The 288,358-nt window shown below is 37.2% G+C and overlaps 1 protein-coding gene across 1 annotated transcript; it reads left to right on the top strand.

The window, feature by feature from the left end:
• Positions 1-72,364: 72,364 nt before the first annotated feature.
• LOC139700254 (uncharacterized) lies at positions 72,365-265,955 on the top strand. Its single transcript, XM_071598877.1, has 4 exons — positions 72,365-72,754; positions 193,879-193,983; positions 210,273-210,393; positions 265,629-265,955. Exons 1-4 carry the CDS (start codon positions 72,468-72,470, stop codon positions 265,953-265,955), a joined length of 840 nt encoding a protein of 279 aa, XP_071454978.1. The 5' UTR covers positions 72,365-72,467.
• Positions 265,956-288,358: the final 22,403 nt, after the last annotated feature.

The raw sequence follows: 288,358 nt of genomic DNA, 5'->3' as shown, positions 1-288,358 counted from the left end.
CATTGCACACAGCTGAACTGAATGCATGATGCTCTAAAAAAGAAACAGAGCGGTATGATCACCCAAGGTCTTATTACCAACAATGCATATGCTCACTTATCTCTAGTTGCGGTTGAGGAATCAAATTGATGCGGCTTTGAAATTTTGCCACATCCACACTATTTTCCCAAGCTCACCTCAAGGAACTTTTTCTCATTCTCAGTACTCAAAAAACCATAACGGGGTTGGGGATTTGAAAACATAATTGACATCATTCAAGAGGTGGATCAATGTTTTTGGAAGCAATCTGCTGAGTTCTACACGCACAATGACGGCCTTCGAAAGGTCTAGACACACCGGGAGAAAGGTATATTTTAGGATGGTGACATGTAAAGAAGTCGTAAGACCAAAAATTTAAAATTAGCTTTCTATCTTGATTAATTTTTAGTAACAATTTAAACTTTTTGATATCCCCTTCCAGATAGTTTAAATATAAATAAGACCGAGAAATGAATTAAGTTTTATTTCTAAACAGCGAGCATATTCAAAACCATTGGTTCAAGAAACATTAAATATGTATTTAAAATGAGATCTGCATCTTCAAATTTCGTTAAAAATAATTACCTCATGCATTTTGATTGCTAATTGAATATCATAACATGTTTATTGCTGTTAAATGTTTTTGCAACTTAATTTAGTTTCCTTGGTATATTTTTCCCGTCATCATGTATTTAGGTATTGTGTTCTGTGAAGACTAGACTGTGTCTTAATTTCGCTTAGTAGAATAGCTATATTTAATGTGAAATTCGTTTCATGAATTTCGCCCTATCAGCAGGGCAAATCAGTTTTCCCAAATTTTTAGGTAAATTGAGGATTTCTATTGAATTGAAAAGAAAAATTTGAGGATTTTGTGGAATATGTATCCACATTTGACTGGAAATTCGGCACACCGGTCTTAGATTATCCTTCGGTTGCCGTTCCTGCTTAGGCTCTTACACGCTTCGTTCCTCTCTTTCATAGCTCCCTTTAAGTTGACTTTACCGTGACAGCTTATGAAACGGATAGGATTCTTGCTAAACGCAGCGTATATTTTCCGCAAAGTGATCCCCCAAAGCTCCCGCAGAAGTTCTTCTTCGACGCGATGAGCAATGGGATAGTCAGGGGTAGTGAGATTACTTCCTTTCCGTCACTTCATCTTCCCCCGTCCCTCCTCCCATGGATTTCCCAGCCATCCTTCAGCCCATCTGTTCTCCCCCCCTCCCCCAAAGGTTTCTTCCTCATGTCTGGAGGCGACCGTGCGACGTGCACTCCATCTGCCGCTAACCTCAGGAACCGCATTCCTCCTTCAAACCTGTTCCTCATTCAAATGCTGCAGCCGTGGGGGATCGCTGCCCCCGGACAACTGCCTTCAACCACCCACCACCAACGTCACTAGTCTTCCCTTGGAGCCCTCTTCCATCTCTTGAATTAAACCCTCCCGTGAGATGATAGGAGAGGGGACTTTCACAGACTCTTAAATGCATTCGCACGCCCTCGACGGCGCAGCAGTTGGCGAAATTGATAATTACTTCCTTCTCTCTCCGTACCTCTATCTGTCTTTCGCACTCTTCCTCTCTCACACACCTCTCTTGCCACTCCCTCTCCTTGGTAGTCAGAGAACACGTTCTTGGTTTCCCGATTAACCCCGTATTCAAGTTAAGAAAGCTAATTTTGCACAAGATAGGGTCTCAATTGCCGTCGCTAATTTTTCTCTTTTCGTTGGCTAAAAGGCTGGAATATTAAGTGCAAGGCTTCGAGTTGGTTCCGGGAATGAACTTTCTTTAATCCCTTATTTCTCATCATATTATTTGTAAGATAACTTCTTATTTTTACGGAAGTGCTTAAATTAGTAGAGCTCCCTGGAGTTGCGACTCAATTCTCCTGCAAATACTAATTGAAATGGATGGAAAATAACGTTAAAATTCCGTTCACTTGCTGGAAATGAACGGAACGGAATGAACGAACATGAACGGAATTCCGTTCACGTTTCGTAGTTTATAATATCTCTGTTAATAGCGAAGTAGTATAATAGTAAAAGCTGTAGCATAGAAATATCGTTAATTTTATGAATTGTATTTTTTTCACTTGTCAGTCGCTTAAATAATTAGGTCAGCATACAATAGATATAGATTTTTATCTTCTAATTGACTTTTTGGAATAATTTAGTATGGAAGCAAAATTGCTTTTATCAGAGACAAAAGGGTTGGTCTATAACCTATTTATTTGAAAGAATATTTCTACATTATACGTGTAGTGATTCAAGCACTAGAAGAGCAAGTTTTCCCCCTGGATACCGATCCCTGAGGAGATCATGTTGTAAAATGTGGTTTTATTAAAATAAAGTTAAGACATTTTAAACAGTAGGAAAATATTTTGGAAAAAAAAATCTTTTACATTTAAAGACACGTATATACAATAAACATATCAGATATTTTATTGTCGTAATTCTTGCATTAGCCATAATTTCTAAAATTTTAATGTTTTTAAACATTATGAGCATTAAGACGGAACAATCATTTTCGAGCAGTGTTTGTAGAAATGTGAAAGGATCAAAAATTTTTCAACAGTGAACAGGTCCTGTTCTTATTGACCCTGTGTTTTTAAAGATTTGTTTAAATGAATACATATCTTTCTTAATTAGAGGTTTCACTTCCTAAGGCTAACATCGTTTAACGCTTGTATTTTCACTGATATAAAACGGAATTTTCTTATTCCCTAGCAAATGCATTACGTTGCAAAGAAATATGGGTGCCTCTAAAGCTGACTGTGCATATAAATGGATGCTGGATCGATGCGTTGATTTAAGCTGACGATTAGTGAAATGTAGTTCATTTTTTTGGATAAATCATTCAAAATGATTGATTGCAATCGTAAAGAAGCTACCAAAGATTATGAATTATCAAATCAAATTGACTTTCTTAGATACTATTTAAAATATAGACTGCAATTTTTGAACTCTGAAAGCTGTATTAAATTTGTTTTATGATGTCAATAAGATCATGAGAATGTCCCAAGTAGAAAATAATGTCGATGATCAAAAGGATATAATGTTGGAAAAACAAAAAAAAAATATAAATATATTTTTTCCTAGTTTTCCATGGGAATTTTTGAATGGCACATGTATCACCATTTCCGTCCGTATGAACAATAAACTATGCTCCAAAAAATACTCCGCATTTTTCAGTTCCCCCTTTCTTTAACACCCCGCTTTACATAATTAATCCCTCGATAACTGATTTACCACAACAGTGGGGATCGAGATGGTGCGGGGGCTAAAGTACTGGCTTCCCATCCAGAGGGCCCGGGTTCAAAACCCGGCGGTGGTGAATATTTTTCAGTGGTATCTCGATCCCTACTTGAGGTGCTTTGTGGAGGGGCACTTTGAGTGAGTACGCCGTCCGTCGGATGGGACGTTAAGCTGCGGACCCCTTGGCGCCTTTCGTAAAGGCTAATGCCGACGCCGGGTTTCTCTCCACCCTTCATCATTTCCTGTCCATCCCTAATGGCGCAAATGACCTCAGTTGTCGGTCGCCTACCCTAAATAATACTACTACCACAACAGTTATTTAGTCCTACTAGAACCAGCAGGCAGCACTAGGGTATTAACTCCAGAATAATCGCAAACGTATTTTCCTGCAAAAGAAATTTTGAATCACCAGGAATAAACTTAGAAAATTATTAATCAATATCCATTATTCTCTCCCCACCACAACCGAAACAACCCCTCGTCTCTCTCCTTGTAACCCTTCATTCTAAACCGCCTCTCTTTTACCTCCAAGAACTTCTTTTTTTTATGGACGAAGGCGTCATGACAACCGAAACGTTAAAATAAAAATGTGTTCTTTTTATTTGTCTATGCTTCATTAAGTGTTCTTTAATATGTATTGGATGTTTGATACTGCCACTAAGCACTTACTTGAACAGTCACCTAACGAAGAGATTATTCATTAAATGTTCATTTTTATTGATAGAATTTTTTTTGTAAATTTGAATAAGATATAAAAAGTTTTTTATGTCCTGGGGTTTACGCTTGTACTGACCTGTTTTGGATTAGTTATGCCAAATTCTTGGACTGATATTGTTCTCGTGATATCTTGCATGTTTTCTTCTTAGTAGTGAGGGAGTTAAGTCGTAGATGCCTATATCACGTCATATAAAGTCTTTATTTTTATCTCTGCAATTAAACCCATGTAACGCAATTGAAATTAACTGGTATACTTTTATCTACGGCTATACAAGTATAGTCCATATTTTCTCAGAAAAGTAGATATTTTGCTCTTACTGCCGTGCATTCCAGGAAGTCAAGAGTAAATTAGATCATTTTTTGCTTCAAATAAATTGGTTAAATACTAAAATAGTTATGTATATTAACAAGCTTATCTATTGAGTTACATTTTTATTTGAGCGAGCAATAACAGATTGAAACTGCAAAAGACGTAACTTTAGAAAAAGTATCATTCTTCTATCGATCCTTTTCTCAGCAACATTATGTGGTATATTAGGCAATGGAAACGTGAGGGCTGTGTTTGTAATTTGGAAAGGTTTGAGTTAAGTTCTCAGCTCTAACAGATCAGAGCTTACACCCATGAACAACAATAAAGAGAGAAAGGTATTGAAAGAAAAACTAATGAGCTGACTGCATTAACAGAAATGGAAATAGAGAAATAAAATTAATGCAATTATTTTAACGAAAACGATCAAAAATAAGTTTTCAAAGTTGTAATCACTGTATCTCTACAGAGATGGCGGATCACAGAGATTACTCTCTCCCTGATGTCTCGAAAAATCACCGTGAATAAACGCCTAAATCGATTTTTAAATATTAACAACTGCCTTTAACGTTTTAAGATTAATCGTTAATAATAAAAATCCGTAATAAAAGTTCAAGTCTAATTATTTCTAGTAAACGCAAAATCAAGAACTTGTTGATTTGATGAAATTGTGCCGGTAAAATTAATCACTTTATCAGCTTTCGAAAAGATATTTCCCTGCCTACATAAACGGTCTATTTTACTCGACAATTCAGAGTAACTAAATCAAAGGATTTGTAAGGACGTCAAGACACCGTATTCTACCCTCACCTCTGGATAATTGTATGCAATATATACAAGCAGGCAAGCTATAAAAAAAATTATTCCGCCTTGCCGAGGAATCTATCTCGATAACAAAGGAAAATAAACGTGGGCTCGTTGAAAAAGAAAAACGAGTGTCTCGTAATGAAATGGTCCTTTGGATTTCAGTCACTAAAACTGGGTTACATATTAGTTCATGGTTTTTCGCCGTACATCATTGCCCCGATCAATCGTGGAATCCCGAATCATCATTTTGGAGGCTCCACCTGCGATGCATGAAACACACATGCTATTTATATATATATCATGCCATTATATATATAGTTATATATATACATATATATATATATATATATATATATATCATATATATATATATATATGTATATATATATATACATATATATATATATATATATATATATATATATATATATATATATATATATATATATATCTCATGCCATTTCTCAAGGATAACGATACTCAATGACACTCAAGGCTACAGCTAGAAAAATTATTGGGACCCGTTATGTTTCAATTTATAGCTTGTTCTGTCCCAATGTTAGGAACTTTGATTGAATTGCCCATCATTGCCATAATAGATTTAAATTTAAAAATATGTTAGCTAGAAAACACATTAAGGAAACACAGCTTAATTGTAGGGCATATTGTTTGCGTTTTGGAAGTTTTTGCTTAATATGAAACATGATTACATAGGATAATGATTCAGCTCGTATTAAAAAAACTGCCCATACGGTCAAAAGTCATATGGTCGCCGGAGCGGCGCTTTGAACCTCACGCATTGTTTGCAACTGTTACGAGGAGATGACGTAATGTAAATGATGTGTCCATCGGTGTTCATGGCTGGCGAAGAAACCTTCTCGTGTGGTTAATTCATGCGCATGTTCGGCTACGACTTACAACCCATCCGGCTACCGCGGAAAAGAGACACCAGCTTCAATGCACGAGGCCACCCTTTTCTCGGAGTGACACTCTTTTAAAAGCCGCTCATTGCATTTTCCAAAAATAATATTCGTCGTTTCAAGTTCCTGCTACTTTGAGTGCGTTGAAGTATAAATGGAATAACTTGAAATTGAACCTTCCATGGCCATTTGGGGGCACACATTCATGGATAAAAGTCATGAGTTTTGTAAAAGGGGGTTATCGAAAGGAGAAAGGGTTGATGATGGAAGATAAAAGATGTGAAAGGTTTATGATCATGGGGAGTGGAGATGAGTAAAATGATTAGAGAGGTTACCTGCTCCTTGTTTTGAAGGGTTTGAGCAATTCATATTCCACTGGATAATCTGGTCGTTAATAAATTTCAAATACGAGCTAAAGAGTTTACCTAAGATAAGCCCCGAGGAGGCAAGGAAAACCATTGCTGACATGCTTTCGAGTTACCTCGAATTTATATCACGAGCGGGATTTTTTAAAATGTCTTATGAATCACACTAGTTTCTTTCTAATAAGGAAAAGAATTTGTACCCTACATTTCAGAATTTTCATATCGATAGAAAAATATTTAAAGGAATATTTACAAGTTCTACGATCACTGCAAAAGTTTTCCTTTAGTACCATTCTTGTACTTTCACCATGGTAAATTATAAGTATTGACACCAAGGATGGATTTTGCCAGTAGTATGTATATTGACCATATGTGTGCAACCAAATTCCTATTTTCTCATTACATAAACGCTTGTTTATAGCTTTTGCTGAAATTCTAACTTTTACCGTATAGGCAGGGCATTTAAATATTGGATTCATTGTATCAATGTAAAGATTTTTCTATGACTCAATATGTGAACCTCACGGAAAATAGCTCCATTTTTATGTAATTATATCAATTCTTTAGCCAAACCGTAGGTAACGGCCCATTAAGCTAACCGTGAAAGGGCGAAATTGGAGTCTAAAATCGGAAAATTGGCTATGTTAATTCCTAATAAGAGGACCGTCGCAGATTATCGACCTACAGATAAGCAGGCCAACGGAGGCCCGTGATGGAAAAAATAGAAATTAATAAAAAATTAAGCATAATTTGCAAAATTGAACATAAAGAGGCACAGGGGTCATGGTGTATTCCACAAAATTATTTCACACTGTAATTAATCTTCTCATTGCCTTTTTCACAAATCTATACAAATTAATTATGGTCATGATTGATGAAAGAAACGGTCAATGTGAACTCATTTGATAAGTCATTAAAATACTTCAACTCCCTCTAGATAATCGTTCTAATTAGCCAAATCATTCGTTCATATTTGCGAACTCCAATACCGAAAAATAGGAGGTAAAATAAAACGAAATTAACGCAATCACAAAGTAATAAATTAGGGGAACACAAAACTATAGATTCACAGGTAAATAGGTGTATATATGATGTACAAATATATGAGATAATTTTTCTATATTAAAATACTAAGGTAGTTTTTAAATTTCTCCTATTCTTAATTATATATTATTTAAACTTAAATAAATCAACTGCATTTATTTCTTCAGAGGTTAGTCGCATGCTAAGCTTCTAATGCAAATTTAAGATTCTACATTAAGAACTGATTATTTAGGCCAGTTTTTTACTTCGTGAGACTCGGGTTATGAGGACTATTGTCTATTCCAAAATCATCTCTAAATAATGAGAGGATATGTAAACCTGTTTCCCAAACCTGAAAAATGAAACAACTAGCACCAAATGAGACGAATCGGTAAGCCGAAATTCGTACAATCATGTTTCGGGATCATCTCATCTCCCGAGATGAATTTCAGGAAATAACTGAAAAGTTAACCATTAGATATGGGCGAGAAAGTGCAATATTTTTGGATATTAACTTAATTATTTGTAAACTCACCCCTGATAATGAATTCTGAAATGGTTGCTTTGAATCTTCTATGATGTTAACGGGTGACAAATTAAGTTGTTCGTGTCCAGGATAGAAAGATTTCTGAAAAATTGAAGACTTCATGGATCTTTCACACGGGTGGATTAAAATTTTTGTCCGCAGGGATTCATTTCCTTTGTCACCGAAGTTAAATATCTGGAGTCTTCGAACTTTTCTTAGAACCTGAAGTTAGTTTCCCATCCATCATTATCCTGGCAATATTTAACCAATGTTTTGTATTCTTAGTATTCAAACAGTTGCAACTGAAGTTCAGGGACTTCTTTAATACATTTTCTCCAGTAGCTGTTATTATTATTATTATTTAATACGAACGTTGGCAAGAAAGTCAAAATGAGCACTCCCGTGTCACAGCTGGGACTTGTTTCCGAAACATTTCTGTTAATCTGCGAGTGTGCTGGAAGGTAATTATCCTAGCCAATATGTTATTACTTGTTCTTTCGTTTCACGCCGAGCAATATTTGAAAAAATATCCGTTTTTCTGTGGCCCAGAACCTAATAAAATTTAGTTTCATGGGAGCAATGTATTTGAACCTTCAGCCAAAATATTTCATGACCTTAGACCAAATTCATAATATGCAGGCTATTTTTCTCAGAGGTGTCACCTCCTCGGTAAATATGATTTCAAGAAAAGATACGAGGTAAGATCTCTCCTGAAAAACAGGGCTAAAATAAATATTGACTAAAGTGGTAATGCTGGAAAAAGAGAAAAATAATTAACTATGTAGACGTAAGCTCCTTTAGTTATTGAGGCTTTCAAATTTCTCTAAAAAATGTCATACAGGTGTATTCGTTGCAATAGCGTGAAATGGAAAATTTTCTCTCTGATTACCTTGCCTATCATTACGAAATGCTGTATTATATACATATATCCTCACCTTGACCTACGATATTTGAGCACAGAACGAGCGTCACACGGAAAACATTTGGTGCATAAAGCGTTGTTATCTTCCATGGTACTACTGGTTGGTCATGTCTTACCAAATGGTAGTTCCGTTACTAAGTACTTTAGGCACAGATATCAATCTGATGATTGGAGCAAAAATATGCTGACACTTATTAAATATGACTTTGCAAATCACATTATGGCTTGAGATAAATATGTTCTGGTGAGTAAAATATTAATTTCTGAGGTGATTTGCAGATAATCATACAGCGACCATGAAAATACTTGATTTTAGTGGGACATTGGGACGTATATCATTGAGACGATCTTATTCTATAAAATTTCCAAAATGTTGATGCTTGCCAATTCCTTACATTGTTTTAAAACATATATCATATTAAAAGTTGGCGCAAAATTCGCCGAATAGGTTAATGCCCAAATTCATTTCTTAACTTGTTTTTTTAAATAATTAGATAAAGATGCAATATTATTAGGAAGTTAGTGTTCTAAATGTTCTTATTTTTATCAATTGTTAATATGTGGTCTATTTTTAGATAGCTTGTAAAATCAAAATTGCGACTTTTTGTGAATTTTGGAGGTATTTAATCACCATATTACAGAGATGACATTACCGAATTAAAGATACAAGGGAATAAAAAAATATTAAAATAACTTGCTTTCTTACACCCTGAAGTTAACTCATCTTTATGGCTCACCTTTTATATGACAGCAACCCTGTATTGAAGTCTATGAGGAGGGTCAATCTTTACGCGCGCACTACGTAAAAACGAGAGCTTCAACGAGTGTTCATAAAATTTTTATTTGCAATATTAATGGCAAACACTTCGCGTAGTTACATATTTGATAGCTCAGTGTTAGAAGGAATATCGTAAAATTTAATCATTACTAAAAATAATCAGGATGTATTATTATTTTTTTGGTATTCAAAGGACTTCTCTACATAGTCAACTTCCAGAATTCTAAATTTCTCCTATTTTTCTGGCTGTCATTGTAGAACTCAGAAGATTGCGTCGGAGAACATTGTTTCACCCCTTGAATGGCATCCTTTGTAATGTTAAATATCCTAATCCTGCAATTGTTTCTTAAGTTCTGGGCACATGAAAAGTTGCTTGAAGCAAGAAAGGGGTATGCGGCAAAATTTCCAAGCCACGTCGCTTTCATTGCTGGTCTCACCGTGGTCGCGATCGCCGGTCGCGCCGTGTTTGCTTCTGAAAGGAGTCAGTAGCTGTGGAATCCAGCGTGCTTACACCTTTAAAGGGTGCAGTTCTTCGTTAATTTTCCACAACCTACCGTAATTAAGATCAGTGTTATTTATGCAAATTAACTTTCATTCTTAGTTGAATTCGATGAGTTCATGGAGTAATTTCTTATCAGAATTTCAAAAAAACTTTCATTTACCAATTTAGTCTCAATAAAAGCATAAGATATTATTTTACTCGACAATTAAATATTTATACCATTTTCGCAGTTTTTTGAAACTACATTCAACTACATTCTACATATTCGACATTACTTCTGCTGTACTTATTATTAAGATAGCTTTGACTGGTTGCAACCACAAGAAAACCATTTTAGTTAGGTCAACAAAAAACTCTATAAAAATCAAACACCGATAAAAATTACTCATTGTAAATGGATTTCTATTCAATTTTTCGCTAAACTGATAGATAATATTACCTGGTCGATTCAGACAATCAGAATGTAACCGTGCATTATATTTAGCATTAAATGAATTAAAAAGTGGAGGGAGAGACCAAAGTTTTAAATATTATGGGAAAAGAGGGAATACTGTTAGACAAAATAGGATCCCCGAAAGAATGACTTTTGAAGGCTGCAACATAAGGGAAAATTTTACACATCCGGAAGAGAAAGGGAGGGAGCTGGTTTTTTAACCAGAGAGGAGGCAGATGGAATAAACTGAAGAAGGAAATGGATGAACAATGACAAAAACAGAATTTCTCCGAGTTACCCAGTGCACAGACATTAGTTGTTAGGAAAGATTCAAAACCTACGGTTAATTAGATATGACCTCTTATGATGAGCTGCGATGCATTTAAATACCGGGCTCTTCAGATGTAGATATTTCCAGGAATCTAATGCAAATATTGGAATGGTAATCTTTCGATTTTACCTCATGGATAGAAAGTACAACCCGTGGTTTAAGTAATCGTGTGTCCATAATTTAATTAACAGACAATTTTAATTTATGCTTAATGAGTAGCAGCGAATTTCTATCCGAGCAAAATAAAAAAAAAAATTGTCCACTTTAAGTTTATGCAACAGATTTAAATTTATTTCACTGAGAAGTAATAATGTAATAAGCAAAATTTAATTGGAAGGGATACGGAAAGAGAATAGCAGATGTTACACCGGCTAGATGAACTATCACTTCAAAAACTTTCTCTCTTTATCCCATTTACAGGGACATGTATGCATTTACTTTTATGCTATCCATTTTCACTTCCGCGCTTTTTTATCCCTAACAGTCTCCAATTTCATAATCTCATGCTCTGTAGAAATTTTTCTTTTTTTTTTCTTTTCAGATCTTTGTGATCATTTTTGCCACAGGCTCCGCGTCGTCGGTCAGTAATGCGATGCGGGAAGACCGGTCATCGGTCGTCGCTCTAACCAATCAATCCACAATCTTTCGGGCTGAATATGATGCGGACACACGTCACTAAAAAGAGGCGTGGTTCCTGGTGCAAGTCAAGTTTTGTGGACCGGAGACTGGCGTGGGTAATCATACGGTACAATAAATTATGGACATGCGGGCATCTGGACGAAGGGACTCGACCGTCGTCCCAGCGCTCGTCATGGATGGAAATTTCACCCGTGCGTCATGCCATGGTTCTCATGGGCATCATTACACGTATTTTCTTCGATTTCGAACGCTGTCGAAATAAAGTCTGACGTAGATTCTGCCATTAAAATGTGCGCGGTCATTGGAGAGTAAACCTTTTTGAGAGCTAATTGTATAAGCCCAGGAAAGAAGCAATGAATACGAATGACACCAGCGGCCATAAACGGTTTGGCTTTCAGTACTTGATTGAATATTTTCAATTTTCATTTCTCTTTATCAATAGTATTAACAAATACATCTGTTTTATTAACCGGAGAAGCACTCACCTTTCTAAATATTCATGGCCAGATAATGGAAATGATTGTGGGACTTACTTCATTCTTACATTTAACAGAACGTAATTTTCAATATATTAGATCACCTTATTATCATTTGATGGCGTTTAATTTAGAGTTTATAGTTTTATTTATGCACTCGAAGCTTTGAAAAATAAGTAAATGCCGGCCCAGCAAAAGTATTAACTATAGTACCTAGCATCTTCAATATCCTTCAGGGCCGTTATTATAACATTGGATAAATTAAAAAAATGACGACACATGAAATGACGACGACATATTTAATAAGTGAAGTGAGGGCAATACGTATCCCATCGGTAAATGAGCGCACGGCTGAGTCAGATCAGGCATTAAAATCTGTTATTATTTATAGTGAAATTGTTATTAGTTATACTTTTTGTCTTTGATGATATATATAATTATATAAAACAGTGAATATGGTGGTTTGAGACTCTATTTTGTGAAAATTTATGGTCACTGAATAAAAAACTTGATATTTTTGGTCGAAAAAATACCAAATTTATTTATTCGGTGATATATAGTACTATTTAATCAGTCCCGGGGAAGTTCCAAAAAGGGGGGGAATACGAAAAGTTAGCAGAGTAGATCAATTCCTTGAAATGATTCCAATACAGCAGTTTCAGATTGCAAAAACCATTGACCTCAACCGGGATCATGGAATGTGTCAAATGATTGTAGTCAAGGAATAGTCAGAATTCCTCTGGAAATGTCAACCCCTTGGCGAGTTGTCCATATTCCTATTTATTTCTTCAAAGAACATGAAAAACTATGATAAGCAAAAATCACAAAGTGTAATTTACTTTTTTCATCTCATTTTGTGATCATGAGTCGCAATCGCAAGAAGTATTGAACATTTAGGCAAGTCTGTGAGATGTCTTTTTCGGAACTTGGTAATACCACACTGTTCGGATTTGTCGATTTCATGGACTGTTCCCGTTCAGAAAAGTATCATCTTTTGCAATATGACTACTTTTCAATCTATTTCGCCACTGAACTCCATTGCGTCCCTCCCTCTGCCTTTTCTGCGACTCCGTCCCTTTGCGCCTCTTCACTTTTCCGCGCTGACCTCTCCTGGTCACAGCCGTTCCCCCGAGAGGAGATCTTTGACTCCCTCCCCTCTTTCATTTGCCTGCGTCCCTTTTGCCCCCACTTTTATTTTCCTTTGCCCTCCCGAGGCCGGTGAAACTCGTGCTCTGCATCTCAGATTAGGTCGCTAGGATACGAAACCCTCTCTCCCTGCTATCCCCTCCTCTTATTCTCACCCACCCTTCCTACCCCCGCCTCCCATTCTACCCAATGCTCGCGATGTTTTTTTTTCCATCTCTCAGTCCCTTGCCTTTTTTTTATGGACCAAGGGAACGCGGCAGCTGGCTAAACCTCTCTGGGATTGTTTTCCGCCCGCATGACATAAATTCTTGAGTAACAACGCTGTTTCTTAATAAACTTCTCGGCTCGTGTTTGCGAAACGCATTTACCATTTGCTTACTTTGTGCATTGTAACAATACAATGAAGTCTATTTTTAGAAAGTTGATGCTCTGGTACTTCTTTAATTCTATTTGCTAACATTCATACTGATTTTCCCAGGGCATTATTATAGAACAGGGGCTGTGTGAAAATGGGCATTGAAAAGTTTTTCTGTATATACTGGAGAGGAAAGCTCTACGTAGCTCCCAAAGCATAAAATTGAAGATGATCTCGTAAATTAAAATATGCTGAAATTAAATCATGATTTGAAGTATTTACTCTTTGGAAATTGAGAAGGGTGATGTAAATGTATTTTTGAAGTTACTCCGGTTAAGTAAGCGTGCATCTTAGGAAGCTTATCGCACGAATGTTTTTCTCCGGGAGGAATATTCATTGATGAGTGGAGCATAATTAAAAGGATAGTTTCGTGTATTCAAATAGTTACTTTTCAACAAACATATGGTTTTAATAGGTATTTTGTCGACTTTAGAAACCGCATTTTATAATTTGGTACTGTAAATAATGTTGTCTCCTATAAATTTAATATAATTACGTCTCACGAAACAAAAACTCACATAACTTCCTACATTTGTAGTTCCAATGCTAGGATACAATAAGGTTGACAATTTTCTCTTTTATTATTGCCTTAAGAAATTGGTGTGTTGTTTTTAAGAAATATCGGCTTAAAAGAGGTTTATTTTGAACATACTATATATCTATTTCCACGGCTGGTGAAATAAAAGCAAGAACAACATTTTTTTCAATTTCCATTACTTTTTTAAGCCCACAAGGTTAGTAACGGGACTTTTAATTATGAACATACAAATCTGTTAGTTATGAAACACACGGCACATAATGAAAAAAATAATTAAATATAAATATTTCTAAGGGATATGTTTATGCATGCAGTTGTGTTTCATTGACGTGGTACTTATTTCCAGAAACTTGGGCAGAGCCAGATATTACAAACTTCTCTCTGTCGCGGAATGAAAACAGATGATCTCGGAATAGAAACGAGAAGCTCTGTCATCTGTACCTGATGCTGCTTCGGGAAAAATATGTTCAACTATCTTTTTAAACCCACAATCGAGGTAAAACTAAACGTCGTTAATATACTTTCCGTGAAATGTTTTATACTCCATTGCAGCACCCCAGGATCAATAAGAATTGTTTGAAGGAAAAATTGGAGTGTTCATGGGTCATTGAACTATTTGGTGTGAGCGCACTCTTGATTTCGTAGCGAAATATAACATTGGGCTGATGGTTGGAGGCAAGGCATTAATGTGTTTTAATAAATCCAAAGTATATCCAAATATATATATATATATATATATATATATATATATATATATATATATATATATATGTGTGTGTGTGTGTGTGTGTGTTATTTATGACACTTGATTTCACTTTCCCTTTCTTCAGGTGGTTAAAATTAGTAGAAAGTGAAATTTGGAAAACTCAGCATTTAGGTGCTACGCAATACTGTGAAAAATACTCAGTCCGAGAGGGCTTTCGATGAAAATATAGAATGCTCATAAAAAAAACTATATAATGTTTACGTAACCTTAAATAAATCGCTTGAAAATTATTACGTCCCATATTAGACTCAATTGAGTTTTTGACGGGAGTCGAATCTTGCGTTACGTATGGACATAGATTCCAAATACGTAACGTTTTTAGATGATTTTCATATGGGCCTTCTCAATAACTTAGGGAGTACTACTTCGTGAAGTTTTCTCTCTTATTAGCTCCGTATTCTTGATTATTATTAAGCATGATTTTCCCGGGATTTCTTTGGCATAATTTTTAACCTTAAGATATTTTACCTTCCTCATATGGAGTGTCGATGCACAAGTTTCATTCATTTTTTATCCTGTCAATTCGTAAACTTGTTCTTTTTTAAAATTCATATCTCTCTCTTTATCTTTTAATGTTCTATTTATGTCACCCCTTGGCCTTCAATCAACTCCACCCACTTCCTTATTTCCAGCTTCAATACCATTGACCATCTGTAGTTATTAAATTTCCCGTCCTATTGCTTTTTATCGATACCGTTAAAAACATTTAGCTGAAATTCTCTAATAATTACCGTGTGTTATTCCATTTTCACTATATCCATCGTCAATTCGTTAAAAAATATCAACTTTCATGAGTAGCTGAAAAATATTTTTTGCATTTTGATAGTAAATATGTAGGTGAACGGTTGTCAACTGAATCGAAAACTGTCTTAATACAAATAATTATAAATAAGACAAATGGATTTGCTCTTTGGGAAAAAGTGAGTTGGCTTATGCGATGAGCAGATCTTTTTTATCCTTCAGAGCATTATAAAATTATCTTCCCGTATGAAAATTGTCGTTTATAGTTGTATTGAAAACAATGTTATTCCAAATAATCAATTAAAGACTTAATGGGGTCCTTTCTTTAACGTTAAATTACATCAAGTTTCCTTTAAAAGCTGATACCCATGCTACTGCTATCCGCACCTTTTGAGGCTTGAAGATTACGAATATTATGCACATGTATATTAAAGTGTTGTTCTAAATAGGCTGATTTATGACAGAAAAATTCTTAATCACTGTAAATGTCTCATCAATATTATGCATAGTAGACAATTCCCAGGAATACTATGCATGGTTGTCACGGCGATACGATAGTTGCATCCCTACTTTCAAATTCGCGTTTCTTTGTTTTTAAGACTTTTATAAATTAGTCGTCGTCTTTTCCAAAATTTAGTATAAACGTGATGAAAAAAGTACACTTTCATAACTCGTTTGCATAAAATGCATAAAATAAATATGAGGAAAATCTGATATGTTAGCATAAACATAAAACAGGCGGAAGACATAAAAGGTGACCATTAGTTTGAATAGCTATGAATTCAGATTTTACGTGTGTCTCCTCAAAGTAAGATCATAAAAAGTAAACTTAACCAGGCGCAGTGTCCTTTTGACGGGGACAAACGCATTTCAGAAGGAACCTTCTTGGTCTCAATCGATTTTGATTCTGTCGCTTCTGCCTGTAGCGGAGTGAATAGTATCTCCGCCTTTTTCAGGCCAATGGGATTTCTCGAGCCCTACTTTTAGATTCGTGTCGCCATTCGCTAATTTTCATTACAGGAAAGAGAAATGGCAGGCGGAGAACGAAAGGGCAAACGCCTTTCATGGAATTTTCTATTTAGAGGGGTTTATGTGCAGCCTTGCCCTCTCTCCCGGAGGGTAAACTTTTCGCCATCCAATGCACCGAGCTGGATGGTATCCTTCTATTTACCTAGTTTTAGCGCAAATTGCTTTACACTATCCTTTTCATGGTAAATAAACCTAATGACATGATACTTAACTATTGTAAGTGACAAACGTGTATTTATCTTCGTTTTATGGCTATAAGTAATTGAATTGTTTATAATTTTGTTGTAAAGCTTACTACACTAACTCAGCATGATGTCCATTTAGTTAAACTGTGGACTCTTTTGTGAGTTATTATCAGTTACTGAAACAGAAGTTTATCATTATCGGCATTTTTTAAATATAGCTAACGGCATATTAGCCATTTTACCTTGCTGATTTTCAAAGGTTTTATTTATAGAAATCCTCGTTTTTATTGACATTTGGTTGTGCACTGATGGTTTTTATGTGGATAATGGTATGCAATAGAACAAAGCACATACGCACACTCATAAAAACGTACACACGAGACTATATAAATACATACGTTAGTACTGGGGTCAAGACGCGCGGATTTATGTAGCATTTAAAGAGAGTGTTCATGTACTGTTCATGATCCCAAATACTTTAATGTGGCCAACAGAGTTCCCAGTTAAGGAATTAATTTCATCCAATATCACTAAATCTTTTCAAATATAGCGACATTCCTTTCTCTTTGACAAGGGGATTATAAAGCGATCCGATTCATTCTTGGAATACGGTTATGTAATGCAAAAGTGTGGGTAAATACATCAATCCTTGCCAAATCTTCTTGGTCAGTGGACATTTGGAGTGGCATATAACTTTGAATGATTATCCTCCAGGAGATCACCCGAGGCGAAACATCGTTTCCCACGAGGACTTTATGGACTAAATTTGCCTCGATTTCTGGAAAACAGTGGCTAACTTTCAGCTAAAAAATCAGAAAATTTCCGAGAAAATTACTCCCAATCCGGCTAATATTAATAACTTAATTTTTATAAAGGTTTGTTGGTTGCGCGAAATATAATTCATTCATATAATGCTTACTCAAAAGCAGTTGTTGCTTGCCACATTACTCTTTAAATTTCTAAATATCCGTGACCACGGTAATATTTTTCTCTATGACTAGCTTTGGCAGAAAATATTTGGAAACAATTGCCATATAAATGAGGTGCCTATTTATACAGCATCTGGATTAAAAGAAAATTGTTTTGTTAGAGATTTATTTATAAGCCTTTTTCCCAACAGCGTTTATCGATTTCAACGGAGAACTTCAGAAAGGGCCAATTTAGAGTCAACTTAAGTAAACGTTTAATCTTTTCGAAAGCAATGGTAAGTAGTCATTGCGTTCCTCTCTCCGCCTTAATTACACGTTTTGCAAAGGCCTTTTAAATATTTAGTTTAACCACTCTCTTTGGATATACTTCTATTTATCGTTTAAACAATGTCTTGTGTATTTTTATTGTTTTCAAAATGAATTTTGGAGAAATTTTATTTGTTTTCACTCGTGAAGGATTAAGAGCAAACAGAATATCATCAAAGAGTTCCATTTTTCACGAATATATATAATTATCTGCTCAAATATAGTTCTGTGTAGGCAACAGAATAATGTATTCGATTGATCTCATTCAAGTGATGTATTCTTGAATATGACTGCACCCTCAAATATTTTTTACTTCATTTACAATATTGGAAGGTCATGAGCTATCGCACCCTATTGTATTCAAGGACCGTTTATTTGCTAGTGTTTGATAAAATACAAGCAAGTAAATTATATCAGGCAAAGCGAATTAGTTATTCGTTTGAATTTGGAGAATATTTTAGCTGCCTAATAGCTGTCTTAAATATACATCATTGTCAAAAATGATTATTAATGTTTAGTTTATAGCAATCATGTACTTTAGCAGTAAACAATGTGTCACAAACGATAATTAACTAAGTAATAAAAAAATAACATTAAATATTTTACTCACAGAGTAATGATGAACTCTCAAAAAAGTCAGGAATTATGTTTGGCAAATGTGTAGGTTATTTCAATGTAAATGTATTACTGGGAGAGTAAAGTTACATTTAGTTCGGTAAAAAACATATCATAGCTTTTTGATATGGATGCTATAAAAAATATAAACCAGTTTTTAGATTTTAGCTGACATAGATTCAATTTAAGTTTTGTATTGCAATTAAACTATTCTAGAGAAATTCGAAGAAACCGTGGAAGATGCCGCGACAGTAATTTTTAACGGAGTCATCCGCTAATATGCATTTTGTAAAAATTCAAAGTTTAAGATTACGCATTGAAATTTTAGCTGGCTAAAGTAATCGACCGGACATCTAGGCATCCGGGTTCGAATCCTGGTCAAGGTGAATGATTTTTGCACCCTAAAATTGTCACATTATTCCAGAGAAGACTAGGTCATACATTTTTGAATTTTAAATAATCCAATACAGGGTTCATGTATTAAAATTTTGAAAGGTTAACCAATACCGTACTACCCACTTCTGTTGAAATAACAAGTGATATCGGATATCCTAGAGCTGCTTTTTCAGGCATGTTTCTATCATGAATAGCCCTTAGGGAGTGAAAGAGTAATGCTTTAAAACTCCAGAAATCCACGTTTTTCCGCTACTTCCCACTAAACCCTTTACTTTCTCAGGCGATCGAAGTATACCCAACCTTTCTGTCAGGATCCCCATCTTCTCGCTGCTCTTGCTAAACTCATTACCTAACAAAGTTATCGTTAAATACCACCTACACATTAAGAATAACATATTTATTTTAAAATCGATTCCTCAACTTCATAAATAAATCAGGTTTACCATAATATTGGATTAAAGCTTTACATAGTTACATCGAAAAGACGAAAAATCTTAATCTAACTCCGAACAAATTCGTTTAATTATTGGGGAAATATGGAAAGTATTTACCAGAGAACCATAATCTTTTGATGAGTTGATAATCCTTGACAGAAATTAACAAGTGAAAGGCTATCGTACAATAATTTATTTAATGGCTTCCGTATTCTTCATAATTATTGACTTTATGGAGATTTGTGCCCTAGGTCTTTGACTGGACACTATAGCTCCATTGAATGACACCAACTCGACGAAAATTCATGTCATTCCTGCTCCTTCATGGTGAAATATGAGGGTACAGCAGCGCAGCTAATGCAACTCATCCGTTGACATTTTAAGAGCTATGTGATTTGTTTTTAAGAGTTTGTGATATTGGGCACTCGCTTAGTGGCTTGAATTCTCTGTTGTGCATGAAAAACTGAAAAAAACCTTTTTAAATTCGTAATGATAGGGCTTTGCATGGAGTGGTCACATTTCGGCGTCAGGTTTCTCACAACCCTGCCACCTCTCCCCATTTTCCTTCCTAAACCTCTTATCCTTAATGGTGCCCATGTCAAGCTTCTCCTTGACAAAAATGACATCTCGTAGGCACTGGCTCTGGACATTAAAGTCATTGGGAGCATATCCTAAGAGCCCTCATGTCGCCATCGATGACTTCCAAGCTATGAGTGCATTATCTAATTTCAATCTCCTCCTCTTCATTTTTTCTACCCCGTCCCTCTGTGTTCCCAAACCTAAAACTCAACACCTCCTCCGTCCCTGAACCCTCGTCATTGTTCGAGTACATTCAACGTCGCAGTTTCACGTCTCGTTCGCTAATATGCGAATTTCACCTGCCACATATTTTCAATGTGAACCGCCAGTTAGAAAAGCCATTTGACCGACAGCCCAGTTACCCTTATATGACTCAGAAGTGTTTGCAGTTTAGGTAACATAATATTTATTTAATATTGTGACTAATCTGATTTAATGGATTGGAATAAGTAACATAAGCGAAACGTATTTGGATGTGCCTACCAGTGCAGCAAACCTGCACCAAAGCCTACAAACATTGTAAATAACATTTATATTCTAGCGACCTTAAGCCTTTGAACATGTAAAGCTTAAGGAGCATCACTGCAATATTGTCGGTTTACCTTTTCCCGAGGTACTAATTCTGCGTAATAAGTACAAGAATTTTTGAACTTACTGAAAATGTAATTATTAAAAATAACATGGAGAAAACAATTCTTGCAAAATATTTCAAAACTAAGCCCCAATCTTCAGCCTATATTTTCGCGAGCTCATATTGACAAAAATTGATGTTCCATTACTCTTTTAATGAAAATCTCTTTGATGAAATCTGAAAATCTCGCAAATCAAATTTAGACCAGCTACGTGGCTTTCAGGAATGGGATTCTCAGCTTTGGTAAGAAGTTGGTGATGTGGAAGACGGTCGGAGTTACTGGCTGAAGAATATTTAGGAAATAATATGATGTAATAGGAAATGATAAAGATACAAGTGTGATAAGGTAAAAATGGAGGGGAGTGGAGAACATTTTGACTTCGGCTTTAATATGCATAATGAATGCAATGGTGCCGTGCATTACCTTCATAGCAAAATTCACATTACCGATGGTCAGATTAAGAAAACGTTTCCCCATTAATGGCTAAGAAAGAAGAAGTAGTAAGTATCCGGACACGAATAATATTTTTCGTGTCCTTAAATAACGAGATCAGTGCACACACTTTCAAGTATATTACTCTCTCTTTGGCCGTATCGAAACGGAATCATGCGCACTAATCGATGAGCAAGGCCTTAAGTGTCCTGTAATTGCCGGGCTTGGAGCTGAACGACCCTTTCCCAACCCTGATGCTTTCTGAAGGCGTCCATAGCACGTTCTGATCCCCTATCTCTTTCCCACATCAATCCCTGTTCTCTCCCTTCCTGCCCTTTCAAATCCACCCCTCGGTAGCGCCGTAGTTTCTCGACCATTTTATCGCTCAACGCCTTTCACCCCGCTTCCGTTTTTATCGCATATGTATCTATTTCTCCTTCACGAATATGCCTTTTGAATATTTTGGAATATGTATATATTCTGTAGAATGATGTATATACCTATTACGAATAGGTAAATGTGCCCTCATGATCTCCCCATTTTGTCCTTTCCTGAACTTCATCCTTAAACCCCTTCAACTAACCTCTTTAAATCGGCCATCAAATATATATTTTTCTCTCCCTCTCTTTCCCACAACCTTTCTTTCTATTTTTACTTTCTGCAGAAAGTCCTTTCGTGTAACGTATGCAATGAAATTCGCTTTCATTTTTCTTTTAGTAAGTTTCATAAAACCTCTTCTTCTGTCCTCTCGCCATTATTTTTTATTATATCATTTTATTCATCCATTCAATCATTTGTTTTTCACCATAGGCGAATTTCAAAGTTCCCTTGATTTTTTAAATATTTTCTGATTATTTTCTGATATGAATTTTTAATGGTTCTAATAACACAATTATAGAATATTTTCCTTCATTTTTTTATTTAAGGATTATTAAATGTTTCCAACTTCTATTTTTCCCTGGCCGCATTTAGCTCTTAACTCCTATGCACAACTTCAATTTCCTGCCATCATATTTTCAAGACATTCAAATAACCAAACTTGTTCCAGTATTCTCTCTAATACTTTTTTACCTTTCCTCCGAAACACGTTTCTAGTGCATTTTTTCTTTGGTCACCTGGCTTTCGGATTCACGGTATTAATCTTAAAATTACCTTTATTTAAGATTATTTAATTTAACGTCTTCTAATCTTTTATCATTTTCTCCTAACGGCAAGACTTTTCAGCATTCGTAAAAACCGTGAAAATTAGGGAATAATCAAGCATTTCACCAAAGCTAGAGGTTTTTCAATGACCATTAAATTATTTTTCAATAATTTAATACTGTCTTATTCACTTAAAATGTCGAAGAAATTAAATCAGTGTGACGAGTGTGGTATGAAACATTATTATAATATAAACATTTTATTTTCGATGGACGTAAACAAGAACATTTAAATGGTTCATCTACTTAAAAAGTGTTTCAGATGGCGGTGGGTAGCATGTTGGAGGCGTTGAAAGATGATGAATTGGGAGATGAAGGCACCTTGAGTAAAGATGTAAGTAAAAGACTAGAGATAGCTTTAATGTGAAGCGTAGTTTTGTATGGATTACAAGTATGCATGTTGATAATGGAGAGAATTATAGACTGGGAGATATTGACCCGAATGGAAAAATAAAATGCATAGAAAGAAAGCCAAGGATGATGAATGATAGTGGAAGGGAAACCGTTAGGAAAAATTCAAACAATGCAGGATGAGAAGATGCAGGAAATACTGAAAGGAACGGGATGTTTGAGTCACCGTTACAGAGGATATTTCTGGAAAACGAGGCGTAGAGGGAGTAAAAGAATAGGCATTTTGGATGGCAGGTACGGAGGTTGAGAAATATGAAGACCATTTGAAAGTGAGTTACATAAGCGTTTGAGATTTTTTGTGTCATCTTAGTTACAGTAGTGTTTAGTACCAAATCCAATTAAAAACTATTCCATGCCGTGAGACTACTAATAATAATGAAAATATCCCTTTGATGCTCCTGAAGCCCGATTTGTAGGCATAATCTTTTTCGAACACGCAGCGGAATCCAGAAAGAGCAGAAGCAAACCCACGTACATCGATTTGCAGAAAAGGCCAGTCAATAATCTTCAATAATGAGAACCCTTTTTGATGCAGCACTGTTCAACCACCTATCACGTAAGATATGTATAATGAAACTGATTCTACATGGGAATTATCGGTACTTACCAATTAGAAATATGTATTTACTGGGGATTTTGATGTTACCCAAATACTAGAAGTTTCTCGTGACAAACAGGTTTACATGTATGTATCATGCGAAGTATCATTATCTTTTTCGTGGTTGACAATGACAATATTACTAGCGTAAATTATAACAAAGTGGAATTTAATATATTTATTTTAAAGAGTATGCTACGATGCAATTTTTTTAGAAAAATTATAGAAGTAAGAGAGAATCATAGTATGCTTTCACTTGAGTTCGGGAAATACAAGCTGTGCTGGAAAAATGAACTCATAAAATGCCTTCAATAGTGAAATATATACTTGAATTTCAAGCTTATTACCAGGAATTAATTAAAACTGCATTTTTTTGGTACCTAAAATTTGTAGCTTTTTGCTCAAACATTGTAGAAAATTCTCGTGATAGCCTGTTACTGTGTTACTTAAATACTTTTTAAACGTTGTAGTCATTATAATAGTGCACTAGTTTTGCGTTACTTTCCTGAAAGGACCCATTTGCTAGTGTTTCAGTCCTTAGCTTTGGTTGCCTCAAGTCCTCCCATTGTTCAAATTTAATGTCAACTGGAGTCACTTCGGGTCAATTGGCTTCGCAGAATTTGTTGGATTGCAGAAAGTATTAAAAATATTACCTTAAAATATTTAAACTATTTGAAGAATGCGTTTGTTGAAATGACCAAAGAGTGTTACATAGGCTGCATGTAGAATAATTTATTGTAAATAAACCACAATTGGTCAATGAAAAGGAAGAAGATAAATTGGAGTAATGCACTTTCACCAAGAATTTTCTCTTACTAATTTAGCAATTATTGAAATTAATTATGGGTAATACCGAAAATAATTGGTGTTAATAGAGAAAAATTCAATGAGTTTTGTGACGGTGGGATATTTTTATAGCTAACAATAAGATTCGGGAGAGGTTTCTTGTCGAATGGAAAATGGCGATGAAAAGTTTAACTTAAAGATATAAAAGATAAAATTCAAGATATTTCCTCTTTAATTTATAGCCGGGGGAATTGTGGGCAAAGAAGAATAAGATAATAAGTCAGGAAATGAAAATTTTGAAAAATTTGAAGAAATTTAAATATCACAGGCTTTGAAGAAATTTAAGTATCATGAGGGTGGAAAAAGCAATAATGACATTGCATTTTTCTAGAAATCGTGGAAAATACAAGCAAGATGAAACAGAAATTTAAGCACAGATAACGATATGATAATATTTCATTCAGACGTGTGTGTTATATAGTATGTTGTGTATATAATGCGTTTGTATTATATGTATTTTTATTAGACGATATAAACACATATGAGAAAGGTGCACTGTAGTAGCAGCAAATAAAATAGGATCGGGATCAATGGACATATGGTGCCACGGGAGAATGAAAAAAATACATGGTCTGTCACAAAATATAAGCACAATAAATTGGGGGAAACTTAAGTTCAGAGCAAAATTGCACCCTTGTGCCTCAACACACCAAGGTCAGCACCTCTGCCACGCTTCTGGCACGCACGCTTCCTTGAAGTCAGTCGTTGACGGAAATCTCGTTCAGGCACCTCGTCATGGCATCTTTAACATAATCCAGGGTCCAAAATGATACTCAAAGGGTTTTACTTGGGTCGTACTCAAAGGTCAGTGTCTCGTCAACACTAACTACCAATTCTAAAAAAATCGGGAAACTTTCACTGTGGTCCAAGAGGTCAAAAGCAATATTGTCACACAAGCAGTCTTCCGACAGCACCTTGGAGACCATCTTGGTATACATTTCTCATGGCTACATCTTTTGTAAGAATGCAATGCACTGTGATTTTCTGAACATTGTACTCTGCTAACATCGTGACACTTGGAGGTCAATAGGAATTGAGCAAATGCCTCACATTTTGTACATTTTCACCACTCTGTATTTTTGATGGATGTCCACGGCATTCCTCATCGTCAAACTCCTCGTTACCTTCCAAGGACATCTTGTGCAAGCAGAAAACAGTCACTAGGGACATTTCTCTATCTTCATAAGCATTTCTAACCATGGTCATGGTCTTTGAACCCGATTTCCCGAGTTTAACACAAAATTTTATCGCACATCATTGATCAATGGAAAGTGGTATCGTGAACATGTGACGCGACCCTCGACTAGGGATTCAGTGTAGGAGCGATCCGTAGACTACAAAGGCTCGCAGAAAACTGACACGAGTCGTGTTGATTTTTAAAAACCTCTCACCAGTTTTCCCACCATAAATGGTCCCACTTCAGTCGTCCACTTCTTCAGGAAAAATCGTTTTACTTGCTTTTTGCGACAGACCCTGTAGTCCTAAAGAGAGATCAAAGAGGAAGTTTCCTGAAACATGATATTCACATTTTCTCTGAAAAATCAATGGGATAAATTCACCAAGAAATGCTATAATTAGCTACAGTTTATTTGAAGACAATGTGGTGAATAAGCGGGAGTTTTCCGGTACGATCGATACACGAAAGCAGCAGAGGAAGTCGTAAAATGGCAGACATGTAGGCGTAAAAAGATGACTTAATAGAAGAATCAAGAGTAAAGTTACACCAACCTTAGGCTTAGAAGGATTAAATAATGATAATGACCCTTATCGATTATACTTAGGTGAATTCTGAATACTATTTTTGATAAAAATAAAAACGTGCGTGGGAGATACTTAGAAGATAAAATTATTTCATAACAAATTTTCTATTTCTAGCTTTACTCATCAACACTCATTTTATTAAATCAGTAAGGAGAAGAATAAATAACGTACGAATTTAATTGCTTCCTTTCTCATGATATAGGAAGAACTATGACAAAATAATTTTGAGCTAATGAGTAAGATTCACCTTTTAAAATTTAAGACAGTCATAGCAGTTCATCTTGCTTATGAAACTCGGGGGAGTGCGTGCTCATTTAATGAGTAACACATTAGCTAGCACGAAAGATGATTGGTTTGGTATGCGTATATTGTATTAAAGAGATAATTTAATTTCTTTAGTGTTCATGCTCGAGTATCCTATTTCTCCCTTGCATCATTTCCGAGGCTCCCGTTATCGAAATGACCGTGATTGCTATGCTCTCCCAGCTTCAGTCAATAAAGCGACCGCTCCAATATTGCGAATCCATCGCCATTTGGCCTCCGGGTGAAAATTCACGGGCAGTGGTTTGTCCCCACTGCCTGAGGCTTTCGTAGTAATGTCAGACCTTGCACCTCGATAGGAGGTGATTTAGTTTAAAATTTACGGGATTTTATGAAAGGGCTGGATAGTTTATTCTTCCTCCATTTACGTTGGAGGGGCTGTAGTTAAAGTTGGTAATTGTTATTCCATGCACCTTGCCAACTGATACGATTTTGTGTAGCTGGTTATTGCCGCATAAATTAACAAAATGCAACAAAGTATATATACCTGGAAAGGCTTCTGAACCCAATACTTCGGGGTTTGACAGGTGCACATAAAGTCGGAAAGTTTATAGATAATACTAGTCTAGTTCATGATTACCTAATTTGAGAATGTAATTAACCAAATCACAGTAATCAACCCAAGAGTTAATTAAAAACGTAACGTAAAAAAATTAATTAAAAGTACCAAGCCATATGATACAAATCAAGTTGGGGGAGTTCCTTTCCCTATATCACCTACATGATTTCAAGAAGATCTGATGCTGTAGAAATCATAAAGCTTGGGTGAAGCTTAAGGTATACAGTGTGGTACTCGGAATCAAACCCAGATGTGTCGTTCGTATTTAAGCGCTCTAAACACTTCATTAACACAAATGACCCTCTCCACGAATAGCAATATAATTTGTGACGCGGTATTTAATTCATAGATAAATTTTCCCCGGTACCGCGAGACAAGGGAGGCCGCGACTCTACTTGTTTTGAGGGCGCCAGGCTAGCCGCATGGCTAGCCGCAGAGTCACGCCGCTGGCTGTCACCTGGCCCATCACACTCCTCGTCCCAGGGGAGGGCTCGCTCACCTTTTATGCGCCCCGGGGTGGGCAGCGGCTCTTCAGCTGAAATCACGAGGGACGCTAGGAGGCGCATAAAAATGGACTACGACGAGTAAACTTCACAAGAACTATTTATTATCACAAGAAAAGGTGTGGGCGCTCCCAAGCAAACATGACGCGCGGTGCCGACGCCTGCTGGGCCACGATGTTGGGTGGCCGCTCGGCTGCAGCCGAAGATGGCCGCCTCGCTGTCGACTGCTGGCTCCCGATGTTCCGGTCGGGGCCTGCGGGGGGCCCACACGGCGAGGTCGGTTGCTGGCACGCGCACCCCCGGTGTTCGCAGGCTGTCGGTGACTCGACGATGATAGCACACGACCTTCTCTCTCGGGCATCTCACCACGAACTCTCCTTACCACGTGTTGGCCGGCACTCTCCGCGCGCGGCGCGCCCCGCTCTCCTTTTTTCTTACATACGTTGTCGGCGCCAACAGATAGCGCCCCGCCGTTCTACGGCTCGCGAGAGGGGCGCGCGTATTCGAACTGGGCAAGTGACGCTGCGCCAAGCACAACGTCACAAATTTTTGGGCGAATAAGCTACCAATTAATGCATTAAAATTTCTTTTTTCATAGAAATAAAAAAACTAGTGCTAACCATTCTGTATTTAATGTCATAAATCTTCAGTTCGAGTTAATCAATTCATATCTACCAAAAAATTTATTTGGCCCTACCATTTATGCATGTGTTCCAGTGAATTAATTCAGCTGCTACACTACAAAATGGATTTTTAACTTCTATAGAATGAATAAAAATTCAGCTAAATAAGCACTAAGGAATATTTAAGGAGTATTTTTTGGACACTTGTAAGTTGAAGATAAGCGAAGATCCGGAGCACTTGTAAACATAACAGTAATCGCACTATTGTGACGCATTGATATTCACTACTCCGGCAAAATACGAAACTCAATCAAAGGCTTCCATTATCACTAGCCCAAATACCTGGTATAGTCATTAAAAATATAAAATTTATAGGGAAGACTTGCTGGAGTATACTTAAAAGCACTCGGCTACGGAAGGGGGTGGGATTCAAATCCAGGAGATTGCAAGTTAAAACTCGTTGTATCAGAATTTTATGTTTTTATCTCGCTCAATATTGCGACGGGGAACAAAATTTTTTTCCATACGCCTTTGTCGAAATAAAGCAAGTTTTAATTTATCCAATGGTCTAAACTGCCATGCTATAATTACGGTGTCGGAGAAGCGTACATTTTTACTTAAAATATTCATTTTAATTTTGATTCGTTATTTATGATGCAGCTTACGAAGTATCCGCTATTTTTGTATGTGTTGTATGACGGATTCACAATAAAAAATGAAGCCTTTAGTTTACTCACAACATCTTTAATTTTGCCTGAATCATTACGACGAAACAAGGTATAGGGTTTTGGCTGTCGCCTGTATACCCTCGTTGTATTCAGTTTTCATATCTCCACGGCTTTTCAACCTGTTAGCACCACTTAGTGGCATTAGGAGGCATCAAGTTCTCACCGTATAAGGCTATGAATGAAGATGAATTTCCACTCAATTTTGTAAAGTTTTAATTGCAAAAGTTTAAGCTCACAACAACACGGATATTTTGTGGATTTGTATTTTAGAAGAACATAGGACACAGCAACGCCGGCGATAACTGGGTTGTCGTATCGAAATTTCCCTCCTTGGTGTAAAAGGAGCAGACATTAAAAATAGGGTCATCTATCAAATTTAAAGCAAATGCTACGCAAATTCAGTATTTACAAAGTATAGGTGAAAATTTATTCCATATTTCACCTCAAAAGGGCGAATGAAATACGCAAATAATGTGTCTTAAATGAATTAACATAATTAACACACTGGCCTCAATACTTCGGAGTACCAGCCAGAAAGATTTAGTTGACGATCCTGGAAATGCGATTCTCATTATACGAGGTGTGTTCAAAAAGTATTAAGACTTTTGGTTTTTTTTTAAATTATTTATTTATTCATTAATATCTATTTTGTCCCCTTCATACGGTTCCCTTATATTATGCACTTGTGCCGACGATTTTCCCAATCCTCGAAGCACTTCAAAAAAATGATATTTGTGATCTTGTTCAGCTCCTCATTCGATGCAGTCTTCATCACGTCAATCGTAGCGTGGCGTCGTCCTTTCATGGGCCTTTTCAGTTTCAAGAGCAAGAAAACGTCACTGGGGGCCAGATATGGAGAATATAAAGGCTGCGGCATCATTAGTGTGTTGTATTTGCCGCGCACAAGTAACAATGTGTGACCTTGGGCGTTTTCATGGTGCAAAAGCCAATTTTTGTTCTTCCACAAATCCTGGCGTTGGTGGCGGATTGCTTCAGGCAAATATAACATAACTTGAAGTTAATATTCCTTATTAACCGTTCTACTCTGTGGCAAGAACTCATGATGCACCAAACCCCAGCAGTCGAAGAAAACTGTCAGCAAAACTTTCACATTCGACCGAACTTGGCGCGCTTTTTTCGGTATTGGCTCGTGCTGCAGCTCCCATAGGGATGACTGGGGGTTTGGGAGTTTCAACGCCATGGTCATAGACCATAACATGATTCGTCACCAGTTATGACCCTCTGGAGCGAATTGGGTCACCGTGGACAGAGTAAAACGCCTTATTAGCAATGTTAATGCGTTACTGTTTTTGGTCGAAATTGAGCAATTTTGGTAAGAATTTCGCGGAGATCCGTGTCATTGCCAAATCATAGGTAAAAATCGAATGGCACGAGCCAATCAATATGTTTAGGTCCTCAGCAACTTCTCTAACAGGGATTTGACGATTGGCCAATACTATTTTCTTCACTTCATCAATGTTTTCGTCTGTTGTTGACGTGCTCGGGCGTCCGGCACGCTCTTTGTTATTCACATGTTCTCGGCCTTCTGAGAACATTTTGTACCACTGATAAACGTTGCTTCGGTTCATGGTAGCTTCTCCATATGCCACAGTCAACATTCGGAATGCGTCTGCGCACTTAATTTCGTTTTTCATACAAAATTTGATACAGATTCTTTGATCCATTTTTTGGAACAGGCAAAAATCGAAGACAAGCCAAAACACGCCCAAGAAAAACAGCTGTCACCATCTAACTGAACATTCAAAATGGCCGAACTTTTCTACATATGTAAGAGACATAAGTACCAACATAACGTCACAAAAAAATCGAAAATAAAATATACGTAACCAACGGAAATTCAAAATTCAGGATACTTTTTGAACCGACCTCGTATACGATGGTAGACGGAAAAGTAATGCGCACATACTTGTAGAACGCGAACAAAAAAAATAGTAAAATTGGGTGAAAAGTAATGTGAAGTAAAATTCTTAAGCTTCAAATCATATATTAATCTAAAACTCGAATCCAGGACTTGACAGCTGCCTTCACTTCATCATCCGATGTGTAATGACTACCCTAGAGGTGTCTCTTGAGTTGAGGAAAAATATCAGGGGAAAAAGGAGGGTGTGGAATCGGCTCGAATTTTAGGTAATATATAAAAATAAAATACATGAAATATAATATAATGTAATATAATGAAATAAAAAAAGTTTAGTGATTAAATATTGAGTAAGAAATTAATTGCGTAGATTACAGCGAATTAGATATGTAAAGATCTTCGTGTCGATTTATAGGAAGATATTTGCACTTTTAGTCGTTCATATTTATAAAATAATATTTGCCAAATTTGTGTTGCATCTTTGGCTGCAAGTGTGAATATGTTTACAATGGGAAGTAAAGGAAGATATGCATCAAGCTTTGGTTTTGGTGGTCATATTGATACTGAAATCAGCTTACTTCTATATCTTCTATATTTTAAAATAGCCATGCATGTTTTCCACATCCTTTTGTTTTTTTAAACTTTATCGCCTTCGGATCATTAGTCCTTCTTCTAGCCTTTGAAAAGAGGCTTTTTTGTTTTTCCTATGCTTAACTTTTGTCGAATTCTATTTCTCTCAGCTTTTTCTATATTTCACCAAGCAGAAGCTTCAATTTGAGGGTTTGTTTTAATGATTCTTGGTATGAACGGCTTATCATCTCCAGGTTCAATGCCAAGAATAACGCAGTTAGGTCTACCATGCACCGTCTAATAAATCAGTACTCTAATCCTCAAAATAATATTTTTAAAATCTTTTTGTATTGATAAATGAATTTCCTATGAGAGATATAATTACACCTATTCTATATTTATCATACCATTTGCAGATGTTATCTTTTATAAAACTTTTTCTTAAATCAGAGTAGTGGGCTTTTAGGCATTGGACATATAAAGTATGAATACCTTCACTTTATTCGTAATAATAACCCTATCGTCTACCGGAAACTTTCTGCGTGCATTAAAATATTAAAAAAACGAGAATTAATTGTAAATACCGCTTATTTTCTAAATTCTTACCAATTCTTTTTATTCGTTTGTATTGATTTTATTTTTCTCTCTTTTCTCCTCACTTTTCCGGATTCATGAACATTAAGTATCCTTTCCAAAATTAAAAAAAATCAATTCTTACGAATCAGTCACCATAAAAAAACCTAGCTGGAAAAAATACGTTAAGAATGCAATAAGTGAAACCTCACTTTGAAAGGTGAGCGTTTAGTGCTAGGGGTACTTTGCAGAAAGACAAAAATACTGAAAAAACAGGAATCAAAGTCAAACTGTTTCCTGTAGAATTGTATGAGCGAATAAAGTCATATAATTTGATCTTGATTTGGAGACAATGAAATCTTAAGATTGCGTGGTATGTGTGACTTTTCCAAAACTTAAAGCTGATACGGGAGAAAAAGTCCTAGTGCCGGCTTACATTACTGATGGGAACCATACTGACACGTAGTTAAGTGCAAAGTTAAGAGAAATACACTGTAAAACCGATAAATATGAGGAATTTTTTTTCTATTGCAGAATTTGAAATCACTTCGTCATTGATTCTCGCATAATGAAATATAGGAGATGATGATAAAATGGAACACAATATGGAGAAAAGCACGCCTCGTGAATTTCCATTGGTGGTTTTTTTGGTGAGTGGTTTTAGTGAACTGCCTTTGAATATCGGGGTAGTAGTTGTAGCAATTTTCAAAATTATCAATATAGGAAAGTTAAAAGCGTTGCGGGAGTGTTCCGGCTGGAGAAAGGTCTTTAAAACCCTCAAGGGTGCTCACATACGAAAAGGAAAAATTAAGTTTTATTTATAGTTGCTTATTTTATTCGGCCTTCTTTTACAACCACTTCATCATGTGAAGAACACGATGCAGTTTGCTTGAGTCACGTTCAATTTCATGCTCCGATGAGTGCGATTTTTCTTATAACGATGACTTCAGTCATGGATACCCTTAATTTCTTTCGTAATACGTTTAAAAGGTTTGTGATAGAATCACTACCATAAGCCAGCTAAAGTGGAATAATAAACGCTAATATGTAAAAGTAGAGTAATTTAGATGGGTACTGCATTTTACATTGGCAGAAAAGAAGATAATGAGAAATAAATTGATTGAGACTAGAATCGTTGTTTCCGAACGTAATTTGTAATTGAAAAATAATAAAATGTTAAGCAAGCTACTTTAAAATACTGAACAATAGTTTTAGGTCATTTAACTACCAATCTTATGGTCAATTTTGTAGATTCATCGTAGAGTAGAAATCTAGCTGTGATGTGCCTATTTGGTTAAATATTGATGTAGGTCTACACGGTTGAAACAGTCCCATATTTGGGGAAAAGAGGAGTTTTACCTGTATTTCACTCCTGACCTAAATATTTAGCCATCTAGGTCACCCACCATCTTACAATTTTCGATTTACATTCAATACCGAATACGTGCAGTTGATCCAAATACAGATGCCTCTCAGTTCAGCAACTTTGCTTTAAGTCAACTATTGTAGCGAAATCGTTTCCCTCGAGAACCACTTGGGGAGTTTCTCGCGGTGTAAAAAAAACGATGGCCGTTACCGTGGAAAATTCAAAACCTCCACTCAAGGAGCCTCGTCGCTATTCCGCCACTTCCTACTCCCCACACCACAGAGCACGACAACCCTTTTAAACTCTGCCACCAACCGAGCCAAGAAATCCCCAAGAGAGACTTTTTTGTGCTCGACTCCCTCCCTTTTATATTGGAACACTTTCTCATATCCCGTCGTGGTTCCTTCCCCTGATTTGCATGCAAGTGCATGCAAGGTGTACAAAAGATCATATCTCTCTATCGCTCTCTGCATTCACCCCTCGAACTTGCACTCATGCCACTCCTTTCTACTAAATGGGTAAGTTCTCATCCAACCTCTAAAGAATCACCACCGTAAGTAGCGTTGCAATATGCTTGACATGTTTATTGGGTAAATAGCTAATAGATGATGTTCTTCTGTCCGAAAGAGTATCATACAGTCTTCGATTGCATACATGAATAATGAAATATGTATCATCATGGAATTCATCCAAAGCACGACTCTCTACGTAATCTGAAATCATCTATTGTTTTGAACTGATGGGTGCATTATTTTTCATTTAGCACTAAGTCAAACCTTATATACTCAAATAGTTCATCCTAAGTTTACTCCTCATTCTATTTATCGCCGTCTTGTTCGGGTAGGGTTATTTGTGATGAACCTTTGTGAAAACAATACTGAAGTGATCCAGTAAAAGTTACCCAAGCGACCACGTGATTGCCGAGCGCAAGTGACTTTCTCTCCTTTGTTCTCATTATTCGCCTGGACATGAATTCCAGCATTTGTTTTTATTTTATATCTACTTGTTTTACGCAAGAGTACCTCGTTTTTTGGAAACCAGAGAGATTTCCATCAGTTAAAACAGTTGAGAGACACGCAGGGGGGAAGAGTTTCTTTTTAATTTCTCTTATTTTGCTCTCTTTACCCCATCCCCGCTCCAAAAATTTTTACCAGGGGATGAGGAGGGACGTGTGTCTAAATAAAAAAATATCGCCGTCGGCGTTGCGGTGAAACGTTATTGACCGCAAGGGCTTTTGATTGTAATAAAATTTGAGACTCACTTTGGAGGGTACAAGTGGTGAGAGTGGACCCTGAAGTTTTAAAATTAAAGTCTGATTTTTTAACGTGGAGATTATTTTTTTTTAATGGAGGATAATTTCCCTTTGGGGCTTCTGCTTGACATTAAAGAAAAATACTCGGCATAAATTATATTGAAAGAACGATTTCAACCTAAAAATCATCCAAATCATTTCCGTGAACTTATGAAATCGCAAACCTAATTTGCATTTTATTTTTTAATTGTCATGCAGAACGCCTTAGTATGTTTAAAATACTAAGTTTTCCTTTCGAGAGACTGTGTAACTCTGGCAACATTAATGATTCATTAAGCTTCAATCTTCTCTGGAAGACTTTATGACATTATTAACTAGCATTGTAAAATGCTGGGTAATGGACAAATCGTGAATCGTAAGTTCTCTGGTAATCGTAAGTCCCACTTTAGCAATACGTGCTTTGTCTACGCTAATAGCCTTGATGGAAAGTCAAACATATCGTAATCATAGTGATTAAAGAATGTCCAATAGCCCAAAGACAAAATATTTCTGTTAAAACACGCACATCGAATCTTGTCGTACAGAACAGCATCTGAAAAGTAAATAAGCGCAGCACAAATGATAGCCGGGATAAAAATGATGCATTTCATTGTAATGATACAATTTAGACTAAAACATGTGATTTTACGTATGGTGTTACTGGAATTCATTCCTTTGGATCATTACGTATTCCTGGCTTCCTTTTTCTGCAGAAAGCCATTTACTAGTAGAGGTAGAAAATATTACCATAGTGTAACGAGACCAACCAGGAAAATGCTGCACGTATGTCATGCTATTTCCTATTCACCGTGACAGCAAGTGCTATTATTTATGCATTTCACCAATAAGACTTTGCAAGCTCATTAGGCAAATCTGCATAAATACTTGACACGGAATTATGCTCTTATTGCCTAACTTTTCCGTTTCTTGGGTCTGAATAATTGAACACGCTGTGAGAAAACAGCAGCCAATATCAAGCGGTGACAAAAGGTCGCTGCACCGTGCGTTCTCCATCCCTCGGCGCTATGTCATGTTTTTTACGACTTGTGGAAAATGTACATTCGCTTTATCCTTCTCTTTTTCAATGGGTTAGTGTTTCCATCTAGTTTTCTCCTTAATTAACCATAACCAGCCACAGCATTTACCCATCCAGGGTTTTCAGCATCCATTCTCCGCCCCACGAGTATTTTATCCTTGGCAATGCGCCTTCGGTGATGTTGGTCCACGTTATGAGATGCAAGAGTAGATGTAGAGTTATCATCCTCAGGGTCACAAGTATCCTCCAAAGTACATCGAGTTCGTCGCCAAAATCGATGCGATCGAAAATACATGCAATATATTATAGTATTTAAGTAGTCTAATCGAGGGAATCAATAACACTCGAACTTCGGTATTGAGTTGACCATGAGAAGATCCGCGCCCTATCTAATCTCTAGGACATTTGCAAGTGACAGGAAATCGAGCACTCTTAAAATGGTGGCTTTAACTGTATTTTTCTACGGAAAGTAGGATCTGGGTTTTATTTTTGGAGCTATTTGAATGAGTTGTGATATTTTAAAAGTAAGATTAAAATTTAGCCAGGCTAAAATTTTGCCGAGTCTTCAAACTCACATAGCCACGGATCTCAGGGTAAATTACATATCCTCGATAGCTGCCTTGACAGCAGGACGTGCCTGTGTTCACCGAGTGTCTAAAATCGCCGGCGTCCGAGGCTTCGGCCGCCGGGGTTTGGAGAGCGGCACTGCCGGCCTCTCTCGGAAATCGAGATTCCGATCGTGTTTTGTTTCCAGCGGCGGTTGACCGCCTAGTTCATCAAGAAGCGCGCAGTTTGACTCTCGACTTCTTCCGCCGGGAAGGCCGTACTTTTGTTTTGTTTAGTGGATCAAGACTGACCTTGACGCCTGGTGTAGAGCTTAGGCTCCTTTTGTTTGCTACCGCCGGGTGCGTGTGGCGGGGAGGGAGCGTTCGTGAGTGTTTTATTTCCCTTTAAAGTGCTCGTTTTTTTTGTTGCGCTTTCCTTCTTCATGCTAGTGTGCTGAATTTGATTTCTTCAAATGGCTGTGCGCCGTTTAAACACGCTCGCCTTGCAAGTTGACGAGAAGGCGAAGCCCCCTACCCCGTTGGAGGTCCACCTCTTCACGTTAGAGTCGCTGGGCCTCACACCCGAAGAGATAGTGGCGATCCAATTTGGATACAATCGCCATTTGATATTCCTGAAGTTGGCAACCGAAGCTACAATGACAAGGATTTTAGACAATACTCCGCGGAAACTACCGTTTCCGTCTTTAAGTGACCAGAGGACGACAATAACAATTGACGAGACTTCCGGCAGCCCGTGTAATGTCAGGGTTCTTTGTCTCCCCGTGGAGACCCCATTGGAAGACATAACAGGCGAGCTCCAACGCTTTGGTAAAATCCATCGCTCGTGGGAGAACAGGTGGGAGGGAGACAAGATGGCGCGGGTGCTTACTGGCACCAGGGTTGTGCGGATGACGGTCGAGAGAAATATCCCCTCGTACCTCCACATCGGCGGCAACCGGGCCATCATCATCTATGAGGGTCAGCGCCGCACTTGCGCCCGCTGTAACCAAGAAGGCCACGAGCGCAAGACCTGCCCTCGGAACCAGGGAGGTAAGAGCTATGTGGAGGCAATGACGATGCCCTCCAACCCTAACGCCGCCGTGGAGATGGACGAGCCCGAAGTGACTGTGGAGGAGAGAGCGCGGTCGCTTCTACTCATCGAGGGTGCGGTCCCGGCTGCTCCCGTCGGTCCCCCGCATCTCCCTTCAATTGGAGGGAAATGTCAGCGGGAGCGAAAATCGTCAACGGAGGAAAGGGAACCGAAAAAGAAGAGGACAGACAAACCCAAGCTCCTGGTCTCGAATACCGATCTACAAATGGCTCACGTACCTACCACCTCGCCTAATATCACACGACCTCCAGCCCCCGTCTCCGTGAGCTCGTCAAATGAGGAGGGATGGTCTTTCGCCCCCCCTCCCCCCGCTCACGCCATCGACGCCCTCGCTACGCAATCCTTGCATCACGGGTTTCAAACACCCGGAGAACCTCTGGTGACAGGTGAGGAGGATGCATCTGATTGCGATGTTTTCCCGTCCCCAACAGCTCATCCCTCGACCCCTTTATCATTGACTGTAAATGAAGCGTCACCGACCCCGGAAGTCGACCCGCATTCAAGTTTCCCAAAGTCAAAAATCCCACATACCCCATCTTCTTTCCCCATTAAGGACAGCCAAGGTGTCGACGATCTTCCCAGCGCTTCTCAAGATACGGACCACAAGCAACTATCGCCCCTGATTTTTCCCGACCACAACCCTTCCGCAGATGAGCCCCAGCCTGCCACTCCGACCCTCCCCGAGGGTACCTCCTGCCCCTTGGCGGCCCCCAGCGGTGCTCCTTCGAAGAAGGCCCCTTGTGGAACGCTGCCGAGTTACCCGGTCTTCGTGGGGACCACGGCTGGCTCTTCCTCTTCGGACGAAGCCGGGGGGGAGGGATGTGGCGAAATGCCGCGTCCTCGCTCGTCGACCCGTTGGACGAGGCGTCCCGGGAAACGGCGAAGCACTCGTCGCCCGGGGTCGAGTCGCGACCGGAGCGACGCTAGCCACGATCAGAACTCTGGGAAGTGATGTCCGGTAGCCACCCGGTGCCGGACACATTTCATCCATCGTTGAAGAGTTTTTTTTTTCTGAATGACTGATTGAATCGATAATTTCAACCCTGCCATTGATAATTTCTTACAATACATAATTTTCCATTGCTAGCTAAAATCTCCCTCCTAATATCTGTGGACCTTGTCTTCCTTTCTTTTTTCTTTCTAAATGTTAATGGTCAAATGTACGAGTATGCGTCTGTATGCATATGCTTATGTATGTGCGTGTGGATATGCATGTGTGCGTATGTATGTACAAGTGGATATGTATGTGGGGTATATGTATCATGTATTTATCCAGGTATACACTTATACTAAAGAAAAACATGATGTACCCATAATCTGTGACCTGATATTATGCATAATGCTAACAAACTCTGTAATATTCTGAGCCGAATAAAATAATTTATATCATAGCTCAAGTGGTTAAGAGCATCCGCCCGGCAAGTGGAAAGATCCGGTGTTCGAGTCCCGGTTGAGGAAATATTTTTACTCTTGTGATCCGTTCGATTCCGCCTTCCCCACCTCTGTTGTGTTCGTCCTTTATACGTGTTCCTATCCCTTTTCCTTATATATGTTTCTGTATATATGAGTATTTATTCGCCGTTTGGCGGGATTTCGTGTTTGAATGTGTATATATATATATATATATATATATATATATATATATATATATATATATATATATATATATATATATATATATATATATATATATATTTTTTTTTAAGGTAATCTACCGGTTAAGGTAGGTTTTTGGATGGACACAACTACCAAACAAGCATTTTATTTTTCCTAACAAAAAAAAAAAATCCATCATCCTACTCTACATCAGGTCCCTCTTCATCTCTGAGTACTTTCTTCCTCCCTTCATCCCGTCCAACATCCCTATCCTGTTCCTTCCCTTTCCTCTTTTGCCCAGCATTCTACCCTCTATCACCGTCTTCAACATCCCACTGCCGGTCAAAACCCCCTTCATCCACTTTTCCTGCCTCCATAGGATTGCTCCCAACAAACCCCTGTCCTCGCCCACCATTTCAAGTACTTCCTCATTTGTTTTCTTCTCTGTCCATTTCACCTTCTCCAATCTTCTCCACACCCACATTTCAAAAGCCTCCAATCTACGTCTATCCTCCTGTTTCAATGACCATGTTTCCGCGCCGTACATAGCTGCGCTCCATATCAAAGTTTTTACGAGTCTTTTCTTAACATCCTTACTCAATGTCCCTGTCATCAACTCCCTCCTCCTTGTGAAAGCCTCTTTGCCTAGCGCAATTCTTCTCCTTACGTCCCTACTACTTTGACCGTGTTGGTCCAAAACACTACCGAGATACGTAAACTGTTCTACCTGCTCTATTTTTTGCCCTCCTATTTTAATGTTAAGCTTGGCCTTTTTCTTTCTAGAAAATCGCATAACCTTTGTTTTACTAATGTTGATTCTCATCCCATACCTGTCGCACTGAATTTCCAATTCACTCAGCAATGCTTGCAGCCCCTTGGCTGACTGACGAACTAAAGCTTGGTCATCAGCAAACCTAACTGATTTTACGAATTCCCCGCCCACTTTCATTCCTACCTCGAGTCCTTCCCATGCCTCTTTGATCATTTCCTCTGCATACAGGTTGAACAGCAATGGTGATAATGGGCAACCCTGCCTTACACCCCGTCCTAACACTGCCCATTCTGACTCCCCGTTTCCCACCCGCACCTGAGCAGTCTGAGACATGTACAGGTTGCGGATTAGCCTCCTTTCCCTCCAATCTATTCCTATTTTCTGCAATATACTCATTAGTTTTTCCCAATTCACTCTATCAAACGCTTTTTCGAAATCTACGAAACAGGCAAATACCTCCTGGTTGTGTTCTATATTCCTCTCGATTAATAATCTCATTACTGCAATGGCATCACGCGTACCTCTCCCCTTCCTAAACCCAAACTGATCATCTCCTAAGTAATATTTTGCCTTACTCTCAATCCTTTTGTTTATGATCCTGAGAACAACTTTAGCTGCGTGGGATATCAAACTAATTGTCCTGTAGTCCTCACATGACGTGGCCTTAACCTTTTTCGGAATAGGAACTAAAACTGATCTCACAAAGTCTTCCGGCCAGATTCCCTCCTCATAAATACTACGGATCAGCTCATATAGCCTCTTCCTCCCACATTTTCCTAAGCATTTTAAAAGTTCCACGGGAATGTTATCTACCCCACGGCCTTATTTAGTTTCATATCCCTTAATGCCCTTTCTATCTCATTGTCTAGTATGCCTGGACCTAAGCTGTCTTCCTCTACGTCATTTTCTTTTTCAATGTCTAACTTTGTTGGTCTAAGCTCCTTACTATACAGTTCTTCTATATACTCCTTCCATCTCTCTTGGATCTTTCTCGCGTCAACTATTACCTTACCCGCCTTATCTCTAACTGTTAGAAGAGCTCTTCCTTTCTTACTTCCCGATAACGATTTAACTTTGCTGTACAGCGCACCGATTTCACCCTTCCTCTGGAGACTCTCCATATCCTCGCACTGCGTCTTCCACCAGGCTTCTTTTGCTTTATTTGTTGCCCGCCTCAATTTATTGTTTAATTCTTTGTACTTCATTTTGCATAACTCTGTATTTACATTCTTCCATTTTCGTCGCTCATCCATCTTTGTAATCATCTCATCCGTGATCCATGGTTTCCTAGTCCTTTTAGCGTTAACGGTTCCAATAGTGTCTTTTGCGGCTTTAGACAACCCTTTCTTGATCATTTCCCATTTTTCTTCGATAGTACTAAGCCCTTTACCATCCTCCATGATTTTCTCTACCGCCTCTTTGTATTCCTTCCTTTTCAACCCATTTAATGCTTCTACATTCCATTTTCTAACACGCCGCCCCTGCCTTATCTTTTTGAAACGTACGCTACATTTCATAACAACTAAATTGTGGTCTGAGTCCGCATCCGCTCCCGGGAAGCTGTGGGAATTTATCACACTGTTCCTAAACCTGTGTCTAACCAGGATATAATCTAGCTGATATCTTCCTGAGTCACCTGGCATTTTCCATGTATACCTGCGTCTTTTGTGGTGTCTAAACCAAGTGTTGGTGATGACTAACCCCTGTCTCCTGCAGAACTCAACTGCTTTCTCCCCGCGGTCATTCCTCGCGCCTAAACCGTAGTCCCCCACCTCATCACCATCTCTTCCTTCGCCTACCGTCGCATTCCAATCCCCCATCACTATCAAATGTTTCCCTGCAGGAACACACGCCATTATGTCCTCAGACTGATCGTATATCCTATCGACCTCTTCTTCCTTATGGTTGCTCGGTGGCATGTATACCTGAATAATAACTAAGTTCGTCGGTTCTGCTTTTATCTCCACTAGTAGTATTCTATCCGTTACCTACTCTATGTTGACTACGCTTCTCCCTACCTCTTCATTTAGTACAACGGCAACCCCTCGTTGGCTCTCGTCCCCACCGCTGTGTATTATTCTATACTTATCACTCCAGTAATCCCCGCTATCTTTCCATCTCACCTCGCATAGACCTAAAATATCTATATCTCCCCTTTCCATCTCTCGCTTAACATTCTCCAATTTCCCTGTCCTCATCATTGTCCTAACATTCCACGTTCCTATTCTAACTAATTTGGTCTTCTTCTCCTGCGTCTTCTGTCCTGCTGCTGCTGGTTTTCCCTTGCAAGGGTTTCGTGGGATGACGACCGCGGAAGCCTTGCCTCCCCCGCTGCCGGGCACGACACACGGCCGATTGGGCCGAGCCCCGTGGTTGCCAGGACTCAAAATATCTCTATTGTCCATCATATTTTTCTAGGGAATGATAATTGAGGTGGTTTCCCGTTGCCTTCCTCAATAGTGTTTTTAACGTGACACCATCACTTACTGGCCGCCCCACTGGGGTCAGACGCCATTGCAGCCGCCTCACTGAGGAACAGACGCTGCGTGGACTACCTTTCGTCTGGCTCCTAACCTTCGACCTATCTGGCATGGGTGACCCTACCAGGAGCAACTTTTATTACTCCCGCCAGCACAGCTCTAGGGGTCATCGGAACGCACAAGCCCTTCCACCACGTCAAGGTTGTAGTCCGGGGAGGGATATATATATATATATATATATATATATATATATATATATATATATATATATATATATATAATATATATAACACTTTTTGAAAGACTGAGAACAGTTCTGTCCCTCTCCTCCTCGATAAAGGTGGCAACGACCACCGAAAATTCGAAAAATAGTGAGTCTCTTTTTTGTGTGTTTCTGTGTTTTTGTCTGTGTCCAATAGTGCTAAGTTTTATACATTATATATATATATATATATATATATATATATATATATATTTATTTATTTATTTATTTATTTATTTATTTATTTATCTGTTTTATTTTGTTTTCCATTGGGCCGTTGTTATGATCTCGGGAGCACTATATCATCGAATTGCAATGCTTGATGATAGGTACCCGAAATTTTTAAAACGAATGGACGTCGATCGATGATGAAGAACGTTCTAGATGTCCTTAAAAGAGGGTGAAGCATTGATTAATTGATTAAAGTGATGAAAACTTCATCACCGTCGACATTGAAATTGCTCTCGGTAAAGGTCATCCGTATTCGTTTACAAAAAAGTCCATATTTTTTGTAGGAGGAGTTTGCATGATACTGTTGCATTATGACAACCTCTTCCGGCCTCACAGATTTGTGTGTTCAGCAGCCAGCTATAGCTCAACAACAATATTGGTAGTGACCCCTTCACCGGTACCCCACGGTAAATACTGCCGTATTACTTATTTTGATTTCCTAGAAGGAAAAAAGTCTTCAGGGGATGTATATTTCAGGAAATCGATGAAAACCAGTTCGAATCGAGCGTTCTCCAAAAGGTTTCATAAAATATTTATGGGATTATTTAAAAACTCAATAGCATGTCCCTTATATAATGCTTGCAAGTTAGATTTAATAAAATATATATGAATATATATATATATATATATATATATATATATATATATATATATATATATAAACACAGATTTAGATTTCTAATTCATAGAAACACAAAGAAAGGACATACATACGTTGTTTTGTCGTCATCAGACGTCAAAACAACATGTGTATGTACGGCTTTTTGATGACGACGAAACGTCCAAACAACATACTATATGCGAGTGTCCTTTCGTTGTGTTTCTATGGTTTAAAAATCTACATCTGTGTTTGTATACATAAAATTTGATATATATATATATATATATATATATATATATATATATATATATATATATATATATACATATAAATGTATACACACACACTCACATGTATTTTAAAGTTAGATTTCAGTTAAATTCTCTCGGTGCCGAAGTTTCGAGATTATTTTATACCTGAAGAACGATACTATGCTTGAGAATGCAGCAATAAACAGCTAATTAATAGTAACTCACTTATTTGTTAATCCTCCTGTCCCGTAACTTTTTAATTGGAACTCATCATATACTTTTTTCATTCTTTCATCCCTTCGCATGAAACCTTTCTAAGGAAACTAACATTTATTTTTTTTAACGCTGGAAGCTTCAAGGCGTCTTTTGATTTCTAATGTAGGCGCTACATTAATGCTGCGCCTTCATTAGCTTTCAGTTATATAATGATCTCGATGCAGAAGTTTCGAGATCATTCAATAATTGAAAAAGGAGTCAATGTTTGGGAATGCAGTAATAAATATAGCTTCCTTCTCCTTCCTTACTCATTAATTATTATCCATTTAATTGGAATGTCTTATGTTTTCTACGATAAATCTGGCGACTTTTTATATAAAAAAATAACTGAATCTTCTTTGATGTTCTCACAGTATTTCACATTTTTTGGTTTTCCTGAGTGACTTAAAGTAGCTGGTTTTCCAGAGGAATCCCTGGATTTGGTGTCTAAACTAATATTTAAAAAGGATTCTTGATAAAAATACCAAAAAGTGTGTCATGCCAAGAAACGTTTCCAGCCATCTTCCTTCCGCATTGGCTCTAGAAAGGGGTTTTTTTGGAGAAATCCTATGGAGGCAGGAAAAATGGATGAAGGGCGTATTGACTGGCAGTGGGATGTTGAAGACTCTAATTGAGGGGAGAATGTTAGGCAAACGTGGAACGGGCAGGAGCAGGATAGGGATGTTGGGCGGGATGAAGGGAGGAAGGAATTACTCAGAGATGAAGAGGTACCTGATGTGGAGTAGGTTGCTGGATTTTGTGTTTTTTTTAGGAGTCACAAAATATTTATTTGGTAGTTGTGTCCATCCAAAAACCTGCCTTAACTGGTAGATTACCTTATAATATTTAATGTTGGTAGAAATTTAAGCAATATAAATATGATGATTTTATTAATTCAAGGAAAAGTGTCAGTAGGTACGTTTGGTTTAAACCGACGAACATATTTTTCGGGCATTCACCGGGTGCATTATTTTACATCCTCGTTTCATGGTTGAAAGACATGGCATCACACCTATTTTGTCAGTATTAACCCTATTAAAACCAAAGTTATGAGGTAGAGATCCTATTGGCTATTGAACTTGGGAAACTGAGAGGTTTGAGCTACATTCTCGAACGGAATAAATGATGTTAAATAGGTTTCAACCTCATTTACACAACCTTATAGAATAAATGATAACTACTGTAGAACTCGAGCAGTTCATCGATCCCACCATTTTGTTCCGGTCTAATTGTCAACTTCTCTGGAGTGGTTCCGCTGGATGATCGGCGCTAAGTGCGTCGCTGCAGCGTATACTCGCCCTCCCGTGGTGGTCCTTTCTAGACTAGAGTAGACTAGCCCTTTCCGGACCCTTTACCCCCCCATGACCTCGATACACCAACATCCATTCCTCTCGACTGAGAATACGGCCTAGGTGGTCGACGCGCCACGGAAACGATCGATCTTGTAGCTGTCCTCAATCATTCTGCTCCATGCACGGAATGTTTGTAGAGTTCGACGGCACCTGTAAACAAGACTTCTTGCCAATGTAAACGGCCTCGTAGGGGAGAGACTTCCGCTGGCAATCCCCTATCCCGCGGTATTCCTGTAGGGTGGGACGGTGGTGAGGAGGAAGTGAGTGAGAGTGTTTTTTTTTGTTGGAGGGATAGCCTCGAATTCTTGAAATTCTAACGTTTGAGATTCCACACCTACATGCATATAAAATGTTACGAGGAAAATCGGCCAGAAATTCTGATCACGAATGGGAACTATCGATGTATTCCCCTATTTATCGAATTTCGCATTCGCGCATGATCAATGTTTTAATGCAATGAATTCATACTTGCACATTCGGTGTCTGAAATCAAATCTGGCATCGTAACCACTGCATTGTGTCTTCATATACTTCGCACTCTGATTAACAGTTGAGTCGGGGTAGGGATTGATTTAGTGGGAAGGGTATGCTTGTAGACAACATTCTTTAGAGGTCTTCTTACGTAACATGCGGAGGTTTTCTGCTCATTCTGTCCTAATGGGGGCGACGTGAAGTTTAGGTTCATTTAATTGTCCGTTTGGAGTGATTTTGAACCGGGAATCCCCCGTCACATCTCGCCAAGAGTAAACCGTCATTAGTTATATTTCAATGCGCCATTAGGGATAGATGGAAAACATGGAAGAAAGGAGAGAAACCCGGCGTCGTTATTCGCCTACTCTCAACGAAAGGCGCCTGGGAATTCGAATTTTAACGTCCCATTCGACGGTTGGCGTAAATGCTCTCCACAAAGCATCTCAAGAACCTCAAAGCATCTCAGGTACCACTAAAAAAACTGGTGGGGCACAGCAGTAACAAAGGTTGTTGAGCAAACGAAGCATAAAAATATTCATGAGGTACTCTACGAATTTTTACTTACCATTGGAAGCAGAAAGGTAGGTAAAAATTAGAATGTTTAACTGAAGCAGTTTAGGTAATTCATTTAACTTCTACATATACAAGGACTCCATGGAATTTCATCTACGGGGCAGAAACGAATGTCCAATTCTGTCTATACTCAGGTATATTCGATGAAGCCATTCTTATGCGTACTATATATAAAAATAAATCTACTTTGCTATGTTTTAATTGGCAAAAAATATCGCACTTAGTAGGTTTTTGTTTCGAACATGATGGAAAAGGAATAGATGTCATCTCAATAAATGAATAAAAATGTATATACTCTCTACCATGTTAATACCCTGAAAATATTTGTTCGAGTCCTGACTTGGAAGCAGATGATATATTAAGTGGTATTTTTAATGAAAAAACTGCTTTAATCCTCAACCACGTAGCAGAAAACGTATTTTCGGCTGTTGTAACTCAATTTAAAATATCACTCATCTGTTAACTCATTCTTTATTACTTAAGTAATTATTTCTCCTTATCTGATCGACTAAATTTATTTCAACCACAATCGGTCATGTGCAGGCAATTTTTGTTTTTTATGGCACTTCTCGAGATCAAATCATTATATTTACTTGAGAAATTTCAAATTATAAGATTTTTTCATTTTTAAAATTTCTGCCTGAGTATTAACTCGGTCAAAATTTGTAAGAAATGAACAGGGTAATCTTAAACAATAATAATATCCATAGCTTTGATAAAAAGCCAGTGATAGTTTGGCTCAATGCCCAAATTCAATCAAATTTATTTACGTGCTAATTTTAATTGAACAGACTGAACTTCATCTGGGCATCAAATTGAAGAGGCAAAATTAAAAATGATACGTATCCGGTTTTGGAGCGTTTTTAGTTTAGGAGAGTAAAACATAGGAACGGCAATCAGTTGAAAATAGCAATATTAGTCCTATTTTAGGTAGCATTGGAAAATCATGCGCGCCACCCAAGAGTGTAATGCAATTAATTTGCGACATTTAGCTTGCTAAATGGAAATTGCGGACTTTCAAAATCATTAGATTGTTCCAATCTACATTTGTGCTGTTCTTACTTTCATTAATTATTTAAACGAAGTTTTTCTCAATAACGGCTCACTGAGATTCAAAATCGACCTTCGCAGAGACGTTTTGAAAATGTTCCGACTCAGATAACTCCCTCTGATATGCCTCAGCAAACGGCTTGACGATAAGGGCAGATTTACGCTCTAATGTCGCGTAATTTACAAAAAATAGGAATAAGGGTCAAGGACGGAGAGTGAATCGGGCACTTGGGGGGGGGGGGTTGAGATGCTACCCGATGAAAGCCGTAGGTAGGAGACGAAGGGAGGAGGAAGAAGCCTTTAAATGGTGGCGGTGGATAAAAGCTTGGGAGTGGAGATTCGCAAATTGCATCACCCGATCCATTTGGATCTCCCTCTCCGTTTTCGCTACTCTCCTCCACCTCATCTCTCCCTACAGACTGCTCTCGCATCGCTGCGAAAAGGAGAAGTTTGTTTCATTGAGTTTGCGGCCAAGGGACATCTGAGGATAGGATGGTGTGTGTGTATGAGTCGGCTAGTTACGGGTTACGTGTCTAGGGGTGATGGAGGATGGGGAAGGAGAGCTGAGAGAAAGACTTCTTTATAGTATTTCAGCCTTCAACTACTTGGATCCAGGTTTAATTGTTGACAGTGGTAATACGGAAAATTTCAAGCAATATCCGGATTCTCTCGATGACGGCATTTGAGTGGCAGGAAAGCTGTTGTACACTCTCCTTTAGATGGTACTCAAATCGATGTGTTCCTTAAGGGATATGACTCATGTGATAAAAAATTACCCTTGCTTACGTTGCGTTCTCTGTAACTTTTGATTTAATTATCTAACTTAATTCCATTATAAGGTATCAACGGCAATCGAAAATAACTGATGTCCAGCAAGAAGTTTCTTAGAATGTGTCGTTATTGAACTGTGATCGCAAATATAAAAATCACAATTGAAAAAAATGTCACTTCAAAATTCATATCATGGTAACCTGCACGCTACCTCTAGGGTGCAGGGCAAGGGATAGCTGCGGGGATAATTTGGGATAGCTAATTTTTAGCTTTAAAGAGAAAAGAGATGATGAGGGAGAGAATGAGGGATTTTAATTATTTTTCAGAATGCCTTTCTCATTAAAATTAAATTGTAGAGAGATCTTTTATCATTTCCTTATAGTTTTACTTTTGACAAATGCATAGAAATTTACGTTCAAAATCCCAGATTATAATTTAATAGGAAATTCAAATTTAAAAATAGTTACATTGGCTTTCTCCTTAGGGCTAAGTAAGTTCTTTTCAAAGTGGAATGGATGGACTATTATGATTAAAATATTTCACCCAAGTCCTTCACTTCTATGAAATAAAAGAAAATAATGATGTACCGTTTCTCGGATTGCAACCATAGCTTATAGGAACTCAATTTCTTCATTAATTTCACTTTTTAGTTTAGAGACAACTACCAAAGTACAAGAAAGGTATACCAAATAATGATATTTAATTAAATGTGAGATCTTCCTAGTTTGGGAATGGGACACGCGTTCAGTTTATTCCCGTATTACTGGATGGGATTCTGAATAAAATGCTGCGGCATTAATGAACTTGCAAATCACATTTACAGACTTTCTGGCAATTAATTTTCCCTTTGTAATGACGAAAAAGAAATCTGCGCCAGGTTTTTAATTCCCAAAACCGATAGGTGTGGAAAAATTGCTGCTGTCGTAACAATAACCACTTTGTTGCACCGTAGGAGCTCTTTAATCGCTGCACTAAAGCGTTCACCGTTACGTACCAAGCCCTCTGAGCGTTGTCTATTGTTCAATCCCATATTTTCTCAACCACACTGCTTAGTTTCCATTTCACAGTTCTTGAAACAGGAGCAGCGTTTTCTCTTTATCAAACAAATAGGCGTACATCTTTTTCATCGTCTCCCGTCATTTTTCTTCAACAAAATGCAATACTAAATTTCATCCTTTGTATTGGAGTTATCCTGAATCCACATTCTTGTTTCATGCCAAGTGCGTGTCAATGTCTGTGGGAACTGGAGGCTTGTTCACGCATTCGTCTGGGTTCATTCGAATCCCTTCCCTTTTATATTTATACCTCCGTGGGTTGACTTTCTTCCTTCGTCCTTGGGGCAAAATGGTAGGCAACCTTGGGGTGGAGGGAAAGAAAGCGACTTGTGGTATTGGTATTTGTTCTCCTACCACCCAGTCGACATATCCCCGTCACGTTTCGATCCCCTTCTTTCCCCACCGATCCCATTCTAGTGTCTCTCACGCCTTGCACGTCATGGAAGGGCGGTCTCTCTTTCATCCCACGTCTCACCCCTTCATCGTATTGTCTTTCTCCCTCCAACGATTTCTTTCTTCTGTCTTCCCCATTTCTTTCTCTCTTTCTTGAATTGACGGAAGTACAATCCACGTCTTTCAACACGGTTTTCGACTCTGTCGAGGGAAAATGCCGGTGTTTTAAAAGGAGGTCGCCACGCTCACGACATCCAATCGCAGAGGGCAACAGGAACGTCGCTGGTACGGTTTGGGCGTTGTTACTGTACATCTCTTTCACTCTATGCCTACGTGTCACCACCCGGGGAGGAAACTGTCAATTTCCTCAACCCGAAAAGTCGTTTGTGCTGAAGTATTTTTCTCAAAGGAATGCCGTCAAACGGAATGACGCCCTGGTTCACGTCCCACTCGTAGTTCAAATCCTGCATCTGCCTCGGCAATAGAGGCTTCATTCTGCCTTTGTGGAATTGGTATGTGTCGGGTGTTTCAGATGAAATTTACTACGTGCACGCAGATTGAGGTAGACATTAAGAGCTACAGCAACTTTATTGTGCAACTATCTTTTCTTGCAAGCCATCGTACGTTCTGAGTTATTCCGGAATCACAACTACAAGTTGATAAGTATAAATGATAATTTACGGATAAAAAAATTGACTTTCATTGAAGTGAGCACTAAGAAAGGGCTAAAGGGTTCCGCTTCCCTTAAAAACGAAGGAGGTTATGTAATTCAGAGTATGTAATATTATTTTCCGAGATAGGAATTACATTGTACGCGATATTCAGAGTTTTATCGAAATTCCACCACTAGATATAATGCTGTAGTTAGTTATCATGTCAGTATTGTAAGCTGATGATTGGAATTCAATACTGCAATAAAATGTAGTTGAGTTTAAAGGCAGCAACTCCGTGAAAAATATAGAGAAAACGAAATTTGAAGTCTTTGAGTATTTTATTATTTAGGTCATTTTTGATAATTGTAATTTTTTGGAAATGAAGCAATAAATATGTTATATAATATTTATATGTCATAGTAGGCAACATTTCGCCTTTGAATTCAAAATTTGCAGTATTTCTTTCAATTTTTTGTAAGTATTTTTATCGGGAGTAAATGAAACATATATTTAACGAATAATTATCCAATAATGCCAAAAATAAAATGGCGCTACATAAGAAGTGCTTAAAAACCAACTCCGCATACCTTTTTGGACCTCGATGTGTTCCAAGGAGAGAAAAAACACATTTTTTTCTTGAACTTCATGGCTTTCGAGACTTCCAATGTAATTATTGTTATCAAGGGACGATTTCATAAACTTCAGTTATGGCGGAGCTACAACGGCCTTCGGTATGGCCTAAGTTTTTTATTATCTGAAGTGAAAGTTATTAAACTCACGAATGTTTCAGCAAGAAGACGAAATTAATCTTTCCCAGGGCTCATAAAGGTAAACTATGAATTCCATTGAAGTGAAGTCCCTCTTTATCAAGATTTTCTAACAGATCGGAAATTTTGAAACCATCAAGGATGAAATTTGCCATAAAATGGGAAACGATCTTTTGCTTTGCGATGCAATAATAAACATTTTTTCTTGAATTTTTCCAGGGTTTATGCATTTAAGTACGATCGTTCTTTAGGACGCTTTTTTCAACTATTTTATATTTTTTATTTTGCTACTGTTTAAAATATTGTGCAGAAAATATACAAGGATGAACCACGGAGTGAATTGTAACTGTCAGTATTTACTGAGAAAAGTGCGATTGTGAGATCAAGTATTTGTGAACGTTACCCGAAAAATCTTTAAAGATTAGAAAATTAAGTAGATAAAGAATTAGAAAATTATTGCTAAAAGTTAACCTTATGGAATTTTTACTTTTTCAGTTTTTTCTTTGGTAAAATCTAAGTTTTCGTCGAAATTGACTTTCCATGGGATATTGTTGGAAGGAAATAAAAATATTATTTTCTTTCAAGAACTACCTGTCATCTCAAAACATCTTTGTATATATCAGTATGACGCTATCTGTTTCAAAATTTCTTATTTCTTAATTGTTTAAGAATTTTGTTCGTTACGTATTTTGCTATATATCTATGCTTCAGCTATTGGAAAACTTTTTGGCTTCATCGTTTATGAAGAAGTTACTAGAATGCTGTTATAACCATGTGCAAGGAGCGGAATTAGGATTTGGCTGGTGATTCGCTTTGTAATTGAGTTGAATCTTGCTCTGCATCGAAAATTCTTGCAATCATTCATCAGCTATCTTTATATCAAAGTGTAGCTAGCAGCGGCGGTTACATGCTCATCACGTTAGATTCATTTGTTGAGGGGTAAAGCCTTCCAAGCATAAAGGCACTCGGTGGCTACAAATCACTCCCTATTGGTTGTAATGGATTCTACTAAAGGGATCTTTTAATGATTTTTTTTCTTCTTTATGAACCATCGCCTCTCTCCCCAGCTTATTTTCTCATTAATTTTTCGCAAGAGATTTCCCAGGCCATTCCTCTCTCATTCGCTTGAAATTTTATCTAACGAGCTTGCAATCCACTATCACCGCGTCCATAATTTTTCCCTCTTCCCGCAATTCTAATTCGGTTCCCAAAATTTCTCCTTCCTTGTAGCTAGCTCTCCCAAACTCCTATATTCCTCGTTCCTCTTTCGACGCGTTACCGGATTCGGGTCACGTATGTAACAAAGCCGCGTGGTAAAGAAAATGTGACTGCGTGGATTCTTTCCCAACGGCTTGATTTTTAGTAGCTAATGTGTTATGTTCTTAACATTTCGCGATATTTTAAGATAGATTATTATTTACATAATAGGGTTTGGTTGACTGTTTTTTATCGGGACTACCGTTCAGTTTTCAAGTATGGTTTGTGAAGTGGATTTATTAGAGTATCAAATTTACTAATGCAGCGTTTTATTTACAAGTATTACGCTACAAAATTCGTTGGTACGCAGCATGACTGCTAGGCCGAACTGTCCCCAGAGTTAACCGACTCGTCGCCTAATACAACTATCGTCATTTTTGAATGAATCATTTGATTTGGACGAAATATTGGGCGAATATGCGATGCTTTATGGTATCCGGATTTTATTAAATTGACCTATTTCATCCCCGGTATACTAAGTTAACTTTTTATGTTCATTTACGGGGGTGTTTCATGTTGCAATTTGTCAGTTCATAAGTCAAAACTGTTTACATTTATGTTTATTCCAAAAGGTAAAAATAAAATGCATTATTAAATTTTACCTTTCCCACTAGCGTCGATATATGGGTGTTTAAACATTGAATAAATCAGTTATTTTATATAAAATGTTTAAATTTTGATATACTTCACCACTTTTCCTTTCGATATTTGAGAGATTTCGATGTATACCTGAAGAATCCTTCCGAAGGAGAGCTTGCCAGGGTGATAAGCCGAATTGCGGTGCCTCGAAAAAAATTAACTATCCTCCTTTGGATTATAATTTTTTCTTGGTAACGTATACAAGCTTCTTTTGCTCAGTGCCTATTTTTTTATTCCCCTTCTTATGTGTGCAGCATTACGCTTTGAAATCTCGATAGTTTAGATCTAATGAAAACACAGTCACACCCGCTCGTTAGTTTTCACCGCCAACACTCTTTCGTATTATGTTCTAATCTTTTTTCCAATTGCTCTAGAGATTTCAATTCAGGCGACAAATAAAGAACTTTGAAAGGAAGGAAAGCCGATTCACGGCTCGTTTTCTGTTTTTTTTAAGTTAAAGCCACATTACGTTTCACTGGATTTTCCGGGTCATTGAAAAGTACGTAACGTTAGACGATCAGAATACGTTTTCTTTTCTCTCAACTCCGTTATTTCCTCAACCTCGTAAGGTCTATATGCCTGTAGCCATTGCTATGATGAGGGAGATATTTTAATCACTTCAAGCATTTCTCATTTTCTAGAATAAGACGGAGACTGGTTACACATCGTCATTATTCACTCGTTCTATTTAAAGAGTATATCAGAGCAACCCGCAGTGTCCGGTCAAAAATATTGCTGCGAAATTTTAAAACCGATTGTTGTATCTCTAAATATATAAACAAAAACGAACCCTTAGTAATCTATCTGTATGTTAGTTTGATAGCTGGAGGCAAAAACCTCTCAATTGTACGCCAGTGGCGTGTGAAATTCACACATCAAGATACGGATGTTCCTTTCCCCTGGCCTGGTGCCCGTTAAAGCACACAGTAGGGTAAAATGTAGGGTACCCAGAGAAATTGTATCCTGGCTCTCTGGTCCAAGAAACTGAGCATCCTTCAAAGCACACATGTGGAAGACAATGGGATAATACCTAATTATTCATCCATCAACCTTAATTTATAAAAACGTTCCGTATTAGCTCTGGCAAACTGTGGGTTCACGTGTCGTTTTTAGCAGTAGAATAGGCGAGGCTGTCGCTGTTGTCAAAATCCTTGCTTAGTAGAATTGACAGCTGAAACGGAAAAGAAGGCACAGAAGAGAACAAAATCAGGAAGAATAAGAAATTAGAATATTATAATGATATTGGGTACAGGGAAGTTAAAAAATACCGAGTAATGAAATTGAAAGAAGAAATAAAAATCTATGGATTAGTGTGAGGTGAGTAGGAAATATAGTGGTGATTATTAAAGCAATAATTAAATGGCAGGGAGGAAGAGAGCCGGAGAAAGATGGCAGTAGAATGCCAACACTGGCAGTTGGAGCCAAATGGAAGGAAAAATTGAATCAATTAGAAGAGAAAAAGCAGTAGAAAAAAGTATATCTTAGTGTTCTTAGTGTCAGCTAGAGCTGAACCAAGAAAATTGGTCACGGTTAATGTCTACTTGCCAAAAGGAGTAGGAGGAAGTAGTCGACATGGTTTAAGATAAGTTAAAAGATATAAATGAGGGTGTTTAAGAGGGAAAAACATCTTTTAAAGATGAGGGATTAGGACACGGCGTTTGGTACAGAAAAATATGGTAATGAGGTATGGGACTACGGTTTTGGAACAAGGGATGACCGCGGGGAGAAACAAACAATTCTGCAGAAGACATGATTTAATCATAGCAAACAATTCCTTTATACACGAAAGCAGGCGTTGCAAACAAGTTGATGATGTCTGATTGGCAAAAACATTTCACAACAGGCATAATTATTACTAAAATATTGGGAGGCAGATTTATCACCGCCAAAGTATTTTTTTCCCGTACAAGGATATTAGTCATAGTAGCGTTTATGGATGGCGCTTAAATTTAATGTAGTTTTAAAACTACATGATAAATATTGAAAATTAGTCACTAAATGTAACTGAAAATATTTTCCTACTAAATTTATATTTCAAAGCACCTTTTCCCTTAAAAAATACGAATATGTCATATGTTATTTCCATATAATGTTAGAAATACATTCAAGATAGAACGTACTCGGAACCAAAGAACATTCATTGTATTTAAGTATATCTGGTCATCCCATCTTACTAGGTAAAGGTAAAAAATAAAGAGACAAAAGTATTAATATAGCAATATATGTATATTACTATAGCAATATTTATATATGTGAGTATACTTACACACACACACACACAGGAACACTTATAAAAGACAAATACAGTATTGTTGGGGAAGGTATAGTCGAGCAGATAAGCGTAAAAAACCTCCTTGACCGGGACTTAAACCATCGTTCTGGCTGTAAATAGAGAGAATAGTTTCAATATAATTTTCTAAATTTTGTCAATGCATATTACTATTGGGCTATTACTTTATGCCTATTAATAACTGCCAACGCCTTACTAGAAATGTTACTTAATGAAATGTTTTGGCATTCATACAGGCTACATTTCATTCATATCTTCTCTGCATCCAAATCAAACTCAGGCATCATATTGAAAAAATGAGTAATCGAAATGCAATCTTTTTTGCCTTTCCCATTTCAGGCAGCAACGGATAATGACTTTCGTTGCTTGGCAGGGGAGCTCTGAGCGCTTGACTCTTAAGTCACACATCCACCCCATTGCCAACCTCTCGCCGGGTGACCCCGGTAGCAGGTAGCTATGGATTAATTAGATTTCTTACGGCATCCAGATCGTTCCCTTGGATGCGCGGAATCTCTGGCTTGTTGAACTGGCAAATAAGTCGTTAAGGCGTCCCAGTGCTCAAGCATGCATAACCGCGTGGGGAAATACTATTCATACTCGTGACACCCACTTGCTATTTAGTTTATTCAATAATGGAGTAGTGCTCCCATTTGACTTTTGAATTTTCTTGACTATGCAATGGTTGTTCTTAAAATGTTAAGATAAAGCATGATAATTCATTATGTTCTGCTGATTCATACATTTATTTCGCATGGTCATTGAGTGTTGTATTTCAATCAAGGATAATTTCGTAATAGGAAGCTCGAAACGACTATATGCTGGAGTCATTTAACATCTCCTTCGTCAAATTTTACTTAAATGATTAAGTAATCGGTTAGCCGATGGGATAGGAGTATTTACAATTCGAAATTTTATATCTTATTGCTCAAAATATTTCACTGTGTTTCACAAACTTGACTCTTATTCTTTTGAAAGCCCAAAAAAGCTCTATAATGGAATTGATCATTTTCAAACATAAATTACGGGGATTTCTAGCAAAGTTTATATTGTGTTGAACATTGTTTTACAGGCATAATTAATTGATTTGAAATGGTAATCTGTCTTAGTTATGTCGATGATTTAATTACTTAAATTTTTTGTACACATGTAATGTAAAATTTAAGCAGTAATCTTCTTTTGAAATCAAAATAGTAAATTTAGCCCAAATATTTTTTATTCAGCCAATGGTTAAATATTTATCCGTCATTTTTACGATTTTCCTTAAATTTTTAATTAACTTCTTACCTTCCAAAAGGGTCCATTGCTCTGCTTTGGGAGGGCATGTGTACAACAAATCCACGGCATTATGTGTTCCACGGTAGAGTTTTTCATTGTATTTCTTACGGCTAGCTTGTTTCACTAGTGAAATAAATGATTCTTGGGAAGAGGAAATCGTTCCTATATTTTAGGGAATTCTTTAAATGCTATATATCTCTAAATAAATTCAATATTTTTAAGAGGAATGATTTAGAAGTTAAGGAATAAGCTGAAGTAAATACATACATAAGATGCCCGTCTTAATTGTCATCGAGTTTACCATTTGACGATGATTATTATAATATATTTCTCGGTGTTGCTATCTTCGAACAGAGAAATTTGATTGATACCATATAAATTCTTTTGCTTCCTTTCTTTCTGCACCCTTTTTTTATCTTCACGGAAATGATTGTTATCCTGATGTTTATGCAGTACGCAGTGCAAGTATGGTTTGCCTATTGCTTACTTTGGAGGATGACAGAAAATTATAATTTTTGATGTTTTGGTAACTGTTCCAAAAGAAGCAGTGCATGAGGATGAAGTTCGAAGGAAGTCGAATAGATTGGAAAAATCAGCCTGAACTTGGAGCTTGACTCACCAATAAGGAATGGCGAAACATCCCAGAGGGTAGGTGCACAAAATTCGAGTTAATAGTATCATCTTTGTTCATTGAAACGTGGAGGAAATATGCTCAGTGAATTTACGCATCCTCATATACCCCAGGTTGCTAATTTATGCTTCTTTGGCTCCATATTACAAATTAAAATACTTCCCGGTGTGTACTGTGTACTTCTGCATTGCTCTCACGATCTCTGATAATCTTGGTGAAGTGGATTGCGAAGGAAGTTACTGGGCAGTTTCTTCTAACTACTATTGTGCCCCTACAATTTAAATTGCCATAAAACTATAAACGCAGTAATCAACCCGAAGGTCGGTTTGGCAGGTGATGGTAGAGTTCACCCGATTTCTAAGCCCGACGGCGTGTGAAATTCACATATCAGGGTAGGGGGGGCAGTTCCTTTCCCTGTGCCGGTTATGTTTTCCCAGTAAGAACTGGTCCCCGAAAAACCAAATAGCTTGGGTGGAGCTGCAGGTAACTAGAGTGGCTTACCCGGGAATCAAACCCGGGCTCTCCAGTAATTAGTCCAACGCTATACCCCCTGGACTACCGCGACTCTCTTCCATTTAAATTATTTAGTATAATATTGGATTTTTTGCATTTTGCAAGCTTATTGTATTAATGGCTGACATCTTAGTTGTTAGAATCAAAAAAATCTATATTTCATTATTTTCTTCTGCTTGATGAGGATATTCGATTGAATTTCAATTTACTATACAATGATACTTGTTACTATTCCTTATAAAAAGAGACTAATTTCCATCAATACCTTTCATATAGTAATAGTTGAAAAGTGCAACAAAAATATTTTATATCAATTTTCAGGTGCAAAGAAACTGAAATAGCTGTAAAAATGCGATCTTCGTCCAATTTTTTGCTAAGTTTACATTGGAATACGAGGGTCATCCGGAAAGTAGTACCCGTTCGTGAAATAAAAAGACAAAAGTAAATATTAACAAACATAAAAAATTTTATTTGAAAGAGGATACTTTAAACTACTTCTCAACATAATCTCCAAGCAAATTAAGGCATTTGTCATAACGTGTGACAAGTTTCTGTTTTCCTGCTGCATAGTCCTTCGCCGCCAGCTCATTGAGATACGCGAGGGACCCATCTTGCACAAATTTTTGCATAATGCAGATGGTGTTAAACAATTTCATGAACAATTGTTCGAGAAACATTGGGAAAATGCTCACAGATGTCATCAATTGTGACGCGCCGATCGTTCCTCACGAATTCGTCAACTGAGCTCACCAGTTGGTCTGTAATGACAGACGGTCTCCCCGAACGCTCATCGTCGTGTGTGTTCCCCCTCCCCATGTTGAAGTTGCGACACCACCGCCGAACAGACGACTCGTCCATTACATTGTCTCCATACACCTCCTTTAATTGGCGATGAATATCACATGGGCGAACGTTTCTTGCATTGAGGAATTTAATCACTGCCCTCACTTCACAACTGGCGGCGTTCTCAATTTTTTTAAACATTGTAAACAATCACAGAAACAACACAGGCAATGCTAGCGTCACGCAACTTGGCTCAGAGAAGGCAGACAAGCCACTGAAGCTATCTGACCTCGTCCAGCGGCTACTCGCGTCGTCAGCACTTCATGCGGCACGAACGGGTACTACTTTCCGGATGACCCTCGTATAATGGGAGAACTAGTAATGAGGAATATGTTGACCTATTTTAATGGGCTTCATAAGTCTATAGTGTGTAAAAGAGGTAGAGGTAAACTGATGATAATTGGTTGAATCCAATCTATATACATATTCAGAAACATCTTAGGAATGCGTGCTTTTTAGATTTCCTTCAAAGAACCTTAATGGTATACAAATAATTGCAAACAAAATATCAATGAAAGATTATACAAATAGGCCTTTGAGCTTAATTTGTCTAACAAGTTTCATGAGACATAAATTCTCTTAAATTATGCCCGAAAAATTCAGAACTATTCAATATAATTTGGCATGTCTATACTCGAAGGAGAACATTTTGAATTACTATCATAAAATTGTGTATCTATTAACCCTGCTTCTTTATATTGATTTAACTGTTTTAAGACGACCTCTACGAACTATCATAGTGAAACAAAATGGGGTGCATTAAAAAAAATATGCATGTAATCATATGTATATGGTGATAATATGATTTGATACTGAAAATATTTAAGTAGATAAAAGGTAATATATTGAAAATGGAAACCAAGGATCAATAATTTTCTTTCTTCAACAAAGATGACCATACATTCCATTTTTTTCAGAATTGATCAAATTAAAAAAATCAAATCCCAAAAAAAAGAGCACTGCATCTGAATCAGAAAAGTTTTAAAATATTCCATTGGTTATTATATTTTCACTCGTTTGAAGAGGATTGGAATTAACTGTATTTATCAACATACTTATATCAATTTGCGTAATACATTGCCAAGTTTTATGCGTGTATATGATAGAATAGAGTTAAATATGGCGGAAATATTTTCCATAAAACTAAATCAGAATTGTCGAATTCTCTAGCTGCTTGTTGCACCAATCAGCCAACTATTCTACCCATCTAATTCTCATACCTAATTTCACGGCATCGTGCGTCAATTTTAGCCGCGTTACTTCATTTGAAGTCCAATGCCATGCCTCGAATGTAATTATTTGTTTCCAATTAAAATAAAAAAGCAAAATATTTTAAATAAAAATTCCTTTAAAATTCCTAAAACGATGAATTTCTATGAAAGATCATCATACGAGATCACCAAACAAACCTCGCATTATAGTGTTCCTTCCCCAAAATTATTTGACTTATTGAGATATAATTTCTTGTAAATCTGTTTTATAGACGATTGCTGTTTTGTAAATAAATTTTACAAGAATGAATTAGACACTTTGTACCTTCTAACTGCATTAATATTTTAAAATTAAACTAATTGAAACATCCAAAAAATTCTCGGGAGTTATTTTTTAACACACTCCGTCATGCGTAATATATTCTGTTATTTATTTAACCATACTTCCACTGCTGGTGGTTTTATAACCCGATTTTAATTTTATTCTACCGGAATAACTATCGTATGCACTACTTACTTCTATGTGACGCATGTCACATGATTTATTTTGTAAGACTCATTTTGATAGTAGATAGCAATTAATATCTTATAGATAGCTGTTTCTTCGAATTTTGAAATATGTACGTAGCGTATTGTAAAAATAAATTAAAGCCTTTCTAACAGCGGGAGTACATTTTGTATGACAAAATCTATGTTACAAGGGTGAAATTATTCATTCGGGATTTCATCCTTTAATCACCTTTAGTGCGTGCCGTTTTTACCGTCACAGGGAAAAAGTAATTACCCTTCTTTCGATGAAATTTCCTTTCCCTTCGACTTTCAAACCGTGTCACATATCGCTGTGGTTTTTGCTTGCATTAAATAGAATCCCTCGTTGCCATGGAAATACGCCTCTCGATATAATGTTAAAAAATACCTGATTTTCTACGCGAGTTTCTATTGGGTGGGAACGTAGTGCCGGAAAGTTGGTTGTAGAGGTTGTCGGCGACGGGGTTAAGGGAGCAAAAAAAAAGCGAAGAGTTAAATGAGATTGAGCAAGAGAAATGGCTTAGAAGGATGTAGAATTAAATTCCCATGGTGAAATTAGATCCCCAAGAATGAATTTTATTTTTGCGGTGGGACCCTGACCCAAGAAAACAATTTTCGCATCTCATTTATCGAGATATATATTCGTTGCAGGTTACTTCCTCTTCCACCATCCTCAACACAAGTCGCTCTTTATTAGGAGGTATTTGTTGAGGAATATTCATATGGAATATTCATTCATAATTTTTAAATGCGTTTGCTTGAAGTAGTTCAGCAACAAAAAATTTTCTACTGCATAGAATTTATAAATAAGGAAAATAAATTATTCTTAATAAGATTTCAGAGAATCATTACATTTTAAAAAGCCAAATCAATGTAAAATCTTCTAAATTTATGATCTTTTCCTATAATTTGATGAAAAACCTCTAAATAAATGCGTGCAAGTGTTATCTTTGTGCTGCTAGGTCCGATTCCTAAAATGCCATTTTCATCAAAGAAGGAAACGTAACAGCTACAGAGGGAGAAGGCATACATATTAGGGTATAACATAGGCTATAGTCGTATACTTTTAATGCCGAAGAATCTAGCGACACCGAGATCACTATAAAGGCAAGTTGACGATTGAGAGATTTTCCAATGGCTGGAGCACACTTGTGAAACTTTGAGTCGAAGGCGAAAACTTTGAGCTAGGAGCTTTTAAATAAATCACCATCCACCGCGTTATTTCGGATGATGGTTTTGAAAGGTCAGGAAAAAAGCGGAAAGGGGGAGGGTGGGTCGAGGGGATTAATCCCATGGTTGACGAAAGGCACAAGATAGGCGAGGGAGGGGAGGAGATGGGCAATCTTCCAAACGGGGATTTTCGGGCGAAGGGCGAGGGAACTAAACGACAGGGTCAGTCGGGCCAGCCGTCCGACCTCCTGCGGGTGAAGAATCTCCTCTCCCCTCGATCTTCCTCTTTCCCCTTAACACTCCCAAAGCGACCTCTCTGCGGGAGAGGTTCGAAAATGTAGAGAGAGAGGAGGAGGGATGGAGGTGAATGAGGAAAGATGGAGCAGAAAGACTATTGAGAAAAATAGTATCGGGAACACTACTCATGGGCGGAGAGCCATCATATGTTCCTGGAAACAAGGAAGAATAAAATGGGGATAACGTAAGTGTTCGGGTGAACGGGAATTGAGGGAAGGGAGAGAGGAAGGGAAAATGAGGAAATTGTGAGTGATGGAGAGGTAATAGCCACGGGGATGAGTTCCTTCGGCGGAAAAAGAGGTAAAAATGAAGAATTGGTGCCTTTTAAGATTAAGTGAGAGAGAAGAAAGGAAAAAGGTGGTCTTAGAAATGTAGATAAAATGAATAAAAGTTATATAATGCTATGAAAGAGAGAAGGACGGAAGGATGAGAGAAAGAAGGGCGAAGACTACAGATAACGTTCTGCATTAAGCAGGTAGAGATGATGAATGTGTATTGTCTTACTAATCTCGGATAAATTAAGTCCCTGTTAGCTGAGAACAGCACGTTTAAAAAAATGTAAGTGTATAACAGAGAAAAATGTTGTGGGCATATGGCTAGACACCGATTTATGTTCAAATTTAAGAAATATCTACGTAAAAAATGTAGTTGGAATGACTAATTAACAATAGTTTATAACTAAGATATTTTGCTAGACTAAGTAATGTAACTCATTAGCTTTAAATAATTGGAAGGATAAATACACAATTGAAAAAAGTACCAAGGAAGAATGTTCACTCAGACATATCTAATCTCTTTTTCCTCTTGTTACACTTTCAAGTGTATTAAATTGTACAAGTAAGCCAAATTTCCAACATTGAATAAAATAAAATTTCAAACTTTAGGCATGCCAAAAATGAATTTGTCGGTGTGGAATTATCTTTACTATGTGGAGCACGAATGGTATTAATCATATTCATGAAATTATGCATACATATATGTGTATAATAAGGAATGAAAGTGAGGTTATTTTTGTAGAGGGAGAGTAAAGTTTTATATTATCCAATAAAGAAGGAGGAGCAAAGGTTGAAAATAAATATCTAGATTATATTTTCGGAGAGGCAGTCGATTTGGGTGAGGGGTTAACAGGTTGCGCGAGTTTTTCAGCGATTGCGGAGGCAGTTAGCGTAACGGATGAGAGAGAATCTCTTGCCGCTAAGGCGATTTCAGGGCGTTGGTTGAAGGAGGGAAGTGATAAGAGTCTGGGTACGGATTGGTGGGTATTTTTGATGCTTTGATTTGAAGTATACTTTAGGGCTTTGGGAGAATGGATAGATGATGGTTTTATTTTTTTAAATGCATATGAATCTTCAAGTTAATATCATCGGTATTTCATTCCTAAGATTGGTTCACTGCAAAAATCCATTCTTGGCCATTCAATATCGATTAATTCTCCCCCCGATACTTCCTATCTGCGATATCTGTGCCTTGTAAACTAACTACTGTCTATCTCCATTGGGCCGGGGAATGTTGTTTTAGGAGTCACTTTTCAAGTTGTCTCATTCTGGAAAAATTAGAAAACAAAATTTTCATAAAAGCTGAAATATATTTTAGTGGCTCTAAGACCGTTGAACTTCAGCTTCATAGTCGTTTTCGCGGCGCCTGAGCTTCCTTTGCCCTCAAATCTTTGAGAATAAAATTCAATTAATGTATTCACAGGAAGTAGGTGGACTTAGATTAAGTCAATTGTCGCAGACTTGGGGTGTGAAGTGAAGCTGGTGGAAGGAGGAATAATTTATTTTTCAAGGGAAATTTCGGGAGTTTCATCTTTAAGTTTGGCGGAGTGTATGTTTTCATATACATGGTAAGGGCGGGGTTTTATTGCAAATTTGGCGATGACAGTGAAATGAGAATGGAGCGTTTAGTGAATAAGAGATGACCATAAATGAAAAAGAAACACTTTGTTCCAATCCACCAATTTATAATAAATGAAAAAGAAACACTTTGTTCCAATCCACCAATTTAGATTGGTGGATTGGAACAAAGTGTTTCTTTTTCATTTATTATAAATTGGTGGATTGGAACAAAGTGTTTCTTTTTCATTTATTAAAATGAACTTCCACAAAGTTGAGGCTGAAACTATTGAACTAATTAAGAGATGACCAATTTATAAGTAAACATATTTCTTTTAATTTATCGTCATTAAGTGTACTGTTCTACATTTTGTATGATTTTCAAAGTATAATAGTTGTAATCAAGGTATTTTGACTAAACACTTTGGAATTTTTCCAAGCCAAAAAGCAGAAAATTATTTGAATTGGTAACGACTTGTTTTGATAAATGACTGACGAATGATAAGGTTAATCAATAATTTGAGTTCATGAATTATGCACAATAATTGTGAATAATATGCAATTTTAGCCAAACGAAAACCTAAGGAAACCTTTAGTTAACATAGCACGCTTAGTTAGTTGAAAAACTTCAAGAATAACCTGTAAATTCGAAATACTAGTGCATTCGGAATTCCTGCTTGATAATTCATCTCTATTTAGTTGTACATACGAATTATTCATGAGTTTTCAAAAGATTGAAGAATGATCTGAGGCTTTCCTGGCGAATACTGTGGATGAAGGCTTCTCGGGTTTCGCACCAGGTCAGGTTGGGTAGCACCAACGTTTCGACAGCTAACTCCGCCATCGTCTTCAGGGTGAAGTGACATTGCCGGGATTGTGCCCAGTATTTATATGTTCAGCGTGGGGTCCGCTGTCTCGTGATTGGTCGAGACGCTTGTTCTCTCGATTCCGTGATTCGGCGATCTTTTTGAGTACGGGTTTCCATGCGTTACTAATCTGGAATCCGTTGTCTCGATTTACCAGGTTCTTGTTCAATCTTATGTGGACTCCTTCTTTGACAATCCAATCAAATTTCAATCCAATCCATTTCAAAAGATTATTTCACATTTTCCTTAATCCAGAAGGGTAAATAATTTAAGTAATTGCATGCAGTAATATTCGAAATTTACTTCTTGATTACTCTGAGTAGTTAGCAGGAAATGAAGGAACAATCGTTAGTGTTGAAAGGATAAATCTATGGACCACAACATCGTGATGTGTACCTTCCGAGCAGACGAAATGATACTTGATTTAAGAGAATCAATGATGTGAGACTGCATAAAGTTTGAGATTATCATGCCACCTGTTCGTCTGATATCACAAGATGTCGTTTAGACGGTTATTTGTTGGGTAGTTGCAAGGCTTTGCGTGATGATTGATAAAGGAAGTAGATGGTATTAAAGGAATAGCAACGTAAAAAAGAGAAGAAGAGTTCGGAGTCAGATGTGAGGAGTAGATACGGGAAGGAAGACCTTAAGAGTCTTCTTAAGAGTCCGAGCATTTGTGAAATGGGACGGAGGGTGAATGTGCAGAAATGGTAACTGATCTTTTTTTTGAATTCATAAGTACATCACAATACATGATTCGAAGCCAGTGCATAGCATGCTATCGGTAGTATAGTTCATAAGGAACCACGGCGTTGGATAACCGAGTTTTCTTAGCTCGTGCACATACGGTTCCAACTTCCATTTTAAGCGCTTTCACCGGCTCCACACTGGAATATTAAGCCAATCCGAGACCCCTCGTCCGCCTTGTTATTGAACTTTGGCGGTGTTTAGTCTCTAGACGCCACCTTAAGTTCTCTCCCTTCTTCCCTACCTCTCCTCATGCCGTGCAACACCCGCGAATGAGGAAAATCGCGAGCATTGAAATCGCGGAAGTTTGGACAGCTGACGTTATTGGCTGATGGCTTACGACACCATCAATCATGGGTGCGTGAGGCCCCTTTTATCTCTTTGGGTGAGTGTGCCCGCCTGTCTCGAGCTAACCGAGGGGGCTTGTTTGATGTGAAAACAAGGGTAAGCGTGGATCTATCGGGAATCAGAGATAATGGAAGGGTTCCTAACATAATTTTTATCGCTGCGTGGATAGTTCAGAATAATAGGTTGAAATTCCTATCGCACCAACGTCTATTGTAATCTGGGGGATTTTATTGATAGTGCGCATTTCACGCGGATATACATCTGGAATCGTATATCAGCCTGAATACAAGTCCTATTACAAATATGTTATCAGTTTACCGCACACATAAAAGGAAGAATCAAAGGCAGGGGTAAACTTACTGTTTAAGGAGAATCTTCGGAAAAAATGATATTATGAATTTGCGTCTGCGGCTGTTTTTCCTCACGTGCAATTTTTATTGGTCGTTTACGTGAAGATTTACTTTATGATTGTGTTGCAATTAAAACGGTATATTTTATTTCTTCCTTTAAACATAGATATTTTGTTACCCTAGTTTTTGAAAACATAGTTTATGTTAACAAATATTGTAATACTCTCCAAAACCTTTTTTGTAGTACAGGTATTATATTCTGAGTTGATTTATGTTATTCCTCTTTATAGTTGGAGTTAATTAAATTGGTCGGATTAGAAACTTTTCGCAGATTAAGTTCGGGAAACATTCATCCTGTGTGCAAATAAAAATGCTATTTTTTCATGGAAAAATGATTATGGTAACAAAAGGTAAAGATCTTAAATTTCTACCATCGTTAGAAATGAAACTCAGGTAATAGAAAGATGATTGTGAATTACTCGATATTTATTTGTTTTGTACTTGACAATATACCCAAGGAAAAAATATTTCACTTTAAAATTGAACCATAATTAATATTTCTCGGTGAAAATAATCAAATAAAATGATGTGAAAAAAGTTAAGAAAAAAGATAATATCTACAAATCGTATAATAACAGGGGAAACAAGTGTATAGATAAAATATTCATTATATCATCGTAGACGAGTTCGGATTCGATTTCCCGAGAAACAATTTAAAACCTCACTTTACCCAATCTGAGCGATTTTTTCCTTTTAGCGGTAAAAATGTGATATTAAGAAGCAAATCCTTCTTAATGGGAGAAAAATTAAAATTCAATTTCGTCATGATTTTTACAATATTCATTGGAGTAATAAAGCGGTTAAACATGACTTTTCACGATAATTTGACTGGTATCATTAAGTTGTATGTACGCAAGCTAATTTTTTTATACCTGTATATGTATTTTTATTTATTTATTACCTTTACAAAAAATGGATTTCATTGAGGTTTTAAGCAAAAGACAGTTTATGACTATGGTCTAAAAAATGCTCCTATCGCGAGATGTGGACAATTATTGAAGAGGCCCAAAATTACTGTGGCGCAATAAATAAGATTACATATATATTTACTTATAGATATGTATTTAGGGATATATATATGTACATAATTTTTAATTATAAAATCTCGAAATTGCATTCTTAACAGCTGAATTTTGGCCCCACTTAAATCTGTTCGATTATATTAGCAATGCATCTAATCTGCAGTACATTGTTATTGGAATTCCCATAGCTAAGTTAAGTTAAATTGATGAGTGTTATGTTTGAAAAGCGTATACAGTAATTACAGTAATTTTGTGACCAATATTAGAACATTTCTTTGATTTCCATTGGAAGTTCAAATGAAATGTCCTGACTAAAACCCATTCGTTGGTTGTCAAAAAACCTAATTTTATATCATATATATATATATATATATATATATATATATTTATATATATATATATATATACATATATATATATATATATATATATAATTATTAATTAATATTTTTATGAGTAGTTATCCTTTTCGTGTATTATTTCATTGAAATATTAATAGCTTTAGGGGATTATGATATTTCGCACTCTGTTTTGTTACTGGGTAAGTGAAGACAAGCGTTTCACATTCCGTTGCAAGCTACAAAGAGTGAAAGTTCGAGAACAGTTTTTTCCTGACATGAATTATATTATTTATACGAAAGTTATAGAAAGCACCATTTTATTCTCACCAAATTTTCCTTACGTAAAAGGCATAGTTTTAGTTGGATCGTACTAATATTTGCAAACTGGCGGCTGAAATAATTACAATTAAACGAAATATTAAAAAAATCTATTTAAACTGCATGAATTCTCGCTGAACTCTTAGAAATGTGTGCACTTATTTATAAACTTTTGACCTTCCACATATATATGCTTGGGATGCTTTTTGGTTTTTCCATCCTTTAGAATTTGAACTCATGGCTATATGAGTTAACTTAAAATTATTTGAGGAAATGTGCAGCATTACATTCATTACCCCAAACACTTGGAATACGAAATTCCGTATCTGCCTCAAGACTTAAAAATAACATTAAATCTGATAGCGCTATTAACCAATGGACAGAAAATAACCCCCCCCCTCTAGCAGAGAGACCAATATCTAGGAACCTAGTGCCATTGTCTTGTCTGCATATTTTCAAGCTTCTTCTAATAACAAAAAGATGCAATTCGGTTATTCTCTTACGCTCACTTTAGCGGTGAGTGAGTTTCCTTCAAGAAATGAATAAAATTTGCAAACAAAATATAATACCCATGCATCACAAGTGGTAGGTTGTTATAAAAACTCGTTTTGTACCGTCTCCAAATACAATTAGTCTTTAATTACAACCGCAGCAAATGGGCTACATAACCCATTAGATACCACTGATTTTCCTCTCAGAAAATATATGACACTAAATCATTGAAGAGAGTGACTCGCAAAATTATTGCTGTGCTTGTTTGAAACTACTACCGGCTAAAGTGGAATTGCGGTCTGATATATCAAGAGATCGCATTACTTCCTACCACCATCGCAGTCCCCTCGCCACCCCCTTTCTCACGCCGCATTTCCCCATTCCTCCTTCTCCTCCTCCCCTTCGAAACTTCCTCCCAAGTGGTCGGAACACGCCAGGTCGGCTAGCCACTGCACTCGGAACTGTGGATGAGGGTGGTTGGGCAAGTGGTAAGACGCGGGGAAATGAATCCGGGTGCTAATGTGCCCAGCACTAACGGTAGAGTGGCGACGAACTTTAGGGACTATGTGGAGTTCACTCAACGGTTTGGATCATAAAAACCTTCAACGGACTATGCATAAATAAAAGTTCAGTGGGACGTCAAATGATGAATTTGTTCTCTTTCATTTTTGAATATAATAAAATTAGGTGTGAAAGAAGTAGTATAATGCTTTGTGAAATTGAGGTAAAAAATTAAACCTATGACTACAGGTATGTCATGTGCTATGACTCTAGTCAAGGGAGTGAGAAAGAGAGTGTCAGGTTACCAGCTGATTGAGGTAACAAGTGACGTATGCTGTATTTTAGTTAAGTTTCCTCAAAATGATGAAAATGCTACTTTCTGCCATATGTGCCACGAATTTGCTATGGGAAAATGATTCCTTGCATCGGCCTGCCTGGATTACAATTTTACTTTGATCCATGTTGTGATTTTGCACCCTGTGTGACCCTGTGGGATAAATGTCAGAGCTTTATTAAAGTTGATATCTGAAAATGTTGTAAATACCTTTAGAACTTGAAGTACATTTAGGTTATTATAAAAATATGACTAAATATGCTGCGTATACAATATGGCGTATGCAAAATGAGCTGAATTGTTTTCAGTCGTCCCGAATTAATTTAATCATTTAATATATATTTATATAAATCAGAATTCTACATGTGTTTATATAATATAAGAATGAAATTAAAAAGTAAAATGCAAACGTAATAGATTCATTTCACGTTTATTAACTGCACTAACTTTCTGGAAAAAATCATAACATATCTTCAGATATCAAGCAAAGGCTCCAACAGAATATACGGAAGTATCTATCATGACGTTTGTTCGCGGTGTATAATTCCGGGGATATCAAAATTAGAACATTTTTCTTCTCTGGACTGTTAGGAACGTTTCAATATCACCGCCTTGTATGAGAAATTCCATAAGAAATGAGCTATGGCTCATTTAAAGTGCTTTTGCGAAGTCAAAATTAAGATATGAAGCTTTAACGAGATATTCATCGCAGCGGCCGGCTACTCCAGTCGAGCTTTTTAGAAATTGTAATTTATATTCAAGGTTTATCGAAATCTGACGACCTAAAAAGCTCACGTACCTCATGGATACAATTTGTATCCAATTTAAATAAGCAGTCAGATGTAAGATTCCTTGGAATATTTATTCGAATAAACTGATTCGCGGTATTGAATACGAAGGAATAATTGGTAAGTCGGACTGTTTGCCATTGTCGCAGGCGTTTTTTTAACGCCAAATACATAGATGCAAGCTACATTCTACAAGCGCTAACGCCCTATGTTCAAATTTGTTTTGTCTGTCCAAAGTTGCCATGTGTATATTTAAAATGCAAGTTGATTGAAACTACATGTTCACTTTTATATGCATAAATTAACTACTCATTTGAAATTCAACAAAAGCTGGACTAATAACCGCTGTAACTGCTGACGTTTTTAGGCAATTAATATCCTGAATACGACTCTATTCTGACTATTCTCTGACGACTCTATTCTCTTGTTGTATGGCTCTTTTCTGTTCTTTGTTGCTTATCTTTCCTTCCTGTCCCTGCACTGCTTTAATGAATTTTTATTCTATGCTAATTTTTTGCCAGTTTTTATGTTATTTTTGTTACAGTTATTGGACTGAACTAAATAGTATTCAAAATCGTTGCGTATTAAGAGGGAAGCATCCCGAGTACTAAGAGGTACATTCTTTTCCCCGTAGCAAATGGTTCGATAGGAAAAATAAGGTGGGATATTTTGCATATTTTAAATGCTATGAAACCCCACTATAATTTTCCTACTTCTTCATTTCTCTTCACCTTAACGATGATTTTTGATGATTCCGGGCATTGAGAAGAAACCGTTGACTCTGAAGCCAACATATTCAAAAATTCCCTGATGTCTTTCCAATTTGCTTCATATTTAACTCTTCGCCGCTCATCTTATTATTTTTATCCCATTTTGCTTCCCTAATTAAATGGACTATACAGAGTAAATTTATTTCTTCGCAATTTAAGAGGAAAAAGTTATTTCAATAGAAATTGAAGAAAAGAATGCCAACTAATTATAAAGACAACGCAATGAAAAATTATTTTTTTGGTGGAAGTCCCATATTTCCAGAATTTACAATTATCCCACCTCAAAATCACGTATATGGATGGTATATAGCTGGATTCATTTTAAAAAAATAAGAACAGTTAACTTTTTAACACACACATACATCTAATATTTTCTAATATTAATATTTTACTCTCATACTTTCTCGTTACTTTCTTCCTTAGTTCTTTTTTTTGAAATTTTGATGCTAATAGATCATTCAATATACATTCTTTTGTTATTTCACTCATTATGTTAGCGAAGCTTTATTTTGTTACGGAAGTTATTTAATTTGTAAATGTTATCTTATTTCTTCATTAATTTTGTAGAAAGTGTTGTACTGTGAGATCAATTAGTTGCATTCAAACTCAGTACAACGTAAAATTAAGTAGAAAGTATTATCAATACTTTTTTAAATTGCTGAAATTGATTTCAATGTTTTTATAGTAAGGAATTCAACACAATTATCATATAAAAGAACATTCCACTAGGATGATCGCATAGTAAAGATTGTTCTCTTTTTTGCGTTTAAGTTAAAAGCTCTTAATGCATTTTTAGTGTCCCAGTACACAAACCGAAGGGTACAAATCCCATTGGGAGGGTAGATATAGAGATTTTTAGTTAATGTTTCACATTATCGGGGTGAGATAACCTCAGCAGCTGGAACACAATAAGCCCCAGTGCCTAAAAACATATAGCTTTTAGCATAATATTCCATGGAAGGTTCGAGAAACTCTCTGAACGGAGAGCTTGAGCGAGTTGCAAAACCACTCGCAGGTGTGCAAACATCCCGGGGGATTCTATCCACCTTACCGTTCTAACCTGAATTATTAAATATAAAACTATGCAAAACCAAAGCAATAGGCAATACGACGGAGGAAGAGAGTGGAATGGAGAGGAATAAAGCAGGGAGGATGGAGCGGGATGAAGAAGAGGATGGGGAGGAAGACCGAGGAAGGACGACTGTGAAGATGGAGGAGGGGGGTGAGGGTAAGGGGGATGGAGGAGTGGCAGGGGTGGAGGGGAGTAAAGGGGGAAGTGGAGAGGGGACGACGTCCCGTGCTCTTCCGAATGCCTCCGAAGGGATCGGGTGGCCCCGCCCTCACTCCCCACTTCGAAGGCACCCTCCCCCGACTATCCCTCCCCCTTCGACATGCCTCATGCCTCGCACCGACCACGCGGGGTCTCAGTACCCTCGCACCGCGCGGCGACTGACACAAGAGGGAGAAAGAGAGAGAGGGGAGGTGAGGGAGATAGGGAGGGAAGCGAGGTAGGAGAGGGGGAGGACCATTCCCCTATTCAGGGCTCCCTCCCTTCCGACGGGCTTCACATTCGCTCTTCGGCGCTCGACCGCTCCGATCCCCCGTTATCCCGAAAATCTCTCCCTCTCCTATCTCTCTCTCTCCATTTCCACTTCACTCAAAATAGAGCGCTCTTAGACGGTCTGGGGGTTGGGTCTTACCCCCTTCCTTACCAGTTTCCATTTAAATATCCAGTTCTGCCCACATGGCGGTTGCTCGCGCACGTGCCATTCCGAGTCGGCCGCGGGCAGCGGGGGCGTAAAAGTCGTCCCTCCCCTTCTGTGTTGCTACCTTTCCTCTTGTCACCGTCGAGACCGGTAGGTGAGGCAATATATCATCGTCGCTAGGAGTTTGAAAGAGACCCGGAAAGGATAAGTGCGGATTCTGGGACGTGACTTCGATACAGAGAAGAGCGTGAGCTTCTAATATCGGAGTGAGACATTTTTCGAGCGTGAGAATGAGTTGTTTATCGGAGGCTGAGGACTCTGTACCCCAGTGTTTGTTAAGTTTTTGACTACCCAGTGTTTCCTCTCGCTATCCTCACCAAAGCGAGTCTCGACCCTTCCTCGCGAGTAGACTACTTTTATGACTGCAGAATATAGTGATGAGAGGAGAGAGCTTAGGCTTCCGCTAGTTGGAAGAGGGAAGGGGCAATTACTTGGCCCGTAAGGGAGTCATGCAAGCCGAGATACTAGAAGTGATCGACTTGATTTTGAGAGCGACACAAAAGGTTTCTCAAGCAGAGGAATTCACTCCAAGTAGCCTTCTACACGGCCATTGTTGTTGGAGAGAGTGCTAGAATTCGAGAGGATACCGACGAGAGGGACGTCATCTGCTCTAATCCCTCTCTCCTTGAGATTGTGACTCACGTCGTCACCGAATTCCGCGGAGTGAGATGGGAAACTCGGTGCATAGCCGCATTACGAGGGGAGACTCGGAGGGTTCGCCGAGGTCCCTTCGAAACAAGTCGGTGGCGGAGCCGAGTCCTATCGTAACAGACGGTTCGACCGCGGCCGAGAAAGGTCCAACGGAGGGAGAGAACGACTCCAAAGGAGTCGCCGCCGACTCGGAGTTGTCCGTGAAGCCAGAACCGCTGACGGACGAGCAAGTGGAGATGCTGCGGGAGAACTGGAAGGAGTTGGAGGCCAACATATCCCGAGTGGGCGTGATCACGTTCATCAGGTGAGGGGAAGTTTTTCTCTCTCATCAGTCGTGTCTCCCCTCCTCTCGATGCCCGCGCGCTAACGCAATAGCGAATGTATGCCCGATAGAAACTCTTCGCGGGAACAGAATCCCGTATCCAGTTCTCAGCCACTCGTCAATAAAATATCGATCCCGATGGAATTTATCGCAACCCTAGCTTAATTTAAACTCATATCTATAGGAGTTCACGGTTGTTCCATTAAGTTCTAGCATTAATGTTTTTTTATAAAATTGTTTTTCTATATCTTTTCTCTATTTCCTTATGCCCAAAAAACGCTTAATAAAAATGAAATGTTTTATATAGATGAATAAGGTTGAATTTTAATATAAGTTATTTAAAACGTCATTTCTATGATTCAAAATAGAGAAAATTCTTGGTACGAGAAGACTCTCCATTTCGAGTTCAGTATTTGGCTTTTTTTAATATGTTAACCATGCATTGTTACTGTTGATCCTATGATTACTTATGAGGTTGATATACGAAAAAAGTTTTCATTGTTTTGATTGTGTTGTTTGATCAGTACGGAAATTCTAGCTTAAAACAAACTTTATTTATTATGGTTTTGGTGAAATGAAATACAAATCAAACTTAGTTTTGGATACGTTCCTGTAATATTGTGCGCATAAATTCAATGGAAAATAAAATCAATGCAAGGCGCCGAACTTTCATTTCAAAATTTTTATTTTACAAGGAAGCAATGTTTATCCAGAAAATGTTTATTTCAACACAGTGGTTTTGATTGGTTTTGTGAGAATTGAAGAGTAAAAAAATAAAACTTGTTTGTTTGACAAATTTATGGATTCGTTACACCCAATATTGGAATCTCAGAATATCTGAAACCACCAAAATTTTCAAATTTGAATGTCCTTAGGCGATAGAAATATATAATATTAGAGTATTTTAATGGAATTGAATCGTTACAAAAAAAGAAAATTGAATCGTTACAAAAGTCGGCGTTCGGCATTTGGCTGCAAATGGCCATTGACTTAATTATCAGCTCAGCAAAAGTACATGACGTGTTCAAAGATGGACCTTAACCGGTCGAACACTTCAAGTGCTAAATTTCCTTGTTTGAACGCGACCGCCAGTTTGTGAGAGCCAATTTGCTTAGGAAGCCTTCGAGTGCCATTCTTCTCCCTTTTATATCCCTGCTTTTATCCCTTGACCAATTTTATTTGCTGTAAAAGGAGCCTTTTCACACTCTCACATTCATAGAATGTATCAAATCTATTAAATAAACGTTTTATCAACACAAACTTACCAGTCTATATTGTATAACTTAAAAAACATCCTCTTTTTTCAGCTAGCTAGTTAATTTTTCTGGGATAGTTTAATTGATTTCCACATAATTATCTGATGTGGTGCAATTCGGTGCCTTTTCACTACAGTCATACCTTTTCTTTTGGTATTCGAAATTTCTCATTTCGTATGCAGTTTTTCTTTATCGCATTCCATTTAGTCTCTAAATTACATAGCATTCCTTAGTAGGATTTCCTGGCTCACGGAGCGATCATGCGTTTCATTTTAGTGAAATATATCAATCTTCGTTAATCCAAAATATTTTTGTTCAAACTTTACACTACATTTTTCAGCGTTATTTCATATAAGAAAATATCTCCGTCACACAATAATATATTATTTACTGGATAATTTTGTCTAGAAAAACTGGGCACAATAATGGAAAACTTTCAAGAAAATACGAGTAAAAGTTGGCTGAAGAGATAGACCACATATCAGGGACTTGTACATGTCAGGCTGTACGGGTGCGTATAGTGAATGGAGAGTCAGAATGGGCAGTGCTTGGTAGGGGAGTGAGACAGAGATGTCCATTATCATTATCACCAGATCTTTCGAATCGATATACAAAGGAAATCGTAAGCTGGGCATGGGAGGAGCTGGAAGCTAGAGTAAGAGTAGGTTGAGAACAGTTGAGTGAGTTGATCAAGTGTCAGTTAACAAGACAGAGAGTATTGGATGAGAATTAATCATGAGAAAACGAAGGCAACGATTTTAAAAATGTAAGAAGCCTAAGATAAACAATAAAGTTGGGTGAAAAAATTGGAACAGATAGAACAGTTCTTCTATTTAGGAGGTTTCTCGGATGATGGTGGGTAAAGTAGTGAAGACATGAAAGAATTGCGTTAGGCAAAAAAGTATTTTAAAAACTCTGCGTTAATAATATGCATGTTAAATAAAGGCGTGAGGGAATGACTGGTGAAAGCTTTAATATGGAGCATAGTTTTGCACGGTGCGGAAACTTGGTCGTTGAGGTAAGAGAATAAGTATATTTTGGAGGCTATTAAGGTATGGGCTTGAAGAATAATAGGGAAAACAAAATGTATGTAAGAGAAAATAAAAGATGAAGTTTTAGGCAAAGTAGGCAAACGAGAAAGCTGTCGTTAGAAATTCTAAAAAGGCAGGGTAAGTAGATGGAATAAATACTTATAGCCTCTCATTGGGCCGCTGAAAATGGTTAAAGTGGAGAAAATGCAAGAGAAGCAAGTTAGAGGGAAGAGGAGTTAAGATATTTTGGAATTTAGTTTGATAAAATGTGTACGGAGCTGACGGATTTTAAGACGCTGCATGGAGTTTAATTTGGTGTTTTTGTCACATTAGTCTTAGGATTCCAAGTATTGTTTAAAGCAAAGATTCATAAAAATCCTACCCAAAGCGGGTAGGCTACTATTAATAATTACTGTAAAGGATTCATATGGTGAATGAGAGAATACAAAAATAATCAGTGTAGAATATATACAAAAGGTTTGAAAGATTGAAAGAATTCAAAGAAGAAATAAAAATCTATAAAAGGCAAATACCATGAATTTTGAATCATAATGCTATGGCTCCAGACATGCATCAGGGGTGTGATCTCGGTAAAATTTTTTCAAACTTGGCGTCACATCGCTATACATGCATTTTAAATCAAGACATCTGGGTTATAACATAGTGCCACAAAGTAAGCTCGTCTCATCGGAAGTGCTAACGCACGGGAAGGATACTTAAATGCACCCCTAGATTCAAAACTCGACGTAGGTCAAATTTGTCCCGTGTTTCCTGGCTGTTTCTTTAACTAATCGACGCTTAACCCATCTTCATTTTTGCTGCTACGACTACGAGGGAACATGGTAGGCAATGCTGGAACATCGTCCTTCGTGATGTAAAATTCGAGTGAATGTGATCACCTGGTAATAAGAGCGTGGGATGATAGCGCATTTATTTAACCTCTACCATTTAGATACTATTTTTATTTTGATTTTAATGTGAGAAAAAGAGATGAGTCATTTCGGAGTCTATTTATTCATTTTATGGGTGCTCTTTTTCCAATGATGAACTCCTAGCCCCGTATCACTTTGTCATTGTCATAAGTAAATTGTCCTTCATGAAATTCTTACACTCTATTGGTCTCCCTCCTGTTTAGACCAGTGCACGCCCTAGTTTCCCTGTTCATCCTGCCACACTTTTCGTGTTTTTCTTCAACAGTGTTTCACGTATCTAGCAGGTCATCTTTAAACCTTATCATATTCTTTAATGGAAAATTTATTGGTAAGGTGCTAAATATTTTCTGCAAATTCCATTAGGTAACCGTTCCAGTGTGTTGTGCCTTCCAAGCTGATTACGTTTGGCTATTTAGCATTACTAAGATTAATTTTTACCTCAAGAATTTTGAATATGTTCACGCACCAGGATTAATAGAAAAAAAATTATATGTGTCTACGCTTGCTAATTGGTGTAATTTTCTTTTTGATTTCCCAAAAAAGAGAAAATAAAGCATCCTATTGTGGTAAAAAAATACCTTAAACAGTTTTGGGACCGGGAGATGCACGCTTTCTTCTCTTTCGTCGGGGCAGAAAGCGGTCACTTAAAGACCCTTGCGCAGTGGCCGTGCAAAGTATTGCGCCGGGGCAATTTCACCCTTCTCCAAACCCTTTCCTCTCAGGAAGTCTTTTTGGACGGCGTACAGATTTATTTACCGTGTCAAGTGATTTGGTAATTGGGTGCTCTAAGGGGTGCGGCTGGAGAGAGTGAGGAACTAGGAGCTTTAAGGGTGAATTATTCCAGCCAGCAGTGGCCGGACTTAACAGCTCCGGAAGATTCAGCTCTAGAAGAAGCTCTTACTCACTGCCTAAAAGAAGTCATAAGAATCAGAAAATTTGCCAAGCCGGAAAAGTGGGATACTCGCGACCACATTTTTCGTTTAGTCTTAAATTAAGAAAGGTTTGGAGGTAAAAATGGTGAAATGCATGTAGGTGGGCCCCAAAAATATTAAAATATTTACAAAAATGATATTTAAGGAGCTTTAGTTGCGATTATTAGCAATTTTATGCCTCTGAACTCTATTGAACTCAATGTGGTTTTGTATTCATATTCAAAAAGTGTCTTCAATATTCGTTAAATCGATTTAAATCGATCATTAGCCTTTCCATGAAAAATGCAATGAATACGATGCACTAATGACTCAGAAAAGGTATAATTTTAAACGGCAGCGAGAACTGTATGGATATGATATTTATTGTCATGTATACAGCTTGCCTAAACTTTGGTTGCCAGGTTTACATTCAAACGTGAGTTAACATTGCCCAGTCAGGGCAGGATCCAAAATGATGAATTAACGATTACAAAACCAAAATTATTTTGTGCCAATCCGTATATTTATATCTGAAAACTCACCAGAAATGTTTTTAATACTATACCAACCGAGACGAATTAACTACACTACGTAAAAGGAAATAGTTTGGGATGAAAGTGAATAGATTGATTAAGACTATAAAAGATAAGTTACAAGTAGAGAAGCTTAGGCAACGAAGCTTCTTTAAATATTTAGAAATTCTAGTAACCTGCAAGCCACCGCTAGGGTGTGTTGTAGGGGATGAATGCACACCAGACTAATTTTACCCGAACATTACCCTACCGAGTTCGAAAAATATTATTCTTTTGCCCCTAATCGTTCGCGGAAAAGAATGGCATCTTATATCTATCTGTTCTACACTTAATCTCTCTAACTTTACTGGCAAGATCTCCTACCGTTGTGCAGTGGGGAATATAATACATTCCCAACATCACTGCTAAAGAGATATCCTTCAACTTTATGCAAGAGATTCAATATATAATTTAACCTTCGCTCCGCGAGTGATTCCTAGCCTAACTCGTAAAGATGCAATCAACTAACTATTGGAAAATTAAATGTGAACCATGGTTTATAATTTATTAAGTTAAAGCAACAGAATAAGCGTAGACTTAGCGCATTTGAAATGAGGGTTTGAAGAAAAAATAAGGAAATGGTCTAAAAATGAAACTAAAGATGAAACTGTAAGCGTACTGTGCAAAGACGGCTGTTGTGAGAATATGAAGGCTAGACAAGTTGGAAAGAAAGAACGCTAAATGCGCTAATTGAGGGGAAGAACCTAGTTAAGCGTGTAAGTAAAAGAACATTGATTGAAGGATTTTATTTATTTATTTAATTCAATCGCCTATAAAAACAGCCCTCAAATGCTTTGTCAAGTTTAGTGGAAGTGTGGTTTCTTTTTCTCCAATATTTGTATTATATTTAAGCAAGGTAGAAAAGTTGTCAGTACGTAAAAATAAAGAAAGACATTGTAGCACCTAGAATGGGGTGAAGGAATCTTTTGCTTACTTTTATGGCTTATGAGTACAGAACTTAAGAGTCGCAACTCCCAACTTAGTGTGGGTCAAAAGCCTACACTATCTACTTAAAATACGCTACTCTAAGACTACTACGCTATGACTACTTCTAATAATAAAAAGAGAAATAGCATCCCTGTTCAAACTCGCACGTTCTGATATGAAGCTACTGTCATTACCCTCCCTGTTGTTTTGGCAATTATCAACCTCGTATGCCTTACCAAGGTAAAAGTTATGAAACTGACGATTCAATTGGCCACATAGGCGAGTAGAGTAAAAATGTATTTGATCATATCTAATTTCATCATAACTCCATACTTGGTTGTTTTGCGTAAACACAGGACAAATCATTGTTATAGATAAAAAACATCCACTGCGATACACTGTTATTACTTGAATCGTATTGTTTTCATGATTAAAAATATTTCAATTATTTCTTTTTAAAAGAGCTTGAAATATATTTCATATGTACCACAAAGCAATGAGTTATGGTATTTTGCTGTAATATAATGCAATCGCTCCTGTTTATTATCTAAAACAGAAAAGATCAACAGTCTCTAAAACCTGCCATGGTTTCCTCCAACAAAAACGTAAAGGAATGGAAACTTAGCGAAGTGTAAGTTGTTTCTAAATCGCTCTTTCGTGATGGTGAACCTTCATCATCTCCTCAACGTTGCTATATAATAACCAAGAGAGATATCATGCATCAGCGATTAGGCACTACTAGGGAATACTGACAGCGATCGATAAGACCATAGTTTTGGAGAAAAGTTGGAATATTAGTTGATTTCTTAAAAGTTTTACAATGATCATTACTGCATTCACCTTTTAACATTTCCACCAAGAAGATACCGCTGATTCGGATTTCCAACAAGTTTCTAAATACAGAACTCTTTACGGATAGTGAGACTGAGTCTAATGAAAGCGTAGAGTACTGCCGGCCGAAGACGAATTTACGAGTGGTCATGAAGGACAAAGTAGGTATTTTACGATCGTAGGCACTTAACGGAAGATTACAAAAAAGCACTTCGGCACGCTCAATAATTGGACTTCAATAGTCATCTTATATTGGGAGAAGACCCGTCCATCCATGAGAAACATGCCAAGATGAAATTCAACTGAGAGATAATTTTGAAATCCTGGAGCATCAAATTAGCATCAAATAAGCGTCTTTCATATTATATTTCACACTCCTAGCGAGTTTGTTACAAAATTTTATCAATAAACCGGATGAGATAGACAGAAAATAGAATTTACCTTTTCTCTTTAGGAGGTAATCAGACCAGGTGAAATTAATTTGGACTTCTGATATGAAAATTCAATGACCATAGACCCGGGTAAACAATTCCTCAAATTGTTTGAATACGAATATTTAGATAATTCTGACGTATTAACGAGTCATGTAGTTTCTCCTTTTACTGATAGATTTTTTAGTTTCATATTGAGGGTGTATGGCATTAGATTAGCAAACAAGTGTTTTGTAGAAGAATAGATACATCCAACGTAAATATGCCGTCATTAAACGCTGATAGATTTTATGAATCAGTCTTAATATAGTCGTATTTCTCCATGTTGCCAATAAGTTCATTTCTTTATTACAATAACAAACAGTATTTTGTTACATTCTTTTAAAACTGACAGTATAATACCACATACGAAGGCAGTGATATGACTAATGATGTCATTCGTTCAAAGCCCGAATAGAACACGTTTCGCGACTTGGAAGAATAATAGGCCAGTTTATAATATTAAAATAATTAAAGTGCTTTCATGCTTATTTTATCATCGTTTTTTTTAAATATTTCTCGAACCCCTTTTAATTTCTTACGTAAAATACTTTTTATGATTTGATTCCAATTTTATTCAGAACGATTCCAGTTATAGTCATTTAGAAGTATAGAAATAAATCACGTATATGATAATTATGAACAGTTAAACTTAGATAAAATATTGCTCCTATAAATGTTAACATTTGATGTCTATTTTTGGCTTTATAGCATAAGCTTTTCGATTTACTTTAAATGTACTAATATCTCTTGGTCGTTAATTGTGGTGGAAATCATCTGATGGTTATAATATTGGATCCCGAACCAAAATCCGCGGCTCGAGAGAATTTTGATTGAGAATGTAAATGAAATTTTTGAAAATATGGATTTTATTGGAAATTAAAGCAAATGCCAAAAGGGGACAAGTGGACGCTACTTCATTCATAATGCATAAGGGATTACCGTATGCCGCGGCGAGAGAATTTCCCTTACCTATGGTTTTGGTGAGGGAAAGCGTACTTACGTCACCTTAATTGACCGACTGGTTTTGCTGCTTCCTTTGTGGGAAATCTTTTTCATAAAAAAATTATTTCACCCTGCAATTTTCATTTTATCTTTCGTAGCTTAAATTATTGCGTCCTTAAAGTAATGTCCTATGTGAGAGTAATTGTTACTACCATGATATAGAAGCGCCAGGTATGCTTCGTATGGGTACTGTTCCCGGAATGAATCTCTGATGCACCGCGCACCATAAAATTATATACCTAATAAAATGAAAGTTTTTATAATTATACCCATTATTTTACACTGTCTAACCTACGCACACCTGCGTCATCCATGAATATAAACTTTAATTTTTGCACTTTACCACAGAACGAATTACCTAAAACACATTGAACTTGGGGAAATTGGCAATATAAAAATCGTTCCCTGGAACAAATCTCGAATCTAGGTCCCTCGATTTCTGACTCAGTACTTCAAACAATCAGGGAGCCGAGGAGTCATCGGGTTAAAGAATCCGGCTGGAAGTTAAGGCAACTGGTTAGAATACCGGTCAAGACAATAATTTTCACGATCAGAATTTCTGCATTACGGTGCACACCAGCAGATTACTCTCTTAAGTAACTGCCGCCGAGTCTCCCGCTCTTCTTGGAAGCAATCTTGAATTATTATTTTGAAAATTACTCTATTATTTATGTGATAATAACGGTAATGTTTACTCTGCAATAGATCATTATAAATATTAAGATGTAGAAAAAGTTAATCAGTACGAAATAAGAAATCACATAGATTTACTTAGCATGGAATTAGTTCATTCTAAGATGTAAAAAAACATGGAAAATAGTACGAATTAATAATAGTCTCCTTAATAATTTCCATTTAAGTGAATCATTTTTATCATTTCGTTTTATGTTTTGAAAAGTATGGATTCAAATGTAAAAGATGTGGGTACCATTCATATTTAAATAATCTATCACTTTTATTTTTATACAGGCATTAAAACAATAGATGACTTGCTTGAAAAAAGTAATGCTTGTTGTAACATGAAGCTAATTCAATGCCGTTGTATTGCAATGCGTGGAAAAATACGATTTGCAATTCCTTGTATCATGAGTCGATAGCCCTCATATGACCAACTGCATTGTGTGCTGAAAATGACGCTACCGACGAGAAAATCGAAAAATTAATCTTGAACACTGATCAATCATACTACCGCGACGTTGTTCACATCGGTAAAGAATGATTAATCACGAAAAAGGAGGAATAGTGGTCGAATAAATATTTATGAACGTGCTTGTGAAGAGGCCATCTCGCGTGCGCGGGAGTACTTTTCAAGAGTTACTGAGTGAGCGACGATCCAAAAATTGTAAAAAAAGTTCAACCCTGTCATTGGCCAAAATTTCAAGCCATTCCAGTGCGCCCCGCTACTGTGCTACCAATGGGAGAAGGGGAGTCGGCTCCATTTGCTCCGACCAACCCCCTACCCCCATGTAACGACACATTTCCCATCCCTAATGACACATCACTTGGTCATTAGCAGTCATCTAGGATCAAAACCGCACACCTATTTCTCTTTTTTTCCTCTCCCTAGTATAATCAACTTTGTCATGAGCTTTTTGCATTGCAAAACAGGAATTTTTCCCGTCATGGTTTGAGTGAATTTTGTTCTCTGTTTTAGTAAAAGTGGTGGTTTGTGGAGGTGAGTGACAGGCATCATTCATCCTTGGTTTTCCAATCGGAAGATTTTTACTGCAGCAGTTCATTTCTCCCAATTCCCCTATTGGAATCACCTCCCCTTCCCGTTCTACGTTATTATATCGATCGACCGGTATCTCCCTTATCTTTTATATCAATTTTGTCATGATTTTTGCCCATCGACATTCCTCATTTTGGTTTCACTTCAATTTCTGATATCTGTTTATCGATAACAAATCATAAGCAACTCATGCTCTATCCAAAAGTGCGTTTTTTATACTCCATTCCCTCTGTTTAATGCGTGCCACGTAATTCGTTGTTTCTGACTTCAGGATTACCAATTATGTGCACCGATTGCCGGTGATTTTGCCACGTTATTAACATTGATTTCGAATCGTTGTGTAGAAATTGGTATTCCGTAAAAATGAATTTCAATTCTGCTTAATACGTAGTGCATCCGTGCTCAAACTTCATATATTTCGTCAAAAATTGTAATTTTTTAGCAATGGGAGATCCACCATTTATCTCAATGATGTAATTCTCTATTATGTTGGGCTGATGGAGAGTTTTATGGTGTGCACCAAAATATTTCCGCACGGTGGATGAAAATGAAATTTGGTAAACTGAGCAATACGAGTTTGAAATCAGCATTTCGAGAGCTCATACTCTGGCTCATCATAAGGGCGAAGTTGAATATTAGCCATTTTGCAAATAAAGACGATCTGAAGGGAATTACGGGTGTAGAGCGTGTATGAAAAATACGTTTTACGTTGTATTGTCTTTGTGTGTAATCTTTAGATGCGATTATTTCCGTCCGCTAAGAAAAATAGTAAATTTTAGGAACCACATTAAGGGTAAAATTTTGCAGGTTTTTCCCCAAGCCGAGGAATGATTCCTGCCCTTAACTGTTCGTGTAGAATCCCACGCAGGAATGTTTTGGGTAGAACTAGGAATGCTTTATAGCCGATAAAATGATTTGAGTGGATTCTTATTGGCTTATGACCACAAGGTTAACGATGAAATATTAAATTGAACAGGCATATTAAGTAAATATAGAAAAATGGTCGCTTGAAACTTATGTCACTGACCTAGCTACAGAATCTCCAACGAATGTAAGATATTCCAATTATAAATTCTCAAACAATAATAAAACTTGAAATTTGGCATACATTTTTTTCTGATATCTGTTCAACCGGTTTAATGCAACGGAAAACTCAACAAATATAATCGATAAAAGGTATCTTAAGTCAAAATATTTCAGTTTTCAGAAAAATTTTGGGTCAGGGCTCCTCCGGTACTTGAGGCTCAATAAGTAATGAACCAGACATGTAGGTCACCACTCATTTTTGGTTATATAAGGAAAAAACTGAAATTGGTTTCATATAATGGCAGTCACGTCGTGATGACCATGCGAGTTGCCAGGCAATCTTTCGATCAAACAGCACTCCTCAACTTGTACTCATTACTCTTTCTTATAATAAATAATGTTAACGTGACTTGAAGATGCCTCATCACAGTAAAAGTGCTTTATCTGGCTATTACATTTATCTGGAATATGATTGGATTCTGGATAAGTTATCTGACGCGTTGAATAAAAATACAAATTTTAAAAAATAGGTGGGCGATTCGAAAAGTAAGGTCTCCTTTTTTCATAAAAAATCAAATTTATTCTCAACTTTGCGTACATCGTTGGAAAGCTTGAGCATTTAGCTATTTTTTTACGTAGTTGCCTTGATGATCAATCACTTTTTGCATCCTTGTAAGCAGCTTTCTAATACCGGCTTCGTACCTTTCTCCCGCCGCGTCGCGAAGCCAACGGACGACTGCTTCTCCGATATAAATTCATCGCCATTTAGTGGAAGTTTACGGTGAGAAGTGTATGGACATTAAAAACGTGCGGAAGTGGTGCAGGGAGGTTTTTGATGGGCGTGAAAACGTCCACGATGAGCAGCGGTCGGGGCGGCCGAGTTTGCCGGAATCAACGGTGGCTCCAATTGACGAGATAGTGCACAGTAACCGGAGTATTACCCTTCATGAGATAAAGGACGGCCTTAATGAAGAGAGTGGCTACTTCTCCGTGAAGAATATGGTGTCGAAGGTCCTCGTTTGCAACAAGGTGTCTCACCAAAGGAGTGTGTTTGCATAATGATTGTCATGCACGTCTACATGTATCACATCAAACGACCACCCTACTCAATGAATTCGGCTGGGATATTATCGACCACCCTCCTTAGAGCCCGGAGGTTGCTCTTAGTGACTACCACTTGTTTTCCGCTCTCAAAAAACACCTTGGAGGGCAGAAATTCAAGTCAGGCGAGGAAGTACAAGAAGCAGTCGTCAGTTGGTGTCGTGACGTGGGGAGAAAGGTACGACGCCGGTATTAAAAAGCTGGTAACAAGAATGCAAAAAGTGATTGATCGTCAAGGCGACTAAGTAGAACAATAGCTAAATGCTCAGCCTTTCCTACGATTTACACAAAGCTGAGAATAAATTTAAAATTTTTATGAAAAAAATAGGAGACCTTACTTTTCGAATAGCCCTCGTAATATGACTTACATATTGATATATGATTACACGTAGAGTAAACGTACTGATGCTAATAACATCCTCAATGAATTTATATGGAAATAATGCCTAAAAGATAAATCATTCTGTATTATTCGTTGCCAGACATAAACTATAACGCCTAAGTCTCTCAGCAGCAATCTACATGACAGGTAATCATCTTCAGCATTCTCATGGGAATAGCCCATCATTATTCCGCCAATGGAGTCAGATATGTTGGAGCGATTTCTGCATAGGTCGTAAAAAATCCTCGTGACGGAGGACGCGATAAAGTTACATTTTTTCCGTCACACTGGTGACATCTCTCCTCGAATGCTCTGTTCTTCTTGGTTTTCTTCTATCTTACCCCGTTGAACGGGAGAGTCCCCAATCGAGACGCACTTGAGGTTTTCTGGTTGGCGAAGTGTAAAATGTGGAGGCGAGAAGAGGGCCACTTACGTTTTACGAGGACCCCGATGGGATCGATAACAATCGAATCGATAATGCAACGAAAGCTCCGACATCGTGCTGTTGATGAGCCAAGAGGGGCCGAGGGTCCAGTTAAGGCGCGAGTTTAGGGCAGGGAAACTGGGCAAGGTATAGATTGGACTGGGGGCGTCCATTTCTAAGAGGGTAAAAAATTCGAGGAAATGGAGTCGGAGTCAGATTTCACTCGTGTTCGCGGAGAAGCTCATCGCATTTCTCAATCACCTAATCACTGGCAACGCTAGTCTTATTCATAAAATCAGAGGTTGGCTTTTATCAAAGTTAAAATTTGCTAAGGTATTGGTTTTGAAGCAAACAATCATACTTTCCTTTATACCACTTATTTGTACAAGCAAATTATGTATCTATATTAGCAAATCAACTTTAAACCGTTGTTGAAAGCGTTCATTCGTCGCTCGTGAACAATGAAATAAAAAGCGATGAAGAAACTGTGAAATGAATAAAATCGTTTCTTATTTAATGAATTTAAATTATATATTTCAGGATATTTGGAACAGTAATAAATTTATTAGTGTTTAAAAAGTCCCATGAAATACTTATCTAAATAGGTGGGAAATGCATCTAAAATATCATTGCTAAATGTTGGTTATTTTGTTACTGCATTATTACATTTGAATTTTTAAAAATGAGTTTCTTACAGAATACTATTGCATCATTGAAATTATCATCCCAATTGCACGCGTAAACTATCAGCTTATTGCATGTTTACCGCTTAGGACAATTGGTGTATGGCAATTCTTCGAGCAAAATATTACCTTCGAAATGCCTTCTGGATATTTTGTTAGAGGGAAAGGTAGCTTTTCAATGTATTATTTCTGACAAACTTAATAGTTCATGGACAAAACGTGCCTTTGTAGGTCACTTTTGCGATGAGGTGAAGCATATTTTCATATTAGTAGACAAAGAGCGACGCGCTACGTAAGACGACTACGTTTTAACGACTTGGAGGCGGGATAGGTGTTTTTATGGGGAGGTCATGTCGTGAATGTTAACCCGCTTTACTTGACATTTGCCTTAGAGAATGTCTCTGACTACTGCCATAAGATAGGCGGCATTAGAAAATTGCAGCATATGGTAATTACTGCTACGAATATTATTTTTCAAGAGTACACACTACGCACACTATCCAAGAGGATAAAAAGGATTCTCGTATTCTGTGAAGTATGGTTTATCCGTCAGAAAAAAGAAGAAGACTTTCTTGAAGTGATAATATTTACGGAGAGTTAAAATAGGGGAAAACAATAACTTATTATGTTAACATGATGGCGCTTAATAAGCTCGGAATGTCTTTATTTGAGCTAACCACGAACGTCACATTTATCTCCGTCCCGGGAATATTCACCAGTTTCTGCACCTAGTTTTCATCGGTAGGGTAAATATAACCCGGATCTGGCGAGCTTTTGTCACCCAAATCCTGAAATTCCTCCAAAATTTAATTATTTCTGTAGCTATAAATTAAACTACAGCACTCTGTAAAATATATATACACATACAAGAATAATATGCGCAGTTGTAAATATAACTCGGTCGACAAAAGGAGGTTAAAGGATCGTTAGAATTTGTTTTTAAACTTCATGGCGCAACTGCGACTACTTAACCAAAAAATTGCTAAATAATAAGAAAGAACGTGTGTCTTATTTTATATTTTTATCCCGAAAATCAAGGAAGAAGGCATTAAACATGATTTAATAATAATAGAGGCATCTGTAATATTTTCAAAAATACTTTCCTTCAGAGTCTATAAATTTTTAAAACATCCTCGTCAGAAATATTTTTATATCTAGTACGAAAATAATATATTTTATAATTTACAGGCATATGAACTAATAATTTTGCGTTGAAAAATGTATAGATATGGATTCGAATTTCGGATTGTGCTATCGAAAGTAAAATTAATGGAAAAATTTTAAACTTTGCTCATTAAAAAAACAGTTGATATTTCATGCATTTTTTGACTGAGGGTAGATCTACACCTCATTAAACGGATCCAATTATTGTCTACTTAAGCTTGGTGCATGTCGATAATTTTTGGGATCCGAATTTTTCTAGGAGTCTTGCTAAGGAAGTATAACCCCATTCTGCTGCTGTACACAGGTGTTAAAAATAACAATGTATTCACTTTAAGGAAAACGACTGAAAAGATTGGTAAACGAGAAAAAAAGTAAAAAATCCAGACCTGAATCCCTAATTCTTGTATGTTCACTCTTTCATGTTGATTTTGAAGTGAGGTGTTCGTTTTTTCAAGTAAACATGTTTCTGACAATGTTTCTATTCTTTCTTTAGATGATTTTATTTTCTTTGTACTATTTCTTACCCGTCCAGACAAAACAACTTGAAAATAACTCTAGAATTCTTCATTAGATAAAATGTTCATTGAATTATGTGTTAAACTGTTACTTTTAACTGCTACTAAATTTTAAGATATTTCATTTGATAAAACTATAAAGAATAGCTGCTAGAGCTTGAATTAATTTTAATCACTTGATGAGGAATAATGTGGAATGCATATAAACTTTCTTGAAATATGCGCGGTGTAAAAAAATAATAATTTCTTTGTATAAGCAGGCGTAGTTAAACATTGAATTTAAATTTATTTATGCATAAGATTTTTCAATGTTTGACGTTGTAAAGATATTGTTACTGAATAGTCGTTCAAAGTGGCGTGGAGAGAGAAAGAGCAAATATGCATGTCAGTTTCTTTCAGATATTTATAGTGAATGCATACACGTTTTTAGTTTTAACTCCATATCGATGGAGTACTGACGAATAAAAGATAAGGTGCTCATGGAAGCCTAATATATTACGCCAAGTACCGACCCCTTTTTATGACCGTTCCCCATGTTATTCAAGGGGGTGCATGATATCGTGTTGAAAACTAACTGGGTCAACTTGACGTAACCTTTGGTGTATGAGTACACCTAATTTATATTTTTGTAATCTTTTGACCCGTTATTAGTTATCCAATTTTAAACAACCGACGTGGACCCACGATTGCCTCTCTCGTCTAACTAAGTTAACGTCTAACGTTAACCTCTAACGTCTAACTACCTGGCTACAGTTTCACTAGCTTTGTGGTTATTCAATACATTGTAATGGTAACCTCTCGTAGCCCACCGAATTTAATGTGATAGGACTTCACACTGATGTACTTAAGACTATAATCAGTAAGTATAAACCAGTAATTTGATGGTGGTGTAAAAGTTGGTCCAAATGGCAGATTAATAAAAAAATATATGAAGAATATAATCACACCTTATTTTGAATTGACAGCGAGGGATATTTTTACCATATTGAACCCTTAGGATATTTTTATGCATTTTAAATAATGGCATGAAATATTACTTATTTCATTTAGATGCTGTCACAAATTACTTCGAGACACTTTCCCTAGGGTCAATTTCAATATTGAACAATTGCAATTTTTACTTTTGGCCGTTGTTTAATGGATCGCAAAGTGAGCTTTGAATATCGAAAATATTTATCGTTGGCCATCATTCACCTTCAATTGATATGTCACTAAATATTCAATAGAAGATAAACGTATGAATCAGATTTTGGTTGTGGTCCATCCACCAAATCTCACGCCAAGAGACCTGGTTCGTATCCCACAGGTAGAAGTTTTCTTAGAAGTATTTCAATCCCTAATAGGCGCCATGAGAATGGGTGCTCGAGTTCAGTGCCACGTCCGACGGATAGGGGATGTTTCTTGGCGGCTTACTTTGAGAGCGGGTCATTTTTGGCACCGTGTTACCTTTCCCCCTTCTTTTCTCTCCCTGTAATCCTACCTACCCACATTCAGCCAAAATGGGAGTTTGACTGGCGTGGACTGCCTGTCTTTTTCCTCCAATGAGAACCAAAGTCAATGCTTCTCCTGCCACTACTGCTAATACAAATAAAATCACTGCTGAAACTCAACTACATTTACTACTACTAATTTTGTCGCTAATACTACAATTTTTAAGACTGCTATTTTTTTAGTGCTAGTATTTTCTATGCAACAACTACCATCATATAATGATAATAAATTTGATACGATTAGTACTGTTATTCATTCTGCAAATATGCTAAATATCTAAATACTAAGTTCTTGATGCAACAATTTCAGAGCGTAAAAATCATTCGCCTTGACTGGGACTCGAACCCAGATCCCTCAATATCCGGTCGAGTGCTTTAGCCACTTAAGCTACCGAGGCGTGGCTAAGTGGCTAAAGCACTCGACCGGATATTGAGGGATCTGGGTTCGAGTCCCAGTCAAGGCGAATGATTTTTACGCTCTGAAATTGTTGCATTAAAATGCACATTAGCGGATGACTCCGTTAAAAGTTACTGTTGCGGCATCTCCCGCAGTTTCTTTGGAATTTGACTAAGTTCTTGCTTCATGGGGTCGGAAATAAGAAGCTGAAAAAGGAAAATTTGCTTGTTTGAAGATAGGGACTAGAATGACCTAAAGTGCGTGATACAGAATCAGTTGAATAGTTCCCAGAAAGATTTTGATCTCCAAAATACTGAGGAAACGTTGAATCACTTCCTTAAGATCACTCTCTCTGCAGTCAACAAGTTCATTCCCAGTAAACTTACAAAATATAGCAAGGAACCTAGATTGTGCAACACGGATTTCAGAAAAGCATCGTGACGTCAAAAGCTATGTTAAGGAAAAATTAAAAGCAATAGAGATGATCTCCCTTGTTACAAAAAGAATGAGATCACTTTTGATTTTAAGATGCCAAGGGTGAATGACAAGAGTGAATTTTGGAAAGCGTTAAGGGAATTCAAAAGGAAAAGGTGACGCGGCAAATTTGAATGAGAATCCAAATGTATTTTGGTCATACGTCAGAGATATTCAGGGAAATAAGTCAAATATTAATTCAGTCAAATATGATAAAGGCAAAAGCGTAACCAGCAGTTTAGAAAAGGCTAACTTGTTAAATTCATTCTTTCAAAGCGACTTCACTAATACCTCGCAAAATACCCCCAATAGCTTACAAAATTGAAATCTCATACAATGGAATAGAGTGTTTGCTGAAAAGTATTAAGCCTAATTATTCCTACGGGCCCGATGAAACATCCGCTCGTATTTTTAAGGATCTAGCTTCGGAAATTACTCCATATCTATAAATAATATTTAAGAAGTCGCTGGTAGATCACAAGGTTCTTAGAGATTAGAAAATGGCTAACGTAATACCAATATTTAAAAACGGAGACAAGGAGGAACCGAGTAACTACAGGCCTATTTTCCTAAAATTCATTTTGTTCAAGGTCATGGAATATATATTTGCTATTTCGATCGTGGGACACCTCGAAAATCAGAAGCTATTTATGAAAAATCAGCACGGTTTCCGGAAACATAGATCCTATGAGACACAACCTACGCTTTTTGTTCATGATATTCCTACTTCAGGGCAGAGCAATGCTCCAGTGGACGAGATTTTACTATATTTTATAAAAGCCTTCGGTAAAGTGCCTCATAGTAAACTACTCGAAAGGCTAGAAGTATACTGTATGTGCTAGATAAAAATATCCGGGGTGTAACTTTTTCAATGGTCGGGTTTAATTAGTAAAGCTGGATGGACTCAAATGCAGTACAAGTTACTTTAGGTGTTCCCTAGGGAAGTGTGACCGAACCTCTTTTACTCATAATTTTCGTTAACGGCATTGACTCCATAGTCACTAGTAAGATACGTTTATTTACCGACGTTGCAGTGGTTTACCGTGATATCCGTGATCCTGAGGACACCGAAACGATGTCAGATGACCTTAATGCTATAAAACGCTGGTGCAAAACTTGGCAATTAGAATTAAAAAAGTGCGTAGTCATAAATATTTTGAAAAAGAGCCATTTCCACCCGGACGCCTACTGCATTGGGAACACCAAAATGGAATGTGTTGATTCAATTAAATACCTAGGCGTTACCCTCACTCACGACATCTCCTAGGTGAAATACATACGGAGGACTTTGGACAAGCTAACAAAAAATTAGGATTTGTTAGAAAATACTTGGTAAATATGATAAAAAGTTGAAAAAGAAATCTTATCTGTCGTTGTTTAGGCCTCATTTAGAATATGCTACTAGTATATGGGATCTTCAAGAAGTTGGATTACCTACCGAATCGGATCGCATGCAACGTAGAGGACCTAGATTTGTAAAACACGGTTACGATAAACTTAGTAGGTATCCAAAATATTAGAGCAGCTAGGCTAGGAATCACTTGGTGAGCGATGGTTAAATTACAAATTGAATCTCGGGCATAAATTGAAAGGAGGTCTCTTTAGTAGTGATATTGAAAATGTATTATTACCCCATCGCACTATGGGAGAAGAGATCATGCTAATAAAATTTGAGAGATTAGGATCAGAGCGGATTGATTTAAGATGTCCTTTTTCCACGAGCAATAGAGGATAATGACAACATTGTTTGACCGCGGTTGGGTCATGCTCGGGTATAATTATTCTGGTGTGTATTCAACCCCTGCCCCATACCATGGCGATAATCTGTAGGGCGTATACAAATAAAAAAATAATAAATAATAAAATAAAATAACTACGAGTATCTCTAATTTCATCGTAAATAGTACTGTCCCTACGTCTATCGTTAACTTTACGAAAATTGTTACTTTTACCATTACTACTACCAGTGCTGATAGATGGTATAAGAAAAATCTAAATTATTACCATTGCTAATTCTAGGATTAGATTAAGTCTAGGATTAGATCTAATTAAATAAATAACACTTTTATTAAATTAACAAATACACCATATGAAACTTTAACTTTTCAAAAGTGATAGAGGGACAAATTTTGATGGATAATTTTACAACTGAATTCATTATTGTTACCAAAAGAATAACCAACGCCTTTCTTCTTGGTTATTTGCTTCCTTAGCTAAAGAGTATAATCAAAAAAATTAGAACTTTCCCAAAAGGTAAATAAACACATTTATTAATGCTCAGTTATATATATATACTAGAAGCATTTCGAAAGCCATAGTGAGCTATACAGACATAAGAGAAGTTAATTCCAAATAACTATCTTTGTCGTACACGATTAAATTGGTTCTCTATTTTCAAAGTCCCTTGCAATTTCCGATTTTTGCAACTTCTGAAAGAAAATTCCCACCTGGATATATTCGTTACTCCTGCTATGCTGCCAACAGGAATCGCATTCTTTCAAAAGATATTGTTGTCCCCAGTAAGAAAAGTGTAAATATGGCATTTTTTTAGATAAAGCTTTCTTTGAATCTCAATGGATTGCTTTCGCAAGGTGGAGGCTGAGTAAATGGATCAATATTGCTTCAGTCTCTCAGCGTGGCGAATGAGACGTCCTTTAAAGGAAGGAGGACAAACCAAAGACGGACAGAGTGAAGACCGGATTTTATTTCGTACGAAATCCAAGCCCATTAGCTCCAATCTTACAGCAAAACCTCTCCCCACTCCGAGAAAACAAACCAAAGGTACACACGCACACACACATCCGCACACGTACACACACACACAGGCCATCGCGCATTGAACGCCTAAGTGGACAAGGGAAAGAGCTTTGGAGGGCGAATAAGAGGAGAGGAAACGAGAGACAATGGGAAAAAGGCCTGAAAGAGGGACAGGGAGGTTGAGTGAAAGAGATGGAGCAGAGCACCTAAAGGAAAGGGGTTCCCCCACCCATTAAGGGTTCACGTAAACGTTTCCATGGGGGTTACTGATTCCCTCTCGAGAGCCCCCTCTCCTTATAGTCGACTCCCTTCCCCATCAAGTATGTCCAGAATGCCGCCAAATGCTGTCTTTTCTAAGACAAAGTGGAAGATAAATGATGGTCTTAATTTATAAGGCTAAGCATCTACCGAAATTGCCTGTCAGTGGGCAACTTATCACTTCAGTTGGTACGCGAAAACATTTCAGCACGTAACAAAACCACGTAAAATAAAGCCAATTACTCTATTTGATTGCAATAGTTGAAGTAAAATCCTGGGAAAGAGTATCGTGCCATAAATTGTAGCACATTTTCTTTGTTATTTATAAACTTAGCAGCTGGAACAATACTCGTATGAGATATAATAAATAGTTTGCTGTTTCTCAGAAATGAAATTTTACAAATGAATATTAAAATTTCTTTCATCTAAATTCCAACATCCGTCTCTAATAATTAACAAAGTTTTAGGTGAGTTTTTTTCGCGTTTTAATGTTTCGAGTGTAGCTTGTTTTGTAAGGTACACAATTGGTTATTTTTTCTTTCCAATTTCAGCCCAAGGGAAGGTTTTTATAGCCTTGGTTAAGATGCACAAATGTACTTAGAAAAAGATGCTGTAGTGTTTTAATTAACTATCATGAAGATCATTATTCCGTTGAAATTAAATTAACATTTTGTGTGTATGCAAGAGAAATATATAATTATATATTTGCGTCTGTTTATATATATATATATATAAATAAATATATGTATATAAGTTCAATGCCAGGTACAATAAATAAATAAATAAATAAATATATATATATATATATATGTATGTATATGTTTAATGCCAGGTAAAATAAATATATATATATACACACACACACACACCGTGCACACGTATATAACCTATACTATACTGGTACGCTTATCCATCAAATATGATAGGTTCTAAGGCATTATTGTGTGATTAAAACCATAATAGCAGGAAACCATAGAGGATTTAACTTCAGAGGAAGGCAGATGAGAAGGAAGTAACGGAAAGTTTTCTGTAGGGAGCTATGAGGAAATTAATAGTTTTATACGGAATAGAATATTTGGAAAGCTGCTAAAAATCTATCCTGGATCAACAACTATGATGATGCATTTAATTCCATATGATTAGGAAAATAGGGAATTCAAGAAAGTAGAAATGAAAAAAATGCTTCCCCTGTCCTTATAATATAACTGTTCAAGCATAATTATAAAAAACAACTTGAAAACATATTATTATAACAAAATCTAAATACAAAACGGCGAACCTTAATATTTGACATGATACTTTCATACTTTTTTGCGACCGTCTCATTTCATCTAGGCAGATGCACATCAAGGAATGGTTATATTTAAGTAAAAAGCTAGTAAACGCTAGAAGTTCAATGCCAGGTACTTCTAATACAACATGTCTCCGTGTACAATTCACAGTAATATAATTCTTCACCGTCATAGAAGTACATACACCGCCACGAGAAAAACGACTAAAATGTATTTTTTTAATGCCTGCGCTTGGCGTCCGAACTGCTTCACTCGTTAGCAAATTGCATATCCTATTCAACTCCGGTTATCTTTAGCTGGAATACGGCTTCGACTTTTTATCACAATCTTATTGCAGAAATCTTTCTAAGACATGCCATTGCTATTTCGGGATATTCGAATTGATTTTTGGTGCACTTGTGTGCCTATATAAGAATGAGATTTTTTTCCATCGGCTCCATTTCCATCGAGCCGGCTCCTGGGTTCCGTCAGGATTTTTCTCTCTCCCTCAAGCCCTACAATTTCCTTCCTTGTCGTCACCCAAAAAGTCATTCCTCCTAACATTTCAATTGATCTTTCCTTCCCAAATACAAAAGCTCCCAATCACCTCTCTCTGCCGTTTCTACTGCCTTGCCATTTGAGTCACCCTACCCGTCCAATTCTCTCGCTTTTTTTAGCTGCCTTTCCGCCATTTGTGGCCCTTCGAGAGGTTTCATCTTTTTCAACTCGTAAAGTTTTCTTCTGGAGGGGGTAATAAAATTCTTAAAAGGTACGCGTTTTTAGTTATAGCCAACTGTATTTTCTCTGGAAAACCCGCAATTGGCAGTGGAAATAATCATTGCGGAGAGATACAAAAATATTGGTGGTAGCCATTAGACCCAAACAAAAAATTATAAGAATTGGAGCCAGTTGACGTGAGAATAAACCAGTAAGTCATTATACCATCACTATAATACTGTTAAAAGAAATATCACTGCAGGAGAACGCGGCACGGAGACTCTTCTATGATGATTCTATACACCAGCCATTGAAATTTCCGTACCCAGTTACCCGAGAATATTCTTATAAATTAAACTTTCGATGCGGAATCAAAACTACTGGACTCCATTCGAATATCGTACTGAGGATGATAAATACACGAGGGAAGAGACTGAAACAAACCATCTACCAAGTCAATCACCTTTTGCTCCTCTTGTAATAATTCATACGTTTCTACAAACAGATTTCATTAAGTTTTGACCTTGACTCTTTAACATTTAACAAGTTATTATTATTATTAGTTAGTTAGTTTATATTATATATATATAATATACATATATAATGATTAATATTTAGAAAATTATGGGCTGATCCGTAGTATTTATGAGGAAGGAATCTGGCCGGAAGACTTTGTGAGATCAGTTTTAGTTCCTATTCCGAAAAAGGTAAAGGCTACATCATGTGAGGACTACAGGACGATAAGTTTGATATCCTACCCAGCTTAAGTTGTTCTCAGGATCATAAACAAAAGGATAGAGAGTAGGGCAAATGATTACTTAGGGGATGATCAGTTTGGGTTTAGGAAGGGGGGAGGTACGCGTGATGCCATTGCAGTAATGAGATTATTAAACGAGAGGAGTATAGAACACAACCAGGAAGTATTTGCCTGTTTCGTAGATTTCGAAAAAGCGTTTGATAGAGTGAATTGGGAAAAACTAATGGGTATTTTACAGAAAATAGGAATAGATTGGAGGGAAAGGAGGCTAATCCGCAAACAGTACATGTCTCAGACTGCTCAGGTGCAGGTGGGAAACGGGTAGTCCGGATGGGTAGTGTTAGGAAGGAGTATAAGGCAAGTTTGCTCATTATCACCGCTGCTGTTCAACCTGTATACAGAGAAAATGATTAAAGAGGCATGGGAAGAACCTGAGGTAGGAATGAAAGTGGGCGGGGAATTCGTAAAATCAGTTAGGTTTGCTGATGACCAAGCTTTAGTTCGTCAGTCAGCCAAGATGTTGCAAGTATTGCTGAGTGAATTGGAAATTTAGTGCGACAGGTATGGGATGAGAATCAATATTAATAAAACAAAAGGTTATGCGATTTTCTAGAAAGAAAAAAGGCTAAGCTTAACATTAAAATAGGAGGGCAAAAACTAGAGCAGGTAGAACAGTTTACGTATCTCGGTAGTGTTTTGGACCAACACGGTCAAAGTAGTAAGGACCTAAGGAGAAGAATTACGCTAGGCAAAGAGGCTTTCACAAGGAGGAGGGAGGCTTTTGAAATGTGGGTGTGGAGAGGAATGGAGAAGGTGAAATGGACAGAGAAGAAAACAAAGGAGGATGTACTTGGTATGGTGGGCGAGGAGAGGGGTTTTTTGGGAGAAATCCTATGGAGGCAGGACAAGTGGATGAAGGGGGTATTGGCCGGCAGTGGGATGTTGAAGACTGTGATAGAGGGGAGAATGTTAGGCAAACGAGGAAAGGGAAGGAACAGGATAGGGATGTTGGACGGGATGAAGGGAGGAAGAAAGTACTCAGAGCTGAAGAGGGACCTGATGTAGAATAGAACGTTGTGTTTTGCTGGGGGTCACAAATTGTTGAATTAGTAATTTTGTCCATCCAAAAACCTACCTTAACCGGTAGATTTCCTAATAATAATAATAATAAATAAATTTAGAAAATGAAAAGTAATTATATAATTTGGTACTTTTTGGGAACCGGTGAATATTTCTCTGGCAACAAATCTAATAATGCGTTTACCTTTAGTAGCTACGGTTGCGCGTTTATTGCACCTCGTAAAGATCAAATAATGTGGATAAATTTAATGTAACTGCTTTATTCTTTAATGCATAACGCACTATTCAAACACATGAGTAACCTATTGCAGGATTCGCAAGTCTGATTCTTCAAACATCACAAAAATTACGTTTGATAAAATATTTTCTTACTTTAAATTTTTTTCATGAATGCCAATGACATCACTTTTGTTACTCTTGCCTAATCGAGGTGCCTTCAAATGGCGAAAGATGAATAAAAGTACTTCAAGTTTTATCTCCGCTTGAGTTTTGAACCTATCCTAGCCTCTGCAACCGTTGCTATTGGAAAATAATAACTCTTATTTAGTGTTTTTACGTTTTTACCTGTTATTTAAATGGGTAATATTTATATTTGACGGTTATCCTTTCAAATAAAAAGGCATTTCCCCTGAGTGTGCAACTTCCGAAATAAAATACAGTGAAGCCCCGTAAAAATTCATAGGTGTCACCGTCAGCAAAGGCAATTGAGCGAGAATGTCTACTACTCATTCTGAATAACACGAAATTGTAAAGGATTGAATTGAAAAATGCCGTTTTTGAAATCCCTTTGAAGTCCAAAATGCAGGAAATTTATACTCCCTTGCTAGTGGACAAATATTATAATTCTGCGTTTTAGCAATATGAATTAATGCAATTGGTACATTGTGAAAATAGAGGAAATGCATAAAAATTATTTTTTAAATGCAGCTGCTCTATTTGATGGATTCAATGTAGTTTTTAGCATTCTATTACGTGAAAATACCACTTTTTATGTAAACACACGAACGTATCAATAGATAGGATTCATATACACGCGTGACTTAAACTTTGATTTAGGGTAAATTACCCATAGATCATTAAATCCAATTTTTTATAGAGAAAACATTTACCTGGAAACAATATTGTAAATAAACATCATGGTGCATTGAAATACTTCTCTTATCTGAAAATATGATATTTTGCTCTTGATTATTACGTTGTCACGGTAATATTCATTTTTAAGAGACACTTTCAATAATGGCTATATTTAAATAATTGTCCTCAACGTAATTTTATGTGCATTGAAATTAAAATCAATTTTTTTCTGCATTTTAAATAAAACAATAATTTAGATGACAATTTTTTGAAAATATATACTCAGACAGATCACCTACGTTTCGCTAACAAAACATGCAACTTTCTTTGACACTTAGAACCAGTTTACAGATTATGCGTGAGTCATTCAAGAAGTTTTTCAATGAGTAATTAATTAATCATTCAATAAATCCAAAGGAAAAAATAAAAAATACAAGTATATTTTGCATTTTTATAAACTTATTTTGTAATTTAATCTCCTTTTCATTTTTTAATATAATCTCCTTGTTGGTCGATACACATGGCCCCTCGTTTCTCCAAATTTTTTAGGCCATCTGAAAAGTAGAATTACGGAAGATCCTAAAATAGGCACATGTGTTCGTGATGCATTCCTCGTTTAATGTAAATCATTTTCCTAAATTCCATGATTTACACCAAAAAACAACGCAGATGTGCATCCGCGAATTGTCTTGATGATAGAAAATTTTATCATTGCCATTTGAGGAGGTTTTTTGTTCATTTCCTTTACCGGTACAATAACAATGCATAATACTCTTCGATTATCGTCAGTCCTTTTGGTAAGCAATCGATGTAGATGATTCCGCGAATATCCCAAAAAAAGTGTTCATTATATTTCATCGTCTTTGCAGCTGAACACATTTAGAAACCAACAGTTTCCACTATTCCTTCGCCTTCAGAGTGCAGTTACGTACTCATGTTTCGTCCCCAGTTATGCATCGACGAAGAAACTCACTAGAGTTGCAGCATTTATTTATACGCGTTTTCTCAATTAAAGTTGAAAGCATTTAGCATATACTTCGATATGTCTATGGCCTAAAATATTTTGCAAATTTTTATTTTTTGTTCACTCAAAACTATATCGTGGATTTCGTCCATCGTTTAGAATAAATTCAACTCCACTGGACAAATGAGAGTTGGTTCTTTATTTGTGGATACACAGGAACGTTTTTACTTCTATATATATTCACCTGTAAACAGTTTAAAGCACAAGAGCAAAGTGGCCATGAACTTCCTCCAACTCGGTTCTGATCTCTTTCGATTTCCAGTCTTTCAAATATGCGCTTTTAATCGCCGCAAGAAAATAACTTTTCTAAATAAACAACAATTTGTTACTTCAATTTACTATAAAATTAAAACAAAGTGATGAACAGCATTGAAGTGAGAAATGAGAATTATTAAAAGCAACACCTATTTGATTTTATAAGGAATTTATGAAGTTCCCCCGCAGTATTTCTCTGTGCATTTTCGGTGTGAGAGAATAGTGTCATAATACCCTCTTAGTCAATTAGCTATTACAATTTCGTTAAGCAATCATTATTTACAAATTTTATTTTAAGTCGTCACATTTTACCTCTTAAATTTTTATGAGTTTTCTGGCCGTTTTTGAAATGAACTGATTTCATTGTTCTCAATTTCTGGAAAATGGTTTAATATACTTTGAGCAAATTTTATTGCTTTACTAATCCCTAAGTTACTCCACTTCTGAGTAACAATCTAACAATCTAATTTTGATCGTGAACTGTTCCTATATTGAACCATTACTCAGGCTCTCTCGACGAAATGTCAACATTATTATTATTATTATTATTATAAATACACATGTGCTAATAGACACTGTCAGGTGGCACACAAGTCCCAAACAATTGCAAAATATAATACATAAAACCAGACAAACACAGATCTCTTTAACAAAACAAGTGAATCCCCATCCCATTTACAACCATTAACCAGCAAGAAAAAAAAAGATACATAAAAAAAAATTAAGCTATAACATATAATACCATACACCACACATAAATCAAATTTTTACATATATACCTTACATCTATTCTTAAAAGTATACACTCTGTTAGGAAAGGGCTCGAATATTTTTGCAGGTAAGGTGTTCCACTCAACAATTGTTCTATTTAGAAATGAAAATTTTTTTTTATTTGTCCTCTGTGCCCGGCATTTTATCTTAAATTTGTGATCATTTCTGCCAATAAAATTTGGGTTCCCCGCCTCTTTCCTAAGATCTGCCCAAGCTTTCTCCCCCTTCAAAATTCGGAACATTCCACAAAGTCTGCTTACTTTTCTTCTAGATTCTAGAGGTTCCCAGCCCAGCGTTTCTAGCATGTCAGACACACTCTCCATCCTCCTATGCTTCCCCAGTACATATCGGGCAGCCTTTCTTTGCACCTTTTCCAGTTTTTTAATATGACCTTCTTCATGAGGGTCCCATACAAGAGAAGCGTACTCTAAAATTGGTCTTACTAGGGTCTGATAAGCCTTCTCCTTGGTTGCTCTAACGCTCCCTTTTAGGTTTCTCATTACCCAATGAAGAGTTTTGAAAGCTTTCTTATAGATGTACTCCACATTTAGCCCCCACCCTAAGTCCTTAGTTAAATATACACCTAAGTATTTGACAGTATCACTTCTAGGAATGACATTTTCCGAGAATTTATATTCCCTATGGTTTCCATTTACCTTATTGCTAAAAGTGATGGATTTGCATTTGTTAACATTAATATCCATCCCATTTTTTGTCACCCAATCAGCCATTTTATTAATGTCCCTCTGAAGTTTGTCACGGTCTCTGTCATTTTCGACTTTCCTGTAGATAATACAGTCGTCTGCAAAAAGTCTTAACTGAGAATTAATATTTATTGGGAGATCATTTATATATATTAAAAACAATAGCGGGCCAAGTACGCTTCCTTGTGGGACTCCCGATGTTACCCTTGCTTTTTCAGAATACACTTCTCCTAATTTTACCCTTTGTGTTCGACCTTCCATGAAATTTCTGACCCAAGAGATTACTCTTCCATCTGTGTGTAGTGGCAATTGGCCCATCTTAAGCATTAAGCGATCGTGGTCAACTTTGTCAAAGGCTCTTGACAGGTCGACTATTATAGCATCCACCTCTATTCCCGCATCCATAGAGTCGAACATTTCTTGGCAGAACCCTAATAGCTGAGTTTCACAAGAGTACCCTTTTCTAAAACCGTATTGGCGACTATACAACCAATTCTCACTCTCCCACAGGTCCCAGAGATAATCAGCCATTATCTTTTCTAATAGCTTGCATACAACTGATGTCAAGCTTACCGGTCTATAATTATCAACTAGTGCCTTATCTCCTCCTTTGAAAATTGGCGTAACATATGCCTCCTTCCAAGCATTTGGCAGGGCATTATTGTTTAAGGTAACATTGAATAAATGATTTATATAATTTGAAACTACACTACCGCCCAATTTAAGCAAGTCAATTGAGATACCATCTGGCCCTTTGATTTATTTGCCCTCATTTTCATAATTTTTTTATAAATTTCTGCGCTCGTCGTTTTAATACTTTTGGTATTTAATATTTTTTCGCCTCCTTGTTGACTCAGAGATGAATCTACAGGATCCTTTTTATTTACCATAACCTTAAATACACTTGCATACCAATTATTAAACGTATTAGCCTTTTCCTTATCATCAACGATTAGTGTCCCATCCTCTTTTTTTAAAGCTGTTATGTTTTCCCTGTTGCCTTTCCTCCTCCGGAGGTACTTGTAAAATTTATTTCCATTATCTATCCCGATTATTTTCTGTAGAAAACTATCTTTGGCTATTTTCTTTTCTCTATTCAATTCACGAACTAATTTTTTGTAAATTATGAGCCATTCCGAGCTCTCGTTCCGTTTTTTGTGAATCACTCTCAGTTTTTTCTTCAAGGATCTAATTTTGCGGTTGTAGAATTCTGGATCAGTATTTTCTTTAAGAATTTTTTTTCGGGACAAATTTATTTAATCCCTCCTCCATTATCCCCTTAAATGTTTTCCAGATTTCTTCTACATTCTGCCCACCACTTACCCATTTTGAATATTTTTCCCTTAAAAAGGTCTGTAACCCTTCCCTGTCACCCCGTTTATATTGCCAAACTATCTTTTTGTTTACTAGCCCCTTATACTGAGCCCTCTCCCAGTTTAGATATATACGCACAGCTGAATGGTCACTTATTCCCGGAAGGACATCGACTTCCCCTACCCACTTTTTCGGTCTCACAAGTATGACGTCGAGGATGTTTCCCCCGCGCGTGGGTTTTTCCACCATCTGTACAAAACCCTCCTCGTTTATAAGACGACTAACGATTTCTTGGGCCTTCCCACCCCCCACCGTGACCTCGTCTGCCGACCATTGAATACCTGGAAGGTTCAAGTCCCCCGCTATGAGGGTGTGATCCTCAGGGTTAGCCGAGCATATGTCTGCTAATACCTCGACTGCGTACATCCCTTCGTTGGGGCTTCTGTACATAGCAACTATTTTTAAAATTTTCCCTCCATTCCTACCTTTAACATGAACACACATCATCTCACAATCATCTCTTACCCATTCCAATGTACTTATTAGGTTTTTATCTACACATATAAATATCCCCCCTCCACGACCATCCCTATCCCTTCTGTAAACTAACAAATTTTGGGGAAAAATCTCGTTTGACATAATATGATCACTTAGCCACGACTCCGTACCTATCACAATATCCGGATTACATGCATCAACTAACGTCTCGAAATGGCATACTTTATTTAGAATACTTCGGCAGTTTACCTGCAAAACTATTAAGCCCTTACCTTCCTTTCCTTCGGTATTGCGAGGTCCACCTCTTGTGCCCATTACAGGTTTCCCTGCTCACTGAGCTTTAGTGCGACATTTTTAAACAGATTTGACAAAACCAGGGATCCCTTCCTGTTTAAATGCACTCCATCGCGGCCCAAGTGTCTATCACCGACCCAACAATTCGGGTCCACAAATGTCAGACTTTGTTGCACGCAAACCCACTCTATTCCTTCGTTGATGGCGTCAATTCTCTTCCAATGTATGTCCATTCTACGAAGAATTCCACTAATAACAATTTGAGCACTTTTGAACTTATTTTTGGCCGAGGTACTTCAAATAAGTAAATCTGTAGGTCAATTGTGAAATAAAATACTAAATTTTCTACACTTGTCGTTAGGTGACCTCATAAATATTTCTGTGCATGTTCATAGCCTTTCAAGGGAAACCTCATGTTTATTTTAGTGCAATAACATACTGCCGAGTTCACGCTAAAATATGGTTTCCAAATAGTAAAAAAAATTAAAGATGACAATTTGGTAATTCTTTTAGAATTTCGCAATGTATTGTATTATTTTAGTCAGAATGAAAATCCTACTCCCAAATTTGTCATCTTCATTATTAAAATAACTTATTATGATCAAACGGAAACTGGAATTGTCAATTAAAACGATCTGGTATCCATTCCCTTCGGGTATCGATTAATTATCTATTATCATTTTAACTCCGCCTCTTGATTACTCTTTTGCTAATTTAATTTTGGGAGCTTGGATTAGAAAGTTTAGGAACCTAATGAATAGTTGACATTGTTCCCAGCTGCATGCCCTTTGTTAACCGTACAACCTGTGAATGGATGAGACCCTTAAAACCTCACATATACAAACAATTATTTTATATGAACTCCTCCCAATAGCAACGTAACTATGAAAAGCGTCTTACAAATGTATTTTTTTACTTTTATAATAATGCAGTTTCACTTCTTTCCTTGCTGTTAAAATATGCATCAGTGTTTCTATTATGGTCATATATGCTTTACTCCTGAGTAATAACCGCAGAGAGTTATAAACGGGGACAACTAAGTTGTTTTGCAGTTATTTAGTACTCCGATTTTTACTGAGTGCTCGGAATAAAATTGCAATGAAATATAAATAACATAACAACAATTATCAACTCCGAGGTCGATTTGATAGATGAGTGTAGAGTTCACCTTGAATTAAGCCCAACCGTGGGTAAAATTTAAACATCAGGTTACGGGGTTTTATATCCTATCTCAGTGCCGTCAATGTATTCTCAGAAAGTCCTGGTGCTTGTAAAACGAAATAGCTAGGGTGAAACTGAGGGTGACCAGAGGCGTGTCCGGGAATTGATACCGTTGCTTCGGTCAGTAATCCATCACTTTAGTCCTGGACTATCACGCATCACTAATGAAACATATAGGTCCTAAAACAAACTCTTTGATTACTTTCAATTATTATTTTTATAAAATTCAACCATAAAAATGTATCAAATAAAGAAATGCCTCCTCGTACCTTCCAGATCCACGCAATTTTCTCCAACTTTAAGATGCCTTTGAAGGAGTAAGCGATCAAATAATGTTTGGCCGTGAAAGATATTGGACGCCACTAGTCTCAGTTCTTATCTTCTAAATCTGGGGAAACTTAATTGGTTGCAAAGGCGTAATTTGCCTGTCAGTTTTTCTGAAGACACGTAGCCATACAGAAAATACAGCGTTCATAATTCATTTAACTTAAACTTCAGATCCAGCACTCTAAAATATATAAGAATAGACCCAACATAAAGAGACATATTTTAGTGGTACTTGAAATGCCTAGAAGTGCCGATGAAATTTTTGATTTTCATTATTACCATCGAAAAATAATTAAGTAAATAGTTTTCCAATTCGCTGACCTAATCTGGATGCTATAATTATTATTCTTCCTATTTGCTTTCCTACTGAAGAAGTACGTTGCACGCTCGAATTCCGTACTCATCTAAGGAGTTTAAGTTCCATAACGCGTACTTTCTATCGATGTTTGTAATATGTAGTATTTTATTAAACTTAGGTACTTTCCTATTCACTTATTTTGCGAGTTTTTACGAATTAATTCTGTCCATCAAAATGCGGACAAAGTTTGAACCTGTGAATACCTTGTTAGCAGTGTTTCAATTACGTCAGAAGTTGGAAGCTGGTATTAATTGAAGATTCCGCAAGTTGCTTGAAAAGTTGATTGCCAGAAATTCATTTCGGAGAAGCTCTTAAATAGCTGTCATTCATTATCCTAATCTCGAGATAATAGAGTCGGCCCAATTTTATCGACAATTCTAATTTAAAGAGCATATTAATCATTAGTACTTGAACTCACTCGCTCCACAATGTTATAGACTCACCCATTATGATATTTGCCAGCGTAAATAAGAGAGCTCCTGAAGGCCATGTAAGATTTACGAGCAGAAAAAATTCAAGGATCGTGGTCAAATATTCTGCCTGAAATTAACGTGAGCAGGAGCGTAAACCAATATAATTCTAAATAGTGTACTGCTAATTTTACTCAAGTTAATCGATATTTCATTAACTTATGTAACCTCGATAGCCTAAAGTTATTAAAGTAGATTTGAACCCAAAGATTCGAGAATATTGGAGACAAATGAAGGAATTATCGAAGGGCTTGGTCATGAATGCCTTTTCCTTAAACCGGATTTGTTGATTGAAAGGAGAGGTTTGCATGAGTAATGCACACGTTTCTCAACAACAAAACATAAAAGTGGTGATAGCTTTGGATCAATAACCTACCACTACTGGCGAAAAATGGAAAAAGATACACGTAATACGATCGGAATATATATGATGCGACGGAAATACATAAATAAATACGAATGCGCAAATAGAAAATTGAGCAACCCTTGTCCTTTTTTCCTTATTATTCTAAAAATGGACTAAGATGTTAGAGTAGAATTTTTTATGTGGTTATTCATTCATTGAAACTTACGACAATAAATATGAATTTCTTTTGTCCGACGTTGCATATGTAATAACAATAAAGTAATTATGAAATAAATGGAGTTAAATGGAATAAAAGCTTATTCGTCCAGTTAAACGGAATGGATACATTTCATCTCAGTGAAAAGGAAGCGAAAACGAAAGGATGTGAGGAATAGGAACGCTGACTGTTGATGTGTAGTAAGGAAAAGATTGACGTCACAATTGATAAAAAAATAAAGGGACAAATAGAAGGAAACCTGTCGAAAAAATAATTTCTATTCAAGAAAATTAGAGGAACGACCTACGAAAAATCTCCCTATTTGTAAAAAATAATACTCGTCAACAAGTGTTATACGAAAGGTTCCTGAACTTAAAGGTCTTTGAATATATTGAGTGGAAATTCAAACTGCCAGATATACCTTACGTGGAAAATGACTGAAAAATAATATCTAGTGATCAATAATAAACTTGACACGATGTGAATGAAGGTGCGGGGGAAATAGGAGCAAAAATCAATATAGACGTCAGGAAAAGATGCAGCATCCAGCCAACGCCGTTCAGTTAAGAGATAAAAACAGAAGCGGAAGAGCTATATTATGGTGAACGGGAAAGAAATCAATATGTTCGATTTTGCGTATGACATTGCAGTAATAGCTGAGGATCCAAAATTTTATGTGCCTACAATGCAAACGAGTTGACAAGGAACTTGAAAATCAGCAGCAAAACGAATTACTAGACTCAGGAGTATGGAGAAGCTGTATTCAGATTTACAGTTGATGGTAGTAAAAACTATGAAAATTGATTATTTCGCCTATCATGGATGTGGCATGAATGAGATGGAAAGAGCCCGATCAATCGAAATATAGCTCAAGCCATAAAGGGTTTTCATGAAGAGAAAAATAATATGTTTAAAGAAGGTAAGTTTAGATACTGGGAATCATTGTAACAATGCATTCGTGTGGAGTAGTGTATGGGTCAAAGGCATGGACCATTCAATAATCATATTATAAATGAAGACGTGGAAACATAGTCCTGGAGGCCGATGCTGAAGATCACATGAACAAACGGAATATGATATGAAGCAGGCAGCATTGGATTTTTAAAAGACAATAAAAAGGAAAAATTCGCTGTTTCGAGTTCTCTGAAGAGAACTGGGAAGAAGAGCACAGGGTCATATACGTAGGGTAAATAACTTGCTAGTTGGAATACCTATTATATCATAGACGTTAATTAGCATTAGATAGATATGAGTGGAGAGGATTAACATGTGGCTATTCAGAAGTTTAATATTCTAACAAACAACCTTTGGACTAAAATACTGAAGGTGATGATATGCTATGAACTTTTATGCAAGGATTTCATCTTGATGAAAAGATAAGAAAATCTTTTGTCGTGAATTTGTACTTAAACTAAAAAAGCTTATCATGAAGTAAAAATTATCATAAATGAATATTTGGGGTTCGTTCTACAAAAAATATGGAAGAGTTCTATTTTTTTCGAAACATTCAATAAAAGATAATTTATTTTTAAATCGATGCAAATTTTTTTCGTAATTTTAATAATTAATTTTGCTCCGATCATCAATTAGATGCTCGGAAATTTTAAAATTCACAATACCTTATGGGTTCAGAATGCATAGGAATTGACATGTGTTGGAGTTCACTCAAAATACCAACTTAAACGTGTATCATACCCACTGCCATACGAATTTAGGATCGATAACGACCGAGTAGGATAGTTGGATGAAATTACTTCCACACGAGATATCTGAGGGAATTCGATTATTTCAATCCAATATTCGATTTGACTAGTGCATTTATCGCACTATATATCATCATTTTCACGATAGTTTCTGACTCTATCGTACGCTTGAACATTTACACTTGTTTCGTCTTCAAAGTTGAAATAGCCACGCCCATTGCTATGGTTGCTATTTTAGCTTGAGGAAGTACGCCAGGGCTTTTAACCTGGGCTGATATTGTTTTTACCCAGAAAGTTTTTCTTTCATCTCCTTCTATTTGCAGTCGGTTTATGTATAACAATGTGACTCTCAGAGTCTTTGAGAATTTCGTAAGAATTTCAACCACCTTCAACTACCTTTTCTGTGTTTACCAGTAATATTCACTAGGATGAGTATTATTAAAATCTACATGAGGTGATAGTATAGTCAATATTGAATGTATGTAGAGGTTATCATTTTCTTATTTGATGTAGCACATTTAACATGCATATATATTTAGCACAGTATTACCTTCACTCTCCTGCCTTTTCGTATTCTCGGACACGTTGATAGCAATAAATCGAAGAATAATTACACTGGACAAAGTTTTAATTATGACTGGAAAATCCATGAAAGTGCTGGCGTTTGGAAAGCTTTTAACTAGGAAGCTCATATTTTTTACTACAGCAGTCCACTTCCATCATTTCATTCTCCTAATTAATCTACCTTCCTCTATTGGTCTTCTCTCTTGATGTCCATATTATTGATGTTTTTCGTAGACTATTGCACCTCAAATTAAATTTAGTGTTCCTCTACCATTTGCTTTAGCTTTTTTATTGATCTGATTCTCAACCAAACTATTTGAAGCTATTTGGTTTATCCAATTTAAATTTGTTATTCTCCACTCATACTAAAGACTAACTTTATTTAATATTTTATAATATAGTCAGTTTAAGAAGGGGTCAAAAGAGACTAAATTTATCCTTTCCACTCATACAATAAACAAGTAGCTTTTAAGTATCAGAAAACTATTGAAGAGTATGAAGAATACGACCTACGTATGAACCATTGTGTGGTGGGCATGCTCGTTTAATATTCTATTAACAGTTGTTTTTCAACGTAAATTTACCGCATGAAAAAATGATAACAAGAAAAATTCAGTTCCGTATTTAGCGGTGACACTTCATAAAATGGGTGCAATGACCCTCCAAATTACACTATTGCTCCTTCGACAAATTTGTATTCGGAGACCATGCTACTACTAGGCGTCTCATAGGATATAGTTTTGTTACCACATCTTATTTTCGTTCCTGCACGTGCGAATATGGGTGAAATATTCTCGGTTTAATAAGGGAACTGATGTGATACTCGTCAAAATGGAGGTAGTTATGCGAACTCAATGTTGCAGATACTTGGAATTAAAATGATAATTTAAACCTATGGGAAATGAAAGAAGACATGTACTGTGAGCGTGGCAATCAAGAAAAAGGTATACCCAATTCTTTGTCCTTGGGAAAATAATTCAAGTTAGCTATGGACGTGAAGACGTCAATGTTTTTATTTTCTTTACTGTGCCATTCGAACAGCAGAGGTTATACGGTATTTTACTGTGAAGTCTTTACTCATTATTTTTAAAAAAATAATAATTTTATATTCACATACCACCTGTTTAAAAAATGATACGATCATTCTTGGGCTTATAAATCCGTTATCCAATGTTTACTTCAGTACAATGTACTTTAGCGCAGTGAAGGTATCTCAGATTAAATAAAAAATACGAAAAAAGTATGGTAATAAAATGCAAAAGGATGATAATAGATGTTGGTGCACGCACCAACATCTATTACCATCCTTTTGCATTGCGAATAAATTCGACATGACACCGGGATTAGAGGGTGGCATTTTCTGGCAGGATTCAGGACAGGATGTGCCAATTTGAAGTTTTTAACCTACAACTGTAAGAAAGCTGAAGTCAAGTCCAAATCATTACTATAAGGATGCTATTTGAAATGAACAAGATGGACATGAAGAGGTAACTGCATAGTTAGTATTATCAAATTTTACAAATTGAGAAAATATACTCTCTTTCTCTCTCTTTGTATAAGTGTTGAAATTAAAATTAATTAAACAGTAGCAATTGTTCATTTTCTGTTATTTTTTGAAATTATATCTTATATTACAATAAATAACTTTTCCATAGTCACCCTTGGGAGTGTTCTGAGCTTGATAAATGAAATGTGTTTATTTAAAGGAAAATGCCTAACTAGTTCTTCGTATTTATCAATACGCATTATATCTCATTATGTATATATAAGCTTTTCATATTGATATCACTGTCTCTAGAAATAACTGAACAAATAAAGAAACTAATTGGATGTCCATGATAAATACGTATATTGAAGTTAAAATTTTAGTTGAAATTCTCAAGAGCACCTTAAGTATTAGTGGTTGAAAATGGAGCCGTATGTGTTTCTGTTGATATAGAAACTGGTCCCCCTATCCTTATATTTGAATTACATGCGCCGTTGAGCTTAGAATTAGGTAAGCTCTACCATCTCCTACCAAACCGACCTTCGGGTTGATTACTGTATCTATAGCTTATGGTAGACGTATAGGCACACTTATTAGTTATAATACATATACGAGTTAAGTTACAGAAGGTGCATGATAAATTGATTTATTATTTGATTACCTCTTTTCAAGGGCAATTCAACAAGATAATGACTGTTTAAATTACCGATAACGTTTTGATTATCCACAAATTTTGCTTCATCACCAAATGCTTCTGCAATGGACGCTTTTCTGAGAAAATCTTATTTCTTTCAATTAGGGAAAGCTATGTTTCAGCTTATCATGCTCTTGAAGACAGAATCGCATGCCCCAAATAATACAATCCTGTGCGAATTGCTTTTGGAGCTTCATTCAAAGAGTAAACTCTCTAGTCACTTCACATCAAACCAAGCACCTGTTCACCAATGCGTAATTCGAGCGTCTTCCTATTCACAAATGTGGTCCTGCATTCCCGCTATCTCGGTGACTCCTTTGAAGAAAGCTATTTTTATCAGTTTACATGCGCTATTCTAACGCCGCTATCTATTACGTTACGCCCCAGTAAATCTCTTCTTGAATCTGTTGGATGTGACCCCGCGAGCGCGCGCCTATTTCATCGTTTCAGAAGGGCATGGAATTTCCGAAAGGTCTACAAGCGTAATAAGATTGCAATATAAGATTCAGGCATCCGAAAGCGTCCTCTCTGTCTTCCCGAGAACGTGCCTAACACTTCCCCTTAACCTCTGCAGTCGTTATCCCTTCTCTCATTTCCGCTGCTACTCGTCTCGCCACCCCCCGCCCAGCCCTCTCTTATCTCCACCTCACCACCCCCTATAACAAGGTACACCGACCCTTTCACCCAAATTATATCGAGTTTATTTCTATTTCAATTCTGTGCACGGTTCTAGATCCATTTATCGTACTGAGTTTGTCACACTCACCTAGCTAATCCCAAGACTAGATTGTAGTTCATGGAAATAATGCCCAAGATGTTTTATGAAATTTTCTTCACGTTGTTATTTCGGAAAACCATTGGGAATGTAAAATATTTTATCACTGACCATGTTAAACAATTAATGGGCATAATATGTAACAATAAATATGCAATAAGTCTATGTTTATCATGCTTTAGAAAGATACGCAGATGATACCATCACCAAAAAAATCCATCTGAAACATGGGCAATCACTAATTATTGGTCTTCATTATTAATCGAATATCAAATAAGACTTGCTCCATAGAGTTAATGTCGAATGTTAACATATAATTAAAAACTTCATGGTGAGTTTTACGATACTGGCGGCATGATAACATGTACGCGATATCCTATCAACGTTGTACATGAAATGATGTCACACTACGACTTTTTCAGGCATAATTCAACTACCTTAACTGGTGTAAATGATAATAATATTAGCCCTTAAGATGTATTACCCTGTTTCCCTGTTTAATGTTATGAATGATGCGTTATAAACTGATAACTTCTTATATATATATATATATATATATATATATATATATATATATATATATATATATATATATATATATATATATATATATATACACACACACACACACACACACGAGGGTCATCCGGAAAGTAGTACCCGTTCGTGCCGCATGAAGTGCTGACGACGCGAGTAGCCGCTGGACGAGGTCAGATAGCTTCAGTGGCTTGTCTGCCTTCTCTGAGCCAAGTTGCGTGACGCTAGCATTGCCTGTGTTGTTTCTGTGATTGTTTACAATGTTTAAAAAAATTGAGAACGCCGCCAGTTGTGAAGTGAGGGCAGTGATTAAATTCCTCAATGCAAGAAACGTTCGCCCATGTGATATTCATCGCCAATTAAAGGAGGTGTATGGAGACAATGTAATGGACGAGTCGTCTGTTCGGCGGTGGTGTCGCAACTTCAACATGGGGAGGGGGAACACACACGACGATGAGCGTTCGGAGAGACCGTCTGTCATTACAGACCAACTGGTGAGCTCAGTTGACGAATTCGTGAGGAACGATCGGCGCGTCACAATTGATGACATCTGTGAGCATTTTCCCAATGTTTCTCGAACAATTGTTCATGAAATTGTTAAACACCATCTGCGTTATGCAAAAATTTGTGCAAGATGGGTCCCTCGCGTATCTCAATGAGCTGGCGGCGAAGGACTATGCAGCAGGAATACAGAAACTTGTCACACGTTATGACAAATGCCTTAATTTGCTTAGAGATTATGTTGAGAAGTAGTTTAAAGTATCCTCTTTCAAATAAAATTTTTTATGTTTGTTAATATTTACTTTTGTGTCTTTATTTCACGAACGGGTACTACTTTCCGGATTACCCTCGTGTGTGTGTGTGTATATATATATATATATATATATATATATATATATATATATATATATATATATATATATATATATATATATATATATATATATATATATATATATCAGATTCTATGTTAAAAAGATACTTTGAAATCTAGTAATGCAGAGTACGTTTCAAAATTAATGCGATTAAATTACTCGTGGCGCTTCTATCAGTTGGAGAGGAACCACTTAAAATAAGCGCCAGGGATGCTAAGCTTTGCCGTAAAACCAGCCTCAGTGCTCTACAAGCTGTGAAAACGACAGGACGTCAGTTATTGTAAACCGCCGCGCGCCGACCATGCCACGAAAGACCGCCCGAGTGAAAATTTCAAGTGAACTTTTGCAATGTATTGAAAATGCACCTGATTATTTGGACAACGTCATCCCTGGTGATGAAACCTGGGTTTTTTAATACGACTCAAAAACAAAACGCCAAAGCTCTGAGTGGCACACCGACCAGTCCCCCAAGCCCAAAAAGGCAAGAATGAGCAAATCAAAAACAGGAAACAATGCTCATTGTCTTTTTCGACAGCAAAGCAGTGGTCCATAAGGAGTTTTTTTCTCAAGGGCTGACAGTTATCGCTGCTCTCTGGGTGTACGTGCTGGAAATACTCCAAAAAGAGTAATCCGGACGAGAATAGTCATATCCGCTACGTGGCAACTCCATCAAGGCAACGCGCCTAATCACAACGCGCTACGAGTCCGCGAGTTCCTGGACAAACACCAGATGCCAACGCTGCCCCCCCCCCCACCTATACGAGCAGTCCTAACGTCGCCCCAGCAGACTTGTATTAGTTCCCACGGATCAGGGCAGCTCTGAAAGGAACCCGATTTTCGTCCATTGAAGAGATCCAATCGGCCGTGACGAAGAACTTACTAGAGGTCCCCAAAATCTCTTCCAGGGTACCCACCGGTCATTGCAGTGTCGCTGCAAAAAATGGGTAGAGGCCTATTGGCAGTGCTTTGAAGTTGTGAAGAGCTGTGAAAATCTCTTTCATGAATCACCGTTAAAAACTAATTGCATTTATTTCGAAAACCCCCTTGTGCTTAAGCTTTTGAAAAGTATTCTTATGCAATGGGAGGAATCAGTATTGGTGGGAATAAACAATTTTATAAAGTGAATGGTCTGAACCCCTCTGAAGTTAATTATTAAATAGTCACATTATTTGCTCTCTAAAGAAAGTAAAGTAAAATTTTGAGGATGACGTCCATAAGTACTCGACTGGGCTTCATTCTCACAGTGATAAATTATTTCCATTTCTATTTCCAATCCCTCCTCCTTCCCCCTACATTTTCCCTCATGCTCTACTTCATAACATTTCCTTACCCTCTCCTTCTACCTTCCTTTACTTTCATTTCTCCTCCACCGAATTTGTAATGTTCTTCAGCATTTATCTTGTCCCTGCAGTTATCCCTTCCCTTATGACAGTGATTTGTCAATTCGCTACTTTCTATTCGCTGAATGTACTGTCCGTTATGCTAACATTAATACTAAAACCCGTCAAGATTGTACAGAATAGTTGGGTAATCTTTGCAAAAAAACTTTGCAAAAAAATAATAGTTTTTCTGTAACGTTTTCTATGTGTGCTACGAGCTGTTGAGAGCTTCTCCTTGTATATACGGCATAAGAGTTATTCCTCTGTGAAGGATTCTCGCATTTGTTCTAAGGATTTTGACTTTGGCTGTTAACTTACTGGCAGACTAAAAAGTGTTTCACGTAAGAAGTAAATGAAATAGTTATCAGTTGTTCTGGCTTCACAAATTAACAGATCAATAAATTATCTCTTTAATTAAAAATAGCAATTTTCCACAAAAATTTTATTTTTGTGGAAAATTGCTATTTTTAATTAATCATGATATTCCACCATATCACGCCTGAAACGTCTCTTTTTAAATTATCTCTTGCTCGCAATCTCCAACTATGGAGTATTGTAATTTTTAGTACGAGTTAGAAAAAGTCACTTCACCGCCTAAGTTAGCGAGAAAATCTAAAATGTCGCTAAAATATTTCCTCCAAAGCTTAATTAATGGCTATAAAAAGTTTTTATTTTGCCATTATCTTGGAAGTCCAAAAGTCATCTAAAAATATAAGGGTCAATTATGGTCAATTATCGGTTGAGCCTGAAAATAACACCTGGGAAAAATGTGAATAATATTTCGAGATATTGGATTTTTAGAACCTCACCAAACCTATTACTAATCCATATTCACTAATTTTTCAGTCAAAAAACATTTATATGATTTGATTTTAAGATTTGTATCTTGCAATTCAAATGTGGCAGATGGAGAATTCCTGAATTTAAATGTAATTTTATTTCAATGTTAGTTGTACATTGTTGCTTTGTGTTACTTACGAGGGTGGTCTGAAAAGTTTCCGACCTCAGAAAATTTCAGAAAAAAATGTCTTGTATCTTTGTTAGGTCAGGAACTTTTCAGACCACCCTCCTAGATCACCGCATAGAGATATAATATATTGATAATATATACTGAATAAATTTCAATGCCATCATGTAAAACTTAAATGCAACAATTTCAGAGCGTAAAAATCATTCGCCTTGACTGGGACTCGAACCCAGATCCCTCAATATCCGGTCGAGTGCTAGCCACTTAAGCTACCGAGGCGAGCTAAGCTAAGAGGCGAGCTAAGCTAAGCTAAGAGGACGCCTCGGTAGCTTAAGTGGCTATAGCACTCGACCGGATATTGAGGGATCTGGGTTCGAGTCCCAGTCAAGGCGAATGATTTTTACGCTCTGAAATTGTTGCATTGAAATGCACATTAGCGGATGACTCCGTTAAAAGTTACTGTTGCGGCATCTCCCGCAGTTTCTTTGGAATATGTAAAACTTAGGTAGTCGTTCATTATTCAGCATTAAAATGGAAATTCATTTCTTTATTTTTGAGGATCTTGCGTCGTATAAGGCCTTCGGGTATGCTGATGGGAAAAATTTGATGATTTCAAGGAATGTCCATTTTTACGTTTCTTTTATTTTGTTATTTATTGTACAAATGACTAGCACAAATTCTTCTTCAAATCTCCAATAAGTGTTACCATTTCACTCTATTTCTCAGAGAATAGGGATGGTTTTTACATAAAATACCTATTTGGTAAGATTGTTATGAGCACACAATGAACGTAAAGTCGTTAGTGAAAGACCTTAGCTTTGAGACGCAGGAAACAGGTAAATTAGAGGCGTAAATTAAAATTTTAGAATAAATATCATTTGAGTTAAATACTAAACAGAAGGAATTAATCTTGTTCAATATTTTAGGTGGGCGATTATTTAAGAAAATTTGACTGCAGAGCCGATCAATACATGGAATAATTTTCCCTCGCACCATTAACAACTATAAAAAGGGAATAGAATTTACAAGAAATAAATCAACAGTTTCTGTAGAAATTGGTGGCCTAACACCCTCTAACACACACCCTTTTGTTGGCGCTACCCTGATAATTTACCAACCTATACTTAGCAAAGATACTGTGGGGTATTTCCTTTGCTTCAAAAAGTATCTCTAACTCTTTGAATCCTCCTTTAATTCCTTATTTTTCTCATTTGTTTCTGTAACTCAGTGAAAACATTGGGCGTGCTTGAAATGGTATTAGAGTTTAATATCAACTGGTGGTTGAAAAGAAGTGGGTCATCATTCCAAATATTTATTGATTCGTTTTGTTAATATGGAAAGTAAGAAGCAAAGGTATTCTGCTTTAAGGTGTTTTAAATGGCTATAAAACATACTCAGTAAACATTTTGCCGGTGGAAATTCGCATTCCAAATCGTAGTTATAACTGCCCTGGAGGTCAACCAAGTTTACACCACGCTCTCCGTCTCGTATCAGCCGCATGCGCCCCAAAATTAAAGTAAAGACACATAGTATACTTACGGTATCAAACAAACATGCAAGGAAAAATGGCAACGCTTTGAAACTTCGGGGTTGTGGAATTTAACAAAGCATATTGAGCTTGTTCAATAAACAAAAAATTTCCTTGATTACAACATAATTTCTTCCATTACCATATAGGCGTGAGCCTTGAGCTAGATTTATCACTCGGAATTTATTTTACTCTGAAGTCCCTCTTAATTATGGCTATTCTTAGTGGCAGCGTTGTCCAACCCATCGGATGAAGTCATGATTGATCCAGAGAAGGTAATTTGTTCGATGGCATCAGGTTTTGTCGGTGGTAAAGTGACCTCTTCATTCATAGGTAGCTAGCGTAGTTTCATACGTTTTGTTACGAGGAAATATTCAGGATACATCTCATATCACAGTGTTTATTCAATCCCTATGTCTGACTTTAATATCCTCATGATGTGAGTAAATTACCCTTCCTTCCTACCCTCATTTGTACCTTCAGACGCTCCATGATATCCTACCCTAGATATTAAATTAGATATTTCACTTCTCGCTCGACTAGGTGCTACTTCAGAGAAAGGCTGGTTGTTTTCTTAAATAGGAATATGTACCAGGTGGTTAGATTCGACAGGCGGGCAAGCGTCAACATTGGTTGGATGTCATTTCAGGTACACCACGTTGGTCATTTAGGTTACCTTATATTTTATCCAATTTTTGTTTGTTTATTTCATTTCTCAAGTGTCTTATTAACAAAACAGTTTTTCCTCGAGCGTAACCAGTGTTCAGGTAATTTCAAATACTATAGTGCGATTATTTAATTCCATTCATAGTAGCTACAAAACGATAAACTGTTAGCATTATCGCAATTTTAACATTTAAATGAAGTTACTATTCGTATATTTCAATAAAATTTATTAGTGTTATAGTTTACAATTGGTCACTTTTAGTGTAAGCATTCCATATTGAAAATAAACGATAATTAGTGATGGATTAAAGAAAAATAAATTTTAAAAGGCCGTGAGTATGCGTAAAGGGGATTAAAATTGTAAAAACGTTTAAAGTTATCGTTATCCCACAAGTTGATAATGCTACCACAGATATAATTAATTACATTTTTAACTAAATGTACCTCTATAATAATTATGGACGTAGGAAAATGATATCATGAAATAAATTTTTAGAAATTATCCCTCGGGGTGTATTACCGTTTTCAACTGAGTTTCATTTCTTGTCACTTTAACGGTAACAGTTCTTACGAATAAGCCACTTCTAAGAGTCTTCTTTTTTCTCATCTTGAAGATTTTACAGCAACTTTCCACCCATTCTCCTCCTCTCCATTTCATCCATCCACCTCTCTTTAATTTCACTCTCCAGAGCCCTTTCACTTTTTTCCCACGCCCGCGTCCCAAACCACCTCTTTCCCATTTCCTCCCCCACCTCCTTCCACTTCCTCAATCCGCAGCGGTAGGACCACCCTAGCACACTTTCCTGGCCACCCTCCTCCACCCCTCCCCCCTCTGAGCACCGCCCCACCAACTTTCGCTACTTGGCTTTTGAAATATTCAGCTCCAGGTCCTCTTGGTTTCTTTATTCCGCGGACCATTGCGGGCCGGGCATTGTCAAGAGGGCGGCGACGATGAGAAGTGGCGATGTTCGGGTGGGCGACGTATTGAGAACTCCGTAAGGCGCTCAGGTCACGGCCCCAGTGGTCACACCGGCGGCGGTCGATGAGTGTGGGGACGTTTCCGATGGGGTTGAACGAGGGCTGACGAAGGAAGCAGAGGGGGAGTCCGTGCGGGTGGACGAGAGGAGTGAGTGGAGCGTGCGTGGGTAAGACGGGGTTTCGCTCGAGGGGAGGTCGGGGTGCAGGGAACGTTGACCGTCTCGACCGAGCAGCGCGCAGTTTCGTGGTTTCTGAGGTCTCAGGGTTCCCGTGCGGCGATTCTCTAATGTTGCCGACACCCCGTGACCACCCTTCTGTCATTTCCCTTCCCGGTCTCTCCCGTCTTTTTTTCCCTCGTTTATGTTTGTCCTTATTAATCGGTTGTCCTGGTTCTTTCTACCGTTTATTTCCAGGCTATTTCCTCTCCCTTTGTTTCGGTAAAAGTAGAGGGGGAAAAAAAGGTTGTCAGCTTGTGCTACTTCATCTTGTCCCCATTCTTTTATTGCCCCTCCCCAAACGCTTTTCTCAACATCAATGTTTTCGATTTTCTCTTATTTCCGCTAGCTTAGGGTTTGGTTTTTATCTTTCGGCAAGCTTTTGGCTCCTAAATTTTACGGTTTCAGGGAACCATGATCATTTTCTGACGAGCGAATTTTACGAGGGCGTGTTTTTACGGTGTTTTCCCTCGTTTTTCTTTAAACCTAAGTCCTTCATCCATTTGCATTTCGATGTCCCTCGACCTTCTCCCCTCTGCTCACGACTCCAACCTTGCTCCTAAACCCCCCTCTCGCCTTACGGTCATTCCTCCTCTCTCCAAATTCACCCAGGTCCTTCTCCTACTACTACTCCTGTCACCTCTCTTAAACCACCAACATTCCTAAGAGCCATTTTCCTCTCCGATGGACGGTTGTCGTTAGGGTTTATTCCACTGTTAATTTCAACTGCGATCAGTGCTAATTCATCGTGAAGGTTGACCTTCGACGTCCATCCACTGAAAAACCCTTGTCTGCCCTCACTCGCTATTTTTCTATTTTTACTTTAACATCTTTTTTCAGAATGTGAATGTGACTTTCCGCATGGGTTAAAAATGTGATTACATTTGAAAGTCTCCGTTGCTTCTTTTACCAATGTATATGGGTGCGACTAGTTTTCTTTTAAACTTTTAAAGGGTTATTAATTGATTTCCGAGATTTGATAGGATCAAGGTTGGAGATCGCTTAGTGTACGGCGTATACTTATATAATATTTTTAGGCATTTAATCATTCTTTTCGGATGTACTGACTGGAATTTCCTGCTTATTTTGGCGTAATTTTCTTATTTGATTCATCATGAAATGAAATAGAAATATAGTTATTGCTGGCATGTTATCCACATGTCTTTTTTGCAATTTTAATCATCATAGAATAAACCCGGATATGAGGCAATGAAAGACAAATTGCTCACTTAAAGTAGTTGATCTCAAATTTCCATTTTTTTGTAATTGTTTTACTTACCTCACACATATGCCCCTTTTTTACATTATCCTTTGCACCTAAAATTAGGTAAATTCGTCATCCTTTGACTTTCACCCATTCTCTTAGGGTGAACAAGACAGTGGAGCACACTTGTTTCATTATTGCCTAATATACATTGATCCAATCCACATTCTTTCTTTCGAGCCATTCTTTGGACCCAATGATCTCTTTCATTCTTCCCTGAAACATTTCTTAGGTACACCATACCAACCGCATTTATTCGATATTTGAACTTATCGTCCCACACGCAAGTAACACTTCCAGAACATAACAATGGGAGGAGAATTCTTTCATACAGGCCAGTTTTTCTGCCCTCGAAAGGCATTCATTCTTTCTTATACTCCAGGTACTAAAAACTGCCTTCTAGCCAGGATTTCTTCTCTTTAAGTTATCTTAATTCATAAATTCAACTGTCAAAAATATTCTGCCAGGATATAAAAAATCTTTTATATGATAAATCATTCCATTGTAACCCTCACCAAGAAGTCAACTTTCCTATTTACTTAGTTAATTACGACTACTTTTGTTACAGGCACCTTCAAATGAATTTCATGCTCACAGTAGACTAACTGAAATAATGAGAAGCTTTGTTGGTCTTTAGCCACTCAAAAACTCATTTAATCTAATACCGCTGTGCTATTTAAGTAATTTCCTTCAACTTTTATTAAACGTGTCCGTGATTTAGAAACAAATCATAATAAATGCTCAACAAATTTTAATACGATGAGGCAAGAGTAGGTATACATGGAGAGCAGAGTAAGCTGTAGATGTAGCTTAATAAAATGTTTCTAAGTATATGTATAAATAAAATATTCAACAACAACAACATGGAACATTTTAGGTTAGGTTATGTTATAAATACCTGTCCCGTGGGATGAGTAAGAATTTTTAATATTTAAAAAGTCTCGGAACATCTTTTGTTGACAGGTGGAGCAAAGTTCGTTAATAATGCATTAAAGTTTGAAAATACTACCGGAAGAAAACTAAAAAAAATTTGGTGGAGTTAAAATACGAAATGAGAATGGCAGGTAAGCCCTAATGGTTATTAGAGTTGACAATCACCAAACAGCTGAAACGACAGCCCTTTCCTAGTTTTAATATTGTCTTTTATATGTAATTATTTGCTTGCTATGACCAAGAAAAATGAATATTTACGATGTGGCTTTCAATTTCACTTTCAAATTTTAAGGGATAGTGATAGTTTTCCATATATTTTTTCGTTCTATGAATAATTGATATGAGTAGCGTCCTATTAGAATGTATGAAATTCAAAGCGCGTAAGTTATTGGATATTTAAATCTCTCTAAATCTGGACTACACAGGGAAATAATGACCAAATTGTACGCCTTTGCTATTCCTTTTTGCATTTATAATCCCATGACATTCTTGATCGCTTAAGAAATGGTACAGTGCCAGTTTAGTAAGTGCGGTCGGTCATTTTCAACACATTTACGCGGAAATAAGAAAGTGTAATAAATAAAGTGAATATTTACCTCGGTTGAAAGTAAAATTTGGAAATATTTTCTGTTAAAGATTGTTTAATCTTTTTAACTTTTCGAAGATTCTAACATATCAGTCGGCTATTTCACAATACGATGCGTCTTTTGATTTCGGTTGATGAGTTTGGATACTAAGGTGTGACCAATAGGATAAGAACAGTAGACGTGGTATTTAGTTTTCCTGAAATATTGAACCATCTAGAAGAGTCTCAGTGATTTTTGCTGTGGAGTTAACAAATTCTTGGAGGTCTTGGGAATGTATGGGGATAATTGTATAAACCATCGAATCCTCGGCATTTGATATGTGTGCAAGATTGATGGACATTGTTATAGGCTGTAAATTCCAATCTTTCAGTTAAACCCGCGTAACTACGATGAAATGTGAGGCGTCAACTTTCAATCCCAAGTTAATATGCCCTCTGGGATGAAGAATGACGGCTAGACACGAAATTGCTTCAATGGCTCGTATTTAAATTTAAAGATAAAATGTTAGAGAAAACATAATTCATCTTTTAACAATTAACTACCTACATATATTACTCTCATCAAGCATATAAGTATAATAACATTATTTTTTCTATTCAGGCATCACCATGGTAACAAATTTACAAAAATATTTATACCGCGGATTACGAGTTATGAATATCTGGATTATATCCTTCCTATGGCATGCAACTTAACTTATTAACTCCTTCGACAATTATCTAAATTCAAATAACATTCAAAGATTTTTCGACACTCATCTTAGGTCAAGTATGTTGAAAACTAAGAAAAATATAACCAAAAGTAGATACTGTATAATTTTAATCAAGCTAAGTTATTGCCAAAATTAATCTAATGATATGATGTCCTTAACATTTGGGAGAGAAATCAATTACCGAAGCATTAAGACATTTTTTGCACCTGATTTCCTTAATAACCAATGTGAGGTTGGTAACCAATGTGGTTGGTATTTAGATAAACCATACTGCTTTCGTATGTGACCCTAGTTCACACAATCCTACTTAGGTAAGGTAAAAAGGCTCAAAATAACTTAAACTAAAAACGTGGAAACAGGCCAACGAAGCATCTCTGGAAACCGGCTGTAGTGGCAACAATTAGGAGAGAGGGAAATTTTTCTTGATTTATTTTCCATCCTATATCTACACACTTGCTCATAATCAAGCGCAATGACACTTGGTGGCAGTAATTGAGCACCAAATACCAATTATTGCATATCTTTTTCGAAGTAACTACAACATTATGGCGTTAGTAAACGTATAGAAAATTCACACACAGTTATGAACATGAGGGGCAGCCAAACGAAAGCTGAATACCAGCAACAACGTGACCATTGAATGGTTTCATTCAAAACTAATGGCCAATGCCGTTGATATTATCCCACACACACATACATAAATATATATATATATATACATATATATATATATGACTTATTTATATATTCATACTTATAATATGTTTTCCTGCTTGAATGCTAGATTGGCCAGCCCGCAAAGGCGTCTGAACTCAGTGGGCCGGCCATTTAAGAGTTGTGTCACGTTTAAAGCAATATTGAAGAAGGCAATGGAAAATGCTATCAATTAAAAGTATTCTTATGAAAATTATCCCTGAAGCGGATGCAGTTTATGATCATCATTTAGTATAAATAAAGTGTAAAGCCGGATTCAAGAGGATAAATCTGCGAAGGCGGTTGAGGTAATGATATGTTGAAGGAAAAACCCGAAAGACCATGAAGTAGTATCAGCAGGCTGTTAATAAAATCATCAGTTAGGAAAAGGAGCAGGGTGCAATTGAAGAAAAATAGGAACATATCAATAAAGGAATATCTACAGTCGCAAACAAAGCTATAGAAAAAGTAAATGGGAAAAGGACAACAAAAAAATTGATTGCAGGCGAGATGATTAGACAGGCTAGATATAAAAATGAAAAATTTAAACGCAAGAGTAAGTAGAATATAGTATCCGATATTGATCACTAAACTGAGGAGGAAAATTAATAGAGTGACATTACCTTGGTGGAAGTCTCAGGCGAGCTCAGGGAAAGATAAAAAAGAAGGGTGAAATGCGAGCACTGTATGGAAAGATGATTGATCTATCAATAAATAAGAAGGGAAAAGTCTTGCAAACAATCAAAGATAAGTTAGGAAAAATATTTACTGAACCAGGGAAAATTCATCAGAGAAAAACTACAGGTATAAATATATATGCATTAAGGTAAAGATATCAGACTATCAGGCTTATAGAAGGAGAATATGACGTTGATTAGCATAGCTTAGACCCTGAAATTCTTGTTGACTTAATAGAAAGAGTATTTAAAGTATTAAAATGAGATAAAACTATGGCTGTTAGATGGCACTTCCTTGGATATACTCATGGGTTTTACTGAAGGTGGTAGGAAAACCTTTTATTGAATAATTCGTAACATTAGTTTTGAAGGAACTTGACCGAAATATTTTGACAGATAAGGATTAGTACCATCCCGAAAATGGGAAAGAAGCCATGTGCGGGACGTATAACAATAAGTTAAATTTCACGCAAAACACAGCTAAAGTAGTATTCAGTATAATCAATAACAGGATGAACAGGTGGTAAATGATTACGTATGAAATGATAAGTTTGATTGCAGAAAGAAGGCAGAGGCACATTGAGGTCATTAATATAGAGAAATATAGGATAAAATTATTGTGTATTTATTCGTCAAGTAGATTTTGAGAAGGCGTTCGGAAGAGTGAATAGATTGATTAAAGTTAGAATAGAAGAATTAATTTATGCATTGCAGAAAATATGAGAGGGTTGGAGGAATAATACGACTTTATCGCCAAACTAAAAATGCAACAGACTGCTCAAGTGCAAGTGGTGGATTGAGTCATGTTGGGTAGTGATAGGAAGATAAGAATAAACAAGTGCTCATCGTAACGTTTGCTTTCATCATCGTGTCACGTGTAATTGCGTCATCTCTACGTAGATCTGAAGGAAATCGTTATCGAGGCATGGCAACAAGTGGAATAGAAATCAATGGGAAATTTATAAAATTAGTTTGTTTTACGGATGATCAAACTTTAGTTATCCAGTCAACCAAGGGGTTACATGGACTGCTGAGCTGATTTGAAAGTCACGGTAATAGATCTGTGATAAGAATAAAAGCAAACAATGCAAAGTTATGAGGTTTTAGAGAAATAGGAAATTTTGTTTAAATATTAAAATAGGAATTTGTAAAATAGAGGATATGTAGCAGTTTAACTACCTCGAAAGTGTTTTGGACAGAATTAGTCAAAACGATATGGCTATTACAAGGAGGAAGGTTAAGACAGTTTCTTAAGAAAGAGGGAATCGATGACAGTTATGGTGAGTTAGAATAATAAGAAATTTTTTTTTATTTTTTACTTTATTTACTTTTATTTTTTTTACTTTAAGTGAAGTGGACATAAAGCAAAACAAACGAGAAAGTTCTTTGCATGGTGGGGGTGGACAGGGGATTGTTTGAACCTATTGAGTCCTACATAGTGCATGCTGAGGGAAGAGTGGACACTTAGGGGAAAGGCAATTGAAGCAAGAAGTATGGATACAAGGCTTTGATTTTCGGTGGTGAACTGTATTAGAGATGAGAACATAAGGCAAAAAGGAAGAGGTAGAAAAAGAAGAAGCATATTTTACATTGTCAAATGAGGAACGCAATATTTTGTAATAAAGAAGGCATTATAGCGTCGGATGTCCGGCTGTGTTTTGCTAGGAGGGGCAAGGAGATGTAATGCTGTACCGTTCGACCTTCACGAGTAGAATGCCAATAAAATAATTGTAGTTATGATATTTCAAATAATATAAAAATAACGGAAATGAAAAGACAAAGGGTAAGAATAACTACGAATGGCTTTACTTAAGTAATAAACATTTTGAAAATTAAGTAACCTATGGTATGGCCATTGTTATACTGAATTCATTGTTTTCCTCAAAGTTTCTGATAGAAATATAGAAATATTTTGTGCTTTGGTACACTGATACATGTACACAAATGTTAGTAAAAATATTTCGAATTATAATATCACAATTATTTCCATTAGCCAAAAATGTAAAGTTTATATTGAAAACTTTTAAGCAACATTTCGTTTTGATGCGGTATGTCTAACTTGGAATTACCACATGCCAAGCACCCAGACGGGAGGGGAAGGGTGGTGAATGGAAGGGCTTGTACAATCAAGACATTAGGATTGGGAGGTTATTTAATTAATAATTACCTCAAAATCTTTGATTTTTTATCGGTAATACTTTCAGGTATGAGGAACTTTTAGCCTCGTAGTATAGACTGCACCTGTAGCGTGGAAACTGCTATTTTATGTCGAGGGTGTCTGTCTTTATTCGTGTAAAAACTCATGACCTGAAGTTACCCAGTTACCTATGGTATTCTCACACGATGAAAGAGACCCCTTGTGTTTAGCATGTGGAACAGGACAGCTTTATGGTCATGGCGTTTTTTTTAATTATGGCATAAGATTGATCCTTTCAGGTTAATTAAAGGCTCAAAATTACTGATCCAATAAAGTTTTGTTGGCTGATGTAATAAAACCCGGAGCACACACACTCATATATGGTATATCTCTATATACATATATATATATATATATATATATATATATATATATATATATATATATATATATATATATATATATATATATATCGTGTTTGAATTGGATTTGGATTTCGTGTTTGAATGTGTATTTGGCCAATGTGGCTCATCTCTTTCTTCTGGCTATGCGTGCCACGAAACGCACTGTTCCTTTCCTGTATGATGTTGTATGAATTCTAACCCACTGTCCTTTCCTTTCCTTGTGTATTGTCTATTTCTCCTTTGGTGGGTGAAACAGCCCCCTGACGCCATCTCTTGGCTGAAAGAATCGGGGCGCTTGGCGACATATTAGACCCACGGATCTCAGGGTAAATTGACTATCCTCGATAGCTCAAGTGGTTAAGAGCATCCGCCCGGCAAGTGGAAAGATCCGGTGTTCGAGTCCCGGTTGAGGAAATATTTTTACTCTTGTGATCCGTTCGATTCCGCCTTCCCCACCTCTATTGTGTTCGTCCTTTATATGTGTTCCTATCCCGTTTCCTTATATCTGTTTCTGTATATATGAGTATTTATTCGCCGTTTGGCGGGATTTCGTGTTTGAATGTATATATATATATATATATATATATATATATATAGATATCCCACGCAGCTAAAGTTGTTCTTAGGATCATAAACAAAAGGATAGAGAGTAGGGCAAATGATTACTTACGGGATGATCAGTTTGGGTTTAGGAAGGGGAGAGGTACGCGTGATGCCATTGCAGTAATGAGATTATTAATCGAGAGGAATATATAGTACAATCACGTTGTATTTGCCTGTTTCGTAGATTTCGAAGAAGCGTTTGATAGATTGAATTGGGAAAAACTGATGAGTATTCCGCAGAAAATAGGAATAGATTGGAGGGAAAGGAGGCTAATCCGCAACCTGTACATGTCTCAGACTGCTTAGGTGCGGGTGGGGAACGGGGAGTCCGGATGGGCAGTGTTAGGAAGAGGTGTAAGGCAGGGTTGCCCATTATCACCGCTGCTGTTCAACCTGTATGCAGAGGAAATGATTAAAGAGGCATGGGAAGAACCTGAGGTAGGAATGAAAGTGGGCGGGGAATTCGTAAAATCAGTTAGGTTGGCTGATGACCAAGCTTTAGTTTGTCAGTCAGCCAAGGGGCTGCAAGCATTGCTTAGTGAATTGAAAAATCAGGGCGACAGGTATGGGATGAGAATAAATATAAATAAAGATTTAAAAAAAATAAATAAATGGACAGAGAAGAAAAAAAACGAGGAAGTACTTGGTATGGTGGGCGAAGAGGGGTTAGTTGGGAGCAATCCTATTGAGGCAGGAAAAGTGGATGAAGGAGGTATTGACCGGCAGCGGGATGTTGAAGACTGTAATTGAGGGGAGAATGTTAGGCAAACGAGGAAAGGGAAGGAACAGGTTAGGGATGTTGGACAGGATGAAGGGAGGAAGAAAGTACTCAGAGGTGAAGAGGGTCTTGATGTAAAGTAGGATGTTGTGTTTTGCTAGGGGTCACAAATTATTTAATTAGTAATTATGTCCATCCAAAAGCTTACCTTAACCGGCAGATTACCTAATAATAATAAATAATATATATATATATATATATATATATATATATATATATATATATATATATATATATATATATATATACATAGAGAGAGAGAGAGAGATATGTGTGTGTATACTGACACGAGTGTAAGAAACATCATGAAGTAATCAACCCGAAGGTTGCTTTTGATCAGTGACCCTAGAACGTACGCCGAACGGTGCTGCAAGGTTTGCTATTGTCACGAATTCAGGAAAGGTAAGGAAAGGTAACCTAGTTCATCTTCCTCCACCACTAACGGTTTTTCAAGCAGGTCTGGTACACCGAACAGCATTGATTTTGGCTTGAGTAGTCCAAAGATATTGCACGGAATTTGAACCCAGGGCAATCTCGTTGCACCCAAAAGCAAAAACAAGCCTGAAAACTACGTATTCTACTGATAAATTGTCACAAAATACACAAAAATCAAAATCCTGAGTTCATCCTGAAATTATAACCGTCTGTGAAATAGGAATGGGAGAGTGACGCGCCCTCCGTGTATATATACAGAACACACTTTAATGCTTATCGGGATAGATTATGTATCGTAAACAAATCACACTAGATCCCTCTATGTCTTTAATGATCGATAGCAATAACTAGATTATTGCCATGTTAACATTTTTTAGGGGCGGTGAGGCATTGACAAAATGAGTTTTTGAAACAAGAATATTCGAGATGAAATGTGGCTTTAAAATCGTAGACAAGTTTTTTACCATTTTACCTATGGTGAATGTGATCTATCATGAATATTTTTTTCAACATTTGAGTTATTTTAACACTTCAATCTGTACCTGGACTTTAAACAACAATTTGAACAAGAATGTACTTCTGATCTAAAATCATTGCCCTGAAAACGCCGAAGCCGTTGCTTGCATTCTTTATTGTAGATGGAGATTTACGTTCACTTGGAACTTATTGTATTTACAATCAAACCCAAAAGCTGCTGCTCGTTTAAACCTTGGTGGTGATTATTGAGCCGAGGCTCCTGACTTTCCCTTACTTCATGTCGTCGTGAACGAAGGCCTTCTCACTAGAGAAGCAAATGTTCTTTTGTGCGCGTGACGGAGTCACATGGCCATAAGAGGTTATCAATTTTTTTTACTTTGGTAGGTATCGCGTGTTTCTTTTCTGATGGATCCCCAGATGGTGACTGATACGCGATGATTTCCTGCTTTACTCCCCCTACGTCTCTCCCCCGCCCTCCTTAAACTCCCCGCAAACTTGCCAGGCGCCCGCGCGTTATCTCCAACCATCCTTCCGTCCATTTACCTTACAGAGAGAGAGAGAGCCAGCCCCTCCTGTGTCCCCGACACCCGTTTAAATCAGCCCCGGCCTCCTTCACTCGCATCCGCTCACCCGCTTCCTCGCTCGCGCCTTCCCTCTCTGGGGCGATGCACGGCGGACGAGGAAGTTCTCTGCTCCTCCCGCGGCCCCAGGGGCGGGTGGATGGCTCCGCTGTCGCCTTGGGAGAAGGAAGTTATGCGGTGTTGTGGAGAGTGAGTGCAGGAGTTGGAAAAGAAGATTTCATGGAGGGTTGTGGTGGTGGGAGTATGTGGTGCGAGTTATTGAGGTCGGATGAGGCTCGCAGGGTTCGTGGGTGGCCGGGAGAACGAGGGGGAAGGGCGAATGAGCCCCTGGAGAGGGTTCCTTTTTTCACTCCCCGGTATCGTGTGAGGGGGGTTGGAGAATGGAAGTCGGGGAATGGGATGGTGGTGGGATGGGGGTAATCCGACGTTGCGTGCAGCCATCCTCCCGACGACCTTGGCACTCGGATCCTCTCCCTCTCTAAGGCCGCTCTTCGCTCTCGAGTTAAACAGCGAAGATGCGCCGAGTGGCACTTGGAATTGATCCGCTAGGTGATTAGTGACAGCCCCTCACGCAACAAGGTGGGTGCCGGTGATTTCTATCCTCAGTCAAGTATTTTTAACCGCTCTTTGATGAAGGGACGGCCCTTGTCGTGTAAATTAATTAACCTCGGCGAATTAATATCATGGAAGTACAATATTTTCTACTCTTAAAGACGAGTCATCCAAATGATGTACCACAATTTTTATCACGTCTCGAATTTCCGATCTTGTCTGAATACTGCTTTTTCTTCGGCCCTTCCTTTTTCAACTCAAAAAACACCTCGTTTAGCATTAAGTTTACATAGAATAACTACCAAAGACCAATGACGTATAATCTTAAATCAAATAGTCGTTAAAATGGATTGAATTTAGTCACCACGCTATTTTTAGGAATATACCGAAATATATATATATATATATATATATATATATATATATATATATATATATATATATATATATATATATATATATATTAAAACATTGTGATCATTCTTGGTATGAAGAAGATGACGAAATTTTGCAGTGCATTTGTTACTGTAACTTTGCTCTTATAGGTTGACACATCAGAGGAAATATCATTTAATTATGGAGGGAGTAGACTCTCTACTTGGGATCATGGACGCTCGTCTTTTAATTGACTGCAAAGATTTTTCTTTCTGCAACTAATTTCGACTACCTCCTTCTCTATTATTTTACGCTCGAACACGTGAAATATGTAGATTCGAGAGCACTTTCTTCTACAGAATCCATGGTTCCATTTCTATTGTTCCCCTCTCCTAATGTCGAGGTGATAAAATACTCCTGTAACGTTTTTGTTACATCTGTATAAATTAGTTATAAATGCAAATGGGCTTTCAAAGCTCTAATTACCATTCTGATAAACACAGGACGAAAGGTTTATTGTTACGTACTTAATTGATTTTAGAGAGGAAGTTAACCAAAATTCATTCCTACTAATTTTATATTACCTAACGTACGTTGTCAGTTATTTTCTCCTAAACAGCTAGCAGTGAAAAAACATTTTTTATACCATTTACTTGTAATACAAAATTACATTGTATCCTAAAATCGCTGCTTGAATGTTTGGCAGTGGATAGTTCCGCAACAGGAATGAAATATTAAAATTAGATCTTTTTACTTACCTATCCCTCTAAACACGTGAAATATTAGTGATCCTTAATGCCCATGTTACATTCGTATTACAAAGCGTAAAAAAACGAAGAGTTTGATATATGTTTCACCGAAAGAAACATTTTTAGCAGAATATCGAAAGTAGGATTGAGGTGAAGTGGTTTTTATCTATCTATACGAGCAGAGTGGCTTTGTAGACTTCGATTGTAACTTTTCAAAGCAACTTGCGTGATCTAATAGAAGGAGCATAAATTTACGAAAGCTGAGTTTTCAAATTTGCACAGTTTTGAGACATTAAACCATGCACAAGGGTGCATAGATTTATTGTGTTAAACGCTATCTTTATAGAATGCTGGTAGTGTTCATAAACAGCAAATGACTTGGAAGGTAAATCACAAGACGCTTCAATTATGTTGTTAATTATAGGCTAAAATGTCAGATTTACCAATTTTTTCAGGGATTGTGTGAATTTAAAAAAATGAGTTTCATTCAATCAGAGTTTAACCTAAAGTCCTAATATGGTTTAGTATTACAAATCCTCTAGATTGTTAAATACAAATCCTAACAAGTGGTATTTTGCAAGAATTTTCTTAAATCTCTCGGCACTAGTTAAAAAATCACTCGCTAGCTAAATAAACTAAAGTGTTCCATCTGAATTGGATGGAAAGAGATGTCAATCGGATTGGTTCGGGATGCAAAAAAATTGACATGAATTTAAGATCAATAAATTTCATTAACATATTTCTGAATCTGATAGGAGTAAAATTAAAGAGATATTTAAAAAACAGTTTTCTATTATTTTCTGTTCAGGTAATTAGACTTCTGGCTATTTCTGTTGGCATCCAATATTTTCGCTACCCCCAATTCCGAGCATAGCAGTTTGGCATTAAAATAGTATAAAAACCCTGCATCGTAACTCCCTACCTCTCGATCAAATACAGGGTTCGTCCGGAAAATAAGTGTGCTGATTTTTTCCCGCCGCTCCAGGCGCGCCCAGCACCGCTCTGACGGGCTGCGATTGGAGGGGGGTATGTTGGCAAGCGACGCTGAAAAAGGCAGTCGGCTCTGAGCTGTGGTGTAGTGAGGAGCTCTGTTAACGCGAACCTCCACGCTCGACCCACGTCACGCAACGCGATGCCGAAGTTTTTGGAGCAGCGTTATTCCATCAAATTTGCGGTAAAGCTTGGGAAATCGTCTACCGAAACTGTCGGTATGATTAACCAGGCTTACGGGGAGTCAGCCATGTCCAGAAACATGATCTTTCGGTGGCACAAGATGTTCGTGGAGGGCAGAGAAGAGGTCGACGACGAGTCTTCGAGAGGTTCCCGATGATGCCTTCGCGGGAGCGTTCCAGGAATGGGAACGCCGCTGGAACAAGTGTATCGACTCACAAGGGTCCTATTTTGAGGAATATTAGCTTAAGATATGTAAAAGTGTAATACATTTTTTTTCCTGAGCTCAGTACACTTATTTTCCGGACGAACCCTGTATGTCACTTCCCATTATGAATAAGAATAAGGAATTAAATCAATATCCATTTATAATTTAAACCTGTTTCTATCCATTCTATTTAAACCATTATTCGTAATAATCTGTTCTTATTTTGTTATTCAGTTATGAGAATTGTTAACTTGGCCCAAATTGTTTAAATGTAACTCCATTTTTTGCTAATATTTACTTCACTGCGACCGTCTTTCCTTTTGTGCCACAGCATCGTCAGTTGAAAAGCGGTAAAATATAAATCAACTACTGGAAAGTGCTCATTTTCGCTCACGCGAGAGAATCTTTACCCGTCGAAATGAGAAAGCAATTTAAGATAATCAGAATTTTCTCTGCAAACCTCGTACGCTTGCGCTCTTCATATCAATTCAATAGTCGATCAATGATGTAGAGGGAAGAGAACTTCCTTTTGGGCATGAATAAAATCAATGTATTGAATGAGAGGGCGAATTTAATGCTTACGAAATACTTGAATGTTTGCTAGATTTCAACAGCCATGTCTACACTGCTATACATTCAACAGCTTTTTTACGTTTATAAAAATTTTCAAGTATACAATACAAGTTTATAATATTTTCAAGTCAGTAAATAATCTCAGGCTGATTGCCAAACAATTTTTCCAGAAATGTAAGTCAAGGAACTCTTCATTTATTCATTGTTCTTCAAAGGTTATTTTGATTTATAGGTATTATTCAGGCCATTAAAATGAAAACTGATGGTAAACAAGATAGGAAATTAAATACTCAACTTTATTATTAAGATTACCCACCAGAGTATGTTTTAAACTATTACACGTCACAATAAGGTTGAAAATAGGTACCTGAGGTTATTAGCAATTTAGTGTAATCATTTTCAGAAAGTTTGAAAAAGGAGAGGCTTCACAGTCTTCGCCTGCAATAAAGTAAATGTCTCCCAAAAAAATTATGACTCACTTAAACCCTGATATTTTTTATACATTGGGGGAAGGAGAAAAACTACACGCTTTTCAAAAAAAAAGTTCTTGATTGAGTGAAAATATGAGATCCTACAATGAACAATTATTTTCCTGGGTTTATAATGACACCGCATTGCATTCCATTAGTAATATTTTGTTTAGGATTAAACGCATTGGAAAGATTCAAGCTATGAAATTGTTTCCTACAATACTGAATCTACTTGTCTAAATTTTTGCAGTTCTTATTTATAAAAAATAGCCCTCAAAAAATATAGTCCTTTCGCCAAAATTACATTCTTTCTTTCTCATCAATCCGTGTTCCTCTTCGGTCCAAAAGCAATAAAAGTCTTCTTAACTAGCCAAAATTCTATTACACCCTCTCCCAGCGTTCATACTTTACCTTAGTCACACCAAGGTTAACTAAATGGCCTTAAAATTAGCTTTCCTGGGCCTCTTCTTCTTCTTTCCCGTTTTCAGTCCACACCTTAAACGCCATTAAGGCACTAAGTGGTCTCCTGTTTTTCATATGCCTATTGAGATTAGCATTTAGTTTTATTGAATAATTTTGATTTATAATTCCTTAGTAAATATGGAGACGTGTTCTAGTGCTATGTCAACGCGAGTTAAACAGCGTGCTGCAATCGAATATTTAACTGCTGAAAAAGTGACTCATACTGAGATCCATCGTCTTTTAAAGGCTTTTTATGGTAACGATGCTATTGATAGGTCTACTGGAAATCAATGGGTAGTAAAATTTTTTGATTGCAAGCCTGTAAAAGCCATAATTGTTGATGAAACATGCAGCAGACGTCCGATCACTGCCACAGACGATAAACATCGCAAACTCTTCGAAGATTTGATTCAAAATGTCCGGCGAATCACTCAAAAGCGTATCGCAAACCATATTTGTAATATTCAAAAAACGTGTTGGCTTCATTACTGAATTGGGATACCGTAAAATCGGTGCACAATGGGTACCACGCCGTCTCGCAGACGAGTACAAACAGCGTTGATTGGAAAGCTGAGAGCAACTTTTGCAGCGCTGCCGTGACGAAAGAGACGACATTCATTTGAATTTTGTGACGGAGGCTAGTCATGGGTCCACCATTATGACCCGGAAGGTAAAAGACAGAGCCCTGAATATCTTCTTCTCCGACGGAAAAAGTTCAAAAGACAATCATCCGCAAAAAAACTTCTTTTGACTGTGTTTTGGGATGATTACCGAGTTTATGTGACCGCTTTTCTGGAACGAGGGACAACGGTCAATCCTTCTCAGAAAATACAGACCCTAAAACACCAACGACGTCGGTTTTTGTTGTGTTCAAGGCAGCCTGGCGCCAACAATTGCAATAACAACATGACAACGCTTGTCTACATACCTCGCGCGCAACTGGAGATACTATGCAAACCCTGAAATTTTAACCGATCCCACACTTTCCTTAGTCCCCCGATCTTGTGCCTTGCAGTTTTTATTTTTTTCCTCAACTCAAGAGACACCTCAAGGGTAATTATTGTACCTCGGACGATTATATGAAGGCAGTTGTCAAGTCCTGGATTTGAGAAAAGTCAGAAGAGTGTTTCAGTGACGAAATGAAAACACTTGTCACACGTGGAAAGAAATGAGTTAGCCTTAACGGTGACTATGTCGAAAAATAAATATATGATTTTGAAATTTAAAAGTTGTACTTTAATTTACTTTTAGCCCGATCTTGTAATTTGTTTTTGCTCGCGCTCTATAATCATGTATGTATTACTTTTCAGCCTATTCTCGGATTAAAATAAATACATTAAACAACATACGTGGCATTTACAACTATCCAATTAATGTTATCCAATTAATTTTATTTCGTCGGGAATCACAGACATGCTCAAATGAACACATTATTAACAATTGCTATCACCATTGGTATTTTACCGTTGAAGATAAACATGGGATGGAAAAAGAGTTAAAAATGACAAATTTTTTTCTCTCTCGTAACAAAAAAAGGCCTAACATTTAAACTGCAATAAACCCTTTTTCTATTCCTCGCACTTCATTCACCCCTTCAATGAATCTTATTAACAATGATATGATTATTAGGTTTCTAAAGCAATCCATAATATAGCAACTTTCCCAAAATTAATGAGATTTAATTTTATTTTTAGCCTAGCCTGTTTCTATGCATGTGGAAACTCTAGGGTCCTTTTGAAACTTCAAAATCTCTTTCCGAGAATGGAAACGAAAAGTCATTTCGAAATATTGATAAAGTCTTATCGCTTATTTTTGCTCGAATGTTAACTCATATTTCATTCGAGTGCTGATATTGACCCTTTGGCAGTATTCGAGCATGCTTTAGAGAAAATTTCATCAAAAAGATAGGATCAAATTGGCATTTGCCTCCAAAGGTATTTGAAAGCAGGCGTATTAAATTACAAGTTTCACGATTTCACTCAGAAAATCTGCTTCGAAGGAAATCGAGAAACAGTACGCGTTTACCGAAATATTTCTACATGGAGATTCTCATCGGAGTTAACTTTTTTTACTAACTCTCTACTACTTATCGATGGCATATTGATAACTAAAAACCACTAAGCATTGAGATATCGTGCTTTGATTAAAACCACGAACGAACGCAGTATGCTGGAAAGTTAAAATAAATTCAATCTACATTTAATCGGCGTATATTTGTGAGCCAGTGTACATATTGGATTGGCTTTGTGCTCAAATATATCGCGCTAGTTTGTTTGACATCCCTTAGTCACGTGAATTAGAGTATCGAGAGGAGAGAGGGAGAGGAGAAGGGAAGGCAGGGAATCATGATGAACTCCTCGAGTTTTCGTGAACCTTGAATAATAGCTATTCCATCGTGAAGTTATTCATTCAGCACGGCGAGTGCCTCATGCATTTGTAATGGACGGAGGGTATAAACACAGCTTCGGAATTTTCATTCCCCCAACCAATAGCTTTTTTTGTCCTCGTGATGAACGCTTCACTGTACTTGACAAGCCCACTTGAAAATGGACGAAGGTGGGTGACGAGAAACTCCCACTATCCGTCGGGTTTTGAAGCAGCACGAAAGTTGTGAAGGGGGTATTGATATAATGGACTTAAGGACGTATAGCAGGTCAGTGTATAATCCAGACCAGTGACACCAGCCGATTATTGCCCGAGGGTTCAATTGAGGTCCATCGTATCCTATCATGCATGATACGCAAGGGTGTTTGAAAAATTGATCGATCCAAAATAAAAGGGTGGTGGATAATCGATCGAACTATGTTTATTGGAGCTCATTTTGATATTTAATGTGAAGAAATTGAAACTCTTTCCTTCTATGGAAAATATTATAAAAGACAATTTCATTTATTTTACAATTTGTATGTTCAATTCCTCTGTGAAAAAAATATCATAGTTTTGCGTGTTAAGGAGCTAAGAGCAGGTTAATGATTTAATGCCGAGATGGAATAAGAATAAGAACGCCAAGAAGCATTGCTTGAAATATGCACCATTTGGTGTGCCGTTAATGATACTTCCAGTTTGTTATGCTAAGCTGTTTTATTATCCATCCAAGTTAACCCTGAACGCCGCGGCGGTCGCTGGCACGCCATATAGATAGCGTTTCTTTCGGACCCTAGATCTAATTTTTCCTCCTTTTTGTTATATCCCTTTGCCTACATACTAATTACCTTTGTTTCCGATGTCCTGGCTGTCGAACTTTGTCTGTATTTAACTATTAATGGCATTTTGTCAACCGGTGATATTATTTCACTTTTCTCTTTTCTAGATCAACCCGGGGTAGTTACTTAGACAATTTTAATGATCGGTTTCCTGCAAATTTCAATGTATTTAGGCACATACTAGCATCTTTAAATATTCTTGCGCTTTTTTAAGTTTTGTACATGAGTTGGATTAATGTTCATAGCGAAGTAATTGGGTATTTTACGATAATATTATATAATAACAACAAAAAATTTGGTATAATTACTTGGATTTTGAGTTTTTCAGTGAAATACGAAGTATCTTATAGTACAAGTGGCATAACACTTGTGGGTTTACTCATTTTCTTAATCCCTAAACCTGCAATAACAATGAACTCTATGATGTCATTTTTCATTTTTAAATGCTAGGATAGCTATTATTTGCTAGTCTAGTTTGATTCTATTTTCTCATCCAGAGAACTCAAATTCCTTCCTTAGGAGAATTCCCGTACCGTTAAACTATGGAATCCTTAATTTTAATTTTTTCTATATCTTTGGTTTTTCTTTATGAGAAATATAATTTTTGAAAACGATTAAATATGCTTTGGAACATGTTAAAACACGATAAAAGGCGCTAAGTTCAAAAATGATAATTTTACTTTCCACAGATACATATAAGCCTACTCAACACTGCGGAAGACAATATTCTATTACATCTTTTTAAATAATAAGTTATATTAATTAACAATCGTACAATTTTATGATCTATGGCTTCAAGAAAATTGAATTAATAATGATATTAAAGACAAAATGTATAATTTTCTGGCAAGGCTGATTTCATCCAATAGATTTAGAATTCTATGGAGTTGCAATTAATTTTAATTCACGTCTCAGCTCCACATTCAGCACCCTGCTATAAAATTGCTATTTTCTTACGTTTAAGATCCTGTAATTTTCAATTATTCTCTGCATGAATCGGTTTGCCATTCAATTTTTTGTGTATTGCTCTGGATTTATTTATTAAGTATTTTACCCCGTTCCACAGCAAGTTTTAAGCCTTTACGCCAGAGAAAATTCCCTTTGTGCAGTGCACATGCATGTATCAATCGATCAAAGTAAATTTTGTCACCTGATAAATTTTGAGTTGGTGCTCTTCGGTGGATAACGCAGTCTACGCGACATAAAAGACAGAGTATTGTATTATTTATTGAAAACGCAGCATGAAATGGGTCGTTTTGAAAATACTCCAAAATCTCTGCCTTAAAAATATTTCATAATTTATAAATAGCAGAGGAAGGGTGCAGAGAGGCGAGACGTGGAGCTGTGGCTCAAAGGTTCAACAAGGACGCAAATATGAAGGGCTCCTTTTCAACGATGAGTTTACCAAACAACGCCACAGTGAGGAAGAGAAACATGGGAGTTGGGCATGGAAGGATGAGAATGAGAGTTTGAGTCTTTGTTTGATAGTAGGGTTGATGACGTCGTAATTGAAAAACGGCCGCGAAAAATGTTCACATCTAAAAGGCTGACGAGGCTTCGTTTCTGGGAAAGGGGTTTTTGCTCTTATGACTGAGGTACACTTTGGAGTCTCGGCTGACGGTTGAGCGGGCGGATGGCTAACCCACTTACCTTGCACGTGCACGGCGGCTATCAATCTGAAATTGCCAGCCCATACGCTGTCCGCCACCAGCAGAGAGAGAGAGAATTGGGCGGGAAGGGCAGACCGTGGGCGGGTGGAAGGTTAATAGGGAGGGGGCAGAGAGGGAAGCGGGGGGGAGGAGATGAGTGTGGGGCAAGTACGTCGGTGAGGGGACAAAGGGGACAACTCCGGGGTATATATGGGGCAGGAGGGCGAAGCAGGGTAGAGCTGTGGAATGAGCCTAGGGAGACAGAGTGCAGAAAAGAAAAGCCATTGGTTTGGCAGCAGGGGCCACCAAAGTGATGGGAAGGGAGGACGTCGAAGTGGTTGAGGGAAGAGATTACAGAGGTAATGTAAGAGAGGAGGGAATAGGAAAATGCGGGGTCAGAGAAAGAGAGGAAATTAAACGAGAGAATGATAGTAGAATATTAAACAGGAAAACTAAGGCGAGAGTTGGTGAGGAGAGCAATATTAGAAGTACAATATCATTAAATCAATTCATTTAATCATTTCCATAATTGTCAAGTACCTACAAATTGTAAAAAGCTGTAGAAAATCGAAGTAAAAACTTAGCATCATTGATGAATGCCATTATACATTCGATATTAGTAGCAAACATCACTTATCATTATGTAATAGTGAAGAAAAATTGCCGTCGGCTGCAGTTTGAATAAATCCTAACTAATTAGTGGTATTAACGATTTCTGTAATATTGATTTTATGATATACTACCTCTATGCTATTCACTTATAAGAATAGCTTACGTATAGTATTTAACTAATCTTAATCTCTCTGCATCTGGTTTAAACGGTCCCTCTGTGTTTATCCATTAATATACCGGTATTTTTTCTACACTATTTCATATTGAGCAGTGGCGTTTACTTAGGGAAAGTGGCTTACAGTATTAATATTTATTTTCTTTGGCATTCTTTCCTCAGGCGATTCCTGAAAAATTCCACGCAGTAATCACGTTTTCGAAAGCACGACCTTTGGCTTGTAGAAAAAGGATAATCCTGGTATTGTACAGCAATAATGCATGGATGTACACTTAAATGAGCAAAAAAATATATTTCCATGACGATAAATCATGTGCTAATCTTTAGTTGACAGAATGGTGTACGGATTACCACAATTGCAAAGTAAGGCGTGCATTGATTCTCGTTAGAGTATTTCAACGAACCAACTTAAGGGTGCCACAGCGACCGCAATTTCAGTCGAAAGAGATCGCAAAAATGAATGTCACGCATTAGCATTCAATGAAAGACAAAGGTTAATAACCTTAACGCCCCAAAGACTCTTATTATTCAGTGGTAAAATATCCCAGAGGATAAATAATTCCAAGCAACCACTGAATTATATTTCTGAATTGGTGGTAGAGTTCAGTACTGAAGAATGTTTTTAAAATCCTCTAAAAATATCACGTTTGCAATTTCAGTCAAGAATTCTGATCTCTTCGTGGCAACACTATATCTAAAGCTGCATAGACTCATGAAATAATTTTTTTTAATTGATTAATGGATTATTGCAACTATTTAAGGGTTCTGTAATGATCGAATAAATTTTTGAAGTTAAAAGTGGGAGAATAGAGAGAGAAAGACAGGAGCCAGAGGCATAAAAGTGCTGAGGAAAGGACTGAAAAAGAAGGAAATGGTGATAAAAAAACAAAAAGTTCAAAAGGGGGTGGCGTGAAAGAAATGGTAATGAAAACTGAAGACCGGGTATATGAGATTATAGCCACGTCTTTGGTGGTTCATGCAGGGGAATGAAGCCTGAAAGGCATGAGACCACGTCCCAGAAATAAAAAAGCTTAATCTGTCGGTTTTATAATTTTGCATATTTCAGGACGTAAAAACATGCTATAAGTGAGCATTAGGTCCACGATCCTGTTTTATGGCCTTGATTAGGAAAAAGGTAATGATACAAGGTAAATTTTGACGCCAAGGAAAGTCGAAATTTCTTATATAAAATACATGAAAGATTACCAGGAGAAAAAATAGAAAGAGAAACTTAGAACAGGATATCGTAAGGCTTTTAATGAAGATTTTTTTCTATACGAAATATTTTTGATCAATTTGAATTTGGACCACTCTTTACGAGAGATAATTGCATGAGTGAATGGTGGATTATATGAGTTACCGAAAAAAAGTGAAATAGGGGTTAAAAGATACATACGAGGAACTACAGAAGGTAGAGAAAGTTATATAAAATTCTGTTCTCACCGATATTTACTGTGGTCCTTTCTAGGATATTTCCTTAACTATTTGGTTATAGCCACGATAAATTAAACAGAGCTATTCTAAATAATGGGTGTGTGAGCGGTGGTTAGAATATAGATCATAAAAGCACATTAGTGTCTAAACGAGCACTGACAGTACAGTAATGCGCGAATAAATATGATTTTCAGGTTAAAGGTGTTTGCTGTGAATGGAGTAAAACTTTTTAAGCTAAATATAATAACGTTCAAATAATCATTTCACTCTGGCATAAAAGAAGACTATTTAAAAGTAGAAGCTACTTCATGTGTACGAATTCCAAAGCTGATTGTTCGATTTATCGTAATGACAAATCGTAAAGTCCACGGAGGTGATTGTAAGGATAAAAAATTTCTAAATAGCAATGGAATTCCGAAAATAAAAAGGATTCTTGGGTAAAATTTTGCAATATAGTACGTGTATAGATGCACAAAATGTTGAATTTGAGGAGGGAAATAGGAAAGTGTGTGGAACTGTATGGATGAGGAAAGGATGGCGGGGATAGAGAGGAGAAATCCCGGAGGTGGGGGAAATGAAGACGGAAGGAGAGGAGAGGTAGGTGGGTATGCGAGGAGGGAGAAATATTAGGGTGCGCACGAAGGGCTGGGAGTGTAGGGTTTAATTTGGAAACGGTCGGGAGAGGGAGACAGGTGGGGACGTGACGGAAAGAGGGAGGGGGACGTACTGGCTTGGGCGGAAGAGTCGACGGCGAGGAAGGAGGGAGAGAGTTGGCACTATGCGCTGAGGAAGGGAGACGGGAAATACGTAAAATGGAAAGCGGAGACTGCATGGAGAGGGATTGTGGCGGAGATATACGCAAGGTTCGTAGTGGGATGATAGTTAGGAACCCCGTGCCTTAGGTAGGCCCCGCGGATGAATTCGGCAGTGTGGGGAGATGGGTTGATTGATTAATACCGTAATTAACGTGGTGCAGGATCGAAAGTCTATTACCCAAAGAGTGGAGGCGTTGGGTGGCCGAGTTTAAGGATGGGATTGGACGGGGGCATGGAGCATTGGGAGGTACAGGGTTGTTTGAGGTGGTGTAAAAAAGAAGAGGGGGGAAAGGAGAAAGGTAGGAAAAATAAACCCACGAGTTCATCTCGCAGTTATATCATTGGTGCGCAATCCCCTGTTTTTCAACTCACCAGGTATTCTTTTTTCATTTCCGGTTACTGTTATTTTTACATTTTCCCGACGGATAGAGAAAAAAGAAATTATTTGAGAGATGAAGTCATCTCACAGGCCTCTCTTTGCAAACAACATGGCGAGTGATTTATTCAGAAACCCTCCTAACCACGTGGTCTCCTAAATATTTGCTCTCAAGTTCCGGACAAAAACCAGATTTATTTCAACCCAACCAAGACTTGGAATATATCCTTCAGTGGAACATTTGCAATGGCTAGGAAAGATGCAAATATTTGATCAAACGGTCGAATTTATATTTCTTTTTCAAAATAATTTGCATACATGGTTGCGCTTGTGATTATATTTAAACAGACACCATATGAGTGAAAATCTTCCATCAAAATGCACATGCTAAAATCCCGTTTAAGTTTGCTTTTCATAGTGAATACGCATTTCTTTTTCTCAAACCAGCGCGTACGCGACTGTGCCAATACAATACGCTACTAAGGCATTAATTTCTGCATTACTGATATATTATTAGATATTTTTGAATTGAAAAATCGAGGATGTAAAGGGCAATTCATCCAGGTATTTTTCTCATATAGTTCCGCCGTTTGTGTGAAAATAATCGGAAATTTTATCTAAGGAAATGGAATTTGGTAGATATTAGATAGACTCTTCACGCCTCTCTGGAAGATGGAAAAATATTTTGCGCACTTTTATTTTGACCTATAGAGAGCTGATTTTTTTAATTTTCCAAGGAACACTGTACTATTTAGTGGTGGTGACATTTAGCTGATTCATCTATTTTGATTGGCTCGATTTCTCGAATCATCATTCAGCAGTACGCAACAAATTCTCATCTCCAAATGCTCAGCCCATATATTTTGACTACGGAGGGTAACCCTGGCATTCCTTTTGGAGGACGAAATTCATTACTAGGAGGAAATTTTGTCCATGCATTATACCTTACGGTTCCACTGTGAAGGAGAAGAGAGAAGTTAGTTTTGCAAAATTTATTTGGGTCATTCATATCGAAAATTTCAGGCGCACAAAGGGGAAACTATGGGGGTCCTATTTGTACGACTCCGGGTGGAGAAGGAGAGGAACCGAAATGAATTTAATTGAGATGAGAAAGCGATCATGAACCTCTGGTTGGTGGGACGACGAGGGATAAACCACGAGAAAGTAAACGCTCAGCAATGGATATCGTGTATCGCGAGTGACTCTCTTCAAAGGATAAACAATTGTTTAAGGGTTTTGTTTTAATTAAAGACTTCAGTTCATATCCAGAGCGTGATGATATCAATACGGGAGGGTGGCTGTTCTCAAGCAACTGTGGACCTCACCTATTGGGAAATTTGAATAGGGATTTGTTATTGCTTACTGTTTCAAGTTTCAAGGCTCGTGAGGATCAATAAGGATCAAAAAAGTGCCACTTCAGGGCATCGGAATGCATTGACATGAAGTAGTTGATGAAATTTATTGGTAGGTTCCAGAAAATGAATTTCAGTAAAAGTAATCAGTTAGAATTTCTTATTGAAACTTTTTTTCGTGGTTAAGGCTGTATATTTTGACTATAAATAACTTTTTACAAAAACATGACCATTCTAGTGTTTAGATTGTGTATCACAGCGATAATGATTGTGTACATATAGCCAGGTGAAATGTTTCCGCTTGATAAAATTTTACCGGAAAACCTTATTTCCTCATCCTTCTTAGATTGATCTGGGCCGTGATTCGTCTCACAAATTGAGGGATTCATTGGTTAAATAAGTGAGAGGAATGCAAAATATTGGGTGCACACACCAGGACTCATTTTGTCGCATTTTTAAATGAGATTTAATACAAATTCTGATATTTCAAGATCTGTTGGCTAATTGCATCACGTCAACTCTCAATATAGAGAAAAATGACTCTGCAACTGGAGCTCGGATACGTCTCATCACTTACTCAGAAAATAAAAATTACACGCTGTTTACTTACCAATGGCAAAGTAAATGATTTTTACTCTTTGTAATTTCTGCATTTTAATACCTTGTTGTGAAATGACTCTGTTGAATGTTACTGCCGTGATATCTCTTGCATTGTTCAATATAACTAGCCTACTCATATGGCTATAAAAATGTCTAGATGAATAATACAGCAGGATATCACTGCTCTGTTGTGTAATTGTTTATTTATGGAACACTTAGTAGAATCCAGGCTAAAAAAATCCTGAAAACGTACATAGCTAATTGTTGAATCAGCTTTTAGAAGCGAAAGGATGCTCTTTTTAATCCGTATATATGATGTGATTTTGTCACATTAGTATCTTCAGTTTTTTGGCGGATTCAGACTTCCTCCAAGGGAGCGTATGATTTAACGCTAAGGGTAGGGAACATCACACACAATGATTTATGTGCCTATTTTTGCCAATATGTAACCTCATGCTAGGTACCATCGCACTATCTAATCTCATTATCATCGCCATTACACTATTTAATCTGTTCTTCTTTAACCCTAATTTATTTTCCCGTTGGCTCTCTTAATTTTTCCATGCATTTTCCCGAAAAATATTAATGTTCATCGTTCGGACATGTGGAACTCAGTTCTGTCCTCATTTTTGTGTCGTAATTATTAATTTATAGTTAATATTTTAATTGCAAATATTTGTTCCGTTATTCAAAAGAACATGCGTTCAACTTTCTTCCCGAGTGCCTCAGTATTCCTCCGTTGATGGTTTATCCATCCCGAGTGTTTTTGTTTTCCTTCAGTTCTTAAAATGCTGTCAAATCAACTTCTTAACGTACATGGGTTCTGCTCATATTTCTTCACTTTTTTCTCATATTCCATTAAGTCGTTCAACTGAGGTTTTGGCCTTTTATGCGGATATTCAATGTACATGCATTACTTCAATGCCTTTATCCTCTGGCAATATTTTCCCACTCCAATGACTGATGATATTGCCCTTCGTTCATCTCCCAGCAAAGTGCCTCTTCACTGTCATATTTTCTATTTTTCTTTGTTCTCCTCCTTGCTTTTCTCGCAGCACCCTCAAATTCACTCTTCCCCTCGTAAACTGCTTTGACTTGGTGGGGTCGTATTATATTTGAAGCTTCATGTAGGAGTAAATAACAACAATGACACCAAGTGCAGTTGTAAAAAATTCAGAAAGTTGGTGGGACAGTAGATGGAGCACGACAACTGAGCTCTTTCTACGAGTCAAAGACGACTGCGATACTACGTATTGAAGTTGTCTTTGGAACAATATCTCCAAGCAAAATAAATATTATTATTTTTTAAGGTAAAGCCTAAGAAATTTAAAACACAATTTTTGAGAAACAGAAGTGTATGTCTTAAATAAATTTAACGGTCTCTTTTAAATCATTCCTTTAAATTGTGAGTTTTACCCCGTTTCCAAATATGAAATGCATTTGCCGCATTACTTTTCAGGTGTGCCACAGGTTCGAGTCCTGATCTGATCTTCATTTTTCCTAATTACTGAAACATATCTGTAATCTGATAGCCGAAATACTGTCAGCCATCAAATTTCTATGCGTTTAGAAATTTATAGAATGCTTTCGGTAAATTTTCAATATTTAAAGCCCTTGGGAATACTTTTTTTCAGAATATTTGGTCGATAACAATGTATTTTTCTCTACTTCTGTCAGTTGAATTGGTACGCTTATATCTTCCTGGGAACGAACCCTTGGCAAAAATCTATCCAGAACACATAATATTATTTTGCCATTACCATTCTCCATCTTACTAACAAAAAATGTTGCATGTTGGCATTAAGAGGCAGTTTTAAGTAAATCTGCGAAGTATCATGGGAGTTTGATGTTTATAAATGAACCAACCCCTGCACTGCTTAAAGCTGAATGAATACCATTTTACTGCCAGAATCATTAATACCGTTGGAGAAATGCAGAGGAAAAGAGAAAACTCTTGAATTAACGATGATAATTTGTTTAACAAATCCGTCTGAAGGACTCATTTGAATTTTGAAAGGAGAAAGAAACTCATGAAAGTCTTAAACTAAGTTTTTTAAACACGCGAATCCCTTAAGCGAATTATTTAAAATGGAAAGCCAGTGGCCGCTGAAAAAAAAACGTTTCGACTCCTTTGAAAGGATGAGACAGGTTAGAACATTCAGTTTATCAAAATCTTTCGTATTTTCTCTCAATCTGGGGAAAATTATTTCTCAGTATAACTCATTATATTATTATTATCATCTAGGGGTTGTGTTTTAAATAATTTCAATGGAATGTTTCGTAAATGGGTAATTGTCGATAGTTTTTTTATTTAACTCTTCTCTCGTTGATTACGTGGCTACGGTATCGCTATTAAAAGCACCTTAGTTTTCTGCGTCGAGGGGTATTTTTTTTAAATATATGGCATAATCAGAATATGGGGACGAGAAATCTGTCTTGTTCCCTAGAGATTTCCCCATCCACTTCCGCGGAAAACTCAGCGGCGCGGGTTTGTGTGCGCGGTGATGTGCGGGGACGATACGCGATCGTGAAGAGGGAGAAGGGTGGGTGGTCGAGGCGTCTCCGTCTTTTCCATTATCACACGCGCAAGTCTCGTGGGGAGAGAGGGGATCGGAAGGGCCACACAAGGGCTGAGGGTCTCTCTTTTCTGAGAGAATGCCCAATACGCCATGAAAATAACAAGATCAGGATGGGAAAATAAAACTTTTATCCTCAAGAATTTTTCATCCTCATGGCGGAGAGCACGGTTTGAGTGGGCCGACTTGGCCTTTTCTCTCTTGGATGAGCTCAGGTTAGAGACATTCTGCGTCGCGGAGAGTGGCTTTTCCCCACTTCGGGAGGACCGTCAACGCGTTACCCCCAGTGACGGCTACGATACCACTACACCCGCGCGCGCACACACACCCACTCGCACACACCCGGGCGATGTTTCGTCAGCATCGACCACTTTCGCAACCTCATCTCGCCTGGCCTTTCCGGCTCACCTTTCTCCGCCTTCTCCCCTTTCCCCTCTTCAAACTCTACCAAGTAATTGCATCGGCGTTGCATTGACGCATGACCTGTTAGCATTTGAGCAGCAAATTTAATCTCATTCGAGTTAGTTCCAGTTTGGTGTGAATTCATATAAACGAGGTGTGCCGTCACGCAACCTATGTACTCGTATGCTCTTCGTAAACTTTAAAATAATATTTATTCAGCCGTCTCTAGTCCAGCTGCGATTGTTTAACGCTTGTAATTCTTATTCATACCCACAGCAAATCATGCGAAGTTTACATCACTGGATAAATGTTTGTGAGACCTTAAATCAGCAGATCAGTAGAGCGATTGGCAGACCCACAAATTAGTGAACTTCACTCGTAGCTTAAACGATTGCAAAATATATTCAGATTTCTCAGTGGTGGAAATCAAGGGTATCCCTTTCCCTTTAATCTACATGAAAAAGGAAGAACGAATTCTTTTAAGATCTTACGTTAGTTCCATCATTTGGCGATTTTTTCATTTTACTTTTTTCTCTTATTTTTTCTGTTCTAAACCTTCAAGCTCCAATACGGTCTAAATAAAATATATACGTCCTAAAGGCTTCATTATACCGTTCAAAAGCGTTCAAAGTTTCTGGAAAATCCTGCATTCGCCAAAAATCTCCAAAAAAAACTCCACCTCTGACTCCAAGTGTGTATTTGGCATTAATTAAGAAGAATGATGTAGGCCATTAATGTTGACTAGATTTAGTACTAGACTTCATTGTGTCTATTTAAATGGAGTAGTATCAGAGCGGATAGAGTACTAGGAAATTGGTCAATGGCTGAAAGATTTGAATCTTGGTTTGATATCCCTAGACATTCCAGCAGTATCGTTTGGTAATTCGCTTTTAGTTTTTGGATGGGAAGAAATGTGAGGGGATAAAAGCAAAGTTGGATGCTGTTTATGGGGACACTTCGCCATCCAAGACCACAATTAGATATTGGTTCAAAGAATTTAAGCGTGGGCGAACATCTCTTTTCGATGAAGAGCGACCAGGACGCCCGACAGATGTGGTTACCGAGGAAATCATTCAAAAAGTCCACGCCATGACTCTCGCTGATTGACGAACGAAAGTGCGCGAAGTAGCAGAGGCCATGAGTGTGTCGACCGAAACGACAATTAATATTGTACATGATAAGTTGGCGATGAAAAAATTGCCGGCCCGAAGGGTGCCGCGATTGCTCACGGTGGACAACAAGCTGATCCGGTTGTCAACTTCGAAGCTCGACTCGAAGAAGTTATGAATTGTTGCCGCACCCCCCATATTCCCCTATTTTGGCTCCTTGCGACTTTTTCTAATACCCTAACATGAAGAAATGGCTCACGGGGAAAAATAGCAAACAAGGAAGTTATCGCTGAAGCAGAGGCGTATTTTGGAGAGTTCGACAAATCCTATTTTTTGGAGGGGTTAAAAAAAAAGGCCGTACATTGCACCGTATCTATGAATGAAATTTAAGAATTCGCTGTTAGATCATAAGGTTCCCAGAGATTAGAAAATGGTCAACGTAACACCAATATTTAAAAACGGAGACAAGGAGGAACCGAGCAATTACAGACGTATTTCCCTCACATCCATTTTGTGCAAGGTTCTGAAACGTACGAGGGTCATCCGGAAAGTAGTACCCGTTCGTGCCGCATGAAGTGCTGACGACGCGAGTAGCCGCTGGACGAGGTCAGATAGCTTCAGTGGCTTGTCTGCCTTCTCTGAGCCAAGTTGCGTGACGCTAGCATTGCCTGTGTTGTTTCTGTGATTGTTTACAATGTTTAAAAAAATTGAGAACGCCGCCAGTTGTGAAGTGAGGGCAGTGATTAAATTCCTCAATGCAAGAAACGTTCGCCCATGTGATATTCATCGCCAATTAAAGGAGGTGTATGGAGACAATGTAATGGACGAGTCGTCTGTTCGGCGGTGGTGTCGCAACTTCAACATGGGGAGGGGGAACACACACGACGATGAGCGTTCGGGGAGACCGTCTGTCATTACAGACCAACTGGTGAGCTCAGTTGACGAATTCGTGAGGAACGATCGGCGCGTCACAATTGATGACATCTGTGAGCATTTTCCCAATGTTTCTCGAACAATTGTTCATGAAATTGTTAAACACCATCTGCATTATGCAAAAATTTGTGCAAGATGGGTCCCTCGCGTATCTCAATGAGCTGGCGGCGAAGGACTATGCAGCAGGAATACAGAAACTTGTCACACGTTATGACAAATGCCTTAATTTGCTTGGAGATTATGTTGAGAAGTAGTTTAAAGTATCCTCTTTCAAATAAAATTTTTTATGTTTGTTAATATTTACTTTTGTGTCTTTATTTCACGAACGGGTACTACTTTCCGGATGACCCTCGTATATTTGCTATTTTGGTCGTGAGATGACTCAATAATCAGGAGTTATGAATGAAAATGCAGCTAGGTTTCCGAAAAGGTAGATCCTTGCGCTCAAATTTCCCTTTTTGTTCATGATATTCCTATATCGGGAGAGAGCAACGCTCCAGTGGACGCAATTCTTCTAGATTTTAAGAAAACCTAATAAAAATACCCGGGGTGTGGTTGACGACCTTTTGATTGGTCGGCTCCAGGGAAGTGTTATTGGACCTCTTTTATTCCTACTTTGCGTTAACGACCTTGACTCCGTAGTGACTGGCAAGATACGCTCATTTGCCTATAAGCCTCTGATACTTTACCTTTTAATCGACATAAGCGAGTTTTTCTTCTGAAATCGTCACTACTTTTTAACAGGTTATTGAATCTTTGATGTTTTAAAATGCTGCTATAACTTCTCTGATGTATGACTGTGGTTTCTTATCATTCCGTCGTAATTGGTGCGGAATGAACCTTTCTACGATGTCATACATAGTATTAAAAACATTTCCCCAAGTGTACGAGTACTCAGGGTTAGCGCTCTGTATATTTAACCGGAATATTTGCAATTAGACATTTTACTTCTCCCAAAACCGATTAAAGGTCTCATTATTAAACAGATGTACCATATACTTATTCATAATCACTTTTACGTCCCTAGTTTTTATTTCCCCTGATATAGTTTTTGTTATCGTTAATACCTTCAGTTATATCCTGATTGTAATGACCAGATATTAAGTAAATTCTTTGGTACTGACTAATTAATGTGATGCCTGTAAATACTTTCTTCTCAACGATTTTAAAACTGAAAATACTTAAGACTTTTTTGTTATCTCAAAGAGAAAGACAGACTTATACTTGGTGCAGGGATACAATAAATTAACACAAATTAATAAGGTATTTCTAAAATGTAAATTTACTATACAGACGAATATATATTGTAACTTATTGTGAGTTCATTAATTATCATGGATACTTGATATCGTACAAAAATCCGAAATATAACGTGCATCATCTATTATCATTTTTGTAGTGGCTACTTGAATGGCAGGGATATAATGGAAACATATCGCATAAAATGCCTGCAACTGTTGATAGATAAAGATTCCCGAGGAAATATTTAATTAAATAGTATGTAAAATGCCTCTCTCTAATGAAGTTAAATTCGATTCAATATTCTGAGTGTCAAGTTAAATTTTGGCAAAATCCCTCCAGCAATAGTCAACTCGTGCTGGAAAATTTTATTCCTCGTAGGTTGTCCATAAATACATGAAACCTACAGCAGGCCGGTGAGCGGTTGCAAAGTTTGACAAGAGAACGTTAGGGGGAAACCGAGAAAGTTTGACACTCTCTCTACACGCAGGCGAGTAAAATTTCGTCTTCTATTGGAACGGGCTCCACCTGTTGAAAGTTAATGAAAATCTCGTCGTGAACTTTTGATTACCTCCTGGCGAACTAAGAATTTTCTCTAGTTTGTTAGGTTTGGCTCAAGTTATTACGCCCAAGGAGCACCTTTTGATTTATTCATTAATATTTACCGATAGCTTACCCTAACAACAGAGGTTATTCCATGAAGCATAAGTATGTCCTGTTCAGACAATTCCCTCTGATCAATACTGAATATAGAATTCATGAATAATATAAATAATGAATAAAACTTCTACGCCCAATCTGACTTAAATTTCATAATCACACTGTCGGCGCGGATACAATTTGGTAGTCTAGAGAGACTTCATAATTTAATCAATGTTGTTACAAAATGTACTTGAATTTTCATTTTGTTGGTAGGCACAAAAATTTAAGCAAGTAACTTAGTTTATTATGAGTAATATAATTGCTTTCCCAGTGAATATATAGTTTTCCCAGTGAATGGTACACTAATATACCTGCAACCAAAAATGTGAGGGAGGAGTGTCAGTATTTTTTTACTAATTTTGGGGCCCAGATTTCCTCTTGCAGGCACATTTTCAAATCTCATCAACTTAACACAATAAGATATAGTATTCAATGCTTTTGATAATTTTATACGGCAATTTCGGTGTATAATAATCGTAGGTACCATGAAGTAAGACTAGGACGGTGTTTAAAACAATGGCATAATATCATGAACTTCTAAAGCATCATATAACACATTTTATTTTCAACTATTTATTTCTCCAGACCTTCAAATCTTCTATGATTTGTAAAAGTCTCCTTCATAGTGATGATTCGAGGAATAACTTTGTTAACTGGTAAACTCACGACCTCGTTGCCTTCTACTTAGAGCAGAAAAATTGAATGTCACTCAAAATGATACTCTTATGCTTCAATTAAGTGAATCTTCACACATTCTGCGGGAAATTGGAAAGGGGAGGGAAAATATCTTTTAGTAGATTATCGGAGATTTTTCAAGATAAGAATGTGATTGAGTTTCTCGAATTAGAATCAAACGATTTCTCATCATTAATTTTTCAGAAAAAATGCTATTTTTTCACTAAAAAATGAGTTAAGCTAATTCTGATACGTAGCAAAAATGAACTTCATAAATCTCTTTCATCACTACCCCTTTTTAAGCATTACCCATCTGCATTTCCTCCATTAAGCTGATACAATTTTTTTCATAACCTTCATTTGGTTGACTACCGGCATTTTCTATTAATCATCTCGTGATTTGAAACTCACGAATTTTCTTCCCTCCATTATTTACTCCTTTCCATACGCAATGTAAATTTAATTAAATTAATAAATTAGCATCGGGTCCTCTTTGAAGTATTTTACTTTTCATCGTAAAATACTTCGTTCTTTTATCTTCAATACGCAGTTCTTGTTTTCCCTATATTTACTGTGGGGTAAAATCGACATGTATTTAATTTGATGAGGATAATTCGTTCTTTTGAAGTTCTGAAATAACTTAATATGGCGTCGTAAAACATTATTCCACAAAACTGCTAAACTAGATTAAATTTGCCTGAAATTCAATGTTGATCATTATGATGCCATTATGTTGAATAGAGATGTGAAACTCTGGAAGGCCATGAAATTTAGTATTGTCGCCTGGAATCGTACAACGTTTCATTTATCTCCACTTCATGAATATGAAAAATATTAAAAAACCAGTGCATTAATTCGGCATAAAACTTCAATTGATATTTATTTTTACGGTACATGTTATCAGGAGTAGGTAGCATTCTTTTTAGTAGATAAGATACATAGTATGTTTTTTTGTTTACTGTTTACATTTCAAACCTTCGATCTCATTTTGAAAGCTACGGCTTTGGATGAAATTCGCATGCCGAAATCAGCCATTTGATCTTTGAAAAAAAAAATATTTTATCAAAAAAGAACACGTTCGACAGTCTCTCATCGTCATCACACACATTTTTTTGCGTCAAAAACGGCTGGACTTGATTTTAAGAAAAATACTTGTTTTCTGGATTTTAGGATATTCTCTTATATCCATCATGAAGGATTCTCACAAGAAAAGCCTACTATGTGAACTTCTGCTCTCTAAATCCACTATAATTGCCGAAATATATTGCTCATTTTTTTCATTTTATTGGGTAATTTTCCTACATCCCCATTCTCTAATATCGTCCTCTCTCTTCAATGCGTAAGATGCTTGCTGCAATGCGAGTTTACCACTGAGCCTAGCTCCCATTGGGGTTCACCCCTCCATCCGGCTGACGGCCTCGTGCCCGGTGAGAGTGCCCGACTGCCTGCATGAGTACGTGTGTGTGAGCGCACGTGTGCGTTATCCACCCATGGCAATGACAAAGGGGCATGGCAGGGCGAGGGGGGGTCGGAGGGAGGGGAAGCAGGGCGTGGTGGTGTGATGTGGGGGACGGACGAGTGGGGATGATAGGGGCGCGGGAATCAACCGCCATCCCTTGGAAGCTGCCTCGGAAAACCACGAACAGGGAGGGATGCATGCGCATAGAATCATTCCACTCATACACAGACTCACACACACACACTCATTCGACCCATCACGTGGGGTCGGCGGAAATAGGAGCATCAGACATTAAGGAAACAATTCATCAAGGTCAGCATACGGATTACAATTCTGTGTACCAAGGGCGTACACTGCTGCAGTTGCAAGACATGGACCATGACAGCGACACAGGAAATGAGATCGGAAGCAGAAGAAAAGTACTAATGGAAAATGTTAAATAGGAACTTGATTAGCCAATCCAATGCATTTTTTGTAAATGGAACGAGTGACTAACGAAGTTCCAATATGGGTCATTGGAGAAATTTCTGGCGAACAATGAAAGGGCGAAGGCATAGAAAATACATAACTCGCTCATAACATACACTCTCAACGAGCAGATTATTACCGATAAAATGCTAGTCGATGTCGCTCTAATATCAAATCCATAATGGGGCACGCGTAGAAAAATATGTGGGTCAGCCTTTAAAACATTAGGTTTCATTAAATTGTTGGAAAAGGTAGTGAAAAAGTAAAAGACAATTCTTACTCCGCTTTAGTCACATCTGCACTTACATATACGCATGGCGATTCAACACCAGGTTTCCAGAATCAAAATTATATTTTTGTTAATATGTAGTGCAAAACATTTAGCAAATAATTCAATTAATGCATACCATACTAAATATAGGCACATGGATAAAGGTTTATAAGTGTGATACGTTTCTCTATACATAAGAGCTGTTAGTTACAAGAATAATAGATGAAATAATGACAGGCCGGATAAAGAATACGATTCGAGTAATGGAGATTCATGGGAGGAAATCTTAATTAAGGACTTAGAAATGGCTCAGGGAAAATCTAATGAGTTGTTAATAAATGCTCTATAGAGCCAGTTGTGATGGGTATTCTGGAGGAATCGATCCCAATTCCTCCAGGGGTTTCATAAATTCACAAAGAGAACGATATTTGAAGACTATTTAGCAAGTTAAAATAAACCAGAGTTTAATGTTTACCTTGAGTAAATATTCAGTTCATGAATAATTTAATTAACGATTTAGTAACTAGGAAAATATGAGCACTTGAAGGAAATAGTTGTTAAAAGGCTTAAAAGTTGTTAAAAAATGTGTAGAAAATAATTGAAGATAAGTAATAAAGTAATTTCATTCTATAATAGCATTACTAAATTCACTTATCCAACATTATTTTTAAATAGTATTCTCATATTTAATTGAATTTCTGATTATTAGTTTATTTAATTGTGCGTGTGCTATCCGTATCATTATAAATCTCATGTTGATTTGGTTACTTCGTCGTACGAATAATGAAATGAGCTCGTGGGGGTGGCAACGTAATTATGGATTTCAAAAATGGACTGCGGTAAAATAAGCCGAAGCAACTTTTTTATGATTCCAATTGAAAAATGCCAAGCTATATGGCAATTTGAAAATGCAAGGCGATATTACTCTGCCACAGTAGATTATAGCCATAGCTTTAAATCTGAAATAAAGACCCGTCCCGAGTGTGGTAGTGAATCACGGAAAGTAATGGCGACGGTGACCATAAATAAACGAGTCTTGGCACGGTTCTTAGTTAAAAAATATCAAATGTCCGCCAGACTATTAGATTCACCCTGTCAACTGTGGCGTGGCATTGAAATATCTAGTCTCTCGATTATAAATGAGAACATGAACGCGGAACCAAAATCAATATGGTGAAAAGATGATCATGATGGGTTAAAAATTAGAGGATTAGTTTTTTTGGTAGCTTTCCAAAATATTTTGTCCACTGCCAAACTTTTCATTTCCTCAAAGCTCCTTGCGCCATCATTTTCAATTACTAGCTTCACATAGTTGATTCTAAGCCTTATGTCATTCATTCTCTTTCTTGTTTCCTTCGGTCATGATCTCCATAATTTGAGATATTGATTGAGACTTGGGCGATAGAAGTAGCATAGAAAAGAAGACTGGGTTATGGAAATATAATTCTGCCAAGTAGTTCTGAAAATAAGGGGGTAATTCGAACATTGAAAATAGAGAGAAGATTTTGAAGGACACGCACAAAAACGTTTCTGTCTGAGGATCTCGAAATAGTTCTCTCCTTCTCTTCGCTATTGTCTTCCATTAGTTTTTCTTATACTTAATTTTCAAAGTAAAAGTTTTATTGTGACTACATCTATAGATTAAATATTTCCTGAATTTTCTGTAACATCACAATTTCATTGTCCACAATCATCTTTTTTCTGATACTTCCATTGTCCGGTTGTCACATCCGTAGAAAAGTGGAGTCCATGTATAAATTTTCACGAATTGTATCGTTATGTTTATATTGATACTGTTTTCCGTTAGTTGTTGCTCCTGATGGAAATTCTTCTTTGCTATTCCAATCCTGCCCATTATTCCCCTCTTGCGTCTACCATCAATAGCCGTCCTACTGCCTCAATAGCAAATTGCTTCTTTTGTGCTCTCTCTCTCTAACCTTAATTGTAGATAATCTTCTTATATTCTCTTTCAAACCCAATGATAAATTAGTCACAAGAATAGACAGCACCGAGGTGACCACAAACCTTAGCTTATCCTTCTCCAAGGGATAGTTTGCACGTGGACTCCTATTCTTACACAGCACACCTCACCACCTCGGGAGCAGCCAGCACATCGGAAACCCTCTTTCAATTTCGACACCACAATCCCTAACCCCTTCCTTATCTCTCTTCTCGCATTGCGCTTCCCTTTCCTGCGCAACGCCTCTCTGTTGCCCCTCTCAAAATCAATGTCACCTCTCGAACCCTTTCTCCTCTTCTCGCTCCTCCTCCATTCTCATCCTCCGAGGACAGAGTGAGGGAGAGCGCGAGAGGGAGAATGTGGGAGGGGTGGCTGGGATTTTCACAATGGAAACAAAAGAAGGGGAATATGCGCGTGAGTGCGTTCGCACAGAGTGGGCGGCGGGAGTCAGGCGCTCCTCCCCCACAACGACAAGTGATGCTCGGGTGATCGCGTCTCCCTCTCGCTTTTCGAATCCACCACCTATGGTTAAAAACCTTTCTCGAAGCAGGCGTGTACGCAGGTTTGTGTATGCCTGGACCTCACAAAAACTTGTCGGAGACGCTGTGTCACGTACCTGCAAATTTTTTGATGGCCGACCTCCGAAATTTAAGGTTAGGAAATAATCAGTATGTTTATGTAAAGCGACTGCAAATTCATTTTGACCTGGAGCGCGGCAAGGCTATATTCATAAGGTGGTGGTGCTACCGAAATATTTAATAAAATGAAATAATCCTGAGTATTTTTGTATATGCATATTTATATATATACATATGTCAGCCGTAGTGTTCCACCTTAGTCCATTACGTGACCGCGGCCTATCGCCTTTCTAGCCGCCAAGGTTCCTAATGTGGGGAGAATTGTTCTGCGTTGTCAAGACGATCTAATTCCTCCCCGCTCATAGCAGCCTCGGCCTCATCTTCGCTGTAGGGCTTGTGCTGGGCCCAAGCTGGGGCTATGGGGTGGTTACGACGGTCCCACGGCGGCCAGACTTGGATGTCGGCGATCTTCCTTGTGAATGTGGCACCTCTATGTTTGTGTATGCATACATGTATACATTAACTGTGTGTTTTTTATCCCTTTACTCTATACCTTTATCCATGACAATATATTTTCACTGTTTAACGGGTTTTTCGTGGTTGAACACATATCAGGCCAATTTGGTTCATTTCCTTTTTCTGCTTACCTTTAAACGCACAGATTATTTCCCTTTTTTTCTTCCCTCTTGTATGCTCTTCCGAAAGAAGGTGAAATAGCTCACAAGCTCCATCTCTTGGCCAAAGAATCGGGAAATTTGCGTGAAACCCCAAGGATTTCAATGTACTAATTTCGTGTCCCTTTCGTGTCGAGCATTCCCACAAGCAAAAACATCGACTCGGCTAGTCGAAAGTCTCTAGTTCAAGTATCGGACAACATAATTTATCAGCTTTGAATCCGCATAGTTAGGTCTTCCCCACGTTTTTTTCGTCCTTTATATGAACGTAGACCGGTTTACTAGATTTATTCAACCGACTGCAGCGAACTTTGCTGATGAAGGGGCTGCCTCCATGTCCCGACAAGTTACCGAGCTTAATAATTTTATTTCTCCTTTTCTGTCAATTGCAATATTTTCAATTGAATTTCACTCATCTTAGTTTTCAAATATATTCTTAATTATCCAAAATTTTACATAACTCTTTCTGTGTTAGTAAATGATCCAAGGAGCCTGGAAACTCATCGAGGAATAGATTGAGTGTAAAGATCAAATGAAGCACAACTGTATATAACACGAAAACTAAAATGCAGTGTACACAGATGTAATAGTAAAATGTAATGTTAAAAGATACAAGGACGCAGTTTAAAAATTTTGCTATGGTAATTTTAGTAGCCTATCAATACTATTATTCAGATTAAATCTTCCGCATAATTTGGGAGCAGGTATTTTTAGTAATTATGTTGAAAAAGTAGCATTAGTCCTATTGCATGTGGTACCATGAACATAACATTGAAAAGACCAAATGTAGACCCAACAGTTTAAAATTATCACTTTTCCCACGAACAATAAGGTATCAGAATATTGTAGCGATCATGCGAACGGGAAAGTATTTTTCATTTTTCATTGTAAGTAGCCGAGTATGTTGTCGTTATTTCGTCTAATCCTAATTTATATTCCTTGCTGTTACAAACAACATGGCTCTTATGCGTAGGGAAGTATTTCACACTTAGACACTGTAGTATAGGTACCTATAGTTATCACTATCTATATTAGTTGAAATACAGGTGTATAAGCTTAAAACCGATGTTTTTAGCAAGAAAAAACATGTTTTTTTCACACAAAGTGAATACATTATTTATTCAAAATATTGTCCCTTGGTGGCTACACATTTTTCCCATCTTTCGGGCAATTTGTCGATACCAAGCTAAAATATTTTCTTCTCCTTCGATGCAAACCATTTTTCGGATGTCTGCGTAAGTTTCGAAATGCTGCTCAGCGAGCGCGTGGCCCATCGACGAAAACAGGTGGTAGTCGAAAGGGTTCAGGTCTGGTAAATAAGCGGCATGGGGTAGTACCTTCTATTTGACTGTTTTTAAATAGTTATGGACCGTTAATTGTCTATGGTATGTTGTGTTGTCATGGAGGAAAATCAGCTTCTCATGTCTTTGCTCATATTTCGGTCTTTTTTCACGCAGAGTACGGTGCAATTTGATTAATTGTTAGTGGTAACGATGGGCATTGCCAGTTTCACCAGGTTTCAACAGCTCATAGTAGACGATACCCTGCTGATCTCACTAAACGCACAGCATCGTCATCCATCCGAGGCGATTTGGTCTTGTGGACAATATCGATGGTTGACCACGATCAACCCACGATTTTTTGCGCTTCGGATTTTCAAAGTATGTCCATTTTTCATCGCCAGTCATAAACCCGATGCAAGAACAACTTTCTTTTTTGTCTGGCAAGCAAGATTTCGTATGTGTTTTTACGTCACTCCATCTTTCTATCGTTCAATTCATGTGACACCAATTTTCTGATCTTTTGAACCTTTCCCATGGCATTAAGGGGCATAGAAATGGCTGGTTGAGTATAATCTAATTGCGTGGCAAGCATTTTTTGTGATTGCGTATCATCTTCGTCCAAAAGAACATGTAATTAATGGTCCTAAACCTTCCTAGGCCGATTTTCATGCTCCTTATCGCTCAGGTCAAAACGGCCATCTTTAAACCGACGAAATCAAACTCTGCACGTTGTTTCTAATTAAGCACTGTCGCCAAAGGCCTTATGAAGCATTCGATGCAATTCGGCAGCCGATTTCTTGAAAAAAAGCAGAAAAGCAGAGCTCCCCACGCATGCTCTTTTTTGGGCAAGAAAGTTGACACCATTACCACACGAAAAATGTAGGTTGTTTTATGAAATTGCTGATAATGTGCACCGATCATTTAGTGAACAGATGTCAATTTCACAAAAACAAAAGAATGGCGTGTCCATATTAACTTAATAGCTTGCTTTCGACATCAGTGAGTAAACAGCGGATTTAAGCTAGTACTTCGATATTTTACATACTTAGTCTAACTAAAGATCGACAAAAATTTTATTTTTAACTTTTCTTATCAGATAATGAATTACCACCTGCCACATACTCAAGTAGTGGCTCGCAGGGTGCCAAGTAGACGTAAAACTACGTTCATCCAATGCAACAAAAATTATAATCAAAAGATAATTAAAATTGAAGAAACTTTTTAAGTAGTGACGAAGTGCTTCATATTTTTGTTCGTATATATAGAGGTTAAAAGATGTGATTATACCTCAATTACTCCCCATCACTTCCAGTCTCCCAATTATATAGGCCGAGAGACAATTGTTGCAAAATAAAATAGATAAGACTGCCGAAGGAATAGATGCGAATAATCTTTATTCCCACAAGCTGTTTGCCAAAAACATTAAGGGGGAAAAACTAAGACACATCTAAGAAAAATCGTTCATTCAATTGAGTAACTTTCTCTCTCAAATCACTTTATGGTTTGCGTCTACCCCCCCCCCCCCTTGTGCCGAGTGGTGGGGTGTCGGGTTCCAAAAGTTTTAGAGCTAATGCATAGAATTTGTGAATTGTTTGTCCTATATAAGTAGAACGCTTACTGGTAATTTGCGAATGCCCTGCATGTGAGCTCGCCGTTCCTAATGCGTTTCCTTATTTGCCTACTTATTACTATCATTCGTGTAGTTACTACAAGTATAATATTCGTAATTTGTACAACGGATGTTGGACTTAGTATTCACTTCTAGATGATGTTATGGTGGAGGCCTGTCGTATAAATGGGTATGGTTAATTTTAATTCCCTTTTTTTTCGGATACGACATAACCAATTTATTAGATGAAGTAACCCTTGTTTTAAACTAAGTCTTTCTCCAGCATGTTATAACAATTTTCATGGTATTTGATAGTTTTTCACTAAATATTTTTCCCCTTTCCCTTCCTCTCCCGTATCCTCCCTTATCTCCTACCCTTCCCAACTGGTGCTTGCACCCCCTGCCACACACCTTTTTGGTGGATCACGGGGAATTTAAGTCGATGTTGCATGAACGGTTTCCACTCGCATCGACTCCTACGCAGCCTCATATGAAAATGTCAGCGTCAAAAAGGTCAAAACATGATGTTAAATCCGAAAAAATAACCAGGACGGCGCATGAATTCACCATTCAATTTCCTTTTGACGCTTAACTCAAATTTTCGGCCCTCTATTGTCCAGATTATGGAAAACATGGGAAAAATCTCCTCTACAATTACATTCAGTCAGAATTCTAAAATTGTTTACCCTAAAGAACCTTATAGTGCAATGGTAATCTCTAAACATAAGGATTTGAGGTATATAAGTCATGATTGGCCGTAAGATAAGTAAAATGCTTAGATTAACTGATCCTCTGCACTAATATTCCGCTAAAAGCATGAAAAAGGTTTTCCTTATTAAATGAGACTGATTTCATATCATGGGATGTTTCAAGTGTCATTACTGTTTCAAAAATAAAAAGTATATAAGAGTCTAATAGGCATGAACAAATTAATCGTTACCACATTGCATACGGAAATTTGACTAATTTATGCCTGCTGGCGATAAATGTGCTGTTACTTTCCACACAGACGTCTTGGTTTGCTAGTATGCTGGAATGCCAAACAACCTGACACAATGCGTGGCTGAGATTGAGACTTTGGTACCTTTTCAAACGGGTATTATCGAGTATAACCACCGTCAGCAGTCACAAGTTTATCATGCCTCAGTAAAGGTTCACTGGCAGTAAAACATTTGACCCATTTGCATTATCATGCTTTTGGTTGCTAAAAATAATCCATTAAAATAGTATGCTTTTAATTTAATTATCAACTTCCATCAAATAAAGCCGGAAACGTTCACTTAAACCACTGTGTAACGTTTCTGGGGAAAAAGCTACATGAGCATTCCTCGCACTTCATTAATTTACAGTTGATGCACAAAAATTCGATTCTGTGTTGCAGAAACACACTCAATAAACCTCGTTTTTGGAACGTTCTTGCCAATGTGGAGGATGTTTGTGAAATGTTAGACAAAAAACGATTAACTGTTGATCTGAGAACGAATTTTTTGTTGTTTTTTTCTCGGAATCGTGTCACAAACAGAAAATTCTTTGTGAACATTATGATATTAAAAATTATTTTTTGGACTGGTATGGCATACAGATAATTCGTGCCGCTAGGCTGTAAACGTCGCGAAGCATAGGAGCAGTGTGTGTGAGTTTTGAAAGGACGAGCAGAGTTTACTGTTTCCATCGTATAATTATATTTAATGGCTCGGTCAACAGTCAGCCCTTTGAACATATCGTTTTTTTCAGGTCACACGATTCCATTAATTCATTTGTTTTAATTCATAGTTTATATCGCTGAAGTAAAAAATTACTGTCAGTATTTGAGGTATGATATACTTCTTGCCTCACTCTGCAATCGAAACCACTGCGTACGTTTTTTTTAATTAGATTTTTCTTGCTTTGCAGTAAAAAATATAACTTTTTATATTTATGGAAAAAAACTATGTTAACTATTGGCTGAGAATGTGAAGTTAGGATACTTCCTTTAATCAATTATAAGAAACTTAATAGGCTCCAATTACGTTATTTAATTCAGCCAGTGACCACAAACAGGGGGAGTAATGGCTTCACCGAGAGAAGATGTCGATACCTTAGAACTAATATGGAACAGTGCCAAGATAATGATGTCTTCTCACTGTCAAGCCATTACGCTCTACCTTGGTGGTCACCGGCCGACCAAAATGAAGTTATTGGAGCCTTCTAAGTTTTCAATTATTGGCAATATGAATTAACATAGTATTATTAAGGTTTTTCAAATAAGGGTGGAAAATGTCTTCATTATTATGACAAATAACAAAATCCTGACGTCGAGTTCACAAGATATAGGGTCATTAAGGCTAAAACAGGACTTGAGGTCTTACAGAAATGGTAGATAATACTCTCGGTAATTAATTGAGGCGATGATTCCCTTATTTTTATTTTATAAAATTTTAATCATTTTCGCAACTGACCTCGAGGAGTACACGTACTATAAACGTAAAAGAAAGTCTCTTTAATCCGTGATCGTTGCATAATAACTGGAGGAGGATTACAATATTGCTTAGATTATCGTGGGTATCCCATTGTTTGACCTTCTCACCACCAGGTAACTCATCACTATTTCTCCTTCCCCTTTACCCGTTCGAAACCCAACTCCCCCCGTTCACCATTTCCATTGACCCATCAAGGCGAGAGCAGTACGTGGGATGCTGGATAATGAGCGTCGTTTGTCGCTGCCAAAACCCAGAAACAAAGTCCTCCTCCCTTCATGATTGGCTGGAGTTTTCAATCGAACTGAGTGCCCTTCTACCACCTCTGAGCGAGGAAAATGAAACCAACATCTCTCGACCCTACTTTCTCAGGCTCTCCCCGAAAGGGGACATTAGTCCATTCAACAGACCTTTGTCTGGAAAGTGGGCGGACTGAAAGCGTCCTTCATGGGCACGGGGGTAAAAACGCAAATTCATTGAGTAAAATTAAGTACTCATGAGGTAAAAACCCTCGTATTTTTTCTTAATTTTGTGATTCGGCGGGAAGAGGAGTCCATCTCCTCCAGTTGGGACGAAAAGGGTCGGTAGGGCATTGTTAAAGGTGTATTTGAGAGGAATTCAATAGCAACAAGGATAAAATAGAGGAAAGAAACGAAGATAGGAGATTAAACCGGGCCTTGTGGTCATTATTTTCAGAAAGGATTGGATTGGTGAAGCGCAAGTGTTCAAAAGGTACCTCTTAAAGAAACGTGACGGGTACACCTGGATAAATTAAGACGTGGAAGGCTGTGTCAAACTTTTGTAGATGACAGGAATACGATATTCACGTTTTCTTCCTAGAAGCCAATTGTTAATGAGTTGTTACTACGCAAAAATTCTGTAAGCCATATTTTGTAGCGAATTCAACATTTTGGAGCGCATTTGCAATACACGCCTAAAATTTTCGGTAAGCATTCATTGAGCGGGCTGAATGAAAAGCCGCAAATTATGATTTTTTCGAGAACTTTACACTTTATTTTGAATATCTCATGTTTTCAGGGGATACTTAAAATATTTTCTATTGAGTAGTTAAGTTTTACCATGATTTGTTCAACTTTTTAGCTTACACCGAAAAAATCTATTCATGAATCTTTAAAAATAGGACTTTACTTCTTTGAGTGGACAAGACTATTCTTTGGGTTTATTTTTAACATTATTGAAACGAGTTCTAGACAATTTTAAGGTAGATACGAGGGTCATCCGGAAAGTAGTACCCGTTCGTGAAATAAAGACACAAAAGTAAATATTAACAAACATAAAAAATTTTATTTGAAAGAGGATACTTTAAACTACTTCTCAACATAATCTCCAAGCAAATTAAGGCATTTGTCATAACGTGTGACAAGTTTCTGTATTCCTGCTGCATAGTCCTTCGCCGCCAGCTCATTGAGATACGCGAGGGACCCATCTTGCACAAATTTTTGCATAATGCAGATGGTGTTTAACAATTTCATGAACAATTGTTCGAGAAACATTGGGAAAATGCTCACAGATGTCATCAATTGTGACGCGCCGATCGTTCCTCACGAATTCGTCAACTGAGCTCACCAGTTGGTCTGTAATGACAGACGGTCTCCCCGAACGCTCATCGTCGTGTGTGTTCCCCCTCCCCATGTTGAAGTTGCGACACCACCGCCGAACAGACGACTCGTCCATTACATTGTCTCCATACACCTCCTTTAATTGGCGATGAATATCACATGGGCGAACGTTTCTTGCATTGAGGAATTTAATCACTGCCCTCACTTCACAACTGGCGGCGTTCTCAATTTTTTTAAACATTGTAAACAATCACAGAAACAACACAGGCAATGCTAGCGTCACGCAACTTGGCTCAGAGAAGGCAGACAAGCCACTGAAGCTATCTGACCTCGTCCAGCGGCTACTCGCGTCGTCAGCACTTCATGCGGCACGAACGGGTACTACTTTCCGGATGACCCTCGTATAATTTTATTTATAATGCTGAAAATTCAATAATTTAACTTTAACTTAAGGCCCTTTACGCATTACGAAGGAACAGAAGTTATGAGAGCGGGCCAATTATCGAAAATTTAAATGAGGGAAGATGGGGAGAGAGGGGTAGATGACCAATGTATGTATATTTAACAGAACTATCTGATTGGCACTTAAATCTAATGGAAGAACAAACTTTCCTCCTTAGGATAAGCATCATTTCGTACACCAAATATTCGTGAATTTATTTTCCCTCTTCCCTCCTTCCTTCTATTTTTATTTTTACCTCGAGGATTATCCTAACTTCATCAGCGTCATATTTAAAATTACATCCGTCCAACACGCGAATTTGCAATGCAACATACGATTTTGGTAAAAAAATATACGATGAAAATAGATTGACTTGATATAGGAAAACAGAAGGCCTATGAAATATTAATAAATTAGAATGTCACATTTGGGATAAAAGCATTGAGTGTGTTTAAAAATATGTTAATTAAATGTCACATAGTTTAGCGGGTTACTCCCTGCAGCCGTGGGGAAATCATTTGTGTAGGAACTGAAGCTATACATCTCGACCATAACTTCTTTGAGCTCACTCTTCAGTATACCAAACGACAGCTTTGCTCGCCAAATGTAATGAATGGCGTGATTTTTTAAAAATTATTCAAGGTTAAAATATCTTTTCAAAATATGGTGCTGCGTATGTTGCGCCAAAATATTTTTGATGAATGCTTTTAGCTTCTGAAAAGAGGTTACTTTATAATGTTTCTATTCTAAAAAATCTGGTTTTTGTATTAACAATGAACTCATTTGTGACTAAATAGGTTAGCAGTATATTTTTATTATTAATTTTTTTCGTGTATTTGTTAATATTTTAAATATAGTTATGAAATGTTCACGTCACCAGCCATAAATACGTTACATGCGTTGTGTGAGTCAATGGCTTATGTGGTAAGAAAAAAAAATGGTTTATCTCAATAGAAATCCGTTTAAGAAAATCGAAGAGTTCTAATCATTACATTTAGTAAATTATTTTAAAGTTATTGGTGAATTCCTTAAATTATTTACACTAACTTTAAGGGCAGAAACTCTGTTCATAGGATTTGACATGGCACGTAAAATGAATTAAGCAAAAAATATATACGATTCCTACTATTCACAAGATTTTAGTTGCAAATAAATTAAATTTTACCATCCATAGGCGATATTCGTTTATAATAGCTATTTATAATATTTTTATTTCATATTTTACTTTATTAACTTTAACTGATGAAAAATCTAAGATAGCACACAAATGAAAATGTATGAGCTATTAGAACTAAAAACGTTATGCTTGAAAAATACAGGCATTGGTGTATTCAATTGAAAGCCCAGGAGAATGAGTTATGCTCCATAGGTACAATTAAGAGCCTAGGAATAGAGGCAGAAGGATTGAAAGGAACTCGTTGATAAGAATTTTCGCAACACCTTAGCAGACGATGATCTTCTCATTAAAACCACAGGTATTGCAATTTTCCACTAGATATTTTATTTCAACACTACCGGTTTCGATGTTTTCACATCATCATCAGGTGTGAGCACAAGTGCGTATCTTCTCCACATATATAGTTGCATACAAGGGGTGGGGGGTTTAAGGGGGGGAAAAAAGGAGGGGAAAAAAAGGGGACAGGGGAATTCCATGAGGGGAAGGGATGAAAGGAGGGGTCAAAGGGGCGGGGGGGAACAGTGGGAATTCCATGGGGTGGGGGGTTTTTTGGGGGCAATACTGAGAATTAACAATACGGCCGCCGGATTGGCACAGGTAATAAAATAAAGACATTGAGCTGTAGAGGGCCCCGCAGCAAAGAAGGGCCGGAACAATCTGCCGGTGGGCCTCGCGAGTGATGTCCCGTGGCGAGGGTCGTTGCTCTGCTGGCTGGATGACGTCCTTAGGACGCCTGCGATGCGTCGGGGGATCAGTGGTGTTGTCCGTCGAGTCCATCCGGGGAATCGGAGGAACGGGGAGGGGAAAGGGGTGGTCGTTAACGGGGAGGAAGTGGGGGGGGCAGGAGAAGAGGAAGGTTAAAATTGGGGAAAACTATTGGGGAAATTGATGGCTAGAAGGGGGGAATGTGAAGTGACAAACACATCATTAAGGAGGGGAATTCCTTTTTTTGTGTGTTGTATTATTTCACACTGTTCGAGTGCGTCCAACTTGCGCCCTTTCGTTTGTAGATGTAGCACTTTAAATTCGAAGTTGCAGTGATGGCCTGTTTCGATTATGTGTTTCGCGAGATTAGAATTCGTGTTATCTGCATAAATTTCTCTTCGGTGTTCCTTGATCCGATTGTCAAAACTCCTCCCTGTTTGACCAATGTAGCTGGCCTGACACTCGCACTCAAACATATACACCCCACTCCTTTTATTCCTGTCGATCGGGTCCTTAATCTGGCTTAAACACTTAGATAGTGTTGATGGAATATAGAATGAAATTCGGAAATTGTCCTTGGGGATGGCTTTGGTTATATTGTATGAAAGATGGTTCACGAACGGAATTTTGCACCATTTCCGATCTAACGTGTTCGTGTCCTGTGTGAGTGTAGTGCACTATATTGCTCTATTTGCTTGCTTTAGTGCTTCCACCATATCACGCCTGAGACCTCATCATTCGATGATCTTCTCCATTGAAAACCGTATAGCAAGGATTCTAGACCAGTTGGAACTAATTGTCTTGTCTTTATAGTTTACAAAAGCATTTGACATTAAAACCCCCTCTACTACTGTCATTCGAAGGTTAGGGGTGTACTGCAGACGCCCTTGTCACTGCCAACTACTTACTTATCTCTTTTAAAATGCCAAAGATCATCACCAATTATAATAACAAACCGAAACTATCCTCAACTTATTGATAAAAATTCCGACCAGTTTAATCGACCAGTTATAGAAACTGGTGCCATTTTTACCCCTAGCCGGGACACAAATTAGGGATAAATTTTGAGAAAAAAATTGAAATCATAAATTGACCCTTTTTCTAGACCTCTTCTCTCTGAAGCATTTCTATCAAACATATTAAAAGTTAAAATCGGCCATATGCTATAAACTCCAGAAAGTAGAACGTATGCTTTAAACTCTAGAAAGTAGTAGTTCATAGGGTATTGACCTGCGTATTCTGCTACCATGCCACTTCGATTCCCGTACTTACTTCATACATTTCACTTTGTTACTTATGTGTGTTATTATTCGAGAATAGCCAATGGAAGTTGAAATGAAATGTTTGAGAGGGAATAGCGAAATTTCGATCGGCCCATCATTACGTTCCCTTTCCCGGTTGCACGATGCGCGACGTTTGTTCGGTTAAATATTAACATTAAAATATTCATAAGCCAAGGTTTTTACATCATTCTTTACCAATCAAAATGAATATTGATTTATAAAGGGAACGAAGTTTGCGTCGGGGCAGCTTGCTCTCTCGGAGGGAAAATTAGTATGGGCTACCGAAAATCAGAGTGGTGAGCATGGCGCTCAGATAGGCCTTAGGATCGTTTCATGGTTGAAGGGTGCCCTGGCCGCCCGTGAATACCATGAATAAGAAAAATAAAAATGAGTAGTAAGTGGAAATAAAAGAAATCCTAAAGTCAGATAGTCGTCGCCAAAAGGGTGAAATGGTAGCTCAAAGATAGCGTAGTTAGCAGCGCCAGGTAATACTAAGATACAGGTAAGGGGTGAGAGAAAAAGTTTTAACGTTAGATTCTGTCTTGGTCAATAAATGATGATATTTCTATAACAAAATGCCTAATTTTCTGCCCTTAAAAATGTGCTGGTTACATTTCGATAGGTCTTTTAATATCGCATCCGCAACTTTTAACACTTCTCCTCTATTGAATGAACAACACTTGCCAAAAGTTTTAAGTTTACCTAGAGCTAATCTAAAAACAGTTTTATATATTTCATTTCTTCATCACATAATTTAACAAGAATGTAAAATCCAATAAAATTACAATGTATCCAAGCTCTAGAAGGAGGAAAACCCACATAGGCGGAAATCGAACCTGTAGGTAGGTACACATTGACGTTTCCCCCTCAGCTTCCGGCGCCTATATTGGTAAGTACTCACATTGGGAAACACAAGACAATGTCAAATGGAGCTAGTTCTGGACTACAGAAACATATACCGTCTTTATTTACTTGTGCCCTTGCTATACTGCATTACTCTTGTACCTTTATGCCCTTTCATTACACAAACACTATGCTACTCTATGCATTCTATATTTTTAAGATATGGAACATTTCGAACAATTTGTACTCTTCGAATTCGTAATTTTTCCATCCTTACCTTTTCTATCCCTCTGGAAATATGGATGTGTATAACTAATGTGCGTGTATGCACATTCTTTATATGTACAGGGTTCGTCCGGAAAATAAGTGTACTGATTTTTTCCCGCCGCTCCAGGCAAGCCCAGCACCGCTCTGACGGGCTGCGATTGGAGGGGGGTATGTTGGCAAGCGACGCTGAAAAAGGCAGTCGGCTCTGAGCTGTGGTGTAGTGAGGAGCTCTGTTAACGCGAACCTCCACGCTCGACCCACGTCACGGAACGCGATGCCGAAGTTTTTGGAGCAGCGTTATTCCATCAAATTTGCGGTAAAGCTTGGGAAATCGTCTACCGAAACTGTCGGTATGATTAACCAGGCTTACGGGGAGTCAGCCATGTCCAGAAACATGATCTTTCGGTGGCACAAGATGTTCGTGGAGGGCAGAGAAGAGGTCGACGACGAGTCTTCGAGAGGTTCCCGATGATGCCTTCGCGGGAGCGTTCCAGGAATGGGAACGCCGCTGGAACAAGTGTATCGACTCACAAGGGTCCTATTTTGAGGAATATTAGCTTAAGATATGTAAAAGTGTAATACATTTTTTTTCCTGAGCTCAGTACACTTATTTTCCGGACGAACCCTGTAAAAAAATAAAAAATAAAAAAGTAAAAAATAAAAAAAGATCACTCACCAGATTACGGAATTCCGCTCCGTCTTCATCGGAAGATAAGGAAGTAATAACTACTGACAGAGCAGTCATTACTTCTCTATGTTCCGATGAAGACGGCACAGAATTCCGTCGAAATGATCAAGAAATAACGTGCGAGTGATCTTTTTTTGTTTCTATATTGTTTGTTGCTGTCTAATTTATTATTCGGCACTTCCGTGTTCGAACGAAATCATCTATATATTCCGATGACCCCTAGATCTGTGCTGGCGGGAGTAATAGTAATGGCTCCTGGTAGGGTCACCCATGCCAGATAGGTCGAAGGTTAGGAACCAAACGAAAGGTAGTCCACGCAGCGTCAGTTCCTCAGTGAGGCGGCTGCAATGGCGTCTGACCCCAGTGGGGTGGCCAATAAGTGATGGTGTCACGTTAAAAACACTATTGAGGAAGGCAACGGGAAACCATCTCAATTATCATTCCCAAGATTAACATGATGGACTATACAGAGATTTTGAGTCCTGGCAACTACGGGGCTCGGCCCAATCGGCCGTGTGTCGTGCCCGGAGTGGGGGAAGCAAGGCTTCTACGGTCGTCGTCCCACGAAACCCTTGCAAGGGAAAACCAGCTGCAGCAGGACAGAGGACGCAGAAGAAGAAGACCAGATTAGTTAGAATAGGGACGTGGAATGATAGGACAATGATAAGGGCAGGGAAATTTGTGAATGTTAAGCGATAAGTTAAGGGAAATATCGATATTTTAGATCTATACGAGGTGAGATAGAAGGATATCGGGGATTACTGGAGTGATAATTATAGAATAATATACAGCGGCGGGGACGAGAGCCAACGAGGGGTCGCCATGGTATTAAATGAAGTGGTAGGAATAAGTGTAGTCAACATAGAGCAGGTAACGGATAGATTATTAATAGTAGAGATAAAAGCAGAACCGACGAACTTGGTTATTATTCAGGTATACATGCCACCGAGCAACCATACGGAAGAAGAGGTGGATAGAATGTACGCTCAGTTAGAGGACATAATGGCGTGTGTTCCTGCAGGGAAACATTTGATAGTGATGGGGGATTGGAATGCGACGCTAGGCGAAGGAAAATATGGTGATGAGGTCGGAGACTACGGTTTAGGCACGAGGAATGACCGCGGGAGAAAGCAGTTGAGTTCTGCAGGAGACAGGGGTTAGTCATCACTAATGAGATTATTAATCGAGAGGAGTATAGAACACAACCAGGAGGTATTTGCCTGTTTTGTAGATTTCGAAAAAGCGTTTGATAGCGTGAATTGGGAAAAACTAATGAGTATTCTGCAGAAAAAAGGAATAGATTGGAGGGAAAGGATGCTAATCCGCAACCTGTACATGTCTTAGACTGCTCAGGTGCGGATGGGAAACGGGGACTCCGGATGGGCAGTATTAGGAAGAGGTGTAAGGCAGGGTTGCCCATTATCACCGTTGCTGTTCAACCTGTATGCGGAGGAAATGATTAAAGAGGCATGGGAAGAACTGGAGGTAGCAATGAAAGTGGGCGTGGAATTCGTAAAATCAGTTAGATTTGCTGATGACCTAGCTTTAGTTCCTCAGTCAGCCAAGATGTTGCAAGCATTGCTGAGTGAATTGGAAATTTAGTGTAACAGGTATGTGATGAGAATCAATGTTAATAAAACAAAGGTTATGCGATTTTCTAGAAAGAAAAAGACTAAGCCAAACATTAAAATAGGAGGGCAAAAACTAGAGCAGGTAAAACAGTTTACGTATCTCGGAAGTGTTTTGGACCAACACGGTCAAAGTAGTAGGGGCGTAAGGAGATGAATTGCGCTTGGCAAAAAGGCTTTCACAAGGAGGAGGGAGTTGATGACGGCGACGTTGAGTAAGGATGTTAAGAAAAGACTCGTAAAAACTTTGATATGGAGCGTAGATGTGTACGGCGCGGAAATGTGGTCATTGAAGCAGGAGGATAGACGTAGACTGGAGGCTTTTGAAATGTGGCTGTGGAGAAGAATGGAGAAGGTGAAATGGACAGAGAAGAAAACAGATAAGGAAGTACTTGGTATGGTGGGTTTTTTTGGGAGAAATCCTATGGAGGCAGGAAAAGTGGATGAAGGGGGTATTGACCGGCAGCGGGATGTTGAAGACTGTAAATGAGGGGAGAATGTCAGGCAAACGAAGAAAGGGAAGGAACAGGATAGGGATGTTGGACGGGATGAAGGGAGGAAGAAAGTACCCAGAGCTGAAGAGGGACCTGATGTAGAGTAGGACGTTGTGTTTTGCTGGGAGGTCACAAATTATGGAATTAGTAATTTTTTCCATCCAAAAACCTACCTTAACCGGTATATTACCTAATAAATAATAATATGTACACAGGGTTAGGAAACATGCATATGATCAAAAGGAGGCAGTGAATGTCCACGGGAAAAAATCACATTTAGTATATGTATTCATCTCTTATGCATAAAAATATATATTTATACATACATATAAGGTGAATTCCAGTCATCATTGAAGCGTGTGATCGGTGCCCAAAAAATCTACACATTTTGTAAGTTTCTGAGGAAAGGTTCTCAGATATATATTAGTATTTTTTCATATCGAGGGTCATGCATGTCATCTTCCCTGAGAGCAGTGAAAATGTGTTATGAAACAAAGATACTCCGCTTCTGCTCTGTTACTCACAAAATTCGTCCAGAGAACCCCAAAATATTGAAATATTTCGGTGAATGTGCTCACATGGATAATACATATGGAGCACACGTATATTTGATGTCCGTCCAAATACCTCTCTACAGATGTGACCTAATGGGTCAGAGGCGATGGGAGGGGACCTTTGACGCGTGAAACTTGAGTTATGTGGTAGGGTCCTCTGTGTGGCAACCTGAAAGGAAGACAAAAAAATCGTACGCTGGAGTGAACAGCCAAAAAATACGGACCCAAAGAAATACTTCCTTTTTGGTATGTTTATGTTTGGTATTTTTGGTACATGAGAGAAATGATTTCCACTTATGAGCAATTATTTTTATTGCTATTTGCATTTTCAAGATTAGACAGTATAAGAATTTGTATATACCTAGTCTGAACCCAAATAATTTGTAATGGTATCAATATTTTTATGTTCTATATATTTGGGCGAGCGTAAGGACGTAACGTGAAGACTTGAAAGCCTGGAATTCTGGAAATACCGAAGTGGCCTTTCCATAGCGGATGGAATGTAACGAGGCAGAGCGTCAAGAGTCAGAGGTCCAGGAAGTAATCTGAGTGGCCTTGAGTGAATTGGTAGAGTGGTATAAAAGGCATAGTGCCTGAGGATATCAATGGAGTGTGTTGGAGGAAGTTGGACAGCATCTATGGAGCGTGTGACTGTGGGTCAACCCTTGTTCTGCCTAAGGGGGCATTGCCCGATACTTACGGTGATATCATACTGGATAGCATCCTCAATTTCATTTTTGCCGATGTTGTTGAAAGGCTGCGACCAGCCAAGGATTATTACTTTTCACACGGTGATTTCTGATGCTTTAAAACTATTATTTCGTCTGCGCAATCAAAATTAAGTGCCGGACTTGAAGTACATATACGAGATGTATATGAGATGAAGCCGTTTAAATAATAATAAGATCATGAAATTGGTTTAAGTAATGTTATTGGTGCGATAAGAGCTTTATGATGAGGTGTAATCTTTACGGATTTGATTAATAACTACTTGTACTTACTGCTCATATAGGAATGGGTAATTCAGTATTAGCTAAAGCCACCCTTTCTTTCCCGAATCATGTTTGACAACATTTTCTTTATTATTTTTGCATTATTTGGCTCTTATTTATCTCATGCCAAGACTTATTAATTAATTTCTTGCCCTTCCTCGTGTTCTACACTTCCTTATCTTTTTTATTTTATCCACGAATTTGCGTATCCTAGTGCGAACGCAAATAATTTGTAAGGGTGTTAATATTTCCTAAGAAGTACTTCCTTTTTGGTATGTTATATTTGGTATTTTTGGTACATAGGAGAAATGATTTCCACATATGAATAATTATTTTAACTGCTGTCTGCATTTTCATGATTAGACAGTTTTCCTTTGACTACTTTGCGTACTGGGACCGCCTCTTTTATCTTATGTTTGATTCAGAAGAGAAAGTATATAGTTCTCAATTCTTTTCTCTCAGTTGAACTTTCAAATTCAGCTTTTTCCTAAACATATTAAAGTTAAAAGTAATTATATTTTCGAGGTGGCTGTAAGGGAATTATTTTTTATTCAAAAAATGGAAAACTTAAACTTATCTTAAAAAAAACTAAAATTAGTGGGTACTTGTTATTTCCTGTCAAAAATTAAATGTTGAATCCAATTCAATACTTTGATATTAATTTCACGTTATTTCAGTTTCAGTAATTAGCTTATTGTGCAGTACATGGTCAAACCCTGTATCTCATACATTAGTAGGTTTTTTGATGCAATAGATTTATTTGATTGGCATGAAGAGGGAGTTTTCAAGCATTTTGAAGATACCTGGTCGTGACCTTAGCTTTAGCAGTGCAGTCTACAATTACTTTACAAATTTTATCTTCTAGTGACCAACCGTCTTGACGTTTACCCAGTAGCTACCTAGCCAAGACTTACATGCCAAAAGGTTTTAATCATCTACATCTACATAATACCCCGTAAGCCGCCGCAAGGGCGTGTGGCGGGGGGTGTTAGGTCACCAACCGTAAAAAGGAAAAATACCACATGCAAAACAACAACGTGGAAAATTACACCGACAGCAGCGCACACACTCATGCAAAAATCCCTTCATACAACACTCATGCAAACACATAACGCAAACCAACAAAAAACTCCACCCCGGGATGCAGCACGAAAGCCATCCTACAACACGCAAGCCAGGACACAACAAGCAAGAATGTGAAACATCACTACCACATGAACATCAATACAAAACACTCTACCCCCCGAAGATACTGTACAAGGTAGGGAATGCGACCCAACGTTGCAGGTAGCAGGAATTTCCCTCCGCGGAGAGGGACGAGGGATTGAAAGGGAGATTTAAAAACAGATGAACAGAACACAATTGAGGTCATTCAGAAAGAATGGGTTACTATAACAAAAGACATAAGGTTAGTGGAAGAGCATGCATTTAAATACAACTAATTATTTTTTAGACGCTGAGGGTGGCAAGTCGAATTTCTGCTATCTATAACCCTGCAGTTGCTATCCCGTATTGCCCGTGGGAAGGAGTCCTTGAGTCGGTTAGTTCTGGCATCTACTTCCCGAATTTTATATGCATGATCCAAGCGACCAATATGTGTAGGAGTACGATTAATTTGCGAGAACTCGGTGCTAAACCTGCGGATCTGAATCAATTTAATAATTTCAATATTGCATTGAATCGTCTCTCTTCCAATGATTCCCACCCCAAATCCATGAGCATTTCGGTGACGCTTTGCGTTTTATCGTAAGAATGTTTTACAAAACGGGCTGCCCGGCGTTGAACCTTCTCAATTTCCCAAATGAGGCCTTTTTCACTCGGGTCTCACACGCTACATGCGTATTCTAAATGAGGCCTTACAAGAGCGTGGTAACAACGTTCCTTGACCTTGGAGTTACTTTTGCCGACAATGCGTCTAATAATTCCCAATTTTTATATGCTTGACCGCAGACTTTATGTATGTGAGTCCCCCAAGTTAAGTCTTTTGTGAATGTAACACCTAGGTATTTTACCGTATCAACAACCGCTAGGTCAACTCCTGCTAATTTGTAAACAAATCCCGTTGATCTTTTAATGAAATTTACCGCCGAACATTTATTATAATTTAGTGTCAATACCCAGTTAAAACACCATTTAGTAATGCAATCTAAATCTTGCACTAGAATAAAAGGATCCTTATCCCCAGATATCTCCCGATAGATCACCGTGTCATCCGCGAACATCCTAATTTTACTTTTCACTTCACGGTTCAAATCGTTAACAAAAATCAAGAAAAGCAACGGCCCGATTACACTTCCCTGAGGTACCACCGACCTCGAACATTGTCGGAACTAGCGGTATCAAGGACTACCCTCTGTTCCCGCTCTGAAAGAAAATCTTTAACCCAATTTATGGCGCCCTTGTTTCAACCCGCCACCTTCAATTTATCAATGAGTTTACCATGTGGAACCTTATCAAATGCCTTTTGAAAATCGAAGAAGATCGCATCCACTTATCCACCTCTCTCACCAGATAAAAGTAAATCATGTGTAAATAATCCTAATTGGGTTTCGCAGGAGCGGGTTTTCCTGAATCCGTGTTGATTGTCACTTAAAAAGCTAATGCTGTCCAAGTGTCTCATTCTTGAACTGACAATTATGTGCTCTAAGATTTTGCAGCAGATAGAGGTGAGAGATATAGGTCTGTAATTACTGGGATCCTCCCTGTCACCACTTTCAATCAATTATCTACCTAACTTTTTTTCCAAAGCGCCCCAAGAGAAGTTTCTGTATTTTGTTTGTGCACATTTGTTCGAGAATCTTTCTCTTGATTTCAACTCTCATGATTTATCATCAGATTTTGATGGGCTTTTAAACTTTACGGGCAATTTTTCCATTTCCTCGTATTTTTCCCAACTGTATTATTGTACTAACCTGGGTTTTATTTATTTTCTTTTATTTTGTTGGATATTAATTCCATACAATGCCATATGTATCATAAAAGGACTTCCATGTTATTTTAACGTCCTCATGAATGCAAATGTGTGTGTATATATATATACTACCTTGATCAAAAATTTCCCGGAATTTATTCAGAAAATTAAAAATACAAGTTTATTCATCTAAATCTATATTGTCCCCTTCAAAGTAATCCCCATCGACTGCAACACACTTATGCCAGCACTTGATCCAATCCTTGAAACATTTTTTATATTCGGTTTTCGGTATGTCCATCAGTGCTTCCTGCGATTTTTCCATTACTTCCTCTCGGCTGCTAAAACGCGTTCCCCGTAATGGTTTTTTAACTCGATTGAACAGAAAGAAGTCACAGGGAGCCAAATCAGGTGAATTCGGTGGCTGTTGGATGGTATTTGTTGCATTTTTCGTCAAAAAATTACGAATAATGATAGCACTGTGCGACGGTGCGTTATCATGGTGCAAAATCCATGAGTTTTCTGCCCACATTTCTGGTCTCTTTCGGCGAATTGCTTCACGCAAACGTCTCATAACGCCCAAATAATACTCTTTGTTTACTGTCTGGCCTTCTGGCAAAAATTCATGATGCACTACACCGTTGTAATCCATGAAAACCGTCAGCATTGCCTTCTTTTTTGACTGAAAACGACGTGGTTTTTTTGGTCTCGGCTCATTTGGTGAACGCCATTCACTTGCCTGATGTCTGGATTGCGTGTCGTACTCATAAACCCACGTCTCGTCTCCAGTAATGATCCTTTTGATGAATGTGGGATCGGATTCAGCCTCGCAAATCATGTCTTTTGCGACGTCAACACGGTCTCTTTTTTGCATGAAATTGAGGTCTTTTGGCACTTTAACTTTGCTGCTACACGACGGAAACCCAAATCATTAACCACAATGTCTTGGGCGGATCCATAGGCAATGTTCAAGTCCTCCGCTATTTCTCTGATGGTTAATTTGCGGTTATTGACCAACATTTCTTTTACTTTATCAATTTTTTCACCGACTTTCGATGTCGATGGTCTGCCACTGCGTTCATCATCTTCGATTGACTCACGACCACTTCTGAACCGCTCGTGCCACTGGTAAACGACCGTTTTTTTTTAGAGAATCGTTGCCGAAACACTTTTACAGATTGAGAGAGGCTGGGAGTCTGTGGTTGAGGCAGGCTTGGGGGTGTAGGAATGTTTAAGTATTTTTTTATGGAGGAGGGAATCAGGGTATCCTCGTTGGAGGAGGGAGTGGTGAAGGTTGTTGAGGTATTTCTTAAGGGATTCGGGATGGTTGCAAATGCGGTGACCGCGGATAGAGAGGGAGTAAGGGAGGGAGCGCTTGGTATGGGAGGGGTGACAACTGCTGTAATGAAGGTATTGCTGCTTATTAGTGGGTTTGGTGTGAACAGAGGTAAGGAATTTGTTATTGCTGAGGGTAATATTAACATCGAGGAAGGTAATCTGAGAGGATGAAATGGTCGAGGTGAAAGACAGGGATGAGGAATCGTTGAGTTGGGAGATGAAGGAATTGAGGGAATCTATGCTGTGTGGCCATAGTAGAAAGATGTCGTCAATGTATCGGAGCCACAGGAGGGGTTGCAGAGGATAGTTTGAAAGGAAATTCTCTTCTAGGACATCATCTTGGTTACGCCAGATTCGGAAATCTTCTTTCAAACTCGCCCAATACACCTGCCATTCTGAATTTCTTTCGGCATGCATTGCATTTGGTATCATTCCCAATGGTTTATGATTTAAGTTCCCTATATCAGGCCTACCTTCCGTCCTGCACCCTAGTCTACATGCACTCAAGTTTCACCAGTCATTTCTTTTTTGCACGTTCATCCGAGATCAATACAATAGCCTCATTCACAAGTATCACAATTCCACACATTCCCTCATCAACGTTCTTTCTCTCACTTCCCCACATCTCCTCTCGAATGTAAACCGAATCCTTAAATCGGCTCTCCGCTCCCTTGAGTTCCGACGCAGAAAAGCCTTAAATAAATTTTCCAATCTGTGCATTTCTTACTTCCGCCAAGGCCTTGCCTTACCTCTCCAACTTGTCAAACCTAGCCCTCCTCCCCCACCCCTTTACCTACAGAAACCGGATTTAGCGACTATTTTCCACCTACCCCCACCTTCCCTACCAACACCAGGAATTCCACCGAGCCGTTGTTACCAACAAAACCCTTCTCAATCCGTCCCTTCCCCGCAGGTCGACCAAACAATAGATACTGCCGAACACGTGCTGAACCTTTCTAGCACCACGCTGAACGAGCACCAAACCTCACTTCTGGGAAAAGGCCTCTCATTCTCCCCCACCCCCAAGGTTAATCACGTGAACATCCTCGCAGACGTCATAAATTTCGCCAGAAATCTTAGATGGCGACATTTCTGGGCCATGCAACCCGCCACTCTTCAATCCCCCGCACATACACACAGCGCCCTCACCAAGTTCCGGCCGCCTTCCCACCTTGAACCTCCACCGCTCCCTCCCAATCACCCGGTCGAAGTCTTCATCAATCTTCTCCTGTCCAAAACATCTAGTCCTTCTTTCCTTAAATCTCTAAACCCCAACACTAATCTCTCCCCGGCCGAATTAACTGAGTTAAAAAAACTCACACACAACCCCAACCTAGTCATCACTTCTGCCGATAAGGGTTCGACAGTTGTAATCCTAAACACGGCAGACTACCTTCAAGAATGCAACAGACTACTCTCCGACACTTCATCCTATCAAAATATTCCCGCTGACCCTAACCCCGCATTCCAAAAAGAAATTATCGCTTTCCTCCGAGACAACGGCCCTAAGGAGAATCTTTCCCCCAGTGACATCTCCCTCCTTTCCCCTTCCCAACCTCACACCCCTCACTTCTACATCCTTCCTAAGATCCACAAACCCAACAACCCAGGCCGCCCTATAGTCTCCTCTCGTAGCTCTCCTACCGAAAGAATTTCCGCCTTCGTGGACTACTATCTCCAACCTTTAGTTCACTCCCTACCCTCGTTTATAAAAGACACCTACCACTTCCTCAGATTGCTTCACTCAACTTCCCTCCCTCCTGATACCCATATTACTATGGCTACTATCGATGTCACCTCCCTATACACTTCCATTCCTCACCAAGAAGGCCTTTCTTCCCTACTTTACTTCCCCTCCAAACGCCCTACCCCTCAAATCCCCAGTACCGATTTTCTCATTGACCTTTCCGATTTCATTCTCACCCGCAACTCCTTTTCTTTTAACAATAACCATTACCTCCAGATAAAGGGCTTTGCCATGGGTAGCAGATTCAGCCCTTCATATGCAAACCTCCACCTTGGTGTCCTAGAAGAGAATTTCCTTTCAAACTATCCTCTGCAACCTCTCCTGTGGCTCCGATACATTGACGACATCTTTCTACTATGGCCACACAGCATAGATTCCCTCAATTCCTTCATCTCCAAACTCAATGATTCCTCATCTTTGTCTTTCACCTCGACCATTTCATCCTCTCAGATTACCTTCCTCGATGTTAATATTTCCCTCAGCAACAACAAATTCCTTACCTCTGTTCACACCAAACCTACTAATAAGCAGCAATACCTTCATTACAGCAGTTGTCACCCCTCCCATACCAAGCGCTCCCTCCCTTACTCTCTTTCTATCCGCGGTCACCGCAATTGCAACCATCCCGAATCCCTTAACAAATACCTTAACAACCTTCACCACTCCCTCCTCCAACGAGGATACCCTGATTCCCTCCTCCATAAAAAAATACTTAAACATTCCTACACCCCCAAGCCGGCCTCAACCACAGACTCCCAGCCTCTCTCAATCTGTACTACCTACTTCCCAGGCATTCAGTCTCTCAAATTCATCCTCAAAGACCTATTCCCCATCCTCAAAAATCACAACACTTCCTCCAACCTTCTTCCCAAATGCCCCTCTGTCACTTTCAAACGTCCCGCCAACCTAGCAAATATCCTCAAATCCACCAGGCCGCTCTCAAAATCCCCTCAAACCCCCAGAGCCATACCCACTCCATGTCATCGAGCAAGATGCAAAACCTGCCCTATTTTCACCACTCCACCCCACTCCATCCCACCATTTAACTCTCTCCCGCCCTTCCCCTATTCCTCTTGCACTTCCAAGAATGTAGTTTATCTTCTTACCTGTAAACTCTGCCCGTCATTTTACATAGGCCAATGTTCCACACCACTTAACATTAGGATTAATAACCACCGCGCCTCGTGCAATCCCTCCTCCCCGTCCGCGGGTCTCCCCATCCCTAAACATGCTTCCCATCATAATACCCCTTTCAACCTGTGCTACAATGTTTCCGTCCTGGCCTCCCTTCCCACATCCGATAACCCTATACAATTAAAAACACTTGAAATGGCATTCATTTACATCTGTATGGCCTATCAGCATCCGGGCCTCAATGTCGTTCACTGATGGGAGTGGCCTAAAATTGTTACTTTGTGGAAGCCCACCCTCACCCCTCCTTCGCCTCCCGTTCTCCCCTTCTCCTGGCCCCCTTCCCTTTCTCTCGCACCCCTCACCTCAACAACTCCAGCAGTCATTACTTCTATATCTTCAGAGGAAGACGGATTGTTTCCGTCGAAATATCAAGAAATAACGTGTGAGTGTTCTTCTTTTTTTGTGTTTCTATATTGTGTGTTACTGTGTATTGTACTATATATATATATATATATATATATATATATATATATATATATATATATATATATATATATATATATACGGTAAACATTGCTTCGGTCCAAGGTAGCTTATTCATATGCCACGGTCAACATTCGGAATGCCTCCGCGCACTTAATTTCGTTTTCACGCAAAAGTTGATTCAGATTCTTTGATCCATTTTATGGAACAGGCAAACATCGAAGACAAGCCAAATCGCATCCAAACAAAACATCTGTCAACAATTCACTGACATTCAAAATGGCTGAAATTTTCGGCATAAGCGAGAGACATAAACACCAACATAACGTCACAAAAAAAATCGAAAATCAAATATGTGTAACCCACGAAAAAACAAAATTCGCGATAAAATTTGAACAGACCTTGTAAGCAGATTATGGTATTTATAATCAGAATAGAAAAGCATCTTAATGATGATTGAAAAAATTTAATGCACATAAAATTGCACAAAATCACATTCCTGCAGAGAATGTATTCTATAAATTTAAATTCTAATGATTTTACCTGAGGACTACACTTCGCTGTAGCTGCATCTCTTCACTTTTAATATTTTTCATTTCCACCAAAATCGGAATTATAGGACCAAAGACGTGGATTGTAGGAATCATAATCAATGAAGGAGTAAGTTGAGGAGGGTAATGGAATAAAGTCTTAATTTGAAGATTCAGGAAAAAATTATCTTTGGTAACTTTTTATATACTTTGTAATCAAAGGAGTATGAGAGATAATAATATTATGCTGATAAAGGAGTAGAATGATACCTATCCTAATGTATATTTCAGTTACATTGAAATCAATGTGGTAATATAATTTTCGATTATTTGAGAACAATACTTTTTTCTTTTTTCCTCACCAAAAATCAGCTACAAAATTGGCCGTAGCTGTGCTTCGTGTAAATAAGTTTTATTTTTCTTAACTGAATTTTATTTGAATTTAAGTAATATTTTGATTGATGTTCTTGAGCGCTTATTTTTCCTTGCAGGGAACATTAGTTAAATATTTGGTTAAAGTTGATTTAGCTACTGGGTATATTTATTCTTTTCGTTTTTGTTAATGTTGTATCTGAAGTAGTCGTAATATTATTACAACAGCATTATTTTTGAAGTTGACAAAGTTCTCCTTTCCTATTTCATGGGCGTACAGAAATAACACATTGGAAACTTTTAAAGGAATAAAGAAGATTTCCTTTAAGTCATTCATTTGTCTATTTCCTCCAAATGCTCTTGGAAAGCTTAATTTTTTAATGTATTGACGTGCATGAGAATCTGTGGTGCTGTTTTATCTTGTGGGTCAATTCTCCATAAGGGGTGGCGAGGTTTTTTCCGGGCAGAGATACTCCGACTACACATACCGTAAAAAAGCCTCTCTTCCTTTACCCTCTTAAATAATTTTCCCGCACGTATATCTATAAATATTGTTTGGACTCGTTTGTCTTATTTTGGAATCTTTATAAAGCATAGTTAGCGGGGTGGACGATTTTGGTGAATTGCTCTGGGCAGTTTTTGGCCTTAATAATGCTGTTACAGATCAAGGGTGCTTTTACATGAAGATTGATGGTCTTTAAAGAGTTTACAAAGGTTAGGGAGAGTAATGAATAGTCAATACTTATTTGGGTTAGTATGGTCATTTCTGCACCGGAGTATTATTCAAACGGTGGCTTTTCTGCATTGGACGTAGACGTAGTAAAGAGATAGATATTGAAAGAGAAATGGCAGAGACAAATGTTTTACATAATGGTAAAAAAATACCCAAATAGTTGCTAAATTTGATGGATATCATGTAGCGTCCAGATGCTGATTTTTCTTGAGCTCAGCTCAGCTTATAGTTAATTTAACCTGCAAACATAAGTTCAAATTGGAACTAACTCAAGAGTAATTATCTTTACAGCGTATTTACACGACATATAACTGCTTTATATATGACGTAAATACACATACACCCATTTATAACCCAGTTATACTTTTTTATTCGATTCTTATATTAAGCAACATCACTATGCTGACGCCGAACACCATTGATTTAATGATGAGTAGATCTAAGAATGAGATATTTTGAAGGCTATAGCAGTAGCTGTTCCCTATAGGTTCGACTTAATGTTCTTATTGAATTAAGATTCGCTCCAGAAACCTCACATTTTCTTATATCACGGAGGTATTTTCCTTTCATTCAGATGAAGAAGCAATTGAATGGTATCCTAGTCATTTGATCATCTGACCAGCTTTCACACGCTTCCGTCGCTTTTACAAAGTTTTTCCAGGGTGATGATCAATTCTTCATTTTTCCTTATTAAAACGCTGCACGATCATGGTATCGGTGGCTTATGACGTAAATTTTCCATAAAACTCTCCATCGTCTGCGATTTTATGGTGATGACCTCCTTTGAAAACCTACTATTCATGTTTCTAATCATTTGGATGGGGAAAATTAGAATATCCTTCCATGCCATTTTTTTAGTTTATTCTCTAAGCTGATTATTTCGTTTATTTAAAACTATGACTCAATAGATGGTATAAAGGAAATCAAGCGTGATCATAAACAAAATGCTTAACAGATAGTTGCATACATTTCATCTTATCGAAATTTTTGCAGAATAACGTCCATTTATTACTCAACTGGATCGCTATTACTTGCCAACTACGTATTTTCGAGTGATTTTATTTGCAATCAAATAATATGTCGATAACATTACACCAAAAATAAAGATAAACGAATGAAAGAGAATGCCGAAACAACCGCGAATGAGTGAGTCTCAAAAAAGGGAACTAGAAAAATACGAGGGTCATCCGGAAAGTAGTACCCGTTCGTGAAATAAAGACACAAAAGTATATATTAACAAACATAAAAAATTTTATTTGAAAGAGGATACTTTAAACTACTTCTCAACATAATCTCCAAGCAAATTAAGGCATTTGTCATAACGTGTGACAAGTTTCTGTATTCCTGCTGCATAGTCCTTCGCCGCCAGCTCATTGAGATACGCGAGGGACCCATCTTGCACAAATTTTTGCATAATGCAGATGGTGTTTAACAATTTCATGAACAATTGTTCGAGAAACATTGGGAAAATGCTCACAGATGTCATCAATTGTGACGCGCCGATCGTTCCTCACGAATTCGTCAACTGAGCTCACCAGTTGGTCTGTAATGACAGACGGTCTCTCCGAACGCTCATCGTCGTGTGTGTTCCCCCTCCCCATGTTGAAGTTGCGACACCACCGCCGAACAGACGACTCGTCGATTACATTGTCTCCATACACCTCCTTTAATTGGCGATGAATATCACATGGGCGAACGTTTCTTGCATTGAGGAATTTAATCACTGCCCTCACTTCACAACTGGCGGCGTTCTCAATTTTTTTAAACATTGTAAACAATCACAGAAACAACACAGGCAATGCTAGCGTCACGCAACTTGGCTCAGAGAAGGCAGACAAGCCACTGAAGCTATCTGACCTCGTCCAGCGGCTACTCGCGTCGTCAGCACTTCATGCGGCACGAACGGGTACTACTTTCCGGATGACCCTCGTACATATTAAAAGAATTTATTTAATTTATTTTTTGTGAAAGAGCCACTTTACTTTTGACACATTAATGCACAGAAATATTTTATCCAATTACTAAATTCCTATGAAGTCACCACCATTTCCTTGTTTTTAATATCAACAAAACAAAGCGATCCAATCTGATTATAATTAAACCTGCCAATTACATCCATATAGAGAAAGAAGTGAATTACAATTGAATTCTGACAAAAAAGAATATAAAGCTATGGGGCCATTATTATTTTGGTTATTCTACCCAATTTGCGAGAGTATTTTATTCCCGTAATATTTAGGATTGTTTTTCACATAATTTTAAAACAATTCTTAAATTCTAAATTATGTGTTTCAGCCTGCACCAATTCTAAATAAGAGTTTTAAAATCTAAAGGTGAATTTTAAATTTCGTTCAAATGATAATTTTCGCTAAATTTCTTCTGTCCACACTATATTAGGCAATCCGAAGGGCGGTTTAAGCCAAAGTATATTCGCTTTTAATTTATTGCTGTGGCAAAGTGTATTAACTCAGCTTTTAATTTATTGCTGTGGCACAATGGACATGATTGAGAAATGTTTACTGCTCGAAATGAACTCAGGCATCCTTGCATCTTTAATCCAATTCTCTCAATTATTACGTCGAAAATGAAATCATTAATTCGTAAAATAAGTTCACTTTTAATCGTTCGTGGAATTTAAAACTCAAGTAATGAGGTAAAACTAATCGTTTACGATATCCACCGAAATGATTATCGCTTTAAATGTCCTTACTGTAATGGCCTATACCTACCTAATTTGATTTTTTAACACCTCATGTACGAGGTAGTTAGATGAGTCAACCTTGCGAGAACAAAATGTTTGGCAATACAACAGTTTTTAAATCTAGTCTAAATAGTTTTAATTTCAATTTTCAGATCAAAAGTTGAGGAAACGTAGCTTTTTAGGAATTGACGAACCATTGACTGTGAAATAAAACTAAATTTTCCTTGTTCCTCCTAGTTAGATAACTTGGGATAGGAAGACGTACCGCGAAGGATAGAAGATGAAACTTACCGCGATGATGGCATTGTAAAATAATTCATGATTCAGAAGACTTTGTTTAGGATTTCCTTGTTATGATGTTGAAACATGAAATACTTTGCAAACCAATTTTGGAGAGCATGGAGTAAAACTGCGCAGAACTCGATTTTTTACGCGTCAAATTTTTTAGCCGACACTCTGGCGAAAAAACAAAACCGGAGGAGCAGGAGGGTGGCGCAAGGGTTTGAGTTGGAAGCGGTCGGCGGTCGATGATTGAGAACCGATGGGGAATGAGGGTGATGGCTCGGTGATGGGGACGGATGATTGGTGTCAGCGTTGCCTGGAGCCGGTTGAAGGATGGCCAGGGACCTGTTAGGACGAGCATCCCCCGCACCTTAGGGCGGGGTGTGATGGGAGAAAGGGAGGATGGCTTTAATCCTTAAAGCCCGGCGTTATTCTTTTCATTGCGTTCATTGTAGTATGGTGGGACGCCCCCCCCCCCCATTCGCCCCCTCCCCTCAAACTTTTCACGCGAGATAAAAATGTGACTTCCTCTCAGGGATCTGAGAAGACCTTCTTTTGAAGTTGCTACTCCATTACATCTCTTTGAAGCTGGGGTCTGGACGTCTAATTTCTGCTCCCTTACGAAATTGAAAACTTTCCTCCTGGAAGGCGTTCTGACAGCCATGAATTATAAGAGGCTACGTTCTCATTTTGCTCGTTTTTCTCTTGAACAAGTGTAAGAAGTGAAAGGATAACGCGAACGAGACCGTTTTGTTCTTGTCGTATATATCTGTTTATTTTATTACCCACGGGCTCCCGCTGGAGCGATCTGGAAAACAATTTTAGGACATCCGCCATTATGTAATAATTATTTTTGTCTGTTGAAAACATGTATAAAGTGCTTGTATCAAGTGTAGAAGAAATGTTTCTCCTAATTAAATTTAACGGGACAGTATCTGTAGAAACAAATTCTAAGAGAATTTACTCGTCGATTCAAGAAATGATCTTGAGTTTCATCGTTATTTCAATTTCGATGAATGCCTCATTTAAGAGTTCTATTGCAATAAATGGACGTATATAAAATTTAAAGTTATATTGCTAAGCTAATAATTCCTTAAATTTTTAAGATGTTGAATAATAATTTGCATAAACTCTAAAAACTATACACAGTATTCCATACAAATATTTTATGAGAGATATAGTGTATTCTAGTTATTTAAATGCTGCTTGCGTTGAATCTCCATTTTAAAAAAGGGATCCAAAAACTTAAAATTATTATATAAAATAATATGAGAAATGGTTCCTGCGTGTAGGTTTTAGTGAAAAGTTGTTTCCAGAAGCGGCTTAAAGGATTTTCATGAAACCGGATAGTATTTTCATGTGATAATTTTTTTGAGTTACTTTTCATCTTTGGAACAATTCACTTATAGCATGAAATCAGTAGGACCAAAGTAATGCACAACAAGTGAGAAAATGTTTTAACAAGAATATCTATTAGGTTTCCATGAAACGTTGCGTTTTTATGAACGAGAACTTCATCAAGACAGATCTCTGTTTTGCGAATATTCACCTTGGAGCGAAAAATACCTCAAAATACATGGTAAGTACGAAATAAAAACTTTGGTGCAATTGCATTTCATTTAGTACGTTGACATTTGTACTCTTACACTATTCGTTCGTATTTCAAGTTTATTTTTCGGTTGTGTTTTGAAGTAGTATATAAAACCTAAGAAAAAAATTGAGTTACTGTGAACCAGATTTTCCAAGGAAACTACGGGTGGCTCAGGGTAAGAAAGTAGCCACCCTCACCATGGTATGTGAATTCACCTACCATTGAGTTTAGTAAGTGTATTAGGTGAGCTCTAATCCTGCCTATCACGCCAAATTTCTGGTTGACTGCTGTTGTAAAGGAGTCCCAAGAAGAAATGTGCCTACCATTAGCTTTGTGTTAACTTAATTTGGGAAAAATAATAAGCATATCAAGAAAGTAATAATTCTCTAAAAAATTCGTAAAGTTTCACTTTTATCAAATAAAATAATAGCTCCTCAGACATGGGTACATGAAATAGCTATATTTTATTACAAAACATCTGAATTAAAGAGTATGGTGAAGGTTAAAAATTATCATGTATGCAAATGATGGTACTTAATAATTTTATATCTAATAGTTTTCCATAATTTAGGATGAATTTGTTTTAAAATACGAGAAAGTAATTTAGTTGGGCTTCGACTTTTGGAAAATTAATATGCATAGGATATTTGAAAATCTTTAATAGAGTAGTTTCATTTAGTTTTCTTTGATAAAATCCAAAGGAGTGAATTTGCAATGTTCTTTGGCGTATTGTTTTGCCAAAATACTTATGCAATGAATAAAAGAAACGATTTACCTCAGACTACAGGTATATGGTCTCTTAATGTAATGATAGTGATTTTGCCAAAACCAATAGCGAGAATTAATTTTCATTTAAAAACTAGCTCTTCAATGGAAAAGAAATACGAACCCAAAATTTATATTTATTGCGGCGCTATTCTCTATTTATCTCCTAATTGCCTTTGATTGTTGATCCAGAAGATTGTGAATCTTAATTAACTCAATCGGGAACAAAATAATGGAATGCGATATTTTATGGATATTATATTTAACAGTCAGCTTCATTTAACAAGCATCCATGTTCCTGGGACTTATTAATCACCGCAGCTTTATTATTTAATAAAAAATCATTCTGTCATGCTTTAAATCAGTGGAAAAATAAATTGCCTAGCTTTCCGAAAGGCTTTTTAATCTTGATTTTTCCACGCATACAGATATTACTTAAGTATTGCATTAATTTTTCTTAAAATTTTCACGTATTTAACCCTGAGTAGATTAATCCCCAAGACATCGTTGGATGTGGGAGATCTCACCTTAAAGCAATTCCGATTAATTTTTAAAAGATAATAGATTCTTAAACAAAGGGAAATTTTTCGGGTGATCTACCCAAAGGAATATTTAGTCCGACATGGATTTCCCGTGAGCTGAAGGGTTGGCTGCTACATTAATTAAAATGTTTCACTATCAGAATTTTCTCTAATCGCGAGCAGCTGCGTCATTTATAAGAGCCAACCCTTTCGACGAGCTTTATTCGTGCGTTAAACAAGTTTCTTGATAAGCCTTAGAGGCGCACCTTTTAAAACCATCCATCTGTCCTTATTAACCTTGTGTTGTGTACTGGTAGCCCAAATGATTTTGTCCCTCCACCTGTGTGAGTGGTGCGTTGTCGCAGGGATCTTGATGATGCGATATTCTTTTGTGAACGACGCAACCAAATTTCGCCTTAACCTTTCAAGAAAATTGAGATTTTTTGATAACACTATTGCATGCGTGTTTTTGCATCCAACAGCGTGTATCTTTATAGGCCATGTTATGGTGTTACATCCAGGGATTTATCTACATCTATAGCTAAGCAGTCACTCGCCAGCCGCCGTATCTACATCCACATGCGTATAGGCGTATGGCACTAGCCAAGTGCTATTGTGGTACGTTATGGCATCACACATCCATGCAGAAACATAATGTCATGGTTTAATTTGAAAATGTTTCAGATCATATACAAAAATTTCAGTCGCTTTCACACATACACCATGATATAATTTTTGCGCTGGACTAATTCATTAAATTTTTGTACACAAGTGATTTTTTTATTCCTTGGCTCTAGGTTTATTTTATTTTTATCCTTTATTGTATATTTAACCTACCCACGTATGACTGGTTACTAGAGACGCGTAACCAGGGGTGGTAATTAGTAATAAAATATATAAAAATGCCAAAAGGTCAATCATAAATATGATGTTGATAGATTTTATTAATGTTTCAGAATTTTTTAACCCATGAATATTTCCATGGTGGTTTCGGGGACCATGTTACACGTAGGAAGCTTAATTAGTCCAAGCTTTTGTGATATGAGAGGTACATACATTTCCGAGGCAAAGGGGATAATTAAATTTCCACTTTTGGAGTGAACTTCATTATCTTGCTCTTATTCATAATTGTACGTAGCTTTTCCGTCTTACATGATACAAAACGACTGGGATTAATTAGGAATATTCACCTTTGACTTTTCATTCTTAATACAATAAATTCCCCAAAGAAAGAAAATGGTGAGAGGGAGGGTAGAACAGAGTCAAATTCTTTGAGGGAAGAATTAACGTCCAACTATTTTTTCTTATCATTCAATCTACTCAGACGCTTCAGTTGTAGCTAAAATTGGTCAAGCAATACATTGTAAAATAAAGTGAATTCGGATTTAATCAATATACAGGTGGCTCAATGTCCCTTATACATGCCACTAAATCCCATTACAACGTTAACCGAACAGATCAACTATTACAATTGTGGACCTAGGTAAAACATTTTCTAAAGCAACACCAATTAGGTATTTTCCATGAGATTTTGATTCCAGTTTGACAACCGAAAACAATGAAGAGTAGTATAAAAACATTATAAATGGTCGTTATCCAATAGCAGCTGGAGGCCGCTTTAGTACGTCGAAGCTTGTACTCAAATGTAACGTCCGAGTATGCCATTAAAAATGTCTAAGAGAAATTATTGCGTTTTAGTTTTCTGCTCTAGAATCAACCAATCAAAAATAATGCAGCTATTTCTAAAATAACTTTCCTTGCTTACGGTTTGGCATTAAACAGTCAGCAAATTGGAAATTATCCTGAGCGTAAACAAAAATGTTGACGTTCATTAAAATGTGCTTCCTCTTTTTATTTACTCAGAAAGATGCCGTAATTTGAATGTGGTTAATTACAACACATACAATCAGGTTCATTTTCAATACGTTGCAGAAGTTCAATTAAAATTTCTACTCGTTTGATATTTCGTGACACAATTGACGCTCAGAGGTTTAGAATAACTGGCGTGCTGCCGGTTTCGCAGCTTGTAAATCACTGAGACTTACATAGAGCGCTGAGACCGACTCCTCCACATACTCCAAGCGGTTTCATCCCACTCCAACCAATAGGAGTGGTGTGGAAAATTCAATTGCATTACCTTCGGAATACACCCTTTTTATCTTAGCATATACCGTGTTCTGTCTTTTTATCAATATTTTAGTACTATTTTAAACCCTTTTAGTCCCTCTTAGTGAAACACTGGACATGTTAAAGCAATTGCCCTGAACTGATTCAGAGCTGCCTTGATAAGCAAATATTTTATTCTCCAATCGGTAAATCGGTTCCAATATCAGTCTGTGCAAAACTAGACATTCTTATCAATGAATCGTTCTCTTATATCTTTTCATTTTTGGAATTTCCCAAATTTTCACGAATTTGTTTCATATTCCCATACCGTTTTCATGCGTCTATTACTGTCTACTACGGACCGTGAAAACTTTACTCTGGGAATTTATTTTTGTTTCTTTGGTGGTACTCAATCTGAGAAGTGTCTATCAATAATTAAATTAACAGAGCGTTGTACGCATAAATAATTCTTTGAGTTGAATTGTAAGATACGTTGGTCTTTCCTCACTCATTTCATGATTTAAGAATTTTTTTCTTGTGTCCTAGGGAAGTTACAGATAAAAATTCAGCGGAATAACTTTGAATTTGGAAATGTTTCGTTCTCATGCCACACTCAGTAGCAATGACGTTCCGTATATTTATAGCAGTCATATTGAAAGTTGCAATTTATAAATTGGAAAAATAGTAGATGCATCATTGATGTGATGGCGTTATATTTATCGGCGTGCCTAATATGATATTTCGACTGCAATGTACATGAATACTAATTACAAATTTCTAGGCATCTGGGCGAGAAAATTGATTAATGCGAATAGTATATGATTGGAAAACTGGCTCGAACTCGTAATTTCTGAATTCTCTCATTTTACGATCTCACGGGAAAAATATTTGTTCTAGTTCTTGTTATCTATAGATTGTAGGGTTATCTTGTAGAAGAGAGCAGCCTTTTAGTCTTACAAGGCATACATAGACGTGCAGGCCATGAATGCCCTTAGTTATAAGAAAAGGGCGCATTCCGAGGACGGGTTCGAATAATTTTTTTCCGAACTCGTTTGGGGAGGCATCAAGGACAAGGATGGTTTTGGATCACTGTGGAAGGAGCCCCGAAGGGAGGGAAGAATAGCTCTGGGATTCGATCATGATTGGTCAAAGGACTGCTTGTTTACTGCTCCTCCCACGCCTTTTACGCACCGCTGGTCCTCCCGTGCCAATCCACCCCAACGAGGACCCATGTGTGTCCATCTGAAGCCGAGAGATAGGGGTTGTCTCCAAGAGAATCGAGCCCTTTGTTTATTTTTAGTCCTCCACCCCACGTGCCTCCCTTCCCAAGGGGCAACCCCCTCCGTTTCTCCGTACCCTTTTTCCAAAGGAATGGAAGCAACCCTCTCACGCTATCCTCCCATCCCTCTCTCACATCTTTCCCCTTTTCTCTCTCGCTGTGCAAAAAGTTTTTTCGACCAACCTCTTGCTTACTTCATAGCACCATGCACGCAAGTGTGAGCGCATTCATCCGGGTGGGCGAAAGGCAGCGCGTTCCGTGAGTTGCCGGTCAACTGATCGATGGCAATTAGCGTCCGTTCAAATGCAAATTCCAATACGAACACAAGAGTCGTGCATCGTTGGCATCCTGCTTCGAGGAAATAACCCTTCCTCTCGATCCCATCTTTTATCGTCCAGCTCTCCCTCACGGTTTCTATCACCCCTGATTGAAATTAAAGAGAATCATGAATTAAACATATCACGTAATCGAGACGATCTTGCCGAAATAGAGGGAGGTAATCAAGGGAGAGGGGTTCCTGCTAATTTGTGGCCAAGCCTCATTTCTCACCAAGCCCTTATTTGGGCTTCATAGCTTGTGTCATCAATCGAACTCGGTAACCTGGAAATAAACTTCATGCTATCTTAATGGTCGAAATACCGTGCATTTTACTTGAGGGTCGTTGGTTAAATATCCTAAAATTATTACTTAAGTTGCATGGTTTTCATTTGTTAATTGGTGCATGTTGCGATAAAAAATTTTAAAGAAAAACCATGGCAGGCTTGTTTTCTTTGGCACTCAATCTATCTTCTTTTTGTATGGTACCTATTGATTCCATTCACTTTATAAACGGAATTTAAAAGCCCAATGAGGGATTTTATTGAGGCCTCTGACAGATAATTCCTATTTCCAGCAAAAACTATTTATGTGACCTGACACCAGTTTAATTGGTGGATCTGGAAATAGTTGCCATGATAATCATATTATGAGACCTAGTTGAAAGGGAATCACGCTTAAGTACCCGTCGGTAGGTCCGGACTACTTTCTCAATTCATATATATTATCTTGGACTGCTATCCTGTGGGCTCAGCTACTTCCTACGAATCGAATAATTAGAATGTTCATTTTTAGGATTAGGTTATATGGATTGGGTTCATTGATATCGCTTGAAAAATGGCATCCAAATAAATGCTAGTATGTAATGGAAAATGATATTTCATCAGTAGGATTCCTAAAATCATTTTTGAAGCAAACATATGCGACAATAAAAACCTGAGATTCCTATGCATCAGTTGAGTGACTTCTCTATCCAAATGATGGTAATGGTTACTGTGGCAAATATTATCGCATTACAGAAGGAGGGCTCACTTAATTTCCCTTTTGATTTTAGATTAGTAGTTAAAATATACACTTTTTTGCGTGTCCCCCGAATTTTGTCACCACCTCGACCATTTATCATCGACTGACAAATCAGTGAAGAGGTTAGTTTCTTTCCGCTAATGGTTACAGGGCTCACTTTGCAAGGATTTCTCGTTTATCTTCAGGGTCCTCGTTGTCATTTTTCATCATCTCGCTATCTCTCCACAATCCCTACCAGCCCTGACAGATAAGTCTTTCAGATCGATCAAAGGACGATTGAGTGAAAAGCGGCGTTCAAAGGTTCAAATGGGTATCAATCGCTCTTTATAAATTGCTATCCTACCAGAAGAGTAGAGAAAAAGAAAGATATTTTGGACCCGTGAAACTTAAACCAAAGTTGAAGACAAAGGCCATGTAATCCTATTTTGGGCTTTTTTCCTCCTGAAATACAAGCTCTTGCTCTCACTCCTATATTGTAGCTATTAAAATATTGTTTGTATATGATGTGGACGGCATTTTGTATGTGATATGAAAGTTTACTTGTGCCTGATGTGGAAGTGTCATTGTATGTAAGAATATTTTGTCTCTTATCTGTTTTTTTAGTGCGTGTATGCATGTAATTTTCGTTGTAAGAGATATTTTTGACCAAACTTGACCGTTGCCACCAGGAACATCGCCTAATTGCAAAAAAAATTGACCATGTTTCCAGTTGTTCTTTTTCTTTTCCTAGAATTTGCAAGTGTGGAATTTTAAAATATTTTAGTACCACTAGATTCATTTCCTCATTTTAGTTTTGAATACATGTATTACCTAATAATTAAACTGGAAAATGTTGTGATATAATATGATGATGACTTATATAATGATGTTTTAAATGATGGTGGCAATTATGATTGTCTATGCTGAATTTAAAACTCGGAAACAGTTTATACCAGAGGAAGAATACTTTCAATTATTTAATGCTATTATAAATATATTGCAAAGATAACTAAAAATTTGTTTCATATGATTTCGCATCAAATTAAATCAAAATTTTAATAATAGATATGAAAATTCGAATTTTTGTCCCATGAATATAGAAAAATTTTAATCATATGAGTCTTATTCTTTAAATTTCACTTTTAAGTAGACTAATATTTCAACCATTCTGTTTTTTATCCCCTCTCTTGGGGTATCTTCCTTTATTTGAATTATTTGTGCTATGACGCGGTGTTTCTCAATACTCTACGAATAATGCCCAACCTTAACGCCTCAAAGATATTTATTTCACCTCTCAACATAATAACCAGCAAAACTCTTACCGAGAGAGTATTCTGACCCATTTATGGTGCAGCATTAACACGTGTGGCAAAGTATTTTCATTGAATGCTCCACTGGGGTTTCTGGCTCAGTCTTCTGGAAAATCACGATTACATCATGAGTAATTGATCACTGGTACTGGATATTTTTAAAGAGATGATGAAGACGATATTTGCTTATGAATCCCTAGTGGGATGTATTTTTAACGTTGAGATACACTGCTTGAAAGTGATCGTCCATTATGCTTAACTAGTTTTATTTTATTGGGATATATTTTAAATGGGCTCAGCTTGCCAGTGATTTCACGGTTTTACAGCTTGATTTTTCTTCCTTTCTTCCATTACACACAATTCCATGTTTCGGTCCTGGTATATATGTTAAATGTGGTAGATATCTTAACGACAAGATATTGATAGCAATTATCACCTCCGTCAATCAATTCAGTTATGTTATTCTTCTCTTTCTTGCAGCCTGTTTGAGACTCATCCGGACGTCCAAGAGGTGTTCATCCCTTTCCAGAGTATGGGGCTCGAGGAACTCAGACACAGCAAGCAGCTAAGGGCCCACGCGCTCAGGTGAGGACCCTTCGCCGCCCTCAATACTAGGGCGGATTGGATCGATCGAATGGGGGAATTGAACTGGGAGAGGGTTGTGGGAATTCAAGTAAGCTCCTCCTTGCATTCTCGCCAAATTCTCGTTTTGGTTGCGTTGGGGCGGCAAGTGCATCGTTAGAATCGAACGCGAAATTCAATAGTGTCTGCATCGTGGTTCCCATAAAACGGAAATTTGGATGTTGATTCCCATTTAAAGCGGGTCGTCGTCATAATGCCTAAGGAACCCTTAAAGTTAGTTGAATGCGTGCGGTGAAGTTCATCGAATACCATTCCCCATGCGCTGACTGAAATCACGCGGTCGTTGTGGGGGGTAACTGGGCCATTTCACCTCGGGGCGCATACATACTATATTTTACGAATAACTTGCACCTCTGGGTTTTCACGGGTTTCTGGGTGGTTACAAGGTTATAAGTTATTAACGGCAACCAATCAAATGGATATCAATGAAAACATGTTTTTGGCAGATACGAGGATAAATTTTTATGGTGTCATGCTGCATTAACAAGATGGAACAAGTGTGAAAAACTTAGAATGTGAATCTTAAATATATATCAAGAAATTAGTCTCCTGGCCTTTTGAAAGGCCGGTATTTTTTTCAGGGTCATAGCTGTTGGCCCATCTCCAATAATGACCTTTTAAAAAAATCTGTGTCATCATTTGCGACTTAAAGGAAGTCCCCTGCAACTGCAGCATGACATTCTTGATTTTGATGGGATGTAAGAGAATGCGACGAGGCAGTTGATGGCCATTCCGGAAAAGAATTATGCCAATTTTTTTGATGAGTAATAGACGCATTTGTGTGTGTTACACGGGTATAAATAACCAATTAAAAGAAAATTATTTTGTAAGATTCTATCACGATACTAACACGAGGGTTACTTTTTTATATTTTCCGCCGATTAAGGAAAAGACAGTAATTTACTGTTAAAAAGGGCTTTATTGCTTTCCTAAGTATTTTCTAAGATAATCAATATACTTTTGCATGTTCTCGAACTAATTTTCGCAACACTTTTTCCACTCCGATAAAGGTACCTCCAAAATGTGGTTTTTAATGCATCAACGGCTTCTTCAGGCACCAAAATACGTTGGCCACGCAATTTTTCTTAATGAACTGGAATTAAAAGAATTCATTTTGCGCTAAATCCGGGCTATACGAAGGATGATCAATCAATTCGACGTTTTTTCCAGTTAAATAGGTAGTTTTTTTGGCCGATATGAGAGAGGTTGCATTGTCATGATAAATAATGATCCTTCGTTGCCGCTATCGTACTTCACCAAGCACTTCTGGTAAACAAATGCTCGTCAACTATTCATAATTCACGGTTCTACTTTGCTCTCACAGTACGGTTGCCACATGTGCAGTTATTCCGAAGACACGGGCGATCATTTGCTTCGATGTGCTTCGTACACGAATCACTTCGCATATCGATCATCTTGGAAGACCCATACATTGGATTGCTGTATTGTTTCAGGCTCATACGCATCGATCCAAGATTCATTATCTGTGTAACTGTTACACACAGCTTTTGATACATCACTATTGCACGTATTTGCTGATCATATCATTGCACCAATTTACACAAACATTTTTATGAGCTTTTTTCTAATTATGCGTGATCCATCGCTAACAAATTTTTTTCTCGGCTAAATGTTCATATAAATATTGCACGGCTATATTCATATATTCATGAAATATTTTATTGATGCTCATCATAATTATCCCCAAGGTAGCCTCAGTCTCACGACAAGCCACATGATGATCTTTTTCCAATAGTTCTTGCACAGCATCAATGTTTTCTGGCACAACAACTGATTTTGGACGACCTCAACGACTCTCATCGCTGAGCGAACGGCGGCCATGATGAAATATGTTATACCAGCGTTCCACAGTGGCAAAGGATGGCGATTCATCACCAAAAGGAGAAGTAAGTTGATCGATGCACTTTTGTCTTGATAATCAACGTCGCAACTCATAAAAAGTCATCGCACGAATGTGCCCACGAGTAAACTCCTATTTTTCGCGGAGACGAAATTTTCGAGTTACTGTAAATTGCACAAGTCATGATCAAACGACAAAATGTTCTGAAGAAAGTTAGCGTTAAATGAGTCAAATATTCGGATGGAAATGTCAGATGGCGCCTAACGCACTTAATGTTGACAAGGATCAAAGTATAAATAGCGACCCTCGTAACTTTGCATTACTGTAATACAAAACCTGGCCTACGGGAACAAGATATTAGATACAATTTACGATTTTCAAAAACAAAAATGAATAAGTAATCACAAATTTTGGGTACAGGAGTGAATAAGACAGTTTCTCGCGAAGGTACAAGAGATAATTTGCCTGAATGCCTATTTGACCGCGAGACAAATATTATTTTTCCAAATTTTTTTCGGATAATTGGAAGCCATTGAGTGAGCAAGCAGATAAAGGTGCATGCACTGTAAACACTAGAGGTATATTTCCGTGAGTGCAAAAGTGCAACATTAATAGCAAATTTATTCAGTGTAGTTTATTCAGCGTTCAACTTCTTCAGTAGATAGATACATTGCATTGGTAGAGCGCTTAGATATTCCTTTTTTTCTCGTATAGGTTGGGATTTGTTTAATTAGGTAAAAACATTGCCTCTGCCCCGCTTTGTTTCCTGTAATTATTTGGATAAAACTTTGAATACGTTGAATATATGAAAATATTTCATTAAACCCCGGAAGAAAATTTTTAACTTAGAATTTGGGATGATTACACACGTAAGAATGAACGATAATTTTCGAAATGATTTGTGAACAATAAATACCTTATGTTTCATATTTTAAAGTAAGATTTTTCCTTTTAAGCCTTACATAAAAACCTTTGTAGCATGCTTCACTGAGTTGAGAGGCTAAATCTGAAGAGCATTTTGAAGTGTGTCGAAGCAGTTTAGTCCCAGTGATGTTATGTGGATGACCTTCTAACGTCCCCTGTTCTCAGTCGCATTTTCCAACTGCTGCAATTTTTCAAAAGTATGTTTATTAATAAAAAATCGATTGTCACTTTTCAATAGAACGACATCAGTGGTCATTCAGGTCTGATATTCCTTTCATTGAGTCAATTTGGAAAATATATCAGGAAACTACCCTATTCTTAAAAAAACAATCTTGCTCTCAACCTTTGGCTTAACGAGGGGTTTGTAGATGAAAAATGTGCAAAATATCCCCACTATTTGCACGTCTTAGAGGTCTGTGGAATATATTGGCATTTATATCACATCATTGGAGCGTAACTATACAGCTACAGAGTGTGGCACATATGGAGCGTAGCTATGTACGGCGCGGAAACGTGGTCATTGAAGCAGGAGGATATGCGTAAATTGGAGGCTTTCGAAACGAGGGTTTGGAGAAGGTGAAATGGACCGAAAGGAAAAAAAATGAAGAAGTACTTGGTATTGTGAGCGAAGGGAGGAGTTTGTTGGGAGAAATCAAATAGAGGTAGGAAAAGTGAATGAAGGGGGTATCGGCCGGCAGTGTGATGTTGAATACTGTAATTGAGGGGAGAATGTTAGGCAAAGGAGGAAAGGGACGGAACAGGATTGGGATATTGGACGGGATGAAGGCAGGGAGAAAGTACTCAGAGATGAAGAGGGACCTGATATAGAGTAGGATAATGGATTTTGTGTTTTGTTAGGAGTCACAAAATATTTATTTGGTATTTGTGTCTATCCAAAAACCTACCTTAACCGGTAGATTACCTAATAATAATAATCACATCATAAAGAAATTTTCAGACTTACATGAAAGAATATACCTGAAATGTCATCTTGTGTGAGTATCATTTGCATTGGCAAAAGGTCGACAATATAGTCGTGCAATATCCGGATCATTCTCCCTTCGAATGATCCCCTATAACACAGTTTTCAAACTTTTACAATAACGCCACTCGGCAGTCCATCATTCCTGCATATACCCATTATGATTATGTTTGTGCTGTTTTACGCTAGGGACTGTTTGGACACTCAATGAAATCTTCTTGACAGGATACAAGGGGGACATACAGTATTTTCCGACATAATATATATATATATATATATATATATATATATATATATATATATTTCTATATATTGATGGTTAAATGCATTAAAAATGTCTGATAATTATCATAATTTAAGTTATTTTCTTTGGTCATTTAATTCTTTTTGTGTTTGCTTAAATTTGCAACTTTTGCGGTTTTTGCTTAATATGCATTGATCTAATTTTTTCTCAACTCCAGATTGCCTTGATCTGCTATGATTTTCAATTTTTTCACCCTCTGTCTTTTAACGGGAAAAGTTCCGTAGTATTTTTTAAATACTGGATAATGATGATTTTATTGTCACTTATGATAAAAATAACGGATTTATTTTAAATTAGAGAAATATCACATCAAAGAGCCTAATAGTACCGGTAAATTCTATCGAATATTCATTTTAAGGCCTAATTAATTGATTAGCAGTAAAAATGAGTTTCAGTCGTTATTTATAAAATAAATAAATTGTGAACAGTGACCATTGAAATCGTTGCTACGTTTAGCACAGTTATACTCGCATGAAATAAGGATAACATTTTGGGGGATCAACCCTGAAATCATTTTTGAATTTGAGCTAAATAGAAGTAAATCAAATTTTTTAATTATTAAGAAACCAGTAAGTAACTTCATCAGTAGTTTTGCATCTCTCCCGCGGCGGTTCATTATTGGCAAAACTGGCAATAATGGCAGATACGTTGCACACAGATGAATGCCTTACTATATCCTAATTAATCATAGTGCATGTTAAAATATAAGTAAATTCCTATATAATGCTTTATTTAATTAGCGTCCAATAAAATATTCCTTATTCTAATTATTTTTAGCCACTGCTCTTTAAGTAAGAATCTTCTCTTCTTTTCGAATTTCTTTATTTAAAAATAGGCAAATTTACCCACCGAGACTTAAAATTGTCCAAGATTGAAAATTTGTATCTACATTACAACAAAATTTGCATGTGATATCGTGTAAAATTCATTACATAGCCGAATGGATTAGCTCATAGCTGGATGGAATACCTGTCGGAATTTCTCAATCTCTCTCATAGTTAAAAGCGCATAATTATCGCTGGGAAAGGATAGAAGAATCCAACACATTTTAATATCTTGCGTTGAGTACGTATTAATGTCGAAATATGACTTCCCAGGCGTAAATAATCCGAGATATTTTTCCAAGCTTAGTGATTGGAGCTAAATGATACCTAATTCTCGGATAGCATAAATACACGAAAGGATAAATATTTAAAATTGTGCTAGGTGGTAATTTATATTTATGGCTTTAAGATTCCTGGAACCCCAATCAGTGGTTTCAATTTTTAAAGCTTATGTGCCAATATATGTTTGAATCGCAAATAAATTGAGAAAGGGAACTATTAAATATGAATATATTTGCTGAGTGCAAATAATGTATTCGCTGAAAGAAACTTAAATTTTCATAATTTTTATTCAGTTATCTAGATCATCATATTTATTTCTTTCAAAGTCTCGCTAGCACTCTTTACCTCTACGGGATAAACGATCTTCGATTACGACCTGAGCTGGTGAATGGAAACGTGCAAAGACTGCCTAAAATAGTTTGACTGAAATTCTTCATTGAAAAACTGAAAATTATGATTTGACATTTAGTAATTTTAAATCGCATCCATTATGAGAGATAGAATTGAAATTTATAAGAAATTTGATTGAAAGTATCGCTTTACCAGTGGAAATGTTTGTTATTTACAGTTCAATTAGATGGTATACGACCTTCGAAGAAAATTGCTACGCTGTCTAGCGGTGCCTCTCAAAAGACTCTAATGTAACCTAAAATCGTTAATTTAAATAAAATTATTGATCTCGGAAGTGTTGCGAGTTTGGAAAGTACTAAAACTCTGATACATTAAACTCTTTTATTGCTCACATTTTATGCATATTTTAAAATTTTGTTTTGTTACCACTTTTATCAAATTTTACAAGGCTCAGTACTAAACGAAAAAATAGCAAAAGTACTCACGTTTTATATGCAAAAAATAGCTGCGATATCTTTGAATTTTCCAATTCTGCTATGCAAAAATTCTTGTGCATCTGCGTTCGTCAAGGAGTTTCATTAGTTGAAGGAATCCTCACGTTTTGAATCCTGGTTGGCAGAAGATTTACTTTGGCATTTCATGACCAAAGCAGTGTATATGAAGTTTGCCCTTTATTTTGGGAATGTAAAAGAAAAAAACATTTCCTTTCCCTCCAGCGGACTGAAATGCTTTGATGGACCTTTCGACGCTAGGTCGGACATCAGCGGGGTTTTCATTACTCGCTCGCCTGCCATCGCTAAGCGATGTGCTCTTTTCTGGCTCAAAGAGCGATGGGAGAGAGCCGGTACGAGTTCCGCGGGAGATGTGTGTGTGTGCTTGCACCGACGCCGGCCATTTGGAGACCTTTCTCCCCCTTCCCCAATTGGTTATCCCCATAGTTACCTTTCCCAGTTATCGCCTCCTTTGAGTTCTCCAGATTCCATTCCGCCTCCTAATCGTCCCGCATTTCTTCCGCATAAATTGAACGAGACAAGGTAGAAGTGGGGTTTGAACAGAGGGAGCGAATTCCATCATTTCTACCCTCCTTTTTTGAGGTGTCTAACGCTATGCTGGAAGTTTTATCGGCAAACGCTGCATCGTCGATAAAGAAATAATTTTTGACATGAGATTAACTCTGTTTCCTCTCAGATCTATATCTTGGCAGGGAAAATGGTTCTTCCGCCAGCTAAAAAAGAAGCCACCGTGGAAACCCCTCTAGAACCCTTGCTCAACATCAGCTATACAAAACAAGGATTACATATAAATACTCCTTGATCTCCTATTTTCTCAATCACATCTTCTTCCTGTTGCGGTAGAGGTTCATTTTCAGGAGAAAAACAAGCAAATGGGAAAAGAGGGGTAATTCTTTCTAGATTTTCAGAAATTTAGAACCACTCAGGCTCATTCGTGATGCTAGTAATTACATTCGGATATTATTATTTAGAAATAAATTTCTATTCAACCTTATTTTATTAGCATGGACACCATTTTTTATAGTTTCCTTCAGTGTTCTGCGGGCGCATTGAGGGAAGGAGTAAAACGAGATACGCATTTAAGTTAAAGAGTCGAGGAAATGGCGACAAAATTGAGGTCATCTAGGTATAAAATTAAATTAGGTAATATTTCATTAATGAATGTAACAGATGATATGACGAAAAACATACACCAGATTTGGCCATTAGGAGTGATTTTAAAAAGGGTCGGTGATAAATGAATACAACTGACAATGGTGGGTCACAAAAGAATAGACTGTTACAGTGAAGTAAATATCAGTTAAATGAAGAAGTGATATTGATAAGATTTGGACACCGTTACCAATACTCATAACTGAATAACCAAATAAAAACCGATTATCACAAATAAGAGCCCGTCATACCTAAAGAGGCGTAGGCGCCCTGACTTGTAAGCGCAATTAGTTAAAATAACTCAATAATTGTTGTCCACTGATGTTTCTCACAAAACAATCTTTCATCCAGTCAAGGCAAATGATTTTTACACTCTGAAATTGTTGCGTTGAACTCCTTTTCTCTTTAGTTTTCTTTTGCATAGTCTTCTCGACAAAATTAAATCCTTTAACGTTTATAAAAAAATCCGTTTTCGAACACTTATTGCCCATAATATTCACCCAAAATCGAAAAATTCGGATAAAATTCCACAACGACATTTTTACCTTTGAAAGAGCCGCTGTTTTTGCTGACTCTACTTAGTTCAACTTGCATATTATCTCCGTTTATATTTTAATTTTTCTTAGTCCGAATCATTTTTTCATTTTATGCAGATTGAATAAGTGGGTCAAGGCGTGTCTAACAGTATTTATTTGTTATTGTTTTATCTCTTTCCCAGAAAATACCATAATTAACCTAATTTTCTGGCCTGTACTACAGTACTAGTAGTAAATTCTTAACAGTAAATTTTATTTTAAATTTTCTCTAATCTATGAGATTAAAAATCCTTCCGTGGATGCTTCCAACTCTGGCAAATATTAAAAAAACCATTTTTTTCAATATTTGCCATACCCTATTTTAAAAGAGCTATTTCAGTAATAATTATTTAGTTATTGCATGTATAAGCAATCATCGCTATTATTAAACTAACCTAAAATTGAATGAATGAGAAAACTCCAATAGCTGTAACCAGCTTACCTTTAAAAACAAAGTAGAAATGAGGTTAGTTGGCTAACGCCACAAGTCAAAGGAAATTTGTGGCCGAAATACGTGTATTCGTATTCAACTTTCTCATCCATTTCCTTTTTTACCATTTACCCCATACTTTGACTTGTAGCGTTAGCCAGTTAACCTAATTTGTACTTTGTTTTGAAAGGTAAACTGTTAACGGCTATTTGAGTTTTTACAGTCATTCAATACTACTGGTCGTGTTCGATCTCAAGCGGAAATTGAATATGCCGATTACGTTATTAGTTATTATACAAGCGAGTATAATAATCGCATACAAAAACACATACAAAGCAAAAGAGATATACAAATTCTTTCGCTTTTACGAAACCATTATTATCAATATTTAAGAGTAACTATAACTGGCATTAACGTTATAAATTTAACGATCATCAGTTTCTTCATCAGATGCAACAGCCACCAATTAGAATTTGTCTTTTTCGTGAGGTGTGCACCTCCGTAATTTTGAAGCAGAAGTTTTCCTGCCAATAAGCTTTGGCGTTTATGTCAATACTTGGTTAAAGGGAAGGAAAACAGAGTTTGCAGAAAAAAACTGACCTATATTAGAGGGACAATATTCTCACAGATATAAATCCTAAACTGAAGGCGAAAATGAGGTTCAGTTTGTGAAAGTTCAGAAAATATTTTTGCCAGTTAAATCCAGGGTATTTCGCTGAATGGAATTCTTTATTTTATAATAATAGATATCGAGGTAAATAGTTATAATTTTCCGTTGCCTCAGTGATCTAATAATTTATTTTAGTTTTTATTTAACCTATATGACTTCATGACCTATATTAATGGGTAAAATAATAATTTCAAAAATATTTTTGGCTCCCATAGTTAAAAAAAATAATAATATCAGTTTATAGGAACTTATACTCCGTATTTTTAGGTATGATGAATATAATACTACACAACTCTTTTAAAACAAGAATGAAATTTCATCAGATGGTTTTCAGAAATTTTTTTGTGTTTTCATTTAGGTAATAAATCTAACATTAATTAATTTTGTTAATTAAAATTTTGACAATCACTTAGCGTGAAATTCGTAGCACGGACAGAGAAATGAGGAAATTTTAATCAAGGGAAGCGATTAATACCTTTCAAGGAATGAATTTTTGAATATAAAATTGAAGAAATTAACATAACGTTGTATGTGCCCGCTTTTTCTTTATATACCTTTAAGCTCGTTCGTGCATATGGAGGATGAAGTGAAGCGAAAATACGTCAATATTAAATGAGTGCATGAATCACGTTGACTTTTGCAGCGCACTCTCATCCAGTCAGTTACCATACTTGAATGTACTGCCGGATATGTAATTAACGTGAATGAAATGTTCCTTGCCATCAACTATTCATTAGGATCTACCAAACGGATTGAATTTTTACCTTCACTGGGTATCTTTGCAATGATAATGTCAATTCGTGTGACACGATGACGGAGAGGAAAATGAAAAAAAAACTTTTCCTCCATTCGGGTGGATTTTATTCCTGTCTTTCTTCCGCTCTCCTGGCGTAGCACAACGCGTTCGAGCTGCCCGACCTTCAATATACTCGGAGAACTTTATTAGTCATCGATCGAGCAGTGTTTAACCTGGACCTGCTAACATTAAAGTCGTCATTAAAGCTGTCAGGAACACGGAACAGGGGAAGTTTGAAAATGCTTGGAATAAGAATTTTTGACGGGAGGGAGTGCTAATGCATCGTTGCTTGTAAAAACCATGAGGCTTTGCTCCTTCCCTCCCTCCTTGTCACTCTAATCTGTCTCTCCTACTTTCAATCTCTTAGACATCCTTCTTCGTCTCCTCTCTGTCCAAGTCCTTTTTCTTACCTCTCCCTTTCATCCATTACTTGAATCAATTTCCTGGGAATTTTCTCATCTGAGCGACTATTAGGAAATCCGCCTCCTATTTTTTTCTTACTTGTTTATATTCTCCCTTCACCCTTTTTGTAAATATTCTCCGCTCTTCCTCTTTCCTCATTCACCCCTAAATGTGCTTGAAGCTAGGTGAAAAGCCCTTGCATCACATATTAGTGGTAGTAGTCATAGCTTGTGTTAATTTGGTAAAGGAAGAGTTTTAAATGAATTGAAGGGGAGAGAAACTAGGTGCCAGCGTTAACATTCTCTAAAATGGATATATAAAGTGGTGTCCAATCTCTTGTCAGATGGAGAGTGCTCACATGCCAACCATAATAGGAATCGGGATACCACTGAAGAATCTTTCCACGTCGTGTATATATTGCTATTTCCAACCAATTAAGATAAAAAAATTATTATTTTTTTGGGAAATCGGAAGATGGTCTGTAGTAACTGTAAGTCCGGGATAGTTTCTTTCTATTCCAAAGTTACCTCTTTGTTTCTATTATACGATACATTTGTAAGATTTGAATAAAAATACTGAGACATTTCAATTATTTCCGTTTGATTTATAATGTATTCGTGGGCATCCAAACATGTGCATCCTTTAAAATGTAGTCCTTTTTTGGCTCATAAATATTTAAATCACCACTTCTGTTCTTGTAGAATGCTAAAGACTAATGTGAATCCTCTGCGAAGATTAATTTCCGAGTTCATCAAGGACTTCAAAGTTCCTCATCAGTATTGACTGAGAAGGAGGATAGAAGGTTTGAGAACTCTTATGCACATTTTTAGTTGTTACTGAGGAAGGAGTAATATATGCCGGTATAAAACTAATTAATAGATCAAATTATTGATTCATGCAATTTTTTCTAACACTTATTTTATGCCTTATTCAATAGCTAATACGTGTGGTAAGGTTTATTTATAATTCTAAGTTAAATTAAACGAATTTTTATGAAAATTGCCACACAGTGTCGGTACCAGATTGTTTATTTCTCTTCACAGTGAAATACTTATAAGCATTAATGTCCCTTTGGATAAGATGAGGACCTTTTCACGTAAAGAAAAACATCTAATTGACATAAAATCATCTGTCTAACTAAAATGCTGAGTTATGTTATTCGAAAGATATCATCTAACATCCCACTAATGTTTTTTAGTATTAATTCCAAGAACGCCCGATGAAATCTTATTTTTCACAATATTCGTTGGATAAGAGCTGTCTCCAGATATTCTTCCGTAGCCTAGTATTGACGATGCTTCTCCTGAGATTCTTCATTTAAGTGAACATTCTGGGAAATTAGTATTTTCATCACCAGTGCCATCAGATTGGGTGCTCAAGTGAAAATTCTCTCTACATTGACCGGAGAGGATAATCAGTGGATTTTCATTGGAAATGGCTTATCAGTGCCATGGAAAAGGAAAAGGCTCCGTCACTCAACCATGCCCGAACATGCGTGGCCGGAACCAAGTATACCACACCAATTGAGAGGAGGAATAGATGAGATAGATTTATAAAAATCGTTATGATAAAATTAGTAGCGTGTCAAAAATATTAGAGAAGCTAAGCTGGGAATCACTCATGGAGCAAAGGTTAAATCATGAATTTAATCTCTCGCATAAATTTCAAGGATGTCTCTTTAGCTTATGATGTTGAAAATGTATTATTATTCCCATCATACTGGAAGAGATTAACTTAATACAACAGATAGATTTGAATTGCCATTTTTACACAAACGATAAGGGATCAGGGTAATGTTGTTCAACTTTGGAAGGGGTAAAAAATACTAGGGTCAAAATTAGTCTGTTGGGTATTCACACCCTACCACATTTCCTAGTAGTGGCTTCCAGGATAGTATACAAATGCCAAAAACTAAAAAAAATTAAACAAACGAAGTTTTTATCGAAGGAAAATCACTACTTTCCAAAAACAACCGGGGAGTTGGAAGAATAGTAGTAGCAGGAGTTGGTAGATCAGAACGAACAACTCGTATAATCAACCGGGGAGACGATCACATACCTCTCCTCAACTTGGAAGAGGTCATTCAACGGAAGAAGGGCCAGAGGTCTCCGTTTGGCCACGCACGGATGACCTTACCCGTCTCCACATTGTTTTAATTGTATTAGTTCAACCGTTCCTTTAACTGCTGCATCCTTACACTGCGCTCAGAGTTTGAACGAAGAACTTCAGAAGTCCCAAAACGCACCTCAGGTGACTGAAGCTCGCGGTAATGAGTGATAAGCGGACGACTGTTCACAGCGTAAAGTTGGTGTTCTAAACTTCTCAGGCATTGTGTATGCTACGCGAGTGTGTTTGCACTAAAGATAAGCTAATTATTACGGAATATAGGTACTTTATTCTTAGCTGACAGCCCTGGTAATTTGTGCCTTTCAAAGAGAGTAGTTTTCCTTTATGTTTTATGTAACTTATGCGATAATTTTGTTTTCAATGACGAATTTCAAGGTTTTTCTGTTTTAATCGTTTGCGCTGACATAATTTTGTGGAAAACGATACGCCTGACAAAAATAATGCAAAAATAATCGTGAGAATTCCTCCGTAAATAGATATCAATGAACTGCTACGTAAAAAATTAAACAATGTTTTCTATGTAAAATGGAAAAACCGGTTCAATGATATTATAAATTTAAATTTGATTTAAATTTAAAATTGAAACAAATAGTGGAGTACGGCACTTTTAAAGTTTAAGATTTGAAAGTTTTAACGGTAACATTTTTAAACAATCACATTTTATAAATTTCTATGACCATTTTCAACTATGGCGTTCCTTTAATTGTTAAAATGACATATCACTCGTGTGTGTACGTTGATACTACGATCAGAAATGAGTTAATGTAAGTCTGTACGAAGAAAAATGCTGCATTAAAATATTAAAACAATTTTCTCCCTTAATTGGGGAAACAATCCTAAAATGTCATTATAAAGTATAAATTGAAAATTTTAACAGAATTAGTTAATACATTTTACCAAATTTAACATTAATAACTTTAACACATAATATGCTAAAAGAAATACTTTTAAAAAACTATTAGTGGTCAAAATTTAATTGCCCTACCAGATGATAAGAATTAAATACAGCATCGTTGCGTGTTGATTATACTCTTGAGGGTATAAGGCACGGACACTTGGTTTTTAATAACCGCCTTTTGATAAAATAATTATTATTCGTATGTTTTCTTAATATCGCAAAACACTCAAAATTATAGATTTTTGTCATATAGGACAACATTTTCTGTGATTTTCATCTGAATGCGAGAGTTTAAGGGCCAATTCGAGCCCGAAGTGTCGTGAAATGACCCATAGAGGAAGGCAGCTTACTCCGCTCTCCTGAACATTCAGGCAAATGGAGTTCTTCCACCGAATCTCATCGTTACGAACATTTACAATTTGATTGCGTAAAAATTCAGCCGTCTCGATTCCACAAGTACCGCATTTATTTCGCGGTGACCCTTATCACATATCCGACAATTCAAAGCTGGAGTTCTTAAATTGGAAATATATATTTCATCTTGTGGTTAAATTTACTACGGACTCCAGAATTCATGGTTTAAAAAATGGGAATGCAGTCGAAATAGGGGGAGCAGAAATGGAGAAGTTTTAGACACGGAAGAAGCCATCATTATGGACGTTTGGACGTAACAAAGACGTTTGTGGTTTGTGTGGTGTTTATTTTAAATGGCTTAACTTTGTATTCTTCTGGAAAGATGAATTTGGAGGTCATGAAACAATCAAGATATTTTATCAAGGTTAGAAAAAAAGCCATCGATTTTTTAATTCACTTGAAATAAGAATGTAAGTTTGAAACTAAGGAATATTAAATCAAGGAAAGGCGAAACAAATATTCCATTGAGTTGAACATACTATAGTATATATCCTTTCATAAGGTCTTAGTCTGGGAAATCCACGACAGTAATTAGTAGTAGACTACAACATCTAGGATAGTATTTGGCGGATAACTGTTCAATGGTTGCATACGCCCTGCCAATTTCTTTATTTATCTGTGGCGTAAGAAGTGGTTATGTGCAATTATCTCACATTTTGACTACTTCTTTCAATGTTCCCTCAAAATACTCCCCTCCTCTGGGTCGGTTTTAAAAAAGCGAGCGAGCGGAATTCGCGACAAAGCGAGAATAATATTATTCAATGAAACTTTTCTCCGTTTTTTCTCTACTATATTAATAGGGTAAATGGACAGAGTTTTCAAAACACGAAGAAGTGAAAAAAGAAACCATAGAATGGTATCTGGTTAATATTGACTTAATAAAAAGAGAGCCATTGTTAAGTGCGTGTGTGTCGTCAAACTATAACGATATTATTATTGTAGTGGTTGTAAGGCCCAAAATAATGAATAGAAATTCATCAACATTTCTTTGAATTTTAGCTGAATGAAGACATGTAAAAGTTGCGGATAAATGAAAAAGAAATAATTTGGGGTAAAACAAATTCTTGCGGTAGGCTGAATATTAGTTGTTAGGGGCAGTCCAAAACCTTTCTTAAATTTATGGACTACTTTTAATGAAAGAATGGCTGTGTATTTAAAAATCATATGATATTTCGGTGATGAGACATCGCATTCTAGTGAGTAGAGTTCTAGACTACTGACCAGCGAAAGGGGTTTCGGCTCCAGTTCTCTGAGCATTCCCAACTTCACTCAAGGCCTGTCATTTGTAGCCCGATGCATGGCCCATGATCGACCCACCAACTCATCGCAGTTTCAACAAGCAGCACAAACTCATTGGAGTGGATTTATCAAGAGAGAGAGGACACTATAACAATGGCACGTTATGAGAAAAAAAGATAGCGCTGTTGTGGGTGCATGGTTCATTAAAATGGTTTGAGAACACAAATGAGATTTGTCCTTGCATATAGAAACGCTGGTGTCATTTAAAATTTTCAAAAAGAATGAGACAAGTCGGCTGGACAATTCAATTCAAAGCTCATAAATTTTCCTGGATTTAAATCATTCTCTAAATTGATTTTACTGGGGGTTATTCATTTACCAAAATAATTCTTGACAGTATGCCATTTATTGCCCTTCGAGTTTGTGTTGTGATGATTTAAATCGAGTTTTTTTTATGAACCCGCGCCGCGACATGTTGAGAATAAACGCGCGCGCTGATAGGAGGAAATTGTAAACTGCATTTCTTTGTGTGTCAACGTCTTGAGGGTAAAATAGAACACTTTATTTAAATAAAAGTATACAAGGTTTGCAAAAAAAGTATCAATAACGATTTTTTCCTGACGTGAGCGCGAAGTGCTGGATTCAGACCGTCGGTCAAGTGTGCGCATGATCACAGATCGGATTTGCATCAGTAAGACGACAGTGCACATCATGAGTACTGAAAATTAGTTAATGTGAAAGATCTGCGGTAAACTCGTCCCGAAGGTCTTAACTGAAGGCCAAAAGCAGAGTCGAGTGCCTGCTTGCGAAAACCTTCTGCAACGTTATCGCGATTATTCTCCCAACCCCTTACAGTCTCTACTTGGCATTAAAAGAATATTTTCAATTACCGAATGTGAAATCCTCTCTCAAAGGACAGAATCATAACGCCCTAATGGCCGTCAAAGAAGCAGCACGCGTACCCTTAAGAACCTTCTGGAATCCGCTTACCAAGGAGCCTTCTAGTCGTGGAAAAGCCGCTGGCAAAAGTGTGCCGACGCTCTAGGGATGTACTTTGAAGAATTAGAAAAATTGTAGGAATATCTTAAATAAATCTATTTTTCCAAAACTTTTTATACAAACCATGCATTGTTGTACGTTTTTGTTATTCACCGGTATTTTAAGCGATAAAATATTTAGTTTTAGTCAACTGATTATTATGTTTGAACCTCAAACTGAGACACTGAATTTTTTCTGAAAAACACTTCATCAAACTCTATCCTAACTTATTATTTTGCATAGTTTATACTGTGCATGTGCTGCAGATATACATCACTCGCATCAGGGTAGCATATGAAAAAAGAAAATGTATATTTTAAGTTTTTTACCAAAATCGTAGCTTTTTTGCCTATGGAAGGGAGGAGCGAATTAATGATGACATTTAAAATCCGACTACTTCATGTCTTATTTATTTTCAAAGAGCATTTAAAATACTCGTTTTCTTTCCCAGAGTCATGGGCTTCGTTCAGAAGGCAGTGGCCAGACTCCACGAGCCGGAAAAGTTGGACATTCTGCTGCGAGAACTGGGCAAGAAACACTACAGCTACGGTGCGAAACAGCAGTATATCGACGTAAGTAAAATAAATTTACAATTTTTGTTTTGCAGGAAACGTTTGTCCTTCATAGGCGGCCATTTCCTCCAGTTTGGAATTGTTTCATTTTTTATCAGTAGTAATGCAAAGGTACAGGTGGTATGTTTTTCGTGAACATCACTTTCGAGGACTCTATTAAAAATGGCATGGTTCTTTTACGACCATTACAATGTTAAGAACTTCGCAACTATTCAAACCGTTTGTATTACACCAAACCATCCCTTTGGATCTACTAGCCACTAGCCACTACTCTACTCTAGCCATTTTTCCTGCTTTTCTTATTTCTTCTGACATCTTCGCCAGGGACATTAGAATTCAAGAGTAAACGTAAAATATTTAAACATAGCAACGCTTAAAACCATTCCTTATGCTCTCCTTCCCCCAAAATCCCTCCACTGCTCCTTCCGCATTTTTCTGAGCATTTGAGTAACTCTGCAGAGATGTTAATGTCTGAAGTGAGAACCGATTTTTTTTCATAATCCCTAACAGTTCGTTCACCTTCCCGTAGGGCGCTTCCATCTCTCTCTTCCTCTTTAATTTCATTATATCCTCTCTCTGCTCTTCCCAGCACGTTTCCTTTGCCTTATTAGTGTCTTGAGGTTCAATTGAGCTGGAAGAAAATCTAGGAAGGGGAATGAAAATAAACCTATCGCACACTTAACTAAATCAATATAGGAGAAAGGTTGACTTTCTAAGGTATAACTCCCAATTTGATGGGATGCAGTGCATTCTTATGACAAAATAAAAGAAGATTATGGGGTATGTCTGAAGAGCTTAGTGAACCAATATTTTTTTTGTAAATACTAAGCTCTTCATGGCAAGTGAAATGATTTTTGTGCATTTATAATTTTCAAACCATGATGCAATGCAGGTAGAGCATATTTCAATGGCAACGAACGGGAAAAGACATTCGACTAGTAGCGGTGAACGTTCGCGTATTTTTTACCGGTACTCATTATTTGATGTCACCTGCTCTTTCGGAAAATTTAATACATTTTTAGATGCGTACATTCATACGATAAAAGCTTGAGTATGAAACCATGTAAAAATAAAATGTTTGATTTGATTTAATTTAGCTTATGGTTAAAAATTAAATTCAATTGTGACGACGCAGAATCGCTAAAAATATCATCAAAAGATGACGAAAGGATTATTCAGCAACAACATTGGCGTTTGTCAGAAAATGAGCAAAGCATACAGTCCTGATAAATATGAGATCGTGAATACGAGTATACTAAGTGATTTTGTTAGACTTTTTACATTGATTTATTTTATTTATTTATTTATTCAGTATTAGTCCGAAAACAGCACATTTTGGCCTTTACATCGAACTATTAACAACGATAACAATGATCACATTTACAAATGCCCAAGCCCTAGATGGAGGGAAACTTACCCAGGCGGGAATCGAACCCGCGACCCTTGGAATGGCGGACGAGGACGTTAACCCGCCGCCACCGGGGTCATCATCATGTTAGATATCATGAAGATGGGTTGGAAAAAATGTTTCCTTATTAAACTCTTGGTATTAGTTTAACTAAGCCCATAGCATATCCTGCACCTTCAGATGACCTGATTGTAGCATTCAAAAATGAACCCACAAAAATGTTTATTTACTTTTTTCATATTTCTTTCGAATTTACTATTTGAAATTTAATAATGCTTAATCACTACTGATAGTATACTCCCTAACTTCAGTACTAAGATGCTTAGGTGCTTCATTGAGTTATCTGCTATTCTGGGTAGGTTTCATATGTTTCCGATGGTTTTATGCGCACATACAGCCTTTCTTGTCTGCAGTGGAAAAAAATGCGAAAATTTGCGTCAATCACTTTTATATCTCAAAACGCACCCAAAAAATATGTGATTTAAATTGTACGGCGATATGGGTGACTGAAAATAATGGAAAATAATTTGTTGAAATTTCAGGGAAGATCAGAAGGTTTAACTTCAACAATGTATTGAATGCTAAGTTCATGTACTTGTAGATAGCCTTGGCATCTTAAAAAAAGCTAAAAGTTTTGAAAAAATTTGGATTGGAAATTAATAGAATCGTTCGCCTATACAAGAACGCTGACGCCATATTGTGACTAAGATCGGAAGATCACTAGAAGGGACATTTAAATCAATAGATCAGAGATAAATGCAATCGCTAAGCCAACACTGTTACACTTTTCACGAGGGTTGCTATTCATATTTAGAGCATTCACAACACTATATTCTCTAGGCACCATTTGACGTTTCCACATGAAAGTTAGACCCTTTAAACTTTAGCTTTTTTCAGATCATTTTGTCGTTTGATGAGACATTTATGTTGTTTAGAGTGACTCGAAAATTTTGTCTCAGCGAAAAAACGTAGTTGACTCGTGAACAATTTCATGCGATGATTTTTTACGAATTTGAATTATCAAGACAGGAGTGCATCGATCAACTTACTTCCACTTGTGGCGATGAAATCCCATCCTTTGCAACTGTAAAACGCTGGTATGACGGACTCCATCATTACCGCCGTTTTCTCAGCGATGAAAGTTGTGAAGGTCGTCCAAATCAGTTGTTGTGCCAGAAAACATTGATGCTGTGCAAGAATTAGTGGAAAAAGATTGTCATGTGGCTTGTAGTGAGACTGAGGCATCCATGAAGATTATTATGAGGAGCATCAATAAAATGTTTCATGAACGTTTAGCCGTGAAAAAAATTTGTTCGCGATGGATTCCGCATAATTAGAAAAAAGCTCAAAAATATGTTTGTGTAAATTGTGGAATGAAATGATCAGCAAATACGTACAATCGCTTTGCATCAAAAGCTCTGCATAAGATCTACAAAGGTGATTAATCTTGGATCTATGCGTATGAGCTCGAAACAAAACAGTAATCCACTGTATAGTTCTTCTACGATGATCCAAATGCGACAAAAGTGATTCTTGCACGAAGCACATCGAAGAAAACGATCGTCTTTTCATTATTAGACTCAAAATATAAATGGTAAATCTCGTATAAAGAGGTGAATTTGTAAGTAGTACGGTGAATGAATTATCACAAACATTCTAATACTAGAGTGCGAGAATACTTCCTCCGTGGTTAGTGCGGGCGTCTATTAATCTGTTAGGCGTCCAGTTCAAACCAGGTCTCTGGTTCTGCCCAGTTCCACCAAAGCAGAGGGATTTTTAGGGAGACTCATGGAATATTTGTTTAGTTATATTTTTATTGAAGTGAAAATTGATATTTTTAAACACTTCAGATTTGAGGGCTTCTGTTTCTCGGATCTTAAATTTGGAAAAGTGAGAGAAAATAAAGAAATGGTGTATTAAATTAACCTCGGACCCTTCATGAAAAGGGGAGAGGGATCTGCCGACTAATATTAATCATAGGTTGCTATTCACCTTTGAGGAAGTTTAAATAGTTAAAGCTATACCCATTTTCTGTTGTAATTGTAGGTTTAACGTAAAAACCATGAATTGGACTCCTGTGGGCATTAAATAAACCTTTCATTTTGGTTCAGCCCACCAATCTATAACCAGTAAACTCATAATGTTGGTATTAGTCAGCAATCACACAAACAAATAATATTGACAGGTTAGTCCTTGTATCCAATATTTCAGTTCACATTTATTTTTTGCACTTTACTTCATGCCTGCGTATGCTAAATCTCATGGAGAAACCACTCATTTAATCTAGTAATAAAATACTTCCCCTCCCTTAAAAGTGCCTTACAATCCCGTTTTGACTCACATTTCCTAATATATGATCACGTTCCCATGTCGTAACCATTTCATTAGGCGTTTTAGAATGACTTGTTTTTTATGCCAACGAAAAATGATAAGAAAATATTCAGATTTTGAATAGAACAAAGGATTCCACTTCCATAGAATTAGAATGACTCTGTAGAATCATAATTTTTTTGGATAAGAGAATAGATTTTTTTATTTTGTTTTTCAATCTACATGATTACCGTTCCGTTAATACTTGCTTGCCGCACATTTCTTTTTGATTTTGGATTCGGTTTTACTTAGGCTGGATAGGGTAACATGGCCATCACTTCCCTCGAGCCCAGCAATAAATAGTATACTTCTTTTTTTTCCTCTTAAGTTGAAAAGTTAATAGGATTAACTCATAGAACAAACATTAGGATTGAAAAAGTTTTAAAATACAGAGCTATTGAACATTTTATTTATTATTTTTTGTGATTACTTGGGACTTGTGCGCCACCTGACACAGTCTATCTGCGCATGTAAATTTTAATAATAATAATTTTTTCCTTGAAGGTATATGAAAAAGAAAAGGAACCTTTTCAGTTACTTAGCTGCTATCTAATTCGATCCTGGGTATTGTATCACTTTCATGGACTAAAGCAGTTTAATTAAATGTTTATTTTTTGCGACTCCGCCTCATATTTGCCTATAAATGAGATGGCGTGTGCTTTTTTCTGTTTATGTTTGCAAATACTCGGTTTCGAAAAGCGTTTGCAATCTCTAAATATTTATCCAAAACGCAGATTTACTGCTAATGTTGGCAACTTTGTACGTATTCAGGTTTTTCATTTAAATATTGTGGTTGATGTTTAATGTTTTACTCTGTTGATCATGACGTGACTAATTTATTTGGGCAGTTAAAAATGAATACGCGGAGTGTTTCTCTTGTTTTATTGCTTTTTGAAGGCGGAACGCAAAATCCATTTGATTCATTTATAAGTGTTTCACTTTTCGATGTAGTATTTTTTTTAACTTTTGAATGACCTCCCCCCTGTTTTCAAACGCTCGTCTTACTTCCTTGTTATACTGGAGTGGCTCATTATTTTCACGTTTGAGTTTGCTAGACTTGAAATTGCCGATTCTACGGGAATGTAGATACTTCCTTGGACTATTCTCATGTTTTTTTTTCTATTGACGCTGTTGCGCGTACTGAAGAAATATTCTGCTGATTTATTTTAGATCAGCCATGGGCTTTCTACCACTGCATGTTTCAAAGAGGCTCTGTATTCCTCTAGGGTCCAATGCCACATTTTATGCTTTATCTTTAGTTTTCATTTAGTTGATTTAACGACAGACACCCGTTTAAAATTTAGTTTTTATTCAGAAAACTTTTGTTTATCATGTTTTAAAAAACTTAACTGACTATAATGGTGTACCATAATATAACCAACCAACAGTCATCAGTCAGGTGGTTGATTTCATTGCTAAAGACAGACCTCCCAATGCACTAAGTTTCCTGGACCGTGTTATATGAACACTTACAAAATTGGCTGTACAATATTATTTTTTAATATATGTCGTCGATATAAATATTTATCTAGGGGGTTAAAGGTATCGAGGTTTACTATTGTTAGCACATATCTAGCAAAGGAAAAAATATCGTCAATATTGTTCATAAAGCATGTATATTTTAATATCATCAATCGACGAAATGGTAATATTTCAGGAGAACATATTTTAGTCCCACCTGATGGAATGTAGTCGTATCATCTCTATACGTGTGCCCAGGATATCATTTACATGTATGCATGCATCCTTCCATTGCTAATATCTTTCATATCTAGTATCGATTTCATAATTCACATTGGGAAATCGGATATTAAAGGTTGTAATAGAGGAGAGAATGCCAGGAGGGTGCGTAAGGGGCAGGGATTGGATAAGGGAGCTGGAGGGAATGCAGGAAGGGAATTTGTAGAATTGAAGAGGGGCTTATTGTAAGGTTAGATGTAGCATTCTGTTTTGTTAAGAAAGACAAGGGAATTGTTGCTGTACCATATTCGTAGCTTTTGCCCATCAAAAACCCACCTTAGTCAATATAATACTGACAGTAATAATAATAATATTTCTCAAATCGGCCATAATTATCTACCCCTTATGTATCGGACCCTATGAACTATCCAAACTTTCTTTTTCGATATCTTGTCCGATCGGAAGGATCTATTTCCAAAACAGGCTGAGAGAAGAAGATAAATATTCCTTTCCATGTTCCCCCTAACGTTTTCCTGAATTTTCTACTCTAAAAAATTTCAATTTTCACTTAGCTTGAAGATTACACATTAATTAGTAATAGCATAAACTCTTATCATTTATTATAGATAGCAAAAATTCTACTTTTCACCCTCAGCGTCTAGGGAATAATTAGTTCTACTTAAATGCATACTCTTTCCCTAACCTCGTGTGTTTTGTTATCTTAACCCATTCTTTCCGAATGGCCTCATTCTTGCTCTGTTCATCTGTTTTTAAATATCCCTTTCAATCCCTCGTCCCCCTCCGCGGGGGGAAATTCCTGCTACCTGCAACGTTGGGTCGCATTCCCTGCCTTTCACAGCCTCCTCGGGGTGTAGAGTGTTTTATATTGCATGTTCATGTGGTGGTGGTGTTTCATATTCTTGCTTGTTGTGTCCTGGCTTGCGTCTTGTTGGATGGCTTTCTTGCTGCATCCTGGGGTGCAGTTATTTGTTGGTTTGTGGTATATGAGTTTGCATGAGTGTTGGATGAAGGGATTTTTGCATGAGTGTGTGCGCTGCTTTCGGTGTAATTTTCCATGTTTGTTGTTTTACATGTGGTATTTTTCCTTTTTACGGTTGGTGACCAAACACCCCCCGCCACACGCCCTTGCGGCGGCTTGCGGAGTATTGTGTAGATGTAGATTTCTAATCAATTTACGTTTTTAAGCCTTCAACTTCTATCATATTTGATGCACTCGTCTATACATTGCGATCCCATTTCTTAAAGTAAATATTAATGAATTTGGCTACAATTCAACTTAAACAATTTAATTACACAAGTGTGAAAGCTACGGTGATCAAATGTGTGCACGAGATATCTATATTAAAATAAATGTATATGACATACACCTTTGATAATAATTCATTTTTTTATAATGTTTTACCCTGATAACTGGAAAAACTATCGGAAAGAAATGCTTTCGAGTGTGCTTTGAATCACGTTCCGCTCCTCTGTCCCAACCAGTGTGCCAGACTTTCGGGTAGACTTCGGATGCTTAAGAAAAAACAGGACCTCCTGCCACGTGGTGGCTGCTATGTGACCAATTACTCGAAAGAAAGAAAATGTTCTCTTTTACTTAGAAGTGGAGAAGTAGCGATAGGTTCAGCACAGCCATTCTCGGCCTGCTTACAGACCCGGAAAAGGTATTTTACCACCATAGCGTTTAATGGACTGGGCGCTAAGGATCACGAGAAGACCCCGCAAGTGAAAGGCAAGAACGATAAAACGCGTTATTTTTATCTCCAGGAGCATCAGATATTTTACCATGATTTATTTTTACAAAAATTGGCAGCAGTTAAGATGTCCTTGGCATTTAAAGCCAATTGAATTCATCTACTGCAGGAAGCCTTTCAAACCAACCCGTAAAGGCTGTTGGGGAAGAGGTTTGCATTTGGTAAATGTGGTGGAAGGAACAAAGGGCGGAAACCCGGCGTCGGCATTAGCTTCCTCTTAACGAAAGATGCCAAAATTGGAGTCCAAAATTTAACGCCCAATCCAGTGGACAGCACATTTTCCCTGAAGTGCTCTCAACATTGTACTTCAAATAAGGATCGGTATACTAAAGAAAAATTTTGCCACAACTGGGATTCTAACAAGAGCCCCCAGGATGGATAGTTAATCACCTAGCCACCAAACCAACCCGATTTCGGGGAAACGTACTCAAATGAACTTCGATTTCCGCCGGAGCTACATTGTTTCAAACACACTCGAAGCTTCACAACTAGAGGGGATATGCAAGTGTACTAATATTTCGTATTGGCGATCTTGAAAGCTTAATGTCATTGAGTGCGTCCGCCTGGATTTACACGTGTGTGTAATTTTATTATTTTAATATTAGCTGCATAATAAGTGAGTATACTTGACGGATAAGCAGTCTTGGACAACAAAAGATGCCATTTGGAGGACATAGGAGTCAATAATTAGATAAAATGTTAGAAAGATTAAATAATCATGTGAAGATTTTTAGGTGAGAGACAACGAGTGAGGCCAAACAAAAAGATGGTAATGGGAGAAGTAGCAGTACATTTCCTTCATTGGAGTGACAGTGGAGAATATATTCCTCATCCCCAGATATCTCCCGATAAATTACCGGATGACACGATGATGTATCGGAAGATATCTGGGGATGAGGATCGTTTAATTCTAGCCCATGATCTAGATTGCATTACGGAATGGTGTTCAAAATGAGGTTTGTTATTGAATTTTAATAAATGTTCGATGGCAAATTTCTTCAAAAGATCAACGGGATTTGTTTACAAATTAGCTAGAGTTGACTGAAAATTAGTTGATAACGTAAAATACCTAGGTGTTACGTTCACTAAAGACTTAACTTGGGGGACCCATATACGTAAAGTCTGCGGGCAAGCATATAAAAAATTGGAATATATTAAACGCATTTTCGGCAGAATTGACTCCAAGGTCAAGGAATGTTGTTACCACGCTCTTGTACGGCCTCATTTAGAATATGCAAGTAACGTATGGGATCCGAGTGAAAAAGGCCTCATTAGGAAAATTGAGAAGGTTCAACGGGGGCCGCCCCTTTCGCTAAAAACTGTTACGATTAAACGAAAAGCGTCACTGAAATGCTCTTTGGGTTGGGATGGGAATCATTAGAAGAAAATTGATTCGATGCTAGATTGAACTTACTAGACAAATTCAGATCCGCTTGTTTCAGCACCGAGGTCTCGCAAATCATTCACACTCCAGTACGCATTGGTCGCTCGGATCATTTATATAAAATTCGGGAAATGCCAGATGCCAGAACTAGCAGACTCAAGGACTCCTTCTTCCCACGGACAATACGGGAGGGGATCGAGATGGTGCGGGGGCTAACGTACTGGCTTCCCACGGCGCGGGTTCAAATCCCGGCGGTGTTGAATATTTTTCAGAAGTATCTCGATCCCTACTTGAGGTGCTTTGTGGAGGGCACTTTGAGTGAGTACGCCGTCCGTCGGACGGGACGTTAAACCGTGGACCCCTTGGCGCCTTTCGTAAAGAGTAGGCTAATGCCGACGCCGGGTTTCTCTCCACCCTTCATCCTTTCCTGTCCTTCCCCTATGGCGCAAATGACCTAAGTTGTCGGTCGCCTCCCCTCAAAACTACTACTACTACTACAATACGGGATAGCCATTGCAGGATGATAGATAGCAAACATTCCACTTGCCACCCTCGGCGTCTAGGGAATAATTAGTTCTACCCAATTGCATGCACTTCCAATAACCTCGTGTGTTGTTGTCAAAATCCTTCCCGCCTGACCGCATTAGAATGCCATTCAATAATATAGTGCTCATAACAGTATTGCTAGATCTGCTTTCTCCGTATTTATGTTTCCCCTTCCAAACCTCGTCCTTCTCCGCGGGGGGACCCTCCTGCTACCTGCAGCGTTGGGTCACATTCCCTACCTTTGTCCTTGGTAGGGAAAGCGTTTTATGCTGCATTTTCATGTGGTAGTGAAGTTTCGCTTTCTTACTTTTCATATTCTGGCTTGCGCGTTGTTGGATGGATTTCATGCTGAATCCCGGCGTGCAATTGTCTGTTAGTTTACGGAATATGTGTTTGCATGCGGGTGGGATGAAGGGATATTTTCATGAGAGTGTGTGCCACTGTGGGTATACTTTGGCATGCAGGTGTTGATTTAGCATGTGGTTTTGTTCCTTTTTACGGGTGGTGGCCTAACACCCCCCGCTACACGCCCTTGTGGCGGCTCACGGGGTATTATGTAGATACGTATAGATATAATGTTCGGTAGAGTATCGTTCATTTTGCGTAGGCTTTACTCATTAGGTGTTATAACTATTATTCCCTTTTTAGCGTCTGAAAAATCACTACAGAAAATACAATGGAAGATTTACCACATTCATATCCCCAGAAGAAGAAGCTCACCATCCATAAAAGTTTCCAATCCATGTTTAGTCCCTAAAAGTGAACTTTTTACTGTAAGTCATGTTGCATTCTCTATATGTCACACAAAAATAACAAGTGAGCCCTAGAGAAGTTCATATTTGGAGCATCACTTCTATAGTTTTATTAGTAAAATTCCGAAAATTTTCCGCCACTGAGTGGAAGCTATTGCGTTTAATACCATGCTATTTTGTTGGTATTTTATCGTTTCGTGCCGTCAGTGATCAGTGGTTGAGATTTAAAATTGAACTTATTTTGAGTGAACTGTATTTTGTGAAATTATGAGGGAACTGACGACGGATATAGGATAATACAATGAATAAATTACAGCGTACTCAAATACTTCAGTTTTCTGCAGTTGGCTGGTGGACCCGATGTGTACAATCTCTTGACGATAATTTCACTCTCGTCACACACACAGTTTCAAATAAATGCCAAAGCAAAGAGGAGTGAATTAAGGCAAACATTACACTCTTGGGACCATAGAAGACAAAAGCAAAGTAGCGGTTGAGCGAATACCAAACCGTCTATTTGGCAATATCTTTGCCAAAACAGGATTTGTAAGTCACTGCATTGTGACTCTTTTAAGAATTTGTTAAATATCCCTGAATTACGCCTTTGTACTTAGATAAAGCTTCATTGAAGACTTTTTCACCTTATACCCCTGATGTATATTTTTTTAATACGGTTTAGGCATTTGAAACAGAAAATCAACAAAGAGAAAGAGAAACATGACTGTTGGAAAGTGTAATCTCTTGTTTCTTTGACCTTAAATTTTGAAGTCCATTTCAAAATCCGCAAATGACGTAATTCATCTCTCAAAAAAAAGGCCTTGTGACTGCCCTTGGGAGGGAAATGAACATTTCTGGAAACCAAAGGGTATCCTAGAACTGTGTTTTTTTGCTCTTTGATGAGAAGCTCAGCTGTCATCTCCATATATCGCCAACGTTTTGTCCGAACAATGTCCACGCCACATTGAACCTGTCAGCGGCCTGTGGTCTCAGTGTTTCTACCACGTTATTGCGCTTCATGTTGACGTGATGACTGTTAATGCATGGCCCCACTCCTTTTCAACTTTAAAGTTGGAAGATAGCTTTTCGTGAGAGGATAAATTGAAAAAGAAAATATACGGGAATGAAACCAGTTTTATAGATCTCGGATGGCAAATTACTACAGGTAATCATTCCATGCACTAAAATATGTCGGTTTTATCCCGTTGTAAACACCAGTAAGGTAATTATCCCATTTAAAATGAACAAGTGGGTAAAATGATTACGTTCAACTGATAAAGGATTTGCTCCAGGTGGGTAACCTCTCATGGTATAATGGAGAATTATTTTATTTGAGCAAATGCCTCTTTTTACGCATAAATGATTCCCGTGAAACAATAGGAAGCAAAATGTTATCGTTCATTGCTAAAATAAGCGAACTTTACTTATACTTCTACCATTTGCCCTCCTCTGGCGGGGAAGAGGCACATCGGAAGAGCAGTGCCTTTTCGTATGAATGCCCAAATATCCTACATTCGTACACCTCAACTAGTAATCTTCAAGAAAGGAACAATAATGATGGTATCATTTGACATAAATTAGCCATTTGCGTAGGAATGCGTGGCATGAGAATCATCTTTCCTCAGTTCCTCAGAAAAGGATACGCAAATTTTGCAATGATTTTGAAGGCCCGGAAGGAGAGATGTCGGATTATGTCGGAAAAGGGTGGGCGGACATGGGACCTTTTTTCACGACGTCTGGTATAATAAGAGATGGGCCTTTGGTACAAGGGATTTCCGACGGTCGATCTTTCAATGGCCCTGCTTATTTCACCCAGAGCCCTTTTTCCACGAACGGGCAGCGGTCCGTGGGGGCGGACGCGCATGAAGAATAAATGAGGCGGAAGATGACCGAGCGGACGAGCATTCATGGGCCGGTCGTGCAGACGAAGAGGAGGGAAGCTCGTGCCCTTCCCATGCCCACTATAACCTCTCTCCCCATCCGCTTTCTCTCTCCACCGGTAGAGCGAGCATTTGAAGCACCTCCTCCCCAGAGAAATGAATATTCTCGACCCGGAAAACTGCGGAAGGATTTGTGGACTATTCACTCTCGCCGGAGCGATGACACAAACCAGGTCATCGGAGGATAGTGAAAAAAAGGGTTATCGGGTAAAACTCTTCTCCAGCTCTTTGCTGCGGTCGACATTTTTTTTTCTTTTTTGGTGATCATCTTCTTCCTTATTTGGTGGCGAGTGGATGACTCGGAAAAAATGGGCGGTAAAAGGCACCGGTGATGGAGGAGAACAGGAGACCTTTTCCCGCTCCGCAAAACCTTTGGTAGGAACCACCAAGAAGGGCGGCAAAGGGTTATGTTTCTCCAGAGGGGGCGCCCTTTGCCTTTTGGCTGTCATGCATAATGTAGTGCGGAGACAAAGCTGTGGGTGCGGGAATGGGGGGGGAGTGTTTGCGAAGCGGAGACTGGAGCCTGGGTGGCCCGGAGCGAGCTTTTAGCGAAGGCTCGTGGAATCCGGCCCCCTCAGGGAACACCGATACGTAAGCGTGAGCTTTGAGCCATCCGGTGCCGTGCGTGCTTTCCGCGGGATATTTTTGTTAGTTTTAAGTTACTGCAAATTGGTTCGGTCGGTGAATAGTGGGCCCTGTTTAATAATCATGAGTCTTATCTTGGTTTGATCTATCTTTTGGCTTGACTTTCATATCTGCTTAGCTAGTCGTCTGTTAACCTATATTGCGTGTATTCGTTACATATTAGTCTCAGGTAAATGTTTTTTTAATCTTCAGACGGGTTTACTCTAGCTCTTCACTCGACTTTTAACATCTGCTTATATATTCACAATTGCGCGGAAGTTGTGTAAGTTCAGTTTATAGCATAACCTTGTTAATGAAAAACCATCTTCGTATAGGTTGGAATGTGCTATTTGCTTGAATCTCACACTTGATCGTCCATTCGTAGGAATGTTGTATATCGCGTGTATAGGCTTAATTGACGTCAGTCTTCAGGTAAGTGATATCTAGCACTTCACTTGATCCTTACATTTATTTAAGTATTCGGATTTCAATTTCTTGTTTCGTTTCCTTCTGTATCATGTGTCTCATGTATAACCAACGTTTGCGGTGCGTTTTACTCAATTTTCCTTCCACATGCCTTTAGCCAGCTACTGTGCCTTAGAAATTTCCTATGGGTCTATCACTTCGTTGTTTAAGACTTTTTTTAATGAATTCATTTCTCGGTGAAAGTTGAAAAATGTAAACTCTTCATTGAAAAGTCAAATATCAGGAAATCGAAAAAGATAAATACAATAAATGAAATAATGCCAGGTTGTATGAAAGAAGAAAATACCATAAGGATTACTTGAGATAAGGACAGCAAAAACTGAACCCAGTAAATTCTTCTATGTTTTAAAATCATCTGAAAAGAAAAAAATATACCAACAGGAAACTGATTAGACCAGGCAGAAGAGGAACCATTCCATTGGAAGAGTACCTTTGGTTTTAAAGTTTGTATGCACGTATATATGAACTTCATTTAATATCTTTAGAATATACTCAATGACAGTAGGGCATGAAAATCACCAGGATTTTGATGCTATGGGTATTGGAGATTTTTTAAATTGAGAGTTATTCAGAAAACGTGATCAAATGAAAAATGATGAATTTCAATTAAGAATAGATGCGAGCGGACACTATCAACCTGGATGAGAATGGAGCAGAGTTATTATTAGCAGCATTCTATTGTTACGAATAGTTACCCTATTTCAGATGATCTAAAGACTTATATTGACTGTTGATCATCGAGGACAATTTGCTTTTGTTGACATAAAAGTGGCCAGAACTGCTGATCATTAAAGCAGAAGTCAGGAAATCAAATAAAAGCCAATTATACGGTAGGAAGTACAAAAGAGCACGTTCGAAGAATGCACGGGCACGGCCAGAATTCAATGCAGAAATGTGTAGAAATTATCCATGAATAGTATTGACTTGTTTTACCGTGTTTGTTGAACTAACAATGAACGCCGTGAAATCCCGAGACACAATCAGTCCTCATGAAATCCCCCCTTTCCGAACAAACAGCATGAACTTAAGAGATATTCGAACTCCTGGGAATTTATATAGTCCCAAACATTGTACCGAGTGTTCTAACCACGTAACCTGTACATTTCCCAATTAAGACTTCAGGACATGATTTTTTTTGGTCGTCCTCTTCATATTTTTGCCATCTTAGGATTTGGTTACAGAGAGGGAAATAGAAACTAGCTCCAAATTGTCTGATTTCATTTTAAATTCACTCCATAAAATACTAAATCTCAAGATATGCTTTATCACACTCGATATTCTTCCATTCTGAGTTCACAAAATAATTTGTATCCCTGTAAAAATATTCCTCCCTTTTTCTTTCCTGCGTAAAAGAGCTTTCAATTCGCTAAAATGTGACTTTCTTTCTTTACATTGATTATATCATAAAATTATCTTTAAAAATATCCAAAATTCACTCTTGCTCGGATTAGACCGGAAGGAACACTGAGCTCTCTTAAAACACGGACTCGCGGCACGGAAATTAAACTTATCGCAGAGTTTTAACTCCATGTATATCCACTGCAAAGGACAGGCTGATGAAGGAAAAAAATATAATGCACTTTATATTTGGTTATAATGTCATATGGAGAATCAGATTCCAATAAATTTTTAATGAAGTTGTAAAAAAATAATATAAACCGCCAATTTAATTTTATTAAATGATCTCCACGTATAACGACAGTTTTGAAAAATTTTGCAAGTTTCTATAGAATCTTGAGCCGAAACCATGGTCAGAGGACTTGCTCTGCATACCATGACCACGACCTTTATCTTAAAAGGCCAGATAAAAAAATCAAATAATCATCAGCGTGGTATGAGACGTTAAGGTTAAAATTCAGAGGCATTACAACACCGAACACCAGAAATCGGTGTCAGTTTAAAAGTTCAGATTTATCTAGAAACGCAAATCAGTCGCTCCCGCTTAGGTATATTACAGAAGATAAATATGTTATCATGTACAGAAGCATACGAAGTGAAAATATTCCTTTAGGTCTAAGAAGACCGAATTGCCCTATGTGGCAGCTTAATTAACTCTTAATTACCAAATTTTGGGGATTGAAGATGTCAAACACGGTCATTTCTTTAATTCCATAACTTCATCCTCCTCTCATCCTGCGTAGCTCAAAGGCCTCATTTCCGTATCTTCCTTCCAAGGCTTTATTTTGTTACGTCTAGCCTGTATTTAGCATCGTCGGCTGCGATATTTTCATATCAGTAGATTTCATCCTAGTCAAAATCAAAAAACTAGTCGACACGGCCCCGTTAATCGGATGTTAGGAAAAATCCTGTAGTGTATTGAAATTATGCTAACGCAATATTGAACCAGCCTTTAATTCCAACTCATATCTGTGGACGGGAAAGGCGTAGGATTTTAAAGATATACTATCTAAAAAAGTCAATAAATTACGGATGTTTTTCATTTGACACCTCTCATCAGGTCTCTATTTTCTACGGACTACTTATACATGCTTGTTTATATTTATCGTATAAGTTAATTATCTTGAAGTTACAAGTTTATTAGAATTTTAAATTCTTTTCAAAGAGAATAGCATAAGTTAATCTTAACTCCTTGGCACTTCTTCACGGAGGCAAATACGCTATGAGAGCACTTAAAATTAAAATCTGAAATTACATGACGCATGAATGTGTGATTCTTTTATACGACAAAGAAATAAATCAAATTTGGGCTAAGCTTTGAAATCATTGAAGCAGGATATATCAAGTAGGAACAGAGGGAGTGGGATGGCTGTCGGGCCTACGGCTGGAACGGCATGTTTATTTTATCAGATGTAATAGGCAACCCAGCCAAGTTTTACGCTGACATATCAGAAGAACCTAGATTTTGTTCTCCGCATTCAAAGTTCTCCAAGGAAAGCTCTCGAAAACAGATCTCAGTTCTCATGTTAACTTCATTCAGTCATTGTTTTATTGTGTCCATTTCTTTATGCCAGATACATTTTATCCGGAAATATTGCAACCCCAGTGGAGAATATATTTTCAGGAGCATTCTATCGTCGGACATTGCTACTGGGTTAATAGCAGGTGCTACGTTGTATTAGCTAACTATTGTAGAACTTTTGTGGCCATTGATCCAGATCTGGTATGCTCCACTCTTGCCTAAAATGCTATTGGCTGTCTGTTTTGCGTTTCAAGATCCTAATTGGTATATTTTTCTGCCTCTCATATAATTTGGTGCTTGGAGGCAAATCCAAGTTGAAACAATCAGTACCACTTCCTCCACCATCTCGACAGGATATGGGAAACCGATAAGAGGCTATGGAATATTGAGGTTTTTATATGTTTATCGGAAAATATAAGGGTGTGTTTTTGGAATATAGCTAAATGCAGACATTCGTTCATTTTCAAATTTTTAACATTAGGGAAGATTCCGACATATATTTCCGCAAAAAAGGAAACAACTTCCGCTACATTGGAAAATTTCATGACATTCAAAGTTTAATTTTTGTTATATGAAGTCTGTCTTCTGATTACAGTAGCCGTGAAGAAGTTAGTGCCTTTGACGTAAAACGTGCTTCTCTTATCGGGTTATGAAAAGTTGAACCGGGAAACGAAGTGCACATGAATACTTTGAGGGAATCTCTGCTCGTGGTTAAAGCCAAAAATGTGACACTCTTGATTGTAGTAATCCTTTTTATAGGTTTATTTAAATTTTTGATTTTAAAAGATATTTCACTTTCCTTTTTAAACCGAGGAAGTTAATCGAAACCGGATAATATTCATTGGTTTAGTTTTTAAAAGGGTTACAAATTTTGCCATTTGTTATCCCATATTTACCATTCGTACCAGTAGGTGAATGATAAAAGGAGAAAAGAATGGAAATAAAATGATTGGAGTCTCAATTGAAGGAATCCTTCCATTTTCCGTGTGGTTTGCTTCAGTTTGCAATCATTCTTGCCCTCTCAGTACGTGAAAAACGTAAATATTTCGGTTCATTAAGGCACGTGAAGGAGATGGCACGCTACCAGACGGGTAGCTTGATGATATTCAGTCTAACGTGATTGCAGGAGCAACCAATGGACTTAAGCATGTTCTCATTATCGGGGCCTGATGCGCCCATGTCAGGAGTTACTCCCTCAGTTCCTCTTCTCTTTTACCCCTTGCAATCATCCCTCATCTCTCGTCAACTCAACTTCCTCAGCTCATGCAAAGAGAGAGAGAGAGAGCCGCGTGGAGAAAATGAGAAGAGTCCAAGACTGTGGCTGTGCTCAGCTTGTTGCTCAACATTTCTACTTTGTTTCGTTACAAAATATTTACATTTTAAATGATTTAGAGTCGTAATGATTCGAGCGCATTGGCGTGAATGTTCATTGCTTATGAGTGAATTTTATCCGTTTCGGAATTTTCATTTTTTCCTCACTTAAACCATACAATAAAAAACGCCGTCGCGGAAATACGACTGCTTGTAAAATATTGTTTTATTGCTATAAAAATTATTAAAAGCAATACATGTAAGACAAGTGTTTTCTTATCTTTTTGTTTTCGGTTTTTCAATATTCCAGTTATAGAAATAAATATTGTGTTTTAGTTGTTATTTCACTTATTTTTTGGTTCGATGGTTTAACGAATTAAAATTCAAACTGATTATTTATACTAATATTTCTGAAATGCAGCTATAAGAATCTTCCTCTTTGAGGTATTTTTCCTAGATTTTACAAACCAGCGTTTGAAATACAGGAATCCACATGATCACCTCGTAATGGCCCACGGTATCTTCACCCATTGTGTTAAGTTCCTGAATTTAATTTCTTAACGAGACACTCACGTGACTTGACTTACATGTAGACTTATTATGAAGTCCGTACGCTGGGGTTGACAGCTAGATTAGAAAGGTGCGTAGAGGGCTAGTCACTTGGCGCTTTGCACAATCCTATATTGCTTTCATCAAATGACGTCGAAATAGTTTTTTAAAATTTGTAATGCACTACAAAATATTATGCATGACATGAAATGTGCTATACAATATTAGTTTATATGCATTAGTGTTTTGAGCAAACATTCTTTGTCACCAGAGAAATGATAAGTAAGTATGCTCTGATTTCCTAAGTTAAAGGAAGACGTAAAGCTAAATTGTACAATGTTGCTCTACTTGCCACAGAGTTGACGGCGACAGTCGGAAAGGTAAGCGCCAAGAGATAGAACGACTTAATGTGGAGGCGGATGTCTAATATAGCCTTTACACTCGACGGGATATTATGAATGACTCCCTTATTATAACGTCAAATAAAATAACTCAAGAATAAGTGGAAAGCTTTTATTCTCCCACATATTGTGCTATTATGCATGCTTAATCTATGCTATAATAATATGCATTTCAAAAAGTAATTTGTTTTAACATTAATCATTAAAAATTACTTAATATTTATGCAACTATATATGGATAGGTTATCTTCATTAATATTTAAAGATACCAGTAAAATACTGGCTTCAAACTGTTAATACAGCGTCGCTATAGTAGCTTCATTGTGGTAATTACGAATGTTTTGATTCAAATATAAATTAAAAGATCCATAAGAAAAACGAAACGATATCCAGCTGTGATTTGTTTTTCATTCCGTAATTTAACATTCGCTCCGTTGCTCCGTTAGTGATTCCCATCAAATCCCTTGCATTAATTGGAAGGATGCCTCTTCAGCAATTGTGTTGAAAATATATTATTACCCTCCCTGTACTGAAATAGGAGAGATCATATCAGTAAAATTAGAAAGACTAAGTGTAAAATAGACCGATATAAGATATCACTTTTTCCACTAACGATAAGAGATCAAAATAATGTTGTCTGACCGCGGCAGGGGTAAACATTTTCAGGCAAAATCATTCTTGTGTGTATTCACCCCCTGTCACACACAAACACCACTAGTGATTTGCAGGGAACTAAAATATCTTTAACTAATATCTCATCTGTAATCAAACCTTCGCTTCGTGAGTGATTTCCAGCCTAGCTGCTCTAATATTTTGGATAAGTTACTAAGTTTATCATAACAGCGTTTTACAAATCTAGCTCATCTACGCTGCACGCGATCCATATCGGCAATCAATCCAAATTCGTGAGGATCCCATGTATTTACAGCATATTCTGAATGAGACCTAACCAGCGAAATATATCATTTTTCTTTTACTTTTTCATCACACTGACCCAGTACTCTTCAAATAAATCATAGCTTTTTGTTAACTTGTCCACATATTTCCCGTATGTGTTTCGCCTGGGAGAGGTAGTGAGAGAGGGCAACGCCTAGGTATTTAATTGAGTCTACACATTCCATTTCGGTGCTCCCGATGCAGTAGGAGTTCGAAAGGGAATTTTTCTTTTTCCAAAAATTTATCACCACGCTTTGTTTTCCAGTTATTGTAAATGCCAATATCGCACCAGCGTTTAACAGCATTAAGGTCATCTGACAAAGCTGCTCTGTCCTCACGATTACGAATGTTACGGTAAACCACTCCATAGTCATCAAATAAATGTATCTTACTAGTGACAACGTCTTTAACGCAAAGTAGAAGTAAAAGAGGCCCGATAAAACTTCCCTGTGGAACACCTGAAGTAACTACTATTGTATGCCAACTCCATCTATGACTAGTCTTTGCACCCGATAATTCAAAAAACCTGTAATTCAATCCAGGACATGTTGTGACGATCAAACTTCCTAATGAGTGCCCAGTGTTCATTGAAGATATGCAAAGGCAACTATTGGGCATGGTCGGCTTACAGTCTCTGTGAGTGCCTGCAAGTATAAGATTATATCGTATACACGGCATTTGATCACACGCATGTAGATTCACGCCGCCAAAAGGGTACAAGCTTCAATTCTATAGATCTCCTTGATCAGCCTGCATGTATTTACATGCTATAGTAAATTTTAAACAAAACCCTTTTATTCGGCCTAGATCGACTCATCGACCTTAAGTTACCTAGAGTAAGAGGCAAGCCATGGCATGGCAATGTGTCCTATCCCTCGTATAGCAGGGCCACGGAGCCATAGATGTTGAATTTTATATATTTCAGATAACTTTATGATCTTTTATTAGCTTATCAACCGATCATACAGCAACGGATCAAAACGTTATAATTTTCGCTTAATGACTTAGGTTTTTCCATAATCTTCTTTTTATTCTCATTATCCAACCATGTATTGAGAATCAGCGTAATTTTGTCCTTTCAAAGTATGGATGCGATTACCACGCTATTTTCTCAAGAATATCCTTCAACGATGATCAAACACTCCTTCGTATACTAATTTCAAGCGTCCATATTTTCTTTGGCTTGGCTGCATGTTTTAAGAAAGTTTAAATGCTCCATATGGTTCTAATGTTGATATTCCATTTCAGTGCATTTCATAACAATGATAAATGTAGTGAGATGGTCTTAATTTATGCTTTGTATTCAGCAGGCATCATTTAAGAGTTGGAAGCGATGAATAGCGGCTCGAAGGGTATTCGTCATGAAGTGTGCACTTGCTCTAAACGAGCGAGAGCAAACGAATGAAAATGAGTACATTACGGAGTGGTAATGTTGCGCTGCTATGAATGGTGGCTCGCGTTAACAACTTAGAAACCTCAATTTATTACACTACCTTTATGAACATTAACTGTTGCGTGACTAGATGACTGAAAATTACTTTGAAGTTAGTCCCGTTTGTTTGATTTTCTACTTGTGTGCAATAACATTATCGCTTTATCCCGGGCAGCGTGGACCTTAGAGCACATTAACGGTAAATCTCCTTTCTTTCACCTCGGGGAGACATATTTTTTACTGGTTGAGGAAGTAGTATCCCAGTTCGCCTCGGTGAGGTAATTATATTCAACTTTGAGAGACATTAATCTTGGATTATATTGTTTAAAATACATTTATCTTTTACATATGTACGTTTTTTGCCCATTTTATCTAAACCTACGCTAGACGTTACCTGTCCCTCACCATATGCTTACACCACTCTCAACAAGTTCACTTAATGCATAGCAGGAGTAAGGACAAATAGGTTTTTTAAATGTTAAAAGTTGGCTGTTTCTTTAAAAAGACTGGACATTGAGACTTGGCTTTTGTGAATTGTCCCAAATAAATGTACAGTTTTTAAATTATTCTTTTAAAGATGATTAGGTTGAAAATAGACTGAATAAAATAAATATAATACTTGTAGCATGTGCATTTCAGTATTATCATTAAAATGCTTTGATGAGGGTAGAGAAAAAAAACTTTGATGTTCCACATAAAAAGCTTTAATGTATTGCATGATCATGGTTTCAATGCTGCGCATCATAATCAGGTTTTTGTCTACCCTCGCCATGAAGGAATTTCACCTTGTTAAGCCTGAAGCTGTAAAGTTTAAAAACGTTTTCTTTACAATTGTTGAAATAAACCACGATTAAAAATATTTCCTTTTAAGCTTGAAAATTATTATATATATATATATATATTAAAATTAGATGCGCTCTTTCTTCAACAGGCTTTCAAAGTCTTTGGCATACCTCCTGTGAGATCAATTTCAAAATACATGAATGAAATTAAAGTAGTGTGATTTTATGTTTCATCCCCTGTGAAAAATTCTTTAAACGGAATAAGTGAATTCCTTGATACTTCTGGTCAACACAGCCGATCTGTAGTACTCCTAGTAGCAGATGTGCTCCAAAATTACCATTAACTACCATAAGCAGGCGTTGCATGAATATCCTCAGTTTACCACTTAATGCGTATACATTGAAAACCGAAAGTGATGATTAAATCAAATCTCTAATAGTTTTCCCTGAAATGTTTTCAGTAAATAATGTCAGCTTCCTCGGTAACTTTGTATAGGTTTATACATTTTAGAACTTAATAATGAGAAATCCGTAAAATGCATGTGATAATATTATCGCATTTCACAAAGGTTGTTTTGCATTATGTATCTAAGTAAAATTAAATGAGCATAAGGAATTTAATGTATTTTCATCATGAAATCATTTGGTTTGTGAAACGCAAACTCTTCCTGATTCAGCATTTAATTTGTATGAAAATCTAAGAAGTTAAGCAAATATAACATTTACTACGAGGATTTTCTTTTAATATACTCAAGATATGAATGCACTAAAATGTATGCTGAGATTTCCGACTGAAAATTGACAAAGTTCTAAATTGTTATATGATACATGCCCAGTGAATAAATAAGGTTTGAAAAATATGTTCAGAAATGCTTCATTTTGGAATACATTTTATGAGTAAAACTGCAAGAACTTATTTCTATTAGGCGTTAACTATGAATTAATTCCTCTGTATTAGCTTGTCTATTACAAGTTAACACTGAAAATATTTGGTAGCATGTGATCTCGTCATATTTCTTTTGTGCTCATTATAGCCTTATAGTATAAAAAATGCACCAAGTTCGGCATTGAAATGCCTTCAATAAATTCTGGGCTACTTAAATTAAATGATATCCTATCTTGTGCATTTTTCAAATCATTATGAACGTTAAACCATGGAAAATATTTCTTTTTGCTATCAGTTATTATTAGATATGAACACCATACACAATAAAAATCATTTTTACTCAACTATTTCAAATTCAGGTGCCAATTCACTCTCTGTAAAGGATATATGTAATTCAGTCTCCTTGTGCCTGCGTAGCCCTTTTAGAAATTAATCCACGGTGATTTTGGGTTATAGTGAGAGACGTTACGAAGAAAATGTCATACCCTTTTTGTATAACTCATCTAGATAAAGGAATGGTTATCAATCGATGCAAACTAAGGACTTATCTAGCTTAAACTCAGCCTTAGAGGTCCTTAGGAACTGGACCTCATTTTCAAGCCTCCCAATTTGAGCATAGCCCGGGAACATGCACTCAAGACGGAAATTTTAGGAGCGTTTAACACCTTTCGCTTTTGAAAACCTCGGCTTTAAGGATACTAAATATTAGTCTTTGATACCATAAGCCAATTTTATCTGCACTATATTAATAAAAAACTTTTAAACACATTTATCCATGAGACGAAATCAAATATAATGAATTTTTTAGACGTTTATTTGATTTGTCCATTGTTGAATTTCTTGCGAAAATGCGATTGCATACCAGAGCATGTCAAGTACAATGAATGGAAAACAGAGGCAACAGGGTTACTGGTAGATTGGCGTACTGTTGGACGATTAAGTGAATGGAATGGCTCTCATTTCAAATTTAACTGCTCCGTTTTGGAAATTATACTAACTCATGATACGGTAAAACGCGAGTCTTATAGCCGTCGTAGACATCGTGCGGGCGCCCAATACGACGTCGTAATTCATCGACAGAGCCGTAATTCCTAATGCAACGAAAGGGGAAAATCCCATAAATGCTAAAAAGGAGTGTGAATAAAGTTCTCGCATAAATAATGGATGTATATCGTCTTTTAACGAGCAAACCAGCAAGTTAAATAACATCAGAAATATTTGAGCTTCGTGGCAAAATTTCTGTGATTATTTTAAACTATGACATTTTTATCTCATAGATGACTTTTTCTATTCATTTCAAAACTTAGGAAGCCCTGAAGCCTCATTTCCGTGGTTTTTTTTTCTTGTCGCGAATATATTCATGCACGCATAACTTTTTATATCTTTCTCCTTCGCTTCCTCGGTCTTTTTTTTAACTCACCTTGAGGACCATCCATTCCAGAAAAAGTTTTCCCCCACTCCTTTTCTTTATATTAGCTAAAACTTTGGTCATATTCGGTTTCAGCGTATATTTTTAATGGGCTGTGTACCCTTAGGTCTCAAATAAAACTCTTTCTTACAAAAAATACCAGTTAAAAGTTGTTTATTTGTAATTATTACTGTTATCAATTTTTCTAGTGAAATAGACTCAGGGAATTGATTCATGGTTTCCTCATCGAACTGAGCTAAATTGTCCTCACCAAAAATGCTTTCCAATTCAATGGCAAAATATATTTGCAAATAAAAAGCACTGCAATGGGCACGCGTATGGCTCATGCATTCGTCAATCTTTTTATGGGTAAATTTGAAAATTACTCTCTGCAACAAAAAACCCTCAAATTATTCTTTTGGGTCCGCTATATTGATGACATTTTCCTCCTTTGGTCCCATGAACGCGAAACTTTATCCTCCTTTATTCCCTCTCTCAACTCTTCCTCTTCGGCATCTTTCACTTTCATATCTGACTCGAATATCAATTTCCTAGATATCGGCATTCACCTTCAAAATAATACGTTTTACACCTCAGTACACAATAAACCAACCAATAACCAACAGTATCTTCAATTCGACAGCTGCCATTCACCTCATACAAAACGCTCTATTCCCTTCTCACTCTCAGTCCGTGGCTTCCGTCTCTGCAACAATACCCCCTCCCAAGAGAAATACTTGAACCAGCTACATGACTCTCTCAGAAAATGTAGGTACCCTAAAAAACTACTGAACAGTAAAATTCTCTATATTTTTCTATATATTTCTAATATTCTCTATATTATTTTATACATACATATATATATATATATATATATATATATATATATATATATATATATATAACCATAAACCCATAAACAAAGTAATCAACCCGAAGGTCGGTTTAGTAGGTGATGGTAGAGTTCACCCAGTACTGAGCCCGACGGCGTGTGAAATTCACACATCAGGGTAGGGGGGCCAGTTCCTTTCCCTGTGCCGGTTATGGTTTCCAAGGAAGACCTAGTACCCGAAAAATCACATAGCTTGGGTAGAGCTACAGGTGCTCAGAGAGGCTTGTCCGGGAATGGAACCCGGGACCCTCCGGTCAGCAGTCCAACACTCTACCCACTGCACTACCTCGACCCATATATATATACACATATATATGTACATAGATTAATTATTCAATATTCACCCAAGAGAAAAATTACTAACAGCATTTTGCATACACAAACATCGAAGCCCTAGGTGGGGAATAACCATAACAGCGGAAGAAGTTTTTTGTAGATGTAAAGCTCTGAAATACATTTATACTTTTCTTTTAGGCAATTTAAATCTAAGGAAGCCTCACTTACAATTAAAAATACAAAACAGAATTCCAGAAGAAATTTGAAAATAAAAATTGCAATGCAATGAAACTTAATTACGTCGAACAGGCTGGAATTTTAAAATTGAGTGTATGAAACACCTTCGCACATTTTTCAATTCACTTCACCAATCGAATTACTATCAATGAACGCTCTAGTAATTTTCACAACTCGTTGTGGAACACCAGGGCAATGGAATGTCTTGGAGCAATTGTAATGTCAGCTTCATGGAGACAATTGTACCTGGTGGACGAAAACTCTCTCAACCTCTCAACGGCTGGAGATTTCTTTCGTTTCCGTCTACTCTTCTCTTGATCCTTCTCAGTGACCTTTGAGACCAATTCCCAACAGGCTAAACACTTTTCGCAATGACCCGTAAGCATTCAACCCTTTACCTTTACTCCCTTCCAATCTACCTATCTAAATGACTACCCCCCTACTCCCGGACGTATGGTCTCCCTATGCCTTGAGCATTTCCAAATATTTGTTTTTGAATGTGCAAAGTGATGATACCTTAAAGGTCAAAACCAATCTCCAAAAAAATGTAAACTTTGTGGTATTTTACAAAGTTCAATAAACTTCTAATTTTCATAAATATACCCACTAATATTTCCCGAGAATTTTTATTTTTAATTATTGGTCGCAACCTACATCAACCTGACTCAAGATAATAATAGGCCTTTTAAATAATTTCCTGTCGGAGAATCTTGGATATACGTATCGTGGATAGATTTGTTAGCCAACAATGGTGACGTACTGCTAAGAGTTGATGAGAATCCGAGTCTGTGGAAAACAATGAAAATGATATGAGACTCATGGATAGGTCACATTATTGCACACCAAAAGCATAGGGACAATACTGAATAACTAAGGATTTCAACTCAAAATGTAGATCAAAACTACTGCTGAGGATATTGGATGCCATTCATACTTACTAGTTAATGTGACTGCGGCAAGATCCTGAGGGGCGATAGAGAGCAACTGCTGCTAAACAATCTTTGGATAGTTGCCCTAAAAGATTGCTAACTTATTTCTGCCAATTTTGCCCCATATTTTTCTAAATTTTTTTAATAGTGAATTTTAAGGGGGAGGAGTGATTGTGAAAAAATACGCGAATCAAGTTAATGACACCATTTATCGATAGCTCTCAAACTGCGCTGGAATGCCGGCGATAATAGAAAGTACGATTCTTTTATCCTGTGTGCCACTTGCTGATACCAGCTTCCTTTTGTTTGTACAGGTAAATTACAAGTAACTACGTCCTACTCAAAGCTTAAAGGGAGAATGGCAACGTGAACGAAATACGGAAGCAGTCTTGCCTTTACTACCAAAGGAAAGAATTTATTCCGCATTGGTGGCGGAATAAAGCCCTGACCTCTTTCAATTTTCATGCTCCACGGCAGTGGGGCTGCCTCCTTAAGTAGCTGAAAAACCTTACTCCCTGAAACAGCAAAGCCTAGCCTTACCCGTTTTGCCTAACTTTGCACCACACACGGATATAAGACACAACAGCTGATAATCTGTTGAAATGAAAACCAAAATAAACATTATCAAATTTGATCGTGTTCTACGATGATGTAACTTTCTCGTTTGAGCTCCCTTCAAACTTTATCCAGGAGCAGGGTCCGTGGAAATGTTGACTGATGGAGTTGAAGTAAAAGGGCTGGAAAGGAAGGTGGCGGATTTGGATATAGGAAGGGGTTTTTTTTCGGATATGAACAAATTGGAAATGGCTTTGTTGAGATATTCCCAAAATGGTAAGATTTTGCAAGTTACGGCTTCTTTCGTAGAAAGAATGCTTGCTTAGAAGTTCTAATTTGAAGTTTGGGTAAACATGTAAACACCAGAGATGTTATTGATTACGAGAAATAAGATGACTTTTCATCTGAGTAGCAGGATATTTGCTATTGTAAACTGTAATTGGTTCCGGCATTACTTGTGGGATAATGGTATAAGTAGTAAAAATGGGCTCAACCAATCAACTTAGTGGATGAAACGGTTTCGAAAAACTTGGAAATATTTTTCTTTCCTTCAGAATCCTGTATCTGTAAATCTTCAGCTTGGTCATCGCCATTTTGGCATAGGTTGCTCATTCTAACACTTCTTGCCTTAACATCATTAGTAGTAGTTGTAGTTTTGTCGACTATCATGCTAAAATAATGGTAAAGTCAATACATCGTACCACCTTTTTTAAGCCAAGACCTTTGATTACTTATATAATTTTGCTTGCCTCCATAGAAACATAAAAGTTGGATTCTTTCCTTGTGATTAAATCCTTACCCAGAATAGGGTAATCGCAGTTGATTATTTTAAGTAGAACCATGTCGTTAAATGCGATGTTAAGACGTAAAAAAAACTGTGTGTGAAAATAAATGAACAAATGAGGTAAGGCTGCATTCTCTCTTTAGCACATTTTATGATGGACTTGAAAAAAAGCAATCACAGAGGCACGAGTGGATTGGGAATTAAGGCAGCGGGGAAGAAGTAAACAAACTCGTCTTGGAATTTTAAGTAGCAGTAACAGTAAGCAATCTAGAAGACCAGCAAACATATATGAACGGATTGAAAGAAATACTTCAAGGGAAATCTACATTTACAAAGAAGAGAATTTAGTACACGAAAGAGGAAAACTATTTTTAAGATTTTACGCTAAGAGGAGAGATTTATAGATCATAAGGAACATTGCGTCTGCATCAGATATATCGTAAAATGGGATTAAAGGATCTTGGCGTACATCAAGCGTGCAATAGCTTAAGCGAGAAGGTGTTCGACACTAAGTGGCAACTGCTAAAAAGATTCTGAAATATTAGGTGTTTTTCGATAGATTTCATGTACACAATCTCATCTTTGTCCATGTGAATACTTTTGCAAATGTGAGATCATAAGTTTACAATAAAGTAAGGATCGCGAAAGCCATTGTAAGCAGTAGGGACTCGTTAGGCGAGCTATGAATCTGAGCAGACCGGAGAAGAATGGAAGCTTTTGAAACCTAATTCTGATGACGGATGCTGAAGAAGAAAAGAATTTAGTAAAGGGGAAGTATGCAGAAGAGTAAAAGAGAAGGAAACATGTAGCGCCGTAACACTCAATGAAGCCAAGAACTGAGTGAATTTGAGTACAACTCAATAGAGAGGCTAGAGCCTTTAATATGAGGAAGTAAACATGGATAACCAAATATATTGAGAGGGCTGATTCGAACACCAAAGAAGCAGGGGTGTAGGACGAAAGAGCTGTCAAGTCTTATAGATGCTATCTAAAGGGATAAATGTAGGGCTAGAATTTAAAAAAAAACTTCGGGTTGAAATCCTGATGATGATATTCGTATTTCAGATATCATCAACGCCCATATGATATAGTTACATGAATCTATTTACTTTATACAACAGTTGCAGCATTTCCTTAGCTGACTGAAATTTAAAGCATTATTATCATAAATAACTCAAATCTAGCTTGAAATCACTTTCTTCTTCCAGACACTACCTGAATCGCTTTCCGTCTCTTTTCCATCTGAATGTGCACTCCTACAAGCTCTATAAATCTTCAGTAATAATTCTTTAAACTATATTTTGCATCATTTTTACGCAAAATTACTTTAGTTTTTCTTGAATTATTTATAATCATGGAAAATCTGTATCTTTTTCCTCAAAATTCCTTTCTAAAATTCCATCAGGTTGCCTTTTTTCCATTTATAAAAGTTAATTGTCATGTGCTACATTTAACGAGTTATTATTATCTTATTTTCCTGTAGTGATACAGAAGTTTCAATTTTTTAAACCTGAACCAATGTATTCCCCATTCGCATCACTATTTCTACTTCTGTAATTTCCGTAATAATTTATAGTTTCCAATCCAGTCAATAAGCAATTATCCAGTTTTTATTGCATTTCATTAGTTTTTTCAATCATTTTGTTCTCTAGATTCTACAATGTTTTGATATTCATCCTGTATTTATTTCAGCCTTAATTTTTTCAATTTTTTTGCCCTTCTTAACACGTCTTGGACCTATTTGATAGATAAACAGCTTTTTAAAACTATGTTTATTTCACTGCTTCAAACTCTTTTCCCATCTGTTCCATTTTAGTCTCTACTCTATTCCTAATGTATCTCCCCCGTTTTCTATATTTTAGTAAAACTTATCCTGTCAATCCTCGTCTTATTTACACTAAGCCCCCTTTTTTTTAAATTGGTTATGACTTGATGAGAAAAACTCGCCCTGCGTATGTATATGGCGTTCTTTATTATTTATTGGCACATTCAAATTTGGTTACTAATCCAATAGCCAGCTTTACTGGGGTGAGATTCTGATTAGTGTACTCGTATAGCGTGGACTGCTCCCTGTTAGGATCCTGAGTCATATATACGTATTCCCCCTCATAACTTCAGATAAATTCAGGCTGCTGTATATCAGATTTGTTTGAAAAAACTGTCTGCTGAACAAGAACGCAGATTAGGAATTAAGTAGTTGATCTTCAGATAAAGGGTGAATACTATTTTTACTTTAAACTCACGCCTATAAACCCTGGGAATGCTTTATGGCTGGGAATGTATGCATACTTGCACATGCTGATGTGACCGTCAAATTACTTGCCAAGAAGATAGTTCTTTCCATATAAAATTGCGAAGTGCTGAGAGATATGAACTGTTTTCGAAATACATTTCAGATCATGTCATAAGTAATCTTAAGTGCCATGGAATTTTTATGTCAGAAGAACGCGTAATTATAATTTTATTCGAAACTTGAAGAGCTAAACGTTCATCAAATTCTTATCTTCATCTTAAATCAATCGGAAATTTTCTCCAGTTTTCACAAAACATCATGCGGAGGTTATCCCCTTTCATTACAAAGCAAAAAGAATTATATAATACTGAATATGCTTAAAATAGAAACAGTGATTTAGCATTTACCATTATATGGAATTATTTATTTAGATATTTCCTCCAGAGTGAATTTTTACTGCATGGAAATACTAATACATCCAGTCCTTGGTGTCGTAAACTTCACGCTTTTTTTCTTTAAATTCATTCGCAATTGTAATAGTTTCTATTTCCCGAAAAATCTTTTCCTGAAATGGTAGTTTTCTAAATTTATGTTGGCAGGTTATTGGTTTTAAAGTAAGAGGGTATTTAGAAGCACTAGCGCTGTAGAATTGGAAAGCGTGCGTTATCATTTCCATCCTTAGTCAACTCAGAATATACATGGAATAAAGTTTCCGACGATAAAAAGGTCCCATTGTTAACCTTTATTATCGTGCACCCAACTCACCTCTTCCTGGTCCCAATGACCCTATCAATTCCGCTTAGCACTCCAGCAAAGCTCGAGAGCTAAAAAAAAAGAGATCAGAACCAAAAGTGAAAGTTGAGAATGGAGATGACTACTCCAAATTTTCAAGAAAAAGCGCGATGAGTCCTCAGCAATCATCGAGTGAGAAGTTTCCGCTCTTTTTATTCAAGTGCCCCAGTTACTTTAAAAGATCCCGAAATTGATTTTGCTCTTCTCTGCGAATAATTAAAACTTGAGAATGTAACATAGCGTTGAAATATTTGTTGCGGGTGATCTATAATTGCAAAAATTAATTTGTAGAATTTATATCGAGATTTATATCCTCTTTAAGTATTAGTGGAGTGATATTTTATTAGATCACTAATTATTTCAATACAGTATGGGTAAATTTATTTTCTTGGTTAATAAGAACTCTGTGATGGTAAGTGAAGGAAATCAATTATGGATACTTTTTTTTGGAATGATTAAAATACTTGGGGAGTTATTGATTTGTAGCTGATCTCCATCTGAATTGGCGCTGTATTTCACTACATTTCTTCGTGAAAAGTGCAATGGATGAGATTCATTATTCGTTAAAAATATGATAATAATAATAATATTAATCAGACCTCGTGATTTCCATTCTATTTTCCGATCGTCATAAAATAAACTGATTTCAAAGAAGGAATAGTAGAGAAACACGTGAATTAATATATTAAGGGAATTTGTTATTGGGTGTTATGTGGAGGTAGTCTAGAATGTGAACAGGTAATTCTTGTGTCTATGCACAATTGTTCTATTTCTTAATTGAGTACAGCGAAGAAAGCAGCTGAATTTTTCTTAAAAAAGCATTACTTATTACCAGAAAGTGTCGTGAGACTACTGAAGAAATTTTTATCGGAGCCAATAAATGTGCAAAAAGTAAAAAAACCTCTTGATAAACTCAAAAAGTAAATTTTCAAGTATTAATTTCATCCTGATCAAGTACTCTTAAGTATTGTTCTAACTCTCGTATCATTGGCAGGACCCGAAAAAATGAGAAGTCAGGTTCCTGATAACCGATATGAGTTGTTTTCATCCACTTATGAAATTGTTAATAACACCAGAAGAAAGCAGCCGGAAAAATTATTTTAGATTCTCAAAAATAAACTATGTTAAGCTGCAGTATCTTAAGTCACGAAAGACCATATTGGATGGGGAAATTGTCTCCATTCTCCAGCGGCGGCTTGCTTGTCGAATTTAGGTTAACTGTGAATCATCATCAAAATGTTAGAGATATCATTGAGGCTTTAAAACCTTAGACAAAATTAAGTATGTTTCTTTTTTCCGCATTCTAATTTTATGTATTGCCACAAGAATAGCTGCATTTTGAAAATTACTTAATCAGGGAAGAAATAAGTTGTACTTATTTACAAAGAAACGTAAAATAAACGCAGTAATATTCACCGCCAATATGCACCGATATATTTTTTTTAATAAGTATTCTTATGGTAAACTTATCAACGCGTGAAATAGCGTTGCATGTATGCAAGGCGGTGTAATGAGATGGAATATGTTTTCATCACGGCAAGCGGTTGGTCTTCCAACATGAATTTTAATTTTTTCCTAGCTTTTTTTGCGCAATGGATCTCGCAAAATTATTTAAGATGGGATTCGGGCTCAAGAGTTGAGTGGAACGAATAAAAAATGCTGTTTCTCCATCAATATTCGTATCTCCCAAGATTTTGAACTCTTTTTTCCCTCTCCGTTTCCTCCCTTCTCCTCTTCGGCCGATACAAATGAGAGGTTATACGAGCGTCAGGTCAGACGTTAGCGGGTGAGGGAAAGGCGAGACGGCGAGGGACGACTCGGATATTCAGGGATGGCCTTGAAAGAGGAGAGGATGGCAGTAGAGGGGGAGCGCGAAGGATTGCTTAAGGAGGGGAAGGTTCAGGAGCATAATGTGAGGTGGATTGGCATCGGAGATGGCGTAGGGGGTTGCAAATCGATGGCAAGGGGACGAGGAATGGTGGAACGGGTGCGTCCGAAGAGGAGTCATGGGAGATGTAAGGGCTCAAAATGGTCTTATTAATGGAAAGTCTGAGAGCATTTATTTTAACTAAAATATATAAATTTTTCTCCACAACCACCATACTCGTTTGACAGGAATAAATTAATATCCGCCTGGGTCAAACGTTCATGATAAGCAACGACCATAAGAGTTGTAACGTGAATTCAGTGGAAAGGTTAATTTTTAGCAGGAATGTTTAAGAAAAAGTCAAGTTTTCAAAACAAGGAGCGATTTTTATTGAGTGGTTATTTATGTTCACATGAAAACCAAGGAGATATCGTGGCCTAAGGGATGGTGTTTCACACTCTGACTCAGAAATACTGCATTCAAATCTATAAGATTCATCCAAATAGGTCGAGGATATGATACATGCGGTGGCGGCAAGGTAACGTCCTCGTCTGCCAACCCAGAGGTTGCGGGTTTGATTCCCGCCTAGGTGGTTTTTCCTCCGCCTAGCGCTTGGATGTATGTACTTGTTAAATTGTTTGGAGTAGAATTTTGTGGTAAATTTCTAATGGAATATTAATTTCCAAAGTCCGAAGTAAAGCTCGAAGTGCTGCTTTCGGACTAATGCAGAATAAACCTAAAATACCTATAGGTAAAGAATTTTTTTGAACGCCGCCCACCGCATAGAAAAGACGCTATATTGAACATTATTAAGAAGAGGAAGAGTCCTACCATATACAGGTAGCAATAGACTTTAACCACTTTTGTTCTATTTATTTATTATATAAGTTGGAAATTACACGGACAATGGGGTTTCATAATATAAGATGAATAGCTATAATTCGTATATTTTTTTAATCGCATCGCATGGCGTTCAGTGCAGTTAGCGGAATGGCGGTAAAAATCTGGACTGGAATTCGGAGCTCTTTATATCAAGCTTAACAACCTATAGAACCGATTGAAAGACATTTAACTTTACTGTATAAAATTTGACAAGCGATAAAAATAAATTAACTCGTTACTTTTGTTGGCTACACACTTTAATAATTTATTTGCTCATCATTCAGTTTCGTTTTTCCGTTAGTTGAAATAAAGTTCCTTTAGTGAGCACTTCAAAAATATGGGGGCACTTAGCTATTCATTTAGTAGCACTCAGTTGATCTTAATCGGGATAGGCAGGACTCTTATCTCAGGACGGGACCTTCTATGTTCCAAAGCGGAAAGACAGACATTCATCGCGTTAATATTGCATGACCTATTAGAGAATAATAAATGGTAGGAATAAAAGTTAATTTCTTGAGAGAGTAATATAATGAGTTATTTAATTAAACTAGAATTATTTTCAAAAATAAAACGGTGAAAAACAGGAAGGGCCGTTGGAATTCTTCAACATCCCCCATTGCCTAGGAATTCCATCAATTATCGACGTTGAAACTTGCTAAGTAAAAAATAAAATACAGTATGCAATTCTTTTTTAATTTCACACCTATCTCAGTGATGTTGTCGGTAGCAAAGCCGTTTGAGTGCATCATGTGTTCTATGCATGTAAATTACATAACTTTAGAGAAATCATAGAGGTTACGCAGGGAACTGAAGGGCTGTGTGAAAAGAGAGCTGGTTTAGTGATTGGGGGAGATATAGGGCAGGAAGAGGTGGTGTTGATGGGCGATGGGAAAGTAGCGTGGAGAATAAGGGGAGAGGAGGAAAGGGACTTGTAGTGTGTGAGAGAGGAGGTAATAAAGGGAGAGAGTTGGCTGATGAAGGAAGGAGGAATGGATGAGCTATAAGAGTGGAGAGAAGGGCGCGTGCACTCCAGAGTGACGAGTAACGCCTTGTAGTCAGCATTTTTCGCCTTCCCGCTCCCACTCTCCCGCTTCCAGCATCCCTAACCATCTGAGCGGAAAAAAATAAAATTCCCTTCTCACGCCCCCCGGTGAGGGTCGACATCAACCTTCTCCGCGAGATGAGGCCCCGTTTTAAAAACCTACAAATAGTTTTTTTTTTCCCCCTCCCTAGACTGCCGCGCACACGGTCTTTCCCTCTCGATCTTTCCGATTCGCCACGCTGTCAGTTGGAGGGTGAGAAGTAATAATGGGAAAAAAAGAAGAGAGAACGAGGAGAAACCCTCGCTTCATCATTCAGGACTCGCCCTCCTCTGGGAGACCATGGGAGGGGGTGGACAAATATTGAAAGGAGGAGATATCCCCTTATTTTCGATTCCGTGTGGCACCCACGATTGGAGTTTTATGTTCCCGCGTGTGTATGCTGTCAGGGGCAGGAGGTGGAACTGTTAAGTTTGTATGTGCGTGTGTGTGTGCCTATGTGTGTGAGAGAGAGAAAGAGAAGCAAATTTGAGAGAAAAAGGGGTATTCCATTATTATTTCAAGCGTTTGGAGGGAAGGCCTGGAGTTCGCGGGGATATTGTGTCCTGGGCCGCAGGGATAAAGAGAGGATGGATGAGTTTATTTACTCTTGTGTCATTCCATGGGGATGGGGTAGTTGACTGATAAATGACAATATCCATTTTCACTTGTTTCATTCCACTTTTATTCGGATTTGGCGCATAGCAAAAACAAAATTTTGCCTAAAAATTTCATTGATTCATCGACTATTTTTATGTAATAGCCCTTGCAACTATTCGTGGAGGATAGTTACGTAATAAAAATTTAGTTAATTTTTGTGTGGGTATGGATCATATTTTTATGCAATATTTACATGTAGTTTGGGTTATATGGTCACTGCGTATATATATGTAAAAATACTCTACCGGTCTAGGTAGGTTCTCGACAGATTCTTCTAATACACTCTACTGTACTCCTTTGCCCTAACTAACGCAGCAAAAAAGCCATCAGAGCGCATAATACAAATTCCAAAACTCAACATTTAAATTTATATACTTTCTCCCTCCATATATACTATATATATATATATATATATATATATATATATATATATATATATATATATATATGTATATGTATATATATATATATATATATATATATATATATCTGTTTATGTAAATTTTTTTCCTTACGCCATCTTTCTCCTTCGTTTTATATACACATACATAACTTTATTTATTTATACACCTATGTATGTGTGCATATATATACATAATATACATATAAATTTCTACACTTAAGGATCGGGATGTTGCGGTGACAAAAATGCTGACTTCCCACCCAGAGGACCCAGGTCCGAATCCTGGAGGTAGTGGATATTTTTCAGTGTTATCTCTATCTCTACTAGAGATGGTTTGTGGAGAGTGAAGTGAGTATGCTGTCCGTCGGATGGGACGTTGAACTGTTGACTCCTTGGGTTCTTACGATATGATTAGGCTAATGCCTACGCCGGGGTTCTCTCCACCCTGCCTCCTTTGCCATTTACCACTAAAAGCGCAAATGACCACGGCTATTGGACGCCTCTCCAACAGCTACTACGACTAGCAGAATTTAATCAATATTGCTCAGCAGTTTTATATTATACATTCGTATTTTTAAAACCAGCTATGGCCCCAAAATTATCGTTTTATAGCCTATAATGTCATTTTAAAAGTTTCCTCAGTCCAGTAGATGCCTAACTTTTGAATGAGCACCTCTGATTTTGGGAGCGGATTACAAATATAGATTTCCTCATTCATTTTTTATTGTTAATGGCAAATAAATAAACATTATAACTTAATCTCTGCGACATTCTCGTCAACACTGAGAAACTTATTGTATCTTTTAAAATATTAATTAATGTTGAAATGAATTGGCCCTGAGGCGATGCTTCGTGATACTACCTTGATCAAAAATTTCCCGGAATTTATTCAGAAAATTAAAAATACAAGTTTATTCATCTAAATCTATATTGTCCCCTTCAAAGTAATCCCCATCGACTGCAACACACTTATGCCAGCGCTTGATCCAATCCTCGAAACATTTTTTATATTCGGTTTTCGGTATGTCCATCAGTGCTTCCTGCGATTTTTCCATTACTTCCTCTCGGCTGCTAAAACGCGTTCCCCGTAATGGTTTTTTAACTCGATTGAACAGAAAGAAGTCACAGGGAGCCAAATCAGGTGAATTCGGTGGCTGTTGGATGGTATTTGTTGCATTTTTCGTCAAAAAATTACGAATAATGATAGCACTGTGCGACGGTGCGTTATCATGGTGCAAAATCCACGAGTTTTCTGCCCACATTTCTGGTCTCTTTCGGCGAATTGCTTCACGCAAACGTCTCATAACGCCCAAATAATACTCTTTGTTTACTGTCTGGCCTTCTGGCAAAAATTCATGATGCACTACACCGTTGTAATCCATGAAAACCGTCAGCATTGCCTTCTTTTTTGACTGAAAACGACGTGGTTTTTTTGGTCTCGGCTCATTTGGTGAACGCCATTCACTTGCCTGATGTCTGGATTGCGTGTCGTACTCATAAACCCACGTCTCGTCTCCAGTAATGATCCTTTTGATGAATGTGGGATCGGATTCAGCCTCGCAAATCATGTCTTTTGCGACGTCAACACGGTCTCTTTTTTGCATGAAATTGAGGTCTTTTGGCACCAACTTTGCTGCTACACGACGGAAACCCAAATCATTAACCACAATGTCTTGGGCGGATCCATAGGCAATGTTCAAGTCCTCCGCTATTTCTCTGATGGTTAATTTGCGGTTATTGACCAACATTTCTTTTACTTTATCAATTTTTTCACCGACTTTCGATGTCGATGGTCTGCCACTGCGTTCATCATCTTCGATTGACTCACGACCCCTTCTGAACCGCTCGTGCCACTGGTAAACGACCGTTTTTTTTAGAGAATCGTTGCCGAAACACTTTTCCAACATTTCCAACGTCCGTGCGCCACTAAATCCGTTTTTTACGCAAAATTAAAACCAGTTCGTTGTTGCAAATTTAAATCCATTTCTGCAATTGTAAAAAATCGCGAACACACACAGAGATAGATGTACTCTTGGCTACGTAACTTTTGCAAATGTCAAGTTATGACACTAAGATTTAAAGGGAATATCAACAACAGATGTACCAATTTAACAAAAAAAAACAGAACTCAAATCGGAACGATGGGAGCGCCACACGGTGGTTATTCCGGGAACTTTTTGATCAAGGTAGTATATTATTTTTCTGTCTCGCCTTTTTTTCACTTTTTTCCGTCAGAGGTCCTCGCTAATATCCACAGTGATGCATTAAAGCTGAATGATGGGCAAATGCATGAAGTTGAACGGACTGCAATAGCCGTGAGCCTAAATCATTCTCACGGGTGGATCACTCGGTTTAGGTGCAAAGTGGAGCGAACCGATGGGCCCTCGTATTATGAGAATCCTCACAAAGTGGACTCGTCCTATAGTGACGCTTCGAGGAACTTTAATCAAATTTAACTCCGTCCATGATTTCCCGAAACGGAAGGGACTGGCTTTGAGGCGGTTGGATTGGATCCCATGGATTCGGTGCAGCTCGGGTGCGCTGCCGGAAGGAGATGTCCTGAGCATAACAAATGATAATCGAAGAGCCTTCCCAATCCCCTTCTTTTTCCCTCGAATCATTCTTCTTCATTCTTCTTCTTCCTAAGAAACGGAAGGAATTCCTCTCTTGTGAGGCGTGGGAACCCTCGTAAAAAGGATTGACACCTTGAGGAGTGTGTCGATGTTCCTTTAAATTCTATGAATTCTCAAGGGGTGAAACACAGAACACGCTACCAGAACTGAGCTTTTGCATTAGAGACTCAGTGTCTGAAATATTAAAATACGTTTGCTCTTATTGCCACTTATATTTACATTTCAACCAATTTATTTTTTCTTACATTATAGGTGTTATATAGCAAATATGACAAAAAGGTAAGGCATAAATTGTCTGAATATAAATAGCGAATCGAAAGGAGGTAAGTGTAATTCGGAGCTTAAAAGAATTAGCTTGTCCAAGATAGTAGATATCAACGCATAAAAAGTTTCAATCCCCCCACCACATCGTGTAAATGTAGAACTCAGGTAAACCTTGACAAATAACAATGCCATGAGGAGGATATTTTAGAAGTGTATCCGGTAAATAAAGAAGCGACAGTGCGTGAAATTAGCTATGAAAGAATATGGAATTCATTCACCGATATTAGACGTATTTAATGAAATGTGCTATGCTGGTTCTCAACCTTTTGAAATATATTTGGTGATGCTGATACATAAGAGTCGAATGACTACACATATTCGGGAGAAAAGTGTGGGACGGTATGCGAGCGTGAATGATTCAAATGAAAATGGTAAAGACAAGGATGTATGGATAAAATTAGTTAAAGCGTTTACATCCCCTGGCATAAGGTAAGATAAAGCTTCTTTTTTGATTTCCAAACTTATAAAGGCTGCTTCATTAATGCCATTTACAATCGACTTTAGAGAGCAAATGATATGAAGGGTATTGTTATATTCCTAAAAATGTTTTCCGTTATTTAATTCTCTCTGAGTATTATTTTTTCAATGCCATCACCAATTTTCAAAAGCCTGAAATGAATACAATACCCAGATTCGGGGTGGATCCAACGAGTGAGGATCATGTCTCCCCATCACTGGAGAATCATTTTGACCTTGTTATATTTCAAAATAAATATTATTTAAGCAATCAAACTTAAGTATGATTACCCATCGTATTATGAGCATGATATCTACTGTAGGGTGTGCTATCGTGCGTAAATAAGTTTAGTTTAAATTTAACATGCTTTTCAAATTTATTCCAAGAAAAAAGTTATCAAATTATATTTTCATTATATTATATTGCAAAGGGTTTCCACACAGAAATAGGATATCCTGGATCCTTCAATGACTCGAACTGACTTAGGGTTTAGTGGCGTTTCCGACATTACCTTTAATAATTATTTCTTGTTCCACTGGAACACGAAATAATTATTAAAGTGATTGGATAGTTTGATAATGGCTGAATAATTTGCATCTGCCTCTATATTTTACTCATATTAAATCAACATATGAATGAAATGTAATATTCATCAAAACTTTTATCAGCTTGATTGAATAACAAACGTACGGGTGAGCATCGGTACGGGTTACCTCTGAGTGTACGTCATTCACCAGTGGTGGGACCTCATTGTTGAGAAGGGTTAACCAGTTTTATGAGCCTGTTCTAGTCCACATTATTTTGGAGGATGGAACGAAACGACGAAGCATGTAAAGTATGGAGGCATCTAAAGAAACATTCCTACATACTCGAAATATATGATTACGTAAGAAGCTACTGTAAACAAAACATTAACTATGCAAATATATGCATGCGTTTACCTATCTCTTCACAGTAATAAGTAACATGAAGCGAATTTAATTTCATTTAGATAGTTATAGAAAACTCCGTGCCCAAATTTGTTCATGCTTATTTTTTCTTTCTAAGAGAAAAATTAAGCATGGACAAAAAAAATTGAAAAATCACCTGGAAGAATGAGTTAAACAAAATAAAATAATTTCTACACATATATAGCATTTTATTAAGGCCCCTAGCTCACTAGTACCTCTAAAAATTACCAATGCCCTTTTTTCCTTTTCAATGTTGGTCTACGTGTAAAGGACTTCCAAACTTTAACCCTTAAATTGCCAGAATTGAGAGAGAGAGTAGTTCAGAACTGTCAAAAATATTCCTCTTGCACTATTTCCCAATGATACTCACAGTTATTTCATTAAATGCAACTTCTATTTTGGTCCTTTAAACTCAGTTTACCCAAAGTAGTCCGTTTATGAATATATAACGCAAAATCTTTTTCTAATACATATAAATGGCGCATAATTTGTCTTTATAACAATTTACTGAGCACGTGTAAAGCTAATAAAATTAACTCTGAAAGTGTAACCATAAACGTCATTTGTAGCCCTTAAAAAAAAGTATTTATAATACATAAAAACAAGTTGAATAATCGAGAAAATATTTATTATACCTCCTGTAAAAGACGTAAAATCATACGAACTGAGAGCGTGAGCAAATATCTTTTTTGGGGGATACTTAAGTTACTCCATATACTCCCTCTTGTTGAAAGTCTCAAAAAATATTTTGACTCAAAGCTCTGAATGTTTTTTCCGTTGTCAGTGAATAAACTTTTGACTCATTTATTTGCCTTTATTGCCTTCTAACTAAATATAACGTTATTGGATTTTTACTTTGCATATTACTAAATATTCACATACAACTAATTATCTTCATTATTACATCATTTTTCAAATTATTTTACTCCTCTGGATTCTGTTTAGTAATTATCGGTTTATCCTTTAATTTTATAAACACTTCGTTAGCATTAAAGGCAATTGATTCGCTCAAAATCCATCCATACATTTAATGATTTTAATTATTTACTTAGATGTGACTTACCTCACAAGTAGGTATAATTATCTACGTAGATGAAAGATGAAGAGGTGAAGGAATTCGACAATTTTAGCAATTTTAATGCCTCGAGGAGTGTATCTAATTTATCAGGTTTGTCATAGGTCTTCAACTCTCTCTAAACTTGTTTTCTTTACTTCTTGCAGAAAGAGTTAATTGAAAAAAATTGCTGTAGATGACTGAAATAATTTCTCCTAAGATGCTCCTTTATTAATTTTAATATTAAAGGATTCATCAGCTAAAATTAATTCAATTTCTTTTTGATTTTGGTAAGCGTGTTTCTTCCACCAAGATTTTAACCCAATTTTGTCCCTTTAAATGGAAACATTTCATTGAGCAACTTTGCATGAAATTTAATTTTTAAAAGTATGCTGTGTAATGTGTGATTTGCCAGCAAGTTTCTGATTAAAAAGATTGTTCACTAACGTGCGCGTCGAGCAGCGTTTCCTACTTGGGAACCACCATCCCGGCCTACAGTGGGAGAGACTGGCAGGAGAAAAATTCTATTCCGGACACGAGACTGCTGCTAATTAAGAAGAAAAGCCTGGCTGATGTCACGAAAGTAATTTCCTTAAAAGCGTTCGCTGAATCTCAAGGGAATGTCGACAACTCCCATTGAATGGCCCATTGGCCTCAAGCATAGTAGTTATTTCATGAGCCACTAGGGACTTTCCGTTTAGGGAAATATTCCCTTTATCCAAATTTAGGTCCAAGCAGTACTTAATTCCACCCTATTAAACCAGTTGAAATGGATTAAATGTGCTATACACTTGAAGTCGTTTCCATGCCAAATGAATTCACCGTTAAATGGTGAAGTGAATTACTGAAATAAAATTTTTGATGAATCTCAAGTTTCAAAAATGTTTTAAATATGTGGTTACATCAAATATTATTATTTACGATTAACATAATATTGATCAGTACCAAAAACGAGTCTCTCTCCAAAAAGTAACATTTTATATTTGTTATGTTTACGTAATTGCCTTTCCCTTACCTAATGACGCTTAAATTAAACTGAAATCACTAGGAAAGGCGTGCCTTTTGAATCATATCTTCATCTAACATTCAATGCTGTCCAATTTACACCTATGCTTCATTTTCTTCTCTTCCCTCCTTTCAATTTCAGACCATGCACTGCATTCTCCCCACCTGTCCCGCATTATTTTCTTCGGCCCCTTCAACCCTTTCCTTCATTCCACTAAAGAAGATGGCTGGGAGAACGAAAAATTTAAATAAAGACTGCTTTTCGAGTTTTTTTCTCCGTTTTCCCTCTCAAGTTGGGCCAAAATATGATATATTTCGTCCAATCGCTATTTATTTCCATTCAAAAAAAGGAAAACTCGGCCTTTGGCGAGGGCTTTGAGACACTACAGGTAAGTTGGATTTTTCACGCCTTAAAATCTTCTACAAAAAAATGAGATAAGGAAAAATTCAATGATATCAAGCTCAATACAGTGTAATTCCATCTTGAGCAACTAAAAAAACTTTCTGGATTTCAAAACTCAATTTCGATTTTCGTGTCTTTGTGCCCCAAGCACGATTGTTGTCATTTTGATTTATCTCAATAGTTTTCTATCTGCCCCTATTCTCGTCTACACTACTTAATCCCTCAGTGTATCAGCCTACTTTACAAAAGACATTATTTTCCACAAAGGCACTTCAAAAATTTTCAAATATTTTTTACATTTGATTTAAACTTCCATGTTTTACTGCTACAAGACATCGCATTCCAAACAATATGTTTAGTAAATCCCTCAGCTCTATTTGAAATCTATTTTCCACCACTAGTTTTTTCGTCCTTTTTCTACTTTCTTTGCCGTAGCTTCGATTTCATATTTTTAAGCGTACCATATAATGAGAGGAGATGACTTGATCAACAGTTTTCTCATCAATGAATATGTCTGTGATTTCTTTATTCCTGCATACTATCAACACTTTTAACTTTCCTACATTTATGACCATTCTTAGTTCCACCTCAGCTCTTAGAAGTACAATACTCTCCATAATATACTGTAGCTCCTCTTCCGATACCGCCAGTACCGCTTGAATATTTGAATATTTCACTGGATTTATTCTTTCCTCTCCCACCCAAAAAAGGTTTGCTTCTTCTAAGGCTTTATTAGAAGGCTCTACAACAAACATAAATATATATTGATGAGAGCTAGTGACAAAGAGCATCCTTGCCTATCACCCTTTCCAATACCTATATCATCTGTCTCATCGTGCGAATTTTACCTGCCACTTTTTGTTTAGTATACAGCTCGTTTATTTTTCTTCGATTCTTCCATAATATACCGACATTTTTTTAAATCCTCAGCAGAGCATTCCAATTGACTCTGTCAATTCCCTTCCTTCAATCAGAAAAGCATGTATACAGGTCTCAGTAAGTCTTTTCAAAAAAAAATTGTAAAACGGCAGATAAAATTGATTTCCCTAAAATATTCACATTCTTTTACATTGCACTTATTGGTAAGGGAACTAAAACTGTCTTGAGTAACTTCAGGCAAAATTCCCGGTTCATAAATGTTTTATATTAGACTGGTCAGTAACGCGTATATAATGCAATAGATCCTATTGCTTTCAAAGACTCAAATGGTACTCTATCTCATCCATTTTTTCTTTTCTCTAAGAATTTGAATCACTTCCTCCGCCTTACATCTAAGTATTTCTGATTCCCTATTATCTACATAGAGTCCATATTTATCTTTCCGCACCAATCTCGAATGATCAGGCCGAGAATCGTATAATTTCTCGAAACACGTCATCCATAATGTCTTCTTCTATCTAATGATTGACGTCATTTTTCCTTCCTAATTTGATTGGTGTTGCTTTATAAGCCTTGGAAGGAAAAATAAGCCTTGCTTATTTTTCTTGGTCTACTCAATGCCAGAGCCCAAATATTTGGTAAAATTCTTCTAATTTTCATTGTTTTTCAATTCTTTTATGCACTCACTCTCTCTGAATCCAGTTTTCGCTAATATTTTCAGTAAATTCATTGCTAAATTTCCTGCACTGTCTTCTTCTATCTTCAAAAAAAGCCGCTTTTACGTTTTCGACGTTTTTCTCATTTTATTTAAGATATTCTAGATGTCTAATCCACGCTTTTTTAAATTCTGAAAACACGGTTGGCACTGATGAAAAGGGTCTCCCTATCCCGGGAAACACTCAATCCCTGTATCGTTTGCCCCTTGTTTAATAAACGTTCCCTTTCTAACAAGGATGAGTGAAAGGCAGATATATTGCGTCATCAATTGTTAGGAAAAAGTGGCATTTCCTAGTTTCAGTACTTTCAGAGAATATTTTACTCATGCCGATGTATTACGTGATCAAAACTTGCCGTTATTCCCACACTCAATTGATGCCAAACTTGTTGAATAGTGGAGCTTCTTAGATTATTTTGCGTTGAACAAATTAAAACTAACAATTTAGAGCCCTGAAGGCGTGTAATACTGCTATCTTTTTATTATGCACATTTACATAATTCTAAATTACTGAGTTAGTTACTCTGCCATTCACTTGCCTAATCAGAGCAAACGTTACTGTTTCTGCTTGTTAAATCGTGCATTACATTTAGCAATAAAAAATTCTGCGGGGGCCTAGTGTCACAAAGGATACCGCATTTAAGATAACCGAATGTGGTTAAACCATTCATTGTTACGGAAACTGCACAGAATTCGCTAAAGGTAATTTTAAACTGCACAGAATTCGCTAAAGGTTAAAATTACCTTTAGCGAATTCTGTGCAGTTTCCGTACTAATGAATTTCGCGCAGTTGGATGATTGTGAAACGGTTCCCTGAGCTTAAATGACCCTTTGCTTTCCGAAATCGCTCACGCTAAGAAAAAAATATTCCAGTTAAATATTGAGCGCGGACGTCAGTCAAAGGCTGTTTTTCGTGGGAAAAGTTTATCCGCGGATAAGTGGGAAAAAGTTTTGAGGACAGGGAGAAGATAGAATGCGGGTGAGGAAACGGTGAGTGTTTAGTACCGCTCGTTTCCTGGCTGCAAGTTTGACTTTAAGAGAGGATGAGGCAGTGGACTCCAGAGCTCTCTGCTTAGTGGAGTATTTTTGTACACATGTACAGAGAGAATAAGAGAGAAACAGGGATGCACATACTTCTCTTGGAGAAGAGAATGTACCTACCGAGGAAAAAAATGGGGCTTCTTAAATTTCCTGCCCTTACGAGTTTTTCTCAGTCAAACGCTCCCTGCTTCGGAACTAAGCGGCAGACAAAAAACACGTGAAGCATCTCAATGGTGAAGCGAAATGCATTTCAGCACCATGGACACAATTCATACGATTCCCGATGCCGTGAGATGATCTAACCCAGTTATTTCGTGGTTCAGTGTGCGATGATGAATGACACACAGGAGAAAGCCCTTTTTTTGTACGTGGGGGAAATATCTATCATTCCATTCTTCGTATCCGGAAAATATTAAAATACGCTCGCTTGGGAGAATATTTCGCATCAAGGTTATTTGGTTGCCATTATAATTGCAGCATGTTTATAGAGAGGCAATACTCTCGAGCGCGTATCTTCTTAGTCTACGATATAATCAGCGTAACTCATTTCCTATTGGTGTTTTAGGTACATCTTCAGCTTTCCTGTCCACGGAGCTGCTTACAGTTTATTGCTACCGATCACTGTTGCCATTGAAAGCAAAGGACATTGACCTACTGATGAAGTCACATTGAGAAAAACATCCTAAATTTAATACAAAAATTAATCTTCTATTGCCCTTGCATCATTGATTTGGTATTTTCGTGCCACCTATAAGGAGTTATTACTTTGTGTTTTTTTAAACATAGCTGTTAGTAATAAATAAATTGTTACCACCAAATGAATTTAACATACCATATTTTTGGTGTTTTCCGTTAGCCGAAATCTCCAAAAACTGTATTTAAATGTTTACTAAATTATCTTTCCACATCTCTCTTCCTTGACTGCACACATTTTTGTACTTAAAAACCATTGTACATTGCCATTTATATTTTAAGCCTAGTAATGAAAACACAGTTATGTATTGTTAAAAAGGGCTATGCTGATTTTCGAAGTATTCTCTATGATAATCAATACACTTTCGCATACGCTCGAACCTATTTTCGTAACATTTTTTCCACTCCGATTGAGGTACCCACAAATCATGGCTTTTGAATGCATTAACAGATTCTTCAGGCTCCGAAAAACATTGGCCACGCAATTTCTCCTTATAGACGGTAATAAAAAGAAGTCAGTTGCTGCTAAATCAGGGCTGTACGAAGGATGACCCATTAATTCGACGTTTTGGCCAGTCAAATAGATAGTTGTTTCAGTCGATCTGTGAGAGCTTGCTTTGTCATGATAAAGAATGATCCTTCATTGCCGCTTCTTTTTTTCGTATTTCACCGAGCACTTCTGGTAAAAAAATGCTCGTGTACCCTTCAAAATTCACGGTTCTACGTTGTTCTAACGGTACGATTGCCACATGTGCAGTTATTCCGAAGAAACAGGCGATCATTTGCTTCGATGTACTTCGGGCACGAATCACTTTTGTCGGATTGTCACTAATATTGATAATTAATAATTATTCATCCTTAATAATTATTCATCTTTATAATTTCTCATATTCAATACTTATTCATCTTCCTACTTCTTGTGAATACATTATCTTAGTTTCCCATCAACTCACCTCTTCCCATAACTCTCACGCTCTCAATTTTCTCTTTAATTTAATAATCAGTTCTACTATAGAAACGAAGCAATTTGAAAATATGTTTCAGGCAATGTTAGAAAAGAGTATCATTATTATTGATAGAGACTTGTAAAAGATAGCATGATTGGCTTGCGCTTATTTATGTTATGGTGTATATTTACAGGTGTTTCTTTATAAACCAATGACTATAAGCCCATGGCTGAATAATCAAAGCGTCTTAACCCGTATACCTGGATTAATTAAATCACCGATTGGCTTGAATCTTAGATATATCTGTGGACCTTCCTCTGCCTTCCTCTTCGCTTCCGCTGCTATTATTTTATAAAGCCCGTGAGATAGCGAACAGCTCCCTCTTTCCTAACGGTGCCTGCTACTTCTCATTCAAGAGGTGGCTGATATTCCGAAGATTTTCACTGTCACTATATGTGTTGTGTAGGTTTTATCATCATCCGCAATGCCTTAAATAACTCTATTATCTATTTAATCAAATGTTTCCCGATGAAACTAATGAGTAAAATAATATCCTAATAAATACATCACACCAGTCACACACCCACACTTCCATGTGTAGATGTTTAACTTTGTGTACACCTTTACTGAATAGAAAATGGAATTTGTCCACTCATTACCTCTCCAAAACGCTTTTTCGTTTTCAATGGAGGAGCATCTTTGTTGCTTGCGTAATTACACTTATCTGTTGGCAGCCGTGTATGAAAGTGTTTCTATTTTTTTTAAGATATGAAAAGTTTTTCGGGAATATTTTATATTCATTCGCCCTCTTACATTCCTTCTCCATGTGTTTTTCTTGATCTAGATCTCAAGTATTCTTCGACAAAAACTACCTTTTCCTTCCAGCCCTCAAGAAAACCTATTTTAAAACTATCACCTCGAAATTTCTTTAACAAATCTACGCTTATCATGTTACTTCATGTCGATATGTATTCTCTCCGGGCAATCAGAATTTCTCTTTAATCATAAGATCAATTTCGTTTCGTTGAAAAAAATTCATATGCAGAGGCTCGTAGCAAATTATCAATACACACGAGCGACAGTCTAGGGATTGCTTTACACGTGAAACAAAATCTGAAGTTCGTTGGAAGAAAACTTGTTTACTTGAAACTTGTAAGTAATACAGACGAACGCACAACGTTTGATTCCGCACATGCGTTTTACTGTAAATTACAAAGTGCAAGAGTTCTCCAATTACTTGAAGAATCTCTGTAAGGCTAAATTAATACATTTTGATTCTTGTTTATACCCCACTCATCAATACGGAGGAGGAGACAAGATCGTCATTTTGGAGGGTGGAAATAGAAGTTGGGTGTAATCCTAGGAAATAAAAGACGGAAAGGCTTAATTTAAGCAATAACGAGAGAAGATATTTTGAACATATCAACCATTCCAATTTTCTCTGGGTTTACATTCCTGATTTTAAGTGTAAGCTTTATTAATGGAGTATCATTTTCAAGGATAATCTCGCTCTTAATCCCCAATGTTTTCGAGTTGTCATCATCAATTAACGTGTTATGCTTACATGGCTATTTATTTTTGCGGTTTCTATGGAACAAGCTCCCACGTCTTTCCGTCCTCTTTTCTATATACATTAGCATCCACTATCGATGACGCATATCCTCCTCTTCCTGCGGTGCTAAACAATTAACCTGCCGAGACACTTTCCCTTCTTTATCTTTTTATTGCTCTATCACTTTACCCACACCTACAAAATTATGGACTGATACCTGGTATTTTTCAGTGCCTAATTCATTTTAAGAATTATAATCCACTTCTTCATACTGTTTTCTTTCGAAATTTTAAGCGAAGATCAGTTTAAGTAAAATAAATGCCAAATTGACCATGATTTCAATTTTAGGTGTTGAAATAATTTCTTTTTTCACAAAAAAATTACGATCGTTGAAATTTCTTAAAATTTTGAAAGTCTTCATTAGAATTAATTTTAGAAATATATTTAATTAAAATTTACATGCTACTAAAACTAGGTTGTTTTTAACCAATAGAGTGTAGGTAATTTAAATACTTCTTAAACCTTCTACATTCAACCAAGACATCACAGTCAAGGCTTTTGAAATTATCTTTTTGCTGTTTGCCACATACATACGCCGTTTCACTCCCATTAACGCTCAAATGATTAAAATTATCTGCGACTGCGCTTTATGAATAAGTAATTCTCACTTAATGTACTCACAGATAGCATAAAATAATAAATTTAAACATTAATGTCACTCGTATCAATTCTTAAATAAATAAATCATTTGAAAAAGAAATGTACGTTCCCTTTTGAAATTTGCCGCTGCATATAATTACATCTGTCGGACTCGAAAATGTTTCATTGCCTCCTCTAATTCATGAGATCATTTCTGGAATCGGAAAATTACTTAGGTTTGTGATAAATACATTTGATAATTGAAAGAAAAGTTATAATTTCCAGTTATCAGTTCATTTATGCTTCCTGAAATACCGAAATGGTCCGAATTTCAAACTAATTAGGATAATATTGAAGTATGACTAGACATGAACGACGAGCATTTTATGTTTTTTTAACTGCATTATGAATCTTATCCGGACGCAAGATGTGTTTAATTGATACAAAACTCTATTTAAATATAAATATTACAATTATTTATTTCCATTAACAAAACAATTTACCCCTCCCATGGACTAAAACCTTGACGTGGTGGAAGAGCTTGGGCATTCCGTTGACATCTAGAACTCTGCCGGTGGGAGTAATGATAATTGCGCCTGGCAGGGCTACCCATAAGTATAAGGTTTGGAGCAAGACGAAAAGTCGTTTGCGCAGCATCTGTTCCTTAGTTAGGAGGCTGCAAAGGCATGGGACCACAGTGGGGGGCCATTAAGTGATAGTGTCACGTTTAAAATACTATTGAGGAAGGTAACTGGGAGCCACCTCAATTATTAATCACAAGACCTTTATAATGGACAATATTGAGAAAATAAGCCCTGTCAACCATGGGCCTCCATCGGCAGGGTGTCATGTATATCTATGTGAAGCTTATTCTAAACGTATCTCACGAAAACCTTGCAAAGCTAAACCAAAAGCAGCAGGACAGAAGATGCAGAAGAAGACCAAATTAGTTTGAATATGAACTTAGAATATTAGAACAATGTTGAGGACAGAAAAATTACAGAATATTTAATGGGAGATGGAAAGAGGAAATAAAAATATTTTAGATCCATGCGAGGTGAGATGGAAGGACAGCGGGGATTACTGGTGTGATACTTATAGAGTAATATGCAGTGGAGTGGACGAGAATCAGCGAAGGGGTGCCATAATATTGAATAAAAAGGTAGCAAGAAGCGTAGTCAATATAGAGCAAGCAACGGATAGAATATTACGAGTATAGAAAAAAGCAACAAACAAAAAGCAACCTGGTCATAGTTCAGTTGTGCATGCCACCAAGCAATCATAAGGAGGAAGAAGGATATGTCGATAGGATATGCGATCACTTATAGGACACAATCGCGTATGCTCCTGCAGACGAACATTTCACTGTGATGGGGAATTGGAATATAATAGTAGGCAAAAGCAAATGTGGGGATGAGGTGGGTTACTACGGTTTAGGTACGAGGAATAACTGCTGGGAGAAAGCAGTTGAATTCTGGAGGAGACATAGGTTAATCATCACCAACTCTTGGTTTAGACACCACAAAGGACTTAAGCATACATCGAAAATATCAAATGACTCAGAAAGATATCACTTAAATTATATTTTGGTTAGGCACAGACTTAGAAATCTTGAGATCTATTAGCAGAACTTCCCGGGGGCAGATGCAGATTCTGAAAACAATTAAGTTGTAATAAAGTTTAGCGTCCGTTTCAAAAGGATTAGGCAGGAGCGGTGGGTTAGGAAATGAAATGTAGAAGCATTAACTGGATTGAAAAAGTAGAAGTAGCAGCAGGCCGTAGAGAAAATCATGGATGAGGGAAAAGAGCTGGGTAATATCGAGGAAAATTAGGAATATTCGTATTACAAGGGAATATCGAAAGCCACAAAAGAAACTATAGAAACCCTCAATAGGAAAAGGACAAGGTAACAATGGATCACGGATGAGATAATTACAAAGATAGAAGTAGAAAGTTGGAGAATGCAAACACAGAGTTAGGTAAAATGAAGTACAAAGAGTTAAATAATAAATTTAGGCGGTCATAAAATAGAGCAAAAGAAGCATGGCGGAAGATTCAGTGCGAGCATATGAAAGGTTTGCAGAGGAAGGGTGAAAATTGGTGCGCTATGCAAATGTTAAAACACTATCGGGAAGTAAAAAGGGATGATCTGTGTTCGCAGTTAGAGATAAGTCGGGTAAGATAATAGTTAAAACAGAAAAGATCCAAGATATTTAGAAGAAATATATAGAACTGTATGGAAAAGAACTTCGGCTGACAAGCCTAGACATGGAAAGAGAACATGAAGAAGAAGAAGGTGAAGAAATTTTAGGTCCAGGGTACTCGACAATGAGATGGATAGGGCATTACGCGAGTTGAAATTGAATAAGGCCTTGGAATAGGCAACATTCCTGCGGAACTATTTAAAATTTTTGGAAAACTTAGGAGGAAGATTCGATATGGAAGTGCTAGGCATGATGGGCGAGAAGAGGGTATCGTTTGGAGAAATTATAAGGAAGCAGGTTACTGTCGCATTGTTTGGCAGTGGGATGTTGGAGGCTGTAATAGTGGGGATAATGTTAGGCAAACGAGGAAAGGGTAGGAATAGGATCGGGAAGTTGGACGGGATGAATATAGGAAGGAAGTACACAGAAATGTAGAGGAACATATTTCAAAGAAAGATGTGGGGTTGTACTTTGTTAGAATATATTTATTTGGTAGTTGTGTCCATCCAAAACCTACCTTAACCGATAGATTACCTAAAAAAATTTACATTTTGCTTTGCAATACGCACTCTTTACAGTCTAGCAGTTTTAAATATTGGTCTGTCATTATTTTTATATAGTTTTGTGCTATTTTTATCATGGCCATGGCCCAGAAATGATGCTGATATAGTTAGATATTTAACCGAGCGTTTTTATGGTAACAATGTGTCCAAGATTACAAAAAGGTATTGTGTATCCAAATCCTGAGCATCGTACCAGACATTATACAGTACCCTAAATTTCCCTATTTGATCTATAATTAGGGTTGATAATTCTTCACCTACAATCTTGGAAAAAATCTAGTCATAATATTATTTGTTTTTCTTCTGAAACATTTTTAAAGGTTTTATGAATATTATATGAAAATGATTTCAAATACCGTAGAAAACAGTAATGATGTCATGGAATATTTGGTATTCAATTTAAACTAATTAAAATCTTAATTTATTTTAATAACTATATCGCCATGAATCTAATAACTCTGATACTATGGGCAATTAGTTTAAGCAATAATTCTGCCCGGAGTTTTGACAGCAGCACATGAGCAGCACCGAATTCTGCGGAAGTACAGACAACCTAATGAGCAAATGAGGGGTGGGAACCAAATGGCTTAACTGTGATTTAATGCTGTGTGTGCCTGGGTGCTGTAAACCTGGGTAATGTGAGTTAAAATTTACTTTGGAAAACACATTTGGCATAGAGGTGGCTTGGTGATCCTCCCAATCATCAATTGGTAAAGTCACGTTTCCGTCCTAATCAAGTTAATCCACTCAAACTTTTGATGTGACGAACCTAGGCGTCAGTCGAAAACCTCTCTCTTCGGTTGAGCAACTATTGGAGTTGAGATTGCATTAAAAGAAGATTCAAAGCAAAGCTGTTCCTTCCCTCTTTTATATCAGGCGTGCAATGTGAAAGGTGCCATAGGAGGCCAAGCTCGTCGTCGGATTTGCGCGAAAGAGGCGATTGATTGGTTCGACTCGGTTCGTTGCACTTGATGTTAAAAAAAATCGATCACTCTTTGAAGTACATGTATCATATGAAAGAGGATGAGCGGCTTCTGAAAATGTTATCTTTCAAGAGATAATTTAAATCCCTGGGTCTATAAAAGAGACACATGTGAAGAGCCGAATGCATTAAATCAATTATTAATTAACAACGGTTTTAATTAATACCGCGTTTTCTCTATTTTAGGAGATTCAGAGTGTAAAAATCATTCGCCTTGACTGGGAATCTGAAATTGTTGCATTTTACACTTGTACATTGTACATTGCACTTGTACATTGTACTTGTACTTGTACATTGTACTTGCACATTTTACACTTGTACTTGTACCTGGGGTTAAATGGAAGAAGGGACCATTTGGTCTCAATTTCGCCCAAATAAAGACCTCTATCTATCTATCTATTGTACACTCTGAAATTTTTGCATTGAAATGCACATTAGCGGATGACTCCGTTAAAAGTAACTGTTGCGGCATCTCCCGCAGTCTCTTTGGAAAGATGTAATACGTGTTTTTATTTCTGGCGAATTCATATTTATCTTACTTTATGTGAGATATTCCCTGAATAGTTAACCACATCCACTTATTTATTACTGTTTTTTTTAACTGTCTCAAATATTTCAGAGGACCCTAAAAGTCTGCAGGCACCAGGAAAATCATTTTCAAATAAGGCTTTCAACGATTCCGAGGTTAGAAAATCGCTTGTGTTACACGATGGTAGGTGAGATGCGGCAAACAAAATTTCTCTTGGCTCTTTTCGTGTTCCAAACAATAAAATACTGTGTCTGTTAGATTGGGGCCCCCTCATAAGCCGGTGGATCTTGAACATTGTTGCTTGGAATGGGGATGCAAGAATCCGCGGCTCACATATTTCACCAGTCACCCTTTGATTTAGCGGTTTGGCCGCAACGGGAAAGAAGGGAAGAGCGTGAAGAGGAAAAACGGTAGGTTGGCCCCCGCGGTCTGCGGGGAGGGGATTTCAAAATGCAAAAGCTCCCTTTTAAGCTCATTTCCGTCGCTGGACAGAAAAGTCGGCTCTTTTGATCCGAGCGCAGTAAACCGCTGGTCTGAATCTCCCTCTCCCTTTCCCATCATGCCTTCCTTTTCAACCCTTTCCCTCCCTTCCGTCGGTGAACCCTTCGCCCCTACTCCGCACTCCTTAAACCGCACGGAACCCCTCCTGTGGCGGTGTTCATAAAGGGGGAACTCTCCCACCCTCCTCGGGAAGCTGCGGGCGAGAAAAATAGATATTTAGGGTGGATGACAGGGGAGGAGCGAGGGCAGCAAAAGGATTTACTTTTCAACTATCACTTTGTAAAACGTGCTATATCTAAAATCTGCAGAAGCCCAGAATGAACTCGCTTCACCGTCGATGTTATTTGATTTAATAATTCCGCACGGATAACAGTCGCTTTCAAGCCAAAGTATTACGGGGGCAAATAAACATAAATAGTAAGGTTGCGAGTTTATCTATTGATAGATTTCGTACCGATCATGAAGGATCCAACGACTCGATGCACATTTAAAAAAATAGTAGAAGATAGGTACTTATTTTGACTGCATAATTTCTTAGTCGCCGAATCTGTACGAGTCGTATAATAAGTCTTAGGCCAGCTATTCTGTTTTATGATTGGAGCTGAAAACGGCAAGTAAATACTAAAAAATGGTTGGTGACATCTTACAAATGGTTTAATAACTACATTATTTTCAATTACCAGAGGCTCACATTTAATCCAATTTCTCATAACATTATGTAACTTCTCGTTACAACTATAAAATTTATAAATGTATATTTACAATTAATTTTAGTGTAATTAAATTTATAATAGGGCGTATAATACATAATTGAATTTGAATTCATACGATGATTCAATATGAAGTTAATTATTTAAATCACAATGCCAGTTGCAGAAATTTGTTAACGAGAGGCTATAATTATGGGTAAAAGACAAATTTAAGCCATGTTAAATATTAAAAAAATGAGTCAAATCCTTTTAAATTTGCAATGAAAAGGAACTTAACCGCTAGTTAGGATTTTAATATGGCCTTTGTTTGAAATTCTGGCATGATTCATTGTTGAAACTTGTCATGGACTGTTTTTAACGTTTCATGTGAATGTTAAAGCATTTTAAATAAAAGGTATTTTAATTCGTGCAAAAAAATAATTATGTCCTGGCAGTAGGGTCAATACGAATACTGCAAATTGTGAAATGACATATCAAAGCAAGAATTTTCAATGCAGCAACTTCCCTTGATAATTAATTGGAAATTGCATTAAACCCTGATGATGATGATGCGCAATATCGAAACCATAGTCATGAAATATTAAATCTTTATTGTGGATGTGTTAAGCGCCTTTTTACCCTCAAAATTAAACCCCCAATTTTCACCAAGAGTTATTTAGCCAACAATTGGATCTTATGCATGATTATAAGAAAAACTTTATCTCATTTCTAAGCTACTGGAAATGAAATTTAACGCACCGGTGTTTGTGAAAAATTAATATAGAATAACCATAATTTAATAATTAGTGTATTGCTGATTAAACTTTAAAAATTTAGAGCAATAAATTCAATATTTCATGAATCAAAAAATGTACTCTTTAATTTTTAATTAACTATTATTTTCAAGGAAGAATGAACGTGATATCACAATGCCTCAGAATTTCTGATGGCATTCATTTTACCTAAAATGCCGCGTGTAGAACGGTAATGGAACAAATTACATATTATGGATTGAAAAACACGAAGTACTAGGCGTGCTAGGGGAAGAAGTTCTTGGAAGAAATCCGAATACGACAGGGTACTAGTCCCTTGCGTCCTTGAATCCTTTGCTATGCATAAATCCAATTTTTCCTTGTGAGAGGAGGAAAAATACAAGTTTTAAATTATTCTGTAAGTATAGAAAGACCAAAATCAGCCATGAAGTCGGTTGATTTTCAGAAGCCTATCTAGGCTCGACAATTGTAAGACCATCCTGACTGAATTGGGCCTCGGGTTCAATATCTCGTTTTCCTCATTTTGCAGTACATAGCGCCAGAGTTCATCCGGGCCATCAAACCATCCCTCGAGGACAAGTGGTCAGATGAGCTGGAGCAGGCGTGGATTGCTCTCTTCAATTACATGGGAGTCATCATGAAGGCGGCCATGGAGCGGGAGGAACGCAGAGCGGCCGCTGCCTCCCTTCCCGCTTACAAGGTGCCCCCGGCTACCGCTCCCCCGGCTGCCGCCGCCGCTCCGGGGCCGCTCTCCTTCACCCCCACCAAGGCTAGCCGGAGGAGCAGCGATGTGGTCGGCGGTGCGGGGAGCGGAGGAGGAATCGTGGGCAGCAGTCGCCGGGGGACCCTCTTTTGAACAGGAAGGCCGGACCCGGAGAGGTGAAGTGCTATCGGCGGACCGTCAAAAGGGTGAAACCGCTCATCACTCACCATTTCACCACTCGTGGACCGGCGGGGAAGAAGGTGCAAGGCGGTCGGAAAAGTGTGCTCCCTTTATACGATAGGGGAAAAAAGGTAACCGACTTGTCACCTTCCGCTGTCTTCTCGCTGTTTCAACACGAGACCTGCTGGGGGTAGAAATCGCCGCGAGGTGTTTTTGGAAGTGAATTTCATAGTCTCGTGTGAATGGGAGCGAAGAGCGCCTGAACTTCAGTAAATATGTTGGAAAAGTGATATGCGATAAACTTTAACGTTGGTAGTGAAATGAGAAATGTTAAGGGTTTTATTGGTCCCTCACCGGAATGAATGACCAATTATATCTAAAGAGCGTGCTCAGAGTGGGAAAGGAATTCTATGTAGATTCCTTTCAATTTAAGAAAGGCCACAAGTGTTTAACACCATATTTTCTGTACCGCTTTAATTGGTGTGATATTACTGTGAGGGCTCTTTATACAATTATTTGCTTCCTACGGTTTTATTTAAATACAGTTTAGCGCTAAATCAAGAACTGTATTGGTTATTGAATTTTTTTCACTCGGATTGAATGATACTATAGTGATAATTCAAATGTCACTGAAATGCTTCGTTGTTTAGGTATGTTATCAAATATTTATAATGAGTGACAGTTTTATTGACATATTACTACTCCGATTACGCTGGGAAAATAACAAAGCTCAACAGTTTTTCATTGAGTTTAAATCTAAGTTTCACTAAGTGTAGCTCGCTAAGCATAATAAGCATTTGAAAATGTTTTTAAACTCGTTTGATATAGTTCCTGAAATATATTAAAAAGATGAGAGCTACAGGTTGATACTGTATGAGAGGGGGTTTTTAACCTTAAATTTGGCCGATAAAGCTTTTTGGTATGGCGTTCCTCGTTGAACGTAAGGAATAAGGCTCCGTAGGTGTAGAGTTTTTTCCCGCTTTTGATGCATTCTAAAAGATCTACCTGCTGGCACTCTTTGGTATAATAATTTTTGTAATTTGGGAATAAGTGTTAAGTGCTTCAATACCGCCCAAATACATTTGTGTCATAAACTCGAATCTCAGCGCATCATAGATAAATAAATCTGAACTTATGTTTTTTAGTCGGAAATATTCCACGGTTTATAAGCCCGGCAGTGTAACTGAAGTAGGCTTTTATTGGCTCCATTTACATCTCACTGAAGTTACTTTACTACGTTACTTAAAATTTTTAACATCTCTACAAGACAATAGGAAAACGGAATGTTTTTCATCTTCTTCCGTGGGTTTGTTTAATAGCCAAACATTTTGATTGGCTTCTAAGGACAGGCCTTTAATTTAGTAATTGTTTTCAATAACCTAATCAATTCATTAGCAGATTTTAGTGTGATTGAGGGTAGAATTTTTTTTCTGAAAATCGAGGATATTGATCTAACAACACTTCACAAGGCTATTCATTTTTATATAAACGGTTAGTTTCATCGAAGGATTTATGCCCTTTACATACCCATAAAAGGTGCGTTTAAAATGTGTTTTCTGTTATATTATCAAATAATAGGTATCTTATGCCTAACTTTATTTTTAAAATACGAGTCTTACTTGCAAAAAAAATAAAATAGAATCAGCGATTTCTGTATTTGAATCATATGGCTTTGCAATTTGCCTTTTCCTCGCCATAAGTGGTGGGTGTGTAGTTACTAAGCAAGACTTTATGATTATTGCTAGAGTGCCTGCATATGAACACTGGGTATTCTGTACGGTATACTGCCAATTCTTTAAGTATAATATTTATATTTCGATATTAATGTTAAAGTTTTTTGGGAGATACGAACGTACAATGCTTCATAACAATTATTTTTTTCAAATTATTTTCTTACCGACGTTAAAAATTATACAATATAAATGATTTTTTTCCTGGAAGTAGGTTTATTCAAATAATATTTCCGTTGCATAATTTGAATAATTTTGCCATCATCTTCTGTCCTCACATATTTCAGAGTATACTGTGCTGTAATTAAATTTCACAGAGTAAGGATTTATTAAGAACTGTTTTGTTTGCACGATTTCATTCTGTACATTTTACACACCAAAAATATGTATTCCGTAAGGAGTGTTAACTCATGCTACTCTTTTTATAAAGAATAGTAAAGATTTTTTATTTGGGGATTGTGTTAAAATTTATAGCGTTGTTAATTGTACATTGGTTATTTTCATGTGTTTAAAACGACAATTGTTTTAACTCATCAACACGACACAAGTGGCTGCAAGACGACAAACTTTATATACTGGCAAGTGAAAAAGTTAAATGTGGTTTACATGGTGATTTACAAATTGTGGACAGTCGTGATGACATTAAATGTGCAGCGATAACTTCCCTGTATTGTGAAAAATTGCTTACAGCTCTCGTTAGAGTGAACTTATTGCTTCAGGCCATGTGTGTTTATTGAAGGGAACAAGTGAGATTAGATGAATTCCTTTGTTATATTCAATGGAGTTATCGTTTCCTATTGCTCGTGATACGCTAATACCTTATCTCTAAGCAGTTCATTTATGTTTATCGAAGTAAAAGGCTATGGACGTTGAAAAGCATGTACAAGAACAGAAAATTATATTACGTGTTGTAACCGAGAAGTTTTTCGTGTGAATAGTAACTGAGGTCGGTCATTATTGAGAGTAAAATTGGTTTTCATTGAACTGTATCGGAGATAAAATTAATATGTTAATGAATATATTAAAGAGTTATAGTTAGCTGAAATAACAAAATACGTAATGGCTGAGTTGGGGTGAATTATGGATTTTAATTTTTGGTAATAATCCAAATACGTGAATCACATGCCATTTTAATTCAGGTATTAAAATAAAAAATATTTGACAAGTTAATTTTTGGTAATTGCTACCTCAATTTCATTTTCAGGACTTCTTAGTGCTTGGATGTTGTACAGGTATATCAGTAACTTTAAAAACTCAAATCACATTACAGATACCTTGCTCAGGACTGTATATAAAATCCTTAACATTATGACATATTTTATCCAAAATCTGCATTGTATCAGCGTATGAAGTGAGGAAAATTGAGGATTAGAGACCCTACGCTGACCATTCTCTTCAAACCTCTCATTGTTCTTGTGAGCATAATTAATTTTATCTTAGGCAAAAGACACTAATTAATCTTTCATTCTTATAAACTTCTATGTTCCATCGCCGTTTACTCAAGCGAACTAATTAATTAATTGAATATTAAACTCAAATTTCTATCCTTTTTCTCATTTTTTCTCAAAATAATTCTTTTTCCAATATCGTTATTAGTACTTTTTACTATCGAGGATTTGCATATCAATTAAATGTGGAAACCATTTAATTAAATTTATTTTTGTACAGTTTATGTCAAGCTCAGAAACATAATTTAAAAATAAATGTCAACATTCTGGTTACGAAATTGTAAAAGAAAATTTAACCGGGGTTTGCCCTTGTTAAGTTTTCCGTGAGAATGATGATTTAGGCATTGCAACCTATTAAAAATATTATCTACTTCTAGACATTATCTCTTCACTGTTCTGAGTCCAAGATCTCAAAGAGAAATGTAAAATAAAAAGTCCTCTAGTAACAGTTTCAAAGTTAAATTTACCGATAACATTCACTAACAGTGAATGAAGACAGGTGATAAATGTTGCAAGAATTTTTTTGCGTCAGCAGGCGTAATAAGAGGAAGCAATAGCCAACTGATTAGCATCTATGAGAATCTGCCCCGAGGTAATTTTGTAAGAAGATATATTGATTGGGATTTGCTTATGAGTCCTTCTTGGAATCTGAAATACTGCTCAATTATTTTAATAGGGCTTAGAACCTACGGTTTTACTTTTAACTTCTTTAAAAGAGTGCTCAAAATTCATTAATCTTTTTATTTTTTACATGCTATATTAATTTCATAGCGATGCTATTTTGTATGATTAATCATTGCCATTCGCTTTATTAATAACAAAATCAAATGAATGGTGTCTAATGTAGTGCCTGTCTTCCCGCACTGAAGGCACCGGCTTCGATTCCCAGGTGCACCAGGACCATCAAGTAACCAGGTTTGACAGCTGGTATCCAGCGCTGCTCAGAGGTGTGTGTGTACTTCAAGAGTAGTAGACCAAACGTCGGATGGGGCTTAAAGCCGCGGACCCCTTGACATCTCCGCTTAAGGGTAAGCTAAGTGTTAACGCATGATTTTATGAAGCCTTTTCGCAGCATCCTCTCCGGAACTTAACTAACCATCTCTTGCCTCAATAATTCCTTATGCTACTGACTAAGATGCATCCCTGATGTAATTTTCTTCATGGCAAAAACAGTAAATGATCCACTTAACAAATAAAGATGCTGTAAGTGTCTTATGCTACGTGAAAGTTTTATTTTTTACTCAGTTTAATTTTAACATGAATTTATTCTTGTTGCAATATTTTAATGAAAGTCATTTTAAAAATAAATCAAATTTGGCCCAGTGGAGTTTTTTGCACTTCCTCGCTGGGCTCGCTCAAATGCTATATTAATAACGCTGTTTATATCAATATTCGTTGATAACTCGAGATAACTTCTATTGGTTGGGCATTAAAACTAACTTAAAGAGCACACGAATGGCCATTCAAAGGGCAGTTTGCGAATTAATTTCAGTATACGTTTTTAAATTTTATGAAATAAGACCGACTCCAAGTCACTTAGATGCAAAGTAAGCGTATGACTGAAATGATGGGGATATTTAATCAAGTTCACTGCCTTTAAGACGGTTCTAAGCATCCACGGGGAAAAACACAATTTTTGATCTGTGAACATCACCTTTGCTCGGCTAAATTACTAACCTTTCTTTCCTGCGCTCGCATCCATTATGCGGCATATATAGTTATACATCTCTCCTCAATAACCGTAATGAATTAGGTATTGGGAGTTTCCACTTGGTACAACTGAAACTATACAAAGAAGACAGATATATTTTTAATATTATTATTAGTAGTTTTGGATTCGCATTCAGCGCTTTTTAATAAATGAAAGTTTTTGGGATTACTTTCAAGCGAGGGGTAGTAGGGGTTCTTATAGATTTATTTATTAGTTTTACCCTAACCCAATCATTTATACTCATTTATTTATGTACAAAGGCGAAATGTCGTAGATTACTTTGATATTCATTTCACATTGGAAGAAACTGAAAAATTGTTGCGCTAATTGAGAAATTTGATACCGCTAATATTTAGAGAGTGAGGTTCTTCACTTAAGATTTAATAGGCATTTAAGGCTGTTACCTTTATAAGTCAATAATATTCAATTCTCCAACAATAAATCGATAGTATTGAGTGTCGAAAATATTTTTTATGGTATTAGTGGAATCTATGTATACAAATAAAATCGAGGAAAGAAAGCTACTTCAAAGAAATTCACCATTAAATGTGTGCATAAAGGTCCTTTTATTAAGTTACTTTGGTTAACGCTAAGTGACTTTTTCCCGTTGATTTGCTAGTTTTTTGTTTGCTTTTGCAGCTGCTCCATTTCAGCGCGTAAATTTACGATCATAATTTATAAAATAAGTTTGCTAGGTGCCATCGTTTTCTCTCTATCTGGTTTTGTACCTGATCTGATAGTGTAAAAGACGAATACAGAGAGGGAAGAACACAGCTATCCCATCTACCTCCCGTCCTTTTTCATGATCTCATCACTCTGTTCCTCCTCTAATCCTCCCCACCTGCCTCTCTGCTCCTTTTCGCAGTTTCCAACTTTAGAGTACGTTCAGCGAGAGAGTATCATTGCTTCCAAGAAGGGGCAGGTTGCTGAATTCGTCCTCATCTCCCCCATCGTTAAGAGCGGTGGAACGAAGAGCGGAAAGTGGAAAGGGTTGAATTTTTTCAAAACCGCTGGCCGTGATTCCTCGTTCGTAGCGATTCTCCCCCTCCGAAATCACCGAGGTGGAACCAGAGCTCATCCAACGAAAAGTCAAAAGTTATCTGTGAATGGGAAATAAAATAGTTGATACTTTCATTCGGTTCAAAAAAATTTAGGCTAGCTGCTGTAAAAGTCAACCCAAAAGTTGGATTGATAAGAGAAAATTTCGGAACTCAGAACTAACTACGTGTGAAATTCACACATTTAGGTAGGGTGAGCATTTTCGTTGTTCATGCTGCCTTTGGAAAATACTATTACTTCAACGTTCACAAAGTTGTAGTTTTTCTGCTTATTTCAATATATGATCCAAATTAAAGTCATATCGATAGATGCCAAAGTCATTAGCCACTAGGTTACTTAGCAAGAACCTTTTTATCAGGGCAAGGAATTGAAAGAATCAGTGAGATCATTGGCAAGTACTTTGACGTAGGTATTTGCGAAAAATTAGAAAGGAGTATATTTCCAGCCGACTAGGCGGTATTAAAATATTCCTATGTGTGTTTTCACCGATGAAAGAAAAGAAAGGAACAAATGGGAACACTCATAGTGCATAGATACAAGGTTTTGAGATTACTTACTGTATGAGGGAATGTCATTTCTTAGCAGCCTAGCCAGTACTGTATCTGCACTTAAGTTCTTGAAAACGACATTTATTTAGTTTACAACTGGTGTTTTGCCTGACGAAAACAATAGCACTTATGACGACTAAATAAAATGGAAGTAAAATGCAATAATATGCGTACTCCACACAATTATCATAACGATGTATTTCATGGAAATTATTTTAATTGTTCAGGATGAAAATTTATTACCTCCTTAACACTTATGCTATTAAAATCGGTCGAAAGAGACTGGAAGCACAGGATATAATGAGGCAACTCCTTTCCCACGGTATCGGGAGAGATCTTGAGAAGGTTGCCTGGTGATTCTATAAAAAAAATGTCCAATCACGTTCCTCCCTGAGGAGCACGGCAGGGTGGTTGAACGTTGGGCTGTAAGAGTACGGAAAAAACTGCCCTAATCCAGTTCAGTGTGCTTCGGCCATCGGTGATAACTTCACCCGAAATTGTTTGTGATTTTCGACGCGTATGTTCCTTTCTGGTTTTCTGGTATGGTTTTCTGCCTTTTCTCCTTTTTTCTCCGTTTCTCGTCTCCGTATGGCAAATATTTCTCTGCTCCCTCTGTATCTGATAGTCTCTTGGTCAAAGGGTGTTTCACCGAGCGAACAGGGAATTGGAGCGGCCATAAAATCCGAAATAAGAGGGTACGATGCGGGAGGAGGCGGTAGTGGTGGGACTATGAACATTGAGCGAGGCAATAGCTTGGTTCCCTTTAACTTTTTCGATACTCGAACAACCGCACACACGCACACATTCGCACTAACCGGCAAAAAACTCAGGACCGATTCCACCAAGACAAAGGAGGTTATCCATTTCGGATGACATCGCAAGTGAGAAAATTGCAAGAAAATATTTATGACATTTTACTGCTATCTTAAAAGTTTCTGAAAGAAGGGCATGTCATGGTACGTATTCCAATTTGAAAATTTACCTTTATCTCTATAGATTTAAAATTGGCAATTTTCATGGTAATTAATCATGGTATTCCACCCTGTATCACGCCTGAAATTGCTCTTTTTATTATCTCAGTATTCGGTTGTTGCGCGCGATTGTGTGTACGAGAACACACACACACAAACACACACACACACACACACATATATATACATATATATATACATATGTATGTATGCATATATATATATATATATATTTATATATATACATATATATATATATATATATACATATGTATGTATGCATATATATATATATATATATATATATATATATATATATATATATATATATATATATATATATATATGCATACATATATATATACATATAAAGTGCATGTAATCATATGCATATACATTTTTATTATTATTAGGCATTCAAACTGTCTCAGTAGGTTTTGAGTGGGCATAGCCGGCACACCTACTCAACGATCCATTTATTTGCATGTCATACCCTAATAAAGCACAAATAGACATCCGGTGCTACGATAAACTCCTCTTGAATTCTATTCCTTTAGCTCTATTTTCTCATACTTTTTTCCTTCTTTTATGCCGACCAGCATAGCATGTCTGTACTCCTTCCTTGCTTTCCTAACGTTCTCCCCTCAATCGCAGTGCTCAACGTCTCATTGTCAATCAAATTGCTCTGTATCCTCAGTCGGCTTTCCCACACAAATCCCCTCTCCACCCTCACCATTCCTTCCATTTCCTCGTTTGCTTTGCTCTCTGTCCTTTCCACCATTTTCATTCTTCTCCACACCCACATTTCAAAATCCGCCAATCTATGCCCTTTTTTGTCTTGCCTCATCTGCGATATTTCGGCGCCTACCAGAACTACACTCCATATGGAATTTTTGACGAGCCTTTAGTTATTATCCTTTCTCAGATTCCTTGTCATCAATTCCCTCCTTCTAGTGAAACCATCTTTTCATAACGTAGGTGTTCTCACTTCTACTTTGACGGCTGGGTCCAAAACTTTTCAGAGGTAGGTAAACTTCCCATTTCTCTGCAAATTTTCCTCTGTCGCTTAACGTTCCAATAATATTGTCCATTATCCATGGTTTTCTTGTCCTTTCTCTATTTAATATTTTGCTTGCTTTTGGTATCCCTTTTTAAATAAGTTCAATTTTGTATTTGATTGTTTCTGGCTCAACTTTGTGGACGTTCATGTTCATTAAATGAAGAACACAATGTATTTATCCCCTGTTCTTTATTTTGGCCCTACTAGTTTCAACGCTCAGGCGTTATCATCAGGTGTTATTAGTCCCTAACGATGACGCCTAAGCGTTTAAATTAGAAGTGCTTAACTAAATAAAAGTGGAAAAATACGTGTTCTTCATTTAATGAGGGTCCATTTTCTTCTATAGTATCCAACTCCCTGTTCTCAACTATCATTTTATCTACAGCCTAATGATACTCATTTCTCGCCGTTCCGGTAAATACTTCTCCCGCTTTATATTTTCCAATTATCATATCCTCAACATTCCAAGTCTTGTTTCTAACTTATTTGGCTCTCTTTTGTTTCCTCTGTCGAGAGACCGATTCTTCTCCTTCACTAGGACTACGTGGAAAGAAAACCATGGAAGATGTGCCTCGCACGCTACTGGGCACCATGTACGGCCGATGGGGTCGAATCCAGTAGTTTCCCGGATTCATGGTTTATGTAGCGTCTATCATAAAATATTTGAGGTGACCTTCCTCAATAGTGTTTTTCACGTGATACTATCATTCAAATGGCCGCCGCATTATAATAACATTATTATCCATATCGTTTTCACCTTCACGCAAATACAAGCTACTAAAAGTTGGCACTTCGTCACCTTTATTCAACAGTGCAATGCATCGAAAATTTTGCCAGCAATTATAGGTGACTAACAAAAACATGCAATGGGGTAGTGCATCTCAGTTGAGTTACTACTCGTCACACGAACTATTATTGTGTAATGAGCGTGTGTTTCCATTTCCTTAATTCTGATAAAATGTCAGCATTTAAAATTTGTGCCACCAACGGTAACTGAATTTTTTCCCCAAAATTCTCGAATCGATATTATTGTCTCGTGGTTTGTATTTCATGAAAACTATTTGGTAATGCACTATACTTCTATTTCAAAATAACCAGTGCAAATTTTACGCATAATCAGCACAGAGACCCCATATTTCATTTAATTTTTGCTTGATGAACTTGGTAAGCTGTAAATAATTGTCGATTAGAATAGAAAGTTGGCAGGGTCAGGGATAATTTAGTAGTAATGCTATACACTATCGTTTTCTCTTTAGTTCAGATATTTTTTACATTTTTTGGTAAAACATGAGAAATGGGCTCGGAAAAATGTGCATAAGTCTTGAGGCACATATTAATAATTCTCTAAGCACTTGAATATATCATTCAATTATCACTAAATTGACAGTACCAGAGATGTTATAACGGATTGAATGAAAGCATCTCAACTCCTGAGGGAATAAATCGAGAGAAAAGTTGGCCATCAATAATTCCTTGCCGGAGATTATTTCTACCCTCCTAATTAATGCGACAGCTTATATAAACATTGGGGAGGCTCTCGTCAAATTTCTTCGAACGACTCGTTCAGTGAAATGAACTGGTACTGCCTGAAAATTACAAAAAGATCTTAAAGAATAATACCCAAATTTTGCTCAACATGTTTACTAAGAGAAACTCACGTTGATAAATTTTGTAAATCCAATCTTACTTTCTTCAAGAGGACGGCTAGCAAAAGAGCGAGAATTCACTGGCTGAATATGTGGTGACCAAAATGTTATCGCTCACCAGGTTAACGGGAGAGTCTGATGAATCGATTAGGAAAGAGGCATATCAGCGCTCTCTATTATTTTTAAACAAAATAAATGCAATCCTAATGAAACATGTAAATAATGCACTGAAAATAAATTTCAATTTAATTTTTATTTCATTCCGGACGTAAATCGATGGAAATATTCGTCTTCTTTTGTCTAATCAATCATTTCTTTCATGTGAACACCATACTTTAAACTTATTCTCTGCTAAGCCACTCTTTTACATCTTGATTGGGTGTTAACATAAATATCCTTTGCATCAGGTAAAGTGAAAATAAAACCCACACATCAAAGCCATATCACGTACTTATTTTATTTTCTGGTTAGGCCAAAACGAGTACTTTGTAACCTACGTCGCCTTCCATTCGAGCATTTTATTTGACTTTTATTCCGAACATAAGATATGGCTTTCAAATCATACAATCCCCGCGAAACTCGTAGAATTCCCTTTAAATGGTTTCGTCATTCTACCGGTCACTTTTGACACATTTTGTCTAGCATGCCAAAAGCGTCAAACTGGGCAAAAACCTGATTAGACAATCAATAATATTGGAAGCTCATTGGCATCCCAGGCCTGCGTTTACTATTCTGTACCCACTAATATCCCTTCTGAAGTAACTACCTTGTTATTCACCATACAGTGAAGTGACCATCGTCTCACCGCTAAGTCATGTATACAATGCGTTAACACGTGTGCACAAAATTGAATTTAGAATCTACACTAGGTTACTAAAATTGTATTTCCTATATTTTAACATGATACTTTTTTTTAAACTATTAGAGGATTCTCCATTGAGGATACCTCCAATCATCATTAAAAATCCTTAATACGAAAATCTTTACAGCTAACCAACACCTTCTGAAAATGCATGGCTAACCTGAAGATATATTGTTGTCTTTAGCCCAAATTTATTAACAAATACGAGCAATTATGAAAAATAAAACTTTGTCAATCAAGTAAATTAATTTTTAGTTTACTCTTGGACTATAACAGGAATACAGGAATGGCACGTGGTAAAATTTCAATCAAACAGAGGTAGCACAAATAGCAGTTACAGGCATTTTTGGGCATAGTTGTTGTTGCCAAACGAAATTTTAATGTTCCGTAGCGATTATTCCGTTCAGCGTATTTCTTATGAAGCGCAATAAGGTACAATATAATTTTTTAAGTCCGAAGTGAACTATTAATAGAATAAAATCGAAGCTGGTAGGAGTTCGTGGGTTGAAATCAGGGAGGGGTTTGAAGAGGAAATGGTGGGGGTAGGATTTTTCCAGTTGCTTTATGGGCATTATTGCTTTTGGAGTTTGGAGCTCTCTATACTAGCCATGAAGGGAGAAGCTTTAATATTAACGTCACACCATAGCATAAGAAGTGAAATTGAAATACCATCACTCATTCCGACGGAGTCTTCATTTTCAACATAGTTTTTCATGAAAACCTAAATTTTGTTTCTTAAGACTACAAAATCGATGTCCTGTAATAATTGGAATGATTCTGGGAAACTTATGCGTGACTTCGCACTTACTAAGTATTTTTCTTGTTGGCCTTCCATACCCTCAGAACCATTGAGATTACTTGCTCGCAAACATGATTGCATAGGCATTTTTCACTATGGGGGAAATTCCGGGCGTAATAAAAATTCCACCCAGCCGACCTTTTAATACTCTCAAATATACTAAATTAGAATTTATTTTGAATGATCATAAATCAAATTGAAACATTCTTCAAAACATGCTAAAGAGAGCCAACTTGCATGCTTTACTTTACTCGTGGTACCCGTGTTCAATTATTTACGATGGAGGACGACCACGAGTTTTTAATTAAACTAACTCTATCACCCTTATCGCAATAGCAGTCGTTAACTCATCAACAAAATGTGTTCTTTCATTAAATTTTCTATTTTATTTGAATGTGTTCCCCCTCAATAAACCAGCCTTGTTCGTAACCGTACCCAAAGGCGGAGCCAGAATCTTTCCCTAGTGGAAGCCCATTTACTCTAAACGGCAGTCTACTTATCAACGTCTTTTAGTGAGTGGAAAGGGAATGGGATAATCGATTCATTTATATTCTCGTTGCATTTTTAACTAATCTTCACAATCCCGTAGCGAGAGTGGTTGTTTGAACTTTGAACTGCATATAATTTGTTTTACAAAATACTTTATTAACTTCAGCCCAATATTAAACTACAACTAAAAACCCAATATTAAAGTACTAAGGTTAAAATAAATGCCTAGGTTTTGAAGGCGTAAACAGAATCGCTTAGGATAAAAATGTTTCCTTGGCTGGCAGTTGAGCGGTATTATAAGATATTAGTCACAGTTACTAAACTTTTGACTGGTATTAGTAATATGCGTTAGTTATTGTTTTAATACTAGCATGCGAGACTCGTATATTTGTTGAAAATATTTAATATCCTAACTTGGACAGCTTACGAGTTTTTAAGGGTCAATTTCTACTTTGATTTTGTCACAGATACAGACTCTTTAATCACTGAGGTTGCATTACTTAGTTTAGCGAAGAGGATGCTGGATACAGGGAATATTACCTTCTTTTTTAATGGGATGAAAATAGTTTGCGCGTGATATTCTTTTATGGTTCCTCCATGTCCTATGGTGATATAAATCGGCTTCAGCTCTGATCAGAGTAGAAGGAACGACTAAAATGATGCATATTTGGGTTATTTATACTCCAATTAAATCTCACCGCTGATGATCTTTTTTTATTATTTCAACATCTTTACTTTTCCAGTGTTAGCAATACGGCATTAGATGTTCCCATACAGGTAAATAAATCGTATGTCAGAATTAGCGTTTCTTTCAAGTCTATTGTCAATAAGAAATAAGAGTTCATGCAAACTGGTATACAGACCCACAGGCATTTTCCTCCTTCCATCACCGTCATTCTCCATCATCTGATTGCCCTAAATTAACAAGGGTGACGCATTAAAATCAATCGCAGCAAAACTTTATGGTGCCAAAAATTTAGAAACACCTAGTCTAACAGTAATTTAGCAGCTCCGAGATTGGTTTCCTTTCGTTTTTTTAATTCAATGTATGAACATTAGTATTTTGAGATGACGCTATGGAGCACGAATGCTTATAACACATTTCCGTAAAAAAAGGCAATGTCTACGAGTAATGTCGGTATCTTTTCCGTGTCTCTGAGGCGTAGATTTTAAGCAGAGTGGCACATTGCACTCACCATTGCTCTACTTCAATCACGATATTTTTAATTCTATTTGAAGTTATTAAAGAGTCCATCTTCATTTGTAAAAACCAATTCAAGTGTGTAACTCTTGCCAAGGTATTTTTAAAATTATAATTCGGTCACATTGCCCCTGAATTTTTCTCCGTATCGATCGTATTCAATCGCAAAATTACTCTTCACTTTACTAACGCCATTAAATCACCAAAATGGGTACCATGCTGTTTTTCAGAGCTTAAAAACAGCACTGAAAAATTTAAACTACACCTGAGAGAGCACAGTTTCAGAGAACTGAAATAAATTTACTTCTATATTTTTCCTCAGTAACTCAACACATTATTTTTGCAGATAAGAATTTTAAATTTGGTCCCATCGCAAGGCGTATACTTTATTCATTTTTATGCTCTGCTCGCGAACAAATTAACCAGCTTTGCCCAACAGAAGCACTCGCAGCCATTAAATCCTAACTGCATTCATATTTCCTAATGATTGGAGACGTTCTTAAGCCTACCTTGCTATCATTTTCTCTTTCAAAACTTCCGAGATTTCCTGACTACCTGAAGGAGGATCCCGGTGCTAAATGTTTCTCGGAGGAAGTTAATGAGGTCATGGCTTTTCAGCGCACGCTTGCCTTCATACGATATTTACCAACCGCTCGTTCTGCGAGGCGATGGGTGGAATCTGGTTAGATATATGGGGGGTGGGTGGGGAGGATGAGGCGAGCTCACACCTCCAAGAACGTGGTTGAAGCGCGCAATAGGGGAAGGGGTTTGAGAGAGGAAATTTTTAGGAGGCTACGGCTACAGTGGTACTGCAGTCGAAGATTTTAGCTCCAAGTGTGGGTGGAAGAAGGAGAGGAAAAGGGAGGGGATGCGAGCGGTGGGGGAAAGTGGGAAGGGTTTGTCGATCGTCTTAGCCTTGAAAACCATGGAGGGGAAGAAAGGAAGCATTCCCACTGCCTCCTCAAAAGGGGAGATGGATAGAGGGAGAGGGAAACAGAAAGACCCTCTTCCTCGGAGTGGAGGCAATTGGCAAAATACGCCGATTTTGAGCTTATCTCGTGGAGGAGAAGGAGGAGGGATGCTGGAAGGATTTAACTCCGGGCATCAAAGAGGTGGATTGGAATTGAAATCCCTGTGGCGCGATCAAATCATCGACCTCTATCGCTTCATCTTCTTCTTCTCCTTCCTGTGAATTCCTCCTCCATCCTCCAAAACTCCCGCCAGCCCTAAAGCTAGGAGCAGTCTTAATTCGCGATTCCGATATGAATGAGATGAGGAGGGTGGCCGAGGATTGTCTCGGGATGGTGTCTTGGGAGCTCGGTTGGTGCCATTATATTGGGTGATTAGCTTCATCATTTCTTCATTGTGAGATTCCCATGCGTTAAAATTGATGCAATCAGTGGCACGGGAATCTTTTATCCGTTGTCCTTGAAAACTTCTTCAATTACTTTGGAGGGAGGAGGTGAAAATCCATTGGTGACAATGGCAGTGACTTGGTAATCTAAAATTTCAATTTAATTTTATGAAATTTTCCACTGTTGTTTTTCAGGTCATTTTTCCGTTCGATGCAGGTATGGAAGAAAAATGTGCCTTATTGAATACGACCTTAAGATATTAAAATACCCCCGTCTTCCTATCCCTTCTGCCAGTCTCGATAGTCATCCTGCTTCATTAGCTATTATTGGGTTCTTAAATGATTTTTGTAATATCATAATGCTATAATGACAAATTTTGGATGGTTACTAATGATTTTTTAAGAAAAATTTTGCAAAGAATAAAAATATTAACACATAGTTCCACAGAGATGAAAAGAGGTTGATTCATTGTGCCAGGATTTATATAGTTGAAAATTTTTTTGTAGTAGAAAAGATTTTTTTGTCGTTGAAAATGTTATGCATCCCGTGATTTAAAATTTCGCTTTAAAACACACGCATTTTCTTAATAAGTGATTGTTAGGTGGCATTTAGGGTTCCGGAGAAAGTACATTGCAACCGGGTTTATTATTTTAGGCCGAATTTTCAACTGTTATTTAAACTGGCCCGTGTTATACACATGGGAGGGGGGGGTTCTCTAATTTTGTGTCAATAACTGTTTAACATAAAATTCAATCTCGGGCCTAATGAAATAATCGTTGTGAAACTACAATGTTTCCCTGAATGAGATTCGTGAAAAGACATATCTATAACTGTCGCAACATGATTTAAATAGCCATTAAAAATAATTTTCTATTAATTGTCGTTATATTGAAAAAACAACGAATATCGGATTTCTTCTGGAACTATTTCAATAGGTTTCGCTATATTTGCTGAATATATAATTACCACATTAATTTGATTTACTTCATCCATACGGAAAAAATCACCATTTTAATCAAGCTTCCCCTTAAAAATGCTTCAGAAGTAAATATTCGTAAACATTTTGAGTACCATCGCGGAATATCCGCTACGATCGGAAAATCTTACCTTTAAGAACCTTAAATAGAAGCCGAGGTTCACTGTTCCATCTGTGTTTGTTTTTTTATAATTCCTACAAATTAACTAAAATGTACAAAAAGCAAATTGTTTTCATAGATCCATTTGAAAATGAAACGTCTCCATAATATTATTAATTTTTAAGCTGAGATTTCAAAGATTTTATTTGATTTCCTTTGAAAATTATGTAATTTAGGACATCAATTGATTTAGTTTGAATTTTTCGGTAAATTTGAATCAAGAAAAGCTATCTAAAATTTCTCGCGAAGGTCTACTACTTCATGCACACTCCCACTTCAGAATCAATAGTGGCTGGCAAGAGCACAAGAAAATATTAAAAAGGGATGGTTAATGGCAGATGATTACAAGGCATTAGATTTATTGGGGGGCAAGGAATACGGCATTAAATATTCTTCTCTAGCTAAAGAGCCACCCAATCTTAGACTTGGGTCTTTCAATTTTCTTTTCGTGTTCCCAAGGGAACATTCAATTTTCATTACGAATTTTTAATTGAATCTCGGAAGCAACTGGATGGTGAAAAACGGACATTTAGTAAAATTGTTACAATACCCAGAGATTACGCCAAATAACGCTGAGAACGTTATTTTTTTTGGTAATTTTTTCAATAATTCAAATATAGCATATAATCTTGTTCATGTATGATTCTAACCTTGATTCAAAAGGGTATTATGGGTATATTTCATTGTATTTTTCCACGATGAAACTCCTCATTCAATATTTAGTTAAACACAAGCATTAATGTATTTGTAATGGTAGATGTGCTAACAAGTTCTGATTTTCAATTTTCGATTTGGTTACCGAAGCTGAATTGTAATAACCTTCTTTTTTTGTGCTTTTAGAAATATATGTCAAACGCGGTGTAACAAATCCTATTTGTTCTCCATTCAACTTACATTAGTGACCTCATTACCGTTATGACATCGCCTATGAAGTATTATCGTATTTAATGGTCACCAATGACAATATATATCTGGATAATACTTAAGTGAAATGAGTGAAATAATGAATATTATTCCCCTTATTAATTAAAACGTTTACTCTATTTTTCAATCACATCTTACGATGTGTAAAAATTTATGGATCAATTTTCATTTTTCAATTACTCCTTTATCTTCTCGCTAGTTTAAGCCATGCAGTTAAAGTCATTTAATCAAGACCTCTGGACACTCCTGACGTGAATATGCACTTACCTACCTTGTTTATTGTATTAGTACTGTAGAGTGTTGTTTAAAATGGAAAGTGGTAGCCTTGTGAGTTGAAATAAAACAAAGCAATAAAGAAACTAAAAATTTTTAAATTTCTAGCTCTGGTCTAATTAACTTGTACTCCACCATTCTAGCTTAAATGTATTCCGATAAAATATGACTACAAATTACTAAAATCGTGAACGGCATTCTGTAAAGGCTCTGCTTTCTATTTCTCATAATTGTGTAATTATTATATAAAGTGCTCAAACAACCTGAACCACTCACCAGCTGAAAACTAAATATCGGGTATAACACACCATATGTATTTTTAAATGAAGAATTGCTGACATAATTTGGAAAGGTTTTCATTTTAGAATTTAACACTGACGTCCTCCTTTGTTCATTAAAAAATGTAAGCGTTCAAAGAGAAATTACCGACATCAAATATTCTTTTTATTACATAAGCTTGAAGTGGTAACCGGATGAATAAAAAATGACTTTAATATCAGAATCGTCGGGACCAAATTCGAAAAAGCAGGGCAAAAAACAGGAGAATATACAGGCGCTGGGTTAAGTGAAATTTGATTCGCACTTTCACTTCTCTTGTAGTGTCTGTTTTCCGTGTCGTGTTTTGTTTAATTTTTCACCATTATTTAACACGCATGCGGTCGCTTGAAGATTGATCTGAATCTGTTGCCTCGTTTCCATGACAATCTCTCGCGTCGGCTTTTCACAAAAAAAGATCACTGCGTCATACTACGGTGTTAATTACATCAAAGAGATTCCTCGAAAATGAGTGGGAGTAATGTGAGAGTCAGTGAGGAAAATTATGATAACTGAGACTGGGAACTAAGTGGATGGGTGGGAAAAGATTAGGGGGTCTTGGTTAATCGATTTGACACTTTTGGGTGTTTTTATTGAAAAATGATTGATTGAATCAATCTTTCTATTAAGTATACGTGTATTAAACTATTTTCCAACCGTTTTAACACCATTTTTGCGAATTCCGACTTTCAACCATTCATAAAAATTGGTGGGGAGCCACAAGAATAAAGACGTACGGGGAAAAAGGTGAGCAACTCTTGCAAAAAGGTTTTCCGGGCACAGGAATTTCGATTTTTTCTTGCATCGTTTTATTTGTTTGTAACGTCTGTTTGCCATCATGCTGCCTGGAAAACCTATTGTTTTCCTTCCTCCACCCTGGTTACCCAATATGCTCCCTTCCATCACCGCCTTTAGCATCTCACTTCTTCTCTACTCAATGTTTCTGCCTTATTTGCACTTTTACTATTGTCTTTCGCTATTTACCCAGATTCTATTTTAAAATCCAGTGTTCTTCTCTGCCTAACAAACCTTTTCCAGTCTCTACCGAATACACAAATCAAAACACTTCCCTCTCTTCTCACGTTTGCTAAGCAATATATTAATTATAGATTTCTGTATTCAAAACCATGAGAGTATTTCTTTGGCTTTTTTGTAATGCAGCACTTTGAAAATTAGTTAGACTGTAAACAACTGGGGACTATATTTACATAAAAAGCAAAATTATAGCTGTAATACAAACATTTGGTCAATTCTTTTTCAATTCAAATCGATATTATATGTCTATTAATACATATGGTTTTTATCATCGAATTGTCACTGATCAATTGTCCATGATCCTGGCGAGTAAAAATTTTCACTCGGTAACTGCGAGTATATTTATAAAATCTTAATTTAATTTCATTAGGTGATCTTCTTTAGATGTATTTACTACTTATGTAGATATTTAGTTTGTTTAAATATGATGGCCTAACGAAATAATGGAATTGAGCCCAGCAGGTAGCTAAATTCTTGATGAGTAATAATCAAACAGGAATCTTTATTTTAATCTATATTATTGTCAAACTGCATAAAATATGGAAATTGCCATTCATTCAATGTGACAAATCTATTAAGCTGTTGGTTTTTAGCGGTCTCCAAAAACTATTTATTTCTGATAACGTGAATTTCCTCTTTCTTTAATTTTTATCATTTCTTTCATTTCATTCATACATCTGTTTCCTTCATGCTGTGTTCAAAACTTATATCTTCCTTCTGCCCAACCGGCTTAACCAGCGTTCTACCTTCTATTATGGCATTCAACTTCCCACTGCCTATATTCTCACTTTTTCTGCCATTTTCGGATTTCCTGTGGTAACTTTCACTCTCTTCCCCCACCCTTTTTGAAACCTCAGCGTTTGCCTTCCCCACTTTCTAACTTATTTGTTTCATTCTCCTCCGCACCCACTTCTCAAAAGCCTCCAATATGCCATCTCATTTTGCCGCAAAGACAAGGTCTTACATCCATTAAACACAATTCTGCATGTTAAAGTCTTTATTTATCTTTTCTTCACAACTTTACTCATCATGAATTTCTTCTCTTTGCGGAAAGCCTCTTTCCGTAACGCAATTCTTCGCATTATGCCCTCACTATTACGCTCTAATTTATTACCCAAGCACACAACCTCCTGTACATGCTATACCTTATTTTCTGCTACCTTAATATTTAACTTAAATTTTTTCACTTCTCGAGAAACTCATTACCTATCTTTTTATTATACTATTCTTTACATGAGTCGTCTTCCCATTCAATTCTTATAATTTCGATTGGGAGCCCAATATAAACGACAATTTCTCAGCCATCGGACTCACTCTTACTCAGTCGTTTGCAAACTTCCCGGGTTCCCGGGAAGGGTCCCGGGTTCGATTCCCGGGCGAGGCACTCTGGGCACCTGCAGCTCCACCCAAGCTAAAGCGATTATTCGGGTACCAGGTCTTCCTGGGAAACCATAACCGGCACAGGGAAAGGAACCGGCCCCCCTACCCTGATGTGTGAATTTCACACGCCGTATAGGGCTTATTACTCTACCTTCGACCTTAGAACTCTACCTTCAACTACTAAACCGACCTTCGGGTTGATTACTGTGTTTATGGTTATATATATATATATATATATATATATATATATATATATATATATATATATATATATGTATATATATGTGTGTGTGTATGTATATATATATATATATATATATATATATATATATATATGTATATATATGTGTGTGTGTATGTATATATATATATATATATATATATATATATATATATATATATATATGTGTGTATATAATTCGGGTTGATTACTGTGTTTATGGTTTTATATATATATATATATATATATATATATATATATATATATATATATATATATGTGTGTGTTTGTGTGTGTGTGTATATATATATATATATATATATATATATATATGTATGTATGTATGTATATATATATATGCCTTATAAAAAAATATTGGTCACTGTGAAAACGTAAATTCTCCCCTATATAATTTCCATTCATGTTTACGTGGCTAATCTTGTGGAGTGTTTCCACTTGTGGTTATATAAATTGGTGCGCAACTGAGCGTGTGCAGAACGTCGCTCATTAATCACTCACTGTCTCGAGAGCAATCAAGGAACCGCAACCCTCCCTATATGGGAGATTATGCAAGGATAAGGAGCAGGATAAAGTGCCACGAAGGTTAGTCAGAAGGTTTGCATGTTCATACAAAATCCAAACCTCGTGGTTTCTTTTTTATCTTTTCTGACTAAGACGTACTCTTCGTGATTTTCTCTTTTGATCTACACTTGCAAATAACGAAAATTACTCACTAAGTACTTCCAAAAATATCAAAAGAAGTTTTATTTAAATAAACTTAAATCCATATATAATGCGAAGTATGAACATTTAGTTTTATTCATAACCTGCTAACTTGCCTCTGTCATTAAATTTAAAAAAAACGTCTTAAAGACACCGTAAATTCTGGAGAGCCAATATTTCACTATCCAAAAAGTACTACGACACGTATGAGTTAAAAATTTTGTATATTTATCATATATTTACTAACTGATGTAGAAACGTTTTTAAATTTACTTATGAATGCCAATATTAAATCAGAATATTCAGCACGGTTAAACTTCAATATCTAAAAGTACGACTTAGTCTTCGTCCAATGGATTAAATTTGATCTTTGCCAATTGATTTCGATGTTGAACAAAAGATTCGATGAATAAATATCGAGTAATGAATCGGTTTTAATGATTTTGCCTTGGTTTTCTTGGGAGCACCTACTAGCAAAAATAAAAATTTTAGTTTTATTCCCTTTACTGGTGTGTTATATAAGAACATTAATTTCATCAAATATCTGATCAAAAATATAACTGTTATGAATTAAGTGGAAACCTGAAATAACGCAGTGAACAAGCTACTGGAAACCTTTTTTATGCATGGGCAGTTTGAAGCATTTTTTTACAGAAAAATTGATTCGATTTCATTCCTGCGTTTTGAAAATATCCAAAATATATTCTTCAGGGTATGATGACTACCTTTCGACTTCCATTAGTAGTAAAGGAGGAAATACTAAAGCTTTGGTGAGGAAATGGAAAATCTTTCTACTAAATAGTGGGATGACAATTTGATACAATTTTCAATAAAACAACAAAACTTACTAGTAACACCGTTTTAAATTATTTCATTGTAAAATCACGCGTATTTATACCTAGCAACAAGTCATTTGTTCCTAATTACTAGATTACCCAGATTCCAGGAAGATGGTCTGATGTACAAGGTTTTTTAAAAGAATATGAGGAACCGTTTTTTCCTGACGTGGCTGAACGTCGCATCGTGCTCACACCGCAAAGGCTCTGTGGTGGAAGGTTTGACCTTAAGCTAGCGCACATTGCGTGCGAGAATCGTTCAGGCTATATCGTATTTTGAGTGAACTGCTGTCGAATGACCCTATGCAAGCGCAAAATGCAGTGAACGATTGAACAGCGGTACACCATTAAATTTTATCCTTGTCTTGGAAAATGTGGGTTTTAAAGTAGCAAAAGCTCTTTAAAGATGGCCGAGAGAGTGTGGAGGACGAGCCCCGCGTTGGACAACCGTTTACGCCATGAACCGACGAAAACGTCAACGCGTGCGTTAAGTCCTGAATTTATACCATTATTTAAGGGTACGCATGATTGGAACATTTCTCGTAGAATTTCAACTTATTGTTTGCAATTTTGTTTTAAATTTAATCAAATTATTAAACAATAACCACGTGCTGCTGGTTTTAGTGCGTGTATAATAAGTTATATAGGAGACAAC

The sequence above is a fragment of the Hetaerina americana genome, unplaced genomic scaffold (genome assembly GCF_022747635.1).
Source record: "Hetaerina americana unplaced genomic scaffold, ioHetAmer1.1.p SCAF_10, whole genome shotgun sequence".
NCBI lineage: Eukaryota > Metazoa > Arthropoda > Insecta > Odonata > Calopterygidae > Hetaerina > Hetaerina americana.
Note: the sequence above shows the minus strand (reverse complement) of the source record. Positions and strands in the feature narration are given on the sequence as shown.

Excerpts from the sequence above, each read along its gene's own strand:
- LOC139700254 (XM_071598877.1), top strand. The coding sequence starts at position 72,468 with ATGGGAAACTCGGTGCATAGCCGCATTACGAGGGGAGACTCGGAGGGT. Across the intron at positions 193,984-210,272 it reads CTAAGGGCCCACGCGCTCAG|AGTCATGGGCTTCGTTCAGA; the intron begins GTGAGGACCCTT and ends TTTCTTTCCCAG. Across the intron at positions 210,394-265,628 it reads CGAAACAGCAGTATATCGAC|TACATAGCGCCAGAGTTCAT; the intron begins GTAAGTAAAATA and ends CTCATTTTGCAG.